General features: G+C 42.1%; 2 protein-coding genes across 6 annotated transcripts; one reads left to right on the plus strand and one right to left on the minus strand.

Moving 5' to 3' along the window:
- Positions 1–16444: 16444 nt before the first annotated feature.
- Positions 16445–185345, minus strand: lrp8 (low density lipoprotein receptor-related protein 8, apolipoprotein e receptor). Of its 4 annotated transcripts, none has more exons than XM_085774939.1 (19): positions 185141–185345; positions 183945–184070; positions 102162–102284; positions 82932–83060; positions 65771–66145; positions 62151–62273; positions 59612–59734; positions 56173–56292; positions 54257–54382; positions 47031–47202; positions 43401–43625; positions 42608–42726; positions 40878–41017; positions 34272–34413; positions 30761–30913; positions 28066–28485; positions 24078–24146; positions 20786–20958; positions 16445–18604 (listed from the first exon to the last, which is right to left on the minus strand). In XM_085774939.1, exons 1-19 carry the CDS (start codon positions 185205–185207, stop codon positions 18566–18568), a joined length of 2964 nt encoding a protein of 987 aa, XP_085631065.1. In that variant the 5' UTR covers positions 185208–185345; the 3' UTR covers positions 16445–18565. The 4 variants fall into 4 exon arrangements, with proteins under 4 accessions (XP_085631065.1, XP_085631064.1, XP_085631063.1 ...); XM_085774938.1 differs by having other exon boundaries at positions 20786–20976; positions 185141–185343; XM_085774937.1 differs by lacking the exon at positions 16445–18604 and having other exon boundaries at positions 19336–20976; positions 185141–185343.
- Positions 185346–261416: 76071 nt separating this feature from the next.
- dmrt2b (doublesex and mab-3 related transcription factor 2b) lies at positions 261417–266006 on the plus strand. 2 transcript variants are annotated; one of them, XM_085774946.1, is made up of 3 exons: positions 261417–262463; positions 263588–263690; positions 264527–266006. In XM_085774946.1, exons 1-3 carry the CDS (start codon positions 262074–262076, stop codon positions 265375–265377), a joined length of 1344 nt encoding a protein of 447 aa, XP_085631072.1. In that variant the 5' UTR covers positions 261417–262073; the 3' UTR covers positions 265378–266006. The 2 variants fall into 2 exon arrangements, with proteins under 2 accessions (XP_085631072.1, XP_085631071.1); XM_085774945.1 differs by having other exon boundaries at positions 261417–262484; positions 264527–266005.
- The last annotated feature ends 22352 nt before the right edge of the window (positions 266007–288358 follow it).

A 288358-nucleotide genomic window follows, 5' to 3' on the forward strand; every position in this document is an offset into this window, starting at 1 on the left:
GGGTGCTTACATGGGACTATAATATGTGGACTGACATGAAGATAGACTTATTATATTATATATTATATTATATAATTGTGGCTGCAACAGTGAGAATTTTTCAACAGTGGCTTAGTAATCAGGTCATCCATCGTCATTTGTTGTTGAGTCACAAAGTAGCACAGATTCCTTCAACACTGAGGCTGCGTTTACACAGGATCAGCAAATCTGAATCTGAACTCTGTGCAGCACGTCGGATCACCGTTGGCTGTCTGTACACACACTACCAAGGGCCACAAATGAGAGTGTGTGTAGCCTCCCACAACACAACACAACACATACAGCTATCGGATGGTCTGATCCGCGCTGCGACAAGTATCTGGTGTATCTGGTCTTCCGTGCCTGTGTATTAAGTCTTAAACCACATCCATATGTTTAATCCAGTGTGACCCAGATGTAATAAGGTTTCATAACTGGCTGATGACCAAAGACCTGAAATCAAATCTGTTTCACATGGGGTTAAATATATAAATATATATTATAAAATATTATATTATATTATATTTTATCTGTTCCTGTAATTCCAGCCAAATACATGTACATACAGTATTGTGAAGAGTATATAACAAGTATTGTCTGACAGTTTGCTCTAAAAATGATATTAAGTATTTATTCCAAATGCTATATTTTTTACCATATATATAGTATACTTATGTATGCATGGACAAATATTCCAGTGATTCTGTGGGAGGGGGCTCTGGATGGTGAAATTATGCTGAGTGTCCCTGATGATGTGATTATTTGGCTTAACGTTGGATGGCTGGGTGGTACAGTGGTTAAATGTGTGATCTGATGAGGTAGTTGACTGTCATGTGTGCCCTTTAAATTAACGCTACCTTCGACATTTTGTGGGGAAATTATGAAGCAGATCCGACACTGGTCTAAGCTCTAAGGGCGACGTCTCCCTCGTTTAAATACCCGTCTGAAAATCTGAGACTGTGTACATGACAGAGTCAAATGTATAAAAACCTGTACCTCTGTAATATTCCTTGTACAACGGGCTTGTATGTTACAAACCAGAGAACTACTTCTAAATAAATAAATATTAAGATTTAAAAATGTTTAATGCCTATTTCATGTTGTCCTATTTCCAACAGAACATCAGCTATAGCAAAAGGTTATTAGTTATTGATTAATTAGCAAAAAAGCCTCCTACATATTCATATTCACGCTCTCAAAGTAACGCAAGTCAGCAAGAGTACACCTTCTCTTACTTCTATATAGTAGCCTACTAAAGTAATGCAATTAAATATGCTTTGAGTGTTTTTTATTGTAAATTCTTGTTCGTTTACAACAGAAGCAGTTTTTAATCAGCCAAATCAGGTCTATTTTAAACACAGCATAGCACCAAATCATAAGAGAACTTCTCTCAGGGCACCTTTAGCATACAGCAGGTCTAGACCTCACTTATTATTATTTACAGAGACTTATGAATATTTCCCCATGTGACAGTGGCAAAGTTAAAAGCTCACTTTTTTCCAGGTAAAAAAAAAAAAGTTTCAGGTTTTCAATAAAAAACATGTTGTGGGTGGTTTATAATAAAATAATAATTGTAGTTGTGGGTTAGGGTTAGGTTATGTGATGGTAAAGCTGTGTAAAACACAACATGCACAGACACAGGCTTTCACTTTTATCAGGTAGCGTTCAGGAATATTAATGGATTATTCTGAATCTAGTGCATAATGTTTATGAAAAGAGAAACCATGATAACAATAAAGAAAGACAGACAACCAAGAAAAGAATAATAAACAAGGACATGACTGTAACCAATATTAAAATATGTTAGGGTTAACAATCTCTGATGCACTGTCTTCTGATAATTTCACATACTGTATGGGATCAAAGCTTAAACCCCTGAAAGCCGGTGAATACACTATGTGCATAATGTATATGGGACCCAGTTCTTATGTAATCATATGTTGTAATGTGAAAAAGTGACCAGCAGATGGTGGTAGCACTGTGCAGAAAGAACAGAGGAGCTGAGGGAGAACAAGTCCCCTTCTCCTAAATGTCTAGAAATCCAAAGTCAGAAGCAACTGGATTCACTGTGGGTTTCTTCATGTCATTTCATCTCTCACCCAGAAGGCTCCGTATCTTCAGTCCTGACCGAGTCTGGAGGTCACAAGTATTTACACTGATGTGAGGTAAAGCCACAGGTGAAAACCATGAATCATCGATCATCGGAGTGAAGCTGCCAGCATATACGTAGGCCTTTGAGTTGCCTCCGCCTCAATATACATCATCTGGATGATTGAGAATCTTCTCTGACCTTTCTAAGCAGTGAAGTGTGATCAAGACAGTAATGAGAAAATGTCAACCCTTAATCAGCAGAGGGAGAGGTTTCTCTAATGTGTACTCATAAGTACTTAGCAATAGCACATCATGAAAATACTATAGTGAAAATCCTGCATTTGATTTAGGTTAAATTTAACATGGAGCAGATATGAACTGTTTTCTATACCTGTATAATCTGAAAAGAATGAATTATGTTTTATAGAAGATGCTGCTGTGCTTTGTTGTCTGACAAGTCAGTCGTAAAAGTAATAATAATTATAACCAAATATGTACATGATTGCCTTTAAAATGTAATGAAACAGAAGTATAAAGTAGTTTATAATGAACTGGTGTAAAAAAAATTAAAAAAAACACAGTAAAGTAAAAAAAAAAAAAAACATATAGTCCAGCACTGGCCTATTGAAGTTTGCTATCAGTAGATACAGAGACCTACATTAAGTGCATTGTACTTTATATAAGGGAGACAATACTCTCACTCACTCAGACCACCTGTCAACCTTGACGGCACCAATGACAAACATTTCTGGATTAACTCTGAGAGAACAGACAGTCCGTCCTCTATGTAGCACCGACTTCTCCACTTTAAACATAGCAGCCAACATAATGGACAATTAGACGTGCCAGTCATTAGATAACTTTGATTATTATGCCACATTAACTGCTTGATTTCCTCAGGGACAATGTCTGCACGGAGGCACCTGCTATCAATAGACTCCGTGTCCTTCTGTCTCAAGTATTCCCCTTTTGTTCATGTGGCTGCCTGAGCCAACACAGAGGACTTGGTTTGGCTCATTTTTGATTTCATTAATTAGTAGATTTGTAAAAAATTGCTCCACAATTTGCTCTTCAATTTTTTTCAAGCTTTTAAAGTCACACAAGACTAAATATTCATGTAAAAATACAGCTGTTCTATCACTCAAAATTACCGCTGGGGCCGCTGCAATACCGAAGACCGTCTCATCTCCACTAATGAAGACAGGAGTTTTCTGCTCTTTCAAGTGCCAGTTTGGCAAATATGAAAGGATCACAACTTCAGGGGAATACAGGGAAGACTTAAATCAGTCAAGGAGCACTTTAACATGACTTTAACAAGCATAAAAACACAGCTATAAAGACTGTTATGGGTGTATATATATACTTTTCTTTCAAATCTTTGCACTCTTTTATGTTTCCTCATCCTTCTTATGAAAAGTGTGAACATACCAGATATTATACAACTAGAGGACACTTTATAGCTATTTATAGTTTTACCTAAGCTGCAGCTTAGCTAACACTGTTGCTGGTTACACAACATGAAGTCATAATGTGCATTACTTCTTCTTGGAAACCTTGATGTTACTGTGAATCGGTATCGGAAATGACGACAACACTACTGGAGCTGTCTGGTTAGAATATCAACTTTAGTGGAAGAAATAAAAAGGAAAATGGAAGTTTGGTGCTGAAGTCACATTTCTTTTAAACAGATGTCAATGCTAACATTGGATATGAATTCAAGAACGTCAGGGTAATTAAAAAAATAACACCACCTCTTTTGTTGTTATGAGGCAGTTGTACCTAGTCTTTTCAAACAAATGCACCACTAAAGATCTCAAAAAAGTTGGTGAAACACATCCAAACCTGTAACAACTAGTTACGACTCTCCTTTAATTTCTTCCTGTTGCTAACCTGTTGCATCTTTTAGTGTGCAATCAGACTGAGATAACGCACGAGTCTGGCTGGCTGCTCACGACATAAAAGTTTCTACCATTGTCTTCTCATAGTGCTAAACTTTAATATGAAAAACTGTTTTTCTTTTCCGTAATTTCATCTTTTGCTTTTGACCAAATTTTTCAGCCCACTTCCAAAACCTTCGTGGCCCACAGACACTATTGTAAGGGATTACTATTACAATTCTTTTCTCCATTGAAATGGCCGCATTGATTGAACCAGACAGATTCATTTCTACAGGAAACAGATGGCTGTTAATCATAAACTGAGAGGAAGAGAGTGATTTGCTCTTAACTGAAGTGGGTGATGTGTTGGTGCCAATTTTGAGTTGTTCCAGCTGCAGTAATTACATACGCACAGAACACTGTCTGCTGCTTTAATACGCATACATACAACGTGTGTGGATGCACAAACACACATATTGTGAGGGAATTCAGAATTTCCCCATTCGCTTTCCATGGTATCCCCATACAGTAGGATTGCTTGAGAGAGGATAATGAGTAAAAATGATTTTCTCTGCTAATCGCCTCCTCTTTGGAAACCAGGGGATTGCAAAGATGAAGACTCATCAGGCTGGTTGCAAATCAGCTTGGTGATACATCGGGGTCTAACCCCCTTCCCACCTGTCTCAGCAGGTAAGAAGTTTAATTTAATTTATTCATTTCTCACAAATATGCAAAGATAACATCTGCAGCACAAAAGGGGGAAATATTTGCTCTGATGTTTTTCTATAATTGCATGTTACACACTTATGTTTCCACTGCTGATTGCCCACGTGCTTGGACAGACACCATGAGTGACCAGTGAGGCCATTATAGTGTGCAGTGTATAGTATAGATGTCCTCAGACTCCACCCACACTGGGATCCTGTGCCAGCCAATTACACTGATATACAGTGTTCATATTTGTGTGTGAGCACCCTCTCTCTCTCTCTCTCTCTCTCTCACACACCCCGAGAGGTTAGATTCTTATTGAAAACATGAATCTCTGCTTAGCAGTAATCCCCTCATCATATAGGTACGGACCACACACACACACACACAAACACACGTACTGTATGGACACAGAAAGGCAGCATGAATGGAAAGGAATACATATAGAAGAGGAATATAGAAAAGACACACACACATACACAGTAAAGACACAAGTGCTCCTAATCAGAATTGCAGATTTTTTTTTTTTTGGCCCCTCTGTCTGCCAGCGCCATGATGATGAGCTGTCCTCGTTAGCATAGAGACTTTTAGCTGTAATTATCTGGTAATGGCACTTAGCCCATCAACTCCTCCTCTAGTGTGTTCCACTGCAGGCACCGTCTCACATACACACACACACACACACACACACACACACACACACACACACACACACATCCAGACACAAACACACACACAGGCTGGCATGCATCTGTGCAGACAGGCACAAATGCAGACAGACAACTGCACTGAGACACAGACACACACAGCTGGAAAAAAAAAAAAAAGAAATCCATGAATGCAGACAAAGAGAGGAACACTCAGACAAACAGACACACAAATACAGACAGGCAAATATTAATAGCTGCACACACACAAGACTAAATAGAAAGATATGAATACAAGCAGATTCACAGCAATGCAAAAATGCACGCTCAGACAAACACAGAGAGGCGTGCACACAAACAAACAGGAATAAACACACCCAAAGTGTGCCATATCCCTGCTCCCCTGTCTGCCCCCATGGCTAATCTGTGCAACTTATTATCCAGGAGATAATAGGAACTGTCATCCATGAGGCAGAGGAAGGAGGGAGGCAGAGGCAGAGGAGTGGCCGTGTGCTCACTGCATTTTTAAACAGAAAGAGACTTTATTGCAATAACTTTATGAGGCCAGATGCGGCGCATTAAACCGCTCCTTTCGAAAAGTCAAAACACCTTATCGCTGCAACAAAACGGTGCCACAGTGGGAAAGTTTTACAAAGGGAAGAGCAAAACTGCTGATAGTGGTTAAATTAAACGGACCAAGAGAGACAGGGGGTGAAAGACAGGAGCGAGGGTGAGGAAATGCTGGAGGGGAATAAAAACAGATGGAAAGGGCTGATGCAAATGGAAAGAACCAACAAAAAAAAACAAAAAAAATAGGGAGGCTGGATGTTAATTTGGTTTTTACAATCAAGTTTATTGCAAAGGTTGTGAAACATTTCAGCTGTTAATTTTGTCATATTGTTCACACACACACAGGAGCGCCATAAACCTGCACCTCCACCACAAAGCTCTCAGACGCAGCAGAAACAAAGAGGAAGGTAATGAGAGAGAAGGAATAATGGAGAGGGGGAAGAGACGGGACAATAATGGATAACGATTAAAAGAAATTACAACAGCAGCAGCAGCAGCAGACATAGGCAGAGACTCTTGATTTATGTCACTGTGTTTTACAGGAGATGCTCTGCCCTGAAAACAAAACAAAACAAAATCTTTCCTGGTTGAAAAGAGCCACACAGATGAGCAGAAGCCAGTTTGTGTTTCAGTCCGTGGCTGCAGTCTAAGTTTTGACGGTAATAACAGTGTGATGTGAGCCTCCGGCCAGCAGGGGCAGCAGAGCATGAAACCAAGGTCGTTTTATCTCAGTTCCACATCAACAGGTGACATGTTGTTACAGCGCAGGTGTCAAGAGTGAAAAAGGAAGGAAAATGGCAAACTTAAAAGCTGCACAACACTTGACAAATTATTACCTTTCAAAGCAATGATGCAAATAAGTACAGAAGTAAACAGATGAATTTAAAATATCTCAAAAAAGGGACGATATTGGTGAAAGCATTTGCACACTGAGGTGAGATGATTTGAGATTTGTCTTCAATAGTCTCTTGGGGTATATTCAGCAGATTCAGTGCAACATAAGCATCATGTTCCTGTGTGCACCTGATGAATAAAAAGCCCAACTTCCACCCCTGTTAGATTATATTTCACCTTCCAGCTCCTGTGGGGAAATAACAAGCTCTTTAACTTCTAAATCACTGGGTAGCCAAGTGTTGTTTGGCAGAAGGTGTGTGGTGTACAGCTGGAGTTTTACAAGTGCTGTCACTGACAAGAGCTTCCTGCTGCAGCTGGGAATGATGCTGATGAGAGTGAACTGAAACGTAAGCGAAAGTAAAGCTGAGCAAACCATTGTTATGCTTATCCAGCTTGTTCAAGAACATAACAAAGGAGGGAGGACCACCACTCAGCGACCAGTTAAAGTAACCGTGAATTTACAGTATTAAAGGCAAAGCAAAGGTCAAATTTAAAGGAACAGTTCAACATTTTGGCAAATTGGCCCATTGCCATAATCCCTATAGTCTTAGCAGTAGGTTCGTTACCTTAAATTGTCGGTGCAAGCTATTTTTAGAACGGCGGAGCAGAGCCGCGAGCTGCTCAGAGCTATGCTACAGAGGCTCATGGGATTTCTTGGTTTCCCTCATCAAACTCATCAAATACACAATCCAACAACTCCAAAAAACGCTCTGGTGGATCCCGTTATCCGTAACATAGCTCTGAGCAGCTCGCGGCTCTGCTCCATCGTTCTAAAAATAGCTTGCACCGACAATTATGTAAAGGTAACGAACTTTCTGCTATGACTATAGGGATTATGGCAATGGGCCAATTTGCCAAAATGTTGAACTATCCCTTTAAGTGTAGATCAGTGTTCTGTGGTCAGGTGAGGGGTGTTGGATGCACAAGGTATGTGTGTGTGTGTGTGTGTGTCCTGTCATGAAGAAACAAAAGAACCAAGCAAACACTAACCAAAACCAAACAAAACCATGTTGGGGCAGAAAGGCACCAGCCATCCAGAGAGGGAGCCATCTTGGATTGGGCCAAGCCAATATAGAGGTGAGTGAGTCCCACAACGAGATGGGAGGAGATGGGCAAGAAGAACCAAGAAAGGGAGGAGCACAGACAAGCCAAACAGGAACTGATAAAATGTCTGAGGGCTGTCACACCATAAAAACCAAAACAATGAGCTGAATGTCCGTAAAATGCTGTCGGTAAAAGACAAAGGGAATGTGCTGAGTCAGGTGATAACTGATTCACATTACATACAGACACATCACCTTTGTTTACTTGGCAAAATTGAAACTACTTAATCTTGCTGTGATGTTGCTTCATTACAGTTTGAGTGACATGAACAAAAACAGACAATATTATTCATTTTCTCTACTATAATGTGAGTTATGGGACCTGGACATGTGAGGATTGTTTGTGTATTATTACTGTTAATTTGATTATTATAATTGCAGTTCAACCTGAAAAGGCGAAGGCAATAACCTCCGGTGTTTTCCACTCTTGTACAAATTGAATTATGTTCCAAACTTGTGTGACAGTTTTATTCCGAAGTTTTCTCTGTGGAGGAAGAGGAGGTGAGCACTCTGAGGTCAGTGCTGCTATCCGCAAATACCTTTCATAAGTAAAGTTGTCGTTTCCCGTTTCCCTAAATATTTCATAAATATTTTAAGTGACAGGTAGAGAGGGGAGATTTTCTGCACTCAGCCACCTGGATGCCCCACTAACTCCAAATGTTGACTAATAGAGTCCGACGTGAGCTCCATTTAGCAGGAGGAGGTGGGAAAAAAAGCTGGTGATATGGAGAAATGACGAGCAGAGGGAGATGCATGGTTCTCCGCCACAGACCTGAGAGAGAGGACTGATAAAGGGACTTTAAAAGGTCGAAGAGAAAAATAGATTATGGTTTGAGTGTTGTCAGTGACAAGGAGATTCTGAATATCCTGTGTTTGCTTTCCTCGCAGTTTTCGGTTCTCTTCCCTCAGTGCAAATAACACATCCATGGTCAGGTGGATGGATATGAAACTCTAGATTTCCCAGAGGCACAACGTGTCGGTGTCTGTGCTGGATTTGTGATGGACTGGTGGTTTGTTGCGGGTGTGTTGCCGCACTGCTGGCCATTGCTGGAACTGGTCTCATTTCTGAAACTTGATAGAGCAATGACCTCTGCAACATCAGGTGCAGTAATAAAAACAAAACAAACAAAAAGAAATAGGTGTAGACTATTCTGTTGAATATTGTGACAGTTCTTTCCCTATAAAAGCAGATGTGCCAAATCAATCAGTTTTTACAACATCTGTTTGTTTTATCATTTGAATTTAAATAAAGGACGCCTGACAGAAAACACCTAGGTATTAGGGAAAAGACGAGGAAAGCTGCAAACTCATCACAGGGTTGAAATTTGATCTACATTTCATTGTCTGACACAACACTCTGCCTTCCTCTTCCAAGACTGGTTTATATACGTTCAAGGACAGGTGTTTCTTCTCCAGGCAGTCACCTTGAGCACAAATAGGAGCCACAGAAAGACGATTAACAGCTTCCAGTACTTTCTGGCTCCTGCTGATGTTGTTATTCTTGAGCTGCCTCTGCAGATTTTGTTTCTATGTTGAAGTGACTTGCCTTGAGATGAATCTGATTGGAAACACCTGTCTTATCCCTGACTTTACAGGATTGTCTATTTTATCCTGAGGAATTAAAATTAAAGAATTAAATGTTCCTCAAAAAACATCTTTTTATAATAATTATAATAATTCTAGAGGGCAGCTTCTGAGCTCTGTTCAAGTGTTGACTTGACTGATCCTTATGAACACATCATGTTTTGTTTTACCTTCCAAGATAAATGAGATCAAATTATTGAAAACATCATAGATTGAAATATAAGACTAATAAAGAATCTCATGATTCATATTTATACTTAAATTCTTATTAATATAAGACCGTAAAGTGTCCGACTAAAACATGATTGTGACTTCAGTTTCAGATATTTTTCAGTTTTTTAGGGTCAAAAAGATATTTCAAAGCTTTCAGATGGTTCTCCCAATGTTTATTCAGCACAGATTCTCATGCATGACGACAGTTATCTAGGAAAATAGAAATCCCTGCACTGTCAGTAGCTCTGTGAGGACAGAGCGCAATGTATTGTTTCTGCAAAAAAAAAGTACAAAGCATAACCCATAACATCAAAACTTCTTGAACTACCACGACTTCTTCAGTTATCATGACTCCTCAATGAAACCATTGAGCCGCCCTGACTTGTGTAAAGCTTGGGGAGATGACAGCGCCTGAATCTTCAACGAAGAGCAACAGCAGCCCTGGAACAATGGGCAGGACAAAAAGCGGCCATATCCTGAGCCAGCTCTCCCCGCCGGCTCATCTATCAAACCCCCAATGAACTGTCACACTTGACAACTCTCCAGCGACCAGACGATGTGTTACTTCTTTTTTTTTTTTTTGTGCTTGCACTGTCAGTCCGTTTCACACTTTCACTTCTGCTCTGGTTCTCCTTCACTTCACTGTAACTTGTCTTGTTTCTCTGAGGAGATATTATGGACTAAAAGGAAACAAACAAGGTGGCCACTAGTGTCATCTTGAAAGTGAAAAAAAAAGTGTGTTTTCAGTGAGCACTTCATTGTATTAGTGAAATGAAATAACTTTCAGTTTATTTCAACTTGAAAATGAAGGCTGAATGTGAAGTAATCGTTGATGGCATCAAATGCAGAACAGCTGTTCTTCCTCTGACTCAACTGTGCCCTGATGAACTCACCACAATTATTATCTGAGACAGAGGCGCCCAGATAATTATCTTCATTTACCACTTTGTTTCTCATGCTGACACATTCGGCAACAAGCAATGGAGCCTAATTTACAGTCTTTAATTACAGTCTGGTATTTTGTGTGTTAAAAGAATGACAGTTAAATGAATATACTGTACCATATCATCATCATTTGTGAAGTTCTGCTTACCTCTGGTCTAAGGAGTGTGGCTATTTATTATCTCCACAGACTGTAAAGCCCTAGGAGAGAAAATCTTGTTTTGACTGAACATGATAAGCAGATATATTCAAATGGCACAAAGACATCCCATCAACCATACAACATAGATTTACCTCTCATCCTTATATCCAGAAATCTTCTAGTGTCAAAACATCTACTGTATGTTCTCCACTTGTTTCTTGAATTTAGCTAATTTAGCAGTCAGCAAATACTACCTCTGTTTACAGTCCTGCAGGAACGTTTATTTACATGAATAAAGAGCTGAGATGACGTAAATAAATGAAGACAGGAAAGAGACACTTTCTTGAAAATATTAGGGTTAACTGAAATGTCTGAGTTTACTCTACACAGTGGGACAACACAATCCCCCTCTAAAAATCTAAATACTGTGTATTCCCTGCATCATCTATCCATTGGTTTTACCACTTACCCAGACAGGAACCAATCCCAGCTTAGGGTGAAGGCAGGAGATACTCTTATATCACAGGGCCGACATATACAGTACAGTACAGACAAACAACACTCACATACTCACATTCACACCTATGTGCAATTTATAGTCGCCAAATCAACCTCATGTGCATGTGTTTGGACCGTGGGAGGAAGAACCAGAGATAAACCATGCATTAACTGATCAGATGGAGATCCGTGAAATAATTCCTTGCATAAAAATTCAAGAACAACTGCTTCCATGGATGTTGAACTACTTTAAAGTCCATGCTTGTTTGAAAAATTAAAATACATACACATGGACATAAGAAGGCAGCTTCCAGGTGCAACACACAAAGACACAGGATAAAGTATCGAAACCCAAAGTTGGACAGTTTTTATAAATTTAATATATCAATATATAGAGATATTTATCAACAGCTTGATTTCATAGAAACGTGAGTGAGACCATTTTGGCATACAGTACAGATATTCCATGTAAGTACAGAAGTTGCTAAGTTTTAAACTCCCTCCCACCCCTTCCCTCATCCACCCACCAATTATCTCCCCCTCCCCCCTCCCGCAGACACGTAACACAGAAAATAAAGAAAGAGTAAAAGTATACAGGAGCACAAAACAAGGCACCAATAAATTAAAATGATAATAACCCCTCTTCTTCTTTTGAAAAAAACAAAACAAAAAAACACGACAACAAAATCTATTCAACAGAATTAAATACAGTATGAACACTAAAAATCTGAAATGCTGTTAAAAAGCAAAAAATAAAACAAACAAATGGAACAGACAGGAGAAAACGTAAAATAAAAACACTTTGGCAGATTATTAATTTTTAGTTACAATCAAGTAGTAAAGAAATCCAGTGCTCTTGTGTACAAATAAATTCATATATAGTCTACACTCCTTTTTACCCCAGAGGTTTATGTACATCTTTTTTTTTTTTTTTTTACAGATACATTTAAAACATTATCAAAAAGTTTTTTGTTGTATGAAAACGTATTTACAAGTCATGATTCAAAACCATTGGACTGTACCATTGGACCAACCCCATCCCCACCCTCCCTCCCTCCCGCCCGGTTTTTCCTCCCCTCCTACGAACGTTATCTCTTTACACAGTGCAGAAGGCTTCTTGAAAAGTTTTGTGCAACAAACAGCGTTGAAAAAATGCCTGTCGTGGTATGGCTGTGGAATGGACAGACCCCCGAATGTTTTTTTTTTTTTTCTTTCGTTTTTTTTAGAGATTTCCTTGCAGGCAAATGACACATCAGCAATATGTTTGAGAATATAGACAGGTAGACAGTTAAAAAATTGGAACCAATAGTTTCTTACGGTATATTTGAAGTGATTTTCTCCAACATCAGACAAAATTTGTGACAACACTCTCACTCATCAACATGTTATTCCTGTACATAGTTATCCAAACCCGTGTAAAGATTCACACAAACAGGTTTTATGACATTTCCCCATCATCGCCTTGTTCCTCCTTCTTCCCCCCGCCCGCTTCCGACAAAACCCCTCAGTTCACACTGACTGGTAGCAAAATGCAGGCGATCGAACGCTGCCCTTCAAGTAAATCAAACATCAAGTAGATCAAACGTGAAACTATAAGGAAAATGGTCTGGTGAGGAGAAAGAGAGAGCAACACCGAGTACAAATCACTTTACAGTCCAAGAAAAACCACATGATAATAAGAGGAACCAGCTGGAGAAGGAAAGTCACTGGGTCAACGAGAGCTAAATGTCAGCCAAGTAGAGTCAATGAGGGTCCAAACTGTAGCTGGAGTTGAGGGAGAGGAGGAGGAGGAGGAGGGGCGGCGGGCAGCATCTCCTTGCTGCTCGTTTGCCTGTTCACTGGTTCACAAATGGGAAGTTTTTTTTTTTGTTTCATTTTTTTTCCTCAGCTCCGGGGGTTTCCTTGTTATTCGGGGGGTTCCAGGTTATTTCCGTCAGTGTCTTTCCATTCGTCCAGTGTCTGTGTGTATGTGTGTGTATGTGTGCGTTTGTCTGTCTGTCTGTCTACCCAAAGACTAATAGCCCTTGCCACAGGAAAGATGTTGATGACTCCGATGGAGATGGGAGAGGGATGAGAATGAGAGTGCAACGGAGAGAAAGCAATGCTGACTTTGCTCTCTAAACTAAAATTCAGTAGTATAAACAGCCACACAGGAACAGCTGATGCCTCACAGCAGGATTTAGATTCATACAGTGCATGAAGAAGTGAGTTGGTACAGTGGAGGGAGAGATGTGAGTGATGTTAGGAAGCGTTCACTGCATCCTGGTTAAAGCAGCACACTCTGCTCAGTGTGGAACTGGGTTCGATAGAGTGCAGGCGCGGGAAAAGGACAAGCGACAGGTCAGTAAAAAAACAAAAAAAAACAAAACAGGGAGCACAAATCAGGAACACTGTAATCACAGCATATACTAATTGCATTAGATTAATGGGTTATCAGGATGGTTAGTATTGTAGCTGCTTTGTTCATCATCATTAATCACATGTGACATCATTTCTATAAAATAAACCAGGCTCAGCCCTGTCATGGATGAAACCGTTGAGTTTGACCTGCTGTGACAGTGAGCTGCCTGTTATGCATTAGGAGATGTTAGGAAGATCTGTTTGTTCATGTATTAGTTTACATTAAGAGGTACGTACTGTATTTAGTAGTAGAGCAGGCGGATTGAAACAGCAGTAAATGTCTTTTTTTTACCAAGTGTTCGTTTCATCAGTAAATCTTGACCTTTGTCTGAGCTGGTAAAGACTTTGCCAGTGTGCAAATCGATCGCTATAGGAAACAATGTTGTCCAAGTATGTAAGAGCTATCGGATATGTAACCAGGAAGTTACAGTGACATGATACATTACATACATACTGTATATATTTTCTGTTAGAGAGGACTGTTTCATGTTTATACACTGTAGCCTAAAGTATCTGAACATGCTAAACTGATATTATATTACCCTTTAGTCTTATTGTTACTGGAGGTTTTGTACAGTGTTGTTCAGAGGTGTCAACCACATCTCATTACATCTTCCTCTGCCTGAATGGATGATATATTAGGAAGCCAACCTCTGCTTTGCCAGTTGGCTACACCTTGCAGTTGCTGCGTGTTAAAAACTTGATGCACAGTTTTAACTCAGTGATGCTTAAATCCTCACTCAGGATACGACTTGGCTGCATGTGAACTGGAACTGGCTTCAGATGTTTAGCGTCCTAGATATTTAAGACCTCTGAGAATCAACATAGGTGCGCTTGAAATGCTGTTCAAGACAGTGATTTACTACCGGTTAAATTTACTACACTTCAGTTTGTAACTTGTGCGAGGTCTCATGATTAATGTTGCACATCATGCACAACATTGAAACACTTATAAATAGTAAACAATGAGTAAAAACTGACCTGGGGTGAGAAACATACTAACAGTTGTGCAATAACTCAACATATGCACATAAATTCAGTGTGTGAGTGAGGCTGAACCCAAACTGATCCTGATAACTGCAGCCTGTTGTTTATGGGGTTGACCCACAGTAAAACTATGATGACACCGACACTAGAGCATAGATAAGGACCTAAATACTCCATGTGCAGTAAAAAGCTGCAGCAGCCCAGAAGCTAAAGGGTCAAAGCATATCCTCTTCTGCTGCCACAATTAGTCCACCTACTATATCATGAACGACGAAAGCCCGTGTTCCTGACTTTTTTTCCCAGTGTCCTTCAGTGGAGGCGGCTGCTCTCAAGGTGGCCACAAAGTGGAGCAGCCAATCTGTCTTCACACTGTAGCAATAATAACTTCTCTACAATGCCACGCTCACTCACCTCAACAAATAAGCAATTTATTCTCCCGACTGCAAACCCTCAGTATGGAACTCAATTAGACCTGAAGCAAACACACGGACATGCAGCAGGAAAGTGGAGTGCAGAGCTGACTCAGCCTCGGGTTCAATCCAGCTCCAGCAGGGTTTTTTTTGCGATGTATCTCATTTATAAATTCACAAATAAACGTATAGCTATCTGATCTGGGTAAATCTTTCTTGGCTTCTTACATAATTATCTTCAGCTTTCCTTTAGGTATGAAAAAGATGTGAAACTATACGCACTCATAACCAGCCACAGTGCCTCTTGATAATATTGAAAAACGAGCAGACTCTATAACCCAAAATGGAGCTGTGCCCATTTAAAACTGTTTCATGCATGTCACTTTTAAATCCAGTCTAAAAACCCAGCGCAGCAGGAGCGCACCAGTGCAGCCCAGGGTCATGCTGGGCTGAGTCACAGTCTCCCCTCCACCATGTAATGCATTTTTATTTTGAATTCATCTCTACAAGGTTAAGATGAAAGGAGATGGCCTTCCCCTTGTGCTCAATCCTCCCTCATTAGACAGACGTAGGGGAGCACAGTGCTGTGGTGGAGGAGGACTGCAATTTACCTGTCTGCCGTGCCACTTGTCACATACTGTACAGTCCATATGAAATCGGCTGCTGCGCATCATAAACTGAGAGGAGGAGGAGGAGGAGGAGGAGGAGGAGGAGGAGAGGAAGAGCGCCATCCTTCTACGGACGGGAGGCTGCTGGTGTCAGACTACTGTGGCACGACATCAGCAGAAATCCGGCAAAATAAATGACCCTCCATTTGTCTTCCAAACCTGTTCGCATATGGTGTAGTCAAAATCCTGGCAGTCATTTCCTGCTTACCTTTGTCTTTGTTTTTGTTTTTTTACACTCTCTCCTCCTCCCTAGTGGTTTTTACCCGAGCACCTACACAGAGAAAACCTTTCCAAGAAGAGCTTTCTTTTTTCTTTTTGTGCGCACACACTGTCTGTGTAGTTGGATGAATACATATGCTGAGTCTATACTGGAAGACTTTCATGTTTGCATTATAAACTTCATTGTTTTTGCTTGTTATTCAGTCATACGTCAGGGTTTAGGAAAAGACAAGAGGCTGTGAGAAACATCTTACTGTAGCTCAGCTGCGAAATTGTTCAGATTTCTTATTCTAGGAATGGAAGACAAGTGTTGTGTGTGTAGTTAGGCCAATGATAAATAGCTCTATGGTGTATTAAATGCATTAAACGTGTGCTTAACGTAGTCAAAATGCCCTTTATTGAGATTAAATGTCATTCAGAATAGGAAATTTGCTAATTTCCCATGACATCGTGCAGCAGCTATCATGCTATCCTGTCATGGCGGCCTCTGGTAATTCGCTGTTACAACACATTATGAGCAATTATTGCGATATTCACTGGGCATAAATTCCATCTGATTCAATGGACTGGAACCATGTCTGTGGCAAGCCAGTGGAAGATCAGCTCTTTACGCTGGTTTACACATTTCCTCTCTACCCAGCTTTCAAATCAAATCAGTGCTGGGCTCAGTCAGCCTCAGCGTATTAGTCATCTGTTCATACAAAACAGGACCGCTCACAACCGCAGCAGAAAGTCATTTCTTCTCAATATGGGCTCTTCCACCCCCCACCCCCAACACCATCTCTCACCGCTACGGCTACACGGTTAAAAAGGTGGAGGGAAATGCAGCAGCTATCAGACTCTGAATCACTGAAACCAGTGGTGTGCAGCCACTGAGACGCTGAGACACTGCCACCGATGCTTAGAGTGTGCTTTAGTTCAAACACTGATGTCTCTGTGTTCAGCAGTAGTTTAAAAACAACTGCATATTTAGATTTTGAAACAAGTGATATAGTAGGCACCCCCAAGGAAAAATATGTGTTAAATCCCATTAGAGCCTTAAATACAGCAAAAAAAACCGCACACTTTCAGTTGTGTATTGCTCATTGGGGGAGCGTTAACACATCCAGGAGGACACAGGGCAAACTCATCCACTAGTTCACCTCAGAATGCACTTGTTCACTTTCCCCTTGTCTCTCTCCTTTCCCTTTCCTGGCTCTTGTCCCGTGTCAGGATATACTGTACATAAGAAACCCACAGTGCATTTGATGTTCTCTTCTTTTGTTCACAGACCTCGCAAGAGGTTGCAACTGAATCTTCATTTCAAACAGCAGCAGTCAAAAAGAAAGTGATGTACTGTAGCTGTGCGGCACCTCTCCACCGCCCTCACACCGATGTAATATGAGCAACTGTGCTTTTAAATGTACACACAGCTGCACCGACTAAACACCAGAAAGCACATCAAATCACTGGGAGTCCTGGCCTTTCCTATGAATTTATGAGTAATAGTAGTAATAACAGATTCAAAGCATCATTTTCATATCGTAAAACTGTCACATGAAGGTCGACGTTGAACTTGGAACACAAGCATACGGTAAACAAAAAGCATGAATCCGAGCACATGCCACAAATGAGCAAACAATCCCAAGTTCATTATAGACTGCATGCATACCACTGATACCAGGAGAGAGGATTACCCATAATCCTTTGCCTTTTCTGCCCTGCTGCTTTTTTGCCTTGAGGCACTACCCTCTGGTGGCACAAATCCTCCCATTCCTTTCCAAAAAGAAAAAAAAAAACTCTTTCACCCCAAAATCACCTCCACACATGGAGACTACCCCATCATTTTTTTATGTCTCCTTTCCCCTTGGCTATATTTAGCCGTCTTTCCCCACATACAATATGTCAAGGGGCGAATCAGAGGGGTTGGGTGTGAAAAAGGATGACAATCTGTGTTGTCAACACGAGATCTAAAAAGGGAACAATGGAGGAAAACCAAATGTCCTTGCCTGCTACTGTTCATCCTTGCAAAAACTTGAACAAATCTGCTTTTAGTACGGTGCAGCGAGAGATGCTGATCATATATTTACAACAGCAAACACACATCCAAATAAATAAAAGAGTCAAAATATGAGGAATTAAAAATAATGCATGCTGGCTTTTCTTCCCTTGTAACGCTGGCCAGGCAGCCTTCTATTTACAATGTGCACTGAGACAACGGGATGAGGTTAGTCCGGACAAAATTATCAAGCAGCATGTTTATACACCACTACAACTAACAAGAGGCAGAGAGAAGAGAGGAGCGGAGCAGAGGCTACTGATCACTAGCACTAAACTAAAGGAAGTAGTATAGATGCTAGTAGTGGTAGTAGTGTTACTCCAGCGGACAGAGCAGGAGAAGAAGCGGAGGAGGAGGAAGGGGACGGGGGGGTTTATGAGATGTACATGTCATCCCTGCTCCTTAAAAACCAAAGAGGCAAAAAAAGAGGACTCTCTTCTCTTTCTCTTTCTCCTCTGCGTTGTACTGGCCTCATTGTAGTGGTGTAGTAGAGGCTGTGGTGGTGAGAGGAGGGGCCGGGATGGGGACTGGGGGAGGGCAGGCTGCATCCCACCCCTCAGGGATAGCCATCATCCTCCAGACTGAGTGCCACGCGCTGCAAACAGCAGATAAAAACACTGTTACAGTAGGCTGGAGGAAAAAGAGGGGAGAGAGAAAGAGAGAGAGGTGAGATAGAAGACAGACTGGCATGAAGAACAGAGGAGAAAAAAGAGAGACAGATTAAAGTCTAGGTGGAAGTCTGGAAAAGAAATGGCAAGTTCATATATTCATATTTCTATTCTCTCTGTTCTTCTCTTTCTAGTCTTCTCCCTCCATTCCCTGACCTTCATCTTTCACCTCTTTGTGATCAGCCTCCTCCTCCTCCTCCTCCTCCTCCTCCTCCACCCGCCTCCCCTTGTTCATTCCTTGTTCATTTCTGTGGCTGTTTCTATGTGAGGAATGCAGGATGCCTGCCCACAGCTGAATGTCTGCTCCACATAATGCCAACCTGATTTCTCTGGCTGTCTACGCTGCCACATTGCCATGGAGAGGAGAGGAGAAGAGGAGAATAGAAGAGAATAGAGGAGAGGAGAGGAGAGGAGAGGAGAGGGGAGGAGAGTAGAGGAGAGGAGAGTAGAGGAGAGGAGAGGAGAGGAGAATTGAGGAGAGGAAAACAAGTAAAAAGATGAAAGGACAATAAAAGGGAGATTTGTACAAAGGTAAATAATAAAACATGGAGACGACAGAAAAAAAAGAGAGAGTGCGGTTCTCTCTCTCCAGCCTTTCACTGAGGGTGTTTGTTACTTTGACCTTGAATCTTAATATGACTCAGTCGTGCACCTGTTTTGTGTGTGTGTGTGTGTGTGTGTGTCTTAGCTTGTCATCGTGCCAGTGATACCCAGAATTCCTTGCCTTTTTTTTTTCCTCTCCAGAGCAACACAAAGAAATCTGTGTTACCATGCCAACCGATCAAAGCGCTTCTTCCCCCATCCCACCCCACTCCAACTCCCCCCCCAAATAATCCTTTTTGGCTGCCCTTCCCCTCGCTTGCTCTCCGATATCTAAAACAACAAGTGTATTCAATAAATGTCAGACGAGTCCTGATGACACATGCCCTCTACAGCTAAGTGCGTTTGAGTGGAAATCAAACCTGGCACCGTTTTCCCCGAGTTTGTAGAAAACGCAGCGTTGTGCCCTATAAAGGATTATCAAAAATGCATCTGCAGCAATGGGAAATCAACAGGGTCGTCTGTGACTCATCATGTGGAGACTCACGGTTTCTGCAACTTGCACACTAGATAGAAAACGAGGGGGAAATGAAAAAAAAACTTGAACTGTCCTTGGTTCTGATTTATGCTCCCTTTTTTATCTTTCATGTCTTACTTAGACTGTTATGAAAAAATAAAATTCACATCGTGGCTATATCATGATGTTACCGTGCACTCTAAAAATCCAATTTATTTGCAGAATGGTCTAATCCCATCCGCGCTCTGCCGTCCTGTCAGTCAGTCAGCTTCTCCGAGGTGACTGTAATGCTAGTCCTCTTTCTCCGCGAAGGCATCTCAACTAAAATACTGAAATGACTTATTCTGTTAACACACAGAGACACCGCTGCACTGCATGCATCTCTCTGTCTGTTGTACTGTATAAACTGCATCAAGCATCAAGACAACAGTAAATATTTAAGTCTGTACTGCATCTTAGCAGTAAAAAAAATATCTACAAAAGTATGCTGCTACCTTCTGGTATTTTCTGTTGTATAGAAAAAAATTGATATTCTGCATCAGATGATATGTACCTGTGTGGAGAGTGGGGAGCCTAATACAAAACACATAACAACAATAAGAACTAACACAATGTAGGAATAAATGTGGTGGTGACAGGGGTCTGGCACCGACGTATGAAGGTATGTACTGTATGACTATGGTCTATGGAGGTGGATGAGGTGGATATGGTGTACTGGTGATGGAGCTGTGAAGTGTGTATATGATCAGTGGCTTCAGTGATTACTCCGAGAAACGACGTGTGAGTGTGTAGACGTGTGCGTGTGCAAGCCTGTTCTTTCTTTGCACCAGGCCTACATGTACAACCACAGGGTTTGTTTTTCTCCAAACCCCAGCGCTTCCTCCCACATCTCAAACATACTGTATTCCCTCCTTTTTGTTTCTCCTTTTGCATCTTCTCTTCATTTCGCGCTGGAGAGCATCGGCGCCCCTGAGTACCAGTGAGAGTTGCTGTCTGTGATGCCGCCCCCTAGAGGAAGCGCTATGAATGGCTGACTGTGGCTGCCACTCACTGCTGGGTAGACGTGACCGATGGACTCGCTGTGTCGGCCGATGTGGATCTCGTCGTCGTCGTCCTCCGTGGTCTTGCGGTAAACGGGGTTGTCGAAATTCATGCTCTTGGTGTTCTTGCGTCTCCAGTTGCGCCAAACCAGGTATCCGCCGGTGCAAAGCAATCCGATGACCACTGTGGCAAGGATAGGGACTGCATGTGTTTAACACACACACAACAACAACACACGGCGGGAGCGTTAACACAGCCCAGGGGACACAGAGCGGCGCTTTAAGCACTCTCACGCACACAAACACACCTCACACACTTTCCATCATGCTCTGAAGGCTCATTATTTACTGACTTTAACTATCAAGATCATATATAATCAAAGACTGTAAAGGTTTGTTGGGGAATAAAATCCATGTGGACTTTCATGTTCTAAACACAAAACAGAAGAAGAAGTTTGGGCTGCACAAAATTTGGTTCAAGTTCATTACTTTTATCTATTTGTTTTTTATGAGGAAAGCAAAACACTCAATCTGTCATGTTCTTTCATTTCTTTAAAAATGTGAAAATGTGATTTCAAAATTTGGCGACTATCAAGATGACATTTTAAGTGCAAGCCCTGTTTCAATAATAATCACTTCTTGCCACACGAGGAGTTGACTGATTGGTGCTTGGCCACAAAAGGACTTTATTTATTCATCAGCATGTTTTTGAAGCAGAGAGCAACACGTTTCTTGATGTTTGGGGGGAACATGGAATTAGAAAAATTAGTTTCCTGCAGAGTTTTAGAGTAGAGATTGGCCACTTTGCACAAATCAACAAGCACCTCCATCAATATAAAAACAAGACTGAAGTAAAGCATTGACCTTGTGGGAGTGGCAGAGGTGCTCGTTCACAGGGCAATCATATTTAGTCAGTGTAGCTTTTGTTTTGTCATTCATATACAGTCCAAGCTAAACTAGATGTATGCTGAGGATAACCAGCTTAGCTCCACTGCTCCCTATGGGAAACCCTGGATACACAGCAGACATTTCAAAGAAAAATGTGTTTTTATTTGTGTGAAAATCGTAAAAAACAATGAGCCTTCATATAGTGAATATATTCTAATACATTCACTCTCAGTCTCAATCTCACAAAATGATCCAAACCAACACAAACACATACACAACTCACAAAAATGAACGCCTGCATGCACTATCACGCACTTACAGTACTACTCACAATCCCACGTCCAAGACACTCAAACACAAATACATGCACGCACACACACACACACACACACACACAGACTGAACCACACAGCGTTTCTGATTAAATCTTGAAGCGTTCAAGTCCTGGAGCCAGTGATTAGGCTTTTTAGGTTTTCTGAATCAAAGCCCAGCAAGGTTGCTTAACTGTCATCAGCATATTAGCCTCGTGCTACATTTGGGCGATGATTTATAATTCTGCACTTGCCTGGGTTAAAAAATTAAACACTATCTGCAGACGGCCTGACTCGGGTGTTTTTGGATGGGGTTATGAGGGGAAAATGGACGGGGAGGGGGGGTGGGAGGGGGACCAGAGTGTGGAGGGGGGTGGAGGGTGGAGGATTTGAGATAAGCTCTGTCTCTCTCCTCTCATTACCATATCAGCATGACTGCCAAGCCGCCCTGTAGGACCTGAGTGTGTATAGTGTATGTATGAGTGTATATGTGTGTGTGGAGCCTAACTGAAGGTATGTGGATGTGGATGAGGATGAAACAGGCGCGTGTACGTGCGCGTGCCCACATCCATACATGTGTCTGCATCCGCTGTGTAAGCCTCATCTAATTGCCCTTTTGTTGGATAGGCACTTGAGATCCCTGTGTGACTGGGCTGGAAACCCCAGATCCTCCTTTGTTCTTCTCAAAAAAAACCCTCACTGGTTTGAAAAAACAAAAAAAAACATCAGCGTTTGTATCATTTAGAAATTTTCACTCCAATTAGAAAGCGCCGAAACAGCCTGACTTCGGCTAAAGACTGATAATGATTGTTGGGCTGTTTCCCCTTAGTGGAGCTGTGGGTGGGCGTGGCGCATTAGTAGATCCGAGCAGAGAGGACGGGTGCAGAAAAATCCGGCCCTGGTGGACCTCTGCAATAATTAATGTTTCAAAAGCTGCCAAAAAAAATGCAGATTGAGGGGATTTGTGGCTGCAGTGAATGGCAGAATGGAGAATGGGGGATGGAGTGTAAAGAGTTAACAGTCTCCGGGGGGTTTTTAATGAGCTGATATCTCAATTGTCGAGAGTGAGAGAGAGAAAAAAAAATGTTTAAGTGCTCCCATAACTTATCAAAGTATTCAATATTAGGGATGAAAGAAATCTCAATTAACGACATATGCTGCTACTGTAAGGTCATTTGCACATTCAGCTGATTTTTCTGTTAGGTTAGGCATGAACATATTAAATATTCACATAAAATTATCATTTTAATCAGAGCTAATATAATAGATTAACTTAACTAAGCTGCTTTGATTGTTAGAACTTGCATTCTCCTCATATGCCTAATCTTTATTAGTATGGTATAGTGTGGCAGGCGGCCTACAGTAATAGTAGCTTTTATGTTTTCACCCTGAACTGATAATAATGTTATTTCTCAGGTCAGAAATTTCCCCTGCTCCAGGGCCAAAAACACAATTTCACCTCATTAAATTGCCGTTCAGTCCTTTGAAATTTCCTCCTCTAAAACTGATTCCAGCGACTGTGTAACCCGTTCTTAGCCCACTGGGTCACAGAAATGTGTCAGAGCGTTGGATTGATTGCAGTTTGAACAAACTGTGAGATCATGAGTGGGAACAGGAGCTTAATGCCATAACAGCTGGTCAAATGTGATGGGGGAAACATGAATTGGATTCTACAATTGCTCAGATTTCGTTAATAATGACATAACGTGCACATAACAAAGGCTTGACCATGGCTGTTTCTAGCTCTTGGCCGGGAGGCTGCTGTTGGGTAACAGCACAGCTCAGGACATTTTGGCAATGACTAAATTATTGTTTCATACAGCATCACTGCTGTGACTTCGGATGCAAATTGTTGTTATTAAATCTAAAATATACTCACTTAAATCGTTAAGTGGGAGACTAGTACAGTAATAATGCCCAGTCTAATCCAAACACACACATGCATATGCAAAAACACACACACACGTTCAGTCAGGCGCATTAAAATAACTGTGTCCATACATCACATGCAGGACTTGAGCGACAAGCAGAGAGGGAGAAGCAAGGAGGGAGAAGCAGGCAGGCAGAAAGCAAAGACAACAAAGACTAAATCAAGAGTACTCACCGATAGGAATGACTATCCCCAGAACAGCTACTGTGATGTTGTTACCTATGAGGTAGTGATCACTCGCAGCTGAGATGAACAGAGGAGAGAGAGAGAGAGAGAGAGAGAGAGAGAGAGAGAGAGAGAGAGAGAGAGAAGAAAAAATAAAACTTAGCAAAAAAGTTGTGTTTCAAAACACCATCCCCCAGAGGATGTGCTAGAGAGAAAAAGAAGTTTGCTGCAGCAGAGCAGAAGACGGGAAAAAAATACACATTTACATAATATACAGACAGGGAATCCATCCGATTACACTTTGCAAACAACAGCATGTGTTAATAAAAATGTGGATGAATCATATGGTGCCATATAAATGCAATGAGATGCTTTTTCATAAGAGGAGACAAATGACATTTCTGCAAGCAATGCATCAGATTTTGTTCCATTACAATTCAAACACACAAATCTGGATTCAGGAGGTAATACATTATAGACCACTGAGATTTAAATCCTGCAGCGAGACGCCAGGTGACCTTGAGGGTGAATTTAAACTTATGACCTCGTCCTCTCTTCACCCAGCATGTTTTTTTCCGTTTTTCTGTCCCAGTGCAACTCAGTATACATTTATTCCAGACATGCTCTGTATCCTCGCTCCCCTTCAACTCTCACCCCAACAGGTCAGTGAGGAGCTTTGACATTAATCCTGCTCCCAACACTCCTATTAGCAGCAGGCTAGCCATTAGCCAAAGTGTGATCAGATGGCTATAATGAAGTCTAGTGAGGAAGATTAACAGAAGAGATCACAGCGCTGGCTCTGCATACTGATTGGCTCATTCCAGAGAGAGAGAGACTCTGTATTAGTTGTATGCATGGGAGGGGGGGTAAAAGGCACAGATGGGATGTAACTGATGGGTCATACAATTAAGAGATGTACATTTTTATCTCATATAGAGCATTAACTGGCTTTCACGCACGCACATAGATAGAAACATGGGCAGAGACAAAGACATAAAGAGAAAGAGCAGGTGACACGGCTGCACTATCACCTGCTGTACCTCTTTATGTCTGCGGCAGTGAAGCGTCAGAGTCCTGAGTCAGCACAAGTGCATTCAGCTTTCCTTTAAGTATGAGTGACATCCAATAGGCCCTAAGACTCTAAAAGGTGGATTAATAGAATCTTATTAAAGCAGCAATTATGAAAAAAAGGGAGTCCAGGAAAGTGAAGGCAGAAAGAGAGGGAGAGAGAAAGAGAGGAAGTTTCAATTTCATTACGGCTATTATTGCTGGAGGGATTTAAAGTTCAAAAAGACTTTTTCTGTTGTCGGTCTCTGTGAAATGTCCCTATTTGTATGCCTATATTTAAATGCAACAATCATCAAGTGTAAGTTACCCACAGCATATACAGGAAATATGAATAATATTAAACTCACCATTTCAGAGTCCTGACATTGAACGCATACAGAGCTTGCCTGCTGCTTTTCTAATTAACAGTCACCAAAGAGGGTCAATTTAAAAGCAGAATGGACACGCAGTTGAAGGACAGGGTCACAGTTTCTTTTTTCTCCTGTCCTAAAGCAATACTCACAAGCCAATATGTAGATTGAAAAGGTTTTTTTGCTTGTTAGACTGTGGCCACTGAAATATCCTTTCGTAACATAGGACAAAATCCACAGCCATTGTTACGTGTAAAAATAGCGCAAAACCTCCTAAAATTATCAGCTGTAATCTTCTATTTCTAATTAGAGGCTTCAGAGTCATATTCAGCGAGTGATAGAAAAAAAACAAACTTGGATAGATAATGACTCAGGTTGGTTGAGTCAAACTGCTGAAGCCTCATTAACTTGGGTTAAACTCTGGATTGCACCACAATGTGGATTCTGCCTCCGTCATACAGGAAGTGCCTTTGGGAAAAACAGCATTTTCCTGGCGTATCCAAGATTTATGAATAATTCCTGGCATCAAAAGTGAAGGTTCACATTTGTACGACAACAGATGTGTATGAGCTTTGTGTACCAGCTGTTGTTTATCTTTTTTTTTGTGTGACACTTCTGGTTCCTCCTCGCTGCACCATGCCAGCCGCTGCCGCAGCAGCAGCAAGAACAGGAGCACACGTGTAACAGCTGATGTCGACGAACTTGACAGTGTGCACTGAGTTAAAAATGATAACACATGGCCCGTGGGCTTAGAGACACGTCTTCTTCATTCATGCCCCCATTTTCTCAACCGTGTCTGCTCCACCTCTCATCTGGAGCGCTTGTGGTGTGGTGAGGAGGCTGACAACTTCAGAGACTAGAGGAAACATGTTCTTGCTTTCTTTGTAACTCCAAGAAACCCCGGTCCCCCCAAAGTGATGAGACTTGCTGGAGCAGCCATTCTCTTTAATTCCCAGAAAATCGCTTTCTCTCCTGCCTCTTTTCCATCCCGTCTTTTCTCATCCTTGTAAATGCTGCGTTTCCCTCCCAACAGTGTGTCATTTTTCAAGTCCCCATCCTCCCCGTTCAAACGCTGGACTGTCATGCTCTTTTTTTTTTTTTGCTCCTTGTTCCTCTATGATCTCTTTATTGTCTCTCACTGCTCCCTTTTTATTTAACAGTCCTTAGTTTTACTTCCCCCTCTTTCTCCACATTCATTTCCCTGTCCTCCTCTTGTCTCCTCTTCTTCCTTTCCCTCCAACTCTTACACCCATTTTAAACTTTCATCATCCCTCCCTGCTCCTTTTCCCTCTGTATACCTTTTTCATCCCCTAGCCTTGCGCTCCTGGTTTTCTCAGTATAATGAGAAATGTCTCTGATGTAAATGCAATATTGTAAAGTTCAAACACAGTACAGCAGCTCACAATCTTTCCCACCAGCCAACCACCACCATCTTCTTTTCCATCTCTTATTCTCTTTGAGCAGCAGACTGTGTCATTCTAATATCAGAAAATTCCTCCAGTGTGTATAACTAACTCCACAAATCAGACATTTTTGCCATTTTTTTTTACACAGTTTCTCCTGCTTTAGTCTGAAAAAGCCAGAAAATATGTGAAAACAAATGCTCAGATCCACATTTCTCTCAATACACAAACTGTAAATATCATCCTCAAGAGCAGAGTGCTGAAAAAGCAACTCATTGAGAGGATCCTTGTTGTCTGCTCTAGCAATTTGGCAGTCACATCCCATCTTATGTTAATGTCTCAATGTAGGAAAAGCTAGGGAAAAAAAATCCACAAAAGCTGGAAATACTGATTTCTACAAGAAAATCATAACTAAGCATGTGGTGTGTGTGTGTGTGTGTGTGTGGCGCAGTGGTTTATCAATTTTGCTTTGTGGAGCTATCAAGGATTCTTCTCCACTTCCAAATACAATCTCTTAAAGTCTTAGCGTGGCTTTGTAAACCATTGTTGCTGCTGTTGTACTCTGCTGTCATTGTTTGTCTGGGGAAACAAGCCGTGAAGTGGTGTTTCTCAGTCGCACCAGTAAAAAGCTTGATTGGTGGGTGAGAGGACCAAAAACTGCTGCCAGTTTTGGGGGAGAAAGAAAGAGAGAGAGAGAGTGAAAGAGAGAGAAAGGGAGGGAGAGAAAGACAAAGAGAAGAAAGAAGCTGTCAGAAAGTGAGGATGAGTGATGAGAGGTGGAAGGCGAGAATGGAGGGGACTGTCGTTTGTTAGCTTTGACAGCTCTGTTACACGCTGCTCATGAGGGACCAACAACAAGCAGACCGGGATATAAAACTAGTGAGTGTATGTGTGTGTCTGTGTGTGTGTGTGTGTGTCCGTGTGTGTAGGTGTGTGTGCGCGTGTGTGTGTCTGTGTGTGCAAGAGGGAAAAGCCAAAGAAAGGAGGGGAACTGATGTAAGTAGAGGTTTTCAGCTTCCTGCTGCTTTAATGGCAGGTGGTAGCTGTAGTGATGACAGTGGAGGATTACACACACACATACAGTAGAGAAGCACATACACACACACACACACACACACACACACACACACTGGCACACACTCACATTCCTGTGCACCGACCCACCACCATCCTTACCTCTGTGGGATAGGTTGCCGTTGCTCTCCCTCTGGATGCTGTTGGGAGCCGCGGGGCCCAACAGAGGCGTGTGCGTGGACGTCGACGTCTGACTCCGGCCCAGCGTGGTCGTCTCCGTGCTGGTGGCGGCGGGGGTCCGAGGGTGCTCCGTGGAGGTTCTCCTGGGGGTCTGAGGGGAGGCCGTTGTCGTGGAGACCGGGCGTCTGGCTGTGGGCCTGAGTGTGGTGGCAGCGGAGGTGCTGGTGGCGCTGGTAGAGGCGGTGGAGGAGGAGGCGGTGGTGGAAGGAGGAGTTGTGCTGGTGGCGACAGTTGTGCTGGTTGTTGTCGTGCTTGTTGTACTGGTTGTGGGGGTGGGGGAAGTGGTGGAGGAGATGGAGATGGTGGTGGTCGGAGCAGACGTCGTGGTTGTTCTGGGTCGAACTGCACAAGAGGAACAGAGTAAAAATCATTAAGAGCTCAGATGTTACCCGCAGCCAACAAAAAACTGTAATGATTTTTTACAGGAACTTTATCAATACAGCACCATTATAAATAGTCTTCAAAACCCAAAGGCATTAAAAACAAATTTTATTTTGGAAAAAATCTTATTTAATTCATATGCAATTCATATTTTTATTTTATTGATTTTTTAAATTTTTATATTGATTGTCTGTCTTATATGTGTGTACTTTATGTATGTGTTATATTTGTAGGTCTATATCTATGTATGTGTATATGTATTTGTATATATATGTATGTATACAGTATATACTGTATATATATGATTTTCTTGTATGATTTACCCCTAGCTAAACAGTTTTGTTATCTGTTAATAAAGTTTGTAAAAAAAAAAAAAACAATACAGCAAAGTGTGAGGTCATTGACAAGACACTGAAAACAACAAACTACTGTAATGTAGAACAGGGGTTCCCAAAGTAGGGGTCGCCAGTCTATGGCGCTGCTATTTTGGGGGAGGCGAGCTGAAACGTTTGGGAACCCCTGATGTAGAACATACTGTACATCAAGCTCCTCAACTTCAGTGAATGATTTTGTTACGGATGAAATCATTAATTTGGACATATAACGTTTTACAGCCATAACGAGATCTAACCATCATGCATTCACATTGAAAAGTCAATAAAAGATAATAGCAAATTATCTTCCTCTATTAAGTTTGACTTTATAGCTACGCATGGTAACGGAGGCTCTGCTCTGCCGCAGCAGCAGCAGCAGCAACGCAGCTATCACTTTCACCAAATCCATCTTTGTCTGCCTCTGATCACTTTTATGTGCATCAATATCACATAATATGCACCGGTCACCATTGACAGACCTTCTCTGTTTGCATTACGAGACGACTAAACAACAGTATAAAAAAGGTGATTTGATTTGATTGAGGGCCCCCCAAACACATTTTCGTCAAGGTTTTATGGTTGTTCCAGAGTAGACAGAGACATAAAGCAGATGAGAGCCCGACGAACGGTGTAGTGTAAGAGGCCATTTCATCAAAAATAATAAAGTTCTCAGCAGAAATTGTTCTGCATCTCTCTCTCTCTTTCCCTCTGTGTGTGTCGGTGACCATGGTCTGTCTTTCCTCGGTGGGATTTTCTGAACGGTGGCCTACATACAGTACATCATCTCCCCCCCTCTTCTCTCTTCTCTCTGTGTCAGCTTCATTTTACTCACCTGTTCAAGCACGGCCAGCAAAACACAGAGGGGTGTGTATAAAGGCAGGGTAACAACTTTACAAATGTGGTGACTACACAGAGACTGGTGGCAGGCTGAGCAGTTAAAATAAGGTCAGAGAAATAATGGAGGCAGGCCGGGGAACACGGGAACACAGGTCTGACTGGGAGAATCCCTGACCTACTTCCCAACACAATGTTACTGTAAGCACCGGCACCGAATTCACCGAGGGAATATTATCAATATAATAACAGCAAGAAAGACTGATGAACATCGGATCTACAGGGAAAAAGGCCATCACGAGAAAATGGCTTTCACAGGAGAGCCCAACATTGACCATGTGGATGGACATCACAATGGATATATGCAGGATGGGGAGATTAACTGTGGATGTGAATTACAAGAAGGACTTGTTTGTTTCTCGTTGGAAGAAATTGATGGACTAATATAAAACCACTTTTAACTCTAGATAATATGCTGTATGTTTACTGTAGATTTAATGCCTCACCTCACCACACCTTACTACCTTTTGTTTATTTTATTACCTTTTATTACTAGAAAAAGTACATTCATGCTGATACTCTATGACTAATAATTGAAATGGCACATGTCACATTTGTTGCAGAATGTCAATAAAAAAGCTATTTTTTTAATTAAAAAAAAGAGCATTGGATCTAATATGATTTCATGGGAACTTTAACTTAGTCTTTTCTTTAGCACATATTAGCAAGAGAAATGTTTCCCATAGCCTTCCATGTATAATATTAGAAAACCTCAATATACAGAATAGTTTAAAGTGGAACATTTATTTATAGATCTGTATAAATACTTAATTTTGAGATGGACTCCTTTAAGCAGTGCTGAGCGAGTGAAGCGTCACTCCACTTTAATATCCTTACGGCCTGGCACTTCATCATGTCAGTGGTATTTCGGTGATGTAGACATCTCGTGACATTTCTCAATAGATTCCCTTAATTAGGTATTTCTCCTAATCTCTGTGATTGATTGGTTCGCAGTGTGACCGACTTACCTACAGCACAGCGCCTCATGTCCGGACCCAGTTCCATGCCATCGGGACAGGCACAGGTGTATTTGGGGGAGTGGTCTGTGATCTGGGGCGCCTTCAGACAGAGGTACTCACAGCCACCGTTAGGAAGACTTCCCATGTTACAGGTGTCGGGGGCTGAAGGGACACAAGCAGATACAGAGGAGGTTTACACGAGTTTGTGGGAATGTTATCTTGTGATTCGTTAAAGAAATACAATAAATCAATCCTCTTATCTTCACACTTTCAACAGCCTTGTATCTTCTCCAGTAAAAAAACACAACCTCCACAATTATATAAAACTTCAGCACTGACATTTCTAAACATTTGGTGCTTTTTCCCAAATGTGTGCAGCAAATTGAAATCTTATGTCGGTGCCAACGTGATGTGCACAGAGGTTTACGTGTACCGTAGCCCGGAGTAGTCAAAAACAAAAGAATATTAAGAATACATGACAGAGCTCCACTTTTGGGTCCCGGTCTGCATCAAAAACAAAAAAAGTATGAACTGAAATGAGGTCCACCTAGACTGGCTGGAAAAGCTCACTGATGTCTCTCATATGACTTAGTAGAGCAGAAGTTTTCTTGTTTTTCTTTATTGTGTTCTTGGGTTTGTTATGTGGTAATTTCAAATAGTGCGTGTATGGATGAATCTTGACCCTAAATTAAAAAACACAAGGTAGTTTGGTCTTGATCATTTTCAGCCACGGATAAGAGTTAGAAATACAGTAGTAAATAGTAGTACTGCGTATTATTATCCATTAAACCTTATTGGGTACCGCACAGCAAAGCAACATAAAAAAAAATTGACAGTGTTATATTTAGGGATTTATAATGATCCCACAACTGATTTTCCGGTCCAGTGAAGCCATGCTTAGGTTAAAACAAGGGTGTCTAAACTTTCTTTTTTTTTTTTTCAAATCCCAACACACAAATGAAAAATTTACATTTTGTTTCCCCAACCCTAGACTCTAATGAAAAAAGATTGCTACTCATGTCATGTGGGGAAACACCAGAATTAGGTCAGGTCGCGGTCGATTCTGCCTCCTGACTTGGTACGTGGTTAGAGAAAGCAGCACATCAGAGGAATCATCAGCCATCAGGGGCAGAAGCTACATCACTCACTCACTGCGCACAGTGAGATTTTAATAAGCAGGAAATGCATGCGTGCTTCAGTACAGTATCTCAGCGTAACAAGCGACATACAGTAATATGAATAGCTGTCTAAATGAAATTCTCAGAAGCTCCACGTAACTCTCTATACCTGCTTTCCATATATAAGAAGAAATGAAGCTCTTTGGGAAGGCTATGACACACTCACTGTGATGATAAATTTAAATTCGAGGCTGGGTGAAAAAAGGGGCAGAGTGGGAAGAGGAAAGGAGGCAACACCAAAAAATGTTGGATGATCAGGATGAGAGGGAAGGATGTCAGGACTAGAAAATAAAGGTAAAGAAAGCTGAAAATAGGAAGGATGGAAAGTAGTGTTGTTGTGAAGTTTCAAACAGCTCCTGTCCCTCTGCTTCCTTTACTAGAAAAAAGAACTAAACCAGGGAGCCAAGGCTTCAAAGCACAGCTGGGCGGATAAAAAAAAGATGATAAATAACTAGAATCGCTGCCTCGGGGTTGTATGCCTACGCCAACCAGCTTTTTTTTTTACACTTCACATCCATGTGTATCTAGTCTCATATTATATACTGTACACAGTGAAGCAATTTGATAAAGGGTATTATGTAAGTGTATGTTTTGATCTGTAAGTCTCATTGAATGTGAAGTTGTGGCAATGACGGCCGACAATCCTTCGAATAAAGACGCTGCAACTGAAACATACTAGACGATTCACACACATCATAAACCCAGAAGCCTCGAGCGGCGCGAGTGTATAAGCACAGTTTCAAGGTGGACACCCACGATTATTAGTGTCACCGATTCAGTATCAGACTGAAATGAAATATGGTGACAATCTCTCCTTCTGGTCTCCAGTTATGGCGTTGAATAATGGCTAGAATAGTATTTTTGCAGAACATTATGATATCACAGTGAAGCTGACCTTTCGGATATGAAATGTCATCACTTTATCGTAATATCTTATCATCGGACATTTGTGCGGGAATTGTGTCAAAATTGGCACATGAATCATTGAGTTATGTCCAAAAACGTGATTTGTGAGGTCACAGGGACCTTTGACCTTTGACCAGCAATTTCTAATGAATTCGTCCCTGTATCGAGGTGAACGTTTGTTCAACGTGTATTAAAAATCACTGCAGGTGAGAGATCGAATGAATGGGACAGACAGAAAACATGATAATAAGAGTAACAATAATAAAACAGGAACAATAAAGAGGAGGTGTGTCAAAAATAAAGATAAGCTTAATGCAGGGATCCAGATTGCCCCTAAATGGCGGCATTTTGCCCCTAAAATTTGAGACAGCATGTCAATTTTTCATCTACTTGTGCATGTGCAACCAGTAAATTTACCTTCTTTTTTTTACACTGGTGAAATGTGGAAGAGGCGACAGAACAGAATGACAGAGAATCTGTCATTACAGGTGGCGACCTATGTGTGCGAGGATCAAGAATGAAAAGAAATGTGAATATTTGCTTTGCAAGTCGATTTACGCCCCTAAATTTTCTGCTTTGAAGTTAGGGGCCACTGTGTTCCTAGTAAAAAAAAGTTAGTCTGGAGCCCTGTTGGCATATTGGAAGATATTAAGGTCATATTTTAGTGTGTGGAGGTGTTTTGTCGCAGTCAACCATTAGCAGTGCTCTTCCCTTTTTGTCTGCTTAGTTATACAGTAAGTACTGTATTCAATGAGAGGTTAAAAAGATATGAAAGCAAGGGAGGAAAAAATAAAATGGATGAGAAGAGGTTGACCTTGCAAACCGCTGCAGTCAAGGTCACATTTTATGAAGTATTTCACTTCTCACTGACACATTGGTATCTTTATTTCATTCACTTAGCCTGGTTAGGCCGGGGTTGTTTTATGTCTTGCTCTTTGTTGGCATTTTGAAGAAAACATGCTTAATTCTGTGATATCTCTTTGAACAGAACTCTTGATTTATTAATGAGAGAATGCAATTAGCTCCCTACTGGCACTCAGACAAGACTGCTCTGCGCTCCGAGTGAGGAGAGAAAACAAAGCATGAAAACAGACTCGCACAAACAAATTGCTAGAACGCACTGTTAAACATACCGAAGCACACACACACACACACACACACACACACACACACACACACACACACACAGACGCTAACTAGCACAAACACACACACACACCTGGGAAAGCGTCCATCCTGGGGAAAATAATAAACACATCATCACACCCATGAATCCAATCACACAGAGCGATGTAGAGACAGACCATGATCAAAAAAACCTTGGCGCTTAATCTGCAATTCAATCCTGTCACCTATCGTTCCTCATCTGATCAGAACCACTGACAGAAAATGCCAATGTTTCTGTGTTTTCAGCATTTCTCCTGCGTGTGTCTCACCCTTTGGCTGCCTCTGTTCATGGAACACCACTAAGTCCAGCGGGTTGTTGAGATGCTCTGCCACCTTCGCCACGTCGTGTCCTGTCAGCCGGTTGGCGCTGTAGATGGCCTCGTCCTCTAAATCCGTCCAATAAATACGGTCCTGCAATTAAAGGAAATTACACGGTTAAACAATAACAGAGTAAACGCTGGTTTCTGAACCAACTCGGAATAAAAAACAGGTGCAAAAATAACAAAAAACACACAATTTAAAACCCTAGAAAGTTAACAGGCCATGTTGTTTTGCACTGTTAAAGTGATTAGATTAAGTATTTCTTGGCTTATTTTGAACTAAACAGTTGAACAGTAGCCAACATGAGCAAAAGATAGATTAGTATCCTCTGATGCAAGTTAGCCCCTTGCCCATTATAAACATTACTGTATGCAGGTTTCTCCTATGGGTTAGGGCATTCATTGAGACTTTTACTACAGTAAGCAGCTTGAGATTGTTGCAGACGCTGTCTCTAATTAAATTTGTGGCTGAACACAACACAACTCAACACAAAAATGCCACCTCAGTGAACATTTCACACCATCTGCATACAACTGTTATTTGTTTATTAAGAAGAAAATGCCATTTTTTTTGCAAACATGGTAAACAGCTGTTGTCCGGGGAAACTGCACGGTGGGGTTCTGCAGGAGTTTTTGTGATGAGAGGCAACTTTAAAATCACTTTCAGTTGTTTGCTGCAGAGTTGCAGTTGATGCAAAAACTAACAATGGTTGTTTAATTAAAATTGCATGCTGTTAAATGCACCACTCTTGTTTGTAATGGGGGGTCTTATTACTGCCTGTGTGGAGACACTGCCCTGGGGCATTAAGTCCAAGTGGAAGCCTTAATCTCTACTCATCAGTTTCTTCAGTGACACATTTTGATAATATTTAGGTTTGTGGTGGAAACTCATTTTTTCGGAGATGTTTTATGCCTGAGGTAACTTTAATTTACTTTTTAATCAAGGGCATGTGAGAAATTACTTTGGCCTTGGTTTGAAGGCTCCTTTTAATGCATTATTTATTGAAATAATTCTAAAAGCATGGCTTTTTAATCAAGGACTGAACAAGCTGTACTGTTATGACAAGTGTGCCATTTTAACTGTATCCTCTGACACTCTCAGCATCCGGCACTCAGTCCTGACAATCAATTAATGCTGAACAAATAATGCCTCTGGAAAAAAGAAAACTTGCATTATGAAGCCCACACCCGCAACAGAAGCAATAATTAAAGACTAAGACTGTACTGATGAGGTTTGGCACTAGATAAACAGGTAAAAAAAAAGAAAAAGACAACAGTTGGCTTCTTCAGTTAAAGAAAAGAAAAGAAAAGAAAAAAGCATTTTTAACTCTGCAAGGGCATTGTCCTCCGGAGAAATAGACCAGCCTCAGTAGTTTGTTGTAAAAGCTACAAACAGATTTTTTGTTTCTGCTCACTGCCAAATCAGGAGAGAGTGAGATATTTGGCTGTGCAGTGTGTCTGCAGTGATACCACAAACACTTGCCTGGTAGAGATGCACACATAGACTATTTCTGCTTCCCCCCTGTTTTAAAAGACCCTTTTGTTAAGTAAAAACATCATCAGAATTACATGTTCCTCCATTACTGTAGCTGCTTATACTGTTAGCCCAGACCTGCGAGGACAGAGTATCGTGTTTCACTTTTGTTTCTGTCTTCATTTCTCTCTAAAACACCTCTTCACCATACTCTCTTAAGTGACATTACACGATAACAGGATAAGGCTCATTGTTTCCACGGCAACCGCAGACTGCTTCATCAGTGCAGGCACACATCAATTAAGAAAAACACAGAAAATGATAGCGAGAGAAAGCAGGAGAGATGCAGAGATCATGTACAGTAAAGGTGTGGAAGTGGATCAGACAGGAAGGCTACAGTCAGTCAGTGACGGTGGCTCACGGATCTATTTTGTTTTATTCACCTGAGGTTTCATTTACAGTTTTATGCTCTCCTTAAAAAGGTCAGGGACCTCTAGGGGTCTGGCTGCAGATTTGTCTAGCAGCCCAAGCGGGTATATATGTGCATCTCTCTGTGTGCGATTCAGCCATGGCGGTGAATACATGCTCAGCTTTTGTGCCGGGTTATCAGAGGACTTAACCTTTCTCTCGCCGTCTCCTATTCCATCTCTCGCTGCCTATCACCCCATCTCCTCTCTCTCTCGCTCAGATTCAGATAACCTTTACTCATATGACAGTGGTGCTGAAACAATGAAAGACAAATATCAGCCATGTTGATAAAACAAATCTATCATCCCATCTCCCATCCTTTTGCCCTTCTTCCTCTGCAGATGTCTCTCTCTCGTCAGTTCTCTACCTCTGTTTTCTCTGCTCTGTCAGTCTGTCACTTCTTCTCACCTTGAAAACCTCAAAAGCCGACACAGACCTGAACGGGTCAGCGCTCTTCATTGCAGGATCAAGGTGAATCTTTCATGTGCTGGAGGACACACACATGCACACACATGCACACACAAGCTCTCCTGAACACATGGCGTTACATCACCTCAGTCAGAACTGTCTGTGCTTGTCAAGGGGACGAGAGAACAACTAAATGGATGTGAAGTGTTTTTAGTGTCAGGGGAGGAACAGCCCTTGATGATTTTGTCATGAATCTGCCCCAAAAGAACAAATGTTGGGACCCTCTGACTGACACATCTGCCTGATGAGCTTCTGGTGCCTCCTGCCAGAAAACTACAAATGAAAGCTCAAACAGAGCAAAACCCAGTCGTTTGAAGCCTTTGATTTTATTTTTTTTATTATTTTTTTTGTGGGGTTTGATTTGCATTCTTTGTTGTATAAGTTCTAGTTATAAAATATTAATGTGGTGACTTGGTGTTCAATCTGTGTACGAATCAGATGGTGTTCTGTTCATCTCTGCTAAGCTGAAAAAGAGAATTAAATCCTCTCCACATACATGCTACACCCACACAGGTGCTTCCTGTTCACTAGATGGACTGTCCATCACCTCAGCTCTCATTTAACCGACCCCTGTGCAGCTGATCAATGTGTTTACCGTGTTTCCATGTTCCTGGTTAAGTGCACATTATGACCCCATTTTGTTGGACTAGTGTGGATGGAGGCAAAAGAGACAAACCTACAGGCCCCAGCACCTTTTATTGTCTTTCTTACTGACTTTCTTTCTTTCATTTCCCTCAAATCACCATCCCCCTCTCTGCTTCTACCTCCCAAGCACATCTCATCTTCTCCTCTATCCCCTCTAGTCAAGCAAAGAGGAGATAAAAAGTAATACAATGATACTAAAGCTGGAGAAAGAGAAAACATCACTCTCTGCGTGTCTCAGCGATCCACATTTCCTGCGGGCTCGGCGTCTCAGTGGGGGGGCAGATACTGACTGGAAGGGTTTGTGTGTGTGTGTGTGTGTGTGTGTGTGTGTTTGGTGGCAACATGTTAGGCTTTGATACAGGAACCCTGCGTCTTTCCTCTGCAGTGTTAGGAAACATTAGCACACCAGTGCCGATGTGAATTTTGCAGATGATATGTTGAAGAGAAATGACTTTAACATTGACTAGATATCACTCAGGAACAAGAGACGCTGCATTAGCTACAGTATAAACCACACATGTATATTGTTATACCGCATACCTGTCAAATTCTAATATGACAGTATGGGAATGTATGTGTAGATAAGGAGTGCGGACTATGCCTTTAATGAAATGTATAATGAAAAATGACTGAATGTGAATTGGTTTGACATCTTTGCTTGAAAAAAAACGTGCCAAGTCTCCTCTGCTGCAGCACAAAGACGGTTGAAAGCCTCAGTTTACCGTGAATTAAAACATAACTCTTTACCTTGCTTGCGGCACGGAGCCAAAACCTCATCAAAAATACATTTCCTCCTCAGTGCATCACACATTAATTGCAGCAGTAGCTCTGACGATTTTGTAATCACCGCCAATGTGGTAAAAGTTCTCAAAATCATTCCTATCAACATCGCCATGCCAATAAGCCTTTAAATCATTATCTGGTGTCAAGTATGCTGTGGCATCTTCTACAACCAGGCAGAACAGAGACCAAGACTCTGACTGTAAAAAAAAAAAAAAAAGTTCCCTGGAAGCTAATGTCCCAGATTATTCATGAATTAAATTAAATGAACAAATAAATGTTCGGTGTTTGGAACCAGGCAACTCTGAGAAAACAAACTTTATCAGTGTGTTGGTACCATGGGGAAGGGATTTTTAATTTGTTCTGTATCATAACCAGAACAGAACAAAGAGCAGAAGAGCTGAGGGCTATTAATCTCCAGGGATGAACTTTCACTGCTGCCTGGAACGTTGGTTTTATTCATCTCTTCTACACACACACACACACACACACACACACACACACACACACACACACACACACACACACACACACACACACACACACACACACACACACACACACACACACACACACACACATGCAGGCACACTCAGCTAGACATGATGGATGTCCCCTCTTCCCTTTGCTTCTCATCATCGCACCGTGTGCAGCTGATCACATTTCACCTCCCTCTATCTCTCCCACATCCTCACTTTCACTCTGGTTCTCCAGCTCTTCTTCTTCTTCTTCTTCTCCTCCACCTTCCACACCATCTATACTTCACAGGCTCTATCAGACTCAATAAATACACCGAAATTAGTTTCATTGATTGTTGTACGCTACTGTGACTCGACACTCAGTAGCCCTTGAAGAGATCATTGCTTCTCTGGGTTTATCCTGCTGCTGCTGCTATACGTTTAAAACATCTCCATCTATTTCTTCTCAGGCTGTCTCTCTGTCAGTCAGTGTCCCTCCCTGATCTGACTTATCTCTCTTCTCAGCTTTCACAGACTTTGTGTCTCAGTCCCAAGTTTACCCTGAAAATACCAGGAAATGTTTCATATAGAAAAAAAGCAACGCCACACATATTAAAATCCCTGCTGCATGAACAACTACGGCTAAAAGAAATAGGACAATAAAACCAACACCTCACGTCTGCTGCTTAAACTTGGCTCGCTGAGAATCTATAAATAGACAACCAGGACGGGAATGGGATATGTGTCCCACTTGAGTACAGAAATGTTCTTCTGTGAATCCAGAGTATCTTTTGGAGCTCAAATAAGGACATTTGCATCTTATTTGCCTTTCAGATAGAGAAATCCATGCCAAGTTTAAAATAATGATATAATAGCACAATAATAATAATATTACAAGGTTATTATTCCCTTGTTTTCTTTTTCGTCTAAGTACAGCTTCATTAAAGTTGTTAAAGCAAGCTTAGTGAAATTAATTTGACCCTCTTATCCTGAAAACAAGTTGCATTATTTATTCATTTATTTATTTTACTTTTGATATTTACTTGATCTAAGGTCATTTCTATTGTGCTGCTTTTATAAAGCAAAAACACTTGTGGTGCTGTATCATTTAATTGTTTTAGTCCAGTCTTCATTCCCAACAGGAGAAAAAACACCCTCAACAAAAATGAGTGTTCAAAAACAGTTTCTTATCTAAACTTTGTCACCACATGATGATTATGTAGCTGGCGAAAAAAAACAAATTATATCTGATGAATCACAGTGTCTATTACATTGATTTGTCTATTACAACATTTTAGCACGGATGAAATGCAAAATCAAACTGCTGCCCAGAAGGTAAAAGGTAGAAAAACAGTCTGGAAAACAGACAACATTTATGAACTAATGTCAGCGATTAGTATTTAATGGACTAATACAAAAACTAGAATTAACACCCTGTGGTTGTATGACTCAGGAAATACAGTCACAGTGTGTTTTCTGTGTCACAGTGTTGAACGATGACATTATCCAACAAAGTGCTTTGACAATTTGGATGTAAAATGTCTTCACTTCATTTTATATTCTATTAGACCAAGCATGTCCTAACTATGCCACAAAGGATCGTGTGGCTGCAGGTTTTTATTCCAATCAAGCAGAAGCAGCACACCAGACTTGACTCATGTAATCAACTGATCTCAGTCTTCAGACAGTTGATTGGTCAAACTGTGTGCTCTTGCTCTTGCTTTGTGGCATAGATTTGACATGCCTGTATTATTGTAGACGTTGGAGTGACGGACAGAAAAAACATGTTTTGTGAGGTCACAGTGACCTTGAACTTTAACCTCTGGTCACCAAAATGTAATTAGTTCATACTCGAGTCCACATGGACAATTGTATCAAAACCGAAGGGATTCTCTTGAAAGGTTTCTGAGATATTGTGTTGACAAAGCGAAGTGCCTGATTTGTGAGACCTTTACCTTTGACCGACAAAATCTAATTAGTTAATCTTTGAATGTTTTATGCCAAAATGATGAAATTCCCTCAAGGTTTTTACTGACATATCGTGTTCATGAGAATGGGACAGATGGACATACGGAGAGACGCCCTGAAAAGAAGATGCCTCCGGCCGGCGTGGTGGCATAAAAACATGGTGTGGTACTTTAAGGTTAGTTTCTGTGTATAAACAAATTAACAGCACACTGAGAGACCAAAGCCCAGCCCAGTAGCATCCACTGCACTGATAACTGTAACTGTGGCTGCATTTTAATCTCAACCCGAACATACCTCAAACACAGTGAGGGCAAACGGGTGTCCCAGGTGGTGATGGGAGGACAGCAGCACTTTGCGGTTGTCTCCGTTCAGATCCACACTGGACAGCAGGTGCAGCTTGGAGTCGACCCAGTACAGACGCCTGTTGGACAAGTCTGTGAAGAAATTTAGAAGGGAGAAGGAAAAAAAAAACGAAAGAAGGAAAGAGAGAGACAAATGGAGAGAGAGAGGTCATTCAGAGAGAAAAGGCCTGGGGTGAGAGGTGTATGAATGTAATGGCCCAGTAGCTACACCATCAATCTTCCCTGACATGACGGCTGAGACCCTGCGCTGAGAAAACACAGATGTGATTGTAATATTGTCGGTTGACTTCCTTGCTGGGAAAAATATATGTGCCCTTGAGCAAATTGATTAGTCTTGCTGGAGTTATTTTAAAGGGTAAAGTCAATGTTTTACAATTCGCTCTCCTTGTATCAGTGCCCAGTACTGTTTATATTGGGACTGCACCATTTCTGTGCCTTTGCTAAGGGCTACAGAGTAGTGCTGTGGTTAGTTAGAAAATGTAGACTGCACAGTATCTGACATCAGAGGACATAGTCCCAGTATATCTCTGCTTTTATAAACTCTCATAAACACCTGCATATATATGTATTACAGATTTTCCTTCCAAATATCTTCTCTCTCATTCAAATTACCATATTTTTAATTAAAAATGTATCTCTGCAAAGCACAACGTGAACCCTCTGTTCTGGGATTTGAAAAATTAAATGTCTTAACGTACATTAAATGAAACAACATGAATATGGAACATCGTTAAAGCTAGAAATGAATCATGCTGTCATTGGTGGTTTCCAAAATCAATACTAATGTAATATGTGACTTTTTTTTTCTTCTGCCGACCATTTCAGCCATTTTATCCATCAAGAGAGCTTACAGTAAGTGATCATCAGCATTGTCAACATCACATGCAATAACAACACTGGCATTAGTTAATGTATTTTCCTAATACGGTGTTCAACAGCAGACGTTGGCTGACATGCTGCAGGCCAGTCAGCTGAGTGAGTGTTCAAGAGCAACTGAAAAACCACAGAACAATTTTCTTTCGCAACTTCTCCTCCCCTGACTCAGACAATCACCTGCTCTGTTTTCTGCTCCGTATGAAATCAATGTCCGGAGCAAAAAATAATCCACCCCCCCCCATTCTCCCGCAGCATTATAGTGCAACTCTCTCGTTCGCCTTACTCTAAAAAATAATTTGTTTTCATACAGATGCGGCGACACCTCAATTCCACAGAGTGTGGCGAGTGTGTGCCTCTCTTACTCCGCAGGCAAGGGCAGCTGAGAGAAATTGGCTGGTGCCGCGCAGGGAGTTGAAAGGGATGATGGGAGGTATCGACGGCACATAGCATCTGGTTTATTAATTCAGAGGCCCGTGTTCGCTGGCTTGATTGATGAGAGCCAGACACAAACTGAGCTATAACAATGAGAGCTACTCAGGGGTTGCAACACACCCAGACTGTTTTCTTCTCTGAACTCTTGCTGTTTGTCTCTCTTTGTTTCTGTCGGTGTTGTCTCTTTCCCCGTCTTGAATTTAGTCTTTTTTTTTCTCCCCCTTCTCTCTAAAAGCAATTTAAGCATTAAAAAAGTTGCTTTTAAGACTGCTTTCAGTATTGACTGATGTTTCTATCCTGGTATCACAGAATGGTCTTGTCTGCTCTGTTCAATGAGCTCTTCATATTTCTTACCCAGAGTGATTCCATTGGGCCACTCGATGTGTTCAGACACCAACACTTGTCGGTCCACTCCATTCATCCCTGCTTTCTCAATCTTGGCTTGACCTCCCCAGTCCGACCAGTACATAAACCTGTGGGAAGATGTGCGGATAAGTTAAATATGAACAATTTTACTGTGTGTGACTGAATCCACTCAATTCCTTCACACATTGGAATAGGAACAGGCTGTTTGACTCCGTCTCTATCTCATTTCTCTCTCCAAAATCAAATAGTTTTACTTCTGAAACAAGCCCTGCAGTACGGCAGGCACTGTAAACTTGGACCATTTTCAAATGAGTGTGTGTGTGTGTGTGTGTGTGTCCATGAGAAACCTGTGAAAGCCTGGCTTCATTTGCATGTATTTCATGCCAGTCTAGGTTTGTAGAGTTGTGAAAAGAGTCCTTTGGGGAACTCAAATCATCAAAGACAAAGAGAGGGAAGTAGATAGCCACAGAGTCACATTGTATCTGCAAATAATCGTTAAGCTGCTTAATCTAACAGATGGCTGCAGCACTACAGATAGTTTTATTATGTAGTGATGTAGTAAAAATATTTTAGGTTTACCTTTAGACTAAAGTTTCTTTTCTACTTAATAACATTTACCAAATCCAGGGAATGACAAACACAGCCACAGGCTTGTTCAACTACGCTACTACTGTACTTCCTCCTGTCTGCCCTCAGAGCCTCCATCCTTTGCTGCCTTTTCAACTATTTTTATCCTCTTTTCAAAAAATTATCCCTCCGCCCTTTAACTTCTCCCACTCACCCCTGGTGTGGATCCACAGCGATGGCCCGCGGCTCGCTCAGCTCGCTGTCTATCAACACTTTCCTCTTCCGGCCGTCACCCGTGGCGACGGAGATGCTCTTGTTGCCCGAGTCGGTCCAGTAGATGTTCTTATGGACCCAGTCGACTGCCAGGCCCTCGGGGGAGTGGAGCGAGTCGATGAGCGCCACCTGCTGCGATGAGTCACTGGCCTTGTTGATGTAAGCGCTGGCGGATGGTGGTGGAGGAGAGAGGAGGTGTGTCGGTCAGCGATGCAGAAATCATCAGCAGCAACCCAGTCATTTAGAAACAGGCAGGAAAAAAAAGAGGGAAAGACACGCTTGCTAGATTTGTTGTTGTCCACTCTGATTTCCTTTTTCTTGTGAGGAAAGATTTCAGTTCACTTCACACCTCAGATAGTTGGACATGGTGGTTAACAGGTATTCTTTACTCTAGATAATGCTGTGTCAGGGGCACCCAAACCTGACACTTCTATAACAACCTCAGTTCTCCCACCAAACACCACCTCCCAGAGAGAATGAGTCTGTCTTTATCCATCAGCAGCTTACAAAACAACCTGTCGCTTCCTCTGCTCTTGTCACTCTCCCCATCTGTGTCTGTCCCTTTCTTGTGCTTTTCAATTTCTTTCATTTTCCTCCACTTTCCCACTCACTCTTTACCCATTCCTCCATCCCCATTTTTTGCTTTTCCCTTCTCCCTTACTCCCTCAACTCCTTTACTAGTGTGACACATTTGCAGACATAGCACATTATTGTTCTCTTTACATAAAAGCGAGACAATACAAGACAACCCTGTTAAAAGGCTGCGAAACACAACATCCCCATTTTACACCCCGTCATCACATGTCAGCAAAGCGTATGAGGATATAAAGATGAGACGTATGGATGGGAGAAGCAGCTTAACTAAAAAGTGGAGGATGGTGAAGTCGTTGGATTGAGGGATGAGGTAGAAGAGGATGAGACAGAGACTTGGAAACAGATTGCGTTTGTTAATTACTGTTTGCCACTCCAGACGTCTTCATCAATGGGGGAAAAGTTAGCCTGCTGGTGCCTTGTTGTGATAGATAATCCAAGGCTGCTTTCTCGTGTCCCAGGGTCTATAACACGGATTTAACACCTGTCTCTCACTCGGGGGGGCAAATGAAAATGAGGGAGCACAGTGAATGAACATGGATGAAATCTCTCATCACTGGGCAATCACAGACAAACAACACACTGTAACAGCATGTTTTTTACTTTGACACATCTTAGAGTCTAGATTTGAACATCCCTTTTACTCCAATATTTGACTTAACTCTTGGTATTATTCAATATAAAGTTATTTTTAGTTAGAAATGTGTACATATGCTGGGATGAGCAGGTTGCAGGGATGTCTAAGGGGCAGGCTGCACCGAGGAATAAGACAAAGACTGATGAGTCCAAGAACACAGAGCAGATTGCATCTTTAATTGGCTGTATCATTGTTTGCAACAGACATCTCCATCATGAGGCGAAGTTAACAAGTCATCGACCCGTAACATGCTAATCACTATGAATTAGCCTGGAAAAAACCCACACTGTCACAGTGATGGACAATGAGGAGGAATTACCTTTAAATCCACTCCACTATTTCTCTCTGATAACATGCACCTGTATCAGAGAGGGAAAACTACTTCACCTGGAAATGAGACGTCTGGCTGGGAGCTGTGATCAATCATGTCATCAGCATTAAATTCAGAGTATCTAGCTTCTTAAAACTAAATCTCTGGAAGCAATCAAGCATTCATGAAACATTATATATACAGGATGAAATCAAGAAATAGTGAGGTAAAAGGAAAAGAAAATCCTGTGCTGGAAATGATGACACAATGTTCACCTGAAAATTAAACTCCCATATTTTGCATTTTTCCAGTGTTTTATTTCATCATCCATAAAAAGATTAGGAATATTAGTGGTTTTAAGTACCAAAAATATTTCAGTGTAGTTTATATCTCCTCTCTTGGGCTTTTCTCTGGAGCCTCAGAAACAACAGATTGATGAGCCAATTAGGAGAGAGGAAGCTCAGAGCGTCTCATCTGGTTGGCTGAATGTTTTCTAAGTGATCTAATAAAAAAATACGTATGAGATTTCAGGTAAACTCTCAGACCCCTAATCCACCAAGGTCGGGACAGGTTTGGTTTGGCGAGGAACAGTGACTGTTTCATTGTGACATCACAAAGATACAGAAATCCTGGCAGCTCGTTTAAAGACCTAACTTCTGAATACAGACTGTGTGCACTTCTCTGTTGATACTTTTACAGTGTTAATATAGAAACTGGATATACTTTTTGACGAAAAAAGGCAGAAGTCTCACTATATTGCTGCTGTTTTGTTTCTTATGAAATGATACGGCTTGACATTGCGCTCCTGGTAGCTGATGACACTAGAGATTGCCCTGACCAATCAGTAGTGACGGACAATTTTTCAGTAAACACAGTGGATGCTGAAGCAATTTGCTGAAGCACTTAAAGGTCAACGAATTGAAGAGATTAAGAGCTGTTATTTATGTAAAATGCTTCACAACAACTGCAAAGATGTGTCACAGTCACTCCTGGATGTGGCCATTTTTACTGTTGTGACCTTGGTCGTTAGTTAAATGTGTAGTAAAAGGACTGCACTCTCCTTAATCCTGCCAACCAGGCTGTGCTACAGTATGTTGATCATCTTTCTAATTGGGGTAAACAAACATCACTAAGAGTAACATGCAATTAGGAACATATTTACACTGGGTTGATGATGGTAAACATTAATGTTTTGGATGTATAAGAATATTTTGCCTTTAAAAGATGAAAAAGGAGGCAAACACACCAAACAAAAACAACCAAAGACGATTAAATTGTACACATTTGCTTGTTGCTAGCAATTTAATGAGACTGTGTGTGTGCGTTTGTGTGTGTTTGTTCATCTGCTGCTTCAAAAGTAGAGTCTATCATGACAAATTAGTCTGCTTGTTCTATCTCTATCAAAAGCCCTTGACTGTGTGTCTGAGTTTGTGTAGGAGCGTGTGCACGCACCAGTGTGTAGATGTGCGTGCCTGAAGATGAGTAATGGTGGTGATTATTGACGCAGTGAAATTAGAGGGAGCATATGGCTCAGCTGAGATGATAGAAGGTCCCTCCCACTACCTGCCAGCCACCAGGGTGACACACACACACACACACACCCACACACACACACACACACACACACAGACACACACAGAGACAAACACACACATCTACAGTTTGTTTAATGGAGTATGAATGTGTATGTGCGTGCAGATGTGTCTGTGAAGGACAAACAGTTCCACCTTTTACTGTCAGACTGATGACGCAGCCCTCCAGGTGTGACTGACACACACTTTCTCTCACACGCACGCACGCACACACACGCGTACAGCCCCCAGGTGTGTCTGTCTCGCTACCAGAAGGTGTGCCAGGTTGAAGCAGACAAGACGGATGGATATAGGAGACAGAGGATGACAGAATGGCGGAAGAACTAGGACGAGGTTATTTAAACTCCTAAAGCCCATTCATGGTTTTCATTGCCCTTCGACACATCACTGAAAACAACACGTACTGTGCATTGCATTGTGTGTCCGTGTGCATGCCTTTACCTGTATATTTTCTGATGATACAAGTCGCACCAGAACATCTTGTTGGTAGAAACGTCTACATCCAGGGCCACGGCGTTCTTCAGTGTGGGAACCACTTGTGTGTATTCGCTCTTCAGCAGGTCAATGCGACGGATCTCATGGCGGTTGGTGAACATCAGGTACGGACTCTTTCCTGATGGAGTGGGACAGACATTAATGTCACAATAATGTATAAGGACGTCTCTTGAAGAACATTTTCTGCCGTTTATTTACTACCTGACATTGGCAAGATGGGAGAGGGAGGCCACAAAGCTCAGGAGGGGAGTGGGAGGACTGGAGACGCTTGACAGCCATTAACCTACTATATCATTCTCAACCCGTTCCCTAGTGCACGTGGGTAATTTACGGTGCTGTCAATCATAAATGCAAGACTGTGGTGGTGTATATGTGACAAGGAAACATTTGCTGATCTTGATAATGACATACAAATTGTACCACATCCCACAAACCGGTATCTGGAAGGTCAACCTACATACCTGTCACGCCTGTATCTGTATGTGCTCTTACTGTACAGTATGTGTTACCAACGCAGCACTACACAACAACGTCAATATTATTGTAGCCTTGTTACAAAAGTTTGTATGATATATGATGTATAAAAGTTTGTCCTCTTTCTTATAACATGTACAATACAGTTTCCTGATGATGACATTAGAGGTCATACCAACCCTGACCACCATTACCCAATGTAGTAAATTAAATTCAACTAGCTGTATGTATTAATGACAATTGTACATCTATTCCAGGTTTGCTGTATGTGTAATTACCTAATGTCTTTGTCTGTTTGGAAACTGTTGAAGACGCAGAAACCTATCTGCACTATTAAAAAGCTGCAATTTAATCTCCGTCAAATCTCCTCCCCTGTGACTTCTGCAGCATTGTTAACAGCCTACACATATTGTTGTCTACTAAGACGAGTTGATTGTTGATTCTTATTCCCAGGAGAGAACATAATGTCAGTTAACCGAGGTCTTGTTTTTGCATTTGTACTATTTAAGTCCTAAGAGCATGTATTTTTGATGATGTTAGCATCATAATATATTCTCCGCACACACAAAGGCGCACACGTTTTTGGCACAACATAATGTTATTCACTCAATTATTCATACCATTATACACTGACTGCAGGAAAGTGGCACATAGACTACGTGAGTTGGTACAAACTAAAAGCACAGACGGGCGGAAAAGGGGGAAAACATCCATTTAAAAGCGTTGTCTTTCAGTGTGTGTGAGAGCATCTGTCCTGCTGTTTCAAATATAACAAAGCACGCAAATGTTGTGAATAAGGTAGCCCAACAACTAGAAATGACACATCGTTCTATTTTTAGTGCCAGAGTGTGGGTTCTCGTTCTCAGGTATGTACAGTGCATGATGCTGGCTGGCACATTAGTTACCTGCGGCGCATTTTTCAGGAAGCTGAAGGTGAAGCATGACTCAAGCATCTGAATAATTCTCGTGCATTCTACAAGGTCGACTTTCCTTTTTGGTGCATGCACACAAACATTGGCTTCATTTGTGTGCATGCCTGCAGACATACTCCAAAATATCTGCATCATTCATCAATCTGGACTCCTATAATTTTACTTTGATTTGTCTGTCTGTCTGTCGGCCTGCCTGTCTATCTTGTATTCCCACCAACACCCACACATCAAATTTTCCAGCTCCTCTCCTTCATCTTCACTTCTCTCTCTTATCTGTCATGTCACTCTTCACTCCCCACTGTCCAGTAAAGCAGAAATGTGCCACGTAAAGCATTTAAAGAAGAGTCAAAGTTGGGCTACACACACACACACACACACACACACACACACACACACACACACACACACACACACACACACACACACACACACACACACACACACACACACACACACACACACACACACACACACACACACACACACACACACACACACACACAGAGCCGACCATGCCTCAATAGTCTTCCTCAGCCCCGCTCTACTATGGGCTACTGCACAGGGAGAAAATATTACATTTCTACTACTGTTTGGATCCAATCATTTTCCTCTGACTACTGGGTTTGTAACCATCAATTTCACCTGCTGAGAGACAGACAGAGAGAGAGAGAGAGAGAGAGAGAGAGGAAAAGAGAGAGAGAGAGAGGTGAAGCTGAGGAATAACAGGCTAAAGTAAATGTGACGGATGCAGGTAGAGCCGTAGAGAGATGAGGAGCAAAAAGGACGTAATTAAGAGAGGAAGAAAGAGGAAAAAGGCATCAACAGATCAAATGACAGCAGGAGGGAGGGGTAAGGTGGGCGGAGGGGAAGGAGAGGAGAGCGAGTATGACAGGATGATAAAAGAAAGTAAGAACATTTTGAAGTATGTATAATAAGGACAGAGATAGATCCAGCTTCTCTTTCATCAATCCCCCTAACTCACTTTTTCCAAGACATCTCTTATCCCTCATCACTGATGTTGCAGCAATATGTCCTCCAAGGGGCAAAAAAAAAAAGCTGAGTCACTGTTTTCTTCCAGCTATGGTATTAGATATGTCATCAAAAAGTGCAGTATTATCTCTCCTCACTAGATCCCAGCAGAGCAACAGTCTGCTTCCTTAACAAGAACATGGTCCCCTAGATATATTTTAATCTGTGCTGCCAGTTCAGGGCTGCTCTCCTCCATTAGCCAATTAAGATAATGTGGTGAAAAGATAAATACAGGCAGGGGAATTGCAATCGGGCTCTGTGGGGGCTTTGGTTTGATTTGCACCAATGTAAATGTGTATGTTGTGGAGAAAAATCAACATTAAGACAGCCAGAAAGGTCAGAAATTAAAAACTCTGCAGCTGATGGGAAGTCTTAGCCAGAGTGAATGGATCCACACTGAATGAGGTAATTATAATAATGTTATGTGTGAGAGTGGACACACATGTCTTCATCAGCCATGCTCGTTAAGACATACAGACTCTGCTAGATGATAATGAAGAGAAGGGAACACAATATCTTGTCAACAACTTGTGTCCAAAGCCAAGAAGTCACCATTTCTCATGACAAGTCACTTAAATATATAAGGTAGCTTCATTATTTCTGAGGTGAAGGACCAGAGGCTCTGTCCTGCATCATCTGGAGGCATAGATGTTTCAGCAGTTCAGCTACACCTACATGTAATTATCTGCTTCTTTTTTCTGGGATCCATAGGGTTGATTCCCTCAAGCAGCTTCATTGTACACCCAAGCTTGAAATAAAATGGAAGAAACGACCCAAACAGAGAGCCTGAGGATTACATGTTCAAGTATTGGGTTTCGGCTCAGTTCAACAGCTACTGTAACTGTACAACTGTTAAAAAAACCAACAGCCTTGAAATATCACGCTTTTGTGAAAAAAAAAAGTCATATGTTGTCATGGGTGCAAGGTGACAGGAGGAGCGAGGTGAAAATCCTCTGTAGGCCAGACGATCTCATTTCAGTTCAGTTTTCTGAAGGCTGCAACCCCTGAAACGGTGCACAAGTCAAGTCTCTGTGAGAAACTGTTGAATTTTCTGCTTCTGACAGAATTTTGTATCTGTTTTTAGTACACCTGCATTTTAGTTGTGACAGTTTGATCTTGATACAGATGATACATATATAGATACAAAGTGTTTGTGGTGTACTAATATTAGGAATATTCCTTCAGGCAGGCAGAATAAAATGTTACTGGCTGATCCATTAAAAGCCTAAAACCACAGGAAAAACTTCTGAGATGTGGTTTGACAGTGTTCCACTACATCTCGAGTCCCATGGCAAAATCTTTTGACAATGGGGAAAATCTGACCACTGCTTTAAACCCATTTTGAAAAGTGTGTGCTCAAACTGTCAAGTGTGGCACAAACTACTCTTGGCACAGTGGTTAAGCCTGCAGTCTACTGTAGACGAGAGGGAGGGAACAAGAGACAGGAGAATGCAACAAGAGCGGAAAGGAAAGACTTAAGACTTTGGGTCCAAAGGCAGTTTGTAAATTTCCTGTGTCGGGAACTTTCTGACTTTTACCAACTAGTTTGTGAGTGTGAGCGTGTGAACCATCGCCACTGTTCACTGATCCTCACTGATCATCAAACCGGAGGGGTAGTCACCATTAGGGCCCGACCGATTAACTGTCCTTTAATTAATAAAAAGCCCTTTGAGAATAATCGTCAACAGACGTTCACATTAACACTTTATTTTGCAGGGAATATGACTTGGTTTTTACCTGATGATGTCCTTGTGCTATTTATCCAGTAGAGGTGAAATGCATTACTGGCCTAGAGTAAATGAATAATGTAACAGGCACATTTCAAATGATGTTATTGTTATATGCTGCTTGCCCCACAACTTTTGACAATAAAAGTAAAGTAAGTAGAAGAGTAAAATGTTCTCCTTTCAATTTATATCTATTTTATAATCTATAATGACATTGCCCCCCAAAAATCCATATTGGTCCGGCCCTAGACACCATTGGGTTGTAAGGACACCTACATTTTTTAATAAAACAGCATCAGACAGTACTATATTATCTTTTACAATGGTGAATGAAAACTAATGTGGAAATATTAGTCAATAAGACTAGAGAAGTGCTATAATGTGCAGTCCACATTACATTTAACTGTCTTTCTGTTACATGACTCACTGGATGTGCCATAAAATGACACACAAACACAAAAGTACATCCTTATTTCTCCTCATTTCATCCACTGATGGCTGAACTGGTTAAAAAATGCTTGCGAAAATTCAGTTTCTTCATCTGTCTCTTACACGCAACTCACACAACTCCCACACTCCCTCTCTCTTTCTCACGCAATAACAACTCAAGCTGACGACTCAGTGAGTGGCATCACACCCATAAAGGTGTAAACACAAAAACAATGAATGCAATTAGTGTAGAGCAAGGCTTTCTTCGGGGGACTTAATGGACGCTGCAGCATATTAACACGAACACCCACACACACCAGCTTAGAAAGGGAAACGCATTATTACTCCAACCTGGGACTTTACTTTTAATTAGCATGGCTAGAATAACAGTTTCATATGACTCTGAAATGAATCGACCGAGCCAGGAACCACATGCTAGGATTAGCGTGACATGAACGCTAATGTACATTGGGAAACACACAGAGTGGAGACTTTTGCACAGCTTTGAATGACTCACAATCATCTGCACGAACCACAGCAAACATAAGTAAGAAATGCTGGAAAACACATCTATATCTGGCCGTGTGGGTTTGGGAAACTTGATGATGATGACATTGTGTTTTTGCCATGTGCCTCCGAGATACAAGCACAAATAAACAGCCTGGCGTTCGACAGCCTGAACTTCAATATGTGCAAATGATACTGTCACTTGGCACATGTCACATCTCATCACAAGACGCAGCATCCCTCATGGCCAGACAGCCACAGGAGGAGAACTGCATCTCCGTATGAATGTTGACAAGACTCCTCTCTAAATAAATAAGTGTATATGCATCCTGATGTTTTTGGGCGTGCATGCGTGTGATTGGGTAAACAGTGCACACACACGTGTCGAATGAGTTCGCAGGGCAAACGCAGCTTCATTACGTCCACAGAACCTCAGCTTCACACAGAAGGCGTCTCTGTATTTATGGTCCCATCTCTATTTGTGGCTCTGAATAAATAAAGCTCAACATAAACAATAATCCTGTCACAATATCTGTCCGTTCCTGTTTCTGTCTCCTTCGGCACGATACTATGTGATGCACCGCAGCCAACGGTGCGGATGCAACTCTGCATTAATTCAATGAGCAGATATATTCATACAATGCGTCCATCCAGCTGTCTTGTTTCTCCTCTGCTTGCTTATCCTCCTCTCTAATAAAAGCCTTGGCCCCTGACAAGGACTGTTTGCTCCGCCTCACACTAATAAAGATTCGCGCGGAGACACATGAAGCAATCATTGGTGTTTTTTATGCCACTTAGCTGAAGAGTGAGGGCCTGTTTTCTGCTTTAAGCTCTCTCATTACCGGACCAGTTCATCCTATAATGACTCAACCTAAGACCGATGGCTGTAATCACTAATAACGCTCTTCTCTCTCTCCCCTCTCTTTTTCCTGCAGAAAAGTTAATTTGCTGTGTAACTCAATCTGTTGAGGATTTCATTCACGTTGTAAGTAGAGGTGTAGATGCAAGGCATTAACGCTGCCTTAGCGAGAGGTTATATCTCTAGTAGAACTTTATATTGCAGATAAAACACTTGATAATGCAGCGATTATAGTTTCTAATCCCTTTTAGGTCTGCAGGTACAGCAAGTAGACCTCAATTCTTTTAAACAGAGAGGATATATTGTTGTGCATGTTTTAAACAGCACCGAGTGTCTGGCTTGCTTTTGCTTTTTTTTATTAATGAATTGAGTACAAGTGATTACCGCTGTGCAGGACTTCTCTGTCTCTTCTCAGCACTGTCAGATGTAAAACGTACAGTATATCCACTTTTATCAAAACATCACTGCACATCACAAGCTCTAATTTGTCAGTAGTGGCAGGAAACGTTATCTGCACATGTTTGAATGGTTGTTGACAGACAGCATCGTTATCGCTAAAGCCAGCTGTAACAGACTGAAAACGGGGGAGACTGATTAAAAACCAACAGAATTCACATTGAGCTTTTCAAAAAAAAAAAAAAAGGCAGCCGTAGGTGCAGCTAACAAGCCATGGTTGCGTTCTCGCCTTTAGAATTTAGGCGGACCATTTTTCTCTAACAATCTTGCCTGGTGCAGCTTTGAGGACAAGCTTTTATTTCCATTCATAGTAACTGTTCTGGTGTGTTTACCCAGGCCAACAAGGGGTACAGACCTGTGTCCTATGGCGAGTGGGCAGCCCCCACCCCCACCCACACACCCCCTCACCCCCTACTCCTCACACATCCTTCCCTTAACACTCCTGGGAGAGCAGAGGCAGCTGGCTGCAAACTTTTCATTAGTGAGGACTACAGAAAAAGATGGCAAATATTTATCTTTGCACAGATTGCTGTGCAGGGCCTGCATACAAAGCAAGCCTCTCCTTTCACCCACAGTGTGAGAAGAAGAGTGTGGGATGTGACTCGGTAGTTAGGGCTGCTGGAATGGGAGAGTAAGCACTGTGTATAGAGGAGTAGCTCTCGATTATTTTGGTGAGAACATCCATCTACGACAGTGTGTGTCTTTACCTGTGTGAATGGATGTGAGGGTATGTGTGTGTGTCTGTGATAAATGGCTCACCCACGGCCTTGCAGGTCTTGGAGGCAGGGTCCATCTCATAGCCTTCGTAGCACTCACACTTATAATCTCCTTTGTAGTTGATGCAGATCTGACTGCAGGCGTCTGGGTTCTCACATTCATCAATGTCTGTGGAGAGAAACATGGCACCGAGGAATCAAGATCCAAACTAAACAATGGAGACAGGCAGTTATTTCAGTCTAAAGAGAATGAGGAATGAGATAAGAACATGTTCGGTATCTAAGACATTAATGATCCATCAAGAAAGAATCTTAACTTCAGAGTCTGATTCCTAAAATTGAGTTTCAGGGATTTAAGTCCGTCGGGTAAAGAGCTTCAAGAGAAGGCAAGGGATTCTTGCTTAAAGGAACATGGACGCTGTAACTTTAGAAACAATTCTTTAATTTAGACAATCTTTTCTTTTCTCTGTGTTAGATGTAAGTACTTGTTGGTTCGCTTTATAGTGTGAGTTTTGACAGGCTGGACTGTTTTTTTTTCTCCTTTTTTTAATAAGAATGAATAGTGTGTCTGCAGACAGAAAACTTTCTCCTGGCTACTTCATTCATAACTAGAATTGCACTCAGTGGAGCTCAGCCCCGACCAAGGCCAAACAATCCAACACACGTCTGTCTTACTCTTACTTACATACTGTAATAGAAACAACAAAGAAAAAGGAGGAAACTGTCTGAGACGTCAGAATTACACAACTCAGACGTGCTGTATGAATGATCTCATTGCTCTGTTGAAATTGCTTTTGTTATTGTGGAGTTTCATAAGTTGCGTTTTGAATGAAAAACTGATTAAAAAAAAGTGTTCCTAAATGCTGCTGGCAACATATTCAAAATGTATGTACAGTAACTACTGATAATAAGTAGATGGAGCAAAGGCAGGTTCCTCAAATTTCTGATTATTATCTGGATCTGCACCAAATTTACACAAACCCATTGATCTCAAGGCCATAAATACTGTATGTGAAGACCCACACAGCATTTCATTAAAAAAATGCTTGCTATGTTAAGTAAAGTGATTATGTTAAGAAAAAAATCATCTGCTCAGCCAAAGAACCCGTGTTACCAATATGAACTGGATTTACAGGCTCTGTCTAAAGTAAAACGACTTTCATTTCTTTCATTATTTATGCTTTGTTTGTTCTGATTTAGAGGTAGAAATGTCGAAGCATGTTATTGTGGTTTTAGGGACTCATACAAGATATGATAATCTGTGATGCATCTCTCTGCCTATCAACTCCGCGCAGTATCTCCAGCTACAGTCGATACAGCCAATTACACTCAACACGGTGAGGACAGGTGAACAGCTTTAACAACCCTGTACGTAAATCAGCACAAACATTACAGTGAAATATGGAAAACATTAAAATAGATCAATCATAACACTATGACTATAACTGACAGTGTCTTGATGTAATATACTGCGGTAATGAGCTTAGGAGAGCGTCTCCTCTAATCTTTTATAGATCCATCCAGCAATCTGGACCTGACAAACACATTGTAAAGACAAGATTTGTGACAGTACTTGTTGTCAATTAATAACTCTAACTTCTGCTTTTAAATCCTGGAAATATTGCCTCACATTTATGTTTTTGCAGGTGTAAAATAATGAAGCAACAATGTGTAAACAAGTTCATATTACAGTGGATGGCAGCGGAAGTTTTTATTTCTTTTTTTTTTTTTAACAGCAGTTCACTTCTACTTCCACTCTTTATGTTAAGCTGAGTCTGAGCTCACCTCAGCCCAGGTCATGTCAAACTGTTCTTTTAACTAGAATAGGGTCAAAAATAAGGTTGATAGCCGTGTGAAATCCAGATCTCTCAAAGAGAACTTCAAAGCAAAGCCGAAAAAAGGCTCAAGCAGGTTTGGCAGCACTTCTGTCGCATAACTTTTTTTTTTTTTCCCCTTTACCTCCACAAGTCTTTTTGTCCAAGAGTTTGTAGCCAGAGGGACAGTCACACTCATAACCAATTCTACGGTCCCTGCAGATGTGGGAGCAGCCGCCATTGTTGTCAGCACATTCATTCAGGCCTGCAGAGGGAGGGAGAGAGAGAGAGAGAGAGGGGCAGTGGGAGGAAGGAGAAGGGTCAGGGACAGGAGGAGGGGAGGGATGGAAGGAAGGAAGGAAAGAGCGAGGAGTTGAATATTGATGAAATAACTCCAGTAGGATTTTTGGACAGAACAATAGATGATGTGTAAGACACAAATATAGACATGGACAAAAAAACAAAAACAAAACACAAAACATGGTCATAAGTGTGCGTGTGTGTGTTTAGTTTCAATCATCCTGCCAGTAATGACAATGTTGTCCTGTCAGCTCTGCCTGTACACATGAAATGACTGTATGAAAAGAATAGACGACGAGCTTTAAGGTGGTAGAAAAAGACAGACAGGCGTATGAATGTGTGTGTTTGGTGTATTTATGTGTGGTCGTCTGCACGTGTGTATGTGTATATGTGTATATATTCATGGCCCACAGGCACAGTCTTAGCCAAACACACCTGGAACCAATCCATTCTCCAACAGGGAGCTTGGCCATGTGCACCAGGTGCCACTCTCCTTCATCCTCTCATCCTGTTCCCTCCCCGTTTCCACCGTGTTTTGTTTTTAACAGAACAGATTGGAGCTATATCTCTCAGTCATCCTATCTCGTGCGAGTCCCCCTTCCCTTTTGAATCTGGTTTCTGCACCTCCATTTATCCCTTTGTCTTCCAGCGACTCTCCTGGGAACGGAGAGGGATCGCTGCCGGAAGCTAAAGCTGGTACTTCATTACCGGTTTAACATTAAAGATTTAAGCTTCAAGGCTACAGGTAGCGCTGCGAAACTGTGAGACTAAGAGAGAAAACGGGAAACTTGATGAGAGGGAGAAAGAGAGTAAGAATAGAAACCAAAAGAGAGTGACAGAAGAGGATGAGAGAAGTAAATGACTGCGAGAAATTAGCATGACGTTGAACTAAAATTAAAGATGCATGTAGATAACAACACATCAGCTCAGTATCATAATATGAAAGGAAAAGTAAGTCAAAGCATGAAAATGTAGAGGTTTGGGTCGTTTCTGTTTTGACGGTCAGCGTGGATGTTAAAGTGGGTCGACCTCTGCAAATGATGGATACAACACATCTCAGAATAGATCATCACACTGCAGCGTCCTGTCCTGTTAAAAAGTCTTTCAAACTTTATGCCCTATTTCAAGTTGACCCTCGTGGATGAGAAAGAAGCCTTATGACACCACAGGCTGAGTAATACCACCCCTGACTGGTGACTAATCTCGCTTATGTGAACGGGAAATTCTGGCGTTACACCATAAATGACATTTCGGATGATTCCAACTTTGTGTCAGCAGTTTGGCGAAGATCACGCGCTTTTCCAAAAACCCACGAAGGACAGACACAAAGAAACTGTATTCAGAGTTTGGAGTGGAAACCTTGGCAGGCTGGGACCTTTAAGATGAAGTGGGACGCTGACGACAAGCCAAGCTTTATCGCCTGACATTGCTGCTCACAGCCCTCCTTAATGCTCTTGAGGCTGAATAGGAGCAGACCCCTGCAGCCAGGTCCCACAAGGATGTAAACAGATTTGCCAAAAGAAAGAAGGATGTTGGTTGCGGCAGGATATTAATGCCCAGGGCTTTGGAATAACACAAGGGCGTAGGTTAAGTTTCACCAGCGCCACCAGCACTCCAAAATAAAGAGGACTTTTTAATGTTGTAGAGGTCACATAAGAATTACCTGCTATGTTTTCAGTCCACACATTTGCACAAGCGAGTTCAGTCAAATATTTGTAGGGACAATTCTCCCAAAATGTTGGTATGTATAGTAACATAAGAAAGTTTGTAAGTCCCGTGCACAGCAAGTGTCTCTTCTACAGGTGCCAGCTGGTGCAGGATGAATAGAAGTGAAAAAAAAAAAAAATTGACAAATGTATTTATTAACAAAGGTTAAAAGCAGCATAAATAGGAATCCATCGACAAAATGTCAATATACAGAAAAAAAAGATCTAAGAAAAGCGAATATAATAAAGAAGTATAATTAGGACCCATTACAACAATGAGATAAGAATACACAATCTAATTCAACTGTACCAACTCATTATGTATAAAAGAAGAGAGTGTGTATACAGTGAGTAATAGAAAAAGTAACACAAAGAATATATGGGTGTGTATATCAAAAATAATAAGTGAGCTAATATATGTCCAGGAGGAGATACTACATTTAGTAGATGGATTCCTATTTATGGTATTTATATGCCTTTAAATAAATTTGTATGTGTATTTCATCGAATGACTGTCAGGCTGTTAAGATAGGGTGTAAATCACCTGGTCTACTTAGATGACAATCAACAGCGAACCTGACGAAGCAACAGGCGAAACGCGTCGTTCGCTGCTTTTAACCTTTGTTAATAAATACATTTTTAAGTTTTTTGATTTTTTTTCTCATGTATGGATGTAATAAATAGCTGTCCATATATTTTTGGCCTTAAAGTGTAATTTACGTCTGAAGGATTTACAGTATTTTCCCTCCTCTTGTTGTGTTGACTCATTCATAAATTCCCTTTCAGCCATTTTCTCGTGGCTTCGGCCGGGAACTGCCACTTTCTGACGGTGGTGGATAATAGCAATTGTCAGTTAACGACTAAAACACAGAGGAGGCGCAGGTTTGCCTTTAGACACACAAAAAAATCATGTACAACATTAATGATATGGTTCCAGGGCAATCTCATTATGGTGTGTGTATCCATCTGCCTCGAGATCAGAGCGAGCTGAAAGGGCAGCGCACTCACATTCTCCCGTCTCCTTGAGTAATCTCAGGGACTTCTGCTCATACATGCAACTTGAGTGATATTTCACGGATACATCACAAGTTGCTTCAATTGCAATTACATGTGCTACATTTACTTGATAGATTTTTTTTTTTTTCTTTCAAAAACAGGTATGTTGCTCTCAACTGCCTCAGTCCGCTTTGCAGCTGGATTGCTGCTGTGAAGTCCGTGACTGAACCTCGCTAAGTGGTAATTATCTACGGTGTGTGGGGTAATCAGTGTGGCTCCTTTTGGGTTAACGCAGTCCAGTCACGATTTCCTCGGCTAAGATCACACTTCAGGGCAGAGTCGCTCGGGCCTTTGATCATATCAAGGCAGTTCAGAAACGTCCTGATTTACTCTGCCTTGATCAAATGAAGCTCCTTTTACTTAGAGGAGTGACCACCCACATCAGAAGTAGTTGATGCTGCCCTGGAATTAATGTGTGCATCAGTGCTGTTACATATGTACATACAGGTGCTTTGAGCCAGAAGGAGTAATGGGTGTGTGTGTGTTTGTGTGTGTGTGTTTTGTGAGGAGAGTGAATCTTACCACACTCCTTCATGGGTTCATCGGACCAGTCCTTGCAGTCTTTCACATTGTCACACACTTTGCTGCTGTCGATACACTCGCCGTTCTTACAGCGGAACTTCCTGGGCCCGTCACACTTGGTAACTGTGGCGAGGAGGACACAACATACAGCAAAGTTAAAGATGAGGCTTTCACTCACCGTATACTGCATCACTCTCCAGCTAAAAATATACTGAGTCCAGCAGCTTTAGAGGGCATTTCGGAAGAAGAAGAAAAAAAAAAAAATCATGCCCTGCTGAGCCAAATTAGTATTCTGCAAGATGAACTTCAATGCTACCAAGATGTTGATTTTAAACATAGTTTGTAGTACAGTCAGTTCCAGTGAGAGAAAAACTCTCATTATTTTAGGGAATAAAAGGCGAGTGGGTTCAAGAAATATGACTCCTTAGCAACTCGTACTGTGAAAGCTGATTGTAGTTTATACAGAGAGTCAGGCAGGAAGCAGATTTGGGCTGTTTCTTTCAGTAAGAGCTCTCAGGCAGTGCTTGATACATAAATTAATTAGCTACAGCTACCTATAAATATAGGCAGGTTATAGGTAGAGCAGTGAAATGTAATGTTCAAGATGTTTTGTTGAGATTTTAATTGGCAGAGTTTATTGAGGACAATAAACAGAGGAGCCTGTGAAGCCCAAAGGAAAGGAAGTGCCTGAGACTTTCACTTTTAATCAGATGTTGGTTTATTAAACGTAAGGTTGGTTTTCTGGCAACAGTGTTTCTGAAGTGGATCCTTTCATGCCGTGGTGAGGGGCAGGGGTTGTAGGTCTTTGGATTTGAACTCTCTTTTGAAATGATAAGTTAAATGAAAAAGTGTCTGATGATTCATGATGTTTTGACCCGTCAGAGTTTTATTTTGTTGCCTTGTGAAGCACTTTATGAAAAGTGCTCCATCAATAAAGATTATTATTATTATCAGGGCTGCTGGACAGAAAATAGGCCAAGAGACACAATGCCCAGCCTGGCTGGCAAGAGAGACTAGTGAGAGATCCACTGCAAGACAGCACTTCATGTTGGAGTACTTGTATTTTCTGTTAGTAAACCCCCCCTCTGCATTTTTATTATTGCTATGTTTTAATTGCAACATCATAAACATTAAGCGTATAGCGTTAGTTCTGGCAGGCCATGACGTCAAGCTCTAATCAGCACAGCGTAACTGTCTTCACCTGTGCAGGTCAGCTGATGGCTCAGCTGACTCCCCTATTGGGGAACTGCATTCAGGGCGCGCTGTTTAAACTGCTGTAGCCCGACGTCACCTCCCTTGCTGCTGCTGCTTCCTCTGCCGGCTTTTTTGCAACCCACCTCCGCCCCAGCTCCTCCTGTCATTATATCTTGTTGGTTGCTCTGCTCTGTCTGGGTTTTCTTTGCTGCTGCGCTCCCTGCTTATGCCGTTCATGATGGCTCGTGAAGGGCAGGAAGGTGCTCTTCCTGCCTCAGGCTTTCCACGCAAGCGCGTGGAAGAGCAGGGGGTCCCAGAACAGTACCATACCGCCAAATTAAACTGTGCAAGTAAATAAATATTATTTTGACATAGTGGTCCTGACAGAAGTGCAGTTATGATGGATTTTTCACCAGATCAAAAATAAATTTCACTATTTTGTGCAGATTTCAGATCCAGAAAAATGTGCCTGTTTTTTCTTGTAGGTTTTTTCACTCACAAACAAAATAAAACAAAACAAAACAAAACAGATTACTGCCTGGCCATGGCTACAAGACATTGCCTATCACAGCATCTGATGACGACCATAAGCTATAAAGACACTATACAGGTGGTAATACTGTATGGAAGAAGGTAAGGCTGCAGGCTTTAAAAGCACAAGTCAAGTACAACAGGATTTTGCTATAACAAGCAAGTGGCAACTGAGCTGGCTCTTTTGAGGGAGCAATAAAAATTTGATTATGGCAGAACAGGGGGCGCATAACAGAACAGAGGTGATATTCAGCGTCTACTAATGGATATAGCACGCTAACTGTGTAGTTGTCAGTTCTGTGTAATGTCATATGTGGTGTGAGGTGAAGTAAAAAACAAACAAAACTGCGGACACCCCTTGTACTGTATGCATCACATGGGATGTGAAATCTTACATAATGAGAGTTGTTATATACTTTGACATTGTGGTTTCCTACACATCCATTCCTCTCTTACTCAGTTAAAACATGTCTTTTTCAACACTTTCTCATGGGGAAGAATCAACTGGTGCAGCCAACTGCAGCCATCTGTGCTCCACTCTGCTGTGTCCCCTGTGAACCTCACAGAAAGTACTGGAGTTGACAATTTTTTAGGGTAAATCAAGTATAACAAAAGACTGAAAACTCTGCCTGAAGCTGATGATTTGCACAGAGACTGAACTTGTCAGGGGGTTACATCACCAGCTTTCTTAGCAAAAGAATTTGCAATTTTATCCCAATGTTTAGAGGAGAAGTGGACGTTGGACTAACTGCTGCATCATGTCAGTGATGATGTGTTGCACTGCTGATAATCAGTTCCCCCCTCCGGCACTCACCGTTGACACAACCGGCTTCGTCGCTGTAGTCCGGACAGTCGTGGACTTTATTACACTGTTTGGTGCCATGGATACAGGAGCCGTCACCACACTGGAACTCATCCGGCCGACATGTGAGCAAGGCTGCGAGACACAAATCACACACGTATTTTAGGATTAGGTGGATTTTTACGATAATTACAATAAAAACATCATCTATTGGTCTCATCTACCTTGGTCTTAAAGGGGTAGTTGATTCAGGGATTTCTTGGTTTCCCTCATCAAATACACAATCCAACAACTCCAAAACGCTCTGGTGGACAAGTTGTGACCTGCTCATTCACCACGCTATGAGATAAGAGACGTTTTGGAGTTGTTGGATTGTGTATTTGATGAGTTTGATGAGGGAAACCAAGAAATCCCATTAGCCTCCGTAGCATAGCTCTGAACAGCTCACGGCTCTGCTCCGCCGTTCTAAAAATAGCTTGCACCGACAATTAAAGGTAACAAACCTACTGCTACAACTATAGGGATTATGGCAAAAACACAAATTTCCCACAGTTACATTCAGCTCATCATTTATTGTCTTCTTCTGTTCACATATGAGCAAAGCGTGTAGTTTTGTTCCCTACATCAGTGCCTTTCAATCCAGGAGTAATCGGTCATACACAACCCCTACAACTGCAGAAAAAGCCCCAATGGAAATGAAAACCAGGCGGGTATTCATTCACTGTCTGAGGAAAATGCACATCTAGTGACCTATTGAGCATGTGTGTATGTGCGAGTGCATATACAGTAGGTATTTTTTCCCCCTGCTTGCTCTAACAGCAGAGGGCAGGTTTATTTAACTCATCCGTCTTTTTAACTGGCTGTTTAATTATTCATGTTTTGTGTTTTGGACTAGCTCTGCCGAGGGACTGAAGGCAGCCGTGATCAATTGCTGCGGAGGCCACAAAAATACGTGGCACACAATCACCATATCAGGAAATATGGCATGAAACACACAGCCACACACTGCTTCACGCCAGCAGAGCGTGCTTCTACAAATGTGCACATGGGGTGTAGGTGAATGGACACATGAAAATGACCAAACTGAAATGCATGCGTGCAGCAGGAGGTGTGCACATTTACATGAAGGTACAAGGGGAGCTGACTCGAGACTTCTGGTGCTCATAAGAGAATAAATAAATGGAGACAAACACATGTTAATGCTAAAATCAGCAAAGTGTGGAAGACATAATCCTGTGCCATCACAAAATGTGCTGATTCTTTCAGCCAAATGATTGGGATCTGAGCTCAGCTAATTATGATAAATCCCCAGGATGAATAGTAATAATAATGGATTGCCATCTGCAGCAACGGTGGCAGGGTGGAGGGAAGAGAAGCGACGAGAGATACGATTTGACCATTTCTCATTTACATTAACCTCCTGCCACCCTGCTCACAGTCACTTGTCTCAGCTTGTCTATGAAATAACACAAGATTATTGAGACAGATGTTTCAAATAAGATGGGCGATGATACCCAGGGGGACGGGGTCTGTGGGAATGAGCCGAACAGAGGAGGAGGAGGAGGTAGAGGAGGAGGAGGAGGAGGAGGAGGAAGAGAGAACAAACTGCAGCGATGCCATGATTCTCACATTTCTCATTTACATTAAAATGTTGCACCTCCCTCAGCTGAGCTCTGCTCTCACCATTTGCATAACACAGACATCTCAAACTAATACATCTCATCTGACACAAAAACCAGCACACGCCCACTTGCGTTCACACTCTCATGAGCAAGCACACAGACCCAATCAAATACATATAGAACATGCAGCTCCTGTCTCATCCTATTTGCAAAATAATACACAAGGTCATCGAGACAGATGGTTCCTCAGACACATGTGGACCAGGCAAGGCCACTTGACTTGATGCCACTGTCACTATGCAATTATGCTACTGAACTGAGTGCATTATTTATGCTATTATTAAAACACCACATAACACATCATCACATCACAAATTATTTAGCACGCAAACTAGCAAACAAAGTGAAGCTTTTGAGAACAGATTTAAATTGGAAACTAACTTTAGCTTTGTATAGCTGAGGCTACAAATTTGTTAGGACAAAAATAAATCACATGGTGGAAATAATAATAATAACACACATAATATAAGTAGAAGAATGGGAATAGCCTATGGAACCAATGTCATAAATATATATAATATAATATAGATTTAAAGAACGGGGTGGGTTGAGTTCCTGAACGCCTCCTCTTTAGATGACTGTGATGTTTATTTGTATGTCACTTTCAACCTATTCAAGGCCTATCCTATCAAATAGTGCATACCTACAGTACATACTTGTTTGAAAGGCAATAAATAATCACCTACTGGCCGTCTGGAGGACAAAAATCAGTGCGATGGAGAGGTGGGAGGGTTTTAGAGCGTATTATTATGCAGTATGTGCACTGATCAATATATGGAAATAGGTGCTTGTGTGTTGGTTCATATGGTTCTTCACTTTTAGAGTGATTACAGCAGACTGAGGGGTTTTTGAGTATTTCCACCAACCCACCATGACTGTGATTATTTCAGCTTCAGCATTTGCATGCGCGTGAAATTCAGCATATTTGTGAATGTTCGTGTCACAACAGATGTTTTCTTTATTCATGTCTGTTAAAAAAACCTTCTCAAAGCCTCAGTGTGTGTGTGTGTGTGTGTGTGTTCAAATATGTGGCAGCACGGTGCGGCTTGTATCATGTCATACATGTGAGGCTGCTGTCATCTCCCTGAGTGGTGTGTGGGAGTGTGAAGAGGAGACCAGATGGGGGTCTCGCTTGATGAAGGACCTTCACCTCCCACATGCACACGCATACACATTCACACACACACACACACATACGCACGACGCTCACTCGCTGTCTGTTTCTGCACATCACATGGTTGCATGGCAACGCACTCCATGGATCATCGTGATAAAGTTTGCATTGATCTTCCTTCAGTCTTTTGGTGGCACAACAAGATTTGTCACAGAGTCTTTTGTTGACAATACACAGCATGTCAGCGTTTGAAGTGTAGTCTTTTAGTGGTGGGCAGCCACACACATTGTTCCACAACAAAGGATACGCTACTGTTGGTATCTATTAATCACCTTCATTAAAGGCTGAGGATGGTATTAACTTTTTACCGCAGCCAACAATGAACTAATAGGTGCTGCTCATGGCCTTTGTGCTATAGAACAGATAAATTACAGAAAAGAACCATAACGCTGCAATTGTATGACATATTCCTTCATTACAATAAAAAACTACAACTGTAATTTATTGTGTATTACCAGTGTAATTTGTGGTTTATTTTTCCTCAGTAAATCAAACCTGTGAAGCTGCATCGTGTAGCAAGACATGGGACTCACACTGAAAATGATCAAGTAGTTTCAGCAGAACTACACAGGCTCGTTTTAATTAAAGAATATGTCAATAATACGTCTCTTTCATAGATTTTTCCAGTCATTTTAAATAACACTGGAGTTTTAAAGCACTGGGGAAATGGTGTATTGTGCTGTGCTGTGATTTCTTAGTAGTATAATACTAGGATGTTTTTGGGGATTTTCAAACAAGTTCTTGCATTTCCAAACAGATTCAACCCCTCGACTTACGGCAGTTTGCTTCATCAGATTTATCCTTGCAGTCCGCATCCCCGTCACACTTCCAGTTCATGTGGACACACTCCCCGCTCCCACACTGGAACTCGCCCACCGGGCAGCGAGGTTTCTGGGGCTCCGTCCTGCGGCTGCAGCGCTCCATGGACTCGTCCGACTTGTCCTTGCAGTCCGGGTCGCCGTCACAGCTCCACAGGGCGGGAATGCACTCTGAGTCGTTGCAACGAAACTCGTGCTGACCGCAAGTGGGAGCGGAGCACTTCTCCTCGTCGCTGGCGTCCCCACAGTCGTCGTCGCCGTCGCACACGAAGATGGGAGCCAAGCATTTCCCGTTACGGCACTGGAACTCTTTGGAGGGGCAGGCCTTGGCATCTGCAGGTGGTGGGAAAAAGGAAACAGAGGAAAGTTAAAACGTTTCTTTACGTTCTAAACATGACATATAATAAGCTATATAAATCAGATTATTCTTGTTCTTGCTAATAGAGTGAAACTGTCAAAGTCAACTGTCAAATAAAGTTCACATCCACCTAAAGTTGACATTAGTGCAAGTGGGAGTAGATGAGAGAAAATGTGAGCCTGAGAACAGATATAGTTATCAACGCATATTGAAGATCCTTGGGGAACCGGGAATATATGGAGCGATATAGCTTCCTCTTCCTCTCCGGAGAGGGAATGAAAGACAGGGTTGGTGCTAAAATTTAGAGTTAATGAGCAAAGGGCAATTCCAGATATTCCTCCTTTGCTCTTGGGTTTTAGTGCCAGGAGAGAGAAACAGGAAAAAGTTTTTATCTAAAGTCAAACTGGATACTGTGCATGGAGCGAAGGAGCTTAGTTTTAAAGCACATGTTCCTTGGAAGTGCGACGGAGCAAAGTGTAGCAGGTGGAGGAACAAACGAGGATTCACATTGGCTGTTAAAGAGCCAAGGAAAGGAAACAAAAAAAGAAAAAACACAGGTACCACCAGTGCCTCACTGGGGAAGTGTATGTTATGAATTATTCAAGGAAAAATAAACATCATTTCAAAATGCAACCACAAAATCTCAGCCCTTCAAACAATGAATGTGACTGCGATTAAACTTAAAAACACCACCAGATCAACATCATGCTGACCATATTTAGCACAAGGTCGGGAGCATATGTGCAGCAGAAGTCCAGAGTGTGGAAACAGGTGTATAATGAGTAGAGCTGGGGCACAGCTGCAGGTGCCTGCCGCAGTGCAGAACCCCCCCACCCCCCCCTGCAGGAGTGTTTGTGTGTGTGTGTGTTTGTGTACCTGTGAATATCTGTTGAGGAAAACCTGTGGAGACTGTATATTTGTCTGCGTGAGTGTTTATTTCATCTTCCGAAATAGCTCAAGGCTTCTGACAGCAAGAAAATTATCCCAAAAATGATAAATAATATTTCAACTTTTTATATCTTGCAAGTGAGAGTGTGTGTGTGTGTGCGTATGTTTGTGTGTGTTAATGCCAAACAGCATGTTTGCTCTTTGCCATATCCCAGAAGTGACATTATCTAATTCTAGACAGGTTGGACAAATCAATTTAAATCATATTTCCTGTTTAGGAAAAAAACAGTCGTCCTTTGATGTAACTCTCCTCTGTTGGTGACAGACATAACCGCTCCCTCTCTCTCTCTCTCTTACCTTCCCACACAGAACGCCAAAGGGACTCATTATGATAATAGGCTATTGGATTCCCTGCTAGCTATTACTGCTAGCATGCTAATCATCCCCACTCAGATCTAAGTAATTTAATTAACACAAGCACATAAACAACATCAGCAGCATCCCGGCAGAAGCTCAGGTGGTTTGGGGGTCATGTAAGGTGTTGGTGCAAACAAACACTCGGGCAAATAAAGTGATTATTAAAACTTTCCCTGCTAACAACGAGAGGCTTTTTTTTTTTTTTGCTGATGGAAATTATAAACATATTTCCCATCATCCCAGAGGGTGATAATGTGTTGCTAGTCAGACTAAACACCAAGGAGTTTTTCATTAATGCAGAGAGCTTAGTCAGTTCGCTATCAGCAGCAAGGCCAGGATAAGCAGCTTGTTAGTCTGGCTCCCACCGGGATACTGAGCTATAGACGTAGCTATACCCATCACAGGAAACAAGGCAGGTGACTTGTAGTTCATCAAATTTTGTCTTATTGATAAAAAAAAAACAACAACTTTGGTTTGAGTTTGAAATTCACAGGAGCACAAGCTGCATTAAACTCATCCTCCCACAACTTCCTCTAAGGTCTTCGAGGGCATCAAGGTTTTTCCAAACCTCAGCTACAACTGCCTGATTAATACTGTATGGAAGATTGGAGGAAAGGCATTATGCACACGGTATACAGTATACACAGGAAACTGCTTTGTATATCCTATATTTTTTAATGGCTTTGGAAAATCAGAGTTATTATTTGACCATTGACATCTAACTATTAGATTTATCAAAGCAGGATCAGAATCAGCACCTGATTCTTTCTAGGAACACCAATGTCTTCATTTAAAACATTTTTTTTAAATCACAAATAAAAAGTTATACTGTATTTCAGGTCACTTGGATTGTTGGTAGTAATGTCCAGATTTCCTATGAATAAAAAAAGAAAATAAAAGAGTTTCCCCTTTGGTCCGAGCACCTGTCAGCACTGAAACATCATCACATATAATACATTTGCCACTTCCCTGGTAGAGTTCCCAGAGCCCGGGGGTTGTCGTCTGTGTGTCAGTTTGCTTCCTTTCATCTTGTCACCTGGCTACGTCAAAGTTGACACACACCACGACTCGGTGAGTGGAGGTGGCCTTTCAGTTAACACAGACCATAACCAATCCTCAGAAACAGAGGAAGAAGGTTGGGAGGTGGGGTACGGGGAGGGGTAAGAGGGGACAGGTGCTCAGAGGAGCACGGGTGGAATTCATTGATAGATGTGAGATGTCCTTTCCCATCCAAAGGGACCCATCCCCATAACAGCAGGCAGGCAGATATTGTAGCAGATAAAGGCAGAGAAGATAGATGGCCAGATGTGAGGGGAAACAGATTACATTCAGTGGGAGTCACCAGACCTGGCAACAATAAACAATTTGTTACAATAAAATTCTAAACAAAACATAAATGCTAGCTATATATAACTTTATAATGGATGGTCAGAAAACCCTGGCTGATTCAATAAATAACAGAGATCTACACTCTGGGGGAATTAGTTAAAGAGAGTTAAAAAAAAAAAAAAAAAAAAGACTTGAAAGGAATCAGATTGTGTTGTGGGAGACTCTTGACAGTTAATTAACCACATCTGTCCGATAGATTATTCTACCAATTACAATTTTAAATAGGTAATCAGTAATCTGTAACTGATTACATCTTGACAGTAACCTTCTCCACCCGCAGGTGAATGTGTTTAACTCGGGGTCAAAGCTTTCTATCCATCCATCCCCAGACCCTTCGCTAGACAGCTAATAGATGGAGCTGGGAGATAGGGCACAGCTCATTGACCTTGATCTGAAGGAGAATTGAACCCTCTCCCAGCATGCACTAGCACTGGCAGTCTATATAGCAAACATCTATGTACTGTATAGGTATACTGTAGGTACATGCCCAGAAAAGATATGCAATCTTTACTTAGACACACTTAAACAAGCACACAGGTGCAGGTGGACATGCACCCAAACACATGTGATGGAAAACACTGAGCACACACACACACACAGACACACACCTGCCTTCAACCTTTGTCTCTGAGTCACTGAATTTAATGTTTCTGGAGCGTGGAATCCAATCAGACTCCAGTCTCACATGTCAGCCGCTGAGCCATGATGTGGGGGCACGAACACGTGTGCACAACACACACATACACACACTCACGCACTCGCCCACATACGTTCGCCTGCCTACAAACCTCAGTTCACCAGGTGTTCTCTCAGCACAAAGCAAGCTGAGGATCACAGATCAACTCCAACCACCAGAGATGGAAATAAAACATTAACTCCACAGTGCACAGCGTAGAGTGGCGCATTCAGACGAGAGAGAGCGGAAACACAACATTTTCTACAATGAGCTGAAAAACAGACAGCAACACCTCAAGGCGTTTTGGTGGAAACTGGGCCTAATGGGCCGTGCAGTAGACAAGCAACATGTTCATCTACTCGATGGAATATCAATATGCATGCCTTAACTCTCACACGAGAGCATCAATAAAAACCAAATCTGCGTCGAGTCTAGCCTGCCTTGTACTGTCAGATACACAAGGGTAATCACATACAAATCACCATCTACTGTATATTCATTAGAATTGATGAGAGTGGGGAAAAACAACAATGCAAAACAGGAGGAAAAAGAATTCAGTTCAATGATTCAATGGTCATCATAATACCCAAACCTGAACCATAATGTCCACTCCAGTGCATGTTTTCATCAGGGCCATGAAGTATGAGGGCCCATTGCTTCAAAAATATGATTTTCACATGGACTGAGGAGTTTCTGGTTTTTCTAGTTATGCTGGGTCGAGGGCAACTTGAGACTGGTGTAGTTCTTCTGCCCTGTCACTTTGCCCACTCCATTTCCCACTGAAAACCTAACCTAATAAAACAGGGTTCCCATACACCAAAACAAAGGCAAAATGTCACATACACAGAAAAAAAAGAATCTGCTGTTTTACGTGTAAGAGCTAAATGTCACTTTCAACAAAAATGCTCCTGTAGTATCGAACACAAAGAGGGACTGCAGCAGAGGACACGTACATGCACAACCTATTTGTGCAGATTATTGTTACTTTTTGTCAGTTTGCTCAGTGGAAAATGATCCTCTCTTCATGCACAGTGACAACTGATGAATTGAAAGTAATAGTGCAATGCAACAATTTTTTTTCCTAAACTGCCAGTAAGCTCTCCCTCCAGGTTTGCACCGACGACCCACATTCGCCCTCGCCAGCGTTTGAGAGGAAGTAAAGTATTCAAGGTAAAATCAGAGTGCAATTACTTGAAAACGCCTCTTTTTATGCACAAAATTACAGGTTTTCAATTTCTAAATTGCATTAAAGCACTGCTGAATCAAATGAAAAATATTCAATAAATTCAGAAATTTCACTCCGTTTTCTTTCACTCCACATCTCCACAGCGCTCAGACACATCTACATGTATTGAGTCAATGTTTTTAGTACAGTTACCTAATGTAGCATTTGCTATGTATCAGGCACCATTACCCTTGATACCATTAAAGCAGCAAACCGTCAAAGCAGGAAGAGAGCCAGAGGCGCTGGCATCCCTGCATCTGTACCAATCTGGTTGTGTGTTGTACGGGTCTTGAAATGTTAAGGCGCCCTGTAGTTGAGGTCGTAACACTGAGGGGTTCTGTGGGAGAACGAGGGGGGGTGGTAGTTTTTAGATTATGCTTTTGATGCAACACATTCTGCAGGAGGACCAGGGGGCCCTCAGTGTGAGTGTGAGTGTGCAGACAGACACAGACAAGTTGACATACAGTCCCTCTCCAGGGCTCTCACAAAGTGTTTATCAGTGCTTTGGCTACATTAGACCTTTGAAGCATTGACGCGAGAGGATGGAAGCACACACACACACACACACACACAGACACACACTTGTGACCACCAGACAGACAGGCCCCAAGCCCCCAGTTCTTTCACTTGCAGTAACATAAAAGTGATCCTCTTTTCCTAATGGAATAGACAGATATACAGTGAGGAGGGATAAAATTCAAAATAGATTTATCACTGACTGACAAACAGAAGGCAGCTTCAGAAAAAAATTCACTTTCCAACAGCCTGTCCAAATGGGGTTTACCAGGCACAGAGCCGACAGCACACGTTTGGTGCATCAGTGGGAATCTAACATGTCAGTCATCGCGTTTAGTTTGAAAACATGAAAAAAAAGATATAGGCTGACGATTTAAGATAAGAAGTGCAAGTGAAGACAGAGTACTTATATTCACAAATGTGTTGTACTAGCAGACTCATTTCACTTCAATAACATTATGCATTCCTCAGTGAAATCTGCTAACTCCTCTTAATGGAACAGAGGCTTGTCCTCGGGGATTCAAACCACTGCCTGCTGCTGATGCAGCAAACAACTAATTTTCTTTCTTCGGCTCAGATGTTGTGATTAGTTTGAACTTGGTTTTCAATAAAGTTCACTTTAGGCAGCGGTGCAGAAAATGCTCGATGGAGTAAGAGAAAAGGCGATGCCACAGTAAATGCAGCTCATAGAGACGGAAAAAGAGCTATGACGTGGTTTTGGTTTTGCAATTACCTGAATATTAATCTTCAGTCACATTTGTTCAGAGAAAAACAAACAAACAGATACCTCAATTTCTGTGTTAAATATTTCCCTGAAAACTCTATAACCCTATTTGTACTACTATAGACTAAAATTTTACATATTAAAATCCTACCATGTTAAAAATGTATTTGCATCATTGAATTGGTCAAATCCCAAACATGTATGTTAGAGGTTGGGATTTATATATAGGCTTTAACTTGACATCCACTGCAATCTTCACAATAGAGACTTTCCACTCACCTATGCTGGTTAGACTTGTCTTTGCTCAGAGTAAAAACATGTCAAACTAACTGTGAAATGCCACTGACAATAAAACCTTGATGTAGTGTGGCAGTGGAGCCTGGGGAATCCAAGTGAAATGGCAGCTTAGATGAAGGGAAAAATTGCACAAAATTCACAGAGAGACTGAAATTCTCTATGTTGCCTGATTGGTATACACCAGGGAAAGACTTTCTCTTAACCACCTTCATGATGACGAGTGGGGACTATGGGGGATTGCACACGCATACACACACACACACCCATACTGAACATACACACACACACACAGACACAGAGCCCAACAGGGACGGTATACTGAATAGAGCATGGCATTTCAATAGCTCAATCACAATGCCATCTGACAGCAGTTAAGACCCGAATATTAACTGCTGCACAAGCAATCACACTGGATTGAATGTGTGTGTGTGTGTGTGTATGTGTGCAGGAGGTGTGTGATAGATGTCCTTGTGTGCCTCTACAGTATGTACATGTGGGCGTGTGTATTGACAGAATGTGCATTGTGGATGCCATTAGTCACAACATTTCATAATTCACAAGGATTTAAACCATTAAATGTAGAATGTGACGCGGCCATCACTCCGTAGACATAGCTCCACGCAGTCTTAAATCTTATCAGTAACCCCTGTCCCCTACAAATACACACACGCACTGTGCCGGTCTGGGAAATAATTGCATTGCCTCAGATAATTGTCAAGTGGTAAATCCATGAATACATTAAAAATAGGACATTGTCATTAAGTGTGATGATTACATCTTGACAATAAATACGCAATCTTTCATTTTACCATGGGTGTTGCATGATAATAACATAATTACCATTTGTCTTTGTTTTTTTCCATGTATGATCTCGATCCCGTTTCCTTCTCCATCTTTATACAGTAATAGGAATAGAACAATTTAACCTGCTATATTGTGTCTTTACCAGAAATCCATAGTTAAACCCTACAGCCAGGCTGGCCGCTGCTGCCGAGAGTTTGATGTCTATTTAATTGGTCCATCTTGAGAAAATGATGCAAAGTTTTTCTCAGCTAAAAAAAATAATATGTATTAGGCCTATATATAACTACTACTTGCTTCAACTTTACTGAAAAAACCCCCCACACATACACATTAAAAAAGGAGAGGGTCTGGATAAAAACACCAAAAAATATTTTACCTCGAGATCAGTCAGAGTGCGTGTGTTGTTCCCACATACACACAAAGTGAGCTAGCTGGAGCTAACATGTTAAGTGGATAATTCAGCTAAATCAGTGCAAGCTAATATGTGCTGCTAGTTTGTCAGCGTTGTTGTTTAGCTTTACCGGCTAGTAACCGCTAACTTTAGTAGCCCGTTAGTGGTTAGCGTCTACTAATTTGTTAGAAAAGGCTTTATAAAAGTGAATAAGACATGCTATCAAACTCTAAGAAAAGAGGGAGGTGTTTTTGACAAAGTAATTGTAACTTTTCAAATGACAAAGTGGTCTCATTTTAAAGGGGACATATTATGGAAATATCATTTAATAACATAATTACAGTCCGCAAAATGTGGGAATTGACAAAAAAAAATCTGTAATTTGCAGGCTCCCTGGGTTGAAATCCATGTTGTTTTACAAGTTGTTCCTGCAGTTGTCATACAATGATGTCATTAGTTTTTGAATTTGCATAATACTACCTGTGAGTACGGTACAGGTAGAGGGTCGGGACAGGGTGAGCAGTCGCTCATTTGCATTTAAAGGCACAGGCACTGAAACCAGCCGTTCTGAACAGGGCTGTTTTGAGCGAATGAAAAGAGCTGCAATGTTTGATACTTGGGGTATTTTGACTGACGCATGTCACAGACATGTCTTTCAGACACCTGGGAACTATTTTAATTTGTGGAAAAGGAGCATAATATGTCTCCTTTAATGGCAAGTGCAATAACTTGATAAGTGTATTAGGTTCAGTATATAGATAGAAGAGGATAGGTGCTAAATTAGTAATTTATAACTTTAGCACAGAGTCCTGCACGGGTCCAATTTTGGAAACCCGCGCCCGCCCCACCCGTAGGTTTTTAAGCCCGTGTCCCGACCCGTCACCCGTGATTATTTCTGACTACAACCCGGATCCGACCCGCCCGTCAATATTAAGACCTGTTCCCCGACCCGCTGCCCGTTAGATCGGCGTCATCACCGGCGATAACGGGGTATCCGTACTCTTTAGAAAAAAGAAGAAAAAAAAGAGAGAGAGAGAGATGGGGGGGGGAGCCGTACTCTTTCGCGGCTATTTCCGGAACGGAGAATGATAGCGACGTAATTCTTTTTTTTAATGAAAGCAGGACACTTCAGCCTTTACATTGATCCCATCAGTGTGTTTGTAGCTTACCCAGAAGCTGAGCAGTCAAGCCATGACAGGCTAAACTCCAACGGAAAGCTGTGAGCGGTCACACGAGCGGCCAAAGATTGTTTATTTACATCAAGATACTGCTCTGTTGTTGCCGTGTGTGATAAAAAATGATTTGCTACGCTGGTTCATGCAGCTGCGCTTGAGTTTTTCTCTGTAGGCCTACACACATTCACCTGCGTACCCACCCGCGTTCATTTGAGTTCCGCCCTAGCCCGACCCGTGAATTTTCACAAGACAGTTGATCCACCCGTTGAACACCGTTTTTGCGGGATACCCGTCGGATACCCGCGGGGATCCGACCCGATGCAGGACTCTGCTTTAGCAGCTAGCAAATTATGGCATCTGTACCCAAATGAAAAAGAAAGGCCGGATTGTTTACCTTCTAAATAAGACTAAAGAAAAAATGTGTACATTGAACAAGGCTTAAGAAAACTCACTTGCCTGTAATGTAGTGGGTTTTAAGCTAAATAACAATATTTCTAAAAGTCATGCAGTGTGTTCCCAGGCTCACTGTGGGTTAATACTACCAGCCAGGAAAGCAGCAAGAGACGCTCTCTCTCTGACTGCTCTATTTCAGGAGCAAAGTTGTTTTTTTTGTCCACAAATATGCTTCCCTGTCATCTGCATGCGATATTGAACGCGTGTGAATGTGTGTGGTTCAGCGTAGCTATAGTGTGCAGGCAGGGGTAAGGATGAGGTTGGGGGTGAAAGAGAAATGAGCACTGTCCTTAAAGCTATTGAAGAAAACGCTCAGCATGAGTCGGAAGCAACTGCAAAATGCCTCTGGGTGCACAGTGAGCCTGTTTGTGTGCTGGCGCTCCATTACATTACACCTACGCACACAGTGAGAGCAGTCAAAGGATTATAAATGAAGGGGGAAGTAATGGGAAGAAACTCTGAGACAAGAGGCTACCAATCCATGTCTGTGTAGTCACCTCCTCTTGTGGAAATGTGGGTGAAGCCAGATAAAAGCAGCACCACAACCACATGCTCTGGATGACTATATATATATACACTCATATGTACACAAATGTTCACACACATCCACTCACATACCTACTCCATTTGTTATGTGGGTGGACTCTTCTGGTCCTCTTTGATCCGTTATCAAATAATGGAATATAGGTTACATTTACCATAGCCTACAGCAAGGACTAAAGGACTTATGTACCAAATATGTTTAGATGCCTGAGGTAGGGGATGTGCAGCTTTTTAAGTTCATGTGTGGCCGATTTGTCTTCATGTGTGGACAGTTTGTGTTATATTACTTTCACTTAGGATGTTTCCTCCGTGTAGAATTCATTGGAAAAAACTACCAAAATGTGAATGTCCACATGCAAACACTTTTAACATGTGCCTCCATATTTGCCCCCCTCCTTCTGCTTCCCAACAGATTAACATTCGTACAGTACACACCGTCTCCCTCTCCTCCACGCTTCTCTGCCCTGCCATAAAACACCAACTAATGCAGCCCTGGTGGGCATCGATCCAGCAGCAGCTCGCCGTAATGTAACATAGCAGCACAGGGTGATGTGAAAAGAGCAACAGGTCTCTCAGGGTCCCCGGGAGTCTCTCCGACTGTTTTCTATCTATCTGCCTGTCTGTCTGTTTGTGTTTTCGCCCTTTTCTGTCCTTTGCTTAAATTGCACTGAAAGAGTCTGCAGAACGAGTACTGACATCGCACGAAGAGAAGAAACAAAACGGATCGGATACAAATAAAGTAAAATAAGGACCGAAAGAGAAAGGCACCCAAAAAAAGATTTTCCAGATGACCTGCATGTCTGTGAAATGGAGAATCAAAAGATAAACACCACGCAGACCAAAGATCAAATGTAAGTCTTTACTGCTGTGAGATGACAGGGTTAACCTTTAAACCACGCTGCAGCCAGTGCAACATAAAATAGTTTGCTGAGGATTTTACATGGTTGCAGGAATATCAAGTAATACACAGCAAGATTGTCCACAAACCCAGTGGAATACTGTAGATGTGCTGTATGTCTCATGCATCCCCATCTAGCAGCTCTATTAAGGTGTGATATTGAGTGCACGTCTGAGGGCTTACATATGAGACAGTGGTTGAAGTGGGAGCTATACGTACGTAGGTGCAGGTTGATGTAATAAAGACAACTCCATTATGGCTTGTATGTAAGCATGATAGCCACACTGACACGATTATAGTATTTTCATCGCTCTCGGAGGATCAGGAGTAGCCTGTCTGACTGCGATACAACTGAGCTGCTGTGAGCACCGGGTTAGTGCACTGTGCACACAGATGGAAATGCTAAAAAGAAGGAAAGAACACAGTGAGTGGGTTGGAAAGACATATAGTTTGCATAACGAAAAATAGCCTTTTTTCCTCCACAAGTGCAAATGACACAAATGCAACACATCTAATTGAAAGTGAACTCAGTTCCCCTGCATGTATACAGTTTCACCAACTCAATTTATTTCTTAATTCCAACCCTGACACTCATAGTTTTGTTTCTATTAATAGGCATTAGTGATGCCTGATAGAACTGAGGTGAAAAAAACAATCATACAGGTGTCTGTTCTCATTCAAGTGTGTGTATCTCACTGGGTTTGCGTGTTGAGATATAAAACTTCTCTGCGGTGATCAACATTAACCGAGCTCGCTCAGCGCCTCAGTGGGACGCACTCATTCACACATAGTGAGACATCAATTTACACAGTCCAATTTCAAAGGTTGATTGGTGTGCAGGTAAAGGTGTATGTTTTAATTATGCTGCGTTTTCAATCTCTCCTCATTAGAAAAAAAGGAAACTTAGTATTCTACTCAACATACCAGAGGGAAACACCCCTTGTCCCAAACATGAAAAATTACGTATAACCTACACACACGCTCACACACTGAAGCATGTAAACACATAGCTAGCTTCAGCTGTTGCCTGAATAAACATGATTTCACATTAACATAAATTAAGGACTCATAAACTTTCTTCAGAGGCCTCCTTTAAATGTAATAAAGAACCCCTCTTCCTGGATCCATGTTTTATTCAACGTTTGGATATGCTCAATTAGCATCCCTAATTAACGTTAGCGGTACTCAAATTGTAGCTGCCGCAGAATGGAGATATTGGAGGGAAAGGAGAGGAGATCAGGGGTGGAGTTGGTGAGGAGGAGGAGGAGGGTGAGGGCAGGGCAAAGGGTGAAAACAGCAGACTTCAAAAGCGAAGTATATTTCCTGGGGGTTAGATGATGAAATGAATGAGCGTTTGGGAGTGGCACAATATTTTAGTTTTTAATATTCTTCATGGAAAAATTCATCAACATGCCAACGTGATTTAGCCTGGAAGCACACAGCCTCCCCCCAGTAAAACCAGCATACAGTATCTGTTTTATTAGCTGATATTTCGGTTGTTTTACCAAAGACCTGGACGACTGCGTCTGCACATGACTGATAACCCTGAGCGGTGGCTTGTGTTGCAGAGATGTTAGCATTACCAGAAAGCCAGTCTGGGTGTGTGTGTGTTCATACAGTTTCCCACTATCAACTGCTATCAGATGGCTTTGTTACATAGCCCCACTGTTATCTCCGCGTGCAACACTCATTTGTTATTTTGTTATATGTGCGACTGTAACGTCGAGAGTAAATCAATTTTCCGAGAATAATAAGTGTTACAGCAGCAGCATGATTAGGTTTGTGTTGGTCTGTTTTATCTTTACAGGTCCTTTGTTTTAATAAACACACAGAGACCCGAGGGACAGCGAGTGGATAACTTAGATTGATTGATATGTCTGATGCATCATCTTTCTGTTTTATGCTTGTGTGATGCTGGTGATGAATTTTTTGTTTCTCATTTGCAAATATTTGTATTACTACTCTCCTTTGTGGGAGCTTCGCCATTGTGCCATATTGGTCTCAAACCAATGAGGATTTTTTTTGGAAAGATTCTTGTCATTGTTAAATATTAAGGCAAAACAAATTAATTTGTGGATTGGCTGCATTCAAAAGAAAGAAAAAGGAAAATCATATGGTATAATAGAAAAAAAAAAATCAAACAAATATAGAGCGTGAGAATTTTTAAAATAAATCTTTTGCTGCTGATCTGCTGTTGTTTAGTCACTCTCTGTTGGTACTTTTGGTACTTTCAATAACAATTCTCCCTAAAGTAAATCTAATTTAAAGCTTTTATTATTTAGTTTTGCAGTTTGAAGTCATCCATCCTGAAATAGATATACAGATGATAAAAAACAATAAGAAGTTATAGAATGCACACTTACAGAAAAAATATAATGCCAACAACTCTGTCAATTGTGATTTATTGTTGATAGATGAAGTGTATATCTATCAAACTTTTTTTGATCAATCTCCTCCAAACATATCACTGTGAAAATTAAACCACGATAAACCTTTATAATAGGAATAAAAAGCGAAATATGTCTGAAAACAAAAGTATTCCAACTTTATGGGCAACAGTGTATATCCACGTCATACTTAAAGCTGTGGACAGTTCGATTTTAAATAGACTTTTCAGTTGAAGCTGTTAATGACTACTGAATGTGACCAATGAAATAAAGAAATGTGACCGACCATTATTTCACCTACTTTGTGAGACAATAACAGAGTGAAGAGTTGTTATTTTTGCACATGCCTGATTCACTATTTTGTGGTCTTAACAGTTACAATTCTTAAAAGTTTTATATAAAGGAAGTATATCCAGTGTATGTCTGCTGAAGTGGACTTTATGGTGTGTGAACTAAGATAACATAGATCCTTTTTCATGCATCTGTCAAACTCCTTTATATTCATCACTGCCACCTTCATATCTAAATGATTGATCAGAAGCTGATCTCTGCAGGTTATTATAACAGCAGCACTCGCATGACACACACGCGCGCGCACACACACACACACACACACGCACTCAAAGCTTTCAGCGGGAAATCAATTATCATCAAGACCCCTATGAAATATTTCATAGCTGTATTAATCACTTTATTTTTCACTGCAATAAGAGACACGTGCTCGCACCGGTCAGACAGATGAAAGGCAATGGAAAAGAGCACATGATCGCTAATTACCTCCGCGTCAATACGCAGGAATTGAAAGAGAATAAAAAGTGCAGCTCCCTGTAAAGTGTGATTCATTTTAAGGTATAGTTTATATTGTGTACATCAGAGAATCACAGATAGTATGTGAACAGCACCGTAGCAGCTCAGGTTATATGACTAAATCAACAGTGGCTGTTGTTTTCATCAGGTCACAGCCACAAACTCCTCACTGTGATCACTCTGTGTACAACCGATGACAGAGAGGAGATGCATGATGGGTTGGAGACACATAGAGAAACAATTGGAGAGAGTGAGAACAAAGAGGGAACATGAAGATATTACGAAGAGAAGTGAGGAAATGTTTCTATCATCTGTCGAGAAAAGTTTAACTCAGCCACTGAAATGCAGCAAAATGGAGACAAATTTCGTGTGTTTGCATCAGCCGGGCAGAAGCTAATAGTGTAAATAAGATTTGAGTGTCAAAAACATTTACATTAGCAAAACTGGAATCTGTCAAGGGCAATTTATTATAGGGCAGGCGGCTGGTGTTAAAATGTTGATCACATTTTGTGAATTTCACGGAAAATACTGTGGATAATAAGACTTCGCAAGTTTTGATTTGTTGGGGATGGTGCCATTGTGCACACAATACAACTCTGTGACTCCTGCCTGTTATTGTTTGAAAGCAATACATTAACATCTTTATCATAGTGTAGAAAAATAACTGTGATGCATCTGCTTTTGTGTTCATTTTTGTTGTTATATTACCCTATTATACTACCCTCATGTATTCAATAGGATGAGATGCAATCTTGGAAATAAAATCAATTAAAATGTGTTCATTATCTAGTATTTATCTAAATTGCCTCTGCAATTGTAAAATTGATTAAAAATGGCGGTTTCACTTATTATCTTATTTGAGAGAATTTAAAGGCCTCCAGGAGCAATGTGAGAGTCTGCATGTTGTGTGTGCCTCATTATACATGCACATGCTTTGTGCATACATTTTATGCATCACTTTCAGCTTGAGAATATATGAATGTCAGATTAACCTCATTTTGAGTCCAAAAAAATGTAATCACTCTGAAGGTCTGAGACTCACTGAGACGCCCGTGTAGATGTTTATACAGAAAGGTCTCTGTACATATACACTTTCTAGTGGTTTCTCTTTCTACCTAAGGTAACGCAGGTTTAAAGGGCATATATGACATGCAATCTATATGCTTCAAGAAATGCTACGTGTGCGCATTTGTGTATGTGTGTTTGCCATGGACTAAAAATCAATAATGCTGTAGGCCAGATGTTTATGCTGATGGAAATCAATGGCCTTTTTACAGCTTTGATACCAGCTGTGAGGACGTGGGACAGGACATGTGACAAAAGTATGGATGTGTATAATTATACTAAAGTGTGAGGGCGTTGCAGATGAAGCGATGGGTGTGTGTGTGTGTGTGTGTATGTGTATGCCTGTGTTTTGTTCACAGAGCTGCTCTGTAGTTTTTCTATGAAGCAATAGTCCTGTCTATGTGCAATTGAAGATTTTTGTCAATGCAACACTACAATATGATCAAATCTCGTTCAAATTATATAGAAAGTTTACAGCATTTTTCATTCATTTCTTTTTCTGACAGCAGAACAAAGACACTCCAAGACCACAGAGTTATTGTTGAAGCGTACAACAGTGTGTGTGAGAGACAATGGGCTCCACTTTTTCTTTTAGCGAGAGATATCAGGAACAAACATGGAACAATTCGACTGCTCTGAAGCAACTCCTGACACACCCACACATGATTATACACTGCTGCCCATAAAGTTGAATAGAATATTTTTTTTGCGTCTTCTCATGAAATGATTGTGACAATGTGATTTATTCTTGATAGATAAAGTGTATATTTTCTAAAAACTGGTATATGGGAAAATGAAATTATCCCAACGTTATGGGCAACACTATATATAGGTTGTATATAGGTAATGTTATTCATGATCCTGTGCACCATGTGCCTGTGACTGTGACTATGAAAACAGTGAAAGTGTGCCACCACACCCTCTGCACACTGTGCATGACCCACTTGACGAGGCACTGTACAGTACTCCCTGCCTTCATTCACAAAAACAAAGCCCCGCTGTATCTGTGACACTGTGTTTGCAGTCATCAGTCTGTGTAAACATACTGTGGGGTAAACTAGTGTACAGGACACACACCTTCACACGGACAAATGCGAGATAAATAAGTGGTTCCCCCTGCTGTAAAACCCCACTGGCCGACTCTCCCAGTCTGCACAGTGAGTGACCTGCTTTTCCCCATATCCAGCTCATTAGAAGAACAAGGACAAGATTGTGAAGAGGAAACACAGATCCTGTTTAACATCTCTAGACACTTAACACAGAAAACATATATAAATGAATAAACAGATGAAACTTTTCTCATTTTCTTAACCAGCTAATGACTTTGACTAAGAAATCCTGATTGCAATTAAGAGTAGCTATTAAGTGAATCTTAAATTATGCATTACTCTAGGTGAGAGTACACAGAAAGCTTTTACACTTGGTGTGCATATCTGATCCTGGTTAAAAGCTACATATCCCCAGGTTCATTTGTCTTTTAGATGTGTCAAACCACATCCTGCAACAGTTATTATTACTGACACCAGAGGTGTCGTAATACTACATGTCTAGGAATATTATCTCATCTTCAACCCTCTTCTCACCTCTAACATCACAATTTTATTCTTCCATTTATTATTATTATTGAAGATTTAGCTATTGAAGACTGTAAGAAAAATAGCACAAGTCCAGTCATTTTTAATTGAGTGGGTAAGAAAATAAATATTTGTATTCTGTATTAATCAGAGGACGTGCAATAAACAAACAGCAGCAAAAGGGCACTGTGTGCAGATAAAACTGGATTAATTAATGATCATTCAACCTACTCCAACATAATATTACTCACCAACTTCACTGCCAACACCCAGCGAGGACAAGATCTTACATAAGACCTGTTTACTCACTTCCAATTATTTCTGGGTTATAAATTTTGTCATTAAAACAACAGAAAAAGAACATTTATGAGTGGGTGGTAACCTGTAAAACCTCAGCTTCTTTAATTCTTTAAATTAAAGGTGAGTTCAGATGAAGCTCAGGGTGGAAACTGTTCTCCTTTTCAATTCAGTATTTTCATTCCTCCCCTTACTCCATCCCACATTTCAACAACAGCAGCCACCACAAACTTACCTGCAGCGCACTGCTCCTCATCCGCCCCGTTCTCGCAGTCCCTCTCGCCGTCGCATCGCCATGACAACGAAACACATTTGCTGGTAGCCCCGCCGCAATCAAACTTCTCCGGTGGACAGGTCTGTCGGCCTGTTGTGAGGAGGAGGAGGAGGAGGAGGAGGAGGAGGTGAAGGATGAGGGAGAACGAGCAGTGTGGGGTGGTGGTGGAGGATGCAGGGAAGGGAAAGGAAAACGGAGAGCCGATGAGAAAGTTTGGGGGAACAGATGGAGGGAAAGAGGATCGAAGAGGGATGAAGAATGAAAGCAGGAGGAGGAAAATGAGGAAAGAGACGGGGAGGAGGCAAAAGATAGAGAGAGAAGGGACAGCCAGTCAATGAAACAGTTTGATAACTTAGTTATCTTGTTGCTCACATCGATTCCCTCTCAAAGGTCTGCAATTAAACTAGACTCAGAGCGACAGAGGAACAAAGAGAGAGGAACACTGTGAGGCAGACCCCAAGCCAGGAAAACACACACAAACAAACAGAGAAAAGACACACAACACACTAATATACACACTGAACAAGAAAGACGAGCAGTGTTTGGTGTGTGTTTGTGTGCATGTGCATATCAGAGTGGTTATTTTGATTATCAATGATGCACGATTCTTTCTTCTTATTAACCAGTTACACACTAACTAAAAAAAAGCCTATAACCAAAGGTCGGCCTGTCCATTGGAGGGAACTTATGTTCCCTATGGTGTCTTGCTCAAGGACATTCAGACACAATGGATTGAACCAGCGCTGCGGTTAGTGGACAACAGGCTCCGCCTCCTGAGCCACAACCACAACAAGATTTCATTGACCAACAGTCACAAATCCCAACGGCATCAAGATTAAAACAACGTTAACAGGGAAAACCAGCAATTCCTTTCAAATTCAAACAAATTCAACAAGCTGGAACACGATTTTTTTTTTTTTTTTTTTTGCATTTTCACTTGATTGAAATGACAAATTAAAATGATAAATGACAAAGGCAATCAATACAACTGTTCTAATTAACTAATCAACTAATTGTTTCAGCACTAAGCACAAAAATGAATGAAAACAAAGACCTGGAATACATTATGATGATTTGTAGCTTAACTGATTAGTTAATCAGTGGGAAATTATTCAGCAACTACTTCCATTATCATTTATTCTTTAAAGTAGTTTTTCAAGCACAAAGGACAAAATACTCTCTTTGGCTCTTTAATGAGCCTATATATTGTTTTTTTTTAATTTTTGTTTAAAAAAGAAGCAGTTTCAAGATGTCACCTTGGGCTCTGTTCATGACTTTCTTCATATCTTAGATGAAACAATTAGCTTTTTTCGACTTCATATTGGACCTTGTTTGATGAGATTTTTCTATTTTCAGTTTAAAATGTTATTGAAAGAAAAAATGAAAATGAAAAGCACATGTTACAGCGCATTAAACACACAAACACACACACACAAATCCACTACGTGTGAGAGAGAAAGTGGTCCCTATAGGTAAAAGCCCATTACAGTGGAGAAGGCCATTGTTCCTACATGTGTAGCCCGTGGGGTTGGTACAGGGAGGAAAAATACAGCCGCTCAATACATCAAATTTACACAGTCCCCACAGCAAATCCTTGTCCCTTCCTACTGCAACCCCCCCCCACAACCCCCGCACCCTGCCTCACTCCCCTGCCTCCCCCTTCAATCTCCCTCTCTCTCTCTCTGTCACACACACACTCCAACACCATAGGGACTCTAGCCCCAGATTACATTACAGAGCTGTGTCAAACTCAACTCCATCAATTATACATATTTGACCACCAACATGCTCCTTGGCAACCAGCCTGCGTGTTTGTGTGTGTTGATGTGCACGTGCATGTGTCTGTGTGTGTGTGTGTGTGTGTGTGTGTGTGTGTGTGTGCGTGTGTTGTAGCCACAGATCAATAGTACCTATGGGATTTTCCCATTTCAGTCTCATTCTCTTTTATTCGTCTCGTATTTCTTTCTTCTCATCGTTATTTTTAACTGTACTGCAGAAGTTACTGCCGCTCAAACGCAGCCCCTCGTGGTCGTGGGGGGGGTTCTGGGAGTTTCAACCTTGCCAGTAGTGATTGCCAGGCTTTTTTTTTTCCAAACAGTGCACTTTAGAGCTGCCTGGTGGTTCCACTCTCCTGAAAAACGTGGCAACTTGCACTTTATTTTTCAGTGGAACTGGGCAGGGTTAAGATTTTGGATTCCTCTCTTTACTCCTGTCTTTTGCTGGTGTTGATCTTTTGGATAACCCCACCACCACCACCACCACCCAACACCCTCCCCTCCTTCCCACATGTCAGTCTTCCTCTTACTGAATATCAGGCTCTTGTGTGAGCATCTTTTCAATGTGTCTCCTCTAAATGAGGTTTCCCTTGGCCTTTAAAGAATAAAAGCCTCCTGCAAAATCCCCTTTAGGAGAGTGAATGAGCAAGCACCATATCAGCAGAGTCTGGTTATTACTGCCAAGGGGACTGAATGGACAGAGAGTACAAGAAGTGTGTGTGTGCAACTGTGTGTGTCCATGCAGTTGTGTCTTTCGATGCTCTAAATGCAGCTCTACTGGTCAATGTGATGATGTAAATATGAATGTGTGTGTGTGTGTGTGTGTGTGAGTGTGTGTGTGGGAGTGTTGGTGTGAGTAAGGCAGCCAGTGAATTGTCTGACATCTGGCTTACTGTTCAATCAATTTAAATGTGTGCCCTGGAGATACTGCAATGAACAGATAATAGTGGTTTCATGTTTCACATTATCTACCTATTCCAAGTGTGTGTGTGTGTGTGTGCGCGCATTTGTGTGGGTCAGCAGAGTCTAAGGGGCTACTGTCGGAGAATTTCCAACTCTCAATACGAACCCACACACATGAAACACTGTACTCCCGCCTCCTCCAGGGACCGAACCCACTAAGTGTCTGATTGACAGCTGGGTTAAAAGGATGTAATTCATCTGACTGACCATTTGGGCCCTGGGAGTCGAGAGGGGCGGAGTCATGATGGATCCGCTGCCAATCAAAAGACTGAATCCAGACGAGCGAGAAGACAAAGAGACCCACCACTGCCATTGATTATGACAAAATAAATTAGATGATTTTCACCCCGAGGGTAATAACTCACTAAATGAAAATGATAATTCCAATTTCCTGTAATTGTATGTTTAAGTAATAATCTATGGCTGTTCAGCTGCTCTCAATGGGCCTTTGATGCAGCACAATAGTACTTATGTCCACACATTCATGCAGGGTTTTGTGAGAGAAAACTGGTGGGTGCTGATTAAAAATGTGTGTTTAACACCGTCGTCGGCAGAGGCGAGGGCAGTTTGTTTGGAACAAGCAGAAGTGAAGTACATGAAGGCGTTTAGGATGATCAAACACAGCCACCGTCTAGACAAAAACAAAATAAAGGAGAAAATGTATATAGTGTTTTTATTCATCTTGTTTGACTTTGCCATTCCAGATGGTGCTTGTGTTCACAGTCAACACACTTCGCCCAGACTTTTGAAAGTCAGTGTATGGACAGATTTGCCCTCTCTCTTTGTTCCCCTCTCACTAAATGCTGACAGGTGTATCCAGTGGCAGAGCGGGCACTGAGCAGCATTGATGGACTTATTGACGGCTAACTGGGGACACATCCGTGACTGCAGAGATACTGCAGACTGTTATCACACTCCAAGCCAAGAGCAATATCTGACTTGCCATTGTCACCGCAGGGGAATATGTGAAGGTTGTGTCATCCTGAAAATATTTAGAGAAAGCATAAAATGATTATGGTGCACATATATATTGTAAATATAGATGTATAAAAGTGAAATACATACACACATATACGTAACTACTTCTAGCTATAAACCTTTTTCTGAGCTGCAAGCCAAAGGTATTAAACTGAATTCACAATTCTACAGACTTTGCACTGAATGAATATTTCATGTGCTATAAAACTCCCAGGGCACAGAGACAAACACTGGGCTGTTAGCAGCCAGCTAGCTTGCTTACTGCCAAGGCCTACAGCGAATAACAGCTGAGGAGCTGATGCTAGCCGCTGGTGGTGGAGCGAGGCGGCTCTCAGGTGGGTTTGTGTATCATCGGGTTAATGTAAAACAGGTTTAAAGAAATCAGCATGTGGTCAGTGAGTGTATCCAACACGTTAAAGTAAGGGAAACAGCATAAATCAACCCCAATTTCTCCGGAAACACCCAAAACAAAACATATTGTGGCATATAAATCTAAACAGACCAGAGTCTCATTTGTATATTTATTCCAATCACCCTGGGTAAGCAGCAATTTGTCTAAAATATTTGACACAGCATTTGACAGTATAGCTAAATGCTGCAAACCACAGCCTCGAAGTCTTGTGCACACTGCATCAACAGAAAGTTTGTGTTGCAAAGTGAAAGTGAAACTGGCACAAACCCAACTTGCATTGGCTTGAGGAAATATGTGGGAATTTTGACAGTTTAGTGGTAAAGATGGGGCTGCTATCTATGCAAAAATTAAGTGAGTCTTACGAGTAAAAAATCTGTTGTGTTAGTCAGCATGTTCTGAAGGGAAGTTTTGGTATTTTGTTAATTGTTCAACAGGACTTTCACTCGCTCTTTCTGGTCTCACTTGGCACATAAGAGCCCTATGCAGTCTTGTAGCTACTTCACACAAGCCCACAAGCAGAAGTGGTACAGACTTGCTATTCTCCTCACATGGCCTGTCTAAGTGTCTATTATGAGCAGTGTATAGGGGTGGACTGAGCAAGGCGCTGTATGCTAATGAACTTTTGATTAACTACCTTCTTAATTTCCCTTCACAAGGAGGGAGGGGATTGGAGGATTGCGGTGCGGCACCATGTCCACTCTCCAGCTGCCTGCCTTGCATCAAAGCTAACCTCCCAGGTGATTGATTCAGAAGGCTTGTAGCCCTGCAGGCTAATGCTAAGATAATTTATTTATCACGAGCATGTGCATATGAGGCCCGGAGGTAATATAAGTCATCCACAAGTCACTGTCTGTCACAGTGAGACACAAAGTCAAAACAAAGGCACGTGGGAGGAGCGTATGTGATAATATGCCACATGATGAATGTGGAGGAACCAAGGCTTATAGATGAGTTACCTTCTACCAGCGCTACGGATTAGAGGTGCATGGATTTAGCATGCTTAAAGGTACACGGACTCCACCCTGCACTCCAGACAGCAGAGCACTGATTGATGAAGTGCTATACGCTTTAACATCTCTTTATGCAAACACACGAGGAGCGTCTCATCACATCGGTGGAATGTGGTGAATGCCTAAAATACTCTGCTCTGCTGTGAATATCAATTCGCTCCACGTGTAACTCGAAGCAATTGCATGCAATGCTTAAGGCATTTATAGTTTCATAAACATATAAACAAACAGACACTTTCTTTTTTTGAGTTTGCATCACTATCAACTTTTGAGAAATCTCCACAAACTTTAGCAACGACGTAAGGACGGAGTTAAGGAGTGTGACAATGTGACATAGCATAATAATGTATGGGGTTAGAGTGAATGAGAACTCATTACTTGCATGCATTAGACAGGCCATCAATTAAGTCCAAACTAACAGGGGGTCCATAACAGCTGATCGCCTGTGAAATGGGATAATTAAACTCAAGTTTCAGCCATGAGGTTGCACCATAAATTGGGCGAGTGCCTGCTTGAGAACAGTAAACTTTTATCGCTTGGCTAGTCTGTGTAGTAAAAACGGGGCCAAGGATTCGGAATCAATACACAACCATGTACCGTGCCATCTCGGTTGCTCCGCCCGCTTCTATAAACACCGTACACAATTTCAGCCATTTTATTTCTAAGTATTTATTAAAGGCCAGGCGGCTAACAATGACATGTCTCAAGCCTGCATCTTTATTTTTAGCCTCAGTTGTCCAGGTTAACTGGATTTCACGGACAATGAATGAAACAGTGGAAAAGATATAGAGGATGGGTGACAGCGAGGGAATTAAAGACGAGCAGGAAAAAAGGAGATGTAAGAGAGAGAGACGTGGGGTCAGATATTGGTCATCAGTAATCTTTGAGTGTGACTCAGAGACTCAAAAACAGAGGCGAGAGAGGCAGTGGGTTGGAATCGGATCAAACCGGGGCTTCTCGTGACCCGAGGGCATGGAAATACACATAATAGACGTGAGATTCTCATTTGGTCACTCAGTCATTCAGACCTGAAACAAACGCATCGCCGACAAACACGAACTGATGCATAAACGCGGATAAAAATTGCATACCGCAAATCTCCCCCGGGTTACGCTCTGATCCCATTTAGACTTGTAGGCTGGATTGGATCTTAACGTAACAGAGATTTGGAGAAGTAGTCCGCATTGAATACATTGTTCTAATTTAAGAGTCTGCAATTTCATTCAAATAAGTGGAAGGCTTGTAGCGGCTGCATAGTTAATCTCTTTCAGGGAATTGCAGTGCATGCCATGTGAATTAAATGCTTTTCTCTTAGAGCAGTAACCTTTATGAAAGAGAAGAAAAGGCTGTCGTGGACAAAGGACAGGAGGCAGGGGAGCTCACAGAGCACTCGTATGCATCAATGATTCATACAAGACGAGCAATGTATGGATCAGCCAATTATTCAGCTTGTGAGGGGCTTTTGCAAGTCTAATGATCTGATCAGTTGTAGTGGGTCACATGGTGACGCTCATTAACCTTGTTCCGAGCAGTGGTCTTATTTTCAAAAGGGCTGTTAAGGTAAGTTTAGGGTCACGCTTTGTTTTGGATGAGTGTGTGTGCCCATTAGGATCTCAGGGTTGAGAGTGTGTGGCATTTTGAAATGCGCCGGCCGAACCCTCTGTGTATTTCACCTCTGATCATTAACAGCTCCTTTTAGCTCGCCTCCAGTCCAGGCCCCTCGGACTTTAAAGAGCAACGCAGGGAAAAACTGCGTGTGCTCTACTTAGCTCTACTCAAACTCAAACCATTTTCTGGGTTGTTGGGTTTTTATTTTGGTTTGTCACCTGAATACCTTTAGGTTTTGGTTGAACAAAATACATTTTGAAGATTCACTTGGAGTTCTGGAAAGTTGCAACAGAGCCACAGGGAAGACATATTTTTCAAGTGAGCATCACTCTGGTTTCCTCAACAAAAACCCTTCGGGAGTTTCTCTCACACTGGCTTTTGGATTATTGCAACAAAAAGGAGCTCTGCAGAACAACAAACATGAAAAATGTGTTCATGGTGCTTGTTTTGTTCTGCAAGATAATCTTCACACATGAACGACACTTTTGAATTTTTGAAACCTAAACAGAATCACTGCTAATGTACCGAAAAACCATGACACCATCATGACTTTATTACTGAATTTCCAGCTTGTTTTCTGATTGAGAATATTCACCTCAAGTGAATATCTTAGCATATTAATAATTTGCAAAAATGTATAAAAGAGGCCTCATAAGCAACATCCATCTTCCCTTTAGCTATACCTCTATATCTATAGCTATACCAGTTTGAGCCTGTCATATCATCAAAGTCTACTGTTTGATTTTCCTCTAAGAGCCTGAAGCTTTACCTGACAAGAGGCGTCCCGAGAGGGATGGTGTGAGCTGGCGAAGCAAGAAAAGTTGATGGAACCACATGACGTGAAAATGTAACTTCACAGGTCAGTGGCAATCCTTTATGTTTTCGATGTTAAATCAGTCAACAAAGCAACACATCACTCACAATGTGCAGATAAAAGAGAACGTGTCATCCGACATGAACCCTCAGTTCAAGAGTGCAAATAACTTTCATGAGTGTGTGTGTGTGTATGAGTGGGTTTGTGTGTGTATAAGTACAGTAAGCATTATTATTGCATGCATGAGTTAAAGTGGGTCTGTGTTTGCATGTGCACATACTACAAATGTATGGACGGCTACATATATTTGTGTATGCATGAATGACTGTGTGTGTTTGTGGTTTGTGTCAGGAAACATAATGTATGTGTGAATGCATGAGTGTTTGAACTTCTGCATATCTGCATATCACAGTGAGCACAGAGAACTGGAGCATGATGTTTCATGACCATGGAAAATGAGGAAGTTTCCCAAGACCAGAGAGACTTTCAGTGGTTTGGTGTTTGCAGTACTTTGAAATTATGATAAAAAGAAATATTCTTTGCATGAATAAGCCCAGTGTTTGGGGATGGGACAGAAGTTAATTCACTACAGCAGACTTTACAATATTTAAAGAAGTCTCCAGAGGTGCCCTGACTCTGAGGTTTGGTACAGTTGGTCGACCCCTTGGCAGTGAACGCTGGGTAAGAGTGTACGTTGGGACATGGAGACCAAGGCCAAGGCCGACCTGCTACATCGATGTCGCCAGATTGCCAGCTCCACCCCCGGCTCCTTGTCCTTCAGATGTGAAATCCAATTTATAGAGAGGGCGTTTGTGGTTAATATCAGATTACATTTTAAATGAAGGTTAGTGTTGATTAGTGGCTTTCATTGGAACGCTGATCTCCAATTATTGTGGCCCTGATGTAGGGAGTGGAGGGGGAGGTGGGGGAGGAGTGTTGGGGAGAGGAAAGATCAAAGTCAAGGGAGAGGAGTGAAAAAAAAATGATCAGAGAGAGCAGGTGCAGAGAAAGTAGAGGCATGGAAACAAAACAAGGAGAGAAGCAAATAAAAGCAATAAAAGAGGCCAGGCAGGGAAATTAAATCAAGAAAAAACCCAGGAGTGACAGAGTCAGAAATGAGAAGAAGATTCTTACAGTAGATAAAAATATTCTCCAAGTTTTATGCAAATTTCAGAAATCTGGATGAGCACCAATAACTGTGGTCCCGTAAGCAGCTGTGTACAAACCAGACGTTTTAAGACTCTTGTGTTGTGACAGTGGCAGAGTGATGTGACTTCTGCAGATCTCAACATTAAGTCTCACTTTTGATACACCCACATTTCCATCTTTTTTTATTTGCCTCCTGCAAATTTCTGCAAGTTTCTACTGCTCAATTGACTGTTCACAATATTGAGTCAGACGTGTCCCCTGTGTCTCATAGGTGGTACGGTTTGTCTTTTCCAGGGGTCTGAGGTAGAGGCTGCAGCAAAGTTAAACTGTAGAATCCCCCCTCCCTCTTTCTTGCTCTTTATTCTCTCCATATCTTTCTCTCTAGGCGAAGAGAGAAGGAGGTAGAAGGTGCTTGTTAAATGTGGAACCATTAGCAGAGTCTAGACTGTGGGGCTGTCAGTGCCGTGGGGGGAAGAAATACAGCGCGACACTAGCGCTCTCATAGGAAATTGCCACTTTCTTCCAACAGGTGCCTCTTAATGGTTGTTTAGTAGACGACACATTGGGCATTAAAAATACTGCCGGTGGCAAGTGCCACATCTCAACTAATGAGAGAGCGCAGGAGAGGGAGGCAGGCGAGAGGAAGGAGAAGCAGAAGGTGAGTCGGAGGAGCGTATATTTTGGGATGCGCACAGTGTGTGGGTCTGAACTTGACAACCCGAACTCTGAGCTTATTTCCTCTGTGGTAGTTTATTCAAAGGCTGGGTCAGGACACAAAGGCAGGGATGTGGAGATTAGAACAGGCAGCCAAATTATGTGGAGAGCATCGTTGACTTCTGAAGGAGTCTGAGTGGACTTTCCAAATGATACCAGACAGACTATTGCGTAAGTTGCTTTCCAAAGTCACTTTGATGTAAAGTAGTCAGTTAAATACACTTCAACAAGTAACTCTGATATAAAAACATGGAAACACACAAAGAAACAACAGCTCTCTTTAGTTTTTATGCAGTATATTTATCTACTGCAAAAAAAGAGAGGATGCGTTAGACTAATGACTGCTTTGTCCAGTTTGGCCCACATTATTATAGGGCACACATTATTCGGCCCAGGAGCTATTTGTCTAACAACACCTTAATTAACATTGGACCAGCGTTAGATTTACTGGTCATTAGAGCTATAAATCGATTGAAATATTTAGTTGCAATTAATTGCACAAGTACCCATAGTTAATCACAATTAATGGCAAATTAATTGCACATTAATCACACATTATTTGTCCAGACTGTACCTTAAAGGGGTGTTAATACAATATTTAATAAATGTACTTCCGACAAATTAATCTGACAGGACTTTGTAGCTGAACTTGCCATTCAGAAGAAACTGCAATCTGATTCAAACTGTGTGTCAGGTCAAAGGTCAAAATAACAGAATGTGTGTTAATCACATGTCAAAAATAATAGTGTTAAAAGGAATTAGAATTAAAGCATTATTAACGTGTCCACTTTGACAGCCCTGCTGGTTATACACGTGCTTTTGTCCTGGAGATAATTGCCTCTTCTCCATCTCTTTGCTCCTCTGCCTCTGGTCTGATCTCTGCACTGTGCACACTGACCCGACTACAAACCTTATGGTGAACCATGTAACGGTCATGTTACGTGTCATTCTTAATAATAAAAATGTCTGCTTTCCCTTTAGTCGTCCCAGTGCTAGAAGTCGGACATATGAGTACACACTGGGTCAAATAAATGGAGCCAGGAAATGTATCATGCAGGTTTGAAGACGCACCTGTGATGTTCCTACTATGATGAGTCAGATTTCCTCCCCAACTCTTCTCATGAACCATCTGCTGCTTTATTTTTTATTTTTTTTATGGTTGCTCTCCTGCCTTAGCCTACAGTGGTGGATCTGTTTGCCTCTTGACCTAATAAAACATTTTTATATCACACCTGTTCTATGTTCTGCGTCTGCTTTTGAATACCACATCTGTTATCCAGTTTTTTTCTCCATAGATAAGGAGTATGAGGAGAAAACATATACTAATATATATATTTTTAAGCTTACCTGGCCAAAAAAAGAAGAGGGAAAATAAAATGTAAACATAATTGTTATTATGCATGAGTCTTTACAAAGACGGGCCGAACACAAGCAAAAGCAATTCCATCAGGCAGCTCCAGCTCCACCAGAGCCCTCTGAGAGCAAAAACTTATTGACCACCAATCAATCGCAACCAGCCAAGAGCTGGGGTCACTAATTGAACGGACGACTGGAATTGACAAAAAAAAAAAAAAATCACATGGTGGCGATTGCTGCATAGGTACTTTTCTCTCGTTGACTGCCGTGCCCTGGATCGTGTAAACAAGGAAGCAAGTTTCCTGCACACATCTGTTTCTGTTTCACACAGTCGCAACACTGGAGTCCCACTGTTCTGGTAATGTCAGGGAAAATTCAGCTTCAATTAATTAAACAGATCTGAAAACACAGAGAGGTTTCCATGTTGTTAATTACTTTAACAGCACGATTCTGAAATCCATATTTAATGAAAGCAGAACCTGATCAATAAAAATAAAGTGATCAGAGACTTGTTCAACTCAAAAAGGACTAATTATAAAATGTACAAAAGCTCTACTTGCAGCAGCTGGAGCCGGGTCATTCACTGTACTGCACCATTGAAACGATGAGATGTCACTGTGTAACTTATGGGAGTCACATCGCTAATGACCATTTATAGGCACTGATACATTTTTATTTTTTAAAGCTTTCTAATTAATTGGGAATTTCTCACAGGACCTCTTAAACTTAGCCTTGTGGAAGTCGTTACTGTGGAACCATATGGCAGCTACAACGCCGTGTGTTCCTTATATCTACAGTGCTTCTTGTTGTGTATGTTGTCGTTGTTACTGTATAGGTGGCTACTCCGTTCCCTCCTTAAGGGATCAATAGACTGTAAGTTATTGCTGATATAAATCAAGGTAAAGACAGTTGTGGTTAATGAGATGCCAAAAGATACAGCAAGATAAGCAAAACAATGCACACAAGGGGCTGAGATGACGGGCTTACAGTATGAGAGGAGAGAGAGGGAGAGAGAGAGAGAGAGAGAGAGAGAGAGAGAGAGAGAGATGACCTTTTAGCGTTTGTTTGTTTTCTTTCCCAGTAACTTCTAAGGTGACATTAAACTGACTGTCTGTACTGTAGCTTCAATTATTTATGTGTCAGATTTTATATGAAAAAAAAAAACACACATGCACACGCACACAGGATTCTGTCTCTCTGTGATGATGAGACCGTGCGTCTGGAGGCGGCGACGAGGAGCTGTGATGGTGAACACCGCCAAAGTAAACGGCCTCCACCGAACAAACAGTATAGCACACTGTTTGTTCAATACTTCACTATGTTTACATTTTCCTCACCAGAAGCCTGTTGTATTTGTGTGAATAATGACTGTCCTCTCTCATATGTCCTCTCTTGGCAGGAGATGCGACACTGTTATACTGTCAGGGACAATTTTACAACAAGAGGCCATGGTGGGTTGTCGGAGACTATTCTGCATTATTGCTGGTACAGTGTGGGTTTATTTTATCTCTTACCACTTCCTCTAAATGGTTATACTTCAACTCATTTTTGCCAAATTCTGTTACCTGAATGCTGTCTAAAAAAATCAAAAGATTATAAGTGGAACATGAGTTTAGATAATTACAGTATATCACACTGATCCAAGCAGTTTTAATGCCTAGAAAGAACCAAACCATGACAACAGACTGTTATTACCTATTCATTAGCTATAATGCCAATTTGTGTAGGGAAGGTGTAACTTACACCTATGGGTAAATTAGAGTCTCCAATGAAACTACTACTGTGCATGGTTTTGGACTGTGGGAGGAAGTTGGAGAACCCACACAAGCACAGAGAGAACAATCCAGTGAATCCAGAAACATCACTGTGCTGCCATGTTATAATATTACATACTGTCTATATATACCTACACCTTTGAGCACAGGCCTGTGAGATCTGTGAACCTACTGCACAGACATGAAACAGCTCTACATTCTGCACATGAATCCTTGTTTTTTTTGTGCATGAACTGAGAACCTGAATACGGGATCCCTTTTCAAATTCATGTAGGACCAGTTGTCATTACTTTTTATATACTGCAAGAGGAAGACTGAAGCACGAGTAGATCAATAAGAGAAGTGGTGACTTGTAGACTTGTAGCATTGATCCCACTGGATGTTGTTGGTTAAAACCAATAACTCACAACCTCAGCTGGAAAAAGTATAACTGTGATTGTAGTGACAGTGAGATAGAAAGATTTGATCTGATCATTTTGACAGTTTAAATCTCAGCAAACTGTCTAATGGGTCGAAGCTCGAAGGGAAACAAACAAACAAACTGAATATGTGTTTGTAGAGTTGTGCTTATGAGTAAACGTCATGGTGAGTGAGTGAAACTGACCTGAGGAACATGTACTGTAGTGGGAAAATTCAGACAAATGAGATCACGCTGACACCGAAGTGGAAGGTCAGGGTGAACTCACTCAAGCTTAGATTCACATGTCCCTTCCTGTTTTTACATTTTTGTGAATGGCTTTGTGTTTGAGTGAGTGTGTATTTATTATGTGTGTGTCTTTTGGTGGGGGGAGGGGTTACTGGACTTCTACAAGCCTATAAGAGCGAGGGAGAGACACAGGTGAGGAAGGAGAAAGAGAGAGGTAGAGAGGCCACCTGGGAAATTACGCCCGGCGCTGCCGCTGCCTCAAGCATGAAATTGAAGCCGTCCGACAATTCATCTGACTGGATCCTTCCCGTTCATATTCCAAAATAATTAACTAGCACAACCTCCTGCCTCCGTGCTATAATACGCTGACCTGCCTATTGTCTCTGCGCACGTGGCCGAGGGAAAACCCACGTCAGTGAAGGGGAGCAGGTGGAACTGATGACAGCAGGACATGGAGAGACGGAGAGGGAGAGGGAGGGAGGTAAAAGTTCAAATGTAACCAAAGGGCAGCTGGCTCACAGTGGTGTGTGCAACTAAATTAAATTATGCCATACTCCCATATTCATAAGTTAGCACGTTATATAAACACAAGTGGGTCACAGTACTGTACAGTACAGTAAAGACCTGCTAGCCACCAATAAACCATCAATAAATAAGAGTTCAGACGCTTCAATGGCTCTGTGAAGCTGCCGTGATGCTTTGAGCTAAAAGCTAATTAAGTCAAATGTCCTACATGCTACAGACTGTGAAGGCAATCAAATGCAGTCACACTGCTAGCATGGCTAAAATTATTACCGCCTATTTCTATTATATAAGATGAGCATCCTGCAATCATGATTGAAAAACACCATAAACCTCCTTCTATAAATATTTACAAGGCACAATGAAGAAGAAGTTTCAATACCTGTTAGACTCGGCTGTCCGCTTCCACTATCTTTCCTCCTCTGTAGCGATAGAATTAGCATATGAAAAAGAAACGAGGGAAAGTCGGTGGTGACTCGATATGAGCTCCATAAATCACAGCTGGTGGAAGTGGGAGAGGAGTCCTGCTGTGATGAGCGGCTCTGTTTTGACAGTTTGTGTCTTTAGATGAATGAGTTTCATCAGATGGAGTGGATTCAGTTTGAAAATGTGTAGTTTTTATATCCTACACTGTGTGGTAAGTTGGCTTTAAAAAGAAAAGGGTCTAATTAATGATAAGGAAAAAGTCCTCAGTAAATATTAAGATGCATATGTCTTAATGTTTTTAAATATACATTACAGAGTGTAAAGGTGCTGGGTTCAGAGCCCAGTACAAGTCAATCAAATAAATAGCTAGAGTTTATATAAAAGAACCTATTTGGCCTTTTTTTGTAATTAAATAGAAAAATATAAAATGCTTTGATATCACTACATTAGAATCAAACAGAACAGTAAGACAGTTGGTTCCTCTGTTTGATCTCACTATGCTGTTGTGTGACTTGACTTCTAAAGTTATCAAACTTCTCATTTGCGTTTGTCCTTTTTTCCCCCTCTTTAAGTTTCACGGTGAATTTGGAGGCTGTTTCTCTGCAGCCTTTATCAGCATGTGAAATATGCTTGAACATTTACTTTGGTCGACAATACAAGACTTTTATGTTATGAATATAAAATATCCTCTATATCCTAAAAATGATACAAAGCTTAAACACTCCAACATTTTTCCCTGGGCATTCAAAGTTTTGAAGTATCACTTGGGCCTGGCGGGGGAGTGTGAAGAGAGTGGTGTGTGTTGGTCCAATATGCGGCTGAGTGAGGTCGGTTGAGTGTCTGATGATGCAGTTCAATAGCCTTTATCTATACAGGGACACTTGGGTGGCGAGAAGGGGCTCACTTTAATCCCCGGAGTGAGATATGCAGCCACGGAGCTGAAAGTGTGTGCCCACAGAAAGGAGTTTAAATAGTGCTTCAGAAGAGTCTAATCAGCGGTGACTGTCAAACTGCAAGATCTTGCTGATGGACGCTGACTTTGTAATGTCTAGACCCCAGGAAATCACAGCTTTGATGTCTGGTACATGGATTATGAAACACGGGCTCCCCACAGCGTGGCACATTATGCAAATTCAATAGTTATTATGTGAAAATATACAGACGACCAAGTAGCGGTCAGTGATGAGTCATTTTGTTTTATTTAATGGATAATTCTGTGCAACTCTTTGGCATTTTACTTATCAGTCTCCCGCATCAGTAATGGGCACACTTCAAACGAACCAGTGAGTGGAAGTTGAAACTGATTCATCGTGATGTGAATCAGAGTGTTTGTGGTTCAAGAGAGCAATACTGAGGATAGGGAAATCAATATTCAACAACAAATATAAAAAGAATAGTTGCAATAAAAATATTTTGATGTATGTGTGTGTGTAGATTGTGAAGGAAGTGCACTTACGTAGCTCTTTTCTAGTCGCAGCAGCCACTCAAAGTGCTTTACAATACCTGCCACATTCACCTATACTATACACCGATAAAAGGGCCATCAGAGGCAGTCTGGGGTTGAGTGTCTCACCCAAGGACTTGAGGAGCCAGGGATTGAACCACATGTGTGGAAAGTGATAAAGAAAATGAACTGTAGTTTGTTGTTGACTCGATTATCATAATGACATTTTGACTAATTTACCTTCTACAACTACGGCATCGGTGCCCAACATCGTCTGCAGACACGCATGCTCCTTCATGCATCAACCATCATTCCTCTGATTGACCATTTTCTCCACAATCCCCTCAAGGCCCAGATTCATTTTCAGATGTGTAATTACAGACAGCTCCTGCATGAGTGTGTGTCTGTGTATGTGTGTGTGTGTGTGTGTGTGTGTGTAATTTCAGGGGCGGCATCGGAGGTCCATAGTTAATCAGCAGTCGACCAGAGGTCTCAAGGATCAGCCTATCGATTCCCTCCCAGGAAAATCAATGAAATCAAAGGCATTACTTGAACTGAACTCGGATCAGAAAGTGGAGGACATGTAGCAGGGAAGAGACCGACAGGACAGAGGAGAGGATGTGATACAAGACTAGAGGCCGGTAGAGAGAGAGAGAGAGAGAGACAGAGCAGCGAGGGACTTATACATTCCAGGGTGAAGCCAAGTGTGATAGGCCTGATCACATCAAACCAGGAGTGGCGAGGTGGTCGTAATCTCAAAAGTTAGGTGATGAAGACGTGTCGATAAACCTCTGTAGAGGAGGGGAGATATAATACAAATGCAGAAACTTTCATACATGGTAATAGAAGTCTATGAGAGATTATAGGCTGATGTGTTACACACCATTCTCATCATCATCATTATCAATACACCTCATCTGTGTACTGTGAAATGATAGAAAGTGTTTTTTTCTGATCTATACCAAGGCACCTTAGTGCTTTAATATCTCACTATCACAACAGCATTGAGTTTATTTTAAGACTTTTGTAAATTCTGTGGATTTAAAATTTTCAGGAATCTTAATACACTGGATTATCCATAAACAATTTTTCACAATAAATATCAATGTTGTGCGTTAAAACTGCATATAAAGAGGTTTCTTTCTTCCATATTTATTGACTCATATGATTCTTTTAATTTACTCCGTTCTGATGAAAACATGCGCTCACGAACGCGCGCATGCTACGTGCACACACACACGGTTGTGAGGATCAATGTGGCTGAGAAAGTTAGGGAAGCTCTCACAGCGTCTGACCTTGATTAGACATAATGAGACTTAACCACAAGTCCTCTAATCTGATGAAATGACTTACAGATTCACCTTGTGATGAATACTAAACACAAGCATTGACTCCCCGGCTTCATACAAACACATCCACTGGCGCACACGCACTGGAGAGCGTTTATAGGCATGCACACGTACACACATGTCCTTGGCCCATCCCAATCAGACTTATTACTTGAAGAAACTTCAAAGGGCGCTTTGATCACCTCTTCAAAAATCATCTTAATACAAATTGCAAATAGGAGCTGGCCTGTAGTCGCAGCCATATGGAAAGTTGTTTGATTAGACAGAAGTGGGGAGACTGACCTCCAGGAGTTCTGCTCTGTTCTGTGACTGATCTTTGGAGGAAACACTGATTATGTGCGAGATTAAAATGTGAATCCATGTGAAATGCCAGAGAGAGTGCGTGTGTGTGAGTACGTGTGTGTTGTGCTGCCTTAGGAGCTCGTGGTGTTTACAAAGCGGCGTATACAGTGACTGTGCTGATTCCTAATGAGAACCCCTTAGATCTCTGCCAGCACTGGTCAGTGTGATATCCCAATTACAGCTAAAACCGTGTTCAAACCCAACTCATCACTGACAAACACCATCTCAGGGGCAGGTGGTGGTTATAAAATGAAATATAAATATAAAAAAGTTTGAAGCTCATCAGAGGCAACAATGACCCAGAAAACCTGCAGTGGTCTGACTGAAGAGGCTGCATGTGTTTTGTGGTGCAGTGCGAACACCACCTTCACAAAAGCTCACTCTTAGAGATGGTTCTTCTGGCAACTTGGGCATGGATTACCAAACCCTCAGTTATTTCACTGATATTCAAGTCAGAACATCATCTTTCATATAGCAACTGATAATCTAATTACCGTAGATCTCCTTTTTTTTGTACCAACTTTCCCAAACACTGTGGGGAGTTAAAGCTGTTCTGATTCTGAGCTTACTTCCTTCCATCTGATCAAACTCATTCGTCTAAAGACACAAACTGTCAAAGCAGAGCAGCTCATCACAGCAAGACTCCTCTCCCAATTTTACCAGCCGTGATTTATCTCTTTGCGTTCCTGATCCTCTATCACCACCATGCAAACACAGACACGCTGTGTAAACCTCCTCCCCCGCCTCACACTCACACCCACTGACCAATCCCTGACCCGTAAATACCGGGTTACATCCCACTTGCTGCTTATTATTAAAAGGGAGAAAGCCGTCGCTCACAGTGGGCAGCGCTCCATTTTTAATGATTGCAGCAGCGAGTGACTCTCACCTCCTGCCAACCTTGTAAACAAGAGAGCAACAGTTAAGGTGTGTTCAATGGCATTGTTCCATTTTTCATCATTACACCTGCACTCGCTGACAACATAAGTAAGCTGATGTTAATTTAATGGTCAGAGGTTTCCTGGGCGACGACTTCCGTGCTTTAGTTTGTTCCATGTACAGTGCCTCAACTACATCATTCAGAAGTTAGTTTATATGATTAAAAAATGATCCAAAACTAATAACAATATCTGTCTATGCAAAGAGAAATACAAAACACACACAAATAGAAACTGGGCATTGTAGTTTTTGCTATAATAGCTGCATTGTCCCACAGTTAAAGTGTGCAGCAAACATTTCCTACTCTACAGTATAGAATGGACAACAGCAATGTTATTAGTATCTATAAATAAGTATGCAAGAATACATATGTTTTTTTGTGTTCACAGTGTGAGAGAGGTAGACATCTTGTCCACTCTTCCATCCTCCATGACCTTGATCATGCTATGTATAGATGTTCAGCATCCGCCACAAAACGCGACTGAAAGCCATTTTCTGAGGCGGCGGTGTGCAAGAAAGAGAAGACTGGCAGAGCAGCTGGAACACAACAATATGTGAAACACTGAGACTGGGCAACCTTGGGACTGCTTTATGCCTAAGGAAAAGTGTGTGTGTGTGTGTGTGTGTGTGTGTGTGTGTGTGTGTGTGTGTGTGTGTGTGTGTGTGTGTTTGTGTTTGTGGAGGTCAAACAACACAGAACAACAAAAAAAAGACCAAAACAATGACGTCATCCTGGTGTGCAGACATGTCGATTTTCATAGATTTTCATTTTAGTAAATACACACAGACACATGCAAACTACTGAAAACACATGTAGCTGTTAATGCATTGGGAAATATTTTGTGTGTGTTTGTATGTTTTGGCTTATCTGGGAGTCTGTCTGTATTTTTGCCTTTCCTGCGGCTGCTTGTCCTGTTCCTGTTTGTTTACATGCGTGGATGAAATATGTGAGTCTGGACGGACACTTACTGCAGATTGCATCAGCCTCATCTGAACCGTCTGCGCACTCCGGCTCTCCGTCACAGCGCCACCTAGCAGGGACACACTGTCCATTCTTGCAGGCGAAGTCTGTGGTCGCACACGTCTTCTTTGCTGTGGAGACAAAGGAGACATCCAACGTTACATCTCAGAGAAAGTCAGAGCAGTGACAGGGCGTTACAGTGAATATTACGTTGGTATTTAAAAGGAAAAAAAAACAACACATCTGAGGAAGTGATGGCTGAATAAAGAAAATAAAGAAATAAAAATGAGTGACAAGTGATCTCTGGGTACAGAGTGCAAAAACATTACTGCGGTAAGCACCAGGGAGACACGTCAGAAATGTAGTAATCCACTTAACAAAAGCAACACGACCAGGCAATTAAAATTTAACTTAAGTCAAGAGTAATTCCCAAGCACCAACTTCAAGCCAATTTTCCAGTCCAATTTTAATTTAACCTTCAGCACGCGATGTTTTGATGCGGCTGGTTGCGGGCTGGAGTCTTGGTGGTGAGTTCAAGTGCAACTTGTAAAAGACGGAACAAGGAGGCCGTTTGATCAGGACGGCCTTTGTTGGCGCCCACTCTTTGAGGTTGACAGAGTGAATCGGGGCTGTAAAGTAGGTGAGATCATAGGAGGGAGAGTTACACCACCTGTATGTGTGTGTTTTTTTCACTTGACAAAGATCCAGCATCAAAGAAAATGTCTCAGGTTGCATAATTTCCGAAAAGTGACTCATTAGGATTTACAGTGCTGCTTCCAGGTGGAAGCTGCCGAGAAGAGGAACAGTACTGAAAATATATGTCGGTGTATATTGGCTATGACACATGTGAACAGAGCAGCACTCGTCCAAGTTGCCTTCCTGAACTTGCACAGAGGCTTTGCTCCACTTTAACTAACCCCATGATCCACCTTCGGAGTCCAGCCCCCGATTCTTTGCAGGACTGGCTCCGGCTCTGCGTGGAGCTGTTTCCCTGATAGCCTACGGACTCCAAAGGTTTTATGCAGTCACTTTCTCCAAGCAAGGGGAAAATTGAAGCACTTGAGTCTGTCACGGAGAGAGGCAAAAAAAATCCCTCTCCTTGACAGCGAGAGCCACTGAACAAGAGAAAGCACTCGCCTGGCGTGTTAGCGGTGCCCTGCTTTGCCATGATGAAATATACAGAGAGGGCAGCTGAAAAATGGCAAGAAAGTGTGCATGTGTGTAAATGAACCACTGTGTGTGTGTGTGTGTGTGTGTGTGTGTGTGGTGTCGGGATAATTTTCTTCTGACGAGCAGTGAGAGTAACTGTGACTGCTGCTGTTCCATTTCCTTCACGTGAGACTTGTGTTAAAGCGCCTCAACCGTAGGCCCGTAGTTCAAACCAGCTGAAAACGTAGGTGGGCAGAGTGCAGCACTACAGCAGTGGACAGGTGACTCACTATCCTCCTTTACTGCTACTTATTGACACTTTAATGACAGAATGAGATGGATTTCTCACACAGAAGAATAATAAACAAATATGAAACCAAGGAGGGGGAGTCCAGTCCAGGCAGTTTCTGTCAGGTTATATAAACATCCTGGCTGCTGTCTGCTCCTGTACAGGCACTGAGTTCATTCACATTTTAATGAAACCAATAATGATACTAAACACATCTGACAATTGAACGAATAGTTTGAGTTTTTTGGATGAAATTATGCAAGTATGAGGCTGGAGAACAGCATTAGGTTAGCGTAGCGTAGCAAACTGCTCTGTCTCATCCATTCGTAAAACATCCACCTACCTACATTTGCTAACTGCCTTCTATATTATATCTTACTTGTTTAAACCACACAAAATGTGCAGAAATGACAAGTTGTGTTTTTTTTTTGAGGATTATGTACTGGACTTCTGTATCTTCATCTGTAGTTGTGCATATGTACGAGTCTAACATGTTAATGAACAAGGAAGTACCTGTCGCCACTACGTTGAGCTATGGCTCTGATTTAAATGCAATTTGGTGGGCATTTGTGATAATGAAAAGCCTCCAAGTGTTATTCAATATGAAATCAAACCATTATGATCTAGCAGAAGCAGCAGAAGCAGTGAGCTCCACAATGACCTGGTCCAGCCTGAGCACCACAGAGTGCTATGCTACTTAGCGAGGGAAAAGCTAGCCATCGCATTAGCTTGTTGTTTATGTGTGTAGCCTTGGACGTCCTATGGCGTGTGGGACAAGGCAGCGTGATGACTGATGGCACCGGTGGGAGCCGTAATAATGAAGTACACACTAGAGGAAGTGACAGCATCTCAGCTGTGGGCAGCAATGCCCTCTTAATGTATATCTAAATCTATCTGTATGGATGATAATGTAAAGGCAGAGTGTAGAAAAGATAGAGACAAGCACACATTTACGCACTCACTGGTGCAGAGTATTGATTCGAGGTTGAGAGAGAAAAAAAGAAAAAGGGAGTCTTAAAGACATGAGTGAGGTGGTATTGAAGGAGGTGTAGGCCTAGAATAAATGAAAAGCGTGTCCCCGGGGATTAGAAAGTAGTCAGAGGCAGAGACAAAGGTAAATAGAAAGACGGGGATGGAGCAGAGAATAGGGGTACAGAGACCAAAGTCAAGAGGGAAAGAGGCTGTCGAGGTGGGGTCTGGTGTAATGACATCAGTCTTCACAAAGAGCCAAGTAAATCCCCTTTCCTCCCAGCACCATGTTAGCATAAATCCCATCTCTTCCTGTCCAACCTCCCTGTTTTTTTCCTCCATCTCTCCCTCCATCTCCGCCTGCAGCCTGATAACAACACACAGTATCCACCACTACAGGCGGTAAAAAATCACAATACAGCTGTAGATCACCAACAGACTTCCTGCACATTTATATCAAATCTTCAATCACCATCTTCACTCAAAAGAATTAATTAAAATAATAAAATTCACCTCAGCCTCCCTTTATTCTAGGGGTGGGCATGCATCAGGTAGCTTTTCTTATGTGACAAAAACAGTAAAACACACACATGCACGACAATTTCCTACTTTAGTCACATACAAGATGATAATAAGGGCATTTTATTCATCTGGAGACAAAAGAAATCCCATGAGCTCGGTATGATTATGATGACTTTCGGTTAAAAATGACACCTCCCCCACTATAAGTAAGAGTGTTAGCATTTCAATAAAGCGTATTATGAAAAGCTGTTATCATCCATCTCTAGAACCGAGCATTGCATTCATGAGAGTGCAGTCATTTGACGTTTTGAATACTAAACGAATAGAGACTGGTTTTAGGCACGGGAACCGTCCCTCAGATAGATATAATACACCACATCTCAGTAATGATGAAATAAGCTTTGCAATGAAGGATCTTTTTCTGCACAGTAAACGACACCAGGATTGAAAAGAGCAATATAAGAGAGGAGAAACATCACAGGTAGGTTTCACATGCAAATCTCTCTACTCTAAATGATGGACGGATATATGAAGAGATCACACATGGTGAAATGTGTGGACATTCAAAAGTCTGCACATGCAAAAAATAAAGATTTTCCAATTGTCTCTCTGAAGAGTTGCTGATGCACACACAAACAGCCGGTTCCCATCTACATTGTGATGCAGCCGGAGCCGTCATATACGGGTGTCATCCATATGGAACAGCCTAAATCTGCCTTATGAGGTGTGAGAGTGATTGTGGAGGAGACAAACACTAGACAACCACACACACACACATGCACACACACGCCTTTACCTACACATACACTCACACTTACCTACCCAACCCCCCGTCCTCCTGGAGTTGAAGCACATTATTTTATTTTTGTCCTCCATCCCCAGAAAGTGATTAATATTCATGTGAAGCAGCAGAAAGACCTGGCGAGCTCGTGCCTCTTCAAGAACCTGATTCAACTTTTTTTCCCCCTTATTTTTATGTTTCACAGAGTTCAGGACTGTTCGTAGAGCAACACAAGGCATGTTGGCACATTGGTATGTTTATTTTCGCTAATATGATCTTCTCATTTAATCTCTTTACCCCAGTGATTTCCAACCCGTGAGCCGTGAAGGTATAGCAAGTGGGCCGACAAGTCATTTTCAAAACAGTGCAACTGCCAAAAAGATGAAATTATGTTTTTCATTAAAAAAAACAAACAAAACAAAAAAACAAGATGATCTTTAAAAGATAAAAACTGTAAAAAAAAAAAAAGAAGAAAAAAAAAAAAAAATCTAAAAGGAGTTTTTAATCATATTCATGTCTATCATTGAACCACACCGTGTACTTGGTCGCTGTCTACATGGCAAAAACTGGAGAATCAAATTAGCAATGTTACAATTAGCAACAGGAAAATGAAAAGGAAAGAGTCGGCAGACAGATGGTGAAATCGACAGGTGATCTCTCCCCTGTCGGACAATTAAGAGAAATGGAGCCTCGGCGCTTTCAGCTCAGCCCTGAATGTCCGATCGTTATTATTTGGCCTCCGTATTGTTACCGGGGCAGATGTGGGCCGCCAACATTTTTGCATTTCTTCTCAAGAGGGCAATGAAGTGGGAAAGGATTTGGGAACTGCTGCTGTTGCTGCTGCTGCTGCTGCTGCTGCTGCTATACTGGTTTATTCCTCTGGGAGAAAAACACTTGTTAATTAACATTACCGATACGCCGGATTGGAGAAACTGAACCAAAGCTGTAAGATTTGTACGATTGCTCCTGTGAGTCTCGACATGAATATCAGACCTTTATGGGGTCAAGCGGGGTCAAATCATTACAGTAATGCATGGGAGTGACCATGTGGGCGTTGCCATGACACACGTCCAGGATTAAATGTGCTGCTGCTGCTGTCTATAGACATACTGTGTTAATCTTCCCCTGACATTCAACTAATGTCACGCTCTAGGGCCAGCGTGATCAATAAGTGACTGAGATGACCTACTGATGCTCATATGGCCTCCACCCACACACACACACACACACACACACACACACATGTACATACACACACACACACACACATATATATACTATATACTGGACACCTCTTAGGATTCCTTCCCACACACTCCTGACAACATGATTTGGGACGCTGTTGTTTGACCTGGGACCAGGTGAAGGTCAGCGCCTTCTTTCAATTCATTCAATTTACACACTCCATTACACACATGCATAGACACGCGCAGAATGAAAGGGAAATGGAAATAAAACATCCAGGAGCACAATAATCACCAAGGGAACTGTGTCACCTGTAATTAGGATCTGTTGACTGCAGCGCCTGAAGTGTTGATTTGCTCCAATAACAAAGGCCACAAACAGACAACGGTGCAGGAGAGGGATTATTTACCAGCTCACAATCAGAGAAAGTGACACCTTTGAATCCGCTCAAGTTCAAAGTACATAAGAAAACCCTAATAAGCCTCCATGCTTTTGATCTCAGACTGATTTTTTTTATTTTTATAGATTTTTGTTTAATCTTCATTTTGATAGTGTGAATTCAGATGAAGAAGAATTTCCATCTTGCTCTGTTCAAGAACATTATCACCTGCTGGAGTGTGTATTGGCCACCAGAAGCAAATGGATGTGTTCCCAGACTGACAGTAGACATGTTTGCTGTAACAACAGACACCGGCTGTTTGTGTGTTGTTCTCTGTGCAAAATAATGTGCGCAAGTTACCGAGAATCACTACCAGAGGTTTCCATCTCCTTGCATTAAAAATAATCAGCTTGTACAGTATCCTTTATAAAGCATATATCTTTACTGCCATATCTTTGACTTAGTCTGAATTTGTGCTGCCAGTACTGTATTTTCTATCTAAATGAACCAGAATATTGGTCTCAACTACAAAAAAGAAAAAGAAAAAAAAAGTTCAGCAAAATGTCCCTTTTTCTGTTATTCCAACCAAAATCCGTCCAAAACTGACTCTGTCCAAACTTCTACCCGAGCTGAACAATAAGATTCATCCTGAGCACGGCGTGTAATTACAGCAAGTCAGAGAAATGTGGTTTAAAATAACCCGGTTACAAGTCGCCACACTACCATGGAGAAACTGGAGAAACGCCCAAACTGGCTCAGAGTTTTCTGTTGTGCCAGTGCTATTACACTGCTCAGGTAGTTTCATTACTCCCAGTACACTACACCCTGTTATATTGATACTGTATGGTACATTTCAGCTATTTGAAAATCCAAATTCCTAAATCCTGGATGACAGGAGAGGAGACAATGAATTTTGCTATTCAGTGTTTGAAATTATTTCTGCACGATGCAAGATGAAAAGCTCAGTTAACACTGAACAAAGAATATGTGTATACGCTGATGAAAATTAACTTCAGCCTGTGAGGAGCAGATTTAATATCTGGCTTTTGTTTGCAACTCTGGGAAGTTCATGTAACTCAACTATAAAGTCTAAGGGACTTTTTACTTTCTGTATTTTTGTTTTTGTTTGTGAAGTTGAAGGCATTAATCTGGAAACTGACTGCCCTGCACACTCAGGTGTTGGAACACCATACATTAAAAACAAACAGCGCAGAAAAGAGAGAAGAGAAAAATCGTACACTGTGTCTCTGGCAGAGTGTAGAGAGCACACAGGGAAGAGGAAACAAGTAAAACGGAGCAAAGGGAGAAAAATGAGCGAGAGAACAGAGAGCAAGTGGGAATGGGGGTGGGGGGAGTGTGGGAGAAAGAGGAGAGGAGATAGATGGTCTACCACATTGTTGTGATCGGCTAAAGAGCTAAAGAACGAAGCGTGTCAGTGGAGGGAAAGAGGCCGTTAATCAGTGAGCAGAGGTTGAAACACGGCTACGAGGGACCGGGGCAAAACGCTCCAGGATAGCATGTGTGTGTGTGTGAGTGTGTGAGGAAGACACAGGAAGAGGGACGTGGAGAAGTCGACAAGTATAATATTGGTCTTTTGAGGAGATTAAAGGCCTGTCCAGTTTCCCAATAATTAGTTGGAGACAGAGAGATATTGTGGAAAGAGGCCTGGAATACAAGAGCAGAGAGCAGCTGGAAAAACAGGAACTGTTGTAACGGACAGTGGCGAGGAAGAGGAGGAGGAGTGTGATGTAGCATTTTGTTTTCCAGTAATAAGCTTGAACTTTTTGACTTTTTGATTCAGCTAACTTAAATACCAACAGGCTGCTGTATTTGTGTGTCTGTGTGTGTGTGGTCCACCCACAAAGCAGCAAAACAAAGAAATAATGAACACATGATCCACCCACCGATTGATCGGAAATAGAAAGGGCAACTAAACTTTTTTTTTTTTTTTTACGACTGCCAAATATAAAGTTTCCCAAACTCTTCAAAGTCAGAACATCTGAACTAATCTGTGGCTGGAATCAGCCTGAGATTGATCAGCAGAGCTGAATCACTACATGCTTGATTAGAAACACTCATTTGAGTTGAAAAGCGAAGGCCAAAACTCTACGAAACTTTATTTGCCCCTGCATTTGAATGCACGCCAGCTCACAGGTGTGTGTGTGTGTGTGTGTGTGCTTGCGTACATGTGCACACACACACTACAAAGGCTGGAGATGTGAAGGGGAACTCGTGGAGCCGACAGTCCAGACAGCTGGCCAGATCAAATACACATATATTATTGCTCCTCGCAGCACATCAAATACCTCCTACAGGTTCAAAGGAGCATGTTAGCATTTCATGATCTCCTCTCTGGACGGCGGAGTCGAGTCGAGTCGAGTCGAGTCGGGGCCTATAAGGCAGGATGTAGATTCAAGATTTCTGAGACAAAAACCACGAGTGAATCATAAATGAGGAGCGCCAGAGGTGAAGAGAGAGGAGCAGGAGTCTGAGACCTGGTTGATGGTTGCATCATGTGGAAGAGGAGGATTCACCCGAGGCTCAGTGCGCTCAAGATGAAAGACACAGTGGAAAACTTTATGAAAACTGGAATCCTGACAACCGACATACTATATTCAGAGAATAAATTGATCCAGAGATCTGACTGAATCTGAATGAAAACTTCACTATGGGCATTATGTTATATACTGTTCTACATACCGTACACACTGCAGCTTTGATTCATACCCTTATACACTATTCCTTAACATTACAGTATGAATAACTACTGTATATAATAATAAATGATGTCTGTTTACCACTTTATTATAGCTGTATGCCTCACTACATAGATCATTGGGTTTGATTTTTCCATATTTATTTTGTTTCTGTCCTACTGTATAAACAGCTTGTGTGAAATGGGATTTGTTTCATATTCTTCATTTTTATTGTACTTCTCATCTGTTGTAATGACGCTCTCGGAGGCCAATAAAGTTGTTTATCAGTGGTGAAATCATTCCCTTTCCACCCACGTGACATGAAGTTTGGAGAAAAAAAAAGATTAAATGGCTTCCTTTAATTTGACAAATGAAGAATTGTGCGAAAACAAACAGGACGCAGATGACGGGACAAAATAATATCAATAACAAGATGCTCAAACTTATATGAAACTACTTCACAGAGGTTCATCCCTCTTCTCTCTGTTTGTACCTCCGGTCTTCATCTCTCCGACACAGATTGCACCACTTTCTCCGTCTCCTCAGCTTTCAGAGGAAAGTGAGGAGCTTTTGTGTGAATCACTTTGCTGTGATGGGGATTAACATTAAGAGGCCGCGGTGCAGAATAATGATACGCATTCTAAATTATTTCACCATTAACTTTCTTGTCGCTGGCATAAGAGCATTACCTAATTGCACAAACTTAAATGCACACACACATACTGTAGAGTCAGTGGAGGGGAACACACACACACACACACACATATCAAACACCCTGTTCACCCTGCAGCCTGCGCTCTCTTTGCTCACACTGGTAAGTGTAATTAAACACACGCCCCTGGAGTCGGCCATGTTTGCCTGACTCCACGACCAAATATTAGTGCTCTAAAATGATTGCTTAATTCCTGTTTGTCCTGGTGGACGTTTCCGTCTTCTGCAGCCGGTTTGACTACTGAAGGTGCATCACTGATGAAACCAACCTGATGATGTCATTGACAGGTCATGATGTGAGGTGACTGACTTTTTAGAAGGCAGCATTTCAAAGAAAAATGAGTTTTTCCAAGGATCAGTGTGTGTCACTTTTAGAGAAGCAGTAATTTCAGCCCATTTTCAGCCTCTGTGCCCCGACTATATCAACTGTCTGTGTGACCTATCAAATGGTGCACATTAAATGACTCCCTACTGGCTGCGTGCCATTCTTGAGCCGTGCTAAATTTGCACGAAACCATTGGAGTGATGATGTCTCAGCTTCTTTTTTTTGTGCTTTTTCTGGATATTAAGTCTGAAATTAACTTTCCTCCTCTCTGACACTTAGTCAGTCTATATTTCTGTAAGGGTTCTGGAGACTGGACTTTATGTCTGTGAAGTTCACATTAACAATGAAGTCGGACAGTGTATCTTTTCCTTCGCCCTCTATTAATTTGGATGGCTGCAGAAGAGAAATCACACTGAAGCCTTGTTATGCTACCGTCGTCCGGGCTCTGTCTTGTTCGCAGATCCCTGGATTTTAACTCCCAGAGTGACGCCGTCTGCTGCGGCCACATGCCGGAGCCTAAGACCTCCCAAATCCTGTCACATCCTGGGTCCCTGACCCTCACTCCGCCTTACATAAGCAAGGTATTACAGCTGTGCAAAGCAGCTTAGAACAAGTCTGACAATAGAAAAAGGAGGAGAAGAAAGAATAAAGAAAGACATAGGTCCTGTAGGTGATGACCAAAGAGTTCACCGTCAACACACAGACTTAAAATCAGATTTATACAAATTGATTGTCACCTTTCAACACAATCCTCCCTCGTCCTCTTTCCTCTTCAGAGTTCCTTTCTTTTCTTTCCTCCCTCTCTCTGACTGGCCTTTTCTTTCTGGATGTCGTCTGAAGGATCTTTCATCTCGCTGCTCAGACAAAACAAAATGTGAGTGTATTCATTGTTGTGCTGAGGGTGAGTGGATATCTCCTCACAGAGATCAGAGAGCAGACGCCTTGTGCGCCGTGCTGCGTTAGCTTCTGAGACTGCTAATTAAGGAGCAGCTCATAAAAAAAGGCCCATTGTGGACATGGAGAAGGAGAACAAACAAACAGGCCAGGCTGTTTTTTCCCCCCGTTGTTGTTTTTTGTTTTGCTTTTTGCAATCCTTCAAATGAAAGTATCAGACTTTTAAATGATCCAAGTGGCAATTCAGTCTGAGTTGTAAACACTGTTCCTCATAAATTAATCCTACCTGCTGCTGTCCTGCACCTGTGATAGAAAACATTTCCATATAAATAGCCGTCAGTTTGTGTTATTCCAGCCACTCATTGATAAAACTACACGATTCACAAAAAAAAACATCGAGTCCAAACCAAACTATGTTGTTATGATGGTTTCATCAGCTGTTCAAATACAGAGCACAAGCCACAGCAACGAGTGATTATATGAATAATAAAAGCGGATGCCTCAGACTGAAGACATTTCGAATATTGTGTTGCTTTCAGATTCATGACATTACTTTTATAATGACCAAATTGCATGTAATGATGCTAAATAATCTAATTATAAGCATTTACCAAAACAAGATCAATAGAGTCATTATAAACAGCACCAACTGACTCAGACTATACAATGGGCAACAAAAGGCACGTGTGAGGATGTAAAGGGCATATGGAGCATTTAAATAGGTCTGTGATAACACTGTATGGGCATGTGTGTGTGTGTGTGTGTGTGTGTGTGTGTGTGTGTGTGTGTGTGTGTGTGTGTGTGTGTGATGGTATCATTTTACAAGAGGTGTGGAGACTATGAGGTCACATCCCTGTGCTTCAATACTTCTCATTAGATGTGACATATGCACAGAGAAACCTCAGTGCTGCTAAACTACAACTGCACACACAGACACACACACACACACACACTCTACAAATCCCCCTAACAATAGGCCATCTGGGTGACATCCGGCTCTCAGACTTGACCTGCATTGATTTATTAAACACTCTAACAGTAACACCAGCCCTGTTACTTCCACACACACACTTCCACACACACACGCTTCATCCCTCCCCTCCCCCATGTCCCACCCCTGACACTCTCTCCAATCTCATCAGACTATCAGACGCTCACTTTCCTGGATGGGGTCATCGTTTTAATGATATCAGCCATCAATCCTTTAGCCCACCACCACCACCACACATGTAAAGACTATATGGCTCTGTGAACACCGCCGGAGCTGTCAGTGCTGTTTGACTGATGTCACCGTGGGCAACGGAAAGATCAGGAAGCGGCAACTCGTACAACTCGAGTGTAAGGGGCCAAGTCAGTCCACTGAACGCATCATCATAAATATCTTTTTAACTTTATTGGAGACCGAGCTCAGCAGCAGCAACAGATCCGGCTGGACCGTGTTAATAATTCAGTGACTCCAAAACACAAAAAATACATCAACAGATTTCTTTTGCTTTCCTGCAGTAATGTAAAGATGCTTGAAGATGGGACTCCTCACACTGTACACACACACATACACACATACACACACATAGACACACACTTCATGTACTCACACTTTCACTGTAGCATAAATGTCCCACTGGGGCCATAAAACCTGTGCGATGCATTGGGGGGGAAGGGATGTACAGTATATGAAACCACAGTTAGGCCAACCTCTTTGTGGCCAGCAGACACACACACACACACACACACACACAATGCACAATAATACTGTATGTGCCCTCTGTGTGCACCTTTATGCTCAACATCCTTTGTGAAGCACAGCTTGAGGAGAGGTCGCTGTTGAGTCCAGCTTTTCTAACCTACACATGTGTGTTGATGCCTGCAAGTGGCTTTAAAATCGTTTAATAAACTCTATTTTTAAAATCAACAAAAATGATTAATAACCTATTGATGATTGTAGCAATTTAACTCCCAAATTGCCACGGTCGTGAGGCAGCTGCACTCCAGAGGCAAAATAAAAATTCATAAACTCTGCTCTGCGGCTCCTCTTCTGCTGAGTGACTGACTGACTGACTAACAAGAGGAAAGCGCTGAGATTTCAGACAGCCACCCCCGTCCTCCTCACCAAACAAAACGGGGGGAAAAAAGCTTTTTACAAGCAAAACAACGTTCCCGCTGGCCGTATGAATCGACGCTCGCCGTGAGCCTCGTAATTCCCCCTCTCGTGGCCCTGCACTTGCACCATCGCCATTCAAGTCCCAAACCGCACACATGCCGCGCGCACACTGGTCTGGGTCCACATGACAAATTACTTCTGGGCTTATTATCAAAAAATCAGCACTCGCCAGAGGGAGTGGCCGGGGAGGGGTGAGGAGAAGAAGAGGGGTGCGGCGGCGGCGGCGGGGGGGTGGGCGGGGGACTCCCAACAAAGCGCCGCCTGAGCATCGCCCCAGACAAAAGAGAGGGACAGATTTCTCCTGCTGCTGACAAGTAAAAAGAATTCATTTCAATCACAAATCTGTGCGGCTTTGAAGCGAGAACCAGCCCCAGAAAAGGACGAGAGGGGAGCTAATATTTGCCGAGGTGACAAAGAGAGAGAGGGAGGAAAAAAAAAAAAAAAAAAAGTCCCAGCGTGCTGTTTTGCATCGCTTAGAGCTTCCAGAGGCGATGGTGGAATGCGATTATTTTTTGGTGACACGCTGATGACCCCGCCTCTCTCTGTGTTCGGCTGCGCTCTCAGCAAAACAAAACACTGTACACATCCTCGCGCCTTTTGTCTCTGCTGCCACGCTCATTCGTTCTACGTTCCTTATCCACTCCCCCTCTCCACCCTTTCCCCGTCAGCCACTGTCGCTCCATCCCTCCCTCTCTCCCTCCCTTCCTCCATCCCTCCCTCTCTCCCTTCCACTCGCCTCCTTCTCCCTTTGGCAAACAGCCAGTCGTCCCTTCCTTTGTCTGCTTTGTTTGTGATCACTGATTAGAAAAATAAATACAAAAACACCTACTGGATGGACCTGGATGAAAGGACCGTGGCCTGAGCTCGGAGTGAATGGCAACCCCCCGCTGGGAGAAGCCTGGATGCGATAGACACATCACATTTGGGGGGCTGGAATAGAAAAGTGATGGGTTGATAGATAGATAGACATTGTGTTTATCTGTGGATGTGTCAGAAATAGTAATAGAGGTGCAGGTTTAGATCCAAGACATATCTGTGATAGTAACACAGCTTCATCATTTCTCCGACTGCAGCTCTTCAACACGACAACAGCAATTAAACTGTAAGTATTTTGTTTGCCACTTTAAATAATTAAAACACGTTTGTTGAGTGCAGCCCCACCTGACTTCATGGACAATAAAAGGTTTTTGTGATAATAGCGATTGTAATGATCTATTTCCCATCCTTTGTTCTTGGACATTTTAAGCCCAAAGTCAACGAGGCCACAGGTCTCTGTTTCGGTTTCATCCTCCGCTCACGCTCAATCAGTTTTAATAAATGAACACCTCTGACTGGAAACTGAGTTGTCTCTGAGCTCTTTTTCTGACAGTGCACATGGACGGGAAATAGAGGGGAGACAGAGTGGAAATATGGAAATACCCTCACCACTAAAAGACTAACTTTAAAATAGAAAGCCATAAATCTGATTACGCATGAAACTCATTGCAAAATGATTATGGGAAACAGAAAGCAGAAGAAATTATACAGAAATGTGAAGTGTGAACTGTTGACTCTCACATATGACGAACAAACTTTTAGCAACTTTTACAGCCTGGGGGCCGATGAGAGCCTGACTCACCGACACCGGGGGCTTCCTCTTTAGAGCTCCGCCCCTAATGTCTGGAGCAGGTTTGCACTGTCAAAGTAATCATGTTTTTTTTTCAGCTAATCCCTTTAAGGCCTACATGTCCCATCATCATCGACTGCATGAATGAAATTACACAATGACTAAGCTCTTTTCATTGGGCCACAAAGCTGCTTGATTCGGGAACATTAGGCGGGAAGAAAGAAAGGGATGTGGGGGGGAATCGTTTGACACAGCCTTTGTTGCGGCTTATGAATCATCAAACTCTGTAAGCTGGCCAAATGAGCTCGTCTGGTTGGTATAATCTCATGATGTCTCAACTTTGAATAGGGCGGCTGCTGGGAGTGGCATTGGGGTAACTTAATTCACATTACGACGCATTAGGATTTCAATCTCAAATACAAAGATTATCAAATGTTCCAACTATGCCAATAAGTGTCACCAGATTTTAATTTTGGCAAGTAATCTGGAGAATCCCAGAAGTGCCAACTTTAAAGAAAAGCACTTTTCACTTTAAAGGGGAACTATGCAAGTCCAGTCACTTTTTCGACATTTTGCTAACCCTCCTCTTCCCTCCCGGCCATGTGCATTTGTTTTCAATGAAGCTGTCGAGAAGTCAATCCATGGACTAATGGATAACGTTATATATCATATATGTATATTTGTGTAGTTTTATCTGTCATAAACAAGAGATTACGGATTACGGGGTGTGTTCGTGTCATAGTGCCGCCGAGACAAGAGCTGGGACAGAGGCACCGATCTTGCAAAGTTGGTTTTCGGCCAAGAGACGCTACTGTAAGTGGAAGGCAGAGAGCCTCCATTCTCCCCGTAACAAGTCATTTAACCACCACAAATACTCCGAAATTGTTTAATTAAGGTAAAAATCTTGCATAGTTTCCCTTTTAATGGTGTCTTTCTGGAACAAAATTATCATGTAAAGACAATATAGTTGCTAAAGCGAGCTGGTACCACACTGCACAAGCTGCTACAGCTACTAAAAACTAAGCTTTGAGTGCAAATGTTACACTACCCAAAGATTATAAATAAGGGGAGAAATTAAAGTAGTTTTAAATCAGAATGTAAGAAGAAATTAGCCTTTTTATGTACAGTAGTGATTTTAATTGAATCAATTATCAATTAATTTTATTTACTTTGTACAAAGCTTGAAATTTCAGACAGAGTGGTTTGTGATTGATTAGCAGCACTTGTAAACACACTTTATTGGAGCTAACAAAATATCACTAACTGTGCGTCTGCCGATTCAACATCTAAGAAAATAAAAGACCTTTACTCTTTTCAATTTCCTGTCTTGCTTTCAACAATGCTCACAATGTACTAATTCAGGAGGTGTGTGTAGGACTGAACAGGCCTTTGCTAACGGCTGCCATCCCAGTCCTCATCCTCCACAAAACATATCAATGGGGATGTGGCCACAGATGAGCATGTTTTGGTCAGAAGTGACCCAAAGTTACCTCTCACTGTGTGGCTCTTTTTAATCATCGTGGGTATCAGGGGGCAGGTTTGTGAAGTAACCGCTCTCCCCACTTCCTCCTCTCCGCATGCTTCCCAGTCACCTTGGTGTATCCACGGATACCCCCGGGGGCCGCTGGGATACAAATACAACCAAGACACTCGCCTCTCAGATACACACACACACACACACACACACACACACATACAAATCCCAAAGCACCATGTCTTCTACCCTGTTCCACTGTCTCTCACAACATCCCCCTTCATTAACTGTTTCCCTGTTACACAAGGGACGAGTGGCTCAGTTTAAAGCAACGGGACGGTAGGCTAAATTAACTATGTGAAATTTAGTTTAGTTTAATACGTTTATTTATATCAGGGACAATGTACAAAATAACATTAGTCTCGAGATGAGAAAAGATGCTTTATACCGGATTTAGCTTACTAGCTACTTTCCATCCATAATACATCAAATACATTATGTATCGCTGAAGACAGTTCCCAGTTCCCTTTGTTCACTCGTCCTATCTCTGGACACAGAGGTGAGGAGGAGCGCATTTGAACAAGAACATTTTATGGATCTATATCTCCATCTTCTGTCTGATTTTCAGTGTGTGTGTGTGTGTGTGTGTGTGTATCGAGGCTGTGTGGTTGGTGGGTGCCCTTTGATTACTTTGAAAACCCCCAGGGGGGCTCGATGAAAGGGCCCCCAGCAGGTGCTCTTGGCCACACAACACAATGGTGGAATAGCCGCTGGCCGGAGCAGCGACAAAAAAAAAAGAAAAAAAAAAAGAGCGGTGCCAGGAGGGCGGAGGGTGAAGGGCAGAGGGTGGGCGGCGGGGTGGGCAGGGGGTTTGGGAGCCAGCAGTGTGCGGGCACGGCTTTTCGGTGGTAGCGAAACAAAGCCAAGCTCTTCATAGCCATCCAGAGATGCAAATTGCTCTTCATGAAAGTTTCACACTTGGCTTCCAGCGAACAAAATGGAAATGCTGGCTCCTTGGCTCGGACTGTCGGTAACACCCCCGTCCTCGGTCCCCCTTTCACTGTTTGCAACTGGCACTTCTTAGACGAACAGCAAGGTGAGCACACACACACATACTCACAAACACAGTGACATTTGCACACATACAGGGCATGTGCATCCACACAGAGGGAGAGAGAGACACCTTCAGGCCCAGATTTCTTTCCACCGGCTGTTTTTTTTTTTTTGATCCAATATCCCACAGGGGAGGCTGCAATGAGCCCAGCTTCAAATTAGGCTGGGCATCAGCCATCAAAGACATCCCTGCCGGAGGGGTATTTAGACCTGATCAGCCTCATCCCACACGCCCCTACAGGTAGGGCAGAAGGGAGCGGGAAGGTTTGTGTCGGGGAAAAGATGGACAAAGAAAAAAATCACATGGTCGCGTGCCTGCGGTGTGTGTGTTTATGTGTAAAAGTGAGGCCTTTAATATTTCAGGCGCAGCTTCCCTTTATTTTCTCCTCTTTTCCTCCTCTCGTTCTCTCTGGTTTTTTGTTTTTTTGCCGCCAGCTACACAGAGAGGAGGAAGACGGCCTGCGCTCCCTGGCTCGGTGTAATAACAGAAGGGCTTTAACCTCATGCAGGACTCCTTTCAATATTCTAAATGCAATCTGTGTGCTTTTTAAAAATGCAGGGAAAGAAGACAATTCAAATACACCACATTAGCATTTCTGGAAACTACCCCTGGATGGCAATGATGTTTTTTTCCCTAATACCTCTGTGCAAGTGTGTGTGTGTGTGTGTGTGTGATCTGTACAGCTTGTGCCAGGCTCTAGGGGGGTTTTGTTGAACCCGTTTGACCACCCAAAGCCATGGCTATAGCTGGTAAAGCTGATCTAAGCTTTACACATGGATTCTTTCTGGGGGTGAAGGAGGCGCAAGCCAGTGGAATAATGTCTACAAATGGCCGCCTCTACCTTTATTTCAGCTATCACAGTTTGGTTAAATCTTAAAAAGAAAAGCCGCAAGTTCACCAACCCAAAACGTAAAGGTCAACCGGTGCACCGGCAATCAGTAAGACTCCCTCTCTCAGTTGCATCAGCAGGACTATGATGCATGTCCTCACCGAGGTGTGGGTTAAGGTTTAGAAATAAAAAGTGGACAAAGATGCCGCAGAGTGTAACTAATAAACATTATTAACCACGTTCCAGGAAGTTTCTCAACTGGGTCCCAGTTTCCGGTTGGGAAAAAAAAGGCAAACGCAAAGATTAGGCAAATGAGGCAGATAGCAACAGCTTGAGTTTTGCACATGATGAAGTAACATCAGAGTTATAACAGGAGGCAGGCTGATGTTGACATGTGTTCTCTTTACCTCTGTTCAACTCTGATGTTCCAGTGGATGCTGGAAAGCAAATGTGAAACCTAAGAAAAAGCAGATGGTTTTTGCTCTGTTTCGTTTTGTGTTTAAGTGACTCCCTCTGCTTTCTATTCTTCTTTGCCTGCACGTATTTTTCACCAACAACTTCCTCTTTTTTATCTTTCCCTCTTCTCTTCTGTTCCATATTCACTCAAACTGCTCCGACTTTCGGTATTACAGTAACAAAACCTCCCACTGCTGAGTTACTTGCTGCTGGAGGTGCATTATGGAAACACGTGTTTGAGTAACATGGGATGACCAATATATCATAAGCCTGCAGTTTTGTTTTTGTTTTTTCTTACCATCCCTGACTGAATGGAGTCTGCATACGGAGGCAGCCTTGCTGATTAGTATTCTTTAGAGTCCGTACTAACAGACAGGCCCACGATCAGAATGCAAGGAAGTCCTCTTTCAGGCGCTGAAGGAGTGAGGGTGCGGGGGACGAGACAGCAGAGGCCTGTCTACCATGTAAACAAAGCTTAAAAGATCGCATTTACAATGCTGCACAGTCTTAAAGTACGAGGCGGCGGACCACAGAGAAAGGCCTCCCTTTCAGACTCTTTAAGGTGCGCTTTAGATCCTGCCTGAGTAAAAAAATACTTTTATGGACTTCCATCTTGTTTGGAGTCAATGTGTGCCCTCGGAGCCGGTTTTTCACAGGAAGACAAAACGGTTGCGTCTGACATGTTCAGAAACAGACGAGAGGAAACTGTTGTGACAGCAGCAACAAAGCACATGAGGCCACAAGAAACTGAGCTTTTCCAGAGAAAAGCAGCCACTTTAAGTCCAACACGCTGGCCATTTACAGGAGAGATCTAAAAATTTAGCTTGATAAAAAACTAAAACAATCGCTCATCAAATTGTTGACGACTTATCATTTCTAAATGTGTCTTGTTGTTTCAGTTCTGATGCACCTCTGTTATTTTCTCTCTTTTATAACTACAGTACATTTATGTTTCAAGAAAACAAGACACTACTGCAAGGAAAACATTAGATTTCAACCAATACACCCAAATACCATGCATCAATCATTTTTCTTTCCATCAGTGCGATACACTCTGACCCTGTTCACTCCAATTAGATCGACTCGGATCAAGTATGATTGATGACGTCTTAAAATAGAGACAAGACACAAAGAAACAACCAGATATTTCACGCTTCACTACGACATGAATTATGAATCACAAATCTTGAAAAACTAAAAAATGGCCAGCGTCACTAGACACTCCTCCATCCTTAATTTTATTAAACACATAACAGCTCCCTGTAGTATTCCCAACAGAATCCCCCCCCCCAACCCCCTCTTCCCCTCCCCTCCCTTTGTCTCTCTCCTTCCTTCTGTCCATCTTCTCTTTCTCTTTCTCTCTCTCTGCACACTAAACAACCTCTTTTTGTGGTGCATGTCACTGATATTGCTTGGCGGGGGCCTTTCAGACCTGACGGATAAGGGGCCCACAGGAACCACCAGGGTCCTGATAGAGGTGTATACGGGAGGACGGGAGCGCCGAGCGCTGGCTCCGGCCCCTTTGAGCCCTCCAGAGGAATAATTTACAGCTCTGCCACAGTTGATTTCCTTCACTACAACCAAAGGCCACGGCGTCGTAGCTCGCTGGCACAGAGCTGAGCATAGCAACACACAATCGCACATAAAGCAGCTGAGAGGGAAGGCGACGCTTTGAATTATTGAACGCATCATAAGAAGAGGGGGAAAAAAAAAAACACTGCACTAATGGGAGAGACGGGTGTCGTGGTCTCTGAGGGTGTGAACCAAATGCCAGTGTCAGTGTGTATATGTGTGTGTGTGTATTTCTGATAAAGGACAGAACAAATGACCAGTGTCAATATCATTATTTTTAATTAACTGTTCCTAGTTGTGTTAATTGTTTGATTAATTATTCAGTGAGAAAGTGGTGAAAATTGTTCACAATCACAAATTCTCATCGGCTTTTTGACAAAAAAAAGAAAAAAATCCGCTTTGATCCTCGCCTCGCTGGTATGAAAGTCCACTCATTAAATAAGAAATTCCTTATTTATATCCCAAATTATTCCACTGGAAAGTCCAGAGGATTTCCAGAACGTCAAAGCTAAGATTTATTTAAAGAAAATCTGCACTAAGCCAAGTCAAAGATCAAAAATGTTGCATCAATGTGCACATGCACAGCACATGCATGTGTGGACATCAACGTCTGCGCCTATTTGCACATGCACATATAAGCGTGGATTCAAGTTGCTTATTTGCGTCTGCACTTAACACCCCGCTGACTTTTTTTGTAGTTGCTCCACTAACTCTCTCAGCAGAGTACACAAGCCTCTGTCCCACACACACATGCACATACACACACACACACACACACTCCGGTTAGACTAAAAGAAGAGATTGGCTTTGACATCTGCCTCTGTGTGTATCGTCCTGTTCTCATTTGTATGGAGCCTAATATCGCCCTAACCTTTACGACGCGCACTGGTTCAATTGCATCAGCATAAAACTGCTTCAGTGAAAAGCCAATTATCTTCTCAGTCGCACCACAGCGCTGCTCATAGGCGCTGCCCACGCCATCGCCGAACGTACAACGCGACTAACAGCGCCGGCGATGTGACGAATCCCGGGGCAGAGCGTGCAGTGACAACAGATTGGAGGAAAATCCAATTGCATCCCCCGATCAAAACCCGGTTCCACCGCAGCCTTTGTGACTGTGTTTACAGCACAGTTTTAACAAGGCCCTAACTGCATTAAATTGTGACCTATGAGGTAAACGCTGACTTTATTTCCTTGGATTATTTTTTTTTCTTTCACTTTCTCAAGCTGAAAATGGCAACAAAGATGAGAGGGAAATGGAGTGGAGTCGAGTTTACTGTGGGTGAGGCAGGAGGTGAAGGATGCTGCCTGTGAGGAAACATGAACATTTACTGCCACTTCCTCCAAAACACTTTTAAGGAATATAAAAGGAGGAATGCAAAGAAAACGCTGAAACCAGGTAACACCTCATTTTAAAAGTGCTGCACAACATGATGTTCGGCTGTGAAGAAAGTGAACTCAGTCTCCTGGTTCACACATGTGCTACCGCTGCTGCATTATGAGGTGTGTGTGTCGGGGGAGGTGACCTTAAAACAAACGTGGGTATCCTGGCATATCGCTCCGCCATCTCTTCTTCTTGACCTGAGGGAATGTGGCTCATTAGGCCCCGTTTCCTCCTCATTCACTTTCAATTACCAAAGCATCACTAATCCAAAAAAAAACGATTGTGGAACGTGGAACGATCAGCTTATAGCAGACAGAAGACACACACGCAAACAGCTCATAAGTGATGTGCAACAAATGAAGTAACGCTCCGACGTGCCCTGGGTTTGTTTAGTGAAATAACCAGAAATCTGGAGCCATGATGGAATTTGAATTGAATCGAGAGAGAAAAGATTGAATGGTTGAAGTTTTGTTCGAAATAACACAATAGATTTACAATGAGGGTGGAGGATGTGGGAGCGGGAGAGAAGTCACTGCTAGTGTGTGCGTGCATGTGTGCGTTAGAGCTTTAGAATACAACTCAAACCCCTTTCTTCATGTCTGTTTGAGGGGCGAACAAGGTGACGACTCTTATTTTCATTTCTTTTGCTCCGCCCCTCTATCAATCCATCTTCTCTCTCTCTCTCTCTCTCTTACACACACACACACACACACACACACACACACACACATGAGAACACACACACAGATTTTCCCAACTTCAGTGAAGCGTGGAACAATCCCTCTTTCAGCCCCTTTTATTCCTGGGAAAAGCTTATGGATCTTAATTGCATTACTGGGAGGCATTGGGGGCCAGAGGGAGCATCCGAACCTGGAGAACGTGGAACAGAAATGGAATTTAGATTTAACAGAAAGGAGAATAATCCCTCGCTGACAGACCTGGAGAAGACCCCCCCCACCCCCCCACCCCCTTTCCTCCCTCCCATTACGACTCTCGCCCATTCAGTGCAGTCGTCTTTTCGTCTTTTTTCTTTTCCACAAGCTGCATTTCCATCACAGTAGCACCGTGTAAAATCGTACCAAATTAGAGGGGTTCGATGTAAACAGCAAATCTGATCAAACTGGCCCCACACTGACATGTTTATGCTCTCTTGAAGTGGAAAATCTTTCAATCAATGGAGAAATTATGCAATGAATGAAAGTGGAAATGCACTCGTTGGATTATTAAAGGGTGGCTTGACATGAGCAGCCCGACAATGGTTTAATTTCATTTGGAGGCTTTTTTTTTTTTGTTTCATTATTAAATGTTATTTGCATCTGTCCGTCACAAAGAGGCAGCCCTGCACTTAACAAATCCATTGTTGGGGTCATTTAGATTTGCAGTATAATCGTTCTTTTGACATGTTTTCTTAAAACATTCAACTACACAAACCTGCTAAGAAAACCAATAAACTTTACTTTTTTAATAAAAGCTGAAAAGTCGTAGTTTCATGCAGATGTAGAAGCTCATTTACTGAGCTTCAAACCAAACTGACAAATCTGATACAGGATATTTTGCATCATTTCACAGCCTTGTCTCTCTTTTCTTGTCATTTTCCTTCCTTCAGGATCTTTCAAAGGCCCCACAGACTGAAAAACAAACCCACCAACGAGACATATTTCATATAGCAAGTGTGTAATTTGCCTTATTTGCTGCTTAACTGTTGCTAAGCCAACAAGAAGTAACTGGTTCTGTCCTCTTTATGTGATATTGACTGCACCTGTTAGACGCCTATAAATACAACTCCACAGGCTTTCTGTGCTCTGAAGAAAGTTGTGCATTGAGATGTTGTGTTTTGCAGAGATGTCCTAAATTAAACATTAAGCAGTGACTATTTTTACTTCAATTCCTTCTCGTTTATGTTTTCATGTTTCCTCCTCATGCTAATTCAACACCTACGACAAACATTTGTGGACATCTTTATTCGAGGCACAGCTCTATCTGGTTTCTAGTCACTTTTACAAACGATGCTCATTAAACAAAGCTTGTTGTTGTTGTTTTTTTAGAAAAGGCTGTTTGGATGCTCTAAAACACTAATGTCATATTAATGTGTTACGTGTCACTTTTCTATGTAATGTGACATCTTGAGCTGTCAAATTGCCTGAGCTGATTTTTGCCTGCATGTAGAAGCATTTTATTCCAACACAGAAGAGGCAGCATGTGGGAAAGTAGCTTTTATCTGTCGACGCCTCAGACAAAACAAAAAAAAACCCCACTAGCTCCTCAGAGGAGAGGGGTTTGTATTAAAATGAGCCGTATAAAAGGGAAGAGGCTTGTGGAGATATGTGAGGCCAGAAAGCAGGGTGAGGAGGGTAAAGAGTCAAACGTGGACACTTGGTGAGAAAGGATGGGTGCGATGAGACAAGAGTAAAAAAAAAAAAAATAGATGTGGAGGAGTGAACTGTGAACCCCCTTTTTGTCCACAACACAGGGCAGCCATTGTTCAGACTAGAGGCCTTTAAGTCAGTGTCTCAGCCTCCTCAGCCCTCCCGCCCCACACAGGGTGACAACTATAGGCTTGAACTCTTAAGATTAATGCTGTCCCCCCCTCTCTCTGTCCCTAACATGGGCCTTGGACTTTACAAAGGCCTCCTCCCCATCATTTAGGCTAGACTCCCACACACACACACACACACACACACACTTCCACACACATACACACAAACCCAACAACTATTTGGCAGGCGAGCACAAACAAGGTGTACGGGATGTAGCTTTCGAATGCTGGACAAGTCACGTCTAGGCAGTAATGGCGGCCACTGAACAAAAGCAGGCAACAGAAGTTACAAGTGTAAAAAGCCCTGAAGGCGCCGCCTGAAGGCATCTGTAGTCTCTGGTCCTGAGGAGGGTTTCTGATGAGATCACTGGCTCTAAAACTCGGGGCCTAAATCCAAAATGAAATAAGAACACATTTCTCTGTGTTCAAAAATTCATATTTTTTAAATTTCAACAACAGCAATATGAAAGCTATTTAGCGATTAGGGAAGCGGCTTAAACGGAAGCACAAGAGAGAGTTTAGAGAGAAAAAGGTGGGACTTTGCGATAGTGAGGAGCACAGCAAAAAGAAAAATCAAAAGTTCTTTGTGAAAAGGTTAAGAGGTCTCTTAGATAAGGAACTATCCAATTATCTACTGATCAGATGTGAACAGCGACAGGGCAATTTGCATGGCAGGAGGACAAGATAATGAATCTCTCCATCCATGCAGGGGCTTTTCTCTTATTTCTGCTGATCTCAACCTCTGGAGTATAGAGGTGGATTTGGTGGGGGGTGATAAGAAAGAGATGGTGAAAGAGAAAGAGGAAAAGCACGTTGAATAAGGCCAAGTGAGAGCAAATGAAGTAGATCAGACAGGCACATCAATTCCAGACAGCGCTGGTGGGAGTGCAGATATACATCCCTCTGAAGTCCCCGGTGATATAAAATATTGAAAGGCTTCTCCTATTGAATTTAAGAAATTCAAAACATGATCAAGGAGCAGGCAAAGTGGCCGACCTGTCTATCAATTTATCCTGGACCACAACATGAAAAAGAAAAGTGTTGAAAGAGAGGCGGAGAAGTGAGGAGGCGGTTGGTAAAAGTTGGTATAGCTGTGCGACAGGTATTAACGACAGTGGGCCGTTCTGGGTGCAATAAGCGCCTCTTAATGGCAAACAGAGATAAGCCCTGTTCTTATGCAGCGCTGTGAGAAAAATGGGCTCATTACACCTGATTGAAACTATGAAGAGAGTAGTTTATCCAGAGAAGCCGGCAAGAACTCTCCTGTTGAGCACTGTACAAAAAAAAAAAGAATTCCCTCTGTTCACCTCTTCAATCAAACAGGGGAGGAAATGAAGAGGCTGTATGAGCCGAGAAGATTCAACTACAGGGGAGGGAACAGTGTAGAAATGAGACTTTAAATCACATCCCATTGAGAGCAACACAACACAACACAACACAACAGCATCCCGATACATCTCTAATTCACTGCAGGCACACTGTTTGTTGTTTCAGTCCTTTCCGGATTACAACAATTTAAGACGCCCTGTTATTGTGTTTCCCTGCGTTGCTCTACAAATATACTCACATGCGTTTGTGTGCATGTGTAATGTTAACACTGGAGCACTTCTGGAGGGACTGCTGGCTGGTAGCTAAGTGCTTTAGATTGTTTTTTTGGTATAACTGTCCAGATTGCTTGTTTTTGTTTTGCAAATATTCTGCCGCAATTAAATCGATCCAGGAGCACACTGAGAGGCGGGGGGAGAAAAAAATGTCTGTTGAAAAGAGTGGAGTGTGAGTGCAGGGTGGCGCAGCAGAGGCGTGTGCACATATACATCGTGCAAACAGAAGACACAGTAGCTACACAAACTGAGCAGGAGAGCAAACATGCTAACCCCAATGCAAACACTAAAGAGATAAACACATACTCAGGGCTATGGATGTAAAGACATTCATGAGGAGCATTGATTTGGGAACTGTACTGTATGTTATGAGACATCTCAACATATGACTATACATATACATTTAATTTAGTACAATCAGGTGCCATCCTCCATGCTGCCAGCAATACTCCAAGAGGCGGACATATTGCACAAAACTGTGACACATTGCAACAAAGACAAAATTACAAAGACTTTTTTTTTAAAATAAAGATGATGGTTTAAATATCAGTGTGCTAATGAAATCAGGATTGTTTCGATTCAAGCTGCCCTTAAAATTACTGCATTAAACTCCTGTCACACTCCTGTCAGCGAGGCTGTAATATTCCCTCAGAGTTAATGAGGAAGGTGGACGTAAGTTAAAGAGAAAGACGGCAGGAGAGTAGAGGGAGGCGGACAGACTGTTGTTGTTTTTTTGAGGAAGGTGCTGCAGTAGAAAGATCTGATGGGCTGCACCAAATATCTTTATTTTCTAAGTTTTCTTTCCCTGATGATCATTGTTTTATTGCCAGGGGTGGGTTGGTGGTGATTTGACAAGAGCTTCAGTTCATTGTTATAAGAGGCGATAACAAGCAACCGGAGCAGGCTATTTGAAAGTGATGATACTTGCTCATTTTAGTTTGCTGCGTGCACATTTCAACAATGGTGATGTTTTCCATCACTGGAGAGACATAGTCCATAGGCCAGACCAGTAACCTTTTTTGAAAGGGTACATGTCCATAGATGATAATTTGGTATAATAACCCATCCTCGCTTTGTTTTGTCAGTTATCAGCACATAACCACCACCGACAACAAATAGGCTCCAGGTGCGGGTGCATATCCGACTTTAAGCTCATTCTTCAGACCTTTACTCATCTTTAATGAGGGCATGTTTGGTAGCATATTAATGGGTAGACTCATACTGTAGCTTTCGTTTAAGTTTTGGGTCTGTCCAAAACAATATAGAGGCCACATAAGCTCTTCAAACTGTCAACAACAATTATTTTTCCCACAATTTTCGCCTAAACAGTAGTGTTTATTTTAGCATTAGCATTTAGCATAGGAACAACACTGACACAAATAACAAAACCTGAAATTCTCACAGTGACAGGACTGTAACAATTCAGGAAATGTAAGATCTCCCCATTGGTTGGCTCAAAGTAGAACATGGGCCCAGGCGAGAATTAGATTCCTACTATCCAAAGTGGCAGCTCTTGAAGATTAAAGGAATAAAGTTTGATGCTGAACTCCCAATATATGTCATATCAGCTAATAGTTAAAAGATAGGCATTATATAGACATCTTTAAACTTTATTTTCTACAAGGCCTCAGTTTGGCTAAAGTTATATTACCTCATTTTAGATCAACAGACTGTGTTGTTATTATCGACTGTTATATGTTCTGGCTTGTACAACAGGATGCTGTGGCTTAATTATGACAATGTCCATGTGATATTCCCAATTAGTATCATTTAATATTTGATATTTAAAAAAAGTAAGAAAAGTAAGAAACAAAAACTGAAATAAGTCTTGATTTACTAGACTTTGTTTTAGCAGCACACACCCTTTCTTATCAGCCACGTTTCAGATGGCAAGATGAAAGATTCTACACAACAGACGAATGTTTTTGATGTTCGTCATTAATCTTTCATATCGCACCTTGTGTGTCAACCACTAGTCCACTTCTGCAGCTCAAGAACAAAGAGATGAAAGAATCGTTTTCTTTGTGAGTTTAACATTTGAGTGATTTACTATCAAAGAATCACAACAAAGAAGCCGAGGTTAATTGCGGTGTAATTCTACTCGGCGTAAAAAAAAAAGTGTCTCTTTGAAAAAAGAGCTTATATTACCTCTCATGGTAAATTCCTGTATTGTTCCCTCAATGCAAGTTAACCTATTACTGAGTATTACTTTGATAGAGGCTTTGCACAGCTGTCTGAGGTGATTTCAGAGAAATCATCTGGCCAGACAAAACGCAGGACAGGGTAGGAATAACAATTCAGTTTGGATCTGTTTAGCCACTAATGTGCTATTTTGCTGGTAATAAAGATGATATTACCATGTAAACAGTTTTATATCAACTCTAAGCGCTCGTGCCGCAGCACCGAACACGCTTTCAGTGTTTATTTGCAGGGGGAATGCATTTTGAATTTCTGATATCTAGCTCTTGTTTGTATGAAGTTTGAAAATTACTTATTGGAAGTTGCTGAGGGCATAGGCGTCTGCCAAATGAATGTGAAGTGAGGTAATGTATTATCATCACAATCGCTTCCTGAAAACAAACAGGTGAAATTGATTCTGAGTGCATCAGTCATTTAAAACGTGACTTTCTTTTGAAACCCCAGTGGAATCTCTCCTAATCTTGTAAACAGGCTGTGTCCAGCATCTAAATTTAAAGCTCGCTGGAGTCAAGTGACACAGCTTATGACAAATGATGCCGACATTTAGCTCAGTGAAAAGCTGTTTTTTTCTCTCCCCACTGCTAACCCTTTGAAAGCCAAATTCATATAAAACCCCTGTGAGACCTAAATGAATCAGCCTCTCTAAAAAAGCTCTCCAAAGCTGCTGTTAATTACACAAAGACTGATCCACCATGGATGATCAGGCAGAAAGGACTGGAAGCCCAGAGGAGTTTACCAGGTCACAGGAAACACCATGGTGTAGCTTGGCATGGCACCACAGCCTGTTATTCTGCAAGAGCAACAGGAAGTCCCTGGCATCACATGGGCAATGGCGACGCTGACCTCTACGGCAGCCAGCATGGTATCAATGCTGTCACGATGCAAACACCTTCAGGGGTTGGACGGGTTAGAACTGGGACACATTTTTCACCAAACCATGGCCTTTGACAAAAGCCGATAGCAAAAAATGGAGGTGATACAGATTTTTTTTTTTTTGCAGATGCTTGTTTTCATGCTGGAGAAAGAAAATAATGTGTTTTAAAAAAAACAAAACAAAAAACAATTCTACACTCTATCAAGCAGATTGCATGGCCTTTGTAGACCTTGGGAAGTCAAAAAAAGTGCCAAACTGTCTCCAAATGTGAGTCGCTCTTTGATCAGGTCTTGGAAGTCACTCAATTCAGAGTCATCTGCCATCACTATAAACCCTTCAAGGCTGACAGCTGGCCCTTTGATGTTAAAACATGCCCTCTGGCAAATATACGGGTACATGGGGAACACTGCTAAATTATCCCAAAAAAATTTTTTTTTTCAAACACTTTCATCCTTCTCAAAAAAAAAAAAGACAAGCAAGGTGAGGATGATGCATTCAAAGACGGTTACTGATGCACTGGCGTGATGTTCAATTGATTGAGATCTAGCTTCAAAAGAACTTCTTCCCATAGCAAAAGAAAAAAAAACCAGTGGGTTTTATGGTTTCATATGGGATCCAACAGAATCATTTATAACAGTTCAATACAGAATGTCAACCAAACACTCCCCTAAAAGTTTCTATGCGCTTGTGGGCTCCTTAACAATGAGATAAAAATAAATAAATAAATAAAAAAATCAATGAAATCGCTGAAAATTTAACGCCCAGCATCCTTTGAGAGCCAGACTGAGAAAACAATGGACGCCATGGACAGATTTCTTCATACAAAGCAATCCTGTGATTTTACGTAAGTTGCTTTCTTTTTTGAAAGGCAGACGAAGAATCAATCACACATGTGTGGAAACAATGGAGCTCAATAGCTTTTCCGGCTACAGTGTCACATCAGCAGAAATCTCCTGAATCCTGAGCTCACAGAGAGGATTTTCACAGGAGGGAGAGATACGGTCTCTCATGCCTTTATCCAGCCCAGCAGCTCCTTAGCAAAATCAAAGCCTCTCTTCTTGTAAAACTTATGCAAACAAAGCTTTTTTTTCCTTCTTTTTTCTTTTATTACGCTAATCGCATACTACAGCTGCTTAGCTCAAACCATCCTCTTTAACTGCTTAATATCCCCATCTCATTACAGCATACAGTATTTCCTGTATTGGCGGCAGGCAGCTTACGGAGCTCAGCTCTATCGATCCGTCTTAGTGATGGTTAGACATGCCTGTGCTGAGGAGAGGCAAAGGGGAAGAGCAGCGAGGCATTCACTCAGAGTGAGATGTGGCTTTTTTTTTTTTTTTTTTTCCCCTTCCTCAGCCCAGTAATGATAGCAGAGAAATCTCATTTCACGACTGACTGCCATGTTTGCAAAACCGCATCGGTGAAGGCACATCCCCGAACAAAGCTCCGAGGAGGCTGTGGTGCTAAGTTCAACCTGTCTGGGTCCAGGACACATCGACACAAGAGGTGAGGAGGAGAGTTAACAAAATGAAAAAAAAGCTAAAAAAGGACACGGGGTTGAGGGTGAGGGTGAGGGGCTCCAGGACAAACGTTGACACCATCTGCTTCTTTGGTTGCTAATGGCTTATTGATTGAAGTGGCGATACGGCCTGGTCTAGCCTTCTAGAAAATTATTCCCATCCACATCGGTGAAGCAATGTGGATCAGATCACTCAACCTGAGAAGCAGTTGTTCTTTCCAGACGACGGACCAATAACGGACCTGTTAACCACTCTCTCTGGTCTTCTTCTTTCTTTGTGAACGTGACCAACAGAACTACACCAAAACCAAACAAACCGTGGTCCTGGTTTAGGTGGCTTTTATGTTTCCTAAGAATAAGAGATGAATGCTTTTTCTATATTTCAGATCCCTTTTCAATGTGCGACCAAGCAACTGAAGATGCTTTTTACTGTTCTTAAGCTCCACTGAGTGCATGTAATGGCTCCCATCAAGCCAATTAAAAAAATGAGGACATTCTCAAAGCCACAAAACCTGGATTTATTCCTCCTCTGTCAGCATTACAGCGGAACGTCACAATAAAAAGATCCTCAACAATGGTGTCATCATTGAGTCGCTCCATAACTGAGCACATACATCAACATAAGTGCAGCAAACCAGACTGAGCATATATAACAAGAGAGGCTATTATACAGGAGCTGCCTCCGTGCTCCGGCTCTGATACACCACCTTTGACTCCTCAGATGGCCACATAAAAAAAAACAACCTGTAAACTGCCCAATAAAATACAGTTTTCAAACATCTAACTGTTTATAGGAATGTTTTCTACATTTATAGGAAGCATATCCCTGAACTTACCTGTGCTACCTTGCCCTGAAGAGCTCAAAAACCATCTACAAGAATTCAAATTGATATGGGTTCAACTCAGGGAAATGCATATATGTATCTGTACAGTATATTCTTATAGGTGGTTTCAATATGGAGTCGGCCTAAATATAATTATTTCATTTTTAAAGACATAGAGACTCTGCGGACTATTTCAGCTTCCTGTTAAAAGCACCGCTGGTCAAACCCTTGAGTTAAATCTCATTATCATTTAAATCCGTGTGGTAATGAGCACACAGCGTGCGCCTTCACCTGCTCAGACACCGGGACACTACCAGCGGCAGTTATACTCGGCGGTAATACCCTTTTCTCTGCGGCGATTTTAATAGCTACTGTTAAGTGTCCCGTCCTTGGTTGTTCTGTGTGCTTTGTTCACCCGCGGAGTGAGATTAGTTTCTTGGAGAAGAAGCCGTGGCGGTGGCGGTGGACTAAACTGTATAGATATTCACGAGCGAATGAGGCTGAAGCTGCTATCTCACAGTGTGCCATCACAGCTTCAAATATGAAATATATGAATTTTTTTACCTGATCCAGAACAACAGAAGAGCTTCCACCCTTTGTTCTTTACTCAATCAGCGAAGTGTATTTGCTCAGACTCACAGCTCTGTGTAATGTGCACAGTGAGTCGGTGTGGGAACGAGGTGCAAGGGGGCAAAAACCTCCATATGCAGAGAGTATGGAAATCCGCTGGGGCAGCAGAAAGTTAGCATCCCATCCCTTCATCCCACACAAACCACATATTGCACATGAAGTAGCATCACACACACACACACACATACACACACACAGTCATGCACACACACACACTTTGTGTCTAATTCATTTTGGCCACTTACAATGGGATTCCTGAAGGCTTCAATTTGCACAGAGACTGAAGCCAGGAACCAGACTCAGGAGTCCAATCTGTGTGTGAGCAGATTTACAGAGCGGAGAGGTTATTAGGGGGCATGACTGTGTGGGTGCATGTGTGTGTGTATGTGTGCACATCTAAGTGTGTGGTGCCTTCTGTTCTTGCCAGTACTGGGCAGGGGGATGGATGGAGGCCCACCATAACAGCCTCTCCTCCCTCTGTACTGTATATACAAGTGTGTGTGTGTCTGTCTGTGTGTGTGTGTGTTTGGGGTGTGGTGGTGTGGTGGGGGGTATGTATAAGCTGCCACCTTCTCTTTCCCGTTCCCTGAGCCAAGGCTGTGTTCCTCTCTCATCTTTCATCATTTAATATGCTACATTCTGCCGTCTAATGACTATCTCCATCTAGGCTGCAGAGATCACGGCTGATCTGAAAAGGCCATTTCAACCCAATTTACAACTGGCACGACAATCCGAGCGCACATCAAAGATATTTGATCTCTCTTCAGGCAGCAATGAAACGACACAAACCTTAACAGTGCGTTCCGAGGTACAAGGTACAATCAGATGTACACAGATGTGCTGCTTCTTCTTCTTCCCCTAAGCTATTATCTAATATTTCATTAATAAATGGATGAGACTTGGGTTTGATACTGGCACATTCAGCAATGCAGACCTGAGCGGGAACTGTGAGAAAAATGGTGGGAATTTTTTTTCTTCCCAAAATGACACAGACCTTGTTGTAACCAGAGTCTTAACATTCAGGAGCAGATAGAAAACACTTCTCATCTATATTGCACTTTACCAGGGTTAAATCCACCAAAGAGCCTTTTAGAAAATTGCCTTTCTCAACCGCCTATAAGCGACACCACATGTGAAGGTGTAAATAAAATTTTAAAGCACTCTTTTTGAGAAAAAAAAAAAGAAAAAGAAAAGACGTCCATATAGGTGCCTCTACCTGCTTTTCAGACAGGCACTGAGGGAATCAAGAGGCAATTTCAAATCACTCAGAAGTGAGACACATCACTCTTTTATACCTGCACTCAAATTTGATCTAAGTCAGTCGCCTTTGAGAAACTTCTCTTTCTACAATACATGAGTGCTTCTTTTTTTCTTTTACAATATAATGACTATTCACTAAAAGAAAAAGTTCAGTAAAAAAGTTAAAATTTTAAACAATATTCAAACTTTGCAGATCATTTCTGTGCAGCTCGAGTGAACAATAAAGCCTAGACCCACATTGTGTTTTAAAATTGCATTTCATTTACTACAAAAATAAATCACCATTTTAAACATTAATGTCTGCAGCTTCATCCCTGAACTTGAGATATAGCAAAGCGCTCATGTCTTCAAAGATCTCTGAAGTTGAAAATTAATCCCAGTGTCCATCTTTGTGCCTTTGAGAAGATTCTCGGTTTATCCCTCCCTCCCAATCCCTCATTCACTTCCCATCCATGTCTACAGTGAATGGTAATCTCCCTGCATCTCTGATGGGATGATGTGAAGGTGGAAGTCCAATTATTTCAGAGGTGAAGAGATTAGATGTGTATTACAAATCCCCTTTCCATCCCTGTGACAAGCTACATTACAGGATAATTCCTCTATTATTTCCCTTAATGTGATATTTAGATGGTTCTTGAGGCTGATGGAGCTCCGGGAGTGACTGGAGGTTTGGTTTGGTTTGAGGGGATTGTAGCTACATACACATAAGAAATATATAATGTTTCACATGCTTATATAAAAAAGTGATGTAAGAGAGCTCATTAGCATAAACAAATCCAAACACATGTCACAGCTGTATAGACATAAAGGGTGTTGTGACACACTGAAGCCAGCAGAAACCCAGATTAAGGTCAGAACAGCTCTGTGGTATATTAGTGTAAGGGATTTTTTTTTTCCAGTGTGTTTGGATACATGAGCGTCTAAATGCATGTGTGTGTGTGCGTAGGCAGCCGTTAGTAGGCCACTAGGTCCCTGAGGACTAGTTGGAGTCATCGTTATCGTCATCCCTCTTTTAATAAAAAAAAACACAAACCTGGAATAGATTCAGAGAGAGGAACTTACAATAGCCTGATTTCCACTGCACGGCTAAATCAAGAGCGTTAAGAGCTTAGTCATTAGCCTGGATTCAGCTACAGGTCCTAACAGAGCTAGTCAGCATTTAATCACCACCAGCTCATCTGGAAACTACAGTACTACTGATGTAACATCAAGGTTGTCTCATATTTGTAACCAGAAAGTGACAAAAGGAGGAATAGATGCAGCGGAAAGAGAGCCAGCATCAGAGAGACCGACAGGCGCGTAAGCCTTTGAACTCAGCACGCCCAGGAGGCTGATGGCAGGAGAGAGAACTGCCGTGACCTTGCCTTGGCATTGTGGTGCCCGTCAGCAGAGATCAGTGTCAGTTTATGTGTGTGCGTGTGTGTGTGTACCTACAGTCACCACAAAACCCCTCTCAGTTACGTTCCATGCTGAGAGAAACCCAGCAGCAAACAGAGCACCTCTGACACATGGTTACAAAAAAAAACACACACAACATGCACCACCACCTTCTGTAGAGTGAGAGTGGAAAACATGCATCTTCTTCACTACTAAACGTACATTAAAAACTGCACTTTTTTTATTAACAATTAATCACATCCAGCTTTATATTTTTGGGGGGTCTTTCTATGTTTAGTTGAAACTGGTCCATGTGTCACTACAACCAAGTTTGCTGAGGACAGACATCATTAACTGCAGTTACTGGTCAGCAAAGATTGAGAATTAATTAAAACACCCTTTTAGGCAACATGTAAAAGTAGATAATATACAAAAGTAAGACAAAATCATGTTTCGTTTTGTTACATTTTGATAAATTAAAAACTTAAAGGAACAACAAGGACTTTTGGAAAACAAAGTGTTTTCACACTACATTTCCCATGAGCCTCCGCGCAAACAGTGAAATTCTTGGACCGGCGCAAGACGGACGAAAGCGAAAACATTTGCCAAGAATGTTTTCCAATCAAGAATGAAAGTCGGAGGTTCGAAGACGATCAGATACCGTCGTAGTTCCGACCATAAACGATGCCAACTAGCGATCCGGTGGCATTATTCCCATGACTCGCCGGGCAGCGTCCAGGAAACCGAAACCAATAAATGCTGGGTGAGTTGACCACTAAATAATAATATCAAAATAACTATAAAGACAAAACAATATATTTATCGAAAATGGACCCATTAACAAGTGATTCATCCACATTAATATGAGACTTTTTTATAACCATAAAAAAACTCCTCGAGGTCCGTTTAACATGCATTTGGCAGACAATCAGTTATGTCCAAATCCAAGACAAGGTCTTTGTTATCTCAGATGTTTCATTGACATAAATTTGACTGAAACAACTCTTGAAGTCGATAAAGTGCTTTTCACTTTGCTGCCTTGAAGTTGGCTGTCACCTACTGATTTACTTTGCTTAAAATGTTTGTGAGTTTCGGTCAGCCGCACGTACAGTAAACACACAAAGCATTTGTCTTTCTACTTTTCTTAGGTTCTGGATATCCATCTATCTTAATTCCTCGGGGCTGCCCGTCTCCCCAAACCTCATTTATAATGTTAATGCTCCATCGTTTCAGTAATCAAGTGTGCAGAAAAAAAGAAAAAAGAAAAAGATGGCAGCCAGTAATATACACATCTCACGCGCAGGTAGAAATGAACAAAGACAACATTATCTGGCAGGGAAACGGATGAGCCATCAGCGTGCTTTATGGGTGGGTGAAGAAATGAGCAGTGACAGCGATATATGCTCTCTGTTTATGGGTGTCTCGGAGGAGAGGAGAGGGGGGGAAAGGGAGGAGAAGAGAGGGGGCGGGGGAGGAGAGATGATTAGAGATACAATACAAAAGGGAGGAGATCACGGGGGGAGGAGGGCTGACGGGGAGAGAGAAAGGTGGTGTGTCGCAGCCTCGCAGGTACTGTATCCTAGAAAAACCAATTTGTGTTGCATCAAGATCAGGAGGTGATAACGTCTCCTCGTTTCCTCCTCTGCCAGATTTCTACTGTACACCTACTGTCTCCCGTCCTCCTCCACACAGCCCTGAATGAACGCTAGAACAAAAGAGGAGAGGCAAACAAGGAGATGGCTCTGATCTCCTTTCCTCTCGATTCCTCTGGCACGATTACAGCTTAAAAACGAGAAAAACATGCCAGACTCCGGGATGCAAGAATAGCTTCACCAAGGTCTGACATGAAAACCACCGTGCCAAAAATAAATCAGGGAAAGTGTAAAACGTGCGAGAACAAAGTCAGCCGCGCTCACACGTAGAATAAAAAGCAGGATGACTTGCACATGGTATCTTGTCAAGGAACATTGTTCAAACAAGATAAGTATGACATCAAACTTTCATGGCCGCCATTTGTAAATTAGGTCACTGGCACAGTCGCTATTAATAGGATACAAAATGAGAAAATACAATAAAACATGACAATAAATTGGGCTGATATGTGACTGGTACAGTGGAAACGCATGCAAACAACCGTGTAAAAACAGTGTACAGTGAGGAAAATGTGGGTCTAGACTGCTTTAAGTGTGTTGACATCGATTCTAAAAATCTACATTAGCTCACATTAACACAGATGTGCAATTACTAAAGTCATGAACTCACACAATCCACACACACACACACACACACACACACACACAATGACAGTCCTTGCATATCCAAGTGAGCCTTCTCTCTGTGCTTCCCCTCCGCCCGAGGCCACTTTACTTTACTCTAGTGGAAATGAAAGTGCATAAACACATTCCTCATTACAACACAAGGGGCGTCTGGCAAAAAAAAAAAAAAAAAAAAAATCCCAATGTTATGCAAGTGAGAGCGCTCAAGGCGCGGCACAAGTCTTTCCCGTATGCTAATTCAACATCATTAAATATCATCAATAATGCATTTACCTGGAGTTGGTATTACAATGAATTTCATAACTGCTGTGTATAGTGGGGATGAATATTGCATATGCATGATGGGCTGCCGTGGTCTTTTTTTTTTCTTTTTTTGGGGGGGACGTAGAACGACACAGAACTTAAAAGTTGTTTTTCACAAAACAAAACAAATCACTCACTGGTTGTTTTTGTTTTGTTCCACATTTGTTCCCTAAAATGTTTTTTCGCAGCGTGACGCTCATGTATGTGTAATGAATGGCACAAATCTCCACTGACAACACGTTAATTCACCATGGTGATGATACAAGGAGAGCTACATATGTAAATTGGCTTCTTATGTGTAAGACAAAATCATTTACATTTCATTACAAAGACATATATAAGCAGTTTCTTTCTCATGATTCATCCTGCAGCCGTATAAGTCCACCACGTGTGAAATCATGTTTACTCATTCAATTTTGAACCTCTTTTTTTTCTCTACATGTGTATTGATGCATGTGAGGGTGCTGTATGTCTATTTAACCACTTTTAGGTGAAGTGTGTCTGTGATAATGCGACTGTGTATATGCATGTTAATATGGGGATGTTACCTTTCTAATGGAGCTGCACAAATGTTGTTCTATCTAATTCAATGACAATGAAGTCATTCTACTCCATTTTATTCGTTTCTATGAGTATGTTTCAAACGTGGCTGTTGACATAGCCCTTGCACCAACAATGACAGGTTTACAATGAGGTCTTCAATCATCCTGTCACAATCTAGGCTGCTATCATGGCTGGCTCACTAAATTTAGTCTCGTATAACAAAATGTGAAAAGCGTCTGGGACTGATAAACACCTGTTTTCACTGGGTTGTCTCGTCTATGGAGTGACATCATCAGGTGTCTGGATTTGTCAGACAAACACTCTACTGTAACTCTCATTTCATTCATTAATTATCAAAACAGTTGCAGATTTATTTTTCTTCTGGTGATTGACTAATTGCTTCATACGCTGATCGTTTTGGCTCCTACAATGTCTGTGATTTATCAAGTGTGGTTGCTGTTCCAACAAGACGTACTGTAAACGAAACATGAAACTGGAACTTGAACAATTTAGCATTTCAGATGCTGATGAAAGATAAAGAATGATTGAGAGAGTATTTTACCTTTTTAATATGCTATACCTGTGTGGCATTCACTGTCCTAGGTGATGTTTTGACTGAAGGTGACCATAAAATTCTCATTTAAAGCTCCCTGGTTTATCCCAAATCTAAAAACTCTCATACTTACAGAAAATAGAGGTTGGGAATAAAAAAGCATCTCCTTTGAAGGCCGGTTCCTAATAGACAAATCAATACTGGGGAGATTTTCTCTTGTTCTGGAGGCTGGTACCACAGAGGTAAGAAGTCAGCCCCATATGTAACTGTCTATCAGTACCGTGCCTTATATCATTGCTGTGAACTGTGGCTGGGACGCGGTAATCCTGTTTTTATTAAAGAGGAATATAAAAGGAAACCGTCTGAAACAGGTCTAAGCCCCTCTGACAGAAAAGGATTTCATTACTGCAAGCTCTCGGTGTGTGTGTGTGTGTGTGTGTGTGTGTGTGTGTGTGTGTGTGTGTGTGTGTGTGTGTGTGTGTGTGTGTGTTCATGTGTACGTGTGAGAGAGGTGGAGCAATCATTCACACTTCAAGTTGCTTTTAATATGGAAAAAAAAATGTCATTTTAATCAGCTGAACTCCCCCAAACCCCCAAATACGATATGTCTTGTTTCCAGGTTCTGTCGACCGTTTCTTTTTTTTTTATTTGACTTTTCCCCCATCGCTACAAATAAGAGGCTGTTTCCGATCGCTCTGCCAAGTACAAAGTCGAAGGTCGACACGAGAGCTCGCTGCAGCTATTCCCCGGCCTTTTGTAGCTAAATTGAGAATTACACATTTTCCCTGTATCTCTCAGAAGTTGCTTAGCGTACTTTGATCTCCTCAGGAATCACACACACACACACACACACACACACCACCCACGCTCTTTCTCCGAGTGTGCGAGTGGGTGTGAAGATAAAGCGGCAGTGTGGGACTGAGGACTCGACTGTGTGGCTGTTCATATGGAAGTGAGCGCATGGAACAGTTTGAGATAAATCAGTGCAAATTACCTTTGTTCTGCTGAGTGTTGGTGGCCTCGTGTTCAACACAGAACTATTCTTTACTCCGGGAGAGAAGAACATCCAGTCTGGTTTTTGAACATTGTGTCTGTGTTGATCTGCTCACCTTTTTAAAAACTCCCACTGGGCTTTGAAAGCAGAAAACGCTGTGTAGGCAGTGGCTGGATGTGAGAGGGAAAGTCGCCCAAAACACACAGAGAAAGAAGTGTGTGTGTGTGTTTCTGCACACAAACACACCCACATGCAAAAAACTTAAATAAATGCTGTGTTTTCTAAAGAGGACCACAGGTGTGCTGGGAGATGTAAGCACACATTGTGTGTCGGGCCCATCCTGTGTGCGACAGTGTGGGGCTCCTGCAGGGCACAGAGGTCTTTGTGTTTGATTTGCTGCCATTCGTCTCTTCATCCCTGGTGAACTGGTATTGGGGTCATTGGCTTCATAAGCCTTCATTCCCAGTTAAAAAGAGGGGGAAAGAGGAGGAGGAGGTGGAGGAGGAGGAGGAGGAGGAAGAGGTGGAGGAAAGAGGAGAGAGTCAGAATATAATGAGAAAGCAACAACGACATTCAGGGAAGAGAGAAAGAAAGAAAGAAACCCTCCACCGTCCTGTGTGCCAGAGTCATTGTGGTCTGCCCATTGACAAGCGGGACTGCCCACCACTTCAGCTGCTCTTGCGCTGTTTACAGATCCTTGTCTTGTAAGGCCTGGGAAAAGCCACCAGCTAGGACAGATTTCTTGTAGAAGAAGACGAAAGCCCTGCTCCCTGCAAAAGTCGACCTCAGAAATAACACGTAAGGGATAATGTATAGTTCGGAGGTTGTTATGGAGAAATAAACCCCGACAGGTTGTATGGAACCCCGACGCGAAGCGGAGGGGTTTCATACAACCTGAAGGGGTTTATTTCTCCATAACAACCGACCAACTATACATTATCCCGCTTAGAACACGGCCTACAACTAAATAATTCAATAATGTAACACAAAATAATGATAAAAAGAGATTTCATGTAAAATTAGACCGTTGCTCGGGACGCCGCTCTGACCAGCGCAGCACAGAAAAGAGCAAGTATGCAGGATATTTACTTTATGTTTCATTTTTACCGTCATTAAATAGCTTCGGACTAATAGTGATGTTAGATAAACGACTTGTAACCTGTTGCAGGGAGAGTGGAGGCTCCTAAGTTATTTCCACATCGTGGCTGAAAAGTAAACTTGCATCAGAACTTCTGACCGTGTCACAGCTCCTCTCCTCTCTGTAGCTCCGCGACACAAACGCATCCCATAATCTCTTGTTTATGACAGATAGGACTACACAAAATACACGTAACGTGTAAGGTAATCCATCGATCCACTGTTTGATTATCAAAGGCTTCAAATGCACGAACGGGAGGAGGCTCAGCAAAACAGCGGCCGTGACCGGACATGCAGAGTCGGCCGTTGCTATGGAGTCCCTAGCAACGGTCCGCTCAGCGGTGGTCTATCGAGAAATAAACACCGCAGAATATTGGTGATTGACCAATCAGAATCGAGTATTCAAGAGAGCCGTGTTCTAAACTGAAATAAAATCCAATTTTTTTTACCCATCAAGTGTTAAGGGTTTCACAGGTGACAGGATTATGCAACGTCTTGGATGTTGAAGGAGGGAGGAAAAAAGTCAGAGCATCTTCAGTGATGGAAAAGTAGCAAATGAACAGTGGTGGGATGAGGTTTCAAAAGCCTGGAGGATTGGGATATTCAACCCTGGAAATGGTGCACCCAAAAAAAGCTGCCATCACTAAGAGAGTAATGAAGCAGGAAAGCCATGAGTCAACACTGTCACCAGAAAAGGGGATCAGGTTGAGGTGTGTGTGGGCGGGAGGAGGATTTTTTTTTTCTTCATCAACTCCCACTGAAGCAGAAAAGACCACGACAGTCACAACTGTGCGAGGTTGAGATGTCAGCTGTAAATTATAGGACCTGCAATGGCTACTTAGCGGGGTTAATCTTCAAATGGTGCATGGTATGATGCACTTGGCTATCAAAGGTCACATGAGCACATAACTGCTCCTGGGATGGGAAAACAACAACAACTTATACACTGAGGAGATCACAGCGCAACCTCTGACTGGATCAAATGACAGCCAGCCTGTTAAGAGTTGCAACGATTAGTTGATTAATCAATCAATCATTAAAACGGATATTTGAGGGTTCCAGCTGAATCTGCTGCATGTTATTGTCTTGACATCATAACAAACTGAATATCTTGTTGCAGGGATAGACCAATTATCAGCATGACCGATAATATCGGCTGATATTTCGCATTATCGATAATTGGTATCAGCCATTTTTTTTTTCATCGATAACCATTAAAATAAATAAGTAATTTTCACTGCAAATGAATATCGGCTCTAAATATTACTTATCAGTTTCCTTGATTACTAATAATCGGTATCGGCCCTGAAAAAAACATATCGGTCGATCCCTATTTTGTAGATTACATAACATCACCTTGGGCTCCAGGAAACTTGACCACTTTTTGATGATTGTCCAATATTTTATAAACCTATTAGAAATCCGCAGATTAATCTTTAATGGAAATAATCCTTTCCAGTCATAATCCAAAGACTGGGAACCAGTAGGCTCAACACGCGTCTGTCATCATTTCTCTCTCCTGGAACACATGACACATGGTCTGAAGGGATCAGAAACTCTGACGTCATGGGAATTGTACATTCCATCCATTTTCTACACCTACTTATCCTCTTCATGGGCTGCATCCAGCTGGAGCTTATCCCGGCGTACATGGAGCGACAGACATGGTACCTTCTGGAGAGGTAGAGCCGGTAAACCACAGGGCTGACACACACAAACACACCAACATCCATGCGTGAAAGAAAACCACGCATCTATGGGAGAACATGGCGACCGAGAATAGAAAGTGGTCAGGTTTGAACCCAGGACCTTCTGACTGAGGAGCTACTGGGACGCCGGTGATAATGGTGGTTATGGTAATCAAGGGTGGGATTATAGAGACAGCATGTCAGCGGATGTAGGAGCTCTGCATCAGCACTGAGCGAGCCACTCTTATTAATCAGATATTAAAGGAGCAAAGGGGGGGAGTGTATATCCATTATGGGTAAACAGATGGTGCATAGTCCATATGATGTACACAGGATATTGTGTAATTGATATTATAGAGATGTGGTCCCAGTCCAGATGTGGTCATTGATGTTGTTACATCTTTGGTTTTTGGAGATGGAACAAACCCTCAAATCATCCAAAACAGGCGAGACGCCCAGCTCTCAAGAGGTTCATGCATGAGAGGCAGCCACCAAAGGCAAGAGATTTCCAGCTCAGCCCCCCCTCCCAACCCGACAAACACTTCCAGGCGCAGACCGTCCCCGTCTCCGTGTCTGGACTATGACTAAAGCCTCCTCTTCACGGCCACACAGCGGGGAGAAGAATATGCTAATATCTTAATGCAGCCACTCGGCGAATAAATGAATCCATGCATGGATGAGTGCAGACTGACACCCTGAATATCATCACATCAGATGGCACAGGCTAAGTGATGTCCTCATGTCGAGAAAATCCAGACACTGTTGGGCTGTGTCGAGTAATACAGACTGAGAGGCCGGTCCAGGTGCATCGTTCATCATTATTACAGCGATCGCCTGTCCAGCGCCATCGCCGGAGTGACAGCTCTCTTTAACAGATGTCTAAAGAGCTATTCTTCCACGGAGGTAATGTGCAGACACACCATAAGTGCTGCTGTTAAGCGACCGGGAGCACTGCTGTCACATCTATAAACACACCGATGTTACTCGTCAAAGGCTCACAGACCTGCGGCGGGAAGGTGGACGCCAGCTTTGGCAGACGATACCACTTTACAGCCAGAATCTGTAATATAATGCTTCTAATATAACAACCTCACACAAACGACTCTACTGTGCAGCCGTTAAACTTACCTCTGCAACTGTAACCGTAATGTGTGTGAGATCATTAATACATAAAGTCTTAACATAAAGCGGGTCTTTAATTGGATCCCTTGCGCTGTCCTTAAAATGAAACGTATACTGTATTCTCAAGCCATTCATTTTGTGTACATCTCTGACAGGTGAATGTTTCATGTTTCCGTGTTTTAATGGACCCAAGGTGCTTAAATAAGAGCTGTAAAGCACCATATAAAATTTACCTCACAGTGGTGTGACCTTAGATTTATGTCTGTGGCTGTTTACTGATGGAAACGCAAGTAGGAACACAAACTACAGCAAGATGTCTTTTAGCTTAGAGAGCACCTTCATCTTACATAGATACACACCACCAATTTAATACGTTAAAACCAGTTGACAAGTCAGTCTGTGAAAACATGACCTTTAAATATAATTCTGGGGACTTTTAAAAGAACATATAAAGAACCTCTTGATATATTGGTGTGGGGAGTCTAAGGATGAGATGCTGACAAGTTGGATTGTACTGTGAGAAAAAGTGTGGTATGAAGCTTAAATAACAGTGATAACAGTGACATCTCTACTTGCAACTTTGCAACTAAAGATGCATGACAATAATTATGTTGAAACTTTTTTCCACCTACTGTTTGAATACACACAGGACAAAACCCAATAGGACTAACATTCAGTAACGACCGGACCCTGCAACAATGGAGGTGGAATTTCCCTGTAGGGCTTTTGGACAGTCCTGACAATTAGAGGTATGGCTTCACTTTGCCGGCAGTGGAGGAGCCAAACAATTCGATTGATCCTTTTTCATAATTAATTGCTGCTGAACAAAGGAGCACTTAGCCAACAAATGGCAGTAATCCACAGGAGACAAGGAGTTAAATGTGGCCTAAAGATATGTGTGTGTGAACAAGTTGTGTGCAACTGGAATAGTGTGCAGGCTTCAGGCATATGTCTTTAATGTAGTGGGGAGATGTTATTTACACACCGATGACTTCATTCACAAGACTGATGACCAGCTTCTGCCAATTAAACACAGAAACAATAACTTCTGTTCCCTCCATTAGAAAGAAATATGTTGAATAGTGTCACAGATAGCATTTTAAAAACGTGGAATAGACTTTGAAATGATTAAGAGAAGATGAGTAGAGAAGGAGACAAATCAGAGGCAATAGAAGAAGAAAGTTGAGGACAATAAACAAGGTCTGATGCCTAGAGGATGGAAAGGGAAGACGGGATCAGGCAAAGGGCAAAGCCGGGGCAAGAGGTGAGCTTTCACATTGGATCTGTGGAGGCAGCGATGGCAGCTCCTCCAATTCAAGTAATACCGAGACTATGGATGTGTTACATCTCAGGGAGCAAACACAGGGCCTGAAGCAGTGAATGGAAACCCCCCATCCCCAACCCCCTCCTGCTGACTCCACAGGCGAAGTGTAGGACGAGGAAAGTGGGTGAGAGGTACAGTGGGATGGGTAACAAGCTCTGTGGCACTGAGATAGAGATCATTTACACCTCATCGCCCTCCCATCCTCCCCCCTTCTCTCTCTCTCGCTCCCTGTCACTCCCCCTCTTCACCATGCACCCTCCCTCTCCACAGGCTTGGTGATAAGTCATTATGGCAGACCACACTTGGGTAATTGGGGCAAGGAGGAGAAGGAGAGGAAAGGAGGAGTGGCACTGTGACCTGCATTTCTTTCCATCTCTTGGAACCCATTAGCCACAGAGAGCTTTTATCTGCCCCGCTGTATTTGCTGCACTTATATTTAGATTTCATAAATGCAGATATTTTATAACATAATCACAGTGATTCTGCCAGTGAGGCATCCTCAGGGGGGCAGTAGGGGGGTTTGGATTCTTCAGTTTGTAAACTATGAGAACAGACAGCATACAAATGGCGTGTGGGTCCCCATTAACGTATTGCATTCCAGATGCGTATTCATACAGCAGTACAAGGCCTACTTTCTAACCATCTAGTACAAAGTGCTACAGAAGTAAAAAATGCATGCATCCATCCGGTCCCAAACACTTCTGCTGCAATTAGCATCTGTTGTCTTACTTCATTCTGGTCCGTTGCAACATCGTCTCAAATGTTTTGTCATTCCATTCATGCTCACTGAATCAGCCCGACATCAATGAGTCTGGATTGTCAACATGGAAACAGATTAGCCAGATTAAGAATTTGTAAGAGTTCATGATGGGGGCAGGTCAAGTTTGAACCAGGAAGTCGGTCACAGAGTCAGTTTTGGGTTGTTCATAATTTGCCTGATATGCTGTTGTTTTCTTCTCTGAATAAGTGGGAACCAACCGATCTAATACAGCGGGGGTTGGTATCAGTGCATCAACATGATTAAACCATAGCAATTAGAGAGCAACGTCAATATTATTGATAAAAAAAAATAAAAACCCTCTCTGCTTTCGGTTACATTTATTCAGTCACAGTGTGTGACTGACTCATTTAGGTGCACTGATTTCAAATTTGGGGGAAAAAAGACAGTAGTAGTATTGGATCAATAGCAGATCCTCTGAATTGAGGTACGAATAAAGAAAAAGACAAGAAAGTATTAAATCTGTGTTTTCCCAACAAAAAGTCTGACTAACATCCTCAGGTCTAGTTCTTCAGTCTCCTTATTTCTACTGTATTTAGTAATTATTTGATTTAGTTTAATTAAGTTGTTTTCCACCCACCTCATTGTGACTGCTGTACTGTAACACTGCAGTTCATCCCTCTACCTGTTCTGAATGGTAACACCTATAGGTCCAGTGAAAACCCAGTCGTCACAGAGACAGTGGAGGTTTCATTTAAAAGATGGGGATAATATCCAGACGGTCTCTCTCCTGGAGCAGTTTTCTCCAGAGGCTTTGCACCCGAGTCATTCACATGAAAAGTGACAGAATGGCCTGAAATGAGTTCAACCCCCCGGTTCCTTCCTCCTCTGCACAGCTTCCAGCCGCAGCATGCAGGCGCGAAGGCGATTGTCGGGTGTTTGAAACGAAAGAGAAAAGTTCGGACACAGCGGTGTGTGAGCAGGAGGGGGGTTTCTGAAGCTGCTCCATGAGTCCTGGAGGAGCTGGGAGCTTGGTGCACACATGCCGAGTCCGATGCTGTCACTGCTGTCAAAGAAAACAAAGCGTAAAACTATCTCTGAAAAAGGGTCAAGTCGTAAATAAAACCAGAATTACCCTTGGAAATGTAACGTAAGTTTCTGACATTTCACACATCGCACAATATCGATCGCACCCATCAAAGTGAAAAACGGACCGTGCAATGATAAGGAGAAGCAGGATGAAAGAGAGAGGAGCTGAGAGCAGATAAGCCCACAGCATGTGACATCTCCAGGGCACCCCCTTTAACACACACACACACACACACACACCTACTGTAACAGTGGCTAACAAAAGCAATCGTGCATAAAGCCTCGCTCACTGCTCTGGCCCACAGCTTCTGAGGATTGTAGATGCTGTCATCTCTAAATCGCCTGAGGAATCGTTGCCTCAAGAAAAAAAGAAAAAAAAGACATAAAGGGAAGCCTGAGGTTGAGCGGTCCAGATGGATTTACTCTACATCTGCTCATGATGTTGCGAGTGTAAAGTCTGGTTCACGGTCCATTATGCTCTCATCTGAAACATTTCTCTCGTTCTGTATTTTCGGTTATTCTCCGCTAGAAGACGGCGGCCCGTGATACGACTGAAGTTAACTGAAAACTGATCCAAAATTTACTCTGCTCTTTGAACATCACAACTCATCAGGTCAGAACGGCCCTGAGGGGGCAGGGGATGGAAACTGTGTTTCTCCGATCTGGTTTAATTTTAACGCAACACAATTTCACGAGATAAACGATGACGTTTGGACAAAATGTGGTTGTTTGCTGTCTTTAAAGATAACTGCGGAGTTGTATTTTTATCTGTTTATAGGCTTAACACCGTGAAGTTAACTTCCTTTTCATTATGGTAGACTGTTTTTGAATGTAGTTTTGTGACATATGAACTGCACTTTGTTAGGGACTTTTAGTTTGTGAAACAAAACTTGTTGTCTTTGCAGCAGCATCACAGGAGCTAGGTAATTGTATGTTTTGCTTTTGCTACGTAGCAAACATTAGCATTAGCAGCTCTTTCCTAACAGACTGGAAGAGATGCTGCAAACTCTGCATCAAACGTGATTCCTGTTCTCACTCAGAAATGACTCTAATGGTGGAAAGCAACTTCAATGTTACCTCTGGTCTCTGCCACCTCTTCTCTTCTACTGAAGTTAGCATGCTAACCAGCTAGCTCCAGCAGCCTGAGTCAGTCACGCTGCGTCATGTCAGACAATCATCATAACACTCTGCAGCAGAGAAAACTTACAAACAGCCACATTAATTATTAACGTGCTCACCACCAAAACATTGCCACCTCATTTGTGAGAAACACAGTGCTGATATTCAGTCTATTTTAAACTTTGTTAGTCAGGTAAAAATCCCCTCAGAGCAGAAGCTTGACTCACTTCTATGATTTTAATGACTTGCAATGAAAAAAAAAAGAGCATTAGTCTATGTTATAAATTCACTTGTGCAGTTGTTGGAAGTGAAAAAAAAAAAAAAAGTAAAATATGCCCTGAATTTCCTCCACCTTCATAATGCACAGATCACACTTTCTCTGCCAAAATTTGGGCTGTGGGATTGTTTTTCTCACATTTAATTAATGCAGATTTATTGCACATGCATGCAGGGACTCTCCCTCTTTCCCTCTCTCTCTCACAAATGCACACACACTCTTTAGGGAATAAAAATGCTTACAAACAAAATCTCCCCCCATCTCATAACTACACACATAGAGACAGTACATGCATATCATCCCAGCCTAATCTAATCCATTAGTCATATTAAGCAGATGCGGTAGTTTATATGGACCAGACATCTCTATCTACCAGCAGCAGATGCCGAGTTCCTCCACCAAACCTGAAACCTAAATACAGAACATATCTTTTTTATATTACTACAAATTATTTATCATTATGACTCTCGTTAGTGGAGACGGTGGGAGTATCAGCATAACATCTTATTAGAAATCCTCCCACGACACGGCTCCGTGCGAGTGCTGGGGTTGTGTTACTGCGAGTCCCAGCAGCCAGCTGAGTGGCTGTGGTGGGCATCGGGCTCGAGACAGCTGGTGTAATGACATTTTCACAGCGAGCGATAGAACAGCATGTTATTTTCTTCCATGGATGGCGAGCGCGCAGATTTAGAGAGGCTCGAGCAGGCATTCCCATTCAAATCAATACTCTCCACAGAGGTCATTTGGCCGGTACACTCAGAATGAGATGGAGGGAACGAGGGGATTATCAATACGTTATAAAACAGAGCATCAGCAAAGTGTTTCAGACTTATGTTGAATGGGTTTACCGAGGAAAAGTTTCATTTCACCTCATTTAATTTTCGCCGAGGCCCTCCCTGGGGCAGATAAGACATTCGAGCCTTATCTTACAGTTTACATGTCTGCCGAATAAACAGCCCCATTTCCAGTAATACTTTGAAAAGCAATACTATAACACCTCGCAAGCTTATGTTCTACAACACTGACTTCAAATGTCCCATACAGCATTGGCACACCCCACCGGGGAGAGGCATTTCTACCGATTCTAGCTGCATAATGATGGCACACGCGGGCTCCTGTGGTGCTGTTACCATGGATGAGAGCCCTGCGATTTAGCATCCCACTGTCCTCACCACGGCGACATCGTGTGTGTGTGTGTGTTTGGCTGCACCTGGGCCACATCACAGGCTCACAAAGCCATTTCATCCAGCCTCGGTCTGATGCAAGCTCATGGTAACATATTCGCATATATATTCATATTCTGCGTCGCATAAAATAAAAAACTGCTGCCAGAGAGGATGAGGGGCCAGGACACAGGCATCTGGCTCTGCCTCTGTGTCTCTGTGCAGATGGATCCCTGTTGTCAAGTAGAGTCAATAACATAAACATCAGGCTTAGTCCATGACAATGTATCATATCAACAGCTCGGTGGCTGAGCAGATGCAGATATGATCGATGTGCATCATGCTTGTGACCTTTGCATCCATTCGTTCTGTGATAATCACATCTGTTAAATCATTTCTGTGATCATCAAAACATTATCAGTGGTCCTTTTTTTGATTGGCCACCATCTGAAAATTGATGTTGGACATATAATGACTCTGTAGGAAAACGGCGAGGCTACATCTTCACATTATAAAACTATTGTACTTCACCTGTGATGTTAAGCCATCATCCAAACAAGTCAGTGATCAACTCTCTTCTTTATAAAATACTCGATTAATGGTTTTAGATCTGTTCACAGAAGTCTCTCTTGCATCTGGGAGCTTTTTGTTTGAAGTCTGTTGCTGGAGTTTCATGGTTTCTCCCTGCTGTTGTGAATGAAGGAGTGGGGGAAAAAAAAAGAAAAGATCAATGAGGTAATTATTCTCTTTCAACCCCAAAACTTTATGATTTCATTCAAAGAAAATAATCACTTTACTGCTACCTATCGAGTGCTGATAATTTGCTCTTCAGGCGCGTGTAATTTGTGTAAATGGTCTTCAGGGGACGTTTAATTGTCCAAGAGAAACCACGGTTGTAATAGGATAATAGCTTACCTCGAACAGGACTCGGCAGACAGAGCAGCAGTTATCTACCTGTGCTGTACGCTGAGATATTGCAACAACATTTGCGTGGTGTTCGACAAGACATGAAAGTCAAGTGATCACTGCAGCTGATGTGCAGAGCAGAAGAAGAACCTGAAGGTGCTCGAAGATGAAAAGTAAAAAAAAAAAAAAAGCTTCTTCAGAACAGAGAGGAGATGTTTTCCTATTGTGCTGCCTGTGTTTTGATAAGAAGTCAGAAATCACAGGCGTATTCCTCCCCCGTTCCGAGTTGTCTTTAATTTGGTGTTAAAGTCTCTGCCTTTGTTCCCGTCTGTAACTGCAACTTACGGCCTGTCAGTAGGTTTTCCTCTGCACACTTCAACTGTCTTTTTCTCAGAAGCTGGAGCATGTTCCTGGAGTTTTATGTCTCATTGCTTTTCCCAACTGTACTGAAAGTTTAATACACAATAACTGCTACGTAGTTCACAGCACTGGATGAATGAACTGATTTCCTATAAAGCCTCGAGTGAAGTTTAAATGACACAGTTAAAAGGGTTAAACCACTGATTCATGGAGCTGATGAGCTGATGGTGTAGAATAAATTAAGCGTTTGAGTGGTTTCTCATTCGAAAGGTGATTCAGCATTTAAACACTGATTTCCATCCTCAGGAATAAACTGCATTTATTTTTTCCATGACGCTGCTTTCTAGGCCAAAACAGACTTAAAAATAACTCCCGCATCTCAGCAAAGTTTGAGGAAAAAATTAACTTCATGTCAGCAGCCGTCTACTTTTTTTGACTTTTTTCAAGAAAACTTTCCATGTTATAAAATCAAGATTTCATCTTTCTCTGAAGGTGTTTTTTTTCCTTTTTTTCACATTTTGTTTTTTCTTCTCCTCACTGTAGATATTCGAAGCACTTTAAAGCTTCAAGGCCAAGTCATAACAGCTTTGACCCTAGACAGATAGGAAGGAAGTGGAAAAATAAAGAGCTTAAGATGGAGAGAGAGGGAGAGACGTTTCCTCTTTCGCTCTCTCTCTCTTTCTCACCAAGTTGTACAATGGTGGTTCAATAGGAGAGCAACACACAGGGATGCTGACATTTTCACTTGACACACTAAAGGCTCCATCTCTCTCCGTCTCTGCCACACACACAACATTTAAAGACATGGACTCTCTTTCTCCATCAACACGTCCCCGTGGAGCGGCATTAGCTGCCTCTGAGGATCCACAAAGACCTGGCTCACCCATGAGTGTCTGTGTTTGTATCTGTGTGTGTGTGTGTCTGTCTGTGGGCGCTCTCCTGGTTTCTCCAGCTGACATTTCAGTCTGTTTTGCCGTTCGCAAAAGGAGAAATCCTCATTTAATCACTGTTCACATTTTTCTCAGGTGATCTCTGAGTGAAAACAGACGGCAGATGAACTGAACCAAAGTCAACCGGCCACTTTGGTATCATGGAGGAAGTCTTACTTTTGGAGTTTTTTCAAGTGCATTTCTTCAGTTTATTCATTTATTTAGCCTTCATTTAACAGAGAAAAGTCCCCTTGAGATCAAGGACCTCTTTTTGAAGGGAGATCAGGCAGCAGAATAAATGAAAACACCCACTTACTGTACAGAGAGAAAATTAAAAAGAAACTGAAAAAATAGATAAACGGAAGTCACATTACAAGAGAGAAATGTGAAAAGAAGTGGGAGTACAAAACAAAAGGCATATAGGCTTCTAATGTGTTTTTATGTAATTTTTCTTACTGCAATGAGTAATCACTGTGTTTTCCATCATAAAAATGCCTCTTCATTGAGATGTTGTGATAAATTACTCAAATACATTTCCGCTTCTTGTGTTTTCTCTTTCAAAGATCTTCGTCAGTTGTGCATGGATATACATTTATTAAATCACTGAATATGAATTTGGGGCGGATCCCTCTGCCCAAAGCTGTCCCGCTATTCATCAAGGACAAGAATAATTGGATTTCGGTGATGCAGAGGACAAATATAAGCCAACCAGGGAGGTGCTGGGTGTTTAGCCATGCAGGAGAGGTACAGGAGCTCTCACTTTGACCTTGACTGATCACCTCCTCTCTGGACCAGAGGAGGAATCTGGGACTGGTTCTGCAGGAGTCAGCACTGCAGACCGTGCAGGAGCCAGGAGACTTTCTAAAGAACATCGTAGGAGTAAATGTTGTTTTAAAATCTGTGTTAGCTGCTTATTAGTGAAACTTTTTATTTTATTTTATTTTATTCTATTTGATTTTTAGCAATGCTCAGCACATGACAGATCACATCCTGTGGTGGAGGAAGCCCAATTCAGAAGAGTCAGCAGACAACATCCAGTGGTTCTCTAAGGAAGACAGAGGAATAACTCCGAGGTTGATCTTATGAGGCAAACTGAGATTGAATGGTTTTGTTCCAGAAAAACAAAAATACATGGGATGGGATTCACCAGCATCTATGATGGCATTTAGGTATAGGCCACATCAGCAGAATCTCTGATGTTGAGTTGCAGTCCTTGTTTTGCCCTATTCGCATCATAATCATCTAATAAATTGGAACAGATTTAATAAGGAGGAACCGATAAGGGGTAATCGCTTTTAGCTTACTCAACCCATCAGTCTGCGTCAAAGAAAATGTCAGATTTTGTACTGTATGCCGATTTCAGCCTCTGAATCCATCATCATTATACGCAAGAGAGTCCTGGGATTGCAGATGGAAGAGACCAGGCGAGCACGCATGTGTAACCTTTCTCCCCCCACCCCCGAAGGGAGTGTCTATAATAAGCAGCGTCATAAATCGACAACAATTGTGCTACAATTGAGTGGGTGAGGAGGAGAGAGAGAGAGAGAGGTTCACAGCGGTGAATGGAAGAGGAGTAGAGACACAGAGACGGAGATACCCCCCCCCCCACCCACCCACCTTGAGGTTAAAGGATAAAAAAGTTGCTGAGCAGTGTGTCAGACGTTATAATAGAGGTCAGAATGTATTAACTGGATGAGCGGATCATCAAAAGGTACGGGGCAGGAACGGGGGTGGGGGGGGTGCAGAGTGCAATGAACCACCCCGAACAATCTCACCTCCAACAGCCCTACACTGCTTCCCTCAAGACGAGGGGGGAAAAGAAAGAAAAAAACCTAGAGTAATTTTTCAGAAACGAGGCGTTCCTCCGACAAAGACGTCTTTCTCATTATGATGATTATCTGCCTCCAGATCTGCTCTTCCCCTCCGTCACGTGCAGAACTGCAGATCATCTCTGTATCTTTAATCAACAGTTTCCTGGATGTTTGAATGCGCCTGATCCCCCCCGAACCTACAGCGACTCATCCACTGACTGACACCCCAGGATTAGTGAGGAGGAGAGAGAGAGACCCCATGTAGACCATCTGACACCCCATGATTAGTGTCTGTGTGTCTGTGTCTGTGTGTGTGTGTATGTGTGTTTGTGTCCTAATCTCTACAGACTGATACCCCATGATTAGACACGGGGGGGATGTAAAATATGTGTGAGTCTGCCATATGTGTGTGTGTGTTGGGGATGGGGCAGCAGGGTGAAGATTAACAATCATCATTAACACAACACATGTCCATTAATCCTCATCATAAAGCCTGCTATTATTGCACTGGAAAGTTCAGTTCAGCTGTTCCGTGTGTGCCTGAGCTGCTGTGTCGTGCTGCTGCTGCCGCCACCACACACACACACACACACACACACACACACTACAGGAGGGAAACACACGGGGTTGTGCGTATAAATCCTAACAGACAGATTGATGCATATTTGATACGAGTCCAAAGCAAAATGACTCACATAGTCTTTTGAGTCTCGTTCAATTTGCCGTCCTTTAAGTGGCTACACACAGTAAGACGTGAGCTGAGACTTTGCACCCTGCACTGTTGAGTCATTTGGTAACTTCACTTAAATTGCACAGACTCTAGAAACTAATATGTAATGTTCATTTCTCGGCACCACCGCCGCACTGCCGGGTTACACATGATCGATCGGAAAGAGAGAGAGGTCTGTGAATTATCAGTGATTAATGATGGAATTGGCTTGTTCCCCTCATTGGGCTGTACTCAGCTGGGGCAATGTATATGTGTACATAATATGTATTACAAATATGTATTAGCCAATTAAGCAATTAGTCAATGTAAAGAAAGAGAATTCATTTTTCATTTTAGCCATTTATAAAAACAGAAATGTCATAAACACTCAGTCTGATTCCAGCCTCTTCAACGTGCTGAATTTATATCAGTCTAAATTCAATACCTTTGTTTTGGGTTCTTACTTGGAGGAGGAAAGAAACAGAGAAACCCTGGTGGTGGCCATCTTTTCTTTTTTGTAGATGTGATTAACATGTTGTCTATTTGAAGCATTAGCTCTCATTTGAGTGAGGTCAGCTCTGTTTGGGACTCCAGCAACTCTTAAGTTGCTGAATGTTTCTCTGCTAATCGCCAACTTCATCTGATAATCTGTGGGGGAAAACAAATAAATCAATGAGACTCCTCAGAGGGAGATAAAATATTGTAGTTGTGGGCCCACAAAACAATGAGCTATGAGGAAGTGCAGAGTCAGGTGATAATTCTCTGCGGGTTTGACACTATCAACATCAACCTTGTTCCTTTTACACTTAGTAATATGGGCCATTAATAATACAGAGATGTTTATAAGTGCAGATTCAAAGCCTCATCCCAACAAAAATATGATCATTAATAACAACAACCAGTGTGGTAATCCAGATACTGTACGCCAGACCTTTGTCATATTAAATCAACCTTTTGTTTACTTCTTTCATTTCCTATAAAGCAAACTCACTCATCAAAGCCAGGGCGAATGAGAAAGTGACGAATCCTTGGAACGACTTATCTTACAAATCTTAGCTAAAGCATCGCAAATACAAGATCAGGCTGTGTGCATAAGAGAGAGCCAAATGTTTGATTTAGAGCACATCCCTCTAACTTCACTGGATCCATTATATAATTCGATGTAGTGATATAAAACTGTGCACACACACAAGATTTGAAGATTGAACTTATCACCATGAAAAATGAAGCGTACTGTACAAGTGGCTGGAAATCCAGACTCCATAGATTTCTAATGATTCATATTCACAAACCGTCCAGTGGTGAATATGAGCATCTCTGTGCAGAGTCACTTTTGTCCCAGTAACACCACTGCTACACACTTCCAGCATCTTCCTGTCCAATATGCAGCTCTACCTCTTTTTCTCTTGTCCTCTTCTCCCTCTCTCTCACATTCTCATCTCGTCTACTTTCACATTTTTCCATTGTCCTCACATCCCCTCCGTCTCTCATTCATCTTCACATAACTCCAGCACCCTTTCAAAGCATTTGTGCGGCAACTGGAGTTAAACACAGTGAGAGCTTTCTGCCTACTGATGCAGAGGATATAGACCTGCTTTCAAGCGCTGCTCATTTTTCAACTTTCAACTTTTAAGTTCTTGAAGCCCCTGAAATCCTGGATTCAAGTCTGTCTCTATCAAATATTCATCAAGGAAGAGTGCAATAATCAAACTCTGGGTTAAAACATCAGTAACTGTTATTTATTCAGAGTTTAACAAGCTAAAAACTCAGCTAATCAGCCTTAAGAGGCCTGTGTGAGAGCACTTTAATCACACGTGACTGATGGCCTCATAACTGCCATTTGACGTTGAAGTCAAATCACCTTTTTTTTTTTTTTTTTTTTAAAGAGTCCTGCCTGCTTCAAACCAGTCAGAAGACCACAGACAATAAAAAAAAATACAGAAAATGATGGTAGAAAATGTGCTGATGTAAAATTTAGAAAGCTGATTGAAAGAAAAGACTTCCAGGGCCTCTGAGACGTAGCCTCGATATGATGATAAAGACTATAGTCATGAAATATGACTTATTTGTGGTGTTTCTTTGTGCAACGGCAGCACAGAGAGAGAAAAGGAAAAGTGTCTGCAAAACACATGGATTGATTGAATTGATTTAATGTTTATGGAGACTGTTCATGGAAGCAGCACCTATACTGTCTGCTCCTGCAACCTCTGGAGACTTGCTAACGAAGCCTCAGTTGCTCTCTGTTTCTCTATTGGACTAGTTCATGAATACAACATTTCCAACGGCAATTAAAGGCAACATCTTTCAAATCCCAGAGTAAACATGCGCTAACTGTGCGTATGCCTGAATAACACAAACGGATTGATCGATATCACTGATTCGTCAATGATTACCAGAGGGTATATGTACGACTAAGAATATGTATATGGATCCAAATGTGTCTTTAGCTCACAGCCACTGTAGTTATCCGCTCTTAAGCATTAATACAAGACAGTCATGAGCTATTAAATACCACGCAGAGCACCTCAAGGACACAGGTAGACGCCATCAGAGTGCACCTTGCTGTTTTCAGTGTTTGCCTATTGTGACGGCTGGATCTCAGCGCGCTGGGAGAAAATGAGTTTATCTGAAGTAATGTCTTGTTAACGGCGTGAATGAAGCCACGCTACAACCTTACACACCTATTCCTCTCAAGGTCCGCGAGCCTCATTGAATTGGATGGAAGGCAATGAGTTGAATGCCAATAGGCCGGAGCCATGTGCTGAATTAACATGGAGGGAAGGGCAGCCTTCATTAGGGCGCCTGTGGTTTGTCTGGACTGATAAGGGCCAAGCCTTGGGAGGAGACGGCCGACACATCGATCCTACACAATGAGCAGCGGGTGACACGCTGGAGCCCCAAATGCAGAATAAGACTTAATGAAAACCAAATCAGACAAGGAAGAGGGAGAGAGAGGGAGAGACAGAGAGCGAGAGAGAGAGAGACAAAGATAACAAGGGGAGGGATGGGAAGGGCAGGCATACAGGGAGCCTCCATCTGAAGGAGAGACAAAGTTAGACGGGGTAAGCAGAAGCTTGGGGTCTTGGGAGTTTTTTGTGAGTCATGTGTGTGGATGTGCGTGCGAAAGGGAAGAGGGTTAAACGAAGGAGAAGGAGAGAACAAAATCATTAGGTGTCAAAAAGAAGTCAAAGAAACAGGCTGGGAAAGTTTAACAAAGAGGACGGAGAATCCTTGAGAGTGTTGAGCTTTAAAGGAGCAATTAGACATTTTAGGTAATTTCCCTTTTTTTTTTTTCCATCAATAAGACCTGATTAGACTGATATCAGGTCCAGAGATAGTAAATGTTTTGCTCAGCCACTAAATATGAAAAGTAAAGTAGTAAAGTTGATTTTAGGGCTGGATACATGTTGAAGAAGCTATTTTTTTTCCAAGAATACAGATCTATTCCTTTAAAGGGATCAGAAAAAGGACATTCAGACACCTACATTTCACCAACATGTGCAGTACAGTGCAGTCAATTCCACATGAAATCATAACAACATAAATAAGCACATGTTTTAATATGTGTTTCTCTCTGGCTGTGGTATAATTTTTCCTCCTCCGCTGAGCACAATGGAAACTGCCACCGTTTAATGACCTGCAGGGCCGGACTGCGCCCATATGTATGGCCAACACAAGCCGGATGTGTGCATACTAACTGCCAGGCTGGAGCATAACAAGCTGAGAGGAGGACAGATAGGTGGTGATAGATGGCGGATGAGCATGGGGAGCAAGAACACGGAGGTATATATGGAGGAGGAAGGTGACTCGGTGGCGAGCTGGACACCCTTGTTAATATACGTGGACAGGTGCATGTGTGTGGGGCTGTTTTTTATTTATTTGTGTGCAGAAAAAACTGGTCATTTGTTTAAAAATGTGCAAATAACATGTGACGGTGATACACTGTGCCAGAAGCTTTAAGGGTCAGGGTCAGGGCGGTGGACGGTTGGGTAAATAAAGCTGGTGACTTTAACAACAAGAGACGTGAGCACCCATGAGCACTTAATGCCTGAGAGGGATGCAGGTGTGGATGAGAAAGGTGCTGCAGAGAGTGATACTCGTTTCACTGACACTCTTTTCACTGCAGGCTACGGGCGATAACCCCCATGCTTGACTTTTTTCTTTTTTTTTTAAAGTTGGTTTCTGTCGGCGTGTGTTTTGCTGACAGGATGGCCCGACCCCGCAGTTGAGTGTGTGTGTTTGTGTGTGAAACTGCAGGAAAGCTGCCTGAACCCACCAGTTTAGCATTCAGTTTAGCATAGTGCCTGTTAGGAGCTGCTACAGCCACAAGACGCAGCGCTGATTAAAAGCACCAGACCTGACAACAACTTTACTGGCCCGTACCGTCCAACTCCTCCCTGTGCTGTGGCACAAAACAAACCACCTTTGCCATTACTTATAGATAATGAGTTCACTATTCTGTATTTTTATGTATTATATATTTTGTACATTTTATAGTTCATGATATACATTTATCCATTATTCATAAAGTCCTGTTTCTCTTTTATATTATGCTGCTATGACAAATGAATTTCCCTTCAAGGATGAATAAAGTGTAACCCAACTAGAGCTGCAACAATTAATCGATTGTTAAACTATTTTGATAATCGATTAATCAGTTTGAGTAGTTCTCTCTGTGCTTTCAGCTTCTTAAATGTGAATATTTATTTTTTCTTTGACAATAAACTGAGAATCTCTTTGGTTTGTTGGCTGGATCTTCTGGTTTGGGGAAGATTTTTTCAACATTTTTTAACATTTTATTGACCAAACAACTAATCGATTAATCGTTTAAATAATCGACAGATTAATCAATGATGAAAATAATCGTTAGTTACAGCCCTGAACCCAACCTAACCTTAAAGAGAATACATCATATAAAATAATTAAACTACAACCTGTAACCATGGAGGCAACAATTTCTAAGCTTTTGACATGAACCAAAGATGATATTTAAGATGCATGAGAACATCTTTTCATTAACCAGTTAGTTTAAGGGTGAGGCCTGCATTAGGTTAATATATATTTGAACATAACATTATATTACACTACACTATAGCTCCATTATACTATATACATAAAATAATTATCTACAGACCACAGAGGTGCTGAGATTAAAAGCGTGAGTCTGATTTGTGCTCGGTATCATCAAGTGTCTACATCAGAATCAATCTTCATTCGTATCCATTTCTCTGGTATCAAGACATTTCACTCCACAGTCTTCAAGCAGGAGAGGTGCATGAAGCCTCAGAGAGGATGTTTAATGAGGTGACAACCACACGGTGAAGGATGAGTGTTTTCTCATCAGCAGTATAATTCAGATTTAGGCCTCTTTAGATGGAGGTCAGCAGGCTTTTAATAATGGGCTACATGGTTTGCTGGCTTTCGTGTGTGTATGTGTGTGTGTTGAGGAGGCAGAGCTGTGCATGTTGTGTGTGTGTGAACATGAACATGTGTGTAACAGAGGGTAAAGAGGGTGTTTGGAACATAGTTCATCTTTATGTCTAAACTGATTAATATATTTAGTGGTATACCAGAGCCACACAGCGCAGTAGTGTTGCAGTTGTGAGGACTCTGTTTGACAAACTGCATTTGCTGCTCTCACTGACATGTGCACACAACCACACACACACAAACACACACATATGAAGATGTATAGGTTATATGTGAGACTTATTAGGAGAAAAACATCCTTGTGCTCAGTGAAACCTCGTCCAGTCTGACACAAGAGGAGAAACTCCAGCTGAACCCCGAACACCAGGTCGCAGCCAACCCTTCACATTCACACAAAGAGAGAAAGAGAGAAAGACCAGGATGTTGTGTGTGTATTGTGTTGTGTGTCAGTGTGTGGATACAATCTGCCAATGCATGCATCTTTACTGCCCATTTTCTTTGAGTAAAACACTGCCAAGGTCTGCAGATTGGTGGGTGTTGTCTATATGGTCTAAATCTATACAGTATGTGCATGTGTGCGTATGAGTGTGCATATTTGTGTGTATATGTGTGTGTATCAGTGTGTATCAGTGTGTATGTGTGTGTATGAATGTGTACCTGATGACAGTTGCTACTCTAGTTTTTCTCAATTCAGACAAAGCCAGAGACTCAGCTGCGTGCTATGCCCTTGCATTGCTTCACTGAATACACACTCACGCTCTCATAGGGGATAATCAGCCATTTCCCCTACCTCAGCACGACACTGTGTGTGTGTGTGTGTGTGTGTGTGTGTGTGCGTGTTTGTGTGTGAGAATGGCGCTCCTCCTTGTGACAGATGGGCTCCCATAGCAGCAGTTCACATGGCGGTGGCAGAAAGTCACTTTTGGATGCAATAACCTTCACACCTCCCAAGATTTTTTTTTTTTTTTTTTGGGTGGGGAGGTGGGGGGGTGGGGTGGGATTTGGGTAAGGGGTGGGGCAGGGGGTATTTGAGGGAGGAGGGGGTTCCAGACTTAAGATCTGTGCAAGTGCATTGGCAGGATGCGCACGGGTGTTAGAGCAAAGAACGGAGCCAAATCAGCCACAGGCCAAAGCAACCAAACTCCAAACCAGGAGAAGGAGAGAAAAGCCTGCATGTGCAAAGAATTGGTAATGTGATGGAAATCGCTTCGGCAAAATAACGAGTTCGAATGCAGCCGCCAGACCTACCGACGCAAATGTCAGAATTAACAATAAATGTAAATTATCAACCTAATTATAAATTGTAAAGAGAGAAAGACAGGGGGAGGCAGATGGCGGCCACAGAAGGTATAAGGACAGGGCGAGTACAGACAGACACGCTTGTCTGTGCTGATTCTGCCACCAGTCGGTCGCTTGAGTCAGATTTTTTGGGGGGTGAGAGTCAGGCAGAATGTGTTGGTGCTGTAGCTGTAGCCGCCTCAAACCCCGTCTGCTGTGCTGCACCAGTGCCCCACCACTAGGGTTGTCATGAGAACCGAGTCGAGTGAAAAAAAAACAAACGTCTTCTTCTTCTTAACATTACATTGCAGTTCTTTAAACTCTGTGCAGTTTGAGAAGTTGTTGAATCACAGTGGAGCTTAAATACAAGAAAGATTTGTGAAACAGTTAACTCTTTGACTGCCAAAGACAAGTTATCTCGTCTTAGGCATTTTTTTTAATTGCAACGTCGTGCTGCATGTCTTGTCTCACTCCTCTGTGAAGATCAGACTTGTATCATCAAAATAAAGTGCAGAAAAAAATGCATTTGGATTGAGAAATATAAAAGTATAACATATTTATCCCCCCTCATTTACTTCACATTACACATTAGTTGCATCATGGAAATTCACTGGTATTGGTATCGTCTAAAATTCTGGTACCGTGACAAGCCTACCCACCACAATGTCTGCAACAGTGAGGTACGCTGTTTGAATTAGAAGTCGTCACTTAACCACCACCCTCCTCCCCCCGTTGCACAGACAAGACACAGTGGGAACTATCAGTCCAGTCCGTTAGGATAATATCGACTATTTGAAAATAATCCGAACAGACAAACTGACAAAATCTGTTCTGTGTTTAGTTTTGAACATTTTGTCGTTGAGCTGTGTCACCGCATTGATTTGTAGGATTTGTAGGATCTCCGGCCGGTGTTGTGCCACTCTGCTGTACAGACAGACCATTACAATATGAGGTTTTACACAACTACACTGTATCCACTCAATGTTTATTATTCACATCCACGCTGCAGCGCTCGCAGCCCTCACACGGCGGCTTCAACAGACTGTGCCTTGAAATTACACCCCGAGACCCGAGGACACTCACAACATCAAAGGTAAGGTCCAAATAGTATTTAACAACAATGAAGACTGCAGCAGCTCCTCAGAGAAGCGCACAAGAGCCTTATGCCGGTTCGCCACCTGCAACATGTGAGGCAGGGAGCTGCTCTTTGAAACAGCCGAGGAGGAGGCGGCAGCAGCAGATAGAGGCTGTTTATAGTGATAATTAGCATTACATAATAGCTGTATGCTCGCTAAAGACCCTCTCTCCTGGGTGTTGTAGCTCTGTCTCCATCACTTCTCTCACCACTTCGGTTCATCTTCCTTCTCTCACGCTCGTCTGCCCCTTCTCTGTCACTCGCTCTGGAAATCATTATTTTTTCTCTCCTTTTGTCGTCTCTCCATACCTTTGCATTTGTGTACTGCATACCTCGCTCACTTCCCACTTTCTTTATATGCAGGAAGGTGATGCTTTCAGGTACCATACTCCCACTGTTCTTTCAGTACTGTCTGAACTTTCCGTTCTTTCTTTCTTTTTCATTATCAGCTGCGATTCAAAGCACTGTCCCTCGCCTTCCTCCCTCACACATTCTCCCTCTCTTTCTTTCATCCCTTCCTCTTTCTTCTGATGTCATGCCACTGTGTCAATGAGAAGTAGCGGGAGGAGAAAGGAGCAATGAATCTGGGTCACAGGAGGCCATGCATCTCAAGTCTCCACTCCGCCACAATAAAAAGGAAATTGATCTGTGGCTTTTTGGCTCTCCCATTCCCTGTAGCCTCAAGCACAGACAGACCGACAGACAGACAGAGACGCACACACTCACCCACACACTGAGTCAGTCCATTGAAACAGTGCCTCCACCTCTTGGATCCATCACCCTTTTTCCTAAGCAGCAGGTGCACCCAGACTCACAGCACCCTAATGCAGAACCATACAGACACACACTGGGTCTCTTCCCTGTGTGTGCACAAGTGTGTGTCTGTGTGTGTTATTCCTGTTCTCCAAATAAGCATTTTACTGCAGACTTTAAACTAAAATTGACATCATCAATAGTAAACAAACAGTTTCTCTCTAGGGTTATGTCTCTCACCTTCTCATTCATTCTTCTCTACTTATGAAATCTACATGCCTCTTAATACTAGTAACACCGGGGAAATCGTCAAATCATGGCCATCAGTTACAAAAATCATTTTTTTGAATATATTAATACTGTCAAAGTATCAACAGAAAAATACAAACATACTGTATTCAGAAACTGAACCTTAAAACCAGCCGTCAGGACTTCTGTCGCTTTGTGATGTCACAACTAAGCCGCCATCGTCACTTTTGTCCACAGCCCCAGGCCCCGCCCACCTGGACTGACCATCAAACAAGACAAGGATTTGGCTTCGGAGTGTTTTAGATTTGTGACATATCACTCAGAAAACAAGCAGCCAATCAGAAGAGAGGACCAGCGCCTCCTCTCTGCTGATTGGTCGACTGATCCGTTGTTTCTCAAGCTCCAGAGAAGCCTGAGAGAGGAGATGCAGATAAAGATGATGCATTCTGATGATTTTTTGGTGCTTAGATTTACAAACACATCTTCTCCTGGATCAACAAAATAAAACAGCAGAAAAGACATTTCATATTTATGATATGAACCAGAAAACGCTGAAAAGCCTCAGAGCTGAATGGCTGGAAGCTGAAGTTGTAGCATGATTTATGTGAAATTGTTTTTAAAAAAATAATCTCGAAAGCATCTTCAGATTTCTCAGAAAACAGCCAATAAAGTGAGAGAAGTGGAAAAAAAAATTGGACAAAAAAAAAGGTGGAGGACATGAGCAGAATACTGAATCGGGGATGGAGCAACAATAAGAATCAGAATTCAAGAAACCCAAGCAAGAGGTAAACAAACTGTTTAACAAATCCACAGTGGCCACGGGCATGAGAGGGAGAGAGGGAGGAGGGAGGGAAGGAGGGAGGGAGAGAGGAGCAGAGCACCAGAAAAGAAAATCTAATCATCTTCTCATTACCATGCTTCCTCGGTTAGTTGGGCTGATTTGGAGAAAACGGATTATGTTCTTCGATCATTCCCCACGAGTCCTGGTCAACTTTCAGCGAGGCGCACGCCGTCTGAAACATTCTGCGTCGTTCGAAATTACCCTCGGTGTGTGTGTGTGTGTGTGTGTACACCTGCAGATGTATGGCCTGCTGATTACAAAGCCAACAGACGACGTGACTTAATTTAGCAGTCGTGGAGGGGGGAAAAAAAAATCCATTGTTCTCACGACTGTCAAAATAAAAGCATTGCTCACAGAGGAAGTTGATTACAGATTGGGCTACTACGCAGTCTGGGGAAAATTACGACGGTTTGTCAATATGAATATTTTAGCACAGACGCAGGGAAAAAAATCCATGTGAAGGCATGTTGTGTAGCAAAACAGATCCATCTATGTGTAATTACATGTGGTTTCTTTATGTATTCTTTGTTATGTATCTTTCTTTATGTATAAGATTTAGAGACACACACAGACACAAAGGATGTCTTATTGTCCAAAGTTGAATAAAGCTTCCTGGCTCAGGTAGGAGATAAGGAGGTGTGTGTGTGTGTATGTGTGTGTATTCTTGCCCCATGTGTCGCTCCCTCCCTCATCAATGGCTGCTTTAGTCCATTAGTACAGAAGTCTGGGGTCTGCAGGGTGAACAGGGAATGGCCAGGCTCTTCCATTTCTGACTGTGGGGTCACTGGCTTCACAGTCCCTCACAGCTAATGACCATCTCTGGGAACACACTGTAATGTGCTCACATACACACACACACACACACACACACACACACTCTAACACACACACACACACATACACTAACACACACATACATGCACAGAGAAGGCAGGAAACTCTTAATCATCTGAGCACCTCTGAAGCAAATGTGGGCACATACACATAGAGAGACTCATTAACCAACACACCAATCTATAGTCTCTTCATCATGGTGACACTAACAGTCGTGCACTTGCGCACACATACCTGACTCACACACAGAATAACGCACATTTATAAATGATGCAAGATTCACAGAATGAAAAGATTCGCAAGATAGAAATGCAAAACTGTAGACTTTGCCCTTGGCTTTTATACATATCACTTTAACACAGCACTTTTCAGCTTAAGCTTTTTATAAAAGTAAATTCGGCTCTACAATGTTGACTCAGTGTTAAAAGTCAATATCCTGATGAATTTTTATGTGCATTTCACATCAGGAAGTGACACGCTACTTAACAACAGTCTGCACAGCCTGGTGCAACCTGCCAGACCTGATCGCTGTCGTCGATTTCAATGACTCAACTAAGGAACATCAGGACAAAGACAGTACAGAACAAGAACATCCAGAACTACCAAAGCAGACTGGCAGATAGATAAAACTGCCAAATTTCCTCTTCACCCATTTCTTCCTCCATTCACATTTAGGGCAACACAAAGCAACACGAGGAAACCACATGTGTTTTCTGTGCTTATTACACAGAAGCTGTCCTCTACTGTTGGCTCCACTCATAGATGTGAATAGAAAGAAAGTCCTTTTCAAAGTAAAAAAAAAACTTCTCCACCTTTTTAAAACAGATAAACGTCAGAGAACAGAAGCATGTCGCTCTCTAAAATGCCATTAAATGCTGCTTTGAAATGCCTCTGCACAGCTCCCCCGAACAGACTCCCTCGTGGTTAACGTGAACATCTGTGCCACAAAATTAAATCTTATAGCGGCAAAGCTTGGCCAGAATTCACAGATCCCGCCATAACAAATGGTTTTTATGACGGCAAGAGACGGACAAAGGAAAAACAACACAGACATAGAAAAGAAAGTCTCATTGACACACGCACACCTACAGTTTGTGTCATTACTGCAGCAGCAAACGCTCCCATTCATCAGTTTAATCAATCAATGGATCTATTTCTATCGCTGCACAAATGTTTGATTGATTTTAGGCAACTGTGTGTAAGGGCTGGACGTGCTGATAACAAGCCACACACACAAACACACACAAGACATACACACAACCATCGCTGTATGTAAACATCTGTGTCTCTCTCTCTCTACCAAAAGAAACTGTACAATCATGACGCTTCCACACATGAACAGCTTTACCTCCTCTGCACACTTCTTGATGTTGATTAAAAAAAGCATGCGCCAGGGAGAAAGGGATGAGACAGAGAAGGATTTAAAAGGAAGGGAAGGGAAAGAGACAGAGGAAGAGAACAAATTTAAGATGTAGGGAAAAAATAAAAACCCAAAGAAAACCTGCAGCCAGGAACCGAGCCTCCCTCCCACATATACGTACATGTACATCGTAAAAACAAAGGATTATTTCTGTATAAATTGGCAAATTATGTGAGACATACTTTTTCTATGTATATATAAAAGATAAGATGATGTAATATACACAAACATAAACAAACAATGGGATGGAAAATGGAGCAGGTCATGGAAACACACACACAGAGGATAGGGTTATGCATTAAAATGCAAAACAATGATGCAAAATCTCTGCCATACATAACATAATGTATGTGTATGTATAATATGATGCAAATAAGAGAGAAGAAGGTGAAGCCTGAATCACAGACACAGCACGGTTTAAAGAGATGTGATGTCTGCTGCCGCACACAAGAACACACACTAACTGACCTACATCTACTGTAAAATAAATACAATCACATCTCCACTAGATGGAAATGGAAGGAAAACACACACACAAACAGAGACACACACAGAGACACACACTACTCGTTTCTAAACTACAATGCCGTCATCCTTTTATGGATTTAGGGGGGCAATTAAATGAAACATGAGAGCATGCACATGATTAAAGATTTATCTGCCCAGGGTCCCTGCAGTCCCATTCACACACATGCACACACACACATGCATGATGTACACAAACATGCACACACACACACACCTTCTACTACCGTTGCTGCCATGTGAGGATGCAGGAAGGAAAGCATTGATCTCATTAAAAAAAAACTCCAGACTGTACAGTCAGACACTGACCGGCCCCACTCACCCCTGCACGCCTCACCAGCCCCCCCCCACAGACACACAGACACAGTGATAAACAAACACACAAACACACACACACCAAACACTCCCATGTTGGTGTAATTTAATAAGTGAAGTATAAATGTGCTATTCATTGAAATCAATTAGCCGGGGGTTGCTAACTTTGAACACATCTCCATGGAGCCTCAGGAGACTCGGTGCTAATATGATGAATTAAGGTCAACATCACAGACATTTCTGCACACACACACAACACACACATATCACACACATACTGTATATGTATCCACACACGCCATGGAGCACTGCCAGTATTGCTTTCTACACTAGCAACTTATAGATCTCATTTATTTTTTTTGCACTATTTACATCTAGTACACACAGCATCTCTCACACAGAGCCAAAGAAAAAAAACACACACACTTGAAACAGACAGATGACAAACAGAAGTGGCTGTTAGCATAGCAATGTGGCGCGATTTTGCCAACTGACCTGAGATCAGCTTTCTGTACTACTGCCATCAGCTTCATCCAATTAACATTATAGAATACTGCCAATAGCTAACGCGGCTCTGCCAAAGTGGTGGGGGAAAAAAAACCTCACATGTCCAACATAAACTTCACTATGTACGAGTGTTTATCTCTAGTGGTATACACAGAGCTGGTGCTAGTGGATCTTTACAAAGTCCCTTGACCAAAATTTTGAGTTTTAAATTCAAACTTTTAATCTAATGATCCCAGAGTAAAACAGATATTTCTTTCAACGATTTTTGAAGCCTTCCAAATCGATGTATCTGTGAGCATCAGACAGATGCGTTTAGAGGTCCAGATCCATCATCTCTTAAAGCTGATCTCCCTATGGACGGCTCCTCCTCCCATCCTCATTTTTCAACTCTCCATCAATCCCCAATAGCACATATGAAAGGAGACAGAATTTATTTTATCCACCCACTCACGCTCCCGACGCACCCTCCACTTCAACCTCTGTTATATCTACTTTATTTTTCCTCAACCCCACACCTTTCAAGGTTGCTGCACGGAAGAAAAAAAAAACTGTTTGTTTCCCTTCTGGATTCTTTAACAGGAGCAAGAGTGTCTCTATTAGAAATGAATCCCTGTGTCTCTTATGAAAACATTTTGGGGCCCTTTGAGGGAAAACACACATGCTCACAGGCTCACAACAAAATATATAAAATCCTGAAGAGTAAAAAACATCGTTTTCTGGCACCTAACAAATTGGATTATAGGTAAATGAGGTCCTTTTGGCAGGACGGTGTTATGCTATTTCAATATTCATTACTTCGGAGGAAGTTAAAAGTGAACAGAATTAATCAGAGACTGTGTGAGGTGTCTTAATTACAGAAGGTGTCCTGAGACCGTCTCTGCCTCCCTCAGTCTGCCGATCGGAGGAACCAGAAAGGAAAATGGCATTAAATGACAATTACTCTGCACTTACAGCCAGATCTGGACCTGGGCAGAGTCGTGTCGAAGGGACGGGGACGGACACGTGACGGAGAGAAATTAAGTGGCGACAAATCACTTTGGAGAGAGGATTTTAAATAGACATTCATTACATTTAACCAGAGAGGAAAACTTCTGCTTGTGCTGTTCATTAAGGCCGTTTTTTTCTTGTCTTCACGATGGTCGCCATGTCAGATTAAACGATCACAGGGGCATAAATTCTTGCTGTGTCTTGGTCAGGAGACTGGCAACACTTCAAGTACGACCCAGACCAATCATCGATCACCGACCGATCACAATCCTGCGCGAGCTCGTAGGCCAACAAACTGTCAATCATGGCTACTGTAGCGCTGTGAGTGATGCTAGAGGTCTTTGCTCAGACATGGAGAAGAAAAGGAAGAATTGTGGCGCCGTTTCTGGGTCGGGCCGGCTGTTCTTCAGAGAGAACTTGAGGTATGTTCACAAGTGTGTACACCTCAAAATTGTGCACGTGAAGTGAGATAACATAGCTTCATGGTGTGTAAACAATGCCCCAGAGCGCTCTGTCATCCTATTGGTCAACATCAAGGTTCACGTCGTAGGAGACATCAAAGTAGGCGAAGAAACACGCTAGAGTTCTCGTTGGTCATGTCATGTTAGACTACATGTCTGTAGTGTGAAAATCAGCCTGAATTTGTGTAGTTTGATCCTGTTTACACTATTTAAAGCAGGGCACATTGGCTTCGGCACATCAACTCCTCTTCTGTTGCTCTCCTGTTTCTGTCTGTGCTGTTCAGAGTCACGCAGCCACCTGCTCAGGTAGCCTGAAAGAAAAGAAAAAGGCCCCAGAGCAGTTTTGGAAGAAGAGATGTGTGTGGGCAAAAAGTAAGCAAGACTTGTCTCAGAAAACAATGGAGCGCCTGCTTTGATTGCTGCTCACCTTCACACACTTCTTTCCCTCACAGTCAGGCCGATCAATATTTTTACTCAAAGAGAAAGGACATTGTCTTTGCCCACAAAATAGCCTTTCACTTCTGCCGTTAGGAGGGCAGAAGGTGGTGGTGAGCCCTGACACATAAATAAATAAATGTGTGTGTGGAGTTTAAAGCTGTAAACTAAAGGAAGTCTCTTCATGGGCTTTGAGGACGTTGTCCGGTGCTGGGATGTTCCCATAGTCGAAAAGTAGGCAAAAAAAAGGGGGGGAAATTTAAAGGGAGATTCAAGCAAATAGTTCCAGAGTTTAATGAAAGTTGTCTGATCATTTGTGAAAGCATTATCACACATACACACACAGAGAAAAACTGGACCAAAGCAGCAGCAGCAGCAGCAGCAGCAGCGTCGGAGCCAAAGAGGTGGAATAAATCCAATAAAGACAGGAGAAACATCACAGTAACAACAGCATGGGTCAATTATGTTTAACTACCGCTCTCTGTCACAACTGGGTCACTGGGTCTTCGCTCTGTGCAGAGACACGTTAAGTGCATAAGTGTGTGTGTTGCACAGGGTCTGGTTTGCACATGTGTCATAATTTTTTGAAAAATAATTCAAGGAGCAGCCATCTGTGTGTTTCCAGTTTGGACACACACATATTTTGTGAGCTTGGCATCAGATTACAAGTTGCTTTCATTTTTTTTTTTTTTTTTTTAAAGAATCACATTTGAGGTTACTTTTCATTTCATTTCTTGAGAAACTTCAATAGTTATAAATATGCGATGGCTGGAACCGCCTCCACAGCTGGGACAGCGGCAGAACGGCAAAAACAAAAGCACAAAATGTTAATGTTCTGCTTCTCATCTTTGAGAAACCGTGCATCTGTTTGTCTTTGGAGTGAAAAGCAGAAGTTAAGTGGTTTGTTGAAACTGAAGCGTGGAAGCGCCGTCTGAAATCACAGTTTCAAAACTCAGAGGTCACCTTGTAGGTCATATCAACACAGAACCGTCTCTTTTTTTAACTTTGGGAGTTCCTCGTGAATGTTTACTTGTGGGGATTAAATGTTGTCCATTTTTTTAAAAATCAGTTTGGGATTTATAGTGGTGGTTGTACCTGAGCACAGCAGGCATTGCGAAGTGGAAATTCAGGAGCAACTAGGCATGAAAACTTGCAGATGAGCCATGGCAGCCAGGGATTCACCCCCTCACTGGCTGCAGCTCTGCTCCGACAGATTCATCTTCTTACTATTCTGGTTGTGTTCATGCACGGCGCGACCGTCGGTGTTTCACTCCTCATCCCGACCAAACGGAGCTGGTCACAGTGTCCCCTTCCTCAAATGACGACTTGAAATTCCTTTAAATAAATCTTTTCAGGGTTGTCCCCGTGTCTCGTGTCTCTAGGGCCGGCAAGAGAACTCACGGAGGAGCACATGGCAAAATAAAGAGGAGGACAGGATATAACAGAGCATTAGGTCTGCACGATATCAGCGAAATGTCCGATGTGCAATGTCACCGTTCAATATTGCAATGATGATTTGACTTGCAATAAATAAGAAAATGTGTGCATATTAACTGTACAGTTCCTGTGTCTTTCTGAAAAGAACTCAATACGCTGTAGTACATCCACCAGGCAACCAAACATTAGAAGTTGACTAAACACGAGAAGTTGTGCCAGAACAAATATGCCAATCGATGCCATGTGGACGCGTTTCAGACGCAGTATCCAAGCATGTTGATATTGCGATGATGATAAAAAATAAGACCAATCGGTGCTCTACAGGGCCTGATCGAGAGGAAGAAAAAGCGATTAACCTCTACTATGAAATCAGTTTGAAAAGTGACCCAACATGTGACCAGAAAGCATATTTTTCAAAAAGAGCAGGAGCACAGAGGTCAGGTATGAATCGATATTTGCAGCAGCAGCCGAACAACACTGGGAAATTCTTTGAAGCCAGACAAAAGGAAAATTACTTCTGCACAAAGCCGGTTGTTCTCTTACGAGTATGTCAAGGAAAAAGGTCAAATAATTCATTCTTGGTCCTAAGAAGCTGATGCCAAAAGTGCACACACACATGCATGTATGTTTGCATGTGTGTGTGCCTGTGCCAGGCCCGTCTCTGGCTCCTCCTGCCTCCAGTCGTCTTCGCCCGTTAGTCAACCTTTCCGGACGTTCGTGATAATAGTTTGTGTTTCTCATGTTTGACCTTTTGCCGGCTCATGTTTTTTTTGTTTTTTTGTCCTTCACCTGTGCCGTTTGCTTCACTGACTGACACAGCATGTATGACCTCAGGCCTGCAAGTCCCGACTTTGATTGAACTGTACCTGTGCATTTGCATACATGCTCTCCTCATGGATGTTTGCATATGGTTGTGTGAGAAAGTGTGTGTGTGTGTGTGTGTGTGTGTGTGTGTGTGTGTGTGTGTGTGTGTGTGTGTGTGTGTGTGTGTGCAGTGTTAGACACCCCTTTTCCTCCCCGGGCCTCCAGTGTAAAACGCTTTAAGCCGATCATCTCACTGCTTCATTTAATTACGACAAAGCTCCTAGACCTGTCCAATGCAAACAAACATCCAACAGCAGGATCAGAGAAACCCAAACAAGGCTCCAGGACACACACACACACACTTCTCCTCATGGAAATAGTATGTAAAGACTTGTTTATGTAAATGCAGAGAGTGCTTTAGAAAGCATGAGGAGCTCAGCTAAGAAACGCGTGTGAAAATTCTGAACAGAGAGTTCAACCCGACTAGATAATGCAGATGTTGCATGCAAGGTCACACAGCACTATTCATTATGCTCTCACACAAAACCTATTGTCACTGCATCCTTTTTTTTTTTTTTTAAGAGTTGGATTTTGCATGTGTGTGTGTGTGTGTGTGTGTGTGTGTGTGTGTGTGTGTGTGTGTGAGAGAGAGAGAGACAGAGGGCCTCCCATGGCCCATTCAGAAGGTGTCACCCTGTTTCCAAACATTCAGCCGCTGCTTCCAATGAGGCATAATAAGGTGCGGGGGTGGAGAACGAAGGGCCGCCATTGGTTAAACACACCGCGAGCACATGGCAGGAGAAGAAGAAAGGCAGAGACCTTGGAGAAGGCAAAGGATGGATGGAGAGGATGAAAGGAGATCTTACTTTCACTTCATAGCGGTTTGCACGTCAATACTTCCTCTGAGAGAGAGAGAGAGGGAGGGAGGGAGAGAGTTGCTGCAGCAACCTCAGCTCACGTCTGCTAATACACCTCCAATAATCCACACATCAGGAGTCCAGGAGGGAGAACTCTTTATCGAGAGTTTCAGGGGATAATCTGAACAAGAGGGTTTTTTTCCTTCTTCTTCTTTTTTTTTCCTTTCTTCTCAATCAGCAGCTAAAAAATGTTGCAAGCAGTTTCCTCATCCCCAACGTGTTGACAAAATATCAGTGCACTGCGATAATAAAGCACGCTGCAGGTAAGTGTTACATTAGCATCACGTATATCCCCAAAACGCAGCCTCTGCATGTGTGTGCATGTGTGTGTGTGTGTGTGTGTGTGTGTGTGCGTGTGTGTGCGCGTGTGTGTGTGTGTGTGTGTGATAAACCACCACTTCACCCCAACATCCTGCGAATGACAAGCACAATCCCCTCAAGGTAAAAAAGACTGAGGCTTAGAAGCTGAAGAGGAGTGTGTGTGTGTGTGTGTGTGAAGGAGATATTGTACGTTGTGTGTGTGTGTGTGTGTGTGTGTGTAATCTACGTAAACAGCTTCCTTGACAAAGCCAGATAGAGTGAAGGGGGCGAAGGAGAGAAAAGAGAGGGGGAGAAAGTGTGAAACAGGAAAGAAAGTAAGTAGGATGTCTGGTAGGACTGTGGAGAAACATGGAGGAGAGAAAAACAACATGCTGGTGATCCTCAAGGTGTTTGGATATTTGTTAAAACTGTACTGATCACTGCTAAGTCTGTAAAATGACATTTACAGGCAAAAAGAGCTGTATAATAAACGGGGATTCAAAAGTACTGATTGATTACTTCATCAACTGCCACACATTTACTCTATGAGACGACAAAGTGCTTCAGCAGCATCTCCAACAGTCTGACCTTTCCAAACAGGCAGCGATGGGACTTCTCCAGAGAACACATTTGTTGGATAATGTTTCAAACTCCCAGGAACCTTGAACTAACCACCATGTGCTCTCTCTGCCTTAACTGGCTCAGCTTTTCAAAACCTCAAGTGAATGGTTTAGTAGTGATGACGCAGCCACACTGGATGGTAAACGGGATTGCACTAACGCTTTACACAACAGCTGACATATTAACAACACCTCTCAAGAGACTCCTTTATGTGGATTTGCTCTCTATAACTATACAACAGTGACAGAAACAAAAGTGACCTGAATAAAACTTCCTCATAGTCATGACTGATTTGCTATTTAATTCATCTCTGACACTGTAGATCCTAACAACATGATCCTCTATTATCACTATACGATGCCTTTAATTCACCCTTTAAGTGGGTGTAATTTTTAGACTTAGATGAACAAATGCAGTTCAGAGCAGCTGATTTCCATAACCTCAAACAGAACAGGCCCGTCTTTATTATCGGGGATATATATTTAGCATCAGCGACTGTTTCCTGTTGGCTTATGTGCGATAAAGGTGAGCTCTGACACATATCTTCTGAGACCTTGACACCTTCAAAGACTCTTTCCATTTACTTTCTCTCAGCGGGTGTTGGAGCATAAAAAAAAATAAAATCTGTTTTCACCACAGTCCTCACTGCTATTTTTTTTTTTTTTTTTACCATACTGATTTCCTGCTTCGCTGCTACAGAGCATGGAAAATTTCCACTATTTTATTTGACAAGAGACGCAGAGACAGGCTGGGATGTAATGAATCAAACTGAACAAACCAACAGTTAGTTCTCGCACTGGCAAACTGGGACTGAGAGCAGAGGGAAGGAAGCCGGCCGACGATACAAGAGCAGAATTTAGAGCAACAGAGAAAAGAGAACAAATGAAGGAAACTTATAAAGAGAGAAATGAGACAGAACGGAGAGTGATTGAGAGAGAATTTGAGGCAATATTGTCTGAACAGAGAGTCAGACTAAAACTCCCGCTCCTCCACTTTGTAACTTGCATGAAAACTTTTGACATGCAGCACTCAAGGGCCCTATCTCGGTGTCAGCCCGCATGCAGCAGACTGGCATTAGCCGCCATGTTTTATTCATCAGCGTTCTTATTTGTCATTTCATACGCCGCTCCCCCGACCGCGTATACCAGGCGACAGAGCGCAAGGTGAAAAACAGGATTACAGCGAATGTAAATAATAAAATGGAGGCACATGAAGACATTCGGTTAATCTGAGCCAGGGATTAATGCCATGATACCCTGTCAGACACGGCCGGGTTGGGGAGGAGGGGAGAGGGTGGAGGGGTAACAACAGCACAACAACACAACATCACGGCCACAAAGAGGTACACAGGAGAAGGAAACACACCTAAACACACACACACATACATGCACGGTGGGGAAATAGGATTGTAGTGTTATCAGAGTATGACTTTGAACAATAAGTGACTTTGCAGCAGAGCAGAGAGGAGCAGGGCGGGCCAGCAGCGGCAGGAAATGTGTCGGAAAAACAGCTAATTCTGACTGAAGCGTGGGCGCTGTAGAGAATTAGCTAACTACTGAAACAAAGATCAATCAAAAAGTAACACTTTAAGAGGAACAACACACACACACACACACACACACACCCTCCTTTTCTTTAGCAAACACCTTTCACAAACTTCCTCCATCCGACTCACCTCCTCCCTTCTCCATTTCTGCCTCACCTTGAATAATTACAACCCCCTAATTACCTCTTTCTGCAGCATTCATCAGGCCAGAGGCGGTGATGTTGTGTTCAGGGTCAGCCGCACACTTCCCCAGGTCAAAAAGCACAGGTCGTGAACACAGATTGTCTTTTTATTTATTTATCCATCTTTTTAAAAACCACATTGACCGTCTGCGACACCAGAGCGACGCTCCGGGGGCCACGACCATCTGTCAGCTGCACGACGAGTAGCTTCTCCAGTAGTTTGGAAGTTATTTCTCACAACGCACGGCGCCTGCAACGACCGACAGACTGCAACCACTTGATGGAAGCTTTTGTGTTTGTGCTTTCTTCACCCCCCCCCCCCCTTTTCCCGACAGTTATAGTGCGGAGGATCAGTCAGAAGTAATTTGGGCAGAACAAAATAAGCAGACTGAGTGTCACCGACTATCGCACAACAAATATCACAAACAAATTGATTTTATGGCAGCAAAACAAGCTGTAAACACAACGCTGACGTTATCACCGTATAAAACTGATGTGCAACCAAACTCCCAAGCAGTTGCTTACATTTACAGTGCATAGCATTCATTTGTGGATTTGTTTCTGTCAACTTGGTATGAAAAAAACTGTCTATCAGCCTCCTCTCTCTGTGTTTGGTCTCTACCTACTCTTCAGCAGCAACCTGCTCCTCTTCGTCTGCATGCCTTAAGGTATCACACCGTGGCTTTATCAGAACATTTACCGAAAACAAATCATCTGCTGTGTCTGGAAATGACGCTGATGAGAACTGTGAGCCAAAACACTGCAGCTGTGTGGGGCCTATTACCAAAACAATGAGCCTGCTCCTGAGAAGTTGAGTTATGATTCTCTGTGGGTTTCATCACTGTGGGTGATTCAGCTCTTATTACTAATTGTCTTTTGCAATTTCCAATTCCAATATTTAATACAAAAAATATTGATCCGAGCATCTTTAATAGTCTTAATTCATTAGTTTGTGAGATTTGGTCTCTATGTCTCAGCCTTGTGATAGATTGGTGTCCTCTCCGAGGTGCACCCTGGCCTCGCCCTTGTCTGCTGGGACGGCTCGGCCCCTCCCATGACCCTAAAGGGATAAGCAGTGTGGTTAATGAATGAATGAATAAATCATTCCAGTTTACCAACTAATGACTCATCACTTACGGTATAAACACTGTTTCAAAGGCGCTTTTTGAACTCTTGTGCAATGAGATCAAATGTAACAATCCCCCAAAAAAGAGCTCCATATTTAAGAAATCAAGTTCCATTAAGCCCATATGATTTAATAATTCCCAATTTGCCAGCTATGAATAATATAATTAGGCTACTGGGAGTGAATTTGAAGCGAAAGGAGATCCAGAAGTAACAATGAGGGGAGAGGGACAAAGAACAACAGGGCAATATGGCTGCTTTTTTTATTTATTTATTATGATTATTATTATTATTGTTGTTGTTGTGTCAACACACACAAAGAAAAAGCATAATGAGACCTCAGGCTGAGGCAAACTGAACACTTCTTCCTATCTTTTCTCTCTCTGACACACACAGTGCAGCCTCACCCGCTGAGACACTCACTAATTGGATTAGAAGCATGTAGATGGACAGCACGGTCTCACTCTCTCCCATACACACATACACACACATACACACACACAATGTTTTCCCTCCACTGTGTAGGTTTGGTGTGTTTCCTACCCCTGGCCTTCATGTCAATATAAAGGCATTATTTCAGAAAAAGGGAAAAGCAGACTGAGAGAGAGGGAGAGGGCAGGGTAAGGGTTGCACAGAGAGAGAGAGAGAAGGGGAGGGGGGGCCAAAAATGAGCAACACAGTCGGGCCAATAAATGGACACAGAGGGGAAAGGGTGCAAGGGAAAGAAAACGAGCGAGAGCAAATGCCTCAGGCCGCCACTGACCTCGGCTAAAATTACCTTGGTGCTGTTTTGCATCGCGGCGCCCAACACCTATTCAGCAGCACAGCAGGTATTGTTAGCTTATAGGGAGGGATACGGTTTCTGACAGAGGTGGCGCCTGAGCACACTCTGGGACGGCGTCTGTTTATATGATTATAGGTTTACTATTCAGCCTTGATGAACAAGATCATATTTAAAGGGAGGTTATGATCAGTGGTACGGTGGTGCAGCGGTTAGCAACCAGGTCCTGAATTTGAAACTCAGGCCAAGAGCTTTTCTGTGTTGAGTTTACATGTTCTCCTCATCTGGGTTCTCCAGCTTCCTCCCAGTTTCAGTTTCAAAACACACATGTAAATGCACTCGAATTAGCTTAAAAAGCTAGTTTTCATCGACTGTCCCTACAAGGCAACCTTTAAAAAGACCAACAATGGAATAAAATATTGTACCACATAGGGTAGAACACATACACATACTAACTGTCCGTAAATCACATCCCACAGACACACACACACACACACACACATCCACAAACATCAGGTTATGAAGCCACTCTAAACTGCCTGTAGGTGTGAATGTGAGCGTGTGAGGTTGTTTGTCTCCATGTGTCAGCCCTGCAATATAGACTGGTGACCTGTCCAGGGTGGACCCCGCTCTCGCCGTATGTCAGCTGGGATTGGCTCCAGCCCCCCACCAGCCCCCACCCCACAACCCTTCAAAGATAAGCAGTAGGCTACAGCTGATGGATGACCAGCTGGTATAGATTTACCCTTTAATGTGTCAGAGCAACAGAGGGAGAGAGAGGATCATCTCAAATAAGAAGCTTGATATTTTGGGTAATACAAAGCTGTTTGTTTCAATACACTGACATAATGTGAAGAATTAAACAGCATGAGCTCTTTTTTGGAGGACCGAGCCCTAAAAATCAGCAACTTTCACAAAATTTTACTCCTCATATTTCGTTTCTTAGCAGGAGAAGAAGAAAAAAAAGTCCATCGTTGAAAACAATTTTCTTATATTTCGTGTAAAAACTTGCTGCAGAGAAGTGACGGGGCTGCGGAAGCGTTCACACTCAGCGGTTAGCTTCAGGGCTGCCTCAAGTTTTCACCTCCTGACTTTGGAGACGTTCATCTCCCACTGTCATCCACCTGACTGTAGCGTAAGTTAGTGTTACCACAGGGGCACGGGGGAAAATGATCAGGGATTTATGCTTGGAGGTTGTGCCTGTGCTCTCATTACTTCAACCAGCAGCTCTCAAACTTTTTTCTTTATGCCACCGTTAGAGACAGAAAATGACTAAGTGTGAGCACATATAAAATCTAATCATTTCTAATGATAATAAAACTTGAATAATATTGAAAATATACAGTATATGATGGAACTTTCACTGGAAAGTTTACCAACTAGTTAGTTTCAAACAACTGCTTCATTTTCCAGCGAAATGCATGTCTTATATGTTGCCATCTGTTTATGAAATGCTGTTTCACAAGCCAACCACATTTAGTGCGCACACACACACACACACACACACACACACACGAACACAGACTGCCAGTCACAGAGCACAGCAGTGGCTCTCCTTCTCTGGAGACCAGAGCACTGCAGCTGCTTACACTTCACATGTACACACAGACATGCACATACAAACACACTCACCATGTCCTTGGACCAATACGGAGTCGTGTGTTGCTGTGTGTGTGTGTGTGTGTGTGTGTGCGTCTTTTGAACAAAACTTGTGTTTGTGCTTATATATTTGTATAATGGGAAATAGAAAGGATACCAGTTCAGAAACACTGAGTATTAATATGATGAATTTGTGCATTGACCTGCAGTTCAAATCTTTGTGTGTGTATGTGTGCGAGTATTTTGTTCTCTCAAGAGCAGTGTGTGTCTCTTGTTTTTATCTATACGCGCGGTGCTACACTGTCCTGCTCCTACATACTCATTGTGTGTGTTTGTATGTGTGTATCTGTGTGTAATTGATTAAGCTACTGGTCCCCTTGACCTCATGCTCCCATTAAAAGTCTGACCCCAGCTGTGAGAGCAGTGTGTGTGTGTGTGTGTGTGTGTGTGTATATGTGTGGGGATGTCAGCAGGTGACCAAAATATGTTTCAGCACAATGCCTTTTATGCCTGAGGCGCTTCTCTGCAGTCTCTTATTACAGTATTGTGTGTGTGTGTGTGTGTGTGTGTCTGTGTGTGTTTGATAGAGAGAGACACACACAAACTTACATGCACATGTACACACACATGCACGCACACACACACACACAAACACAGCAGTGGCGTGAAATGTGTTGTGATGTCTGCTCTATGGGAAGCTGGTCTCAGACTGCACTGGAGACGCTCCCCTTCTCAGACCTGCTCCGACTCATTGTCCTGCTGTGACACACACACACACACACACACACACAGACACACACACACACAGAACAACAGGAACTTTCTTCCCACCCTCATGTATTCTCCTTCCATTCCCTTGTCTGTTGTAAAATAGCTGGTTTTGGGGTTTATTTGGGGTGAGGGGTTCAGAATTTGTCCCAGACCTTTGACTTATTTGCAGAATATCTTATAGCACATCTTCATAATGCCTGTTTAATACAACCTGTGATGCAGAATTTCAAGGATCATGCTCAATAGAAAATTATATTAAAAAGGAAAAGCTGAAAATTCTCACATGTGAGAAGCACCAACCTGCAAATTTGACATTTCAGCAAGATAAATGATGAAAATAAACAGCTATTGCGGTTAATTTTCAATTGATCTTATCGCTGATTAGTTGAGTAATTGTTGCACCACTACAGTAACTGATAATGTGGTTTTACTGCGCAACGTGACCAAGGCCATTTGGAGGAGACTATACAGAGGAATGTGACAGAGAGAGAATTGTCGGGAGCTAACACGAGGTTCAGATACGAGATGATTTTACAGTGGCACTTTGGATTAGGCATGTTTAAATCCACTTAAATCCGCTGTAAAATATGATAAGGCTTTTTTTCTGTATGTTTCGCTGCCGAAATATAGGTCATCATACACAGCCGTGCAGAGGTGGAGAGTTGCCGTGTGTACACATACACACGTGCATGAGCGTTTCTGATCACTACAAAGACGGCGCACACATGCACAAAAACCCCACCACCACCACCACCACCACCACTTTACCGTCTCCCAGGGCAACAAGAGCGAAATCTACCAAGAGCCACGTTGAAAATGAAGGAGAGAGGGGAGGAGGAGGAAGAAGAGGAAGATGAGAAAATGAAAGAAAAGACACAGTCAAGACACAAAAGACAAGCCGATCTAACTGGACGTATTCTAATACAGATACTAGACGGAGGATGCTAGAGATTAATCCCTGCTGTGAGACAGAGACCTGCACGTGTACTATATGTGTACAAAGAGACGGGAGATGTGACTACTGACTGATGGCACACGCACAAACACTGTAGCACATACTCACACACAAACATGTACCTGGATGGGACGTCTACTGTGTGATAGCATCATGCCAGGTGGGTTTCCAGGCACATTGTCGCCTATACACAGACTGCAGAGGGGTGACATGACGTCAAAGTGACAACAAGGTGATGGTGCTTTTGGTCCAGATATCAAACTGAGCACAAATATGTGAGTGCTCGCTCTGAAACACTTAAATGCACTCTCATATCAAATTTGTAAACTCAAATGTCAAAAATCTCATGTAGCAAATCTGAGAGAAGTTACAACAACCAGCAAACCCAGTGCACAATCACCACAAGTGACACAAGAGAGAACATAAGCGCACTTATAGATTTAAAGGGACAATGAGGAGTTTTGGAAAAGCGAAGCGTTTACACACTACATTTATGAGCCTCCGCGCGCACCGTAAAATTCTTTGACCAGCGCAAGACGGACTCATGTTTTCATAAAGTCAGAGGTTCAAAGAGGTTCACATACCGTCGTAGTTCCGACCATAAACGGCGATTTGGCTGCGTTATTCTCATGACTCGCCACGAAGGAAACGCTGGTCGGCTCGACCAGCGTTTCCGCCACCACTAATAATAACAAAATAACGATAGAGACAGAACGATATATTTATCGAAAATGGGCCCATTAACAAGTGTGGGTAGCGGAGATTCATCCACATTAACGTGAGACTTTTTTAATAACCGAATAGAAACTCCTCGTTGTCCCTTTAACAGACAGCATCATTACCTTTATAAATCTGAATCTATGATAGATTCTAGATCAGGTTTTTGATTATGTCGTTTTATTTTGAAAGTCAGAAGGGAAAAGCAGTGACAGTTGAGGGAGTGTTACAATCCTTTGTGTAAATAAAGCTCTGTCAATCATCTGAGGTTCTGCCTAATCGTGATGACGCTGAGCTGTGCCACATCCACACAAAGCGGCAAAACTTGTTGCCAGGTTAACCTTCCCCTCGCCCTTCTAATTATACAAGAGCTCCTCCTCTCTCCGTTTGCCCTCCCACCGCTATTCCAGCTCTACCAAATGACTCTGCTCCTGTTTTGATCATCATCTGCTCTACACCGTCCTATTGCTCCCAATCAAATCTGTACCATCTTTTCTCCTCCTCCTCCTTTTCCTCCTCAACCTCCTCCTCTCTCCACTGAGCTTTGCTGATGATATTGGGTTCTGGGTAGGGGGGGGGGCACAGTGGTAGTGCTGGCATCTGCTCCAAGGGGCTGGCTCGCTGCCAGCCATTGAGCATCACTCCGGCAACCAGAGTCACGCTGTTGGATTTATCTCCAACCAACCTGTCAGCTGATGCTCTCTGTGGGTGTAAGACGAGTGGGCATAGCCTCTTTGGCATTCGCACTGCCAAGGTACCCACAGGAGATTTAAAAATGGGGGGGAGGGAGGGAGGCAGGGGGACCCCCTTAGCGGGTGCTACAACACAGGGGGAGTGAGACAGCTTTTTAGGAGGAAGCAACCAACTTCCAGCACAGGCTGAGAACTGGAGCACTTAAAGAATAGAGAGTGCAAGGCAGGTACAATGAAGGGAGAGAGGGAGAGCAGGGATCGGAAGAGAGTATAAAGCACAGCATGAGGGAAAAGGCACATAAAGATATAGAGACTTGAGTGTGTATGTGGGGGGGGATTAGGAGAGTGACAGAGGAGCCCAAGAGGACAGCATAACCACATCTAAAGCTTACAGGATATGTAGCAAAAAAGAGAGAAGAAAGAAGAAAGAGCCCGCGCACATCTCTGACAAAGTGGCTCAGGTACAAGAAGAGTCTGTCACCTTGTGGCTTAAGCACCATTTTCACATTCTTTATGAGGAACGAACGCCTACACACCGAAAACAACAGAAGTATTAAACACACCTGTTAAGAGAGAGAAGGGGAGCTCATTAAAATCTAATTCCACTTCCATCAAGCTCTGCCCACTACATGTCCAATAATCCCAATCAGTCTCCACAGTCAATGAGACTGTGCGCCTGTAAATGTCACGACATTCACGCAGGACACTCCCAAGATATCAGCATCAGCGGCGGCAGCGGCCACCACCAGCAGCAGCAGCGGGGCGGCCAGAGGGCACATGTGATGAGAGGATCATGGGTTTTTTGCTGTGTTAGTCCCCAAGATACGCGATGAATCAATTTGGCCACTAATATAGCCATTTGAGCAATTAGTACCGTGACAAATTCATAAGTGATGATTACTCAGCTGGTTGTCTGCACAATTTCCTAACTGAGCACAGTGAAGCGGCCGTTCGGATTCACACATTACTGGTCTTTTTCACACATTTCTCAAGCACACGATACAATATTTGTATATGCGCGGGGTTGTATGCACTTCTGTATTTTAAACTCTTGTTGTTTGGTTACAAAACCAATGGAAGCAGAGAGAGAGTCCCTCGAGAACAGAGGAGCAGCCAATTTAGGATAAGTCAGATCTAAGCCACAGTATTTGCATTAGCACACAGAGCAGTGAGATGTCATGACACACACGGTGCTGCAATTTCCAGCTACGACACAATCTGTGAAGCCATAATACATCCACAGCATTATGAGACATTATAGCGGGGTGAACCGTCTTACTGATAACAGCGCTGACAAGATGACACAGACTCCGGCAAGACAGAGATAACAACAGCAACAACAGTAATAAGGATAATATGAAATGGCCCTGCTTTGACCCATGTGTGGAGCTGCAGCTGCGCTCATGTCAAAGTGAAAATGAGTAAGAAATAAGTTAAATTCCTTAAGGCCATGTGACCTGACCAGTGGTCCAGGATCAGCGGCTCCTGCACTGTCGTCTGTAAAACTAACAACAGGAGGCGAGTTTCCACGACGGGGCCCCCACGAGCAAAAATGATAAGGAGCTTAGTCTCAGTTAGTATAACTTCACCCATTCAAAAGTTACAACATGGATATAATCAGTTATCTATGGCACACACTGCGAACCTGATGTGTGCCAGCTCATGTGCATTATCTCATCAAATAATGGTCTGGCACCAAATGTGTGTAAAGATTAAGGCTCCACTTTGTAACATATACGACGGCAGATACAGTATATTCAAGGTCTGCCGGGAAGCAAGCAAGGGCATCGTTACGCTCATCTGCCAGTGGTGGAAGTGAGTCTTTGGGGCTACTTACGACAATTCTCCTCATCACTGCTGTCCGAGCAATCATCATCATCATCACATCTCCACAGGGTCGGGATGCACCGTCCGTTCTTGCACTGAAACTGCCCGGTTTCACACTCCGACTCCGTATGGGTTCCTAATGTTGCCAGGAAATAAACAAAAGAAAAGCCATCAGAGGGAGTGTGGAGAGACAGAAGTAGATATCAGTACATCACTAAGTGCAATAAAGTCTCTTCCTCTTCACAACCATAGATACACAGCGGGTAAATTAAATAAAGACATGCACAGGAAAGAGGATGTATAAGTACTTCATCAACACAAGGCTCTGGCAAAACAGGACTTAACCACAAACTGTTTACAATGCTGAGTTTCTTCATTTCTGGAGGTTAAGTGATATATTGCATCAACCTCCTCCTGTGTGTCAAACAAAACTGAAATAGATAACATACAACCCAGGACACAGTTGTAATGATGCATATTCTGTATATGACATAGAGCTGGTGCAGATCATCCAATAGATTTATAGGCTTCCTCCTGCTGTAATCTCTGGTTAATTCATGTGTGTGTGTTTTTCGGATCCCACCGTGTTAAAATATGACGTATACTTTCGCATGGTTCTAATGACAGCCTTTATCTGCTGTTTGTGTATCAATAGTCTGCCTTTAACGCGACCGTGGCTGCCTGTCACCGCTGTCCTGCTGCCACTCAAACACAATAAGATCTGCTCAGGCAAATCTCTTTAAACCGTTACTACAAGCTGCAGCTGCAATTTTGCAAATAACCAAACGCAGCAGACTAATTGCAGGCTGCACTTTTGTGTCTATACCACCACTACCAACACAACCACAACCACCACCACTAACTGTGACATTCAGCGCGCTGCATTTAGACACGTGTTGTGGTTTTTTTTTTTTTCTTCCGCGTATTGTCACCTATAGTGTCACCGGTGGTAGCCGGGAACAAAGTGGCGGTCCAGGTGTGAGCCGCTGCATGTGGTTGTGTGTGTCTCTGTGTGTGTTAAAGACAGGAGGCACATTAGCGCAGCACTTGTGAGGACGTGGACCACACTTGAGAGACAAGCCGTTTTTCTCTCAGTAGGTTACGATCACCCTCCTCCTCCTCCTCCTCTCCTCCTCTTTCTCCTCTCCTCCTGAAGCGGTGCCGACCGTCCGCGATCCCATGCAAAGGAGACAAGTGTCTTCTTACCTTTAGCGCAGTGGAGCTCCATGAGTAACAAATGTAATAGCACGAGCTTTCCGACTTCTGTCCACATCTTTAGATCCTGGGTTTTAAAAAAAAAAAGAAAGGAGCAGGGCTACACCGTTGTGTTCATGCAAGTGAAAAAGCACTGAAGGATCCCCAGCCGCTCGCTCGCTCTGTTCCTCTCTCTGCCTCGGCTCTCAGTGTGTGAGAGTGTGTTTGCTCAGCCAGGCTCGCCTCTTTCACCCCCCTCTCTGCCTCGGCTGCAATTTGAATGAGTGACGCTTATGGGCGGGTTAGCGAGGGATGGTGACTGCGGTTAATGTAGTAGGTAGGCTACATCAGGGGGGCTGGTGGTTGGAGGAAGTCATACTAACAGAAATCAGCTGAGTCACGTACAACGCAGCAGGATCACTTTAACTTTCATTCAATTGTAGCCTGGCAAGTAGGCTACCTTCAATATTGTTAAAAAAAAAAACACACACAACCCAGAATTCAGCTTTGCTAAAGGAGTAGTTCAACATTTTAGGTTTACCAAGTGTTAGATGATTTATATTCCAGCCCCTGTTACAGCCAGGAAGCAGCTTCGCTTTAAGGGTTGTAAATAAGGGGAGCAGCTAGCTGGCTCTTTGCAAAGTTCATAAATATTTCTAAAACTCACTTATTAACATGTCACATTTTGCTTAAAGGCACTATAAAGTTTCCTACAGCCACTGAACATGTTTTTTTTGCTGTGAGCAGCAGGTGGTGGTAAAAAATTGTGACCATCATTGTTACTGTAAAAAAGACAGGACAGGGTTTCCTGGTGAGCATGATAGCCTAACTCTAGCTTCATTTAAAAGGGAACTATATGCAAGTCCGGTTGCTTTCCTGCTGTTCTGCTAACCCTCCTCCCGGCCATGTGCGTTTGTTTTCAATGAAGCCGGTGAGAAAGTAAAAGCAAACATACGCGTTATGACATGTATATTTGTGTTGTCGTCTTATCCGTCATAAACAAGAGATTACGTGTTACAGGGTGTGTTTGTGTCACTGTACTGCCAAGAAGAGAGCTGGCCACCCAGTGGCACTGATCCTGCAAGGTTGGTTTTCGGCCAAGAGACGCTATGTGGAAGGCAGAGAGCCTCCATTCTCCCCGTAACAAGTTACAAGTCATTTATTTAACCATCACAATTACTCTGAAGCTGGTTTATAAAGGTAAAAATCCTGCATAATTCCTCTTTAAGCCGCAGTTACGAGTCGACTACATTCCAGTAACTTATCAGTTAGCCGAGCCACTGTTTTTGTTGTTAGTATTGTCCACCAATACCAGCCAATAACAACACACTATGAGACAGATTGTGCATGAAAGCGACATAACAATAACCTACTGTATGTCTATAGGTAGAAGTTGCACAATACTGTCGGTCCAATTAATTGACTACTAACTGCTAAAAGGAGAACCTGTACTACTAGAGACAAAACAATAGCCATCACTGTTCTTGGGAATCCATTGGCAAGTAAAGAAATACAATTTGATGTTAAACTTGTAATGTGTTTTTCTAAACTGTGTTGACTTAACAGCAGCTAAACATTAGCTTTATTGCAATTGCAATTGCAAAAAAAAAAAAAAATTAGGTCCCACAAAACCCAAAGTAAGAATGATTGACACTGTCTCCTTCTTGCCTTACATGCCAGTACTGAAAGGGGTCAATTGTGCAGAACTTCAAGCCTTAATAAAATGTAAACTGTGAATTATATAAAAAATCATGCCTAATACAGTTACCACAAAGGAAAGAGGAAGTAGAGACCAAAGACCAAAACTATTTTTGTACAAGGCTGTAAACATGTTGTTGTTTTTTTCTGTTCTAAAGTTGAGCAATTTAATATGGAAGTAGAGGGACTGATTTGCTTTTGTGAGTCAGCCTCAAGTGGTTTTCTGCTTTGTCTTGCCTCATTGAAAGGACACTTGAAAATCACTGCACAAGGCCAAAAACACAGGCCAAAATACAACCCCATAAAACCACCGCCTGTCATTCTTATGCAAATTCAGATATGACAATATCAATCACTGGCTTGACTAAGCATCTAAACTGCATTATCTTCCACATACAAACATTCTTTTGTTTTCTCTTGTTGTCTTTGCAGTTTCTTCCATGTCTTTTTTAGACTCATCATGTCATACATTACACAAATTTCATTTAATGGCAGTCACATCAGAAATTCCACCCTTAATCCAATCATGTGTAAACAATAACACCAGCACTGCTGATCTCAAGCTTCAGCTTTCAGCTCCAGCATCTGTTGCTATGGGAAACAGCATAAACTATCAGAGAAACAGGGACACCAATGGCTGTAAAATGTTTTATCCACTTTTTTTTTTTTTTTTTTTTACTTTTCACTGCCTCGAGCTGAACCTGTTTCCTGGGGTTGTTTTCAGTTCACGTCTTTTCAAGGAGGCTTATTAAACAGTTGAGTAAATATAATAGAATTTTTTTTATGTGACAAAACACCATAAGCACTTACATGGGTTGTACTTTTCCTGGTGATATGAGGCTGACAGTATTTCAGTTGGCTAGAACAGGGGTTCCCAAACTTTTCCATGCCAAGGCCCCCCAAAAATCATTAGCTTCTGGCCGGGGACCCCCTTTGCAAACCCACCAACAATGCTACAAAATATGTCACACATCAACTTTAAGAACGTTTTTGTTACTTTTATTCTCTATTCAATACTGTAATTATTACATTTGTTTAGCATGAGAATAATATTAACAACATGTTTTCAACACAGAATAAGATTTGTATGGCAGGGCATCTTTGTTGCACCACAATGTTTTTCTTATTATAGACACTATGTTGCAATACATTTTACCCTTCAGAAAATATATTTACATATGCAAGAGTTATTTTTTTTTGTCTTTCTTGCATTATGTCTTCAAAAGTTTTCAGTCAAAAAAGAAAAAAAATCTATTAAACTGACTTGGTTCTGTAAGTTCAACACTATATTCCCACTGAATAACAAACCTTTCAACAAACTGTTGATGATACAAAAACAGAAAAAAGAAACCAAACCTCTCTTGTGTGTGTGTTTGTGTGTGTGTGTGTGTGTGTGTGTGTGTGTGTGTGTGTGTGTGTGTGTGTGTGTGTGTGTGTGTGTGTGTGTGTGTGTGTGTGTGTGTGTGTGTGTGCGTGTGTGTGTGTGTGTGTGTGTTGGAAGTGACAGACAGTGATCACACTAGTGGGAAGGATGGGCTTGGTGGCTCCTACACAGTCTGTCAAGCCTGGGCTTAATGTCTGTCAGTGCCATACGCATGTCATTGTCCACATGTAGACGTGCTCTATGTTTAGTTTTGAGTACCTTTAAAGTTGAAAAGCCAGACTCACACAAGTAAGTTGTTGCAAAAGGGAGAAGGCATTTCAGTGCCCTGTCAGCCAAGGTGGGATAGTCCTTTCTTACATGTAGCCAGTAGTTAGACAGGGGAAGAGCCTCAAAGTTTAGTTTTAAATCCCCTGAGTTTGTCATCTCAATCAGCTCCTCCTGTGACTTTATGTCCAAACTAGAACCGACACCAGGGGAAAAGGGGTTCCTAACCCAGTTTAAATGTGTGTTTTCAAGGTCAGGGAAATAGTCTTTAAAATATCCTTGGAGGTGCTCCAGGTGGGACTGGATCATTGGAGAGATGGAGCCCAAATCATCACATGACAGCAGCTCCTGGTGAAGTAGTGGGAACATCTCTGTGACTCCCTCCTGGAGCTTGTTTGACCACAGCATAATCTTTTTGGAAAAAGCACGCACTTTGTCTTGCACCTGCAGTATGTACGTGTCACGTCCTTGCATGCTTTGGTTCAGTACATTTAGATGCAGAAAAATGTCTGACATGTATGCAAGTTTGCGGATCCAGGTTGCATCAGTGAACCGCTCTGCCAGCTGATGCTTTTCAGAAGAGAGGAACTCTCCAACCTCCCTCCGCAGCTCATAGACACGGTTCAAAACTGCGCCCCGTGACAGCCAGCGCACGTTTGAGTGAAGCAGCAGCCCCTCAAAACGGGCGCCCATCTCATTACAAAGCAGGGTAAACAGTCTGTGTTTCAAGGGGCGGGCTTTAATAAAATTCACCACTTGTACAACCTCCTGTAGTACCTGATTCAACTCGTTATCCATCCTTTTTGCAACAAGTGCCTCACGGTGGAGCATGCAGTGTGTGGCGACTACATGCGGGGCTTTCTGCTTAATGAGAGCGGTCACTCCACTGATCTTGCCGGTCATTGCCGCGGCTCCGTCCGAACACACCCCCACACAGCGGGCCCAGTTCAATCCGTTAAGCTGTGTTCACACCAAACGCGATGAACGCGATTTTTTCGCGCGACAAATGACAATCCGTCGCGCTATCGCTCGTGTTTTCACGCGTGTAAATTCGCGTCATCGCGTCCCCCCCCCCTCCCCTCTACTGTCAATCCAGCTAACAGGACGGATGTAAAAATGTGTTGAGACACATAAAGTGCACTCATTTTACCGTAGGCTTGACAATGGACGAGGTGAAGCTGATCCTTGACGTCCTGGTCCTGGTGTAGCAGGTAAAAAAAACTCCGCTCAGCCCTGCTCGTATCGCGGCCGTTGTACGGTACTTCAGACTGACTGTTGCTGAGTTTGAGGACTTGCTAGCAGCTAGGGTTGTTGCCAAGATCTCCAGGCAGGACACCAACTAAAGTCACAGGCTCTTCATTTCAGCTGCAGAGTGCCTGTCCATCATGGATGTATTATCCATCTGTCTCCGGTGAGTAGCAGTCGGTAGTAGTGTATTGTTGTGTCAGAATCTCAACGCTGATAGGCTGTCGCGTCACGGCGTCACGCGATGTCGCGTCAAAAGTTCAATATTTTCAACTCGGGCGTTGGTGCGATTTTCGCGGCATCGCGTCCATCGCGTCGCGTGTGACGCGCGTATCGCGTCGCCCGGCGCGATTTCGCATCTAATCGCGTCTGTGCATTGACTTTACATGTAATCTCGACGCGCGACAACGCAGCATCGCGTTTGGTGTGAACACCCCTTTAGACTCGATGTAATCGTCCAAAACTTGAAAAATATCTTTCCCAGTGGTTCTTCTTTCAAGTGCTTTACAAAACAGTATTTCCTCGACAAATCTCTCCTGGGAAATAAATCGAATGTACACAAGCAGTTGGGCCTCATTCGATATGTCTGTGCTCTCATCTAGTTGAAGAGCGAAGTACTCGCTGGCTCTCACCTGCTCCAAAAGCTGAGCAGATACGTCCTGCGCCATGTCACCAATCCGTCGGCTGACGGTGTTGTCCGAGAGTGGGACAGCGTCGATTTTTTTAGCAGCATCCTCGCCAAGCAATTCTCGGACAATGTCTTTGGTAGCTGGTAAAAGCAAATCCTCTCCGATTGTGTGAGGTTTTTTTGCACGAGCAATGTGGTATGAAGCTAAAAATGATGCCTTCAGGGCCCGCTCGGGAACGGTGGCTTGCTGTGTGAATGCAGCAGATTGCCTGGCCAAATGCTCCTCTTTACGTCTGAAGAAGTCTGCCGTTTTTTCGGCCTCTGCCGGATGTTTTTGCATCAAGTGACGCTGAAGTTTCGAAGGTTTTAAACACTCGTTTGAGAGGGTCTCCAGACAGAGCACACACTTCGGGCAATCATGGCCATTTTTCTGTATGGCTGTAAAGCCATACTTAATGTACGCTGCCTCGTACCTTCTGATTTTAATTGGCCAGGAGTTCTTAGGTTTTTTTGCAGCAGTGTCCTCCACAGCAGGGCTGTTGGTCGGTTCCGTTGACCTGTTCTTTGTCAAAAACCTGTCCATTTTGAGCTAGCTTGCTCGCTTGAGGAGCAAAGCAGCTTGATAAATGGCGCAAACCGCCAGGTCTAAACATGACGTCATGGCGTCGTGAACGATGTTTTGACTGGTAGGCAATCAGAAAGATGACTATGGCAAATTATATGTTCCATTATTATAAATTATATTTTATAATTATGATTTAAAAAAATAATCAGATTTAAAATATTTATTAAAAAATAATTAGAAAAATTTTTTTTTTTTGTCTTTCCTTTTTTTTTCTTATCTTCCCTCCAATTTCCTGAGGCCCCCCTAGCGCCCCCTGGCGGCCCCCCAGGGGGCCGCGGCCCCCACTTTGAAAACCACTGGGCTAGAATAATAACTTTGGAGAGAGCCACTGACCATCATTTAATGGAACGGCTTTGGGGGGCATTTACAGTCATATCTGCACAGATACCTAAAAGGCAGTGAGGTAACCAAATATTGAACATTCAGTGATGAGGGCTGAGTTTGAATTGAAGGAAAAGTGTGTGCAATGAAAGGGAACAGACAGGTCTGTTCTCACTGTGCTATGCAGAGTTTGATTTTGATTTGCTATAGTTCAGCATGGCTCATGTGCATGAAATGACTTTAAAGCTTCAGTTGGTAACAATTATTCAGTCATATTTGCTGGAACTGTCACTATATTCTGATGGTCAGACATTAAATGAGTAATTTAGGACAAAATCCAACTCCTCTGGCTCCACCTACAGCCTGTAATCGTATTTGCCAAAATCCACCGCGCCCGACGATTCTCCACCAGTCAGGTAGAGGGAGCAGGAGGAGCAGCCAATCGCCGCTCCTACACGTCGTGCTATGGATACGGTACACCTTTTTTTTTTTTTTTTTTTTTCTCTGTGGGTGCGTTTATGGCTACTTTGTGTGTGTCTGTGTGTGTGGGGGGCGCTTGGCAGAGGTTCATAAAGGGACCTGACGGAGTATTGTCTTGAAATTTCCGACCAAGTCGCGGAGTTTACTTTCACTTTCGTCAACTTACCAACTGGAGCTTTAACACATGAATCAACACGTGAATAATGAATAAAACTACTGTATAAATCCGGGGGGAAAAAACACCATTTGGGCCTCTTATACATTATTCAATGAAAGACTGTGAATGAAACAGATAAAGGCCAGCCCAGGTGCAGAAATTGGTCAAAATTAGGCTTTGCATCACTTTCAATTAAACTGCTACACCTGTTTGTTGTTGTCTCCCTGAAGGGAAAAATACAACACAAAAAGAAAACACAGCCTTGCTCATTAAGTTACAAAAGAAAGAAAGTTACTGGCATGAGGCGTCAAAATGTTTGTTTGTGAAAATTACTTTGTGAATGAAGATACATATTATGTCACTATATTTTTTACTATATTTCTTTTTACACACAACATACTGTATGCTCAACAACTGCAGGCATTCCCACCTCTAGTCAGTGTACTATCACATGGTCTGTGACACGGACAAGAAAAAATAATATGCACACAGCTGGTGTTTCATCTCCCGAGTGTTTTCGTATACCTTTGAGTTGTGCGCGATCTGTTTCATGTATACACAGCTACAATACGTGTATGTTATTCCATCTTTTATCTATCAAGCCCCGGGGGACTACGCCATGTGTGTGTGTATACCTACAGTGCAGCCCTGCAATAGGAATGAGCTCAGGGGTGGACATGAATTAGAGCAGAAGAGCAAGAGCAAGTTTTCTGTCCAGACTTGGTAGACAGCTGCCAGCAGCAACGTGCTGGAAAAATGATGAAAAAAATCCCCTATATGTATCGGTGGATGAAAAGACCACATTCATGAAAGTAAAAGCTTTCTGAATATAAATTAACAATACATTTTAAATTACTGCAAACTGACAGGTTTTTGTAGGATGACCACACCCAAGGCTACCAGGATATTTGGCGTACATATACATTATGAAGCTTAAACCTGCACTAAACAATATTTTACACCAACCCTATAACCCAAACCCCAATTTAGTGTATAAATATGCCACTTGCCAGCACCAAGTAGCAGAAAGACACAGTTATAGACTAATTGGTCAACAGAGTGGTGCCTTTAGCACCCAAAGTCCAACATACATTTCTCAGCCTTATTAAAACTTACTTTTATTACATGGAAACACAACTCCAATCGCATACTAATATTGGTGTTGACTCCAGATGGCCAAAAAAAGAAAAAGAAAAAAGTTTCACGTTTATTTAAATAAGTTAATAACAATGTGTTCTTAATTTGTTCAGGTCCAACTCAGTTATTCTCCAGTAATTAAAAATGGTAATATAAAAGTATAGTATTGTTAAACTAAAGAGCGACTCTTGAGGAATACTGTGGATCTTATTGAGATTTTTAAACATGAATATATTATAGTGGTTAGAAAAAACACTTAGGGGACCAACCAGCTCCCTCCCACATAAATGAAAACATTGTCTCCTATAGTACTTTGATTTGAATATATTAGATTCCTGCTTTGCTATGTGAATTGATTCTAAATTAATCACACTGGGAAAAAAAAACAGCAGATCCACAAAGTGCAACAGGGAAGACATGTGTGCAGGCTGCCACATGAGGCTGAGCAGCAGGGCCGTCACGCTACAGTACCATGCTATCTCCAGGTTTCTCCACTCACATTCAACTTTTCTTCTTTTTTTTTTCATTTTTGCCCCTTGAGGTCATTGCAGAGATTTTGTCCATCTCTCACTCCTGCACACAGAGTTGGGGCTAACTCTTTCATTCATCTTTGGTGCAGAACAGTGAGTGAGTCTGACTGAGACCTTCAGCCCTTTAAGATGATTGCTTTCCTCTTCTGTCTCTTTATCTCTCTCTCCGCCACTCTTGGTCTGTGCCAGCTCTAACCCGGTTTGTTTTTGCCTTCTCTGTCAATAATCTTTATTTCCTCCTTTTCTTTGTTCATCCCCACTCATTATCTCTCTCTCTCTCTCTCTCTCTCTTTCCCCTCTTCCATCCCCGTTCTCTTCCTCCTTTCTCTCTGCCTCTATCTTTCCCACTCCCTCTCTCTGGCATGAGACAGATACTGGTGTCGGAGGACGGCAGCAGAGCTGGTGGTCAGCAAATCTTCTAACTTTCCTGCAGAGCACTGCTGTGTGTGTGTGTATAGCTGTGTATGTGCGTGGCACAGCGCTGGATGCAGGACAGGGGAGTCATCTGCAGCTTGTGACCCAAAAACCATGAGTGAGGTCCGGTCGATAGCTGGCCAGGTGCCTGCTGCAGGGAGAGAGAGGCGATGGATGAGATCTGGACGTCACTGCATCATCAGACAATATGGCAGCAGAGGCCCGAGCAGACCTGGGAGGCTCACTGTAAAACCTATACTCCATTACCGATGATTAATTACCGAACAACTTTAATGTTAATGTAAATCTTCTGACTTAAAGTGAAGTTAGGAAGTTAGTTTTGGATTGCTATCATTTTAATGTGAAAAGAGATTAAAAAGGTATAAATGCCTTAAATTAGTTTTAATACGGTATGTACTAGACTTTAAATCCTGATATCCTAACCAGATTCCAGGATAATCTTTATTAATTCAAGGTTCTGAAGAACTTCATTAAAATAATATTAATCGTTAATGCTGCAATAATAAGATTAATACATCTGTCTATACGATATGTACATGGCCACACAGTAAAAAGTCATTGTGGGTCAGTATATCGCACATGGTTTATTCCACTGTATTTGTGCACTGTGCCGATGGACACTAGTGATAGAATAATTCCTGACTCTTTCGGTTTATTCTTAAAATGACCGTTCTATGCTTTCAGACAAATAGCGCAAGCTCCAGGAAAGGTCAAACTACATTTGTGACCTTGAAAATCTCATCTATTCATTGTCTGTTTTGCAGATTTCATCACCTGACCAGGCCTTTCTTAGAAGCACCAATGTGACCGTGCATGCGCTGATATCCAAAGGTCACGTTTTCCACGGTTCTTTGCCCTTTGATTTGTTTCAAATTACATCACCGTGGTCTTTCAGCTTGTGATCTGGTTCTTCTTCACACTGGATTTTAGAGAAGGAGAGGCAGGGAAAAAGCGAGGCTCGACTGCCAGGACGAGTACATCCAGTCAGTGAGAGGAACCAGGCCGCAGCTGGAGCTGTCAAAAGTTATATTTCAATCAAATGCTGAAGGGTCAGCAGCTGTATCTTGTCACCGGGGAGAGAAAAAGAGACTCTGAACTATGTGATAAACAAACCTTGATACAATATATGGAATTTCAAAATGGCAACTACAGAATCAGGTTACTTTGCTGTAGGGTCAGTTTAAGCCCGTTTTAACATGATGTATTGTGTGTTTTCTGTGGACTGGTGCTTTGTTTTTGTTATTTGAGGAAATAAAACACTGTTTTCCACTGGTATTCTTCTGGATGTGGAAGCACTAATTTGGCATCATCTGGATCCATCCCAGCTGTGCCACATCTTGCCAAACCAGCCTTCGAAAGGCTCATGCATATGCAGAGTTGAATTAACCTCACCGCCAAAAATCTCTGGCAGCATGATCTCCTCCTTTTTTCTATTTTCTTTTTTTTTTCTTAAATAAAAATACAAGATTATACTTTGTTTTCATGGTTTGGTATCTGCCAAGTCAGTGATGATGATATTCCAAACTGTTTTTCCACCCTCTTTTTCTGGCTTAGTCACATTACATCTCAGATAAGGTGGTTAGGGCTTTGGTTGGAGGTTTAAGAGGAGTTGACATGCTGTTTCAAAGAGCTCATGCTGACGGAGATGAAAACCTGTTGGTAAAGGTAAAGGTAAAGGTACTTTATTAGTCACATATACAGCTAGTACAGTGAAATTCTTTCTCTGCATTTAACCCATCCCTGAGGAGCAGTGGGCAGCCGCGGTGCAGCGCCCGGGGACCAACTCCAGATTATGAGCCAGTGCCTTTGGTCAGGGGCACTGACTGGATGATTAACCTAGCCGACATGTTTTTAGTGGTGGGGGAAACCGGAGCACCCGGAGGAAACCCACGCAGACACGGGGAGAACATGCAAACTCCACACAGAAAGGCCCTTGGCGGCCCGGGATTCGAACCCAGGACCTTCTTGCTGTGAGGCAACAGTGCTAACCACCGTGCGGCACGGTGGCACGGTGGCACGGTGCCACGGTGGCACGGTTGGTGTGTTTTTCTGCCCTTCACCTGTATGCAGATAACACAGACAGATCTACTCCCATTGGGGAATGAGTGTACTATAGCTTTAGAGGGATATAATCACACTGACACTGGAACTCATATCTTTACACATAACCCCCCCACTCTCCATACATAATTCAAAGGCAGCATTTTTTTTCTCATGCTCTAGTAATCTGGTTAAATAATTTGGGATTACATTGCCTCAGCTGCACACCAGTAAGGGGATCAGCGCTCTGCCCATGAAATGCCCTCTGTTGTGTGGTACAAAGGGCATCTCAGTCGCCCATGTATTTGCAGTCTGGATAATCTCCCACTGGCTTTAGCACCGAACGCAGGCATGGTTTCATATCTGGGTGGCTTTGTTAACTGCTAATAGGGCTGTTTACTCCACCCCCCTGGCCGAGCTGTGACTTTGATGCAGACAATTTAATCAGGAGCAATCACATAGGAGCGTACGTAGGCTGGCCGTTAAAGGAAAAGCCTGTAAATTCTTTGTCTTTTAATTTGTGGCTTTAAAAATCACGCCAAAAAAGAGCAGAGTAAAGACGGGGGGGATTTCACATTATGATGCTTATTTATGAGACGTATTAAACAAGTCTCATAAATGGGCAAATTGTTGTTAGAATAAGAAACAATAAACCTCATTCTTCTCTATCTTTGGAGCATCTGAGCCAATTTCACACTCAGGTACTTGGCTGTTTGAGTCAAATATGTGTGTGCTTCCTTTTTTCCCCTTCCTTATTGTCCATCTGCCAGATGCCTCTGTGTGACGGCTTCAGTTCTCTCCCTGTGCTGCCATCAGTATTCCTCCAACATAACCTGCTCCATCGGGTCCCAACCTACAGTACACATTAGAGTAAAGAGTGAGCAGCATTGCTTATTCAGATTGGGCTCTCTGGTGGCGGGAGATAGGGGGAGGCAAAAAGGGAGAGACGAATCCAAGAGACAGTGGGATATAAAAAGGAGTAGAGGGAGAGAGAAAAAGGAGGAGTTGTAAGAGAAGGTATAGACAGAGGTTAAGGTGAAAGGAGACAAAGCAGCCAGAAAGGGCACACCCAGTCTGCCCTTTTCCCTCTGTGTCTACACTCCTGCCATCCCCAGGGAGACAAGAGAGAGGGACAGAGAGGTGGTGCAGAGGGATGTAAAAGGAGAGGTCAGATCATTAGGCTGGCAGAGGTGAAAGGTCAGGAGGAGAGGAGAGGAGAGGAGAGGAGAGGAGAGGAGAGGAGAGGAGAGGAGAGGAGAGGAGAGGAGAGGAGAGGAGAGGAGAGGAGAGGAGAGGAGGAGGAAAGGAAGAGGAGAGGAGTCAGTGACAGGTTAAATGTTCTCACACCCTGAGCAGGCTTACCAAATATTGATTTGCTCAATCTCATGTCATGTCTAACAGGACTTTAAAACTCGTAATCTTAGAGGTACAGCGGCATGATTAGGAGACATGTTCACAAGCAGTAGTCCGCGGTTAAATTCAGCTGACTCCTAGGATGACTCAAGTTTTAGTCAAGTAAACAACCCACAGGCATTTCCCCCACACTAATCTCTTAAATCACCCATGTTTGCCTGGTGAGAGAAGCAGCAGAGTGGATTTTGTTGGTTGCTCAGTCGAGCTCCTTCATGTGACTTTGATGTTGACTTGACAAGAATATATACCAAAGTCTTTTTCTAATATTCTATATGTCATGTTGTGGATGTTGATGCTTCATGTAATATAGATTCATGCTGTTGAACAGTGGTGATGAAATGAGAAATTCAAATTATTTAATCTTATTTAAGATGGGCTCATGTATTTATGTGATGGCTGCTTTAGTACACTACAATCTCCTCCAGCTAATGATTTTCATACAGAATCGTATCAAGAAACTTTTTTTTTTTTTTTTTAAAACACACATTTCTATACTAGCAAGCATAACATATTAAATCACAATTCACACTGCTGATGATTTGTCCACTCATAACAGCTAAATCCTGTGATTTTAAACCTGCTAATCCCAAATTTCCCAACATAAAAAAAGGGAAAGCAGCCTGACAGCTGGAAACACTGCTGTTAGATACTGTTCCACTGACATATATACTAAATGTATGTAAATATACAGTATATATATATATATATATATACATATATATATTTGGAGGAGACAATTTCAGCCTCAGGGGGTCTGGTAACGTTGGCTAACTTACCTTCTCTAAATGTGTTTGGCAAATGTGGGTACCGCTAGCTGACTGAGTGCCAGTGCTCTCGTAAAACATGTCAAGGCAATGCTACAGTAGCACTGGCTAACGGATTGTTTTTGTTGGCACTGGTGTTCACAAGTTAACTTCATTCAGTCGAGTTTCTTCTTGTGTAATTACAGGCTGTTTTCTGTCAGTTTCGTAACACCTTGGCTTGCATATCAAGAACATGACGTCTGAGTATTTGTTTGGGTTCTGAGATGCTGGTCGTGTGGTGCAACATCTGGTGGCAGTGATGATTACACAACCTTCAATTATCAAAAAAAAAAAAAAAATCACAATAATTTACTTTAATTTGAGAATTTACCACAAGCTTTGTGTTGATTTATGAAACTCAGTTCACTCCCAACCGGTTTAACTCACACTGGCAAAAAAAGAGCCATTATTAGTTTGAAGTCTCTATACTGTAAGTGTGACTGCAGCAAATGAATAAGTTCTTATTTGTGTGGCACTGAACCTTGCTCAGTCAGCACTGCTGACTCTCTCTCACCTTCACTGTTATTTCCCACCGGGCTGATCATAATAATATCAGCGCAAATTGAAAATCTGCTCATCTAAATGCAAATCATAAATGGCATTTCCAATTATTTTCCTAATGTACTGTGTCTAATTTCCATTCATTCATATGAAACTTTGTTGTTTTCTATCCAAACAGATACACTGATGTGTTATTTCCAACCATAAGTTTAGTTTTCTACCCCAGGCGTCTCTGATGTTGCTGGAAAACAGTTTCTGTTGATATTAACTTCAGCAATTTTATATTTTTGAAAAATCCCAAATGGAGAATATGCTCCAGTAAATCACTCTGAGTATCTTAAAGCCAATAAACACGTTAATGCAGAAAGAGAACTCACTATTAGAGTTCTCAACGGGCCTGAAAATTACAACCCGAACCGACCCGACCCGCGGGTTATTAAGCCCGGACCCGACGGAGCCCGACAGACCAGCATTAATCATCTACCCGAACCCGGCCCGGCCCGAAAAAAAAAAAAAAAAGCGGCGTGGTTTCTTTGCAGCGGGAGGTGCCGCTGCCGGTGACGCAGCACTCGTCTTCTGCCTCACGTCATCTGGCCCCTCCGGTACCGGCCCGCTAACGGGCGGGACTTAACGTATACTGCTGTAGGCTACAGTTGCCGTTTGATCCGCGGGCAGCGGGCGCAATTGATTCAATTTGCGCCGTGGGAACGGTGCGCCTTTGTGGAGATTTATCCACCAACCAGTGCGCGTGCTGTTGACGCACAGCTGCAGCTGTGGATCGTCGGCATTTACCGGCAGTAATGTTTCAGTGGTTCTGCCCACAGCAGCACAAGATGCAGAGTGGGATGTTTGTCTGAGACTCACACGTGAACAAACAACAATTTACACCATAAATGTGTTTTATGAGAGAGGAAAAAAGGAAGCCCGAGGTCCGACCCGACCCGAGTCACTTTCATATTTTTTCGACCCGAACCCGGTCCGAACCCGCGGGTCCAGTCGGGTCTGTCGGGCTGGCCCGGCCCGTTGAGAACTCTACTCACTATGGTTAAAAATACAGAGATTTTCTGCACATCGACAAAACTATCTATGCATGTATGTTAATTGCACATCCTTTTGTCTTTGTGTTTATGATACAAGAATGCAAAGGAGATGAACATGCAGCAGGGGTCATATGTCATGACACTGTTAGTGTGCAACATCTCTTTCTCAACTAAAACACCAGGGACATCCAATTATTTGCTGTTCGGCACGGATTTAACTGGAGTGAAGCAGCAATGTTAATGAAGGGAGATGTAAAGTAGGCTATAGGACGACCTGGCTTCTGTTCAGACAAGCATTTAGATGGAATTAAGAACAAGAGGATGAAGACAGAAAACTGAGATCAGGCTTAATCCTTCTGTCCACGAAGTAAACACTATCAGAAGAAGAGCAATAAACAAGAAGTAATAGTCTCTTCTCTCTCTGTGGTACGCTAAACAAAGGGGGGGAAAAAAATTAATAGTAGAAACTAATCCTTACTCAGTTTTAATGTCGTGCTATTGCAGTCCTGATGTTTTTCTATTCGCTGAAGTTTCTTATACGAGCCCTGGACTCCTCAACTGTTGAATTGTTTACACTGGTATATGAGGACTGTTTTGATACTCATCTGACCTCCTTAAGTGTCCTTAAAGAAAACACTGAACTCCTGGAAGGGTTTTTTTTCTCCATTTAGACCTGTCCTCTAATCTACAACAACATCTGTGCAGTCTCGTGTTTTTTTTATTGTAGATTACATGCAATCAGTAATGGGATACATGTGTAAAAGTTGCCCTTTTTTAGACCTGATATAGTTTTCCTGAGTGTTTTGGCTGAATTTTTAAAAGGGTACTTTGAATCAGTCCTGGATGGTCAAGCAGAAAAGAATGAGAGACAGGGATGATTAATGCAGAGCTGGACCGAGAAAGGAAATCACAGACGGTCTATGGCCGAACACATGCCAGAGAGAAAGAGAGAGCTGCTGACTCAGCTCCCATAAAAACGTGAGTGATGTCACTTACCAGGGTTTGGCAGGTGTGTGTGCAAGCATGTGCATCCTTGTGTTTGTGTGCTTTTGATCCAGGGAGGTAATGAGCCAGACATGAAGGGTATGTGGATGGACATGTATTTAGACTGATGGAGGTTGTTGTGAATGTGTGTGTATGTGCAAGACGTGAAGCAAGGATACAGAAAGTGAGGGACATTTAAAAAGGAGGAAGATTAGACTGGAGATTAAGTTGACGTCGGAGAGGGACACACTGAAAGAAGAGGGGGTGCAAACGAGGCGCTGGCAACACACTGCAGTTGGTTTTCTCCACAGGGGGTTTTGCAATACTCTTGTAGTGATATCGCTCACAAACAACCTCTCTGGGGGATTAAGTTTAAGGACTTAGACAGCAAGAATGGGGCTCTGGTCTGTTCCTCTGCTGAATCCCTCCTCTGCGCTACGATAGGGGTCAGCTTAGACCACCACGTGCTGGCACTGTGGTGCCTAAGCCCAACAAGAGGCGATTAAAATAGGTCAAGTGAAGCTTTGGCAAGATGGCCTTTGTCAACCCTTAAACCCGGTCTGAATACCTTAAAGAAAGAAGATTGGTGGGAAAGGAACACAGCAACAAAACATCCGCTTGTTTGCTACAGCCCTAAAGGGATTTTTTCTTGATTTAAATGTTATCATTATCATGACTGGTATGTGTAAACATGAGCGGATATCAGACTTACACAAGCAAAAAATATCTGAAATCCTTTTAGTTACCGAACCAGTCTGTTATGCTGATCACAGAGATTGTCCTCCTGTAAAGTCAATTGTGCTACAGGTTATTACTGTATGACCCATTGTTAGGTTTTGTTGCTGTTTGTCAACCTTGGGGTCGGGACCCCACGTGGGGTCGCCTGGAATTCAAATGGGGTCACCTGAAATGTCTAGTAACTGATAATCATAAAAAAATACTGATAAAAATATTTTTTAACCAATTATTATTCTTTTTAAAAATATGATTAAAAACACCACAAACAATCTTTAACAACTGTATTCTATACTTTCACTTTCTCAAATATAAATCGAGTTCAAGTAAAATGCAGCATTTAAAAATATCATCTTGATTGACTGCATCACGGGGTCGCCTGAAATTTGTAATGTCAAAATGGGGTCAGGGGCCAAAAAAGGTTGGGAACCACTGAACTAGTGGCTTTAGTGATTATGACATAAGCATGGGAGAAACGCGATACACTCCTACATGAAACTTGCACTTGAACTGCTTGTTTTATCCGGGGGGGGTAACCATGATGACAAAGATCCCCCAAATGTTGAGGAAGTACTTGTTTTAACAGAAATCATTAACTTTTTTCTAGACATAACCAAACAGTGTTGCCTCTGAACACAATCAAACTACTAGTGGTGTGTGTGGTGTGTTTATTATAGTAACCATGACAACAGAGGTCAGGTAATACACGTGGCTGCTTTTTCAGGAGACACCCCAGTGGGTCATATCCATATCACCGGGTTGGAAAACAACCTAAACAGCTCGTTATAATGGCAGCAATCACACCTACTGGATTGTCCTCGTTAACAGCGACTGGGAGAGGAAATGGAGGAAAGACTTGTGGTTGGCAGACTTCACTCAGGGAGGTGTGACTCCAGGCTACATAAAACCACAAGACACAGCTGCCTCTAAACAAAACTATTTACCTCAAGCTCCCTTTTGCGCCCCACAGCCAACACCATATGCCCCAGTTTCTTCTTAAACTAATAGTCTGTAGCATAAAGAAATAGGTCAGAGGCGTGTTCCTCCTGGGTTGCCCACATGACAGCAGAACCATTTGTTTCATTAGACTGCTTCCCTGGATGATTGACTAAAAATTTCTTTTTGGTTTGGAAAACCCCCCTGACCATATGGTGTTTGCACAGCACACAGACTCCCAAAAAACACACAAAGTATGGCAAGGCATCGGGGAAAGCTGCTACCTGCTCGTGTTTATCATAATAAACAAGTCATACTGTAATATTAATTGCATTTACAGAGACAATATGAGACTTGTTCCTTGTAGCGGAACTTCATTTAGACATTAATCATAACAGCAGGGGAGACGCATTAAATATTTAATCCAAATCTAATAGCAATAAAAGTAATGAGCGGGAAAGTGCTGGGTGAGAAATAACACAGAGGGAATCCCAAAACAGACTCTTGTTAAAATAGTGTAAAGACAAACAACCTAACAGCCTAACCTTGTGATCCTCGACCTCGACTTTGTGCTGATGTTTAGCCACTTAATCTGAGGATCTTGACACTGTTGGAATTGCTAGTTCCCCCTCCATGGGAGAGGCTTTGCCCTCCCAACCTCCATTATCCTCTTACCTTCTCACCAGGTGCTGTTGGGCAGGTGAGTCTGCAGCTCACTGAGCCTTGAGAGCAGCTTGAGGTTTCCCCCTTTTTTACTTTAATTTAAGGAAGATCAATATTACTGTAATAAATAAAAACTTCCATTTGAAGAAGCTTATTCACTCGGCTTTCCCCTCAAATAAAACTTTGGTTAAGTCCAACCAGCTCAGTGCATATATATACTATACTCCCTGCCCTGCGTGATTATGCAGTGCTTTTATTTTGGAATATTTCCAGCCAATCAATATTTTTGTGAGCTCCATTCTGGGTTGTCAATACTTGGTTGGGCTGCCTTGCACTTTTTTATTTTATTTTATGTGGGTCACAATGTGTACAGGCCCCAACACACCCCTCCTCACACCCAAAACAAAAGAGTGTGTCACATTGAGCAGTTGACAAACACAGGCCGCTCGCTACCTGTTGTCCTTGAGGACGTCGCGGTCATTCCTCTCATCTGTCCGTCCTTTATTCACCCTTACGATCAATAAATCAATAAGCCAATGCAGCCGAGTTCATACCTTTTGTTAAGCTTGCGATGACCAATACAACAAACTGACGTATTCATAGAAACAGTTGCATATCATTATCCTCCGAATGTGAAAATAAGTTCACCAAAGCGTTCACCAGACCTGCCGTTTATACAGTTTTAGACGCATTGTTCTTTGGAGAAAAAAACAATAACTTGTTATCACGCTGCAGCTGTTTACATTCCATCATATTTGCCCTTATTCATATTGACTGATAGACTGCAGAGCTGGGGCTGGGCTCTGTTGATTTTGTCATCGTAATGGAAAGGCTCAGCGCGCATCCAGGAAGTGTTTACTGAGATTAATAGAAAGACTGTGACAATTTTAGGGCTCTGTGGAATTGCAAGTGACAGACAAGACGGGGCCAAAAGAGACAAGGCAAAGAAAGAAAGACTGAGAGTGTTGAGACTGGCACATGCACGATGATTTGTTCCCTAACACTTGAGAAATGCGAATCGTACTTGATGCGATGAATTCATCTCAAATCAAAAGATGCTAATGCAGAATTCAAAGGGGAAGAATTACTGGTGGTTTATGTTACATGAATTGCGCTGGTGTACCATTTGTTGCCACCCCGAACGCGAATAGAATATTGTTGCAGCTGAATGACAGATCAAACACGACCCTGGTATGAACATGAATGGAGGATATAATAGGTACACGGTGCATGGTGAGATCTCTGCCAGGGATGACATTGCTTCACTGCTTATGTAGCCTGCAACCTGCAGCGTGCTTGCTGTCTTTGCCCCCCTCCTCTCTCCACCCCCCCCTCCTCTCTCTTCCTCTGTCTTTCTGTATCTCTCACTCTCGCTAATGATTATGATTACAAACCTGCCAGACAACTGTAACGGCATCCGTCAGGCTTATCTCATGCTGAAAGTCTCACAGGCGCAGACAGACAAGAATCATACACAGCGGGGCATATAAACACAAACACACACACACACAAACACACACACACTACACTGCATTGCATTGACAGTGTCTAACATAACACACTGCTCCCTGTCCTCCCCCCAGCTCCTTTTATAACCCTCCTGTTCATGCAGAGGAGACTCTGTTTCCAAATGATGTCACTCACAGTTCAGGCCAACTCTGCCCATGTCGCTGCTAAATCCCACTTGACAGAGGCTTTGTCTTTAGTTTAGAGCCTCCAAGTAAATAGGCAGCAGTGCATGTTTGAGAGAGAAAGAGGGAGAGAGCGAGAGGAGAGAGAGTTTAATGGGTGCACAAAAATTTCCGAAAATGTTCCTGACTACCGGTACTTGTTTTTGCTTCAGGGTTTTTTTCTTCCTCAAATGTAAAAGAGAGCTGCCAACACAACAAGTGTCTGAATTCATATCACAGCTTTGTATTACAGCTCTTGGAACCATGAGTGGAGTGCACTTACCCTCATTGAATCATCTTCAACAAGCCTCACAAGTGTGATTGTTGACTGCTGCTCTAACTCATGGACAACAACAACAACCTACTTCATTTTACAAATAAATTCAATCATGTGTAATGTGGGTTTATAACAGTCGAGCAGAATTATACCTAACTGAAGGACGATAGGGAAAACGAGTATGTCTCCTCCTGGCAGGAATGCAGTCTAGAGTTTTTATCTAAAGTATGAGAAAGAACATCTAAAGTATGAGAACATGCAACAACAACAACAAAAAAGAAGAAATATTTTGAGGAACAAACTAAGGCATTTGGACCAGTAACATTCCTGAAAGCAGTGAGCACAAATCCCAGGAGCATGAATCTACAGGCCCTCACAACTAAACACACCATCAATGTTACATTGTAGCTGTTTGTAAATAAAAATGCGCCTACATGTCTACCTGTGGTTTGCATGACGCAAATGACTGAACTGGGTCAACGTTTCCACTGGTTCATACAACTGTAGGCACTGTACAGGTGCATGTATGCATGCAAACAGGGTGCACGGAGTGGCCAGAAACATTAGACATTATAGAGAGAGTTTTGCATGATGATGTAATCCAGTGCTACAGCTTTGAAATAATACCAATCCTTGCAAATGTGCATTTTAAATGTTTTTCTTTTTTGTGTGTGTGTGTGTGTGTGTTGACTAATTTCATCATGTATTTGAGCCTTTCTTGTGGCTGTATTATATTAGACAGCATTTCATTTAAAAAAAAGTGGGTGTGATATTTTGCCCACCTCATTTACGTTTTTTGAAGAAGAAAATGTCACAAACCTCAACCAACCAAACCAAAAACTAACAAGAGAAGGAAACAACCATTCCGACCGAAGCTAAGTAGAGCAGGTAATAGCATGCAGTACAGACAGCTAGCACGTGGGCTAAATTAATTACTTAACATTAACATGCATAAGAAGAAGCAGCATGCTTGTAAGCACAAGTGCTTGAGTATATGTTGACAAAACTGATTCATTTGAGAGCTCATGTATTTTTCCAAAACCTTAGAAGGAGGCTCTACTCTACGCTCTTGTTATGGGGAATATGTAACAGCAAGACCTGTTATTCTGTTCTGGGGGAGCAGCATGGAAGCTATAGCACAATGTGAGCGACATAATCTGCCTCCATCAGCGGCTATAAACCTCCTACTTTCTGCTTTATTCTACTGTATCTGCACTCTGTAATGAGACCTCAAGCAAAAACAGAAAACAGGAATCAGAATCAAATGGGATCAGGTGAGAAGTCACTGAAAATAATACCATGTCCTCAGCTCCACGTGGATGATAAAGCGGCATTTAATCTGTCTCTGTCACACTTTGTTTTGGCCTCAACTTGCCTGAACCGAGCCAAATAAAGCTGCTTTTACTGATATATGGCCCAGATATAGCTCCAGCTCCATATTACTGCTTGTCCTGCTTTGGTGTTTTCATTACAGTGCTGCTGCTGCTGCAGGAAAACTGCACATATTTTTCTTTTTCCCCCCAGTATGTTGTGAAGTATACTTGCTTGCTTTACTGAACTGAAGTTGCATGATACTTTTCTGCTGACGTGCCACATGCTCCGGCATCTGGCTGTGGAATCGGAGGAGTTTATTAAATTTAAACCGTTATCATCTCTCAGGATTGAGCTACAGATTCTTTACCTTTGCTGCATATTGGTTTGATAATGTGGCAATATCTCACTATTATGAATCTGATAACAGGTGAGGCCAGCGACTGTTATCCTAAAAATCCTAATGATTAAAAAGTGGCACAGCAGAGGAGAGGCAATGTCAGCCCCTAATTGTGCAAATTGATGGGGAGAGGAGGAGTAGGAGTGGAGAAAGGAGGGATGGGTAGAGGAAGGAGGAAATGAAAAGAGAAAAAAAACATGCAGAGTGCAAATGCATGGGGGGAGAGGGAGCAGATCGGGAGGGGAGGGTGCGGTGAGAGAAAGGGATGGTCCCTCCATTTTGCTACCTGAGCCACCTGCGGCGCGTTGATTGGAGTCCTGCTGCGATACAGGGTCACAGGATGGCATCAAGTTGCCACGGGTAACCAGGGCACATCTGCTAATGAGACAGATACGAGAAGGAGGGACAGAAAAGGGAAGGGCAGACAAAAGAAAGAGAGAGATACAGAGGAGGGACGAGTGAGCCAGAGACAAAGAGGTAGACACACTGCTGCTGCTGCTGCTGCTGCTGCTGCTGCTGCTGCTGCTCACGGCTTCAGCCATCTATTTAAAACCCAGGCTGCATTTTGGGGCTTGGCTCCGCCGACTCCGCGCTAAGCCATCATAGCCCTCCGACGGTGGGAAAGGGAAACTGTGAAGTGTGGATTGGAGTCAGAGATCAAGCGGGTGCTTTAGCTTCACCCCTATAGCATGTGCCCTTGCTATGCAACCGTTCCCCCCTCTGTCAAACACACCCTCCATCTGCATGCATCTTAAACCATTTGTACTGCAGTGGTTCACTAATAGTTCATTTCCAGTTTAAACATTTAATTCTCACCCCCCACTTTTGTCTTTCTCTAGGGGTGGGGGGGCCTAAAGACCAGCTCTCATCTCTTCCATACTGATAGGGATAAGCGTTGGGATTTAGCACTGAGCCAGGGCACTGATCCAGGCATCCACCCTCATGGCCTCTGCTAGCCCCAATCCCAACACTACAGCACCGTAACATCAGCCCCAGAATTGGAGCTTAATAATGTGACATCGGATTCGATCTATTTTTACTCATATTTGGCCTCTGCGTTACTCCGTCGTGGGTCTCGTCTGGAGTAAGTGATACACCCTCCTGACTCGCACGTTTTCAAATTATGATGCATCATTTTGGGAGTTGGTGAAGGAGTATAGTAATATTTTGTTTTATCGATCTACCGTACCTGCCGCTTGTTTTTCAAATGAGATGTCATCTAAATCAACACTGTTAATGGAGATGAATGGACACCAGAGTGCTGCTGATTAAGTCCTCACGTTTTTACCACTTGCCACAGGTAGTTGCATTGCTGGGTTTTTTTTTTTTTGCACTTGTGAAACGTTGATAAATGCACCATGGATCCAGTGATACAGTCATATTGCTGGTGGGGGATTTAGGCTGGAGGGCGATAATAACCACATAACCACAAGTGTGGAAAGGAAATAACAGTGATTAATTACCCACAGCGCAGTTCTTCTGGTTTGCCTGATTGTTTTCGGAATGTTTTTTTTTTCTACTTCTTCTTTTTTGTGACAAATTGACTGGAAACTAATCTCGCTGTGCTCAGACAATCTCCCTTTGAATCCTCCTGGTGTTGAGCCGCAGTAAAAAATTTGAGCAGCCGTACTATTCATAAAATGACTCGCTGTTAAAAGTGTCTACGAAAGCTTGATGTCCATATTGGTTTAAAATGACCTCTGTAAGTCACATTATGAATGTCAGAGTGGGTGATGAAATACAGTATGTGGGAAAGTGTAACAACAGTGAAATTACTTTGGTCTGTCAAAAAAAAAGCACATCAAAGGCATGCCTTCTGTTGTTGTGCTTTTCCAACTGTGTCTTATAAATGACACTCATATGCAGTATGAAATGCAAAAGTAAATATGTTATGAGAGACCAACAGTTTATATTCAGAACAGAAAAGTGTGCAATATGGAACATTTAATCTGAATTGTAGCTTTCCCACAAAAAAATTAAAATGTGTTGCCTGTCACAATTATTACATAATCGCCTGATAGCAATTATTTGAGCAGACTGCAATCATTGTGCAAACTTGTTACCACTCAGCTGGATGAAACTAATAGAAATGTCATATTTCTGTCACTATTTCCTCCTTGTTTTCCACAGTTTGAGGTTTGAATGGTGCTTACTGTAATGACATCATCAAGTTGCGCCCCCCTCTTCTACTGTTTTTCTCGTGAAGCTTAATGTCTAATATTTGACGACTGCATTTCAATGAGCATCTATTGACATTAGCATCCATTAGCATCATGGATTTAGTTGCAAAGTGGCATGAAATGATCAGAAAAAGACAATAAAATCATTAATCGCAATTATTTGTATGGCGATTAATGGTCAACCAAAATATCATGATTGTAACAGCCCTAGCTGTTAGATCTGAATATCACAGAGTCTATGAATGATGCAAAATAGCATCCTTTTCCAAACCTTCAGATGCCATGGACACAAGACGTATCCATTCTCACCAAACGTTTGCTGCAGGATTCTTGTTTGGGGAGGTTCCTGCAGAGGACCACAATCGGTTTCCAAACTAGTTGTAATGTCACAACAATCATGCCTTAAACTGATATTCAAGGTGAGAAAACTGGGCAAACTGTCAGTGGATGAATGTGAAAACAGCCTCCAAAGTAAATAATGATGCGTAAAGGACATTTTAAGGTTGTGATTTGACAACTAAAACCAAAACCACAACTTTCCTCCATCTTCACTCGGTGTAAATGTAAATGCCTAAAATGATCAGATTTCAACATCACAAAGACAAAACTTCAGCTGAGACACAGATCTACCATCATTCAGGGCTGCATATATTTGTTTCCCCATGACTGACAGCTCTCAAACTTCACCATGTGGGAAACTGCTTACAGGCTTATGTTCAAAATGACAGTGATTGAATTCAAATCAGTGTAAAAATAGTAATGCCTCGTGGATGGTAGAGTATCACTACGCTCACTTTCATCAGAACAGATAAAAACTATTTGCATTTATAGGGAAGAGGAAGCCATCAGCTATTCCTCCAACTCCTCTTCCATCAAAAGCATCATCAAACAAGAAAGAGAACAGCGGGTGAGGAGAGAGAGCAGAGAGGGTGAGGTTGAAATGGAGAGAGAGGGGGTAGTGTTTAGAGAGAGTTGTGAGAGAAAATAAAGAGAGAGCAAACGGTGAAAAGTGAGCAGAGGAGGAGAAAACGATGAGAAGATATGTGCTGTCAATACTGTGACCAAAACGCTGTAAAACCACCAATTATGCCTGAACAGCAGAGAGGGAAGGACATGTGAGAGGATGTGAGAATATTTGGAGAGAAGAAAAAAGACGCGAGGCAAATGAAATGAAACGAGAAACAGCTGGATTGAAGGAGGGAGACTGAGAGATAAAACCGATAAGTATTCTAGGAAACCCAAAGGGGAGAAGCTTCAACAGAGAAACATGTTTTCAAGGAAACAATTACTCTGCAAGCAAACAGCCGCAGTCTAAAGGTTATCGTCTTATAATGACTGAATTCCTTTCTTTCCTCCTGCCTACCACAATCGAGACAGAGGAGGGCAAATTAGCTCCTTTCCCCCCCTCGCTTTTCACTCCATCTCTGTCCATCCTATTTGATAGCGAGATGAAAAGAGATGGACTGAGAAATTGCCAGGAGGAAGTTTCTCAGAGGGAATGAATTTTTATGATATCCAATCTTCATGTGAAAAATAAGGGCTCAGAGGAAATGGAACCACAACCACAGCCAAATCACACATGGCCTCTGCCAAAAAAATGAAAAATAAAACTTGCATTATTCAAATGTCAACTTTTCAAGACTTTTTGAGAAGATTGATGTATAATTTTATTGATGATGATGGTGATCAGCGACTTCTTGATATTTGATATTGCATTTAGGAGGATGTAGATGTAGTTTGTTGCCAAGGATGTTATAAATACAATGTTAAAAACACCAAATTCTTGGCTGGCACACAACAGTATCAGAAAAGGAAGAAATACACAAGACAGATAGAAAAAAAAGATTTTCCAACTGTTTCTAAATGTGAGCACAAATTTAATTCACAACCTCTCTTTTATCAGAATCGGTCCTTTGCCACTATCCTAAAAAAAAGTGTCTTGGAAGCGGATATGTTCTCATTTCAACAGTCCAAATCTCACAAACGGAAATCATGATTAAAGTATTCACAAGCATTATGTCACACATGCACACACATGCACACACAGCAAACACATTCTTGCACACACACCTTCCCACACCAACCATCTGTCCATGTCTTATCCTTCCTTTCCCTTGTGTTTGAGTGCAGGCTGAGACTCAGATATAATCCGTGTGATTTAAACTCTTGGGAGAATGAAACTCACAAGATTAAGACGACAAACCTACGTGGAAATGTCTGCTGAGTTCACTCTCAGTACTTCTGTTTTTCTTGGACCGGCGCTGCGTGTCGACCGTCTGCTACGTCACCACGATACCAAGAAATAAAACCTTCTACAAGCAAATGAACCGGAAGAGACAGAAGATAGCGGCAATTTAATGTCACATCCTCAAATGCTCAATCTCTGAAAATTTACTTTTCAGAAGGATCGCCAACTTGTCAGTCATGATCTACTGCTTTCCTGGTAGATCTCAAGAACAACAGAAGAACTAGTCCATACCCAGGGATATGTATGTGCACCCCCACGAACATGCAGACTTTTTGCACCTCAGTGTGTAAACCCATCGACTTCACAGGAAGAAGATGAAGAAGCAACAAAGGACAATAATAAATGTTGAGTTTTATAGAGTCTGAACTGTTCTTGTTTCTTTTATGATTATAGTAGTGATGCTGGTTATTTTATTTGGTAAAGTCAGAAGCAGAGCTAAGATGTTAAATTCATCTTAACTCACATCCTAGCCTTTCTTGACCATATAAATTATTAAAAATGTTATTGATTATCAGTGTTGACATCAGCTATGAGAAGCAGGAAGTTATCAGTTATCGGTATAAAAAAAGAGTTATCCTTCATCCTTACCTCCAATAAATAAATAGATAAGGCCTGGTAGTTTTTACCCAACCATAATAGCAGAGGCAAAAACGTACAATTTTCACCCAGAGTGGAAGGAGGAATCTTTGCCTTGGTTAGAGACAAGTGTGTATCACCAATCATAAGTTCTGTCTAAAAGCAGAAATCTGTTGCAACTTTACAGCAGGTAACAATACTTGATGTGATTTGCTCAGAAGTGAATATTTATTGTCTGATATGAACTAGTTTCCTCATAAAAATAAAAAATAGGCCACATGCCTTCATTTGCAATAGAATTCAATATTTAGTTTGAATTGAAATGTGATGTGTAACGAGACAGCTGTGGCTTTAAAACTGTAGTTATAGTGCATTCATGGTGAGATTCATTTGAAAGCATGTGTCATTTAAATACACTTAGCCTGAAATAAGAAGAATAGAACAACAGAATAAGTTGGAGATAGAGTCTGAGTTATGTTTTTCTCATGACTTTACAATAGGTAGATCTTGCCTTTCTCTCAGGCAGAGCTCAGGGATCTTCGGCTGAAAAGTATCTGTACAATGGTAAAAAAGCTGCAGGTAACTACCCATTAGATGATCCCTCTAGGCTGGAAGCAGGGGGAAGCAGCTAGTCTGGCTCTGTCTATTGAAAAATCTGCCAGCGTTTTGGGACAGAGCCGTGCTAGCTATTTCCTCCCTCTTTAAAGTCTCTGTGATTGAGAGAAAAAAAAAAGAAGAGAACATTGAGCGTGACCTAGAGGCGATTAAAGGAGAGTGGAGAACAAAGGTGGATCGAGGACAGAAATAAAAATGACACACCAGAGGGGAATTGAATGGGAAGCTTAGCGGAGACAAGCCTGGGAGACGCTGTAATTGGACAAGGTGCTGGTCAGAGAGAGGAACAGAGAGAACCTCGCTGACACAATGACAGGCAGGGACGGGGAGTCACTGACGGGCACGTGAAAGCACAGGTGAGCTCACACACACACACACACACACACACACACACACACACACACACACACACAGACAGGTGGCACAGTGCACTGACAAAGATATTACAGAGGGTACAGAGGATGCAGGACTCTGACATGTGGCCCTGTCCCTAAACGGAGGCTCAGGAACACCATGTGCCAGGTCTGAGTCCTGCTTTCACCTGGCAGGAAAGAAAAATTCTGCGCCCCAGTCACAGCTTTCAATTTGCACTTAGACTGCACCGTCATCTGCATATAATCACTGTGGTTTCACAATTTCACACAGAGCTAATTTTTCCTGTCTCCCGCACTCCCCGTTCATCACTTTACATTTTCATTTCAAACTTTCAAACTTCTGCAAAAGCTTTGATGTGTGTTTTGACTGAACGAGCGTCCACTATCTCTCACTTTTTTGTGTGTGTGTGTGTGACCAAAAACGTCCTAAAAGCCGTAGAGTAAAGAGCTTTAATGACTCATTGTGGCTTCTGATGTTGACACACATGGCACCGGCGACTTCAACTAGACGGACGTACACATGAATCACGCTGACCTCCTCTGATGCATTTCCTTCCATTTTCTCCATTTCCAACCATTATGTCATCTTACAATTTGTTCTAAGAGGGAGATGGCAGAAATGTTCCACCTTTACTGTCCTCTGAAATTTCCTTTGACATGATTTTCACTCACATGCACGTACACAAGTAACCCACTCGGGGGGTACGACTATAGCGCACCTAATCACATAGCCTATTACAGTCCTACACACACACACACACACACACACACCAGAGGCCTCATTTGCAGAACAGGCATGGTGCAAACCAGCTGCTTCGACGACTCTATAAATAAGCCTCACCTGTCTACTCATGATGCCCAGAACCCTAAAAAAGTGTGTTCATTTGAGCTTAATCTCAAAGCAGAAATCAGTGTAACCTCTTTTCTTTTTTTCTTTTTTTTTTCATGTTGTGAACACAGAGGTTCGACACATTTATGGCTCAGAGCCCATGAAGCCCGCAATTTCACTAATGTTGGATGCAGGCATTTGTGAAAACATCAAAAGGAAAATCAGACTTTTATGCAAATATTATAATTATCTGATAGAAACTTGAATGTATAAAAGTAATAATGGAGAAACCTATTCAGCAGAAACCATTTTCACTTTTATCATAAACAATACACCGAGTCCTTGAGTATGTATTGACTCGCATAAAATGCAGCATAATTAACCCTCTTTCTTTCTCTCTCTCTGTCACACACAAGTAGGACAAAGTGGGATAATGAATAATGAGTTGAATCCAAACTCAAAGAGGGAGAAATAGAAACACAGCAGGTCTGTTTTGACATTACCAACGTCAGTATCAACTTGTCTGGCCTGATGTAGATGAAGATGAAGAATGCTCAGAAACCTGGATAAGATATTTATATGCTGCTGAGAGCACTCCAGGTTATATATCAAGGTTTCTCAAATTGGGATAGGCCCCTTGGGGGACGTGTTTACATGAGCAACGCATAACTAGGGTACTTGTACTCACAACTAGGATCCACATGTTACAGTAACACACTTGTTTACAATGCATTGCGATTCACAAAGTCATTCAGATGCGAGTGGATTACTGTAAGAAAGGTTTTGATAATATTACAAGAAAAAAGTCATAATATCTCAGGAAGAAAGTCTTAATATTACAAGAATAAAGTCACAATATTTTAACCTGTTGTTTTAGAGGAGGAAAGATGTTAAGACGAGGGCCATGGAGCATTTCACAAACAAGGAGATACTTAATCTTTTGGCACATGAGCACCACATTGTCACCAGTATCAGGACTTTGAAAAGAAAATGCATCTATTCCACAGAAAGATGACCAGGCAGACTTGGAGGAAATCGCTGTTTTTTTACTCATAAAATTTCCACTTTCTCGTAAAATTAAATACTCATACAATTATGACTTTTTTCCCCGTAATATGATAACTTTATTCTCGTAATATTATGACTTAATTCTCGTAAAACTATAACTTTATTCTGTCTGTGACAAAAAAATTCTCAATGAAAAAAATAAAAAAAACCGAAAAATTTCACATTTTCTCCACTGACATCTGTCAAGGGGCATGTCTGCAGAATTGACATGGCTTTGCTACACTTGCTAAACTCCCTGCAGACAGCCGCCGCTGCAGCACTCAGACAGTCCATCAGTTTGTGGACACTGACCATATCTCTCAGTCCCCATGTGACTCCTCAGTGTCAGTGTTACAGAGCCACCGGGGTGGGCTGCGAGTCCGTATGAAAGCCAGATCGATGACTAGTCACACTGTAGGTGCCAGCCAATATGGAGGGGGCCGAGCACCCTCACCTTTTAACCCCGCTGCAATATAATGAAAGCGTACGTAAGTCAGGAGGGAAGAGGGAAGAGGAGAGAGAGACAGAGACAGAGGGGCAGAACGATACAACATGTGAAAGGCCTGATGTGAAGGAATGACAGGTAGTGGATAGATAAAGAAGAAGACCTTCATCCTCCACTCATCTACCAGGACAAACACTCCCTCCATCCATCACTCAGCTGATGCACAGACAGCCCTGCGATAATGTGGAGACGCTGACACCTCTCAGAGATGAATGATAAAAGAATGACAGAGGCAGGAAGTGAGATCTAGGATAGATAGATAGATAGATAGATAGATAGATAGATAGATAGATAGATAGATAGATAGATAGATAGATAGATAGATAGATAGATAGATAGATAGATAGATAGATAGATAGATAGATAGATAGATAGATAGATAGATAGATAGATAGATAGATAGATAGATAGATAGATAGATAGATAGATAATTTCATAAATACAGTAGCACAAAAAAGTGAATCAGTGAAGGCCGACAGAATTGGTGCTTCAGGTATTTAGTTATAAATCAAACTGAGGTCAATCAAACATCTTTGCAGTGCTTAGGTAGAGTCAGGTGCTTCACCTCGAAACAGACAAACCACTGCACACTGACATAGACTTAACTTTTTTTTTTTTTATAAAAAAGACTTAAAGAGGAACTATGCAGGATTTCTACCATAACTATATTTAACAGCTTTGGAGTGATTCTGATGGTTAAATAAATGACTTGTAACTTGTTATAGGGAGAATGGAAGCTCTCAGTCTTCCACCTAGTGTCTCTTGGCTGAAAAGAAACCTTGTAAAATCAAAGCCCTCATCTCTGCTGCACCGCGACACAAACTTGCCCTGTAACCTGTAATCTCTTGTTTATGACAGATAAGCATACACAATTACACACACACCGTAACATAACGTATATGATAAATAACGTTATCCACCGCTACATGGATTGATTTCTCGCCGGCTATATTGAAAACAAATGCACATGGCCGGGAGGAGGGTTAGCAAAACTGAGGAAAAGAGACCGACTTGTATACTTCCTCTTTGAGATGATTATGACTGAAATTTGGTCCCCGATAGACACCTGACTTATTCTGGTCTGTACCAAAAGGAAGGAATTGACACTCCCCCACATGTTGCATCTGAATATGAAGATGTGAGTCAATCTCTTGTCTCACTAAACTAAAAGAGCATATTTTGATTCCTCTGTGAAAGTTGTCTAATTGAATCTATCGGGAGCCGTACCCCTCCATCAATGTACTTGACAGTTGCACATGAGGCTTTAATCATACCCTATCTTGACGAGAAGAAAAAGCAGGTGGCAACCCGAGTGATTTCTGAGGAGTACTCACTGGCATTTGTGGATCTGTGGAATAAAGATCTTAATTCTTATTATGGTAAATCAGCGCTGAAGAGGCTGACTGTGCTTAATTAAGGAGTCTGTGTTGGAGGGAAAAAAAACATTAATTGACATCCTCCAGAGTGTTTGTCTGTCTCTCAGTAGAGACTAATCAACCTAAACTGCAGAAAAAACCAAGTAAACAGCTGCCAGAATATTACGACAGTTCATTCACAACTGTACATGGTTTTCTACTAATGAGGGAACATTCATGAATGAAAATGTGTACAAATCTCAACTTTGAATTGGTGAGTGGGCTGTGTGTGCAAACACAAAGTCCTAAGACTAATTTGAGTGTATTGGATGGGGAGCGAAGCAAGAGAAAGAGCCGTGTTAGTCGCCTGAGAGAAGGCAGCAGAGAGAGACAGAGACAGACAGCGGGAATGTGAAAGAATAGAGTTTATTTCACTGCAATATACCAGTGATTCATTCCTCTCCCCCTGTGGTGTTAATACGTCCACCGAGTCACAATAGGTGACTGTCAGCAGAAAACCCTCCGAATAGCCATCCATTCTGATTTTTAACAAATCTCCGCCTCGGCCCTAAAGGAGAGTTGAGCTGGTGGAGAAAAGGCTGCGACACTGTGACTGGGTCAGTTTGTGCTGAAGCTGCAGCTCCTACAGACTAAAACATTATTTATAGACCAGAATGGAGGTTTTCAAAAAATGGGTCACAGGTCTTTTACAGTTGGTTATTCCTACATATATTTATTGTGTCGTCACCTGCCAGCCTAAGTTCAACTCACTTGGTGTAAATTGAAAAGATTTCAGAGGTTGCTGAGGAGGTATTCAGACGTTCTCTATGTACTGCAGGCTTTTTAAAATTAATTTGGCCTGTCTCTCTGTATTTGTGGTATTATCCTTAATGTGTTGTGGTGTTATTGTTCGTGTCTGGCCAAAATGTACAAACTAATCTTTTCTCCTCGTATTTTTGCGAGTCTGACGCTGACAAAAACTTTTGCCTTCTCCAGCTTACAGTACTTCTCCCTCGCATGTTACCAAACTAATAGCTGCCTATTTCAATGAAATCACTATAATTACTTGTCTACATGTAGCCTGCAGCTTAATATCTAGAAGGAATGACTTCTTCAATACTTGAATTATGTTATGGCCCTTTTCCACTATAGCGCTACTCGGCTCAACTCAACTTGACTCTACTTGTTTGTCTACTGTGACTGTTTTACATGAGCTATCATTTAATTATTCCTTATTTTTTTGTCTTTGTTACAAATTTGGTTTTTGATTATGTTCTTCATGGTCGAGGTTTTCATATAAGCCCTTTTGGGTTTCATACCCCCCCTCTCCACATCTCCATCATAATAATTGTTCATACTATGTTTGTGCAAAATAAAGAAATAAAATTTTTTAAAAAAAGAGTTAAATGGCATCTGTGTGGAAAATCTTACCGTGTTCCATCGACAAGGTGCAGACGACTGTGTTTGGTGGCTGAGGAGAGGATTAGACGGAGCAACTGTAGCAGCCGTGCTATGACAACCCCGCTCACGTTGAGGAGGTACCATGAAGTATTCAGTTGTAATGGAAAATGATCTAGACCGAGCCGAGTAGAGCTGTAGCTGTGGAGAGGAAAAGGGCCATTAGTGTGTTGTGCACAACCAAGAATAGTAAACTCCATTTACTATATAATACATTTTTCGGACCTGCTTTCCACCACAAACACAAGTACCGGTATTAGCTATTAATTAGACACTTCAGATGTTTTGGTGCTTTTTCTTTTTGCACACCGTGTCCAGTGAATCATTAATGCAGGACAGAAGAGATGCCAAAATGAAACTAGAAGCCCTCGATGATTTCCAGACTAGGCTCATTTACTGTGCCTGCAGGGGAGACGACTGACCCTGCGACTCCAGTGGCCGTCTTGTTAAAGCATCATTTCCCTTCATGTTCAATGAGATTACACAGTCATTTTACAAATTATCGCTGCTCCGTGCACACACCGGCACATCTCGAGCAACCCTGTAATTTGAATATTCAAATTTTGAATATACGTGCACATTTTCTTACACGGTGTAATAACTGTGGTTGCTGCAGGACGGTTTGTTACCACAGAAAACATACAGCAGATATTTTCAGTATTTGAGGGGAACTGGCCCATTACCTTTTGTCTTTTATGAGCATTTTGAACAATATATTTGAGGCATATTTAGATGTGATGACAGATAATTTGAGAGCTAATTAAATTACAAGACGTGGAGTCTCTTTATTTCTGCTGTCATCTTTCTGTCTCTTTGTTCCTCTCTCTAGGAAAACAAGAAAAATAGTTTTGCTATATACACTGGCAATGGGGTGCATCATTAAATATTAATTTCAAGCGAACTGTCAATCAAACAACATGTTATTTATATACATTCAAATTTGAGTTTGAAACTGCTCCTAAAAATATAGACTGTGAATGTGAATGCATCATTGCAAAGAAAAGAGCAGCGTGTTAAAGGCTCAGCTCACGTACTTGGTGGACATCGGCACACCGGGTGAATTGGCAGTCTTGATGGAGCAGGAGCATGACACACTGCCATGTCCTTTTGACATTGGACATTATTCTTCAGGGATAACTTGGCAGGTATTGTATCATCATACAAGTGAAGGTAGGTCAAGTGTGTATTGGCCACATATCCCCAAGAACTACATAGTGCAAAATTCCATCAAAATAAGGACTGAACAAAGTCAAATCACAGCTTTACAAAAGATTTATGCTTTTCATCATCTCTCTGCATCTTTGTGAGAATGTGGTGGTGGGACAGTGAAGGGGAAGCAATGAAGGCTCTTTTTTTTTTTTGAAACAATAATCCTCCAGAAGATTACACAGCAGTTTGAAAGATAATTTTAACAGGAAGGGGATTACATGTCGAAACAAACCGTATCAGTTAGCATTGTGGAAAGCTGGCTAAACCTCAGAGGACAGAGAGGAAATAAATTTCAGATGACCTGTTTAGTTTACATCTGTGCATAGACCGCAGAGCTGCTTAGCAGCACAGGAACGGTAGAGACGGATAGAAACCCCTGGGCAATACACATCTGTGTGACACTGCCTGCACGAGTTTGACGGAGAAATGTGGATCAAATGGTGTACATCATCATGGGCCAGCAGACTGACTATATATGCATGCTCTTGCAAGGAGATAGACATACCACACACACACTCATACACATACACAAATAGACCCTCAAGCCAAGTAATATGCATTTATATGAGTGTCTGAATGCACTTGGATGTAGAGTTCAAATGCCACATCATAATAAAAGACACACACGCATATGTCACATACACCTACACACGTATACAGACAGTCTCTCACTAGCGACTCCATGCAGTCGCACACTGACTCACTGACACACTCACGCACAGGAGCCAGACTCTGAACACCCACAGGACGAGAGCTACGGGCCAAATGTGTTTAGTGACTCCTTTTACTCAGACGCCTTTCCGCGTGATATGGCGGCTAATGCGATATAATTAAGACTGCACTGCACAGACACATTTTGAGTGCTGACACACAACTAGAGGGCAAAAAAGTCCCTTTATGCCGAGTGCGGCGTGAGGCAGAGGGGATTGAGGTAAAAGTGGATGCAGAGCAGCTAGGAATATGTTGTCGATGCAAATCAGCAGCGGAGGTGTGTGTGTGTGTGTGTGTGTGCAGGGGAATGGTGATGTATAGGAGCCTGAGTGCCTGTTTCACCTAGATAAAGTAAAAAGTGAGCTAAACCCACAGTTCAGCTCACTTGATTTGTACAGTACACACCTCATTTATTTATTAGTTTATTTCATAGGGACAGTGCACCACTAATCAACAGAGTTAAAAGAAAAACTGTAAGTGGGCCAGAGTTAGCCAACAAGGCTAGTTTTCATCCGTTGTCCCTGGCCAGATGTTAAAGGCAACCTAAAAGCCAAAAAAAAGGGCAACAATTAAGTACTTTCAAGACACAACTTACATAACAATCTAGTAATCTATCTAGTAGTAAAAGCTCATAATAATAACAAGTAAAACAGGTAAGAAGTCTGACATACAGCATGACAAAAGCTCATGGCATGCAGACATAACATGCAGACAGAGAGAAGAAGAGCGAGAGAAAGCAAGAGAAGAAAGTACGGCTAGAAACACATGCAAATAACACACAGAGCTAAAACATTAGCACAAACAATATCAGACATTACAAGGCAGGACATGAAACGGCATTAGGCAAGAGAACCAAAGCTAACAAACAAGCAAACAAACAGGAACAAAACAAAACAAAAACAGGACATATGATTACAAGCATTGAGAAACAGCACAAATAGCCTCATGATTGATTAGTGATTTACATGATTAGTGATTTACATGATTAGTGATTACATGATTAGTGATTACATGATTGATTATTGATTAACCACTGCTTTAACTGTCTTTTAAAAGAATAGTGAGTGTTTGCTTCTCTAATAGACCCTGGTGTTGAGTTCCAGTCCTGCACTGCTTTTACTGAGAAGGCAGCTTGGCCAAAGACACTTTTTCTCATGGGAACAACACAGTCTCCTCGAGCTGATCCTCTGGTTGCCCTGTCATTGATTGATCTTTGGGTTATGAATGTTTGGAGAGGAGGAGGAGCAATATTGTGCAATATTTTAAAGACCAGGCAGAGATTTGCATACTTTATTAAATTATCCCAACTCAGAAGATCATGCTTTTTTAAAATGAGGCAGTGATGGTGGGAGTTAGGTTTTCGATCTAGGATCTTAAGGCTTTGTTTGTATAGTGTTTCAAGCGGTTTGAGAGTGGTCTTATTTGCTTGTGCAACACTCGTCAAACAGTATGTTAAACGTGAAACAATCATTGCATTTACATAAAGCTTTGCTGCATCCATGGTCATGAAGTTTCTAGTAAATCTTAAATTGGATACACTAAATTTAATCTTATGACAGACTGTCTTCACATGGGATTTAAAGGACAGCTGTTGGTCAATCAGTATGCCAAGATATTTGTGCTTATTTACAATTTGAAGTTTTTCACCCAGTAGAGTTATGTTTGGATCTGGACTCGAAGTTGACTTTTTTGAAAAGAACAGTCCGACTGTTTTACTCGTATTTAATTTGAGGCAAGACTTATTTAGCCATGCTGTGACACCATCCAAAGCCTTGGTAAGTTTTTCTGCGGCCTGTTGTTTTGAGCTGCCATGTGCATATATCACCGTGTCATCAGCATAAAGCTGGGTCTCAACTTCAGGGCATACAGAGGGCAAATCATTTATATACAGACTGAACAAAAGTGGTCCTAAAATGGATCCTTGCGGAACACCAGTTGGACAATTTAGAGCATCGGATAAGTGGTTGTGAACCTTCACATGTTGAATTCTATTGTACAAATATGACTTTATTAACTCAAGGGCTTCGTCTGAGAAGTTAAATGTGGAGAGTTTGGAAATGAGCACTTTATGATTTACAGTATCAAATGCTTTCCTCAAGTCGAGAAAAACAGCCCCAACAACACCTCCCTTGTCCATCATAGATCTTATTTTTTCAAGAAGAAAGCAGTTCGCAGAGTCAGTGGAGTAGTGAGTTCTAAACCCAAATTGCATTGGATGCAATGAAAAGGGGCTGTTATTTAGATGAGATGTAAGCTGTTCAGCTATCCACTTTTCTGCTACTTTAGATATTACAGGTAGAATACTGATTGGCCTGTAGTTAGAAATATCCTGAGGGTCACCTGATTTGTAGATAGGTGTCACAATTGCTGTTTGCCATGCTCTTGGAAATACCCTTTGTGAGATGGACAGATTGATATTTTTTGATATGGGGGAAGCTAATGAGTCCTTCAGGCTCTTAAGCATTGATGTGTCCATTCCGTGGATATCTTTAGCTTTAGACGATTTAAGTGAATTTATGATCATTTTTACTTTGCTCTCTGTGATATGAGCAATTTTAAAAGAGGGCAGACTAGCATTCACTGGAGTGGGATTCACACATAGGTTGGAAAAGGACTGTGCAATCTCTGCAATAGAGCCAGTAAAATATTCATTGAATTCTCTTGCCTGTTCCTCTGGATCTTGTACAAGTTTACCACATACTTTTAATTCTAGTTGCTTACTGCACCTTGGGTGACCAGTCCCTGTCAAATTCTGGATTTGTTTCCATATAAGTTTGGTGTTGCCATTTGCCTCTTTAATGATATTGATAAAGAAGTTAGCTTTAGCTTTTCTTAACTCTTTAGTAACCTTATTTCGTAGTGCTATGAAATTACGTTTGTCATATACCTGTTTAGATTTAAGAACCTGTTTCCATGCACAGTCCCTCTCTTTCATCAGTTTTAGTAAGTCAGAGTTTAGCCATGGCAAAGACCTCTTTTGATTACTTTTGGTTTTGACTTTTTTGGTAAACTTAAGGGCTATCTCCTGAATTTTGTTTAATAATTTACTGCTGTCTTCGTTCGCATTCTGTCCCAGTAGAAAGTCCTCCCAGTTTGTTTGTTGTATAGTATTTTGAAAGTTCTCAAGTTCACCTCTAGGGATCCTAAGCTGCTCAGAAGATGCATAACCACTCTGAAATCGTTTCTTTGAGAGTTTTCTTAAGAAAATGGTTAAATTGTGGTCTGAGAGCCCTGTTACGAAGTTAAAAGTCTTTGTTACTCTCTCTGGTCTATTGCTAAAAATCAGATCGATCTGGGTTTGGGATGAGGTAGTAATTCTGGTAGGCCCATTGATCAATTGGGTGAGGTCAAAGCTATCTGTAATTTGTTTAAGGGATTTCCTACTTTTCTTATCTTGCCAGTGTACATTAAAGTCCCCCATTAATATTATTTCCTTACTGGAGTTGCACTCTTTAAGAGTATTTTTCAGTCTTTCATAAAAATCAATGTTTGAGGAGGGTGGGCGATACAGAACTATGAGCACAAAAGACATTTGAGGTGAGAGAGTTACAGTTAGACCTATACATTCAATTTCATTATCAGAATGCCATTTAATTTGCTCACAGCAAATAGACTCCTTCAGATAAACCATGACCCCGCCCCCCTTTCCCTTTGACCTGTCTCGTCTAAAAACCTTGTAACCTGGTACCTCTATTGCAGCTAATGGGGAATTATTATGTAGCCATGTTTCAGACAGGGCTAAAAAATCTAGGTTGGAATCATTAAGAATATGGTGCACTTGGTCAATTTTAGAAATAACACTGCGAATATTCAGATGACCCCCTAGGAGTCCTCTGGGTTTGGATTGTGAATCCCATATAATTTTAGAGTGGTTAACAGTTTTAAAAATGTTTAATTTACAATGTTTTTTGATAGCAGGATTCACACACCGGCTGTCAGAGTCATTGCAAGCTTTATGTGGGGAATTTGTTGTCCAGTGCTTTTTGTTTGTTGTTGTTGTTGTTGTGGTGATGTTGTGATTACTTCCGTGTTGTTTTGTGGCACCGTACTCACTCGTTACCGGGACTGGCACCTTAGCTGGCACTGGACGTTCATTGGCAGATGGAGTTATTTGTTCTATAACATTCCCGATATCCAGCGTTGGTAATGCAGACCCACTCGCACTCGCGGAGTTATCTTGCGTCGTGCCGCCGGATTCCATGGATGTTTGTTTCAAACACCTGACGCTTGCTTCGGCTACTGCCTGGAGCTCCCTCCCGGTCGCGAGGCCTCCGTCCACCGCCTGGCTCTCCTCCGCTGCCGCCAGCACTCCCTCGCGGCTCGTAGAGCTGAGACACCCGGCCCTCGTCTCGGTCACTGCGTGGTGGTTTATCCCCGTCAGGAGCCCATCCGTCGCCTGGCCTCCACCCGACGCCGAGATCTCAGGGCTCGCGGAGCACACAGAAGCAGGAACATCAGGTTGGTGCACGAAATCAATGCCTGTGAATGTTCTGTGATTGCGTACCTGTCGGTCCAGGATGTTCGTCCCCCGCTGCGGTTTAATGTTGGCACCGTTGGCGTTGCTCGGGCCGGGGCACTGGTGGACATCTCCGGATAAGAGTAGGCATAACGCTATTATGGTGTAGCTGTCCTTGTGGCGTTTGCCCTCAGTTTTGTGGAGTTTGTTTTGATAGTGGCGTGGATGAACAAACAAATTGATGAGAACGGTTCTTCCAAAGCCGAAGTGTTTTCCAGGTAGCGTGTGAGTTGCTTGATTTGCAAGCAGACTGGGCTTGGTTTCTAGAAGCGGACTATTGTTTAAAAAGTTTAAAATAAGTCCGTAAACCAGGAGCGCTGCCAGCACACCTGACGTGCCTGCCGCCATCTTGCAGAGCTCTCTCTCATCATCACATCCAACTGAGGTAAAGTAGCACATGGTTTCTGACTGGTTCAGGCCGGGCTCAGGACGAAAATATTTACAAATGATTTGGGTCAGGCCACTTTTTCTTTTTTCTTGTTTCTTTTTTTCATTTTGGCCGAGAATTAAAGGGATACTTCACCCAAAATCGATAATTCACCAATTTCTATTCACCGTCATGCCAAAGAAGGGTTTGGAGAACTTTCTGAGTCATCAAAACGCTTTTGGAGTTCAAGGGGGGGTCCGGCTGGCAATGGATTTTCATATAATGGCGCGACAGGAAAAAGTTGTTCGGAAAAAAATAATGTGATCTCTGTTTTTAGCCTTGTTGTAGCAGTAGCTCCCAGTGGCTCTGTTGATGTTTGTGCACATGTGCGAGATTTGCTGCGAGATGTGTCGTTGTAAACCATTGCATGTATGATGTAAACACAAAAGAACATCTTGCAGCAAATCTTGCGCATCTCGTGCAGCCACTGGGAGCTACTACTACAACAACAACGACAACAACAAGGCTAAAAATAGAGATCAAATTATTTTTTTCGAACAACTTTTTCATGTCGTGGCTTCAGGACACTTGGGTCAGTACGGACGAGCAGTATGGAGGTATTTGGATGTTTCATAGTGTGTGTTTTGGACGATTCAAAAGTGAGCACAATCCGCCGCCATTGTATGAAAATCCGTTGCTAGCCGGACCCCCCCTGGAACTCCAAAAGCGTTTTGATAACTCCGAAAGTTCTCCAAACCCTTCCTTGGCATGATGGTGTGTAGAAAACTGGTGAATTATCGATTTTGGGTGAAGTATTCCTTTAATGCTAATGCGTCGGGCTGCATCAGGTTGGGGCATCAACACGTTACATCACTTTACAACTTGCACATGCCTGCAGCAGTGGGCCTTAAAGCATGACTACATTTTTGACACACTATTCAAACTTCCCCCTTTCTTTCCCTATTTCCTGTCTCTCGAGTTGTCCTGTAAAAATAAAGATATATTAAAGACATAAAACCTGGAGAAAAAAAATTCTCCAAAAAATAAGTTGTGTGTCTGTGGACCCCCCCTGAAGCCCCTCCCCCCGGATTGAGGTGTGTGAACAACAAAACACAAGATTGTCTTACAGGAGAGCAGTGATCGATTCTCATGTGAAAAATCACAGCTTGTGGTGTTTCCATAATCCTCTACCAAGCTGTTCTTATTGTAACCATGACAACAAAGATGAAACTAATTTTAACCCTCTCTAGGCCTAATCAAGTGGTTCTTGTGTTCTGACCAAGCCATGACCATTCGCCATTGTAACCATGAAGGTCCGGTATACGCTGTTGTTGATACAGTCTGCTTGTTTATCATTGTCACCATAACAACATGAAGGCACTATTTCAGGAGACACTCCCATGGGTCGAATCAGAGGGTTAGAAAAAAAAAAAGACTTGTGTGGATGTCCAGATTGGAGGACTTTTTATTACCAATGGTCAAAATCAGCAATTGAAGGACATACGACCCTGATTACATATGAATAGATCATTTTCTTATGAGATACAGCTTTAATTTTTAGTGTGTATTTCTGATGCTTAATTCATCTTGGCAGAGTGTTTTCAGCTTTAGATTAAAGTATGGCAATAAAAGTGACAGTATGGATAATAGGTTTTGGCTGCAAACTGACATAATGTTAATATATTCATTTACATCAGCTGAATACATGTATATCCACTTAGTGGCTTTAACCTTAGTTTGCTGGCGGTACAACTCTAATTTTAAAATCCATAAAGAACAGGCTGCAGTGCTGCACAGAAAGAGATATGAACACGTACAAGTGCCCAAATAGAGATATATATATAAACCTGTGTAGTAGTGCTGTCATCACTCCTTCACACTCCAGAACTGAAACCTCTCATCTGAGATGGCAACATATTTTGGATTCAGCCTGAAATAAAATTATCATTGCAAGTGCGACAGTGCACAGGATTTTGTTTGTAACATAGTGAAGATCCCATCAAGGTACTCATGACCTTCATCATTATTCAGATCAGACTGTGTAACGTGGGAGCTTTCAGAAAATAGCATACTGTAGGGAGTTCATCTCAGTTCAACAGTGAAGTGTTCATTTCAGAACATATGCAGCAGTGCTTTGGATGGGTAACGCTTTATTCCTACTCTCCGCTTCTTCCGCTGTGGAGGGCAAATGTTTCTGAATCTCCAGAAACTGCATTTCAGTTTCAGAAATACCACACAACCGCCACTGACTTTATATTTGCTGATATTCAAAGACGTGCAGTGTGCAGTGTGTTTACATGGACTTGAGTATCCTGGTTATGATCGGATATTTGAGTATCCCATTTTTGAGTTTGTGCATGTAAACATATCCCAATTTCAGAAACCAGGTTTACAATGACATGGTAGTTGCCATGATAATTTAATCTAAATAAAAGTTTATTTTTCATTTTTGAAAGATTAAAATAATCACACACACAAAAAAAACAGCCTAAATAAAGTTTGCATGAGTCAGAAAGTTGGTTCCTTGTTTGTTAGTAAGTGGCACAGTTCCAGGCTATTAGATGAAAGCACTGTATGTCGGACATCTAACTTCTAACTTCTAAAAAATAGTTTTTATTCATAAGTACTGGGTGCACTGACATGCATTAACTGATAACATATGCTAATTCTACAAAATTGTTATTCCTCCCTCAAGGTTTTGGAGCGTGGATGGTCACTATCTCCAAAAGAAAGAGAGAGGAGTTGTTAGATGTAAATAAACCCACAGACCACCCAGCCCAAACAACTCCAGGCCCTCTGCCTCAGCACTTCTCTTTTCATTCCTTCACCCATTCATCTTTTACTTGTTGTTCTGTTCATTTTCTAACTTTAGCCATCACCAGTGACTTCGTCTTCCTTTCCTTCATCCATCCACTTTTCCATCTTTTCATTCAGTTCATCCCATTGTATTCTTTCCAAACTCCCATGTGTCTATCTCCTTTCAGCCAGTACATCCATCAATGTACCTCCTCTGTCCCCACCCCACTCTGAATCTACCCATCCTCCCTCCTCACCTGCATCTCGCTTTCCACATGACCCAATTATCATTTCAAAGAGGTAGCCTATAGTGGCTGTTATTCCTTGAAATATACTGTGACACGAGGACTTCAAATCAGGTTCCTCATGCACAGTCAACAAGGGGCCGGCTAGTTCATGAAAGATGCAACAGGAAGGGACACATCTGTAACACAGACAGGCCAGCTTGGAGCACCATATGAAGGTGGTGGTAAAATATCAAATGCTCTGCAGCGAGAACAACAGTGAATCAAGTCTTTGGAAATAAGAGAAATGCCGCCAGCATAACCAATGTGCTTTTATAGCAGAAGATGTAGTGCAGATAATGTGTGCTGTATAAGTCTTGGAAAACAATACTGAACCCATCCTTGGCCTGAAATCTTTTCTATTCTATTTCTGTTCATTTACCAGGTGTTGTAAAAAACAATACTGCGGCAATAAAGACAAATATTAGGTAGTCTCAGCATCACAAAATTTAAAGGGACAGTTCAACATTTTGGCAAATTCGCCGATGACCATAATCCCTATAGTCACAGCGGTAGGTTCATTACCTTTAATTATCAGTGCATGTTGTTTTGAGATCCACGGGGCAGAGACGCGAGCTGTTTAGCAAACACAATGGAGGTAATGGTACAGGTCCTCTGCTCTTTATCAAAAACATCAAATATACAGTCCAACCACTCTAAAACACTCTTGCGGACAAGTTGTGACCTGCACATTCACCACGCTATGAAATAAAAATGTAACATTATGAGAAAGAGTTGTTTTCGAGGCAAATGCGTGGCTGGAACTACATTCCAGACACAGGTGATTTCAAAAGCATTTCATCAAGTATTTGCTTCATGTATCGTAATGTTATGGTTATGTCATAGTGTGGTGAATGTGCAGGCCACAACTTGTCCACGAGAGCATTTTGGAGATGTTGGATTGTGTATTTGATGAGGGATAGAGGACCTGTACCGTTCACCTCCATTGTGTTACTTGAGCAGCTCGCGTCTCTGCCCCGCGGATCTCAAAACAACATGCACCGATAATTATAGATAATGAACCTCCCTATAACTCCTATAGGGATTAGGGAAATAGGTGAATTTGCCAAAATGTTGAACTATCCCTTTAAGTCTATCCAAACAGATGTTTTCACCATTTGTATGATATGATATCGCTGCATACCCAGCATTGGCATTACCAGCTGTTTACTTATCAGTCTACACATAACTGCAACTTCAGCGCATCAAACTTCATCCCTTGACTCACCAACTCCCCAATGCCAGCTCTTGTTTCTGTCACTTATTTTCCCCTCCCGGAGTAAGCACGCTAACTAGCTACCCTCAGCCAGTTCCAGCCAGCCTCATCACTTTCTGACACCAACTCACTGCGGCCTCCAGTTTGCCCTGAAGACGTACTGCTGCTCAGATGACATATTATGACCTCTTGTATTATAATGACTGAAAGAAACAATGGCTGAAGCCTGTTGTCACCACCGCCCGCCCTAAGCTAGAAACCACAGCAGATAAAATGCCCAGCTAGCCTCGTTACAACCTCTGCTGTACATCTTCAACCTGAGAGATTGAATACTAAATTCACTTGTGGAGATTTGCTGAGTCGCCTTTCTAGTGAAAACCCTGGATGGGGTTTTATACTGAATAACAACAATCTTATGAAAAGTTGTACTGCTGCAAGCTGAGTCAATGCAAAAAAAAACACAACAACTCATAGGCATCGATGGCAATGAAAAATATAAAACATTTTTATCCTATAAGTCAGCTGCCAATAAACAATGCAATTCTGAATGCAACCTATTTGATCAACGATTGTACCATTACTATTGTCTCATAGAGACAAAGCTGTTTTCTCTGTTGCTAGGTTTGGTCACAGATGTTTGTTACGAGGCAAGACAAAGCACATCTATTTGTAAAGCACATTATTATACACTGAGGTCACTGAATGTGTCAAAAAGGGAAATGAAAGAAGCATTAAAAAAAATGCCATAGGGACAAACAGTCATTAATCAGTAAGAAAAAACTAACCCCACTCTGTCTGAACTGATTTAAACTGAATAAATTGATTTAGTAGAATAAAAGAGATCTCCCTTAAGCTAACGCTTGGTGTACTTTATAGTTTCTGGCCTTCATTTAAGATCTAACAAGCTAATGTTTGGCATGCTGCTGTTCTGCCAGAGTGTGTCTTAGCACATAAATGTTTTGGAACCAGTGTTTAAGCACTGACATCAGTATCATCCTGGCTGCAATAAAGCCTTTGTAACTGGGCTCTTGTCTTACAGAGGGATGTCTGTTGGGTGCAGTGTTTGCTGGCAGCACAGACAGCACACAAACACACAAAGATCCGGCGCACAAATCCTCCACACACATGCGTGCACACAAGAACACTGCAGGCTGTTTATACACTCCCAAACATAAATATATACTGATGACCCATAGGGAAGACGATGACAACCTCAGCGGCTGTGTCTATTTCGCCTGACAGTGTTGAGTGGGAAGACGGCTAAAAGCATGGCAGTGTTCTCCCCACACAAAGAAATGCATTAACATGGACACAGATGTTAGACATATATGCATGCAACTGAATCCACTCAGATTTACATTTATATGCAACAACTGCGCTTTATAGCGGCTGCAATTCAATGGTCCATTCAAGGAGGGAAAAAGGAAACGCAGTGGAAGTCACACTGGTGAACGGCCCGACGAGCATTCATCACCGTGCACTTGCATCTTTTGGCTGTGTGACCCCCTTTTCCGTCGCAAATGATGGGGTTGATGTTGACAGTTAGGGGATGTGACTGACATATGTGGTTAGGCCCTGAGGTTGGCATGATGACCTTGTCCATCATCACATCTTTGTTGTCTCCTGCAGCTTTGCTTTCTGTGTGTGTTTGCAAATGTGAAAAACGCCTCAGTGTCGCTCTGTGTACAGCTGGGTATATGACTGTGCCTCGGTTTGCCTCGGAGAAGCTGCACAATGTGTTTGGACTTTGTCGGCATTCTGTGACAGCAGGTAGCATATTGAACGCAGGATAAATATATAATTTGGCTTTTTCCATTTATTTTTGTCACAACAATGGGAGGACAGTTGTGAAATGACTCTGCTCCAATCACCTCAACATTTAAACTTGAGCACACACATGTACACACACTGGTGGGAAAGTATAGGTCGATGAGTAAACAAGATTGCGATCGTTCTATGTCACATCGGAGTGACAGCCACAAAGGACACTTCTCCTGTGTCTGCAATTGTCAAACGGTGACATTTAACTGAGCTGCAGACAGAAAGGGGTGACCCCTTACTTCACATGCATGTATGCCACACCATCAACATACACATACAAAGACATTCACTATGCTAATGCCACCTCTACTCTCTCCGTCCACTTCCTCATTCTCATCTCTCTTCCACCTCTATCCCTTTCTTCCTACTTTTTATTGCTTTTTGTCTATCATATCATATCATATGATCCTTCATAGTGGAACTGATTGACTGTGTGCCAGAAGTAGCTGGGCCAACTTCCATGCTCTCTCAGAGAAACCTCTTCCATTGTTAACTAATTTGTACTCCTCTGTAGAGCAGGATGAAAAACATTTTTCATCTAAAAATACTCTGAACACTGAAACAGAAGCAGATAGATTCACCTCCGCTCGCAGTCTCAATCTGTTAATGTAAGGTGGAGAAACAGCAGAGCCGGCTCTTATCTTTATCCCTGAATATGCACAAAACATCTTTCCATTTATTAATTACTCTTTCATTTGCAGGAATGTTTTTACCTCACATTATCTTGCAATCATTAAAACCCTGTCTTTTTATATGAATTATGGTGGTATAACTTACACTAATGACAAATCTTTAGATCTTTTTTTCCTTCTCCACAGCGGAGCAAATTAAGTGTAGCTCTGTGTTGCCATGAAACCACAGGGATGTTAAAGTTCATGCAAATTTCTTTTAAGACCCGTGTGACCTAAACGACTCACATGATGGGTGTGTTAATTACCATCAGGACAAGTTTCTAGAACAGAAGAAGCCTTTTGGAAACATCCACATGTTGATTACCACGACAGGGATGACTGAGAACCTTCACAGACAGAACTTGCCTTTAAAAGTTTTGCACTTCCTGCTTGTAGAGATTTATAAAGAACTGAAAACTTTTAGCATTAATTTTACAGATGTTGCACTTTTCACCACAGTAATATACAGCGGGGGAAAATAAGTATTTGATCCCCTGCTGATTTTTGCCCTTATTTCACTTTATCATATGTAAATTAATCTATAACTTTTATATGCTGATATTATTTCTGGATGTTTTGTTGATATTCTGTTACTGTAACATAAACTTACCATAACAACAATAGACCTACAGTACCATTTCTTTGTGGGGGAGCAAACTTACAAAATCAGCAGGGGATCAAATACTTTTTTTTTCTTTGACCTCCTCACCCAATCAGCTCAAATGAACCTAACCAGATCCCTCTCTCCTCACAGATGTTTTTACCTCAAACCCAAACGAAAAGTGTACAGTGACTCAGAAAAACGACATGTCTTTATTGTCCCTTTGCATCTATGGCTGCTTAGAATGCATGTAGCTCAAGTTTTATGAAACGTGGAATTCATAGTAAATGCTCACTTATCATTGCCTTCACTCCTTCAGTGAAGACCATGCTGCTATAGACCTAAGCCCTATAAACCTTCATTCCCATTAGTTGGGCCTTCTCTGAATTAAGTTACCAAAAATATTTTGGGAGGACTCCACTGAATCCAGCAATATTTGAAGCAGACAAACAATCTTCCACATTAGAAATGAAACACTATTTCTATTGCTCCCCTGATTGCCAAAAGGCTGACTGCACTAAAGCGGAGAGATGAAACACCCTCCTACACTCAGTGGATAAGACATCTTGTGCCATTTGTGCTGCTACAGAAGATCTGATTTACTTTGAACGACTCTACTGACAGATTTTATGAAAACTGACAGCCATTCATCACCCATGTCGGGAATCTTGGGTCAGATGACTTACTCTGAGTGTTATTTTGTTTTTGACTGTTGCTGAGCACAGCAAAAAAAAAAAAGCTTTATATACCACAATGGGATATGGCTCAAAACAGACATTTATAATCAATTTGTGATGAGCACTGTGGTATCAGAGATTTCCGTTTCCCCTTTTCTCTTGCTGCTTTCCCAGGAAAATAACTCAATATATGTGTCATGGCTATGCAGTGATGGGGAGATTCGAGATACATGAGAACCTTGTAATCCTCATGATAAATCCAACATCATTAGGACCATTTATTTTTTAAGCAGCAAGAAAGACGCAACAAACTTAAAAATGGTGAGTAAACTTAAAGCATTCAGCTATGGAAGATGTTGTGGGTAATAGTTGTTGCTTTATTTAAATCTGTACACAGCAGGGAAGGTGGGCTCATCAAGGGAGAGACACACCCAGCTGTGTTAAAAGTCTCGTGTATGTATGAGGTTGCCTTTTGTAGCTGAATGGATCTTCGTTTTTGGTAGCTCTGACATCAAAGCTCACTTTTATGAGGAAGACCTGGCAGCGATAGTCACAAAACATGTAGTCAGACACAAAATATTTCAGAGGTGCAGCTACAGGATTTAGTTTATCCTTTGGAGCCACAGAAATACCTATTGCCAAACTTTTAAGATGAATAAAACGAGTTTCCCCTGTGGAGCTTAAGTGTAGGTCCTTTTTAACACACTAAAATAATATGGAGGCACAAAAACAGTCAAAAGTGGTAGAAATAAAATAAAATAATGAAATTAAATAAAGTGATAATGATGTGAGCTTTATGAAAAGTAATAAAGGATTAGTTCATCTACAACCTAGTTCTCATTTCTAAGCAACAAAAACGCCAAGAAATCACTCTTCATCAACTCTCTTTGAACAAGTGTTTTTTCCACATATGAATTCAAAGGAGACAGAGACCCACAACTAACAGGAAGGAGGAGGCCGAGGGCAGAGCTGCAGAGCACACAGTATGATCATCATTTGAAATGACATGACCACCACCACTGTCTGATGGGATTGATTTTCTCTATCTCATTTTATTTCTCCATCTGCTCTGGCAGCGCTCTCTCAGATATGTGGGCCAGTACTACGGGTCCGTCGCCGACCTCAACAAGTCCTAAATCGGCTTACGTGCCGGCCGATCGCTCTGCACCGTGGCTCACACACAATCCTGCATTTCACTGTCCGTGTCAGGCACTCGGTTGTATTTGCACTCATTTCCATTCTTGGTCTTGCATATTAAAATTTGAACACTGTTTACTGGCAGCGTTAAAAACAATATGTTGCCAAAAGAATATAGGCTACTGTACATGCTGACAAATGGTTCAAATTATTTTGATAGCAGTAATATTATCAAGTCACACTTAATGCAAAAATAAAGGCTGCCTGACTGAAAATCATTTTCCCTTAGTTGGTAAATTATGATGATTGTTTTCTAGGTAAATTCATGCAAAACCGCTGATGCATGTTCTGGTCTGGAGCAGTTTTTCAGCAAACAGTCTCTGCATTTGCCTCGAAAACAACTCTGTCTCATAACGTTTCGTTATTATCTCATAGCGTGGTGAATGTGCAGGTCACAACTTGTCCACCAGAGCATTTTGGAGTTGTTGGATTGTGTATTTGATGAGTTTGATGAGAGAAACCAAGAAATCCCATGAGCCTCCCTAGCGTAGCTCTGAGCAGCTCTGCTCCGCCGTTCTAAAAATAGCTTGCACCAAAAATTAAAGGTAACGAACCTACTCCTAAGACTATAGGGATTATGACAATGGGCCAATTTGCCAAAATGTTGAACTATCCCATTAATGTCAGCAGCAACAGAACGGTAAATAGCAAGATGATCAGGTGCAAACTCTTCTGTAAACCACCACCGTCCTGCTGCTGCACAGTAAGTCTGTGGGGCTCAGTGTCATCAGCCTTGCCCTCGGATGTTTACAACACCTGTCTCAGCTCGTCGAGGGAACTAAAGAACAGAGGTGAGTCAGAGTGACCCAGTTCCAGGTGTGCTTCAAACCTCCACCTGCCAGTCCTGCCTCTGAGAACACGTCAGTCCCACCTGAAGCACAGCCGACTGCAAATTGTAAATGGCTATGGAACAAAGCCTGAGATTCTCTTCACCAGCTCCACTTCTATATCTATTAGATCATATATGGATATTAAAATTTAGTGACCAATTTCAAAATGACCTTTTAAAAAGATTGTGGCAGAAACCAACATATCTTAAACTTTCTAATCTACTTGTTGAGGGTGTAGAGTCACAAATGACCTTTTAATAAGCGATGATGCTGGCAATGTGTTCTATTCTTGTGCTGGTGGGTTGATTGCTGTTTTTGATATGATCAATTTTTGATATGATCAATAATGGCATTTTATGAGACAGACTTTACTAGGAAATCAGTGGGCTTATCAGGTACTGCACTGAATCATCTTTTAGAGATCAAATTCTGGCAGTTAGCCTAATAACCATTTGACTTCATTTGTTACATAATCAAGTATGGGACATATAAATAACCGTTTTAAATGCTCCACTTTGGTAATATTCACCACTTTGTTTTCCTTTCACAGCTACTTTTTTGATATAAGAAATTGGATCACGAGGGTACCCAAGTGGATTTTGGGTGTATTCAGACCTGGCTCAATTGGAGCAGTTGTTCTGAAACAAGGAGCGTTTAACCGCAAAGATCGATTCCCTTGGACCTATGTCAACACAGAAATGCGGATGCGGGATAAAACAATCGGGCAGAGGTCACCAAGAAGGAAGGGGTGGCCTCAGCTTGCTTCCATTCGAGCCCTGGAGCGGTTCGTTTGCAGTGAGAACTAAACAACTCAGCAACCGACACAACTGACTGCTGATGCTCCATGGTTTTTGTTTTTACCCACATAAACTCCTCCTCCTTTCAGGTAAGATTTCTGACCAATTAGAGAACAGTTGGTTCGCGCAAAGTTTTTTTATTTTCAAGTTTTTATTAGTTTATTTCATAGGGACAGTGCACCACCAATCAACAGAGTTAAAAGAAAAACTGTAAGTGGGCCAGAGTTAGCCAACAAGGCTAGCTGTTTACAACATACCCTGTAAAAACAAACACCCCAAAAGAAAAATGCAACAATTGTTTTTGGTCCAAGTACACCCTAAGCCTGTAACCTATTGTGGTCAACTGTAACCTCTGAGCAGCATGTCCACAAACATTGCCAGATATCAAACTGGTACAGAAACTATTTTACAAGCTTTTATCTCCTCATGGCTGACATTACTACAACATGCCTAGATGGGAAAACTGTTGAGTGTCTGCAGACACAGAAGCTGCCAGGCCCTAAACCAGAGTTAAACGGCTTGGACAGGGGAAGAGGAAGGAAAGAAAGCAAGAAATATATAGCCACTTTCCATCTAGAGATTACAGCCATTACTTTGATATATTGTTTCTTGATAATGTCAGTTGAACATTAGTTTGGATTATCGCCATTTAGTTTAAATCATTAGTACCACTAGAGTCAGCTGATGATCAGCTGGTCTGTCTGAGCAAGCAACCACAGTCTACATTTGTCTTCATAGTTTTGTCATGTGGTCATATTTCTGAGAGGAGGACTTAGAAACTTCTGCAAACAGATATCCTTTGTTTGGTTGTGTTTAACTTTCTAACCTCCCTTGATTTTAGATTGATCTCTCCATAATAAAACTAAACCGACAACTTACCGCCATGACACGTTCATTTCCAGGGCAAGATAGTGTCAGGCTTTTCCTCCAAGTGAGTGTGACACTGAAATGATACGGCAGGCTGCAAGCTTAGACATAGGGTAGTGAGCCTGGAACCACATATCAACCCAAATGTTTGCTCTTGCTGTGGGGGGATTTGACTGAAACGCCTGAGGAGATTCAACAGATTTGATAAAAGAGGGAGTTTAAGCACACAGACTTTGGTGTGAAATTCATGCTGCTTACCCCCCAGAAGGCAGATGGAAAACCAAAAATTAAAACAGTTTCCACCGCAGACGTGATACGCAGTGTGGTTGTGCAACAGAGAGAAACAGGGGGTTAAGAAGGAGAGAGGGAGGCTGTGATGGAGATGATTTGAAGAATGAAAGAGGATCAAAGAGAGATGGGCTTTGCAACATCTTATTTTCATCTTCTTCTTCGCTGTGAGAGTTTTCATAAAGATGCATATCAAATTATCCGTGAAACATGTTTACTTGGTAATATTCCACTCGTCATGATGCTGGTGTGTTAAGTAAGCTTCATCATGAAGATACTGTAAACTGTGTTCTTGGTGAGATTATGAGACAATTCACACGTCAAATACACTAGTTAGCGTCCTAATGATCATGCATGGGCTCTTCTCTGTGGCTACTTATACTCACATATAAGAGGTGCTTCACTTCACTTTCACTGCACGAGACTTTCATCCAGATTATTAGCAATTATGCTAATCCGGATTTTCAATTTGAAAACAGTCACCACCAGTGCAGATTCAGTGTGTTGCATCCCACCCACCCCGGGGGGCAATAGCTGCATGGAAATCTGCTCCACTGTCATAAAGACAGATGAGGACTACGGTGGCCACAGAGCGTCATGTTGTTCCTCTGATTAAGATGTTTGCTCACAGCGACGTGCTCCCAACAAACTACTGCAAGCACAGCTATAACAATCAATGATTACTCATGCTAAGTGAAATAATAGGCTTTCTTGCTAAAAACAGGATTTGGACTTGTTAGATTGCATTGATAAAATCCACTGTTCCACAGGCAGCTTAATCCTTCATGATGTGTTCATTGGTGAGAAGACAACACATCGAGGGACTCACTTCCTCTGTCTCCCCTTATGTCCTTTCCCCCTTATTCTCCCCTCTCTCGCCTCATCCTCCCTTGACCATCTGTAGGAGCAGATAAGTCAGCTGTGTGCTTGCTCATGTTGTGATTAATTATTTATTCATGTATGATATTAAACCATGGGATGATTTATTCATGATGGTTAACCCTCCAAGTGCAGAGAATATGTTTAAGCCTTTATATAAATACCCCCCCCCCCCCCACACACACACACACACACACTTTTTTTTTTGGTCCTGAACTTCTTCTTCCTTTTGAAATGTGATCCCAGGGTTGACATCTCAACCTGCAGCCTTTCACAATTAACTGTCACAAATTGAATTATCTGTATAACACAGTTTCAATAAAAACTGAACATGAGGAATTAATTTCCGCTTTGTTGCATCATGCAGCTCTTGTGTTATCTATATTTCAATACACACAATAAACTGGTAATTTATAGTCTGTAGTCTCTAGGGGTGTAACGGTACACAAAAGTCACGGTTCGGTACGTACCTCGGTTCAGGGGTCACGGTTCGGTACGGTTTCGGTTAGGGGTGTAACGGTACACAAAAGTCACGGTTCGGTACGTACCTCGGTTCAGGGGTCACGGTTCGGTACGGTTTCGGTACAACAGACACTAATTGAATGTAAAACTAAAATCTGTCTTGTGTTATAAAAGTTAAAAGAAAAAAGAATACAAAATAAAACAAGTGCATTAGGAGTGTTATAATGCCATTCATTAATTCTAGAGGGAAAAAAACGTGCACTTGACAACTGGCAACTATTATTCGAATTATTAAATTATTATTATTAAAAAAATATTATTAAAAAAACAAAACAATAAACTGACATCAATGTTGGTTTACCCAGTTAAATTAGACTAGCAGTTACTTTGGTGATGTTTCTGGTCCTGCCTGTGTTCATAAAACATATTGGGCAGCTACACGCACATCCCCCAAAAAACTGAAGACTAGGTGCTGGACCACCAAGAAAGACACAGGTAAGGAAAAAAGGAGACCGCTCACTAGTTAAAAGCCCCCGTGACAGTTTAATGTCACTCACACGTTTCGGGCGTCAGCCCTTCATCAGACAAAATGTGTCTGATTATATATAGTGTGTGGTCTCCTTTTCTCCTCACCTGTCTGTGTTCATGTCAAGAGGCTTAAAAGCAGCGGGATAAGTTGTTGCACACAACTTGTCTTTTTACTTGCACCAGTGGTTGACATATCAGGTTGAACATGCGCTACGTGTTTGATACGTTTCTAGCGACTCACCGCGCATCCGTGAAACATCGCCGACGGACTTTGTCCGGTGGACCAGTCGCGAGCATGGATGTATTATGGTCGCGAGCCGCCGCCGCCGCCGCCGCCGTTTGTTTCATTGAGAAGCCACAGTGACATGAATGAAGCAGACAGCTCTCGTCCTCTAACTTCACTCTCTCATCACTTCTCTTCTTCGTCTGCTATGACGGCTGCAGGCAGCTTCGAGGCTCATTACCGCCACCTGGATTCGAGTGAGGACTCGACTTTTTTTTTTTTTAATATTCATTCAGACGTATTCGTCGTGTGACTGTGTGCACCGAACCGTGACCCCCGTACCGTGACGGCACGGGACGAATACATATACCGTTACACCTCTAGTTTCGGTACAACAGACACTATTGAATGTAAAACTAAAATCTGTCTTGTGTTATAAAAGTTAAAAAAAAAAAATAGAATATAAAATTAAACAAGTGCATTAGGATCATGCCATTCATTAATTCTAGAGGAAAAAAAACTTGCACTTGACAACTGACAACTATTATTAAAAAAAACAATAAACTAACATCAATGTTGGTTTACACAGTTAATTTAGACTAGATGCCAGTTGCTTTGGTGATGTTTCTGTTCCTGTCTGTGTTCATCTCAAGAGGCTTAGAAGCAGCGGGATAAGTTGTTGCACACAAGTTGTCTTTTTCCTGCACCAGTGATTGACATGTGGGAGGGGAGGCGGGTGAACATGCGCTACGTGTTTGATGCGTTTCTAGCGACGCAGCGCGCATCCGTGAAACATCGCCGACGGACTTTGTCCGGTGGACCGGTCGCGAGCTGCCACAGTCTATGGTCGCGAGCCGCCGCCGCCGCCGTTGTGTTTCATTGAGAAGCCACGGTGACATAAATGAAGCAGACAGCTCTCCTCCTCTAACTTCACTCTCTCATCACTTCTCTTCTTTGTCTGTTATGACGGTTGTGGCAGCTTCGAGGCTCATTACCGCCACCTAGATTGGAGTGAGGACTCGACTTTTTTATTTTTTTTTATTTTTTTTTTATATTCATTCAGACGTATTCGTCGTGTGACTGTGTGCACCGAACCGTGACCCCCGTACCGTGACGGCACGGGACGAATACATATACCGTTACACCCCTAGTAGTCTCTAAAAGAGATTGGATATAAATTTGTGATCACATAAAGGACCAGTGTCATCAAAAATTGCCCCCTTTCTTACCGCTGACCTTTAAAGGAGGAACCACTGCACTATGCACTTGAGAGACAGCTGTATGTCCGCTGTCACTCTAGAAAAGCTGTAGATTTTAAAACCTGCACTCTCTGCAGTATCAGACGACGCACCCACCAGAATTTTAAGCTTGGTAATTGGATTTGGTTGCTTGGTATGGAAATGCACCTTGGGATTCGTAATTGGCTCTTTGACTTCTTATCGGAGAATCAGATCACGATTGTAAATCTGTTGTAGTAATGATTCAGCTGGGAGAACTTCATGTGTATTCAAGCTGTGCAATTACACCACAGGGTGATGCCTCTTTCTGTGCTGCTGTGATGGACTGGGTGCACAGTTAGTCTGACCAGTGTCAACGGGACCTTACTTAGAAACTATGGACGTAATGGTGCACATCTCTATGTGCACGACGTACAGCTCAGTTCACATTGAGATCCAAATGAATCGTATGGCTACAGTGAGGACACGTATCCTCATATTTCCATATTGGCAAAATGCTACTTTACTCTGTCCTGAGTGAGAAGGATTTTTTGAACTGCAGGAGAAACCGTGTCAGTATAGCTCTGTCCTTTTTGGGGGCGCCCTGGTGGATTATTGGGTAGAGCATGTACCATAAAGGCTTAGGCCTAACAGCAGCGGCCGTGACCCTTGACTGCAAGTAAATGTCTGATTTCAGAATAAGAGTAAAGGGCAATGGACAATGTGTATATTGAAAAAAGCATGATAATAGAGTGAATATGTCACTAATTTCTGACATGTTACACTTAAAAGGATCTTGAAATAGATAGAAATAGTTTATTTCTTCAACTATACCAGTGTTTTTCAACCTTGTGGTCGGGTCGCCTGGAATTCAAATGGGGTCACCTGAAAAAAAAAAGACTGATAAAGATATATTTTTTAAAATAAATATTATTCTTTTTTAAAATTATGATTAAAAACACCACACACAATCTTAAACAACTGTATTCTATACTTTCACTTTTTCAAATATAAATCGAGTTCAAATAAAATGCAGCATATAGAAATACCTGAGCTGGCACATCTTGAATGACGGCCACGATAACGTGACTGCACGTGATCGCCAGGTCGCCAGAAATTTGTGATGTCAAAATGGGGTCACGAGCCAAAAATGGTTGGGAACAACTGAACTATAATATCTTAAATCATTATTAGTGCTGCAGCTGTATTAGGGATATTTTACCAGAAACTTACTGAACTGTGAATTTAAAATTTAAGAATAAAAAAAAAAGTATGTGAGTTTTGCCTACTTTGCATCCCAAGTACCCCTAGCATTGTACAGTCAAGGCTGAGTCATGTAGAATAAAGTAGAAATGCAGAAATCCCTGTTCAGCTGTTGTCTCGCTAGGCTATAATGGGACATTTGCTTCGTACATTCGGTCTCCAGCTCCACTGGCCCACATTGCAGACAGCATTTAGAGCTTAATAGTAGTGACAAAAAGTGAATGTCCCAACTTTATGAAAGTGCAATACTAAATCACTGTGGTGCTACTTTGAGTTGTTGTTCACTCTCTTTTTATTTACCACTACATCACAGTTACTGCCTGTTTCCTGAAGGTAAACTTAATTTGAACCCCTTTTAGCTGTTTTGTGAAGCAGTGAGAAGAGGAGGTTGGTGTACACAGAGATAGAGATAGAGAGGGAGAGAACGACAGAAACAGATGACTGAAGAAAGACTGAGAGAGAGAGGGAGAGTAGGGGGGAGACAAACACACACACACACACACACACACACACACACACACACACACACACACACACACACACACAGGGAGAGAGGGACGGAGACAAATAGAGAGATGTGATTAAGTGCCTGAGAGCCAGGAGGGTATATCCATTTCACTTGTCACCAGACAGTCACACGGTTCTGGCCAATGAGAAACCAACACACGCTAATTGCCGGTTAGGGAGCCTGTCAGTCATCTGGAAATGCCGTCTGAAGCTCATTTGCATAATTTCTCATATATCCTGCCAGGCAGCACTGGATAACACTCAATGGCCAAAGCGGAGGTTGAGTTTTTCTTGTCACATTTGACTTTGTTGGACAGCGATTACTCTCCCATCCCAATTTCCCTGTGTGAAATATTCTCATCTTCTTGTGTGTGTGCGACGTGCCTTGTTTGCATTCGTGCACGCATGAGGGAATATGCGTGTGTGTGTGTGTGTGTGTGTGTCAAAGTGTGTACACCCCAGTGACTAGTGGCTGGTAATTGAGAGGAGGGGGCTAATAACAATGGTGTCAGACAGGCCTGAGTGGACTCCATTATTAGTGGCTTGTAACACTGGCTAAATGCTGGACAAAACACATACACATCCCATTCTGTGTTGTTGTTGTTGTTGTTGTGGTATGAGATAGCGAGGGAAGGGTGAAAGCATCACAATGGAGGGAAGTGAACAAAGTGAGCAGCAAATTGGCTCAGGGGATGTTTTTACGCACTTGCATATGTTTTTGAATTATGAGTCTGCTGTCGTCGGAGTGTGTCGCCGACAAATGCAAATGTGCCCTATGCTATGTCTTTAATTTGACAAGTGCAACAAAAGCATCCGTCCCCATAGCTCTCTGTCAGCCTATCAAATAATGTCACCTCGCTCCTCCCTTGTGACCACCAAGTTGTAAAATTACTGTCAACCCCCTCCCTTAGCCATAACAAATTGGACATCCAACACCCACCCCCAACATAAAGCAGAATGAACCAATCTCAATCTAAATTGACTTGGAGTGAGGGAGGGCATAAGTGCATTCACAGTTAACTAGTCAGCTGTTTTCTCTCTGTGTGCAAGCCTCATCACATTATGAACACACACACACAAACAGTGTATTTATTTTCTCCTTTTTTTTACACCTTACGTGACCACTGTCCTGCAGTGTCACAGCTGGACTGATGTGCGAAGAGACCAGAGTGGGAATTTCTCAGTATAAGTGATGATGATGCCTATTTATGCTGGCCCAACACGGCAGCATAAAATGTGGTGGAGGCAGATTCAGAACTACTCACTATGGAAAATGGAAGAGAGCAGCTGCAGGAATGCACACACGTCAGCAAAAAGAGAGAAAAAAATCCATAACATACCTAGAAATGACATTTATATACATCCCACTGGTCTGTTTTCCTGTTTATGTTTTGTTGTGAAATGTAATTTCTCTTTTCTTGCACCTAGAGGGCACCACCCAGGGGTGCAGGGGTGATATACAAAGTGCTCAACATACTGTAAATACAAGAAATCACATTTAACATACTGCAACCCGGTCTCCTAGAAATATCATTCATCATTTATCAATTATACAATCTGAGGTAGAAGATATTTCAAATGCCATGCAGTGTTGTAAACAGTTTCTTTCTCCCTTTTTCTTGAACTTAACCAGGATCAGTCTCACTGAGGTCAGCCACCAGGGCTACCTAACCAGAACAGCAGCATTACAAAATTCACAGATGACATAAACCAAGCACACAAATCTAATTATATTTTGGGTAAATTTTAAATCTGTCAATCAAAGACAGACAACACGCTCCCTATACTGACGACTGCATAACTATGATTTTCTATGGTGAGTTTGAGGACAGACTGTGGTTTGGTTTGGAAGAGAAACATCCCACAATGACTTCAGATATAAAAAACAGTCTAGTTGTGTTTGAATGGCTTACGCAACAAAAGTTTAGAAGATAATTAAATATTAACACATCCTTGGAATCAATATGACATTTTTGCTATTTATCAATGACCACGAGCTGCTGTTGGTGTCTTATAGAAAACCATAACAATGCCTTGGTCGCTATAGGAGCAGATAATGCAGGAACAGTGTGCATTTTACAGACAGTATTCAGCATCAGCATTTTACAACCTCCCAAACGTCCCCTGTACTTGCTTCTGTTCTCTGCCTCAGATGACAGTGGCATTCAGATATTCTTGGTTTATTTGTGTTTTGCTCAGTTTCTGCTCCTGTAATTCTGTGTGCACTCCATCTCGTCTGCTGTGGCCACTTGCATCACCTCGAATCTCACAGTTAAGCTCACCACTGTTTGCACAGCCTGAGCACCCACAGAAAAGCCAGTGCTGCTGACACAAGTGCCGGGCCGAGGAACTCGATTCCTAACCAGACTGTGGTATTATGACAGGTTTTCTATGACACTATGTGTCTGTTGATATCACTGTTGCCATGAAAAGCAAGTTTCTGGAGCTGGAGCTGAATTTATATTTCTGACTGTGAGCCAGGTTACTGAAGAAGAAATGAGCAGAAGTTTAACTTTCTAGCACGTTTTAATCTGAGCTAGACTAATCATAGAGAGACACAGACTGCTCAAACAGTATTTATATGTCACTTGCAAAGCTACATCACCATTAAAATACATCCACTGTGGCCTCTAATGGTCTATCACTCAGCATTGTTGCAGGTTATTGATCTGTCTTTGCCTGCCAAGTCAGCCTACTAGCTGTCCCTCCATTTATGCCAGTGTGATTGGACGTGTGTCGGGCTGACCTGTCTCCATCGCCATCACCATCATCCAAACATAATAAATAATCACGCGCTGTGTCTTTGGCCAAAGTGTTAACACAAGAGCCAGAGAGGGAAAGACTCAAGTGTTCGCCACTGAAAAAAAAAATGTAGATAAAAAATATGACAGCACTGAAGGCTTCTGTTTGAACTACAGCCATTACAAGGCAACAACTGCTGTAATATACGAGTGACAGCACGCTGGTAATAAATGTCCCAGGGGATATCACATCTCAAAAGTAAGAGAGTCAGGATTTCGTCTCATAGATCACAGTCGGAGGCGACGTCACACTCAGCGCTGAAATAATAGCTTTCTTGAAAACGACTCATTTTTCTTCTCTTCCTCAGTAACTCAGCATTTTCCCCCATTTGTCTGTGAAACTTGTTCAACTGCCAGAGACTTTTAGTAGTGTGTTCGGTGTGTGTTTGGACCTTGTTTGTGTGACAGTGTGTGTGTGTGTGTGTGTGTGTGTGTGTGTGTGTGTGTGTGTGTGTGTGTGTGTGTGTGTGTGTTATCCCATGCCTGTAGGGATGCTGTGTTGAACATGGCCTGCCGCTGAAGTGGAAAATGAGTCACCTTGTACAAACATGCAGTCCGGTACCCAGAGTCAGGGATGTCCCTGTATAACTGGCATGATTTACTCTTCCATGCGCTGGTTCCTCCTTCCCTCTTTTTCCAAACACGCGCAAACACAGACACAAACATAAACACTATTTTCCTTTCCCCACAATTCTGCCTTCTGACAACCTCTCCCTCTATCCTGTGTTCACTGTGACAGCCAATAATGAAATATTCTCTCGAAAGAGACCTCTGAATTTAAAATTTCAGTTTCAGAAAATAGAGGATAACGTCATGTTGTCATAATTTGGTACTCAATTATATGCTCTATGCTTCATTAATATCATTTCATCAATAGATTAAAATGTGTTTTAATGTTTCCAGTCTTTTACCAGCATGTGCATGACTTTAGGTCGGAGCTTGCAAGAGAAACAGTTCTCCAAAGCAGAGGATAAGATGCACTGACTTTTACTCTCTACTATGGGTCAATCTCCAGACATACTGTACACTGGAAACCTCCACTTCCTCTAATGCAGTTTGATAGCATCTCTTTATCCCTGTGTGGTAAAGGTCCATGTCCCCAGGGAAAAGCTTTTCAGGACCCAAACTGTATTGTCTTGGCACCAGAGACCGGAAGACCTCAGTGACGACAATGTGGTGCCTTTCTTTGGTGAGTAATAGAAGTCATGAGATATTTTAACCATTATTTTCACAGGCTGAGTGGTACTCTTCATGATTATAAACTTGCACAACTAGTTGAATTTTCTGTATTATTGATAGAATTATCTAAATTTAATTCTGTATATTCCCAATCCATTTAGAGGGATATATGTACTATATACCGACTTTTCTCTACTTGTTACATTATTCACACCAGCAGCTGCTGCATAGCCATAGTTTTACCCTAATCTACTGCTCCTTTAATCCATCTTTCTTCCCCCATTCCCTGACTCCTAATATTTCCACTCCACGCATCTGTTTTGCTTTCTTCTTTCCTTCCTCGCACCATCAATTCACTCTAATTACACCTCCCTCTATCCTTCACCATTCCTCATCCCATCCCTATCCTGTTGTTCCTTCCTTCCCGAGCCGCTCTAATGGGATTTAGAGTGGGGCTGTTCTTGTCTTATCCATATTTCAGCAGCGCCAACTTGTCCAAGTTATTAGCAGGCCATTACAGCCTCCTCCATGAGCAGTTCAACCAGCAGCCTAAGCCTCAAACCTCTTCAACTCTCCTTTCTTATCATTTTCTCTTGCCTCCGTGGATTTACCCATACTCTGCTTCTCTCTCAATATTATAGCCCTTCCCTTATTTTCATTGCTTTTTGTTCTTTTGTATTTTTTTTTAGACATTAAATATAAAGCCTGTGGTGGGATCAGGAGGACTTCAACATCAGTTGATCCAGTCTCATTGCAGAAGCAACATTTGCACCGTGTTCTGTTAGCTTGTAAATTTATGCAGTTTCACACACAACCATTTAACACTGTGACGCACGTACACAATGCCTAACAGTTTCATCATCCAGAAGGCCTCATTTTAAGCATTTTAAGTTGTTTCTGACATGTATAAGGAATTTGTTACCAGATATAAAAGCCTTCAATTGTTTATGAATATTTGTCAACAACTACAGTAAAACCGCATCTGGAAAATATCTGTAGCATGCTGTTAATTAATACTGAATTATAATTTCTTATGTCTTTATTTTACATTTGTTAATTAATATACAAATGCCCCCTTGTCTATTTACAAATGCACAGTGTGTTTTTAACACTTTTTTAAAACTCCTAATTAGCATCCTCTCTACAGTCCCTTTGTCCACTCGCACTGTTTGCTTGTTTTGGTTGAAAACATTAGTCAGAATTACTATGCAACATAACAAATAACAATCTTGCAGACACACACACACACACACACATATACATATTCACACAAACTGACATATCCCGTCACTAATAACAGGCCATCATGAGGAGTGGCCTGCTCTTCCTGCCGTGTGTCTGATAAAATAAGCCACATCTATCAACTATAATATCTCTCTCAACAGAGCTGTAAAACTTTATTTAAATGCTAATGTCTGTTTGACAGATTAGCAGACATACACAGGTGCAATATATTCTCTACTGTTTGACTCAGCTCGCAGCGGGGATATTCCACTCAGGAAGGATGCGCTCTGCAATGGTGGCTCAGCTGTGTGTGACTTCATTTGAATAAAATGACTTTAGTTTTGTTGCGTGATGATCTATTACGGCTGGTGGAAGCATTTTATTTAACCAATCCTGGTCTTTGAGGTGGTCAGAGGTCAGGCTCAGTAACAGAAACTGCAGGACTTTAGTGTCTCTTGTTAGCAGCAGCCTGTATTAAATACTTTATCATCAGCAAAATGTCAACTTAATCATTATCTGAAAATGTGACCCAAGGTTTTTGCTAAATTGGACTCCATTGTAAATAAATCACAAATTAATTGAAGAGTGGTGGAGCTGTCCCTGCAGGTTGCCATAACTGCTGGGAAAACACAGATGTGAACCTTTGTAATTTCTGATGATGTGGATGAATTAGTCTTTGAACATGTTTAGCATATAAATCCAGCATCAAAAACCAATGAGAAACGGTGTTTGATCCCGACTTATGACTGAAATATCCACTTGTAAGGCAGCATAAGAGTCTTGACAGATTGATAAAGCTCACCTCCAGCTACATCAAACATAATGAAATGATGATGCAATTTTTTATCTTATTTTTCTTCTTCACCGGCCAGAAACTGGATCATTGAGCATTATCCTGGCACTTAGCAAGAGATTTTGATGTCTTTAAACCAGCATCCATCAAAAGGGCCCCAGCTGCCTGCAGTGGATACATCCAGGCTAAACACCCCAGGTAAGGATTTAACAGCCAGGCAGACAGGAGGGTACAGGTAGGCTGTGACCACTGACCAGAGGTGCAGTGCAGAGGTGACAGGAGTACAAACAGAGGCTCAGTGCTCCATTATCCTTTCATCAGTTATTCTATATATTTTCTATAGCCTGCAGTTTCCCTGTCTTTACAGTTTGGGCTCGGCGGCCCAGTGCATAAGCCCACCATAAGGTTGTTGATGTGTTTTGACAGCTAGCCTAATGCTCAAAACTTTTATTTATATAGGACTAGACCGGTCAGAGTCTGCAGAATTCAAATATCCCGTTGATTTTACGCTAATTATAAACATGTGTGATGATTAACTGACATCTGCAGTATCAAGTAACAGCAGAACCAACATGGCGGTTTGGGACCACCAGTGCCCCCCTTACCTTTTAGAAGACTCTAGAAGTTGGATTTTCTCGTCACTGCTCCATGATCTGCACTTCTCCAGTCCGTTAGAGCCACACAAAAAAAAAAATCACAGGTTTCTTGTAAAAGTATTCCAAGTCACGGATAAAATCCACAGCAGGTAACTAAAAACTGTTGATGCTAGCTAGCTTCCTCTCAGGTGCAGCACCGCCGCCAACTGGCAACGACTTTTACGGCGGGGTCTGGTAATGCGTCATTACGTAACGAAGCGTTCTAAGTTGTTGTTGTTTTTTTGTTTGTTTTTTTTCCCAGTAGCCAACTTGTACAAAGAAATGTTGAACATTACAGTATAAACAACAACAACAATAAAAAGGCAAGGCACAACAATTTAGAGGTCTGCTAAACAAAAGGACCTAAATATGAATATAAATGTATTAAAGTAAAAAGTAGCTTAGTTTTCCTCCTATTTCCAGCTGAAATTTTCGGCTAGAGGTCAAATATATCCTACCTATTTTCAAATCTGTATCTTTAAAAATTTAACACAGACCAACATTTCTAGCCGTTTTTGACTAAAATTAAAAATTAATTAAAATGATTGATGGTTTGGTTTTTGTATTTACTTGTAGATAGACCTTTCCCCCTGACCAAGGAGAGCAAGCTCAAGCTGGGTGGACACTTCAGGCCAAGGGCCAGTCATGTTTTGGCAGCTCAGCCTCTTACAGCCTGACTGACAAAATGTGTCAGCACTGTTTTCAGATAAAGACTTCAGATTTTTCTTTTCTTTTCTTTTCTTTTTTGTGGCTGTCAGTGAAAATTGACTACACAGGCCTGTTTATTTAACTAAACGTTTAGGCCTAGACTCAGAGTTAGGTCATATATACCTTCAAATAACAGATATGTCAGTGGAAACTTATGATGCTAGAAAAGCCTAATTCCACCAACTTCCCAAACCTACATTCTCTGTTTTCACTGCAGTGTGAACACTACTTCCTGCTTGTTAATTGTTAATGCAGAGTAGTTGCATTTGCCAGATAAATTATGTTAATGTATGGGTGCATGCAGTGCCAAGGCAACGTAACAGAGAGGGGGAAGAAAACAGGCAGACAACTGCATTGTTGACCGGAAAAAAAAGAATTGAAATGTATAAAAGATACATTAAAGCCTTAGTTTCTTTGTTTTATATAGTCCAAGAACATACTGTGTTGTTTTGCTTCAGCTGACACCTATCATATATTTATTACTTCATTTCTTTTGAAGTTGGAGGAATTCTAGATGAGTCCCCTCTGTAGCTGTCTTCAAAGTAAAGACCTGTGATGTCCGATCCTCTCGGTATTACATCATATTTATTCCATTTCTTCTCTCCCTCTCCTGCTCACACAGTGGAGCAGGATACACTTTGTTTTCCAGCTGTCAAATGAAAGGTGGTTTGGTGGAGATGTAAAGGAGCATCTTATCATTTTCATCTCCTCGGTGTCTTTGCAGTGCAGCGTCTGTGAACAACAGATGATGTCATTTACGGGCACTGTGAAGCCTGGACATTGAGCTGTTAAGCGTGAGACTGCTGCTTCCATATTTTCTACCAGGGAGTCCACGAGTGACATCATCATTGCTATTTACATCCCAGTACTGGCTAGACTGTGACCCCTGGATTAGAAACTCAAAAGTAACTCTAACACTCTAACAGAGCCGAGCAGAGGCAACAAAACTTACTGTACTTCCTAGATTCACTGTATGCAGACATGAAACATGTATAAACTTCCACAACTGCTCAGGAAGGCTCAGTGCTGGGGACGTCTCTCGAGACCTTGGAGTTTGAAGTGTACATGTTCAGCTTCAGTTATATATATATATTATATCTTTGTCTATTTTATATCAGATTATTCTTATCCTTCAAGGTTTTTGGCCCAATAAGCAGTATATCCACCAATGAGTATTATAGTAGGCTATATAATACACACTACAGTGTACATTCGAGACAAAGTGGATCTATCTTTGGCATCTATTTTATTTATTTCTGTTTTACTTTTTCATTATTGTACACATGCCTTTCCTTAAATTAGAATTTAATCTATCAATCTATATATTTCCTCTCCATGCCCTCCCACGCTCTTTCTTTCTTTTTCTCTCTATATCTCTATCTCTTATTGACTCTTCAAATATGGAGGACTGTATGGCGTCATTATCCCGGGGAAAGCCAGTCATCCAGTCGGAGAAATCGACAATTAGGACCCAATAAAGTGGAAAAGCATATTTCTCTATGCTAATGAGTTTTCCAGCAGCCACAGTAGATGCTGATTAGGCAATGCCTTTTCCCAAATACTTCTATTATCATTATTTATTCCATTTGTGTAAAGCTCTATTTATTCATTCGGTCATAGCATTTATCAGGACCACAGTGGTGGGCAAGCGCCTTTGGTGGGCTTTGAAAAAATAGAAAAAAAAGAAAACGTGACAGATGAGGAAAGAAAGCTAATTTGATTCATGAGTAGATTTAATGGAAGAAACAGTGAAGCGTGAGAGCATCTATAATGTACCCCCAGCGACTGTTCTCCATACGTTCACCCCAGCTGTCACAGACAGTCAGTAGCGAGCAGAGACGAGCAGATCCTATACTTTTCAAGCTGAAGGAAGCAGCGAGGGCAGATGCAAAAGTGGTGAATCCTGCCTCCGATGCACGTTTCACGATCAAACACATGAATGTACAGAGCAGACTCACAATCAGCATTTGCTCCTCTGCACAGCCTCTCTCTCTTCCCACTACCTGCTTTCTGTCAAAAACAATTTAAAGCCAAATGTCAATTAATGTTTTTAAATTATTATTGGAAGCCACTATCAGAAAAGAGGTACACCAAGGCCATGTGTTTGTGAGTAAATTCTATATTTTGGACCATGTTTTCAGCTTTTTAAAACCTGCACAGTGGTGATTACCGTCATTAAATTTTGTGTGTGTTTGTGTAGTTTGTGTGTCCCGCCAGAATAAAATGACATTAGACGCCATTTAACACAGCTCCCTGGTGCCAACAAACATCCAAGAATAATCTCACATTTTGTCATAATGATGTGATTTGCATTGCAAAGCATCCGTCAGATGCATTTGCTGAACCTCCAATGTGAACAATATGCAGAGTTCCTGAATAGCAAATAACTTATAATGCCTCTAACCGTTTTAAGCAAAAACAGTATATTTCTACTCTACTTTTTAGACTTTGTCATACATTTATTTGAATAATATTTTAAACATTTGAATATGTGGAATATTTATTGCTGCTTTCCAAGTAGGCACATCTCTTGCAGTAAAAAAGAAAAAGTGCAAGGTAAGCGATAGAAATGGAGCACTTGTCGTTATTTTTAATTCGCTGAAACTTATTCAACTGCATTTTTTTTTTTTTTTGCTTATGCTTCGCAGAACTGTGGTTTATGAAATCCTGTTCAACTGCATGCTTATTCATCCGGAGGCTCATTATGCCACAGTAATCACACAATACTGAGTGCCTTTGCTTTTTGTCTGAGGGGATATTGCTTACCATTCATGAAACCACACCAGTGAGAAGAGCCTGAGAGAAACCCAAAGACAAAAGAGCCAATAAACCTGTAGAAACAGATCCAATCTGATATTGCGAGGGGGGGTAGGGGGGAACAACTAAATTGGGAGGCTCTTAGCTGTTATTGCAGCATGGGTATCTCATCTCTGGGAGTGAGGGGTGCCTTTGAATCTCACACCAGGCAGGAAGACAATGGCTCCGAGGTGGTGTGATTGGAAGCAGGGGGATTGCAGTGGGGGTATCCTACCCCTCCTGAACCTTCCTCCATGGATGCTCAGATGTTTTCTACAAGAGAAAATGATGGAGGGGAAAGGAGGGAATGATAATGAGAACGGGGTGGAGGAGAGAGGGGAAGAGTGGGGAAGAGAGAAAGCAAGTGAGACGGGGGCATCCATTGAAGTGGGCAGGCATGAGATGCGCGGTGTGTAAGGCGCTGCTGTGTCTGCATTATTTAAGAGCTCTCATTAACCTGAGCCTGAAACAGACTAAATCAATAGTCAACATGGAGGCACAAAGCATTTCAAGGCGCTCTAACTGCTCCCCGCGCAGACTTCAGGATCATGACGAGATATAATTGCAAAGGGGGGTTAAATTCATTCAGCAGAGCGATAACAAACTGCTGTGTCTGGGTCAGGGATCACCTGTCCTGCATTGATTTGGCCTGAAACCAGACGTGTTAAATACAACATTGATCATGGTCTGTGAGTTTGTGTGATATGGCATGTCCTCTGATCACTGATGGTCCACAGGGGTCCTTTGTTTGTTCTGCAAAAGTCACCTTAAAGAGGATTTCAAATGTTTAGCTGGTGATTGAATCACACATGCAGACAGAAAGGACACTCAATAATGTAAAAAAGGAAGAGTCAGTTGCACGCTGGGTAATATCTAACAGCCTCATAGGTCTTCATTTACGTTCATGAGATCATGACAAACTTGTCGCATTTCATCAGCCTCATTTTCAAACTCAATTTTAGCACAGCACTCAACACCTGCGGCCGTGCAAACCAGCAAGTTCATCAAGTGTGACAGCGGCAGTGCACTTTGATGGAGTCATACAGATTTATGTTGTGCAATGAAAAGAGATGCTAAACTATCTGCTACGACCGTTGTGGCATATTGTGGAATAACAAAGTGCATAAAAATTAATTAAAATCGCAGCAGGAGGATCAAGTGAACATCAAGTTCCAGACCACTTTCATTTATGATGTACAATACCTCATTCTTTTAAAAACAATTACAGATTTATTCTTCTTTGTCTTCAGCCTGAAAAACTGCTGTAATGGAAGGAGTAAAGAATAAAGGACAAGATGGACTGAAGGGCAGACAGAGGGATATATTTAAGCCAACAGCACAAAGTGTCAACTCAAATGGACCGTGAGGGGGCAACTTCTGGCTCCTGGAGGATTTTCTTCAGGTCATCAAGCATCACATCATGGAGATGCAAATGTAACTATGGTCACGGCTATAGAACAACCAAAGACACACCCAGAGACACAGCTGCAGCCCATTAGCTGCACGTTCTGGCCATCACAGATGTCATATTGATTTAAAATGAAACTGTGACAGTTGCATTACCTGTCTGTCCACTGAAAAGTTTAGAGGGGAAAATATTTTTTTAGGCTATAGCCATAGATCATATCATCATACAATATTTTAGACGAGCAAAAAAAAAAATTCTGTGTAACAGTTATGGTAGGCTACATACAAAAAAAAAAGAGATAAAAAAAATAAAAATTAAAAAAGTCACCATGCACCTGGCTGTAACCTACTGCACAGATATCCTTCTCCCCACTGAGCAAAAACAATTCCTGATCAAGTCCCTCTTTCCACTGATCGATTAACCTGGACTGGACCAAACCAAACTCCACTCAGGGGTTCTAGGTCTATCTCATTTAAAATGATCAATTCACAAAAAAAGTCACGTCTTTAAGTAAACATCAATGACATGACGTTATCCAGGCAAATACTTATTAACACAATATATTGAACTCGAGCACCCCCCACTCTCATAACCTGTGGCATCATTCATGACATCAGCAAGAGCATAAAATAGGGAAGTGATTGGCTGCTACTCGTGGATCTATATATACATGCTGCTACTCCCTTCCCTCTGGTGTCACAGGTGAGTAGGCTATTGATCAAATGCTCATATTGAACCAATATAATAAACAATAGCTCCCGGCAAAGCTAGCTTTAGCTATCAACTCTTTGACAAAGGTTAGCTCCAGTGCACAGCGCCAGTAAATTTAATTCAAGGCTTACATAAAGCCAAAGTCCTAGGTAATATTAGAACGTCTCTGATAAAGCTAAGTCATGCAGTAGGCTACCACACTGATTAGCATTAGCTAAACCTGAAATGTTTGGACCAAGGGGGCAGTTGTCGGTCTGAGAAGTGAAGCTCACTTCCGCGTTCAAAAAACTGCAATCCCCTCGGATTCCTCTGGGGGCTGGTGTCAGAAGGGAGCATTCCTCATAGACCCCCATGTTAAAATCGCCGACTTTACGTCCTCAGTAAACATGTTAAAAGCCTGGTGTCAGAACGTTTTTTCGTCTCAATCGATAGTTTCTACCCCCACACACACTCTGAGGGGGGTGAATTTTTTTTTAACTCTACCGTTTTACTGTTATTAGGTTAAAACTCTGGCCAATTAGGGCGCGGAAACGTTGAGTGACAGGTCCGAGCAGCTCCGTGAACAGCTGCTTCGAGGCCAGTGGGCGGGTTCTCGGCCGGCCAATCCAACATGGCGCTGTTCAGGCCGCCATATTTGAGTCACAAAAACGACTCCCCAAAACCAAGGGGGCAGTTGTCGGTCTGAGAAGTGAAGCTCACTTCCGCGTTCAAAAAACTGCAATCCCCTCGGATTCCTCTGGGGGCTGGTGTCAGAAGGGAGCATTCCCCATAGACCCCCATGTTAAAATCGCCGACTTTACATCCTCAGTAAACATGTTAAAAGCCTGGTGTCAGAACGTTTTTTCCTCTCAATCGATAGTTTCTACCCCCGCACACACTCTGAGGGGGGTGAATTTTTTTTTAACTCTACAGTTTTACTGTTATTAGGTTAAAACTCTGGCCAATCAGGGCGCGGAAACGTTGAGTGACAGGTCCGAGCAGCTCCGTGGACAGCTGCTTCGAGGCCAGTGGGCGGGTTCTTGGCCGGCCAATCCAACATGGCGCTGTTCAGGCCGCCATATTTGAGTCACAAAAACGACTCCCCAAAACCAATGGGTGACGTCACGGACGCTACGTCCATTCTTTTTACAGTCTATGGTTTGGACGCTTAGCATTAGCTGCTAACTTTTGGACAGTGGGTTGCTGAGCATTAGCTGCTGACCAAATAGATATCAGGCTAGAATTAGCTGCTAACCTTTAACCTTTGGACATAAGAGGGCCAGCATGAGCTTCTTGACATTTCAAGGATCCTATCATGTCACTAGGGGTGTTTCTCATTACCATAAAATGTCTCAGTCCCTTCCACAAAACAAAAAATGCAACATCCTTTTCTCCGACTTGTCATCTGAAGCTATGTCAGTTTCTGGTTGTAACCGCACAGCTGGATCACAGCTGGATCACCTGTCAGTCTACAGATGTTCAGAACTTTTTATGCCTAGAAGTTTGTAGTTGCAGAGATAAAATGATGGACTGCGACAAACGAAGTTCAACCAGTGCAGAACCGTATACATCCTCCGATATGACAAGGTAAAGATAACATAAAGTAACTGTTCAACAGCTGCTGCACATTCATTAAAAAAAAGCAACACAATTTTGTGTGAACTGATCCATCAAACTATACCTTGTAACATTACTGTTCAGACACTGAAAACTAATAGGCCAAAAATGTTGACAGTAAGTAAAACATTGTCTTTATACTGTAAATATTTTTTTTACCCCTGTTAGAAAAAGGCTTTAAAAGCTGATTAAAGTGTCGGACTGTAAAGTCTCTGAAGTGAGACGTTTTTCAGAAACATTGCTGCCTCAGCCTCATAAAGGATGCATGGGAAAAGTATAAAAGTAGCTACTTTCCCAACTCTACTGACATGACATTCAGAAAGTATTTAGACCTCTTTTTTCCAACCCGTTGCGCCATAATGACAGTGAAAACAGAGTTTCATGAATTCTCTTTTTTGCAAATTTATTAAAAAGGACATTTGATGAGGGAAAATTTTACTTAGACTTAGCATATGGCTGCAACATAATACATTTGACTGAATATTATCCAAAAGTACCTTTACTTTATTCTTTACTACAGTAAAAGGTGCTCCAGGGAAGCTGATAATTTCTTAAAGCGCTGTTGTTATTGTTACATTTGTTTTCCATGTTTTCAGAAATGATCAGATACGACAAGACGTGCAGCAGCAGGAAAACATTTTGGGCTGGTATCGTTTAAAGTCCTCACGTGTGCAGCACAGAGTGGAAAATGTGACATGGCACCAGGTAGGCTTCATGTCCCATAGTGTCTCAATGTCATATCCAGATAATGTAATATCAGTTGAATGACATAATAGATATGTTTGAGACTGTATTTTAAACTTTTCTATCTCAGTTCAGTATCAATTCTTTACTGCTACTGGGGGCATGTGTTGCGCTGTAGTTGATCAATCTGGAGCATTTGAGCCATCAATATGATGCAGTTCCAAATGTAAAGTCCAGACTCAGTCCTCATGAATTTAAAAAAAACCTGACCTGGGTATTTTTATGAGTTCCGCGATAAGATTAAAATAATGAGAAAAAAAAAGCTTCTATATCTAGTTATAGAGGCAAATAATCAACACGCTTTAGGCACAAGTCAACACCAGGGCAGAAAAGCCAGAAATACGGCTTCATAAAAAGCAATTGTAGCCTTTTTTAAAATGTTAGTATAACTGTGTATTATGCTCAATCTGTTTAGCTGCCAAAGGTGAGAGAGCTGTGAGGGTCCTTCCAACTCTGCTTCTCCCATCCATCCATCCGGAGAGGAGGAGGAGGAGAAGTCTTCAGACACACCACTGAGGAGTCACATGGGTCATGTACTGACATGTAGCCTGTAAGTTTATCTTTTGTCTTTCTGTATTTGGCTGTAAATGTTAAAACGCTCTACCACTTTTCACTGGACCTGAGACTGCAGGTGTTTTAGAGATGTTTCTCCTTGACCACAATTTGACTTCTAAAAGGAAAGGAAAGGAAAGGAAAATACAAACCCTGCCCCAGTCTTACTCAGAGTAAAGCCCTAGGCAACGATTATAGACTTTTACCAAAGTTTGATATTTTTGTAAAAACCGTACTGGGACAAGTTAACATGAGATGTTTTGGTATTAGCAGAGACCCCCTCACTCCTCACTCCAGTCCATGTCACTAGTCCTCAGGCTGTTTGTGTTGCTGCTTACAGCAGCACTGTTAATGCCGTGCACAGCATACAAAGAGAGTCCCAAATAGAACCTGATTGTGTCTAATATGATGAGGTTAGGAGTGCATTTATTTAAGCAGACGTTTGTTCCATCTTAATAGGCTTGACAAACTCGAATACTCTCTAAGGTGCAGGTTAAGCCTCCCTTGAATAAACTGTCAGCTTAATGGCCCCTGCGTTGCGCTGATAACTGCCAAGGTGTCTCCTGCTCTTTGCAAGAAGGTGGATAAAGATGCTAAAGTCTTTGTGTAAAGGCACCGTGAAACATAGCCCAGTGTGTTTTTATTTCTCTTTGAAGTGAATTGACATTCAGCTCAGGATTTTCTTTGAAAACGCAGCCTGCCTCCAAACTCCTGTTTTCTTTTTCTGAACTTCAGCACATTACATAAAGTTAGAGCAGCCCCCGCCCCACTCCCTTACCCCGCTTGTCCTTGAGTGAAACTTACAGGTTGCCTGTCTTTTGTGTTTTGTTTGAATTACTTCACAAGTTGATTGAGGAAGCCAGACATGGAAAGGAGAAGCAGATAGAGGAGGACACACTGACAGGCTGGATGGTGGGAGCTACGGAGTCTGTCAAACTCCATCTTTGTTCCGAAAAATAGAAGCCGATGGGCACTAACCCTCGCTACAACCGCAGGACGGAGAGGAGAGTGCAGGGAAAGAGGGTGGTGGTGGTGGGGCGTGTGATGGGAATGCCAGAGCGCCATGTCACAGCTGATGACAGTCAATTTGCCTGAGAGTCGATGGGCTTTGAGAGGTACACTCCACCGCAGGCCGGAGCAGAGCTGATGGCATTAATAATAGGAGGAGGGGGGGGGGTCACCTGTTTTCCATGAACACACTGTAAAACACCATGCATGTCCCACAAGCAACACCAGCCATTCACTCATCCACCCATTTGTAGAGTGCTCCGAGCAGGAGATTGAGAGCTTTTGTGCTTCGTTTAAACACCTTAAACAGGCTGCGTTTATGGTCGGGTTTCTGACAAGTGACTTGTAGCCGGGAAAACAACGACTGTTCGCTCTCTCTCAGCAGCAGAAGTAGCAGTGGCATGATGTGCAAAGGAAAAAAAACAAAGACTGGTTAAGGACTGTGTGACTTTGACACAAGACACCAGTATCTATCTTCTACCGATCAAAGTTGCTTTCATTTAAAAAAGAAAACACATTTCCCATTTACAGTTGAAATATCCGAACTATAGTGTTTTTTTAAATGCACTGACATCATACAGTAGTTCATCAAAGTTATCTGATGTCATAGAATATTTCTATCCAGTATAATGTGTATTTGGAAATGATGAAAGCTGAACTGAATGTTCACGTCACTTTTTTGGGGGATGGAAATGATCAAATTCAACAGTTTTTGCAGTAAAACTGACACTTACCTTTTTTGTGTGTGTTGAGTCCAAATCCTCGTGTTGTCTGTACTTTCATGAATATGTAATGTTTCTGAAGTCTAATGCAAATGTTGCCCAAACACAGAGGAAGGTGCATCCTGTACTGTGGGAGTAGAGCCACATGCAGATGAACTCCACAGCTTTCATGTATTTTTTTCATTCATTCGTTTTTTTCCCTGCCTGCCTTTTTAGTATTACAGTTCCCCTCCTTCTTTTTCTTCTTACTTCGCCCACAGTCTTAACTATCAGTCACTCAGATGATACATCACACTGCTGCCTAAATTAAAAATGTTTTTTGTATCAGTCACAAACTTCCTTTTTAAAATAGTTGTGAACAATGTAGAAAACAATGTTGATGAGAAAAGTCCCTCAGGACAACTACCTAGATAACCTGCTTGCCATCTTTGTGTATTTCCTTTGATACATATTGGGGTTATTATGCTTTTCACCTGACATGGAGGAGCATAATGTGCACAAACACTCTCAGTATCTCCTGCAGCTCAGTTGGAACATGTTTACCCTACCGCTGCTCTATCTGTTTATTCTGCATTCAGTATTTAATGTTTTCAATGCAAATACCAATCCAGTCCAGAGATTTCAAAACGGTTTAGATTGGATTTTTCCACCTTGGGAAAACTGCAAATATTGAAGATGTCTTTTGATGATACCAGGAGACTTATAAATGATTTTTGTATTCACTTCATATGATACCCGCTTTTTCTCCTGTCTGCATTGCTAAACTGAGGCACAGCTCTGGATTACAAATGGTTGTTTCACTTTGAGGATTATTTTTCAATTTTAGATGCATCTGCTTTTTTTTACCCACATCTTTGATCTCTTAACCCTTTGTGATCTGACTGCATCCTGAAATCCCATCACAGGGACCTATACAGTCCATGGTTAAGTCTAAGATCAAGATCAAAGGTGATTGGGCGTTTGGCATCTGGGCACTTGGACTCTGATGCTGTGTGAAAGAAATATAAACTCACTAGCAGAAGCCTTTCAAATATAACTTATGCATAACACATGACTTACATTTGATTCTGTGCCTTTATGGTGATCTAGGCATCAACATTTGCACTAATAAAAAAATGGACTCAGTACATTTGCATATGCAAATACAAACTTGTATACGTTGGACTTTTTTGAAAGAATTTCCCTCAGGAGCAAAAAATATGTTGTGCACACTGCACAGCATCTGCAATTAAAACACACCAACCATTTTTTAAGTGTAGCTATGTATGATGAGTTCATCATCATTTGCCCAAAGCATGCAGTGCAAACAGTGATAACTGGTTATCATGAGCGAAGCTTGTAGTGGAGGGAAACCTGGGTCAGTCCTGTCAGGAACTACAGTGATGACTAGAAAGCCCCGGAGGGCTCCTGTGGAGGAGAGAGAGTTTGTCTGGTTGCTCTGAGTGAAAACTGACAAATGGTCCCATGGTGAACATCATTTGAAAGACTCACCCACTGCAGTATGTAGCCACCTGTAATTACCCAGGCGTGTAATTGCAGGATACAACCAGTAGGGAGCACACTTCTCATACCATCTCAGTGGAGCCCATCATGATACTGAACCTGTCTGTATTTTACAGCTTTTCATGGTGATAGGTCAAGGAAACATGAGCTCATTTTCATATCGTACATTAGCATGAGCAGCGTATGGTGTCTGAGGAGGTGAGTGCAGCATTACATCAACATGCAATCAAACCCACTGTATGCATAATCTACACTACGCCTGACTGACCAAGGGCAAGTATTGATGATAATAAATAATTTTAGTAACTTACCACCATCTCTCCATGCATCATTTACTATCAACCTCAAATAATATTAACGGTGAGAATTAATAATACACCCTCAATGAACCACTGTTAAAAAACACTTATCTAAACAACCTTTACTAAGTGGGAATATTTCTCTATCTCAGCCTCTGATTATTCACGTTCAGCCTCAAAAAACGGTGACACTAGAAACATCAAGAGAACCATTAAATTATTGAATTATTTAACTGTGTTATGAATAAATATGAGTGTGAAGATGACTCCTAGGGTAATATGAAAATGTAACCACCACCACCGCCACCCCACTCTCATTTCCCACTCTTCCCCCCTGAAGGCGCGTGCGTATAATTAGTTCATATTGTATCAGTCTAGTAAAACATACAGCTCGCACACATGTGCAGCCTCGCGGGCACATAACTAGACTCTGTGCTGTGTATAAGTATAAGCCAGCTCTTTAACGCGCCTCTCTAAATATATGTAGCTGCTATTACGCATATTATGACAATTATAATAATTATTTATTGCAGTAGAAGGGTAATTGTCCTATTGCTCCTGTTGGTTTTCCCAAATGCTGCCGTTATTTAAGTGATTGAACAGCTTTTGATTTATTAATTTCACATAAATTGTATATTTTTTTGTGTCCTCCTGTTGGCATGTGGAGACGTGGGTTTGGCCAGATCCGAAAATCTTTGTTGAAAGATGAGAAGGGCTTCCAAGGTGGGCAGGGCAGGGGCAGGTAGAAGTGTTTATATGGAGGAGGAAGAGGAGAAGGAGGAGGAGGGGGGAGTTGCCTTCGCTGTAAACGGCTTTCCCCAAAATCTTTGCTCATGGGTCCCGCGCCAGGAGCTCGGCATTGTGGCCCGGTCTACCATCCGCGTGTTCTTGGAAAGAGCGTCAGAGAGCAGCTGAGAGAGGCTTAACATTTCAAACGTCTGGCGGTAGGCTGCAAAGTTTCCAACACTGTCATGCAGCAGCAGCAACAACAGCAACAACAGCAGCAGGAGATCGGAGCAGGACACGAATTATAGTTTTGTGATCAGTTGAGGCGCACCGTGTCTCCAAGCCCGGGATCGTCTTCTCCACGCGTCGTTTTAGTTTCTATCTGATGGAAGCCGGTGTATTTGAATGGGACAGTGTGTCACAGCCTCTATGTGTGTGTCAGGCTGCAGGTGCTGCAGTGTTAGAATTTGTTGTGTGGGAACTATTTTTATGATTAAAATGCGTGCGTAAAACAACACCATCGCTGTGCCTTATCAGCTCTCCTCACTGTTTTTTTTTTTTATAAGAAGTGATAGATTTATTTTTACCCCACTTCTATTTAAATGATAATCCAGTTTGAATGTTGTTTTTGTCTCGAGTTAACATCCCGTTTCATCACTTGGCGTAAAAGCTGCTCGGCGTTATAGCAGCAGCAACTCACTGCATTAAAAAAGTGAGGATCCCTGCGCGGTTAGTCATCACAGGCCTAGATGTCCTCTCAGCTGGAAGGAGGCCTGCAGCAGGAGGACACAACAGCAGAACCTGAAGAACAAGTACAACAATCTGAAGAAGTTGTTGTTGTTGACGTGACAAGTCCTGACGGATGCGCCGGCCGGTGGCACGGCAGCCCGGAGGACGGAGGACAGACTAAACAAGCGACCCCGTCTTCATCATCAGAGCGCCAGCAGCAGAAACCACGCAAGATGACGCGGAGCCCCAAATGCGCCCGCTGTCGGAACCACGGCGTCGTGTCGTGTCTCAAAGGCCACAAGCGCTTCTGCCGCTGGAGGGACTGTCGCTGCGCCTGCTGCCTGCTGGTGGTGGAGCGGCAGCGCGTCATGGCGGCGCAGGTCGCGCTCAGGCGGCAGCAAGCGGCAGAGGTGAGGGGAGCGCGAGCACAGGTCAGTGATGGAGGGATGATGATGGAGGGAGGAGAACAAACAGATCGGTGGATGTGTAACCTGCAGTGGGTGATTATCAGGAGGGAAGTATATAGTCATTTAGAGACAGACAACAGACTGCAGTGGAAAGTCAATCAGGCCTCTTGAGAAAAAAAACTAGTTAAAGTGACTTGTACATGATACGAGACTGAACTCATAATATAAAATGATAATGAATAACGGAGTTCATCTACATGCATTTATTCATCACGACATTATTTTTTTTGCCCCGGCTGTTTTCCCATGTGAGAAATTTAGATACATATTTTGCACTATGCAGAATTAAGTGCATAGAAATGACGCTGCAGGGCTGAATTTGCACAGTTATTATTACTTCACATCTCTTCAACCGTGTGCGACAGAAGTCAGACTATCTCATGGCTGCACATAGCAGGAAGCTTGATATTATTTGTCCACATTAAAAGTGCAGAACTACAACAGCTTGAAGCATAAGTCTGCTTTCTTAACATTTACATATAACATTTTTTTTCTTTCACTATTTTGTTCAAGTCAGATGTTGAATATTTGAACAACTTTTTTTTTGAAGCACACTCCCAAGTAATTCTCAAAAGAATAAAGTAAGCATGGTAATAGCTTTATTTATTTCACGAGATGTTATCATGATCAGATCAACAAAATACAGTATAAGGGTTTCTTTTACTTATTTTTTATATTTTACATTCCAGTAAGAAGAAACACAGCACCAGAAACCTGTCTGCATTTAAATCTGAAGGCAGAATTAGAAATTCATAATTACAGAATAATAACTTTTGCAATACATAGTTCAGATTGTGTCAAAATAGATAATGATGATCAAAAATGGTGTTAATATATAATAACTAAAATTTAAAAAAGTATAGCATAGATCAGGTGTTTACACTCTCCTCCATTCAAAAATTACTTGCACTTAGCGACTGGATAATCATCTCTCACTTTTTTAAATCTTAAAACTTGCCTCTTGTAATGTGTTAAATACCTTTACAGTGGGTGATGCCCTGGGTGATGGTCTCTGGATAATATGATTATACCCACATGTCTAATTCCTGCTCCCGTGTTTCTCCCAGGGTAAGAAGGGGGTCAGGTGTGCAGCTCCGTTGCGGAGGACAGCGTATCAGCGTTACAGCAGAGCAGCCGAGCCAGGCGGCCTGGCTAAGAGCATCCTGCAGGGTAAAGTTTAATTAACATCTCCTTTCTCATTAATGCTCATCTTTTCCCCCAGACTGTGATAGAAAGTACTTTTTTATTTTTTATTTTATTTCAGTGGATATGATGAAAGCCTTAAATTCTAATTGGGCTTTTTTTTTTCTTCTTTTTTTTTGCTTTATGGGTTTTAATGTATAACATTTAGGATTCACACATGAATCCACTTGGTATATGATCTGCTGGAGGGAGTGCTTCACTTCACGCTGACATGTCAAACCAAATTCTTTTTTACTAAAGTGTGTGTGTGTGTGTGTGTTCATATGCCAGAGGTAACTTTTATCAGAGAAGAAAACTGTAGAAAAACTGACACACACACACACAGGTGAAAGACATGACAGCAGTGTGTTGTTGGATTGATTATCTGTCAGTTTAGCGTCACCTTTACCATAAGCAGCACGTGTGTGATCCCCACCTACACTGACACAGCCCTGTTAGTGTGACTCCACCCAGTTAAAGATTCCTCATCACGTTGCATCAACACACTCTTGATTTATTTGTCGTCCTCACTGTAACTCCACTATGTCACAACAAGCGGCCATTACTGTAACACACAGTGCGTATTAATACCGGCTGGCTGGCAGTCAAACCCTGATGGAAGCTTTGTCTTCTTTATGGCGTTCTCAGGCTTCTCGGGCTCTTAGTAAAGCAAAACTGACACAGCTAACCAAGTGCATGATTAAATTAATAAACAACAAAGTATGCAAACATATAAACACAACAATTACAGACTCTGAGCTACTTTATATTTCATAAATGAATTAGATAAATTGATATGTGTGGCTTTTCTCCTCCACGTACAGGGCTGAAACCGGTGGTGCCACTGGAGGAGGACGCCTCCTGCTGGACGAAGCAGACGCAACGCGACCAAACACACTTCCCGTGCCCGTCCATCAGCGCCCGGATGAGGAAGAGACGAGCCTTCGCGGACAAGGAGCTGGAGAACGTGATGCTGGAGCGAGAGCTGAGGCAGAGAGAGCTGCAGGCCGACCTCTCCTTCCCCTCCTCAGCCCTCGTCCCCGTGCTTCACCCTCCTCCGCCCCTCTCCGTCTCCCCTAGCCTCCACTGTTGCCCACTCAACAAGGACCCCTCTGCTGCAGGGGCATCCAGCTACGTGCCTGTGTATAAATATAAGCCTTTGTACGAGTGTGACCTCCAGTTCTACCAGTTCCTGTGGAAGAGCAGATCTTCCACAGAGGGCGACTATAATGATCCCTTTTGCCGAAGCTCAGAGCAAGCCAGGGGGGACGAGGAGCTGCTGCAGGACGGATGGAAAATGTGCGATAAGAAAGACCGACCAGAGCTGATGCCATCACAGCATGGACTCAGAAATCACGACGGCACGGGTCTTTCTGCTCTAGAACTTGTCAAACCCCCCTCAAAGCCAACAGAAATAATGCACTCAAATGGCTCTTCATCCATCACACACTCTGTTTTTAGATCAGATCAGGCTATCCTGGGCGCATCAGGCGTCGGCGCAACCAGCAGGTCTTTTGATCCGCGGCTCCTGACAGCTAAGGGCTGGAGCGCAGACACTCCGGCCGCCCAGGCAGCTCCTCACGCTGACTCTGTCAAGAGCCCTCATGGCAGCTCAGTCAGGACTCCCGCTGTGAGGCCATTACCTTTCTCTGTGGAGGCTCTGCTGAGGGCCTGACAGGCAAATGGAAAGAGCACTTTGTTTATGTGTGGACCAAGCGCTGATGATGAGGGTATAAATATAAAAATGGATGGTTATATTACAGCCTTTGAATCACTTTTCTTGACAAGAGCTTGTTGCTATAAAATGGGAAAAAAAGGTGAAATATTTAAAAATAATTTTACAATTTGTATTTTTTTTCTTATTATTTTTCATTAAAATGTATTTTACCACACTTTAAATATCATTGGAAATATATAGACATGTATGTCAATACGTATTATATTTTGTATAAATATACACTTTAAAAATGTAACGCTCCTCTCATGTTCCTCTTAGCAACGTGAACCACTCTGCTTCAACCCTCCCACATTAATCACATTTATTTCATTTCAAAAAACATAAAACAAAGCAAAGCTGATGAAATCAAGTATAGTGTTTGACCTTGTGCCTGTTTCTTCCCTGTGATTCTTGACTTAGATTTGGAAATCAGAGTCTGGTTGTGGCTGACTGATCTCTGGGCCGCTCCAGTGTCAAAACAAAACCAGTTGCTGCTCGGAAATCTCCTCTTAACTCGTAAGAGAGCTAACAATGAGAACAGGAAATGAGGTGCGGCAGGTGGTTGGCCAAGAGGAGAAGAAGAAGTAATAAAGAGTTTCCATAGAGGTTGTACAGTACAGTAGCACAAAGAGGGTTGATAGTAAAACATCCATCTCTGATTCCTGTTGAATCCTTTTTTTTTAAACCATTCATTATTTATTGGTATTTCATAAACTCTATTGTTCTCCAAATGTAAGCCAGTGTGGCAGAGTGTAGTCTATCACTATGACTGTGTAACATAAAAACCCAGCGATCATATGGCATGCTGATTAATATTTTATACAGTATCATTTCTTCAAACAGGCATGATGGGAAATATTCACCAAAGGGTGTGACTGGGAGGGTGCCAGCGTTGCCTAGGCAACATTGTTCTTTATTGTACGCCGAGCCTGACGTCGGGCGAGTTTGTTTGAACACGCATTTGATCTATATCCACTTTCTACTTTTTCCTCTCCTGTTTTTTTTTCTTTTCTTTTTTTTTGTTCTGTTCTGTAATCTCTCAAAGATGGGGGTCAGATACTTTTGACAACTCTGGACCTCGTGGCGTCAACACACAGATGATAGCGCAGCGCTCCGTGTCTGTTTGCGTGTATCTACCAGCATATCAGGGATGCCTTTCTCCTCCTCGTCCGTTCACAGACAGACAGACAGACAGAGAGAGAGAGAGGGGGAGATTGGCATAAAAGGAAGATGAGGTAGTGAGCCTGGGGAAAAAAAAGAAGAAAAAAAAAAGCTCAATATGTCCCATCGTGTTTGATTGTACCATTCTGCGCCAATTTCACAACACAACTTCCTCCTTGCAGAGAGTGCAAATTTGCCATTTTCACCATGATGATAAAAAGATAAGCATCAATCACAGAGGGGTGATAATGACTTCTGTGAAGAATAACACAGAGGATATAAATCAACCCTCCACCCAGGAAAGCTTTGGGGGGGAAAAGCTCATTTATCCATTTCCCCCATGTTTCATTCTGGGGTGTCCTCAGACGAAGCGTGTGGTAGCTTAACAGATAGCAACCCTGCTCTGAAGTGCCACTCACGTTCCACTGTTCTTGTTAGGACGGTGCCACCGACAGACAGATTAGCTTTATTGTTCTGTGCTCTTTGGAAAGGTTTGATTCGATCTTCAATCGCTGGTTGATTAACATTTTCCTTTTTGTGGACCAAAGAGAGGAAATGGGAGAGAAAGAGAGCGTGTGTGTGTGAAGAGGGGGGGGTTTAATGGACTCGCGCCAGTGTGCTGACAAAGCAGTTTCAACAGGCTGAAACATGCTTTTGGATTTGTAGCGGCCCCCAAACCCTTCCCCGTCCGTCCCCACCCTCCCGCCTTTTGTCGCCCACCTCTGGCTCTCCTGCTGTTCATTCTCTGGTTGTGCCTCATTTCCATTTCAGTCGGATTGATTTCGCTCTGTTCGAGGTAGAAAAAGCTTTGCTTTGGCGTTTCCCTTGTAACTCTGATCTTAATATTTTCATCAGCCGCAGCAGTGACAGGAAAGATGGGATAGAATGAAAGAAAAGAGGGCTGGTGGGTGGGAGAGACACGACAAAGACCCAGCACAACTCTAAAAAAACATCAATTTGCTCTCGTCCAGCCTGTTATTTCAGACTAGGAGGTCCTCTTTGCCGCTTTCCATCCTCCCACCGATGCATTGTGGTCTTTATACATGCACTATAGCACAGAACTATCAAAATGATCTTTGTTTTCGCATTGCCTTCATTTCCTTCACCAGGTTGCTGTGTTTACACTAGCTGTGTGCAAAAGCAGACGTGCAGGGAAGGTAAATTCTCATTCAAGGGAGTTTTTCAAAGGACCCTGACCACACTTCAAGACCTGACCGAAGAGCCCAGACCTCTCTACTTGTTTAGTATGATCAGTTATTTCTCCCCTCGGACGGGTCATCAGGAACATTTAGCATCAGGGTTCAGTGGAAAGCCTTTGATCGTCCTGCCAGGTCTCCTCATTACAGGCCGAGAGCCGACTAAAAGCATATGTCTTGGTGTGGCAAGGTCGTTTCCCTTGGCACTCTTAAGAGAGCTGCTGTTTGAATTTAACAGTGTTGTTATGGGATGTTTAAGCAGTGAAAAGAGCTCTCCAGGTTGATATGGACACACTTAACTGCAATGAATAGAAACAGCAGCATGACTGCCCAAATTATTCTTTAATGATTATTGGGCAGCTGACGAGTTGCCATATAGTTGTTGTGTCTCATTTAACATCACAGCCTCAAATTTCACAGATAATTTACTGAACAAAAACACACTCAACTCCCTAATGACACAACAAATATTCACACCGTACACATTTACATGTTCTAATTGTTTCAGGGTAAAGTCGTAAAGTTGATAATTAATTTGAATTTAAGTCCATAATATGTTGGGGGAGGAGTGGGAAGAAGAGGATTGATTTTTCTGGAGCTATGATAAAGTTCAAGGTTCCACTGTAGGTGCCACTGTAATCCAAGATTGCTCTGATATAGTGTAGACTGCAGACTCCTTCAGTATGTGAACGTGCTGCTATAAGTGGTTGGTTTGACTGATTGTTCAGGTAAATCCTGGCTGGTGATTGGACGGCAGCTACTTAGGACTTTTTAAACCAGCTCCCACTGTGTTTTATTGACTTCCAGTGAGTCAGCACGATGAAAGTTACACTTCATTGTGCCCTTGTTTTGTTTTTGTCCTGACTCCTGAGTGATGTATGAGTCGGCTGTTTTTGTTGTTTATTCTTCAAGAACTCCTTGCTGTTTTGGTTTATTTTCTTTGGGCGCTATAGAGGCTTTAGGTTGAAAGCTTTATCACTTTTGGGTGCATTCCAGCTGTTAGCAACTTTAGCGCTGTTTGGGCTAATTGACAGTAATAAAGACATGCAAGAGGTAGTGGAGGATACAGCACTAAATCACATTTACTCACAGGAAGACACTGACATAAAATCATTACCTGCTGCTTGCTTGAACACACTATAAATTGTTCAGCATGAGTTGTGTTGATGTTGTAATAAACCACTTGGGAAACGTTCATTGACTTTTAGGGTAAAGGTAAATTCACACACCCAAGGACAAATACTTAAATTTACACAAGGAGTTCTTGTAAAAAAAAATTAAAACAAAAAACAAAATTCAAAGTTTGGTGTACTAATCGTTATCATTACTCCAGGCTGTATTCCCTCTGCTTGTTTCACTAAGTGTCTGCAACATTGCGTATCAGGGTTCAGAGCAGAGCGTTTGATGTGTCTGCCAACTTGCCACGCACTTTGGATTCTCTCCTGTCCCACCCTGCCCTGAAACGGCTCTGCATGCTTTCTGGTTTTTGGTAGCCAAGTTCGACTCAGAGATACTGGTGTAAGGTTACACTGTGTGTGTGTGTGTGTGTGTGTGTTTGAAGCACGGGTGCAGGAATCTTGCTATGATTTGTGGATGCAGGCCTGTAATGAAAGCATCTTCAGTGCAGCATAGCCTCATAGTTAGCACATGATTTTTTTTTCATACTGTGCATGATCTCTTAAAATAAAAGTAAGTATAAGTATAGAAAAATAAAAATTTCTGTTTGGGTATGACAGCAGCACAGCAATAGCCTGCTAGTAAAAATAAAGTGGCTTCACCTCCCATTGAAATGCCAACCTTTAATCATTCTGACCCCATCCAGCCAGTGATGTAATTTATTTAGACACCAGAAAACAGTGCCAAAGATCGTTCATCAAGTTTTGTCCAAATTTGACAGTGATATCTGAGGGATGTTTGTGTAATAAATTTTAACCTTCAGTGATCAAATCAGTGCAGGTTTTTTAGAGTTGGGAACACAGAGTGAAGATATATGATCGCTGCAGGTGTCAGGCCAACGGTGCTTAGGAGCTGAAATATCCTGTGTGTGAGGGATGGATGGACAGACACACACACAACAGACCAACCAGACAACAATCAATAGATCATATCAGCGGACAACCTGGTTAAATATGTCTGCACAGACGGTCCGGATTACGTGCTCTGCAGGCCGGGCCGGGTGCTCTTTAGTCGGGAGTGCCTCACAAGGAGCAGACACAGAGCAACACAATCAAAAATCTCTCCCTGGATGAAGATGAAATGTTGTGACACTTAACCACACAACATCTTTCTTAATCAAAACAATGACAGAACATGGAGATGTCTTTATGAACTCTTCCATCACTCAAAAAAATATTAGTTAAGACGCTGAATAAAGTCAAAATCAGTTTCTCCAACACGGCAGAGGAGGCACATCTTGGAGGAGCTGGGAGCTGAGCTACGGCTAATTTTAGCCAGTTCAAGATCCATTTGCCTCATGACTTAAATCTTAAAATAATATATAATTAAAAACAACCTATATGTGAAAAAAAATTATTATTATATCTTGTAAAACTGTGGCTTGAAAGTGGATAAAAAGTTTTGACAGGGCGCCTGGTGGATCACATACTATACAGGCTGTCCTTACTGCTGCGGCCTGGCTTCCCTTGGCTGCATGTCATCTCTCTCTCTCTTCCCCCCACACTTTCCTTTCTATCTCGTGTGCCCTCCCTCCCTCTCCCATTAAAGATCCTTAAAAAAAAGTTATTTAAAAAAAGAAACCATTTTGACAGCTTACTAGCAGCCAACCACAACATTGGCACATGGGCAAAGGGGATATGACATCATTGACAGGCAACCGAATGAAACGGACCATTGCCTTGATTGAAATTACGGACTTTTAAAACCCGCTGGGAACATATGGGATAATGTAAGTGCACAGCGCAATGAAATTTATATATAACACAGTTTTAAGTCATTTTATAGAGTTTAAAGTGTAAAAGTTATACATTAGACGTTAAAACAGAGGTGCTCAGACACTCAGTCCACTCAAGTTTTTGCTCTTTTCCAAACAGCATTGCATTACATAATGTCCTCAGTCTAAAGTTGGGCCTGTTCTGCCTCTACCATATGCAGTTATTTTGGGGTAACATACTCCATGTGTCCCACTGCGATGGCCATCAGAGCTAATAGAAACAACAAGGCTTTAATAGAGAACAAGCGTCTGGTCTGCCCTCTGACAGAGACATTCCTAATTGACTGTAGTTGGGTTCCTGTCTGACCACCGCTACCCTTCATTTAACAGAAGAACAAACACACCAGCTCTTGCTTGAAAAGACAGCCCTGTGTGTAACCCAGCCTGCCTTGGTTGGACTAGAAATTTCACAGCTTTAAAAACATCTTTGAAACAGGCAGGGTAGAGTTCTCTCCTGCACCTCCCCACTTACCCCCATCCTGTACTATTTGGGTTTTTCCATGCACTGGTGTGTGTGTGTGTGTGTATGTACAGTATTTGTGTGCCTGTGCATGTGTGTGTAGCTGCCCTGTCGCTATTCCAGCAGCCTTGGGGACGACCAAGGGTGCCCGCGGCTGCAGCTGTGTTGCGATCCAGTTACCATCACATGGTGCCGCTTGGCCGCTGAAGGACTACCTCTGCAATATTAGAAACCAAAGCAGACCACAAGACCGTACTTTCTCTCACCTCTCTCTCGCTCGCTGTCTCTCCCTCCGGAAAACATTATAGCATTGAAGAGATGTTGAAACAACAGTCTGCATCAACCCGGTGTAACCATAACGTCAAATGTCGTTTTTATTATTTAGACTGAACGATCTGTCTCTTCTGATCATCACGTCAAAACAAAAGCCTTACTGTGCCACGAAACTGCAACACATCAACATTGTTTTTTTGTGGTGTTGGCTGGTGTTGTTCTCCTGCAGGATACCATCTGTTAAACACTTGTTGAACATTTTTTTGTACCTCTAAGCGTCTCATTTACATGCCTCCTGAATGCTCCTCTCTCATCAGTACCCATCCGTTCCCTTCTTCACTGCAGAAATCAGCCATGTCTGCAGATGTTTAAGCACACAGCGACAGGGAGAGAGGGCATCAGATATCATTATTTAGCATACAGACATACTATAATACAGGTTATGAATGTCAGCACTTTATTTGCCGATGTTAAAAAGCCCGTAGCCGTGATCTATATGCGCTCCACACGGCTTCGGTATAACCTTGACAACTTCGTACACCAGCCGGCGCACAGCTCTCACCTTTACAAGCTAAAACAAGCACATGCCGCGCAAGTTCAGGAACTTTATAGACCGAGGGTGGCAGAAATAACATTAGTGCAAAAACAGCTCCGACTGCCTGACCATTAAAGAAGTATTTACCCAGCTTGGTTTGGATTTTATGCTATAGAAAATTCTGCAAACCCAAACTCAAACAGCACCCCGCGACCACATTCTGACTTCCGGTAATCCGATCCAACCCGGTGTTATTCATGTCCTGATCCGCTCACCCCCCCTGTATGCTAACATATTGGCACCCTCTTACAAGTGATTGATTATCTCTGAGGCCTAAAAAGGCAAAGACAGTGGAGTTTAATGACACATAAAACCGTGTTTTGATGTCAGGTTCGCAGACCTTTAACAATAACAGCTGGCATGGGCAGAGCGCCGGGAGGGAGTCGCAAGCATTCAAGGAAAAAGTGTGGGTACTAAGTACAGATGCCGTGATAGCAGGAGCCCTGTAGTTCTCTATAACCCATAACTGTGACACAACCTGCCAAGATCAGCAACATGTTTGAAGGCGTTTTACTTTCCCTTTTAGTCCAAAGAGATTATCCACACAGACGAACTCCCTCTGACTGTGCCAAAACTAGGAGATTAAAAACTCAGAGGGGCTACAGGATGACATACAATTAGGTGTAATAGCCTTTACAACATAAATAGTGTCAGTAAAAAGATGTTATTATACATCTCGGGTTTCATCAGGACATGTGTTAAAGCCATTCACAGGGAACAAAGCCTCTATTTCAGGCCGGTGTTTTGACTGGTGGTGAAATAGATGCGGGATGAGGCAAAGCCTGTCGGTGTGTCTGTCTTCCCCTTCTACTCCATCACCGTTGGTTACGGGCTGTTTTCTGTTTTGAAACGAATCAATTTCCCCTGGATTCAGACGCGTCCCGTTTTTGACAGACGACCTTGACGGATCCCGATCCTTTCTTCCTTGCTCTTCCTCTCTAAGTCAAATATGGTTCATTTTTATAAATTCTCTGTGAAACCTCAGGGGGAAAAACATTTACGTATATACAAGATCTTCTCCTCTAACGCAGCACAATTATAATATGAGCAGAAATTTGAGTAGATGCTCCAACATGGGCTGAATACTGGAAGATTTTCTGATACTTCAGTGGTTACCCAAGTGATTTAGTGCTAAAGCTGAACTACCCTCCCAACTCAATCACTGTAGTTTGACTGGACATTAACAGCTCCATGCTGCAGTTGACTGACCTTCAATTTTCATGACAATATATAGGACCTGAATTTAAAAGCTAAGTACTGTGCAGTAGAGGTGGGCATACAGAGAGCGCACACATATACTGTACATATAATATATAGCAATAGGGCTGATGGAGGAGCAGACAGAGATTGTTTCTTATACTCTTGACTGCATGGCTGCTTTCAACTATATAGAGTAAGGCTATCCAATTTGTATTTTGCTCTGCTCCAGTGGGTGGCTCACTTTCATCTTTACACAATGCTATGAATCACAAATTTAGGTGTAATGATGCCTCATGAACAGCTCTTCCAAACAAGGTTTGGTGTTAAGGAGAAGCAATTTTCAATGAGTAAACAGACGACGCGCTGGATGGAAAGTGGATGAAACACTCACAAATTTGTCAAAATTGACCAGACGGGATTTTAAAATATTGTGGAAGACACAAGAAAAGGACAAACAAAGCAAAAATAGATCATGTTCAAGATAAATAAGGAATAAATCAATACTTTTACAGTTACAGCTCTGATACAAAGATGGAAATGTGACCCGATAACTCACTTTCAAGTCTTTTCTAAATTGAATTTCAGTTTACTCATTGCAAAGAGTACTGCTACTCACCCATGTGAACTGTATTTGTTAAGTTTTCCAGTGGATGGTTCAGTAATTCAGTAAAAGAAAAAGACATGATAGATACAAGAGTTGACAGTTTATGTTGTTTTCCACAGGTGGAGACGGTTCAAATACAGCCACTGAACATGCAACGCTTCTTCTAGACTGGTAAGTAAACAGTTCACTAGTTATGTAACAATAGCAATAGCTCCTTTAATGCGCTTGTCTGAAGTGAACTGATGTCACCATTGCTATCTAAACTTTAAAACCTTTAACAGAAAGTTACTAGTTTTACAACTTGAAGCTGTGGTGTTCAGTGAAGTTGATGGAGTGTATTATCGGTAAATAATCACACTTTATGGAGGTAAAATGCTAAATTGCAGGCGTGCCACTTTTAATGGATACATTTTAAACAACTTTGCCTTGTATCATATTTAATCCAATATTATTATAACCTGGGGCAGTTTTATTTCTTCTTGTTTGGAAATAATATAATTTGTTTGTTTTCTCTCTTTAAATGTCTGTGAGTTGCACAATTTTAAATTACTGAGTACATGCAGCTACAATTATAACTCCATCATCATTTATATTAAATATTTAGGTGTGGGTTTTAGTAATAATAATGCAAATGAATGACAGTTTTGTGAAGCATAAAATAGCCTGAAAGATGTGAGTCTATGGATTAAAAAACGCCACCAAAACAAATCTGAAACCCACACAGCAGCAAATCAGCACTGGAGACAAAATGAGCGTTGTTCACCATGATGCCTGCAGGAAAATGCAGCCATTTCTCGAGCCACTTGAGTGGAATTGCTTCCTGTTTGGTGGAGCTGGAAAGGAGGAGGAGGAGGAGGAGGAGGGGGGTAGCATCTGTGGAGAGGAAATTTTAGGATTTGCACAACCACACAGTTCAAGTGAAGTGTGTTTGAGCATGTTTGTACTGTGCATGGATATGTGAGCATGACACTCTTTTTTTTTTTAAAGTCTCTCTCAAGTGGCACACACACCACACATACACACACATGCACAGCTCCAAGACAATAATAGAAACGGAGCAGCTTGGAAACAGAAGCTCTTTCTAACCAGATGTCTTCATGTCAATATTACCCTTTACCCCTAAATGATCACACACAAGCCCATGTTTCTATTTCCCTGTACACACAGCCGCCCCCACCACCACCACCCCAACACACACCAGTCACACACACACACACACACACTGTCCTTCTTTCACCATTACGCTGAGAGCCTAAATATTCCTAGAGTGACACACACGGCCTCACACACCTGACTTGCTGCCCTCTCCAGCCACACTGTGCTCCTGCCACTGATGGATTTTTTCCCCCAAATATTTGCTCAGTAACACAAGCTAGTCTGTCTTGTGTTTTCACTTCAAACAAAGCTATTAATCACCTTAATCGCCCTCAATTAACCCCCTACACCAGATGCTTGCTCCGCACGTCATACCGGTAACCGCTCGCTCAGTCGCTCATGCAGTCACCTCTGCCAAACAGGTGATGAATCACTACCACAGGGCAATCTCCGCCACAGGCTAATTCACATAAGTTTCACATGACAAAACACTAGCTAGAGGGAAATAGAGGAAACAGCCACAGGGAGGCTAATGGACATGAGGAATACAAAAAAAAAGTGCAAAAGCATGCACCCAGGGCTGTGCAAGTGCACTTGTGCACGACGTGGAGCCTCAGCTTGAGGTGTTTAATATCTGCTCGCTGTAGTTAGGCAGACAGGGACCCCCTGGAGCACAACACAAAACGCTTGAGATGGTTGCAATAAAAACAGAGCAATTTCACTTTCCAAATAAAGGCCGTTTACAGTAGCTCTGATATGTACTGTCCCATGAGTGACTTCATTTTATTTTTCAGCGAGATATCATACAGTAAAGCAATAAAAACTACAGAAAACATAACACATTAAAAAGTTTGAATTGTCAAAGAAGAATTAGCTTTCTCTTTTTTCTCTTACAAAAATGATGATCAACTTTAAGAAAAATCTTAGTGATCTTAAAAATGATGCATCAATCTAAAGTCTAACTTGGCCTGTAAAGCTCAGGATAACTAACTTTTTTTTTTTTTTTTAGAGATTAGCAACGTTAGTCGCAGGGTCAGCTTTTATCCTTGCACTGCCCTGTTGCTCATTGGGTTACTAGCACTGGGTTCGCTGCCAAATGTTTGATATCCAAGATGGAGGTATGTTCCTTTGAACACAGCTTGCGGCGCTCTTCCGTTATAGCCTCGCACAAGCTGGACGGTCGCAGTTGATGCCAATCGTTCTTGTTGACAGCGAGGAGGACAAGTGCACATTCAATCAGACACATTTGTAACAGTCCCCGGGGTGATATCTACATCATAAGGTGTTTTCTTTCTTGTGAAAAATCAAAGGGCATTAGAAACAGTTGGATGAGTGGTCGGATCTTATCGTTGCCACAGCAGTTATAGCTCAAGGAGGACAAAGAATGTAATACATGGGCAGCAGAGTAGGTGACAGGAGCTCAAATTAATAATTACAACCAATTTTAGGAACATCGTATTGAATTAAACATGATTATCTGCTATATAGTCATTACATGTACATGGTGAACAACTGATCTCTGATTTGATCTCAGCCCAACTGGACTGAGCAGCTTCATTCAGGCAGCGGATTTAATAACAGATTCGGAAAAGAAAAACTTCAAGTGATATCCTAATGAGCTGAGCAGGAACCTGCAGAGGTTAGAGGATAATCCCCCACCTACTCACCCATATTAAAAAAAATGCTCAGAGATTAGAAGATTCTTTTGAATTCCACTTCCTCTTTTCCCAGCAGGGATTTGGACCATCTGTCATAACAATAAGACTTTAAATAACTCCCCAAATCTGTGACTAAATAAAAGAACTTGGAGAAAAAAAAGAGAACTTCAAAAACGTAAATGTGACAAATCCCAGCCCAATCTCTCCAGGCGTTGTATTCGTATTGGATGATAGTGTAGAGCATGGTTTATGTCCAGTCCAATGTTCACTGCCAATGCTCAGAGTAGAGTCTCCCATAGGAAGCCCACAGACAAACCATTATTTGTGCTGGCCTTTTAAACCATGCCTGCAGTCTCCTTCAACCTTGACCAAGTAGTTTTATTTACCCAACTAGTCATACTGTTGGTACATACACAGATATAATTGGAATACATAATGAAAGCATCATCATTGAACATAATCTAGAGACTAGAGTCCCATATCAGTTTTCTGACTGGTGTAAATCCGCTGATATTTCAGTCCAATCTAATTTATGAAACGCTTCAAGGTGCAGGCACCAGCACAATGACTGTAAATATCATTCTTTTATTATTCCATTGGCTTGGACAACCTGGATCTCTGGTTATTTGCCTTGAGGGAACAAAGCTGAGCTCTAAATGCGTGTTTAAAAACTGTTAAAACAGTGTAGTGAGACAGGTACAGTATTCATGTATTCAGCTCTAAGATTACATCGAAACCAGATTTTGATGCAGGTTAATCAGCTTCATATGCTGAGTGATCAACACAGCAGTTTGTGGGAGGAACAGAAATTATGCTGCTGACAGCTGTGGGATTGTTTACTCATGTTGTAAAGTAATGTCAATCAAATCTGAGCAGACAGCTCGAGCAAAAATCTTTGAATGTTACACTAAAAAATAACATGAAAGCATGTTTTTTCTTAATTATGATCACTGTGTTGTCAAAAAAGTTAAACAATGTTGAGAGAAATATTTTAAATTTGAAACCAAATTAGTTGTAATCACTATAGAGAGCGCATCATTGCGAGTCAATGTGTTCATAATTTGTTGAATTCACCACTCGAGTTCTTGCTTGTCAGCTTACTGGAATCTGAAGAGAAACTGTTTTGGAGCACACAACTAAAAACCAGTCAGCAATCTAGTGGCTCGTGCTTCAGAAAACCTGCTGTAGTGCTGCTGGACCTGTCAAAAATCCAGTTAGGGAGACGTCTTCCAAAAACTACAAATGTCCTACCAAAAGTGAACTGTTTCTTCAAGTGCTCTCCAGAATCCAGTCTCTGTCCAGTTGAAATTGATGTAAATTTAAGGTGGCCTAAATTGGCCCGAAATTGCAGCGTGCGGTCACCACTATTTTCTAATAATCCATCAAACTAATGTCTCGGCCAGAAAAGGACACAAAGTCCAACAGAAAAGCTTCAGTCACCGTAGATTAGCAGCGTATTCTTAGACAGTGGCTGCAGTGTTACCGTGTGAAAGGAAAGAAACAGAGAGAATCAAAAAAGACAGGAGGCTGAGAAGCAGAAGCAGAGCAGTGGAAGGATTTAGTCGCGTGTCTCTCCTTTGCTACATAGCTGGTTATTACGGCGGGGGCAGCGACGGCTCGGAGGGCCCCCTGACTATCATTTATCAATCATCATACGAGCAGAGAAAGCACTTCCTTCCCTCTGTGAGTTTCCACTTGCAGCACTAAATGAGCACTAAATCACTGCCCTGTAGCCGGCCTCCAACACCTGAGTGAGAGTGAACGGCGAACGAATGGACGGACGAACAGGCGAGAATTAGGTTGCCGTTAACTCACTGAGCCAAATCACTGACAGACAAATGAGAAAACACAGCGGTGACGGTGCTGACAAATGGGGCTACTTTCCTCTCCGAAAATGAGAGAGCGTTATAGTTTGTGGATGGATGAGTGACAAAAATAGGACTGACGTTAACAAGTCTGCTTGAACTTTCGGAGGGTTCATGCAGCCAGCAAGGAGACCGTGGCACCGTGAATTGAGATTATATTGCACTTAAATGTAGTTTTGAAAGTGGCGGATGTTGGAGCAGTGGGTCTACCTCTAAATTATTTTTTCATTTCTTGATAGTTTTTCTCACGAGTAACAGGATGTGAGTGCTGTAAAAACCTCTTATACCCAAAGGGTTGATTGGATCTTTTATCTTATTTGTGTCTGAAAGAAAAGGCTGATACTCTGTATTTAAATAAGCTCCTCATTGAACCCTAAATTTCAATAACTTGTCAGAAATTTAAAACTGACACAGAAATAACACGTGTAGTGTAGAAAAAAAGAATGAATTAATCATAACCGACACTCTTCATAAGTGTCAGACAAGAAAAAACAAAAAAAACTGAAGTGTGTGTCTGTGTTTGTAAGTGGAAAAAAAAATACGAGTGGAAGATAGAGACAGAGGAGACAGACGGAGCATAAACAGAGAGAAAGAGACGTTGCAGACAGACAGATAGAAATAAGGAGAACGGAGACAGCAAGGCTGCTGATTGTCAGACAGTGTGTCAGACCTGACGCCTCCACCTCGCCTCCTGTGCCATCCCATAATCTGCCCATCACTCCCCAAATCACAGACACATCAAACGCTTTGTGTTTTTTTTTTTCCTCTGTAAAAAAAACTAAAGTTTGAGAAATGAAGTTTTGTTAGTAATAACTTCCAGAGTTATTACACTGTTGATAAAGGAATGATTGAGAGCTGACGTCTGACTCATTGTGTTAAAGAGCATGAAGTAAGAGGAGCTTGAAGATACGTTTCTGAGAGAGAGGAGTTATGATTTTGGTCTGGTGCAAAAGAAGTAAAAGAAACTTACAAGATTAGATTATCTTGAATCACTGCTCAAGTCTCTCCCAATTCAAAGAAGTACATGTTGTTTGTTGCTTGGTGCCGATCGACGTGTTTGTTTTGTTTATATGAGGCTGATGCTATCCAGCCTCTGCGCACCAATCTGCTCTATATTTGTCTGCGGGCTCACAGCTCAATGGTGATTTGTTCAAAGCTGGAAGAAGATGAGGAACAGATAAATGCAGTATAGTCGTAGAAAGCGGCACATAACAAGAAAATGTATAGTGTGTCAGAATAAGACAGAGAAAAGAAGCTTGTATACGTCCCCCCATGAAGCGTCGGTGCAGAGACTCGGTGGAGAGGAGAGGCGACGTATTTGAGTCTAATGGAGAAAGACATTTGTCAGAGGAAAAGCACAGAGGCCACCAGCTATTACTCAGCCGTGATGCATGAATGTGAGTTTGTTTGTTGCATGTGCTGGATGTTAATGCGCCCCCAGTGCTCAGTATTCATACACACACACACACACACACACACACACATAGAAAGTCATGCACAGATACAAATTTACCTCAGTAACGTTCACAAAGTAGAGTTAACGTTACACAAACACAGAGTGTACATCCAGCTGTGTCAACAGGTGCACATATAGTTAGTTGTGCTGTGGTGCAGTGTGCATGTGTGTGTGTGTGTGTGTGTGTGTGTTTTTGGGGGCGATAGGTATAATGACTGTATTCAATGATCCTGCACTACTGGCAATACGTCATGTTGATGTCACCACCCTCTGCCATTTAAATCCAAATATAACTAATTACACTAAGTAGAGTGGTGTGTGCATGGGTGTGGTGAGTGCATGTATGTATGTGCATATGTATGTATTTATGTGTGTGTGTGTGTGTGTGTGTGTGTGAGAGAGAGAGAGAGAGAGAGAGAGAGAGAGAGAGAGAGAGAGAGAGAGCCCGAGACAAGGAGATCTAAAGATTGTCTGCATGTGTGCATTCATGCTTAGTGAGTGAAAGTCTATTGGTGCATATTTGAGATTTATCTGTGTGACTCCTGGTGTGTGTGTGTGTGTGTGTGTGTGTGTCTAAATGTGTGTGAGCGTGCGAGAGAGAAAGAGACACAAATCTGGGACCGAGCTCTTGACATCTGTCATTTTGGAGAGCGTCACCGCCGCCAGGAGGGAACGGATGACAATCCATGTGGGACAAATTAGGACACTGAATAGGGAACAAAAACGAAAAAATAGCAGACAGACACAACAGCCTCCTGATGAAGGCGTCTCTGCTGAAATGTGCCGGGGAACTCTGCTAATAAATCGCTTTTCTTTCTTCTAATTCGAGGTGCCTGCCACTTCTTTTGGGATTCAATAATGAACATTTACTTTGTTGTACCTCGGGGAGAAATTTGCACTGGACACATTTCTGCAGCCTGAAACCGATACCGCCACAAAGCCGCGCAATACAATGTAAATAACACAATGTAATACAATACACATCATCACATGCGACAAATAATGTTGAATTATGGGTTTTGGGCCTTTGTGGCTAAATTATTTCACAGTGATTAATGATCCTGTGTGAGACCACCCTTTATAGCTATATGAGGTTTTTCCACTCCAGTGCAAACACAGATTTTATTCTCGTGTTTTGGGGATGTTTTGGTTTCAAAGTGTGAATATCTACCACTGCATATTTGAACCAAAGGGGTTGTTTGCTATAACACAGTGAAGAAAACCCATGAAAGGTGTTTTATTTCTGTATTTGTAGTCGGGGCGTACATCATATAGTCACCTTGCATTCATGGTGAAATGATGTTGAGTTTGGGATTTTGCTTGATTTACAGCCACACAGAGAATAGTTTGCAAATGAGGCAATGTGAATGTTTGAGTATGAATGCCCGTGTGTGTGTATGTGTGTGTGTGTGTCGGGTGTTTACATGCATACAAACTTTATATAGTTAGTGGGAAAAGTCCTGGTACACTGCAGGGTTTGTATTCACCATTTCTGCCAGCACACGCACACACACATGCAGATCCAAAGAGGATGTGATGAATGTATCGACACTCTCCAGAGAGATTCACACAGTGATGCTTTCGCTGAGGACACAAACTCTGCAAGCTGTCACATAACCGGCTTCAAGCTGTTACTTGGCAGATAAGAAATTTAAATAAAATGTTTGCATTACAGAGAAGAAATCATTAATTAAAAAAATTAAAAAACTCTCCGACTTCAAAGCCAAACTGTGCCATCGAGACGCAAGAAACTTTGTTGTCATTGTTCTGATGTGCAAGACAACAACACAATAAAACAACTATGATCGTCATTGAGATTAAAACTATATTAAAAAACAAATTCAGAAATCACAAAGAGCACAATGAGATTCCAGTCCAGTGTGCTAATTAATACTTAATGAATTGCCTTAGACCGACCTCTTCGGTCTCCTGCTGTCTCCTATAGTTGGCTAAATTTCTTCCAGCTGCACCACAGGTACTGATGCTGGCACAAAATTAATAACCAATACGTTTTTTCTGCCACTTGAATACGTGTCAAACTGATCTGCCGTCAGAACGCCGGAGAATGGCGTACAGTATAGGCTGTCCCCCAGAGGACACAGTCTATGTTCACTCAGGTAAAGTCACACAAATATATATATTTTTTAAATGAATTTCTTCTGCTACAGTCCACACTACTGCAGTGTTTTGAGCCTGCTGCCACTGTTTTATTTGGAAAATGGAGATGATGACATAGATACCCATGGTCACTCACTGATTGCATCTTATCAGCCTCAACGACAAGTGGTGATAGCAACGTGGAAATGATTACAAGTATTACTGACCCTTGCTGTTTTTGATAGCAGCTGTTGAGCAGTTCAATTCTGCATTTTAACGCAGCAGTTCTTTGCTGTTACTTGTTAGTATAATTGTTTTAACTAATCAACACCAGACTATACAAACAGCTTCCTGTTTACACCAGATCTCACATGCCCGGTGTACATGTGTTTTCAGCTGCTAGTCTGGATGGAGATCATTTCTGATATGGAGCGAAAACACTTCTCTGGATCATGGATATTGTTTTTGTTGGAAAGACAGTTTTAAAATAAGAAACATAGCAGTGTGGATCAAGTCTCGAAGCCTGCTAGCCTGTTAGCTTGTGGGTGACTCCTGCTGCCTGCCAACTTGAGAGGGACACGTCTGCAGGGACAAGGGCGCCACTGCCATAGGTCCAATCGGTCTTACTCGGTTACTTATTCAGTGCTGCGTTCAAAGGGTAGATCTAAAAAGTGTGACGTGTTATCCAAGATACAATATTTGCTGTAAATCTATGAAATATTAACATAATGGCTTGATCACATGATTATTTTAGGCTTCTAATTGCTAACATCTCAGTTTTACATACTGTATAAAACCGTGAAAAGATGAACTAGTACATTATGCAGTTACGGTAATGTAACTGCAAAATGAAAAAAATATATAGACTAAAATATAAAATGTATTCCGGTATGGAGCGGCGAATGGCGAATAATATGCACGAAAGAAGACCAACTTCCGGTTGTGACTTCCGGTATGAACCTATGGCGGCGCCCTTCTCCCCCATCCTCCCTGCAGACGGGTACTCTTGGGCCCAACTTTGGAGAAACTCACTGATGCAGTTACATTACATGCAGTTACGAGTGTCCGAGCATTCACCTGCCAGAGGGGAGTGGTTTGAAAAGCTGGTGGGCAGGGTCGGTTGGGTCATCAATCATCAACAGTTTCCCTCCTGGTGTCCCACACTGAGATGCTGCTCATCAGGATCTTCTCTACTTTGCACCAGTTAAACGTTCTCCACAAGCTTCTGCAGCAGACTGACTCCCCTCAGCTTCTTTAGAGTCGAGGTGTTGTTGTGCTATGACAGTGATCTGAACCCTCAGGAATTTAAAAACTGGAGACTCGCTGCCAGTGGCCGAGATCTGTTCCTAAAACAGGGAGTGATATCAGCTGATAACACGTAGTCTGGCAACAGAAACAAGAGACAAACCGCAGAAATACTGCAGAGAGCAGGGCACAACAGTGTGTGGGAGTCAGCCTGTGTCTTTTTGTGATGTGTCTGCTGGTGTCAGAAAAGGTTAACAATGCAAATTAAGTTTCTTGTTCATGAATGCAACATAAAAAATAATTAGCCTGCTTCTAAAATTAAGTACCAACTTCCCACTGTCAAAATGGAGCTAAGCACATTTTCACAAATCGAAGACTTGGAATCATCTTGACCTTTACCTATTCCTGGAGACATGAGTCTTCTCTATACTGTGCTGTAGGGACTGGTTCATTTCCTGCATATAACTGCACAACCTCATCTCCAACCAAATATATATAACCAAATATAGTTTGCTGAATTTGCATTGGAAGACATAATAGCAGAGATGCCACTGCTAGGAGGTTGTTATAGCATCTTGTTTGTTGTTTGGTTTAGAGATGACAAAATCATGGTTTTGGTTAAATTATAAAAGTAATCACATTTACACTCAACAAAAGTACAACATTTCCGTGATGCTGGCTACTGCACATCAACTCTGTGTTTGTATGTGCTGAGTAAAAAGGCCATTTGTGATAGAACACCTTCGTGGACAAAGGAGGCCTCTCCCGCTGAGTGTGTGTGCATGTGTGTGAAGTGTAGGTTGTAGGTGTCGGCTGTAACCAGATCACCGTGTTTGGCTGGTGAGGAGTGACAGACAGCAGGATGAAGTGTCAGGACTTCTCTCTGTCCACAAGGAGAAATGACAGAGGAAGGGCTATGACGACGAGCCTAAAACCTATCATTTAAATATCCTGCGAAATAGTGAAAGTTGTGTATATACCTGTACTTTTTAAAATGTTACCACTCATCCACCATCTGGTTATCTGCATAATCATCAGGAACTCAAACTAGTCCAACTGATATGAGTTGTTGGAGCCGATGATAACCGTTGAATCAGCAGAAGTATGATTGACAAATGTATATGAGGGGCTCAACTTTTTACTTTACTAATTTAAAATGCAAACAGTACACCACTGCATGTAAATGAAATATATGATCAACCAATGCAAGGACGTAATTGTTAAATTAACAAACAAGTTTGCAGTTCACTTGCAAAAGTTTGAAGACACTAAACAAAACATGGGTCCTTATCAGCTGCACTTATGCATACCCATATGTCTAAGAAAGGCTCAAACTATACAATTTGACAACATAGATCTACATCTACGGGTCATCTACATAGATCTAGATCTACAGGAAAATCAAGACTCAAACTTGCAAGTCTTCGAGAGACATGAATTGTGACCATTTCTCAGGCATCTTGTTTTAATTCAGTTGTCCAAACCCCTAAATGTTTAAATGACAATAAAAACACTGAGAAAAGCATCTACATGCTTGCAACTTCTGCTCTCTCACTCAAAATATTCAGCCTGTTATCTACACCAACTATTCATTTATGAACTATTCATCTCAGGACTATTCAACTCTTGTCATCGCCTGGGCTTCAATGGCTTTCATCTCCACTCTGTCTCTCTGTGTATTCGAAGCATCACAATACAAGTGTACATAGAGAAGTAATGCATCACCAGCAGCTGCTGTTGTGGGAACAAATGTAATCAGGTAAAGATGAAGCCTATTACAAGACATAATGTGGCTGGAATGAGGCCCTCTGCACATAAACAGCCTTCACTGTTGTTCTGTGTCTCGCTGCATACAACTCACTTGCCAGCACTTCATTTACCGACACATTACCATATTAGAGACACATACATTAACACCTGCACGCACACCCGCGCGCCGAGGCCTACACACACACACACACACACACACACACACACACACACACACACACACACACACACACACACACACACACACACACACACACACACACACACACAAACACACACTCTAGCACATTTTAACTGGAGAGCTGTAAAAGGATGGACTGTGGAGACAGTGCCAGGTGAAATGTGTGATGATGGGTTGTTGGCAGCAGCTGCTGGCTGAGGACCAGCACTCCATGTAAAGCCATGTAAGCCCTCCAGGTGTGCATATGCAGTTAAGTGCACGTGTGAATGTGTGTATGCGTATGTGCATGAAGCTATATACTGTACATGTTCTTCATCTCAGTCATGGAAAGTGCCAGTCAGCAGTTTACCAACCATGGGAGAGCACATTGGGAACATTTACCCAACAGAATGGCACTGCACGCCTGTTTTCGCTTCGCACACAAAGACAAACATAAACCCACACCATCCAACATGATTTTGCGACACATTATACAACATAACTACACAAATGTCAGCATTTTTTTTTGTGTGTGTGCTGTTAAAGTTGGATCTGGATGTAGATGAAACACTTTGTCCTCTCTTTGCAGTTGAGCCAGCGTTTTGAAAGCCAGGAGTCATGTGGAAAAAAAGGGGGCTCAGCATCAATCTGAAGGGTCGTGTGAAGATGATAGAAGTGGAGCAATGGCCGACCTGTAAGTTGAGCTAATGACTAGCAGAGCTCCCCATCAATCGATCTCCAAACTCTCACGGCCATGGGGTTCAAAACAGGCATCTGGAGGGAAAGCAAAAGCAGAACAGGAAACATTTTAAGGAAACACAAAAACAAAAAAATCAAAAGTGAATACTTTTGAAAACATAACGCACAGTAACATTTTATAAATCAATTCAAGCCCCACAAAATCAGATAAACAAAGCATCTGGCCTGTTTGTCTCACTCCGAGTCTCCACAAGCACCAAACAGTGGAAAACTCTGTCATCGATTTCATATTTAGTGCTCTTTCTGTGAGAAGTTATTGGGGTTATGTTTCACCGTTAGCCTGCTGATATAACGTTGGCTTGACAATATCAAAACATATGACAAATACATCCATTAAAGTCTTCTTTCAAGTCGCTGAAAAACATCTGGATTCCTCTTTCTTGAAGGTTCCTTGGTTTTCTTATGATGGACAAGCTCGATTTCAATAAGCAGCAATGCCACTGACCTGCACTGTGAGGTGCTCCAAACACCGTAGTTTTAATGAGCTGTCTGTCTGGGAGAGTCTATTTGGATTTAATAAGCTCATCAATCTCTATCTGTTCTCCTTCGGGCGCAGTGAAATCAAAAAGTGAATGAGTGAATGTGGTTCCCATCTTTCACTTTACAGCCAGACGACACTTCTATTGATAAACAGTCTAATTGAAGTCCAGAGAAAGAAACTGTTGCCTCTCTTTTGTTTGTCTCCAGCCTCAAGGTGGTTTTCTGCTTGAAATGTTTTTGAAAAACAGGTACTGTCTGAATAGTGGAATAAGGAAAAGGAGCGATGATGGAGACAGAGGCTGATGCTGGGAAATGATGGGGAGAACAAAATGGGGAAAATGAAAAGAATTACATCAGAGTCACCGCCAGCTTCACCGACTGATGTAATGGCTGAAAAACCGGAGGTGATGACACCATACCTTAGTGTCTTTCAGTGGGCGTCTCATCGGCCATCTTCTCAGTAAGCAGAAGACGCCGATTAGTCAAAATGGGTCTGACAGCACCTGTCATTCAAGTGTCTCAACATTAGCCATTAAAAACATCTCCTGCCCACACTCATCTCACATTAGCACAAGTGAAACCAACTTTCCAAACACTGACGTTCCAGTGATGCAAACACATGCAAAGCGTTTTTTCATTTACGACTTCACATGGATTTTAATCCTTGTTTCTCCTTAACACAAGCTTGAAACTTGCTTGATGATGTCTTTCCAACATTGATCTCACCCAAATAAGGGTTAATCCCACTCATTCTTCTTTGTCTCTTGGGATTTCTATTTCTACTTATATTAAAGGCGCCCTGTTAAACTAATGGACACTAGTATTGCTATGCTATGAAAAAGGCCTCAGTTTGCTGCACTTACAAGGAAATACATGTACAGATGGTTCGGTTGATTGATAGTTGATGGTGACCAAGTAAAAACAATGAAAACATTTTTTTTTAAACTGGCTTCATGAATGTTTTATGATTGTTATTGTAAGGTTTTTTGGTCACAAGAAAGAAGACAAGAAAGTTCCACTTTGCAAAGATTATGTAAAGAATTATAAAACTTGATTTTTTTTTTCATGCTGTAATCCTGATTTTATATTATTGTACTCATTTACTTTAATACCAGCATTTATTTACAAAATTAAGTGTAAATGGGAAGAAAAAAGTTGAAAGTTGGACAGAAAAAAACATTAGGAGCTTTATGCTCACTCACCATGTCATACCGGGTTAAATATGTGTTAAGATTAAATACAAATGTTGTAGTTGAGTGAAATTTCTTTAACTCCTGAATCCATGCCTCTCGTGTGTCAGGCCTCTCCTGGTTCCTAGCAAACACTGAACCGCAGCAGCAACCCGACCCCTCTTTTGTCGCTCAGGGTAAAGTGGTGGACGTTGACAGATTTGACATTTAGCTGGACTGTCAACAGGAGAAAGAGGGAGCGAGGGCTGGAGCAGCAATTCGGTACTGATTTCTCAACCTTCAAAAACGACACCGTTCCAAGAGAAGGTGTGTAGTAATCATTCAAGGAGAGAAAATATTTTTCTGATATGGTGCACACAGCACTTTGTAAAGGAGAGCTTGGCCAAGACTTTGAGTTATGTTGCAGAGGAGGTTTTTTTTCTCTCTGGAGATGATTCACACAGTATATCAAAGCTTTGTTTTGCAACATGCAACAGTGACATTTTACATTTATGATCCATTTGAAACTTCTTTAAACTCAGTTGTTAACAGGTAATGTTACACCAACTCTTGTGTGACTCACTTTTTCTGAAAAAAGAAAGTAGCACATGGATAACCTTTAGTATGACCTCACCCATCATCACACCTTATTATATCTGTGCTGATACACACTCATCCAACTACACCTTGAACCCTGCCAAGTTATATATATATATATTTTAAGTTTCCTAATTGATGGCTATGAT

The sequence above is a fragment of the Trachurus japonicus genome, chromosome 4 (genome assembly GCF_045865225.1).
Source record: "Trachurus japonicus isolate A0001 chromosome 4, Traja_1.0".
Classification (NCBI taxonomy): Eukaryota; Metazoa; Chordata; class Actinopteri; order Carangiformes; family Carangidae; genus Trachurus; species Trachurus japonicus.

Coding starts and splice junctions, on each gene's coding strand:
- lrp8 (XM_085774937.1), bottom strand. CDS start 185,207: ATGTGGACAGAAGTCGGAAAGCTCGTGCTATTACATTTGTTACTCATG. Junction 83,061..102,161: donor TGAGGCTGATGCAATCTGCA/GTAAGTGTCCGT, acceptor TCCTCACAACAG/GCCGACAGACCTGTCCACCG. Junction 62,274..65,770: donor ATCTGATGAAGCAAACTGCC/GTAAGTCGAGGG, acceptor TGTGTCTCGCAG/CCTTGCTCACATGTCGGCCG.
- dmrt2b (XM_085774945.1), top strand. CDS start 262,074: ATGTCCTCTCAGCTGGAAGGAGGCCTGCAGCAGGAGGACACAACAGCA. Junction 262,485..263,587: donor TGAGGGGAGCGCGAGCACAG/GTCAGTGATGGA, acceptor TGTTTCTCCCAG/GGTAAGAAGGGGGTCAGGTG. Junction 263,691..264,526: donor GGCTAAGAGCATCCTGCAGG/GTAAAGTTTAAT, acceptor CTCCACGTACAG/GGCTGAAACCGGTGGTGCCA.